This window comes from Mustela putorius, unplaced genomic scaffold, assembly GCF_011764305.1.
Source record: "Mustela putorius furo isolate JIRA1106 unplaced genomic scaffold, ASM1176430v1.1 tig00000196_pilon_pilon_pilon, whole genome shotgun sequence".
Taxonomy (NCBI): domain Eukaryota; kingdom Metazoa; phylum Chordata; class Mammalia; order Carnivora; family Mustelidae; genus Mustela; species Mustela putorius.
This window is the reverse complement of record NW_025421310.1, coordinates 459183-736469: the sequence shown is the minus strand read 5'-3', so window position 1 is coordinate 736469 and position 277287 is coordinate 459183. Positions and strand designations below refer to the sequence as shown.

At 51.1% G+C, this 277287-nt stretch overlaps 13 protein-coding genes and 1 long non-coding RNA gene across 42 annotated transcripts; 9 read left to right on the top strand and 5 right to left on the bottom strand.

Moving 5' to 3' along the window:
* Positions 1-2946: 2946 nt before the first annotated feature.
* Positions 2947-45182, bottom strand: PAK4 (p21 (RAC1) activated kinase 4). Of its 4 annotated transcripts, none has more exons than XM_013047698.2 (10): positions 45007-45182; positions 13669-13742; positions 12260-12521; positions 8993-9442; positions 8333-8779; positions 6821-6954; positions 6564-6690; positions 5297-5422; positions 4408-4542; positions 2947-3970 (listed from the first exon to the last, which is right to left on the bottom strand). In XM_013047698.2, exons 3-10 carry the CDS (start codon positions 12461-12463, stop codon positions 3815-3817), a joined length of 1779 nt encoding a protein of 592 aa, XP_012903152.1. In that variant the 5' UTR covers positions 12464-12521; positions 13669-13742; positions 45007-45182; the 3' UTR covers positions 2947-3814. The 4 variants fall into 4 exon arrangements, with proteins under 4 accessions (XP_012903152.1, XP_004776252.1, XP_012903154.1 ...); XM_004776195.3 differs by lacking the exon at positions 45007-45182 and adding an exon at positions 22283-22534; XM_013047700.2 differs by lacking the exon at positions 45007-45182 and adding an exon at positions 18212-18320.
* Positions 45183-55139: 9957 nt separating this feature from the next.
* ACP7 (acid phosphatase 7, tartrate resistant (putative)) lies at positions 55140-70343 on the bottom strand. Its single transcript, XM_004776196.3, has 13 exons — positions 70222-70343; positions 69163-69468; positions 63090-63290; positions 62615-62797; positions 61569-61692; positions 61273-61335; positions 61070-61184; positions 60869-60976; positions 60730-60787; positions 60586-60653; positions 60415-60486; positions 57298-57435; positions 55140-55534 (listed from the first exon to the last, which is right to left on the bottom strand). The coding sequence occupies exons 2-13, from the start codon at positions 69281-69283 to the stop codon at positions 55469-55471; spliced, it is 1317 nt and encodes a 438-aa protein (XP_004776253.1). The 5' UTR covers positions 69284-69468; positions 70222-70343; the 3' UTR covers positions 55140-55468.
* A 33191-nt stretch (positions 70344-103534) lies between these two features.
* On the top strand, positions 103535-139223 carry FBXO27 (F-box protein 27). Of its 7 annotated transcripts, XM_045076793.1 has the most exons (6): positions 103535-103860; positions 104083-104470; positions 104611-104722; positions 104806-104901; positions 109239-109374; positions 109772-109929. In XM_045076793.1, exons 2-6 carry the CDS (start codon positions 104119-104121, stop codon positions 109916-109918), a joined length of 843 nt encoding a protein of 280 aa, XP_044932728.1. In that variant the 5' UTR covers positions 103535-103860; positions 104083-104118; the 3' UTR covers positions 109919-109929. The 7 variants fall into 7 exon arrangements, with proteins under 7 accessions (XP_044932728.1, XP_044932730.1, XP_044932727.1 ...); XM_045076792.1 differs by lacking the exon at positions 103535-103860 and having other exon boundaries at positions 103877-104470; XM_045076794.1 differs by lacking the exons at positions 103535-103860; positions 109772-109929 and adding an exon at positions 117504-117584 and having other exon boundaries at positions 103879-104470.
* Positions 139224-140229: 1006 nt separating this feature from the next.
* Positions 140230-170192, top strand: FBXO17 (F-box protein 17). 2 transcript variants are annotated; one of them, XM_004776203.3, is made up of 6 exons: positions 140230-140510; positions 161507-161869; positions 162639-162750; positions 164715-164810; positions 165612-165747; positions 167565-170192. In XM_004776203.3, the coding sequence occupies exons 2-6, from the start codon at positions 161524-161526 to the stop codon at positions 167706-167708; spliced, it is 834 nt and encodes a 277-aa protein (XP_004776260.1). In that variant the 5' UTR covers positions 140230-140510; positions 161507-161523; the 3' UTR covers positions 167709-170192. The 2 variants fall into 2 exon arrangements, with proteins under 2 accessions (XP_004776260.1, XP_004776258.1); XM_004776201.3 differs by having other exon boundaries at positions 140369-140494.
* On the bottom strand, positions 169281-172185 carry MRPS12 (mitochondrial ribosomal protein S12). Of its 2 annotated transcripts, none has more exons than XM_013047624.2 (3): positions 172029-172185; positions 171650-171717; positions 169281-169950 (listed from the first exon to the last, which is right to left on the bottom strand). In XM_013047624.2, exons 2-3 carry the CDS (start codon positions 171696-171698, stop codon positions 169595-169597), a joined length of 405 nt encoding a protein of 134 aa, XP_012903078.1. In that variant the 5' UTR covers positions 171699-171717; positions 172029-172185; the 3' UTR covers positions 169281-169594. The 2 variants fall into 2 exon arrangements, with proteins under 2 accessions (XP_012903078.1, XP_004776257.1); XM_004776200.2 differs by having other exon boundaries at positions 171954-172030.
* Positions 172186-172237: 52 nt separating this feature from the next.
* SARS2 (seryl-tRNA synthetase 2, mitochondrial) lies at positions 172238-182278 on the top strand. Its single transcript, XM_004776199.3, is given in 17 exon segments — positions 172238-172551; positions 175776-175871; positions 177218-177247; positions 177788-177928; positions 178009-178063; positions 178514-178577; positions 178784-178889; positions 179598-179645; positions 179857-179965; positions 180290-180335; positions 180422-180509; positions 180592-180701; positions 181267-181360; positions 181447-181539; positions 181661-181726; positions 181813-181877; positions 181879-182278. Coding segments are annotated over 17 exon segments (1554 nt in total). The 5' UTR covers positions 172238-172284; the 3' UTR covers positions 181955-182278.
* A 136-nt stretch (positions 182279-182414) lies between these two features.
* Positions 182415-186425, top strand: CCER2 (coiled-coil glutamate rich protein 2). Its single transcript, XM_004776204.3, is given in 6 exon segments — positions 182415-184056; positions 184323-184363; positions 184512-184599; positions 184916-185169; positions 185171-185461; positions 186106-186425. Coding segments are annotated over 6 exon segments (840 nt in total). The 5' UTR covers positions 182415-183980; the 3' UTR covers positions 186196-186425.
* A 140-nt stretch (positions 186426-186565) lies between these two features.
* Positions 186566-195758, bottom strand: NFKBIB (NFKB inhibitor beta). Of its 2 annotated transcripts, none has more exons than XM_004776205.3 (6): positions 195492-195758; positions 189123-189228; positions 188710-189043; positions 187857-187945; positions 187507-187767; positions 186566-186713 (listed from the first exon to the last, which is right to left on the bottom strand). In XM_004776205.3, the coding sequence occupies exons 1-6, from the start codon at positions 195668-195670 to the stop codon at positions 186618-186620; spliced, it is 1065 nt and encodes a 354-aa protein (XP_004776262.2). In that variant the 5' UTR covers positions 195671-195758; the 3' UTR covers positions 186566-186617. The 2 variants fall into 2 exon arrangements, with proteins under 2 accessions (XP_004776262.2, XP_012903072.2); XM_013047618.2 differs by having other exon boundaries at positions 188710-188836.
* A 230-nt stretch (positions 195759-195988) lies between these two features.
* SIRT2 (sirtuin 2) lies at positions 195989-212747 on the top strand. Of its 2 annotated transcripts, XM_004776218.3 has the most exons (16): positions 195989-196139; positions 196984-197030; positions 200029-200077; positions 200317-200430; positions 202820-202861; positions 203022-203128; positions 203250-203306; positions 203642-203710; positions 208301-208430; positions 210198-210257; positions 210516-210571; positions 210700-210776; positions 210860-210911; positions 211634-211704; positions 211827-211893; positions 212014-212747. In XM_004776218.3, the coding sequence occupies exons 1-16, from the start codon at positions 196124-196126 to the stop codon at positions 212173-212175; spliced, it is 1176 nt and encodes a 391-aa protein (XP_004776275.1). In that variant the 5' UTR covers positions 195989-196123; the 3' UTR covers positions 212176-212747. The 2 variants fall into 2 exon arrangements, with proteins under 2 accessions (XP_004776275.1, XP_004776274.1); XM_004776217.3 differs by lacking the exon at positions 196984-197030 and having other exon boundaries at positions 195999-196139.
* Positions 212748-212990: 243 nt separating this feature from the next.
* RINL (Ras and Rab interactor like) lies at positions 212991-226841 on the top strand. 9 transcript variants are annotated; one of them, XM_004776209.3, is made up of 12 exons: positions 212991-213073; positions 214112-214200; positions 214399-214559; positions 215821-215923; positions 216190-216262; positions 216349-216413; positions 216680-216829; positions 216923-217348; positions 217711-218028; positions 218287-218418; positions 218576-218748; positions 218831-219431. In XM_004776209.3, exons 5-12 carry the CDS (start codon positions 216219-216221, stop codon positions 218885-218887), a joined length of 1365 nt encoding a protein of 454 aa, XP_004776266.2. In that variant the 5' UTR covers positions 212991-213073; positions 214112-214200; positions 214399-214559; positions 215821-215923; positions 216190-216218; the 3' UTR covers positions 218888-219431. The 9 variants fall into 9 exon arrangements, with proteins under 9 accessions (XP_004776266.2, XP_004776272.2, XP_044932721.1 ...); XM_004776215.3 differs by having other exon boundaries at positions 213012-213073; positions 214062-214200; XM_045076788.1 differs by lacking the exon at positions 212991-213073 and adding an exon at positions 226545-226841 and having other exon boundaries at positions 213102-214200; positions 218831-218920.
* On the bottom strand, positions 220402-240909 carry LOC106004075. 6 transcript variants are annotated; one of them, XR_006605770.1, is made up of 5 exons: positions 239978-240909; positions 233993-234030; positions 231555-231696; positions 228408-228517; positions 220402-221490 (listed from the first exon to the last, which is right to left on the bottom strand). It is a non-coding gene; the product is annotated as an uncharacterized LOC106004075 (long non-coding RNA). The 6 variants fall into 6 exon arrangements; XR_006605769.1 differs by lacking the exon at positions 239978-240909 and adding an exon at positions 237949-238327; XR_006605771.1 differs by lacking the exons at positions 233993-234030; positions 239978-240909 and adding an exon at positions 237949-238327 and having other exon boundaries at positions 220402-221243; positions 221396-221490.
* HNRNPL (heterogeneous nuclear ribonucleoprotein L) lies at positions 238434-252918 on the top strand. Of its 3 annotated transcripts, none has more exons than XM_045076783.1 (13): positions 238434-238568; positions 243179-243297; positions 243906-244143; positions 244264-244349; positions 245185-245281; positions 245367-245439; positions 248817-248888; positions 249000-249280; positions 250331-250452; positions 250755-250956; positions 251672-251729; positions 251833-251928; positions 252516-252918. In XM_045076783.1, the coding sequence occupies exons 3-13, from the start codon at positions 243919-243921 to the stop codon at positions 252572-252574; spliced, it is 1371 nt and encodes a 456-aa protein (XP_044932718.1). In that variant the 5' UTR covers positions 238434-238568; positions 243179-243297; positions 243906-243918; the 3' UTR covers positions 252575-252918. The 3 variants fall into 3 exon arrangements, with proteins under 3 accessions (XP_044932718.1, XP_044932716.1, XP_044932717.1); XM_045076782.1 differs by lacking the exon at positions 238434-238568 and adding an exon at positions 240943-241234; XM_045076781.1 differs by lacking the exon at positions 238434-238568 and adding an exon at positions 240942-241234 and having other exon boundaries at positions 248817-249280.
* A 3706-nt stretch (positions 252919-256624) lies between these two features.
* On the top strand, positions 256625-266777 carry ECH1 (enoyl-CoA hydratase 1). The gene is made up of 10 exons (XM_004776219.3): positions 256625-256765; positions 257187-257394; positions 257539-257627; positions 264038-264162; positions 264258-264306; positions 264510-264574; positions 265656-265726; positions 265815-265886; positions 266137-266287; positions 266470-266777. Exons 1-10 carry the CDS (start codon positions 256714-256716, stop codon positions 266572-266574), a joined length of 987 nt encoding a protein of 328 aa, XP_004776276.1. The 5' UTR covers positions 256625-256713; the 3' UTR covers positions 266575-266777.
* A 106-nt stretch (positions 266778-266883) lies between these two features.
* LGALS4 (galectin 4) lies at positions 266884-276593 on the top strand. Its single transcript, XM_004776221.3, has 9 exons — positions 266884-268156; positions 268460-268548; positions 270557-270761; positions 273384-273518; positions 275167-275193; positions 275526-275555; positions 275842-275930; positions 276073-276238; positions 276326-276593. The coding sequence occupies exons 1-9, from the start codon at positions 267968-267970 to the stop codon at positions 276470-276472; spliced, it is 1077 nt and encodes a 358-aa protein (XP_004776278.1). The 5' UTR covers positions 266884-267967; the 3' UTR covers positions 276473-276593.
* The last annotated feature ends 694 nt before the right edge of the window (positions 276594-277287 follow it).

Below are 277287 nucleotides of genomic sequence, written 5' to 3'. Positions count from 1 at the left end.
TTTTTCTTTTAGAGGATGTTTAATCCATCAGAGAAACTTTGTCCAGGGGAACTCAGATAATGAAAAGTTCTCATATCTAAACAGTCTAGTTAGTACCCACTGGTTACATGTGACAGTGGAGGCTGTGAAATGTGACTAGTGCTACTAAGGGACCGAACTGTTTCATTTTATTGGTTAATTTAAAATTAAATAGCCACATGTGGTTGGTGGCTACCTTCCCGGGAAGCACAGAACTAAGGTTCTTTTGTCGTGATGCTAGGTAGGGAGCCCATTTTCCTTTTCTCCAGAAAAATGAACCGATTTCCCCAAAACTATTATTAAACAATCTATTTTTCTCTCCTTGTTTCACTGGGGCCAGCCTTGTCATATATAAAGCTCATCCTGAATATACTTGGGTTTTCCTCTGGGCTCTTCAGAGAAGCCCGGGGAGTCCTAATGAAGGTGGAGAGTCTAGCAGAGGTGGAGAATCACAATTCTACCAGTATTAGAATTTTTAGCCAGACACACAGCCGCCCAGAATAAAGACTACGTTTCCCAACCTCCCTTGCTGCTGGGTGCAGTCACGTGACGAAGCTCTGGCCAATGAGACAACGGCGCAACCTCCGGGTCGTGTCCCTAAGGGGGGGCGTGGCTGTCTCTTCTCGTCCTCAGGACCAATGATTCAGCCCAGGGTGTGGCCTGGGAATCTGCATTTCCACAAAGTTCCCAGGGATGCTGCTGGTCCGGGAACCACGCTTGGGAGAACCACTGGTCTGACTTGTTTCACTTACTCATTTTGAGTCTCTGTAAACACACCTCTGATCTGCAGGTTAGTACCTCCCGGGCTTCCCCTCCTGGGCCTTTGCAGCTTGGAGCACAGCGCCCCCTGCTGCCGCTGAGGTAAACTCAACTTTGTGTGGGACGCCGTGCGGTCAGTACTATCTGGACAAAGCCGGTCCCCAGGGCCACATCGCCGCTGGGGCAGGTGTCTGCTCTTGCTCCGCCACACTTGCCCTTCTGAGTGCGCTCTTGTCCCCCCCGACGCCTGACGTGGACTCCCTCGCCGGCTGGGATCAGTGGGGTCCTGCCTGAAGGAGGCGCTGGAGCAGGTGGGGCGGGAAGCTGGAAGAACCTTCCTGCTTCCGCTGCCGCAGGGTCACGAGCCGACTTCCGGGGTCTTGGTGGTGCCCCTGAGCACTTTTGTGCATCTAGCCTCTAGGCCGGGTTACTGACCCTATTGGCTCCCTGAGCCTTCCAGGTACTCTTGTGACCAACCCCCTGTACTCAATCTCCCATCCGAAACAACTAGAGGGGTTTCATGTATGCCATGGGAACCCCTTCCTGATGGGCAGGGGCAGCAGGAGGGGGTATGGGGCCTCCGGGAGAGCTCTCTTGAGGCTACCCAAAACCATCCTTTAAACTGCAGTGACGGCGATGGAAGGTGACAATCATGGTAGAGTCCCCATGAAGCCTAATGTTGGCTCCTCCACCAGGTAATGACCTGGCAAGGGGCCTCCTGTCCCCCCTGGGGGGGGGGTGGAGAGGGGAAAGATCCTTCACCTGCAATGGAACGTCCTGGAAAGCCCCCAGGGGCCCAGGGAGGCAAGGCCCTCCAGTTGGGAGGGCGGTGGCTCTGTGCCACCCTGTTCTTCCTGGGTTGTGGAATCATGGGCGTACCAGCCTCCGAAAATGAGTTGGGCTGCTATCCTTTCCCTGTTCTTTGGAACAGTTTGTACAAGGTAGGAATTGTGTGATCCTTAAGTCTGGTGGAACTCATTTGTAAAAGCATTTAAGCCCAGGGCTTTTTCTTTGGTGCGTGTGTGGGGGGGGGAATGTTACTTTGGTCTTTTCTTGTTTTCTGTTTCTCCTTATACCCATTTTGGCAGAGTTCTTCCCAGAGCTTAACAACTCCACCCAGGCACCCAACACATTCAACATGGCAACAGCTGCTTCCCTGGGGATGTTTAGACCTCTGAGTCCCCATCTAGATGGTGCCTGTTGGTGGCCGGCACAGACACGGTACCCCAGCCTTGGGGACCCAGGGCTTGTGGAGAGGCATGCTCTGGAGTGGGTGCAGACAGTGTACCCGAGCCAGCATCTCCACACGTCTCCCACCCACACAGCAGGCGGAGGTCCCTGGTACCAGTGGGTGGTGGGGTTTGCTGCTCACGCTGCAGTTGTCCCCAGGGAGCTGCTGGTTCCCCCCACCCCCACCTCTTGGGTTCTGGGGGAGACGCCCACAGTCCAAGCTCATACCAGCCTGGGGCGCTCAGTGCCCAGAACACAGAGGCAGCACCGTCCTGAAGATGCCAGCCAATTCCTTTCTCCCCTTGTAGAGACCCAGGCTCAGCCTCCTGGGACCCCGATTTGGAGGGAGGGATCTGGCCAGTGGAGTATCCCTAAGGCTGGCTGTTCCAGATCCATCTGCCTCCGTTGAGTCCTCAAAAGCCCACCTGCCCACTGACCGATTTTCTGAATGACCCATTTACTAACATCAGCTCATCAAGGATCCTTCCTACCCACCTACCATGCTCAAGACAAACAACCTTTAAAACAAGATTCCAGGGGCGCCTGGTTGGCTCAGTGTGTTAAGCCGCTGCCTTCGGCTCGGGTCATGATCTCAGGGTCCTGGGATCGAGTCCCGCATCGGGCTCTCTGCTCAACAGGGAGCCTGCTTCAAGATTCCAGCAAAACTCCAATCTGGCAAACTGGTCACTGCAGCACACAGACCCTGGGGGACTGGCTGTTTGCAGGCCAGGGGGTGAGTCTGGGTCCCGTCAGGGGGGGCACTACGGGCTGCTTTGACCTGGGGCTCCCCACCCCCCCAAGACATGGCCCTTGGCCTAAGATGGACTGGAATCCTGGGGTTCGCCAGCCCACCCTCTCTCCGTCCTTGAGTCCCTCCCCCAAGTCCCACACCAAGATGACCTGGACAGGAAGGCGCGCTACCCACGCTACACGCACACGCAAAACAAGAAAACATTTTAATTGTAAAACTAACTTGAGGGAGGGGAGGGGAGAGTGGGGCTGCACCAAAGGGCTGGGAACCTGATTCTTCAAGCAGTGGTTCTGTCCCTGGTGCCGCCCCTAGGGGGCAGGAACCATCTGTCCCCAGGTTGGGACAGGGGCTAGTGTTATAAAATGGCAATATAAATAGACTTCTAGAAAAGAGGAGGCTGTCCAGGTGCAGTAGTCATCTGCAGAGGCTGGGGATAGGCAGGAAGCCCTGGCCCCCATCTCCCCAGCAAGCCACCGAGAGGGGGTGCAGGACTAGGGGAAAAGGCCACTCTTCAGACATTCATGATCGACCCCCACAATGGCTCGGGGGGGGGGGGCAGGGGGCTGCGCTGTATGTCAGGCAAGGCCTTAGAGACACCCACTCCCAGGTTGGGGGACAGAGCAGCTGGACCGTCTGCACAGGTGTGTGTGCACACATGCGTGCGCACACACACACAAACATACACACACACACGCCTCTCGTGGTGTTCTCTCCATCCACAGCAGGCCCCACTGCAGATGATTTCCAGTGATAGGGGGGCTGTCTGTCCTTCCTGGAAGACAGGAAGACACAGGGAGCGACCATCCCAGAGGGTGGGGAGGCTGGGAACCCTCACTTGCTCCCGCAAATCCCTGTGTTTTGTTTTGTTTTAAAGTCACAAAATCAAACCTGGAGTTCAGTAGTAGGGTCCTGCACGCTCCCCCACCGCCGACAAGGATGGCGGTGCCACATGGAGTGTCTCCTGGGTGGGGAGGAGTGGGGGCCTCCCCCCGACTGGCCCGTGGTGGGACGGGGTGACCCAAGGGGCTCTTTGGTTCAGGGACAGGGCACTGAGCCTCATCTGGTACGGTTCTGGCGCATGAGGGGCACGATGCTGGCGGGCGGGCCCGCTTTGGCCAGGAAAGGGTGCTTGAGCAGCTCAGCCGCTGTGGCCCGCTGGGCTGGGTCACGCACCAGCAGGCGGTCCAGGAAGCCCTTCAGGGAGGGCGACACCTGTGGGGAGGTGGGGGAGAGAGTCAGGAATGGGTTTGAGCACCAGCTCCACTTCTCACTTGCCACTGGGCTCCAGTTTCCGCCTCTGTCAAATGGGCCGACAACATCTGCTGCCTGGGGGTAGAGGCCAGGAGGGCCCCGGTGTCTAGAGCTTGGCCCCAAGGAAAGAAACACATCAAAGACCCCAGGGGCTCATTTCTTCTCCATTTTCAAGGTTTGCAAGATGGTGACAGTGGCTGGGCCCCAGAAGCACCGCTCTCTTGCCAGGCGAGCCATCTACCAGGAAGGCTCCTCTCCCAGACCTGGCTATGCCAGCCAGCCGAGGCTCAACCACTGGGGGACGGTAAGGGCTCAGGGAACCTGTAGCAGAGGGAGCGGGGAGCCCAACACAGAGGGAGTGTCCCCTCCCCCACACCACCTGCCCGCCGGGGGCTCACCTTGTGCAGATTTTTCAGTCGAGGTGGCAAGTTGTCCCGAATCATCTTCATGGCTTTGAGGGGGGGCTCATTGAAGTAGGGGGGCTCCCCGTCCACCATCTCGATCACCATCACCCCCAGAGACCAGATGTCTACCTGCAGCGAGAAAGGGACAGGAGGGCTGAGCTGGACTCACTGGGCCCGTGCTAGGGGAAGCCACAAAGGGGTGGTTGGTTCTGCCTTTGCCTCCTCCCTCCTGGAGTCCTTGGGCCCCAAACACCCTGACACCCAACTTCCCAGACCCACAAGCTCCTCCCCCAAGGAGCCCTGAGAAGGGTTCTGCCTACCCAGCACCCTCCTTCCCTCACTCTAGGGAGCATTCAGGGTGCCGTGGCCAGTTGCCTAAGCAGCATGGTTGGGACACAGTAATTGGCTCATGAAGAGACACGTGACCGGAGCTGAGCCAATCAGAGCCAGCACAAAGACTTTAGCTACCAGGAGCACCCGGTACTCACAGGCAGGGGCATGGGGTCCCAGAGTTGCCAGGCCAGCTCTGCCCTGACTAGGGGAGCACCTGCCTGGGTGAAGACTAACCCAGACCAAGTCAGGACTGGGGAGGGACAGAGCACAGGAATGCCAGGCCTAAAGCCTGTCACTCGCCCCTACATCACAGTTCTTGGGACCCAGCGCTTTCAGGTTTTGCTAAATCCGAGTGGGTTTTGTCAGCACCGGGCTGGGCTCATCAGGGATAGGTGCATAAACGCATGCCTCCCTCCTCTCCCATAGGACCATCCCCAGTGACCCATCTCCCACACTGAGCCCCACTCCACCCCCAGCACTCCTGCAGCTCCAGATGGTCACAGTGTAAACCTGTGCTGACAACAGGACAACCGGGCCACCGCCGGCTTACCTCTGGCCCATAGGGAAGGCGAGAGATGAGCTCTGGGGCCATCCAGTAGGGCGTGCCGACCAGGGATTTCCTCCGTGGTACCTCCTTGCTGACTTGCGCGCAGAACCCGAAGTCCGAGAGCTTCACCTGCAGCGGGGCGCAGGCAGTGGGGGGCAGTCAGAGGTGTCTACCTACTCAGTTCCCTGGCCTTGGACTTTCGGGGACTACACGGGGCAGCCTAGAGGTTAGAGCCAGACCACGGAGTCCCTCTGCCTGCTCCCAGCAGGGGGCCCTTAGGTGTGTCACCTCCCCGTGGGAGATCACACCATGTGCCTTCCTGACAGGGTCTGCCCTGGGGCCTTTGGGGGAAGTGGCCTGAGTCCTACAGGTTCCAAATGTTGCATAGGGGTGCTGAGACCCCAGCTGGCTCCCAAAGCCCTTGCCTGGGCCCTGGCATCCCTGAATGCAGCTCTGGCCTGGAGAGAATGCAGCCCTGGCCTGGAGAGGATGACAGCTGTGACTTATTTTGCTAACAACCACGTGCCCAGAACCACACATTTCCACCTGTTTGGGAGCCATGGGTCCCCTTCCGATTCCTAAGGACATGTGCGGATCTTCTCACCCCCATGAAACATATGCACACGGCGTGCACACAACTTCAGGCTCACAGATGTCCCCCAACCACATCTGTGGACAGCTTCAGGCATTCGGGGATTCCAGCTGAGACTCCCCATGAAAGAGAGCCCACCACGACCCCTATCCCTGCTGAATGGCTTCACTTCCCTGGGGGAAGGCAGGCGAATCACCAATGAGAACTTGGGGACAGTCAAGGACTCCCTCCCACTGAAAATCATGTCCACTCTTAGAGTAGAAATACAGGTTCTGGGCACTGGGGGGCCTCATCCGTGGGCATGAGTCTGAGCCTCAGTCTGGAGAAGCGGAGACAGGAGCGGGGTCCACGGCCCACGGCCACGTGCTCGGCTGGGAACAGCTTCTTGGTAGAGGAAGAGCCACAGCCAGCACCCCAGCTGTCTCCCGGCCTCCTGGGGCCCAGTGCTCGACCACAGCTCCCGGCACCCTGGGCTGAAGGCGCAGCCTCCTTCGGCCTGCCCCCCCCCCCCGCCCCCCGTGACCGTGTGTGCAGAGCCCCCCCCTGACTGGGCCTGATTCGGGGCTGTTGGCCTGAGGAGTGAACAAACTTCTTGCTCTTCAAGCCGCCGAGCTGCGGGTCCGGGATGGAGGGGAGCCAGGGAGAGGCAGAGGGAACCCAAGCCACCCTGCTCCTCACCCTGCCGTCGTGGGTCAGCAGGATGGAGTCGCTCTTGATGTCGCGGTGGATAACTCCCTGTGCGTGGAGCACGGCCAGGGCCTGAAGCACGGCCAGGCACACGGCGGCGATCTGCTCCTCATTCATCCTGTGTGGGCTGGGGGTCAGCGACTGGAGGCCCGAGGGGAATGCTGCCCTCCTGGCCCAGAGACGTGGCCCCCACCCCGAGGGGTCTGAGAGGACACAGTGGCCCCAGGGACCCTGGGGTCTGGCAGTACCTGGTGTGAGTGACGATGTCAGTGAGGGCGCCGCCCTCCAGAAACTCCATGACTACCCAGAGCTCGTCCCCGACCAGGTAGCTGTTGTACATCTCCACCACGTTCTCGTGCTGGTAGTCCCGCATGATCACCACCTGGGCAGCAGGCGGGGTCAGCACTGCTGGTCCCTGCCGCAAACCCAGTCACCCCACCAGCCTGCCTCCCGCCTCCCCTCCTGCCTGGGCTGGGGCCCTGCCACACCAAAGGCCCAGCCCACTTGTCACTCCCGCTCTTTGTCATTGTCATTTGTCACTGCCCTCCCCTGTGCCAAGGCCAGGAGACCCCAAAGGCAGCTTGAGGCCTGATGCCTGCATTGTGGGGGTTTCCCTGCCCCCAAACCCCATTTCTGATCCTGCTCTCTCACCAGTCATGAGCTGGTTGGTCTCTGAATGGCCCTACTGACCAGGCCGGTGTAGGGACAGGGGCGGGGACGAGAATGTCTTAAGCATGGGGCTGAGTCCGTGGGACAAGCAGGTACCCGCCAAGGGCAGAGTAACAGCCTGGGGGGATGGGTTCAGGGAAGAAAAGCCCTGGCAGCAAAGCCCGGGGGAGATGGGAACGGGACACTCACTGGGATTCCGCTGAAGAGCCCACGGTGCGGCTGCAGTGCGGGGAGACTAGGGGGCCGGGGGAGGGGTTATAGGGACAGCTGAGAGACCAGAAGGAGGCAGTTTTGACCACCTCCACACCTGACATCCCAGGACTCCTGCATTGGAGTCCAGGGGCTGCTGCCAGCCCGGATTCCTCTGGGGAAGGAGCCAGGAGTTGGCCTTTGTAAAAAGCTGGCAGATGCCACTGGGAACCCCAGCCAGAGGCTGGACACAACCAAGGACCTAGATGGGAGCCAGACCTCAAACGCCTGCCAGAGGCCAGGCCCGTGTCCCGAGGACAAGGACAGGTAGGACAGGGGAACTGCAAGGGTCAGTAAGGGGGGCAGAGGGGCAGGCCTGCAGGCCCCAAAGAGCCCTTGAGCGGCTGCGTGGGGGACGCCAAGGGGTTACCCAAGAGGGGACGCCAGGGCAGAGTCGGGGGGAGAGGATGGGGTTGCACAGCAGCTAACGGGCTACCATGGGAGATAGAACCAGGGGAGGGGCAGGGCTGGGGTCTCGAGAGACTCTGGGGACCAGTTTGGGACTCGGTGGGTATGAAGGACCTGGAAGTCCCACGAGGGCGGGGCTGAGGGGCTCTGGAGTTGGGGCTCCAGGGAGGCAGGGGTGGGTATGGGGCAATGAGGGGAGAGGTGACAGCCTGGGGAAGTGTGAGGAGTAAGGAGAGGAGACAGGCTCAAACCCAGCCCTGGGGACCCTGGCGCTGAATGGCCTTCTCCCATCCTCACCCTTACAGGACGCGGACCAGCATGGGCCTCCAGACCAGCTGGTAGAGGGCAGCAGGAGGAGGGGCGACGACGGGGCCGGGAGGGCACAGGCGGGGCCGGGAGGGGCTAGGAGGGACAGGGATGGGCCCTCGGCCCACCTCATTGAAGAGGAGCTCGCGCCTCTGCTGCTTGCGCAGGTCCATCTTCTTGACCGCAACCAGCCTGCCTGAGCTGCGCACAGTGGCGATGCACACGATGCCCGTGGAGCCCTCGCCGATCTTGATGAAGTTGTCCAGGTAGGAGCGAGGGTCGCCAGGGTCCACTACCAGCTGCAAGGCAGCTCGGAACTGCTCGTGCGACACTCGCTGGGGTTCCCGCTGTGGCGAGCGGGGCCCGGGGGGCCCAGGGGCCGGGGGCCCGGCGGGGGTAGGGGCAGTGACAGGGCGAGTTAGAGGAGCCAACTGGGGCTCAGAGGCATGGGGGCCCAGCACTCCTGGGCTAGGGGGTCCGCGGGCTCGGGTGGGAGGCCGGGAGGAGGAGGAGGACTGGGGGACCGCCACGCCCCCGGCCGATGGCCCGTTGGGGGCCAGGCTATGAGGCTCCCCCTGCAATAGAAAAGACAGGCAGCTGTTAGTGGAGGGGAGGGGGCCAGCTCTGCTCCTTGTGTGGGAGAGGGGCCCTGCCTGTGGGACAGACACATGGCAGTCAGGATGGAGATGGACAGTGGGCTGGGCACAGGCTGGCGCTGGTGGGCAGGGAACAGGGGGCGTTTGGGACAAAGGGGCGGTGGGAGGTCCCGGGGCAGGGGTACTGGTTACCTGGACACCCCGGGCCGGGTGGTCCGTGTCAGCCCTCGGGTACGTGTTAAAGGGCCGACCAGCTGCTGCTTTGGCCCCACCAGCCAGACCGGCAGGTTGCGGGGTGCCGACGTCGGGCCCAGAGAGGGGTCGTTTGTCCCGGGAGGATTCCTGGGGTCCTCCTGAGCCCTCCCTGGAAGACTTGGGCCTCTTCTCTGGCCCCACCCGCCGCCTGTCACCACCGCTGCCACCCGCCTCACTGCGACCAGCACCCCGGCCTTGGCTGCCCGCCTTCTCTGGGGCTGCTCTGGCCGGCTCTGTGGGCATCCCGTTTTCCTGGCGGGCACGGGCAGGTGGCGGGGGGCTGTCTCTCCGCAGGGAGTTGGAGCGCGTCACCGACATGTTCTCAAACTCGTCCAGTAGCAGCGTGAGGGCCCCATCCTTGGCACCTTTGCTGCCCCGCACGATGGTCTGGGGTCCAGGGCAATGGCGGGATGGGGGCCGGGCAAGGAAGAGGAGGACACAGGACGTGTATCCGACACACAAGGACAGGACAACACAAAACACACACAGAGACAAGACAGAGACGGAATGAAGAAATGCCATGGGGTGATGAAGGGGCGGGGTGGGTGGGGGTGGCACCAGAGGGGCCCCTGCAGTCCCTCCCACACCCCCACGTGGTCTGGTGCAGGAAGAAAGCTGAAGGGGTAACCTCCCACGGGTCAGGCTGTTGCCCCCGGGGCGGGCCAGTCCCCCTATAAAACACCCTCCCTGTCTCTCTCCTGTTTTCCAGCCTGGGGGCAGGTCTCTGCCCTGTGGGCGGGAGGGGAAGGAGCACAGAGCCCATGCCACCCCATCAACAGTCCTGGAGAGCCGCAAATTACAGGATGCTGGGCACAGGGCCCGGCCTGGACTTCCTCCCTTGCTGCCCGCTGGGGCTGTTAACCCTAAACCCATGCTCTGTCCCCCGGAAGCCAAGGACAGCACAGGGAGAGTCAGAAAGGACTGGGCCTGAAGTCCAGGAGCAGTGGTGGCAAATGGGAATTCCCACGTGGCCTGGTGAATGTAACATGTGCCCTGAATACACCCAAGCTTCGTGTGCCAAGCCCAGCACCCTGATCCTGGTCACAGCCGCCTCCTCCCTCAAACAGAGTCAAGGCCTCCAGGAATACCTCCTCATCTCCCATTCAGCTCAGAGCACACAAGTTTCCTCACTGCTCCTCAAACATACCAGGCAAAGGCCCACCTCAGGACCTTTGCACTGGCTGTTTGCTCTTCCTAGAACATCTTCTCCCAAGTATGCCCTCAGCTCCTTCCCTACTCTCCTCTTCCAGGCCTTTGCCCAAACTCAGCTTCTCAGAGGGAAGCTTCTGTTGACTACCCAGAGTCTAAAATGCCAGCCCCTAACACCCCTATTCCCTTTCTCTGCCTTCTCTTTCTCTGGAGCCCTAGAAACCAGCTGCCCTGATGCAACTGTCAGCTGACTGTCACCTGCCCCTCCTGTGACATCCATGAGGACTTTTGTATTTGCCTGCTGATCTGCTCTTGCTACATCTCAGTACCTAGCACCGTGTCAGGTATGTGTGCACAGCGTGCTCAAGAAACATGGGCTGAGCCAGCGGGGGAGGGAGGCAGGCTGGGAGGAGGCTGTAAAGAGCAGAACACGCAACCCTGGCCCTCTGCTCTCACTCACAGGCCAGTGGCAATGGGGTCCCAGGGCTGCCACACATCCTCAAGCCACAACTGCCTGCCTCCACCGTGCATGAAACCCACCTCCAGCCCACAGGGCCCCCAGGGGCCGGCCCCTGTCTCTCCCTCCCACGCCCCGCCTCTTGGGGGCCTGACTACCTCCTTGCCTGGGCACCCTGTGAAGCAAGGCAGACAGACACCTGCTCATGCCCTAGCCCCAAGAAGACTGGGGGCTGCGGGAGGGCCTGGGAAGACCCAGCCAAGGGGAGATTCCCAGCAGGGGCAGCAAACACGTACCCAAGACTCTGCTAGTCCCCATGGCCCCTTGTGTGGCCCTTCCTGGCAGGCATGGGCCCAAACAGGACTCACGGCTGGCAGACCAAGCAGGGGCTAGATTTTCGGGGGTCCCCTAGGGAAGCCACAGGCATCATGGAGGAGCCCCAGGGCCAGCTGGGGGATGGAAGCGAAGCAGGTGGGGTGGGGCCAGCAGGGACAGAGGAGCCAGCACCCCGGCCCGCGGAGGCAGCTGCCACCCCCTCAGCCCCTGCGATTAGTCAGCAGAAGCCAGAAATACAGCCTTGGATGTGAAGTCTCTGCTGCTTTAAGCAGCAGGAAAGAGTTCAAAGTCTTCAAAAGGCCTGCAGGAGAGGCACCGAGACCTCAGCGGGGCCGCAAGATGGAGCCCATCCTGGTGAGTGTCCTCGCGCCAGGCCCCGGAGATGATGAGTCAGCCAAAGGCCTGTCCCCCAACCGTGGGCCCGCTGACCGGCACACCCATCTCCATCTCCAGCCCAAGAACAACCCTGGCTGCGTGCCCCTGGCCCTGGGCCCTTCCTGGCTCCCACTGCCCCTGAGGTGAAGTCTGGCCTTGGAGGCGGGATTCCCAGGCCGGGCAGGCTCACACCCTGCCACCAGCCAGCCTCACCGTGCCACGCCTGGGCGCCGGGACTGCACAGATGGCAAAGGGGTCTAAGAGCCTGGGCTGTGGAAACAGACCGTGGTTCAAATCCCAACTCCTCCCTTTTGCTCAAGATGGCCAGAAAACCACCCCCCAAACCAAAAAGCCTCCAAGGCTTCCCATGGACTCTTTCCTCTGCTAAAAGGCTCTCTTTGCCACAGGATTCCTCCCTCTCAGGGCACAGCTCTCAGGGCACAGCTCAGGTGTCCCCCTCCTCCACAAAGTTGGCCCAGACTGGGGGACAGGGGCAGGGGAGGCCGGGTCAGCAGCTCTCTGGGCGCCCCCAGGTCGGTCCTACCATGGGGATCTGTCCCTCGCCCAAAGACAAGTTTCTGGTACTCGGGATGGGGCCACGGAGCCCAGGGAGAGGAGGACAACTCAGAGGCTGGCGTGGGGGGCTGCTACTGGGGTCAAGGTGGGAGTCAGTGCTGAGAGGCATGGGGAGGGATTGGTGGGTGGAGGGGTGAAATGTCAGGACTGGGGCGAAGATTAGGGTAGAGGGTTGGGGTGTCTGTCTGGCTGTCAGTAGGAGGAGGTCAGCAAGGAGGTGTTGGCCCTAGGGTCAAGCGTGGGTTTAAGGCCTGGGGGTGCCGTATGGGGTTGGTATGGGGCAGGAGAGGCCACAGTGGGCGCTGGCATACCTTGGGGGCCCCGGGCTGGATGGAGGTGATGCAGGCAGGGTCCACAAGGGGCTTGGGCCGGCGAGCCGACTCCTCAATCAGGCTCTGCCACTGGCGGGGCAGCCCCGTGAACTTCTGCTCGTGCTGGTCGAAGCCTGTGTGCACGCGGTGCTCAAAGTTGGATGGCGCGGAGATCTCGACCCTCTTCTTCTTCTTCCCAAACATGGCGGCGCTGATGCTTTCAGCGCCGCAAGGGCGCAGACTGGGGCTCCTCTCAGCAGGCCTGTGGGAGGGGGCCACTCACCAGAACCCGCCCATTTCTCTGGGCTCCTTGGGCTCTGCCCCAGTCCTGTCCCTCCTCATCTCCTCCTTGGTCTCCCTTCCCCCACAGGTGGCCTGAGGGACCCGTGAACAGGCTCCCCTGCTCAGCCCTTGGAGTCCCCTCGACATGACCTGCACCTATCCCCTCTCTGCTCTCATGCCCCCTTTGCTCACAATGGTTTTCAAACCTCAGTGCCTTTGCACTGACTCCTCATGGAACACTCTTCCCTAGTATCCACACATGGCTCCCTCCAATCCCCTCCTTCAGGTCTCAGAATGGTTGGTGAATCTTTTCCTGACCGCCCCAAGTGAAGGAAGTGTCCCACTAGCTTTCCGTCACAAAGCTTCACAGCACGTTTGACTCCTGAAAATTCTACTGTTCATTCTTGAGTTTACCAGTTGGATGTCTACACCCCACCCCCAACCCTTAGACTATCAGCACCAAAGGCCAGATCTCATCTGCCCAGTGTGCCTGTATCCTACCCCACCCCCAGTACAATGCCTGGCCTGTAGCCCACACTCAGTGACCAAGCGACTGTTCAACAACTGCTTCTAGTCCCTGTCCTATGCACGGCCCTTGGGAGCCTCACCCTAACACTCCCACTTTACAGATGAAGAGACTGAGGCTCGGAGAAGGGAGTTCCTCACCAGGGTTGCGCAGTGGGGAAAGTTCCAAGGTGCAGCGCATATTAGCAAGCACAACCACCCCTGCCTTTAGGCTCTGTGGTCTCCAGGTGACGCCTTGGCTGGCACCAGGCACCGTATAAATGCTCACTGAAAGCCAGTTGGAAAACCAAAGGGACTGCCGGAGAGATGCACCACTGTGTGTCCCCAGGGAGACCAGGGAAGTGAGGGGATGGGGAGTCAAATGGCAAGAGAACGATCTTTCTTTGCCACTCACTCTGTGGGACTGTGGGCGAGTGACGTGACCTCTCTCCCCCTCACAGGGCTGCTCTGAGGACTGACTGGGTAACAGGAGCAGAGCAGGGCACGGAGCGCGGGCCCTGCTCCACCACAGTGACTCCAGAGTGCTCCTAACGGCGTCTAGGGGAGGGGGAACCCGGGTCCTGTACCCCCATCCCACGCCCAGGCCCTGGAGTCCCACAGACCTGGTTTGATGCTGGCTGTGCTAGACGTGCCCTCCGGCAGGTGACGACTCCTCTTGGGGCCTCGAGTTACTCATCTGGAAGATGGGAAGAAAATACGCATGCATTCATCCGCTAACACCTCGCTTCTCTGCGCCCAGCCCTGTGCTGGTGGCTGCTCGGGATACGGTGGGGACTGAGGCCAAGATTGCCTCCGACGGCCCAGGGTGGTCAAGGCTGGGGTCAAGGAGGACCAGACCCAGCCTGAGGGATGGTAGGGCCGGGGGGCAGAGGAGGCTTCTCACAGAGAGGCTGTGTGAGCTAAGACCCACAGGATGAGGGGAAAGGCATCTGGCTGGGCTCTTTGCTGGCTTCAGGCTGGCTCCCCAGAGCCTGGCATGGTGCCCAACACAGGGTCGGCCCCAAGTGCAGTGAGTCTTGTGACCTGAGGACCCTCTCAGGCGTCTGGGATGCTGCCCTCCAGACCTGGCTCTCCTCCTCCCCGTGCCATTCCGCCTTTCCACTGGGGCAGCTGTGTGAGGTCGGGAAAACTTGCAGCCAGCCGTGGCCCAGAGGCAGGACCATCAGTGGGTAGCCATCTAGGAGAACCGGTCCGGCAGCAGCGCCCAGTTGGGAGGGGGTGGGGACCCAGCAGACAACCTGTCTCAACTGGTCAGGGCCTCCTGGGCAGCAGGAGGCCAGAGCCAGGTCCCGCCAGGGCTCCCCCAGCAGGTCCAGCTTCCCTGCTGCTCCAGGGTCCCCAGCTGCTCGGATGTGGGGTACGGCGGCCCTGGCCAGGATGGAGGTCCCTTTGCCTCTGCCTCTGTCCCTCCTCTGCCCTCAACCAAGCCAGAAGCCCTTTCAGTGTCTTCCCCCATTCCAGCCCTTCCCTCCCACCTCAACTTCCATCCCTGGCCCCCCATCCAGCCTGTTCTGGCTCCCATGCCTCTCTGCTGCCCTCAGCCGTCAGCCTGTCTCAAACGGGTCCTCGCCTTGTCCCCACAGTCAGACTTTCCCCCATCCTCCCACAGCTTCACCTCCACCTCCTTGCAGGGTTCCCAGAGGGGTCCCCACCTGGCACGCCTGGCCTCAGCCCTCATCTTGGCCTCTCTCACTGGGCCCTACCCATCTTCTACCCTGTAGCCCACAGCCCAAGGCACCAAGTCACTCCGGGGAGTAGGATTAACCATGTGACCCCTCACTAAGCCCAGGAGAGGGCGGGGCGACCCTGCAGTGGGAGGAGCTCGGCACCCAGACAGGGTCGGGTGGGGGGGGCGCCCGGACCGCCTCCTTAGAGCCCTCGCCCCCATAAAACCCAAGGGGCATCCATTTACCCCGCAGCCAGCCCCTAGTGTATCCTGTCTTCAGGGCGTGTGACCCTGCAGGGGAAGGGGATGGAGGGACACACCTCCGGATATTTGCCCGGGCCACCCCTTCCCTCTGGGCACAGCACGGAGGGAGGGACAAACAGAGGAACTGACCATGTTTATAGTGCTCGGGCTCCAGCTCCACCCTGGGGCAGCCTCCAGCTCCGCAGCTGCCGGCGGTGCCCCCACCAAGTCCCCTGGCTCCTGACCCTACAGGAGCCCACAGCGGGGAAGGTGGGGCAGCTGTGACACAAAGCTAGGTGCCTGCACCAGGAGCATGGAGGTGGGCAAAGAGGGGGCACAGGGGCTCCCCAGCGAGCTTGGAACCCAGGAGTCTGACTGCTGTGTCCCGGCCATTTCACCTTCTGTACTTGGGAGCCAAGCCACCTTGGGAGCTCACCGTGCAGCCTGGGGCCAGCAGCTCGGCCACCCCATGCCTCAGTTTCCTCTTCTGTTAGGATAATGCCGGATTGTGCTCCCTGGGGTTCTGAGTCACAGAACACCAGGCACTCGCTCGCAGTCACCCACGGAGTACCTACTGTGTGCTGGCCCCTCTTCCAAGCACCCCGCCCAGAGCCCCTCATCTCACCCGCACACATGACCCACGAGGATGCAGCCACCACCGTGTGCCCCACATTATAGCCAAGGAGGAACGAGGTGCAGGGAAGACACCCCACTCGCCCAGGGCCCACCACCTGGCAGCAGAGTGCACCTGCGGCTCCAGGCCAGTCCTCAGAAATAAAGGCAGCGAGGATCAGAGGACCCTGCGCCCCATAGTCTACTGACTGCCCTCACAACTGGCCAACCCCAATTCACAGACCAGGAGCCTGCGGCCCAGAGCGAGGAAGCCCCTTGTCCAGGGCACCCAGCATTCAAACTCCAGAAGGTGGGCACCAGAGCCCACGCTCTTACCTGCCTGGCCTGCACCAAGAGCCCCGGGGAAGCCACTGCTTCTGTCCCCTTCGCCTCCAGGGCAACTTCCTCCCTCCCTCCCAAGCCTACACCCTGCCCTTCCTTCTTTCTTTCAAGTTTATTTATTTATTTATCTTTAGTAATCTCTACCACCCCCCAGATCAAGAGTCACATGTTCCCTTGACTGAGCCAGCCAGTCACCCCACACTTGCCCTTTTGGTCCTGCCCTGACCCCTCCTGGGGTTCAGGGTCCCCATCTCCTATCTGACCTGTCCCAGCCCCCCAAGGGTAATGGGAGGCAGCCCAGAGTGGGGGTTCCTGTTCCCCTTCAGCAAGACAATCTGCAGGGGAAAAGATGGCCACACGTCCATCCCCGCCACCAAATGTACCTCTCCGAGGCTCAGCCCCAGTACTGACGCGAGGGACCCCACCACCCTGCCCAGATGGAGACCCTCAGCTCACGGACTCCCTGTGACCTGGGGGGAGCAGCTCTTCTCATTTCCATCTTGCAGATGTGGAAACTGAGGACCACGAAAGTGAAATCTCTTGCTTAGGTTACCAAGCAGAGCTGGGCCTGAAGCCAGTTGGATCCACTACAGCATCGACCTCCTTAAACCTTCTGCTAGCCCCCAAAACCCATCCCCGTGGCCCTGTGGCCCATATGATCTGCCTGTCACCTCTGCCCTTTGCTCGCTCTGCCTCAGCCACATGAGCCTCCTTGCTTTTCTGCAAACCCTAGACACGTCCCCACCTCAGGGCCTTTGCACTGGCAGTCACTCCCTTGCTGGAACTTCATTCTCACGAATCTGCACATGGCTCCTTCCCTCCTTCCCTCTACCCACGTCTGTCTTCAAATATCCCTGGCTCCAGTCCTGTCCCCCTCTACATCTTTCCCTTTGCACCTCTCATCCGTCTTGCTCCCTGCCATACCCCAATGTCTACAACATGGCCCAGCCCATACCAGGCACTTAAGGAACCGCCGGTGAATGAATGCACACTCATCTGTACCCGCTACACTACACCCCTGCTCAGACACCTCTCATACTGCTCAGGCGGTCCTTGGGGAAACTCCAGGAGAGGGTGAAGCAGCAACCTTAGATAGAGGGAACGGGGTGGTGGTGGGGGTAGGGTGGGGTGGGACAGCGTGCAGCCACCAGCCAGGCCACAGATGCCTCTGAAGCCCTGTGTCTGATCCCACGAATGCAGGCACATTCCGTACCCTACTCTCAAATGTTTACTACAATGAAGAAAAAAGCTTTTGAATTATTCGACATGGGGGACAGGACAGTTTCCAGCCTGTCCTAGCCAAAGCTGCCAAGTTTCTAGACATCCCTGCATTCGCTGGTTCCATCCTCCTGAGCTTTCATGAGAAGAAAATGATACCCACCCACCCCACCCCACGCCTGACTCTCCCCACCATGAAAATCCACTCTGGTGGAAGAGCGAGATGCACCTGTAGCACAAAGTCATCCGGGAAATGTGTGTGTGTGCACGTGTGTGCAAAAACTCCTTACCTTCTGTCTCCTTCCCTCCTTCCCCCACCCCTCTGAAACAAGCTTGCTCCCTTGCAGTTTCGGGGAGCTGACGAAGGGGAACCCAGGGGCCCAAGAAAAGAGCAGGGGATGTGCCAAGATCAGTCTCCAAAATGAAACCCTCAATCAGGAAGGGGACCATGAAGGCAGGCCACTGTCCCCAGCCAGCACTCAGGGCTGCCACCACCGGCGCCCACCCCCTTTCATATCAAGACTTTTATTTATTTATTTTTTAAAGATTTTATTTATTTAAGAGAAAAAGCAAGATAGCAAGAGAGCGCACAAGCAGGAGGGAGAGGGGGAAGCAGGCTCCCTGCTGAGCGGGGATTCTCATGGGCTCCATCCCAGGGTCCTGAGATCATGACCTGAGCTGAAGGCAGAGGCTTAACCCCTGGAGCCACCCAGGCGCCCCTGCTAAGACTTTAACCTACTAACTCACGGAAGCCGCTTCCCACCTCAGTTTACTCACTGTCAGGGCTGGGCTCTGACAAAGGAGGGGAGACCGGCCCCCAGCAGAATCCTGTCCCCCTCCACCCCCACACCCATCCCACCTCCACACCTTTGCTCAGCTCTCAGGTGCCCATCTGTACAGCCCCCGCCCTCCCCAGTCCAAATCTCTCTCCCAGCCCCGCTGCCTCGAGCCTAGTTTCTCCCCAGGGATCTTGACCCCAGATGCCATCCTGAGCTTTGGGCCAAACACGTGCCTAAGCCCACTCCTTGGCAAATACCCCAAAGGACCCCATCACACTCACACACCTGCGTACTGTCCGTGGCTACTGAGGGCTGCTCTCTGCCAGACCGGGGCTGGGGCTCCTAGCAGCGGTCAGAATGGCCAGAAGCATCCCAGCCCTTGTGGACAGAGCTCATGTTCTAGGGGAAAGGAGACAGTCGATAAATGAGCTAAATCAGAAAAATATCTAGTGAGCCAGAGGGTAAATGCTGAGAACATACACTAAGCAAGGATCAAGGGAGTGCTGAGGGCCAAGAGAGGCTGCAAGTTTCAGTGAAAAGGTCAGGGAAGGCCTGGCTGGGAAGGTGACCCTTGAGCAGGGACCCGAGTGGGGGAGGGGCCAGGGAACCACATGGACACCCAGGAGTGGGAAGATTCAGTGCAACTGTCCCCAGGTGGGGACGTGCTTGATGTGGTCAGAGCAGAGGAGGCCCAGTGGTGGGGGCAGATCATGTAGGGCATTATGGGCCACGGGGACAGCTCCGTCCTTTCCTGGAGGGAGGTGGGGCCACACAAGGGCTCTGAGCAGCGGAGGGCCGTGGCCTGACTCAGGCAGCCAGAGGCTGGACTGTGGCCATGTGGAGCCCAGGGAGGCGGAGGACATGACAGCCAAGGGGCAGGCAGGACCACGTGGGGGCTCTGAAGGGAGAAGTGGGCAGGCTCTGGGCATGCTGGAACGGCCGAGGTGACAGGACTTGCTGACAACGGACACCATCTTCCATACTAGCCGCAGCCAAGAGCACCACGGGGGCGGGCGCTGGGTCCGGTCTTGCCCATCACCGTACCCCCAGTGCCTGGTTCGTCCCGTCTACCCTCTCCTGACCCTTCATATCCCGATGCATCCCACAGTGATGAGCGTGCCTCACGCTTCCCACGAAGTCAGTGGCTCAGTGCCGGCGGGGGGTGGGGGGGGGGGGTGTGTGTGTGCTTTGGTGCTGACTCCAGCCCAGCTTCAGGCCAGACGTGCAGACCAGGCCACCCTGAGCCCTCCCAACCGTTCTTAGGTGACTGGGTTGCGGGGGAGAGTCCTCTTCCTTCCTGTTTCCCAAACCAGAACAACAGGGCCCAGAGAGGGGAATTCACTGCCCAGGGCTGCCCAGCACCACCAGGTCACCAAAGCACCCGTGCTGAGCCGCAGAGGCGGCCTTGTCGCTGCCCCCTCCATTCCCGGTTTGCTGGCAGCCCCAGCACCAGCCAAGGCCTGTGCTCCAGATGAAAGATCCCAGAAGTTCATGGGACAAGAACAAGGGCAGAAAAAACTGTACTGTCAATGACCAGAACCAAGATCAGCAAGGCTGCCTTGGTTAGGAGGGAACCAGAAGCAACGCTAAACAAACAGTTCTTCCAGGGCTTCGGACGGGGATAAAGTTCCCCACTGTGCCCTACCAAGGCCCTGCCCAGCTGCACTCCGCCGTCCTCGGGACCCCACCCCTCCTCTCACTTCACTACACCTGTACTGGCCTCATACATTTTAGTCGTGGACACCTCAAGCTTGCTCCAGCCTCAAGGCCTTTGCGCCTACTACTCCCTCTGTCCAGAGTTACGTGACTCACCCCTTCCTGATATCTGGGTCTTTGTGCAAATAAAACCTTCCTAAAGAGCCACCTGGGTGGCTTGGTAGGTTAAGCGTCTGCCTTTGGCTCGGGTCATGATCTTGGGGTCCTGGGATCAAGCCCCACATCAGGCTCCCTGCACAGCAGGGAGTCTGCTTCTCCTTCTCCCTCTGTGCGTGTGCTCTCTCTCAAATAAATAAATTAAAATCTCTAAGAAATAAAACCTCATTAGAGAGGTCTTTCGTGGATCCTGACAAAACCTGCACCCCCACTTTATACTTCTCTGTGGCCTTTATTACCATCTGACATCACATAAATGCAGACCATGGGTCCCCTCTCCTCCCTGGCCCCCAGCAAAGGCTCCCTGATAGCTGGAGCCCTTGTCTTTCTTGCTGTATCCTTGGCATCTAGAGCAGCAGACACTCAGCAAGTGTTTGTGGCACAAATGAATGATGCCACGGCCAAGTGAGCAGTTTGGACCCTGAGGAGGAACAGACAAGGGAGGTGGGGGCGAGGGCAGATAGGCACCCCCAGCGCCTGTCCCACACAGCCTGGAAGTCGGACCTTCATGCCTAAACAGGAACCGGTTCCAGTCCTGCGAAACCAAATCTGGCTCTTTGTGAGTAAGCTGGCCTATGCACCAAATGCCACAAGAGGTGCCCCCCATTGATCCTATTTCTGGGTCCACCCCACCCCAGGAAGGCCCACTCCAGCCATGCTGCCTCGGCTGGAACTGTGAGGATGGAAAGAGGCAAGTCACATGGCAAGAAATGCTGCCGGAAATCCACCGGTCCCCGTAACGTGTGAAATCCCACAGGATGACACAGATCCATGGGTCACCCTGGCCTTGGGAAGCAGCTGGCATCGGCAGTCTGGGGCGTGAGGAGCAGCCCTGCCCTTCATGTTCTGGCCAGATATGCGCCATCTCTCTGCACCGGGCCTTTGCACAGATCGTGCAGGGTAAGGACTCGGCAGAGAGATGTGCTGCCACCAAGTGGGTCCTCACTACAGTTTACCCCGCTGGCACTACCATGGCCATGGTTGCTGCTGCTGCTGAATGCACAGGGGCAGGAACAGATAAATGGAAGAAGGTGCTGCACACACTTCTCTCCAGCCCAGTGCAAGGGTCCAGCCTTACAGTCTCTGCTGTCTTACTTTTTCAGGGCTCCAATCAGAGCAGAATGGGCTGTGCTGTCTGGGAGCCCCCAAGAGGGCAGCGCCTGGGGCCATCCCAGCCACCCTGTGTCCCCAGCCCTGCCCAACACGGGGTGGGGCACAGCTCAGACAGTGTGGCTAAATGAAGAGAAGATATTTCCTGGAGCCAGCTGGGCTGGTGCTCCGAGTCCCCAGGGAGGCCGGGTGGCAAGTCCGGCAGCCTCGGGCTCAGGTGCCTCCTCCCCTCCCAGCCAGGCCCAAAAGGAAACAGACACAAAGGGCACTGTTGGCGTCTGTCACCCCCCAGAGGTGCCCAGGGTAGGGATGGATGCCACAACAAACCTGAAAGTGTGGGCGAGCCCCCAGGGACCAGGAAAATCAGATCAGACTCCATTCTTTCTTCCCGAAGCAGGGCAGGAAGGTGGAGGGGGGTAACAGGAAAGAGGCACAGCCCTCCATGCAACTCCCTGCTCCATACACACACACACACACACACACACACACACACACACATGGAGGAGTCCTCAATTCTGAAACATGAGAAGCCACCGCAGCCACACAGCAGCCTTGGCCCAGAAAAAGACATCACACCCTGAGCCCTAGGTCCCGCCTCTGGAATACCAGCCCCGGCAGAGCCCGCGGGAGCCTTGTGGCCTCAGTGCGAGGAGAATGCCGGGGAAGCAGTCAAAAAGAGGGGCCTGGCTCAGAGGAACCTCTCCCAACAGAAAGGCCAGAACATTCGGGGGCCCACAGCTGGGTCCCTGGAGAAGCCGTGGACCCAGGACCCCCTCCACAAATGGTGTAAAGACCTACACACACCCCCTTGATGCACGGACTCCCGAAAGAGACCCGCAACACACACCAGCAATATACATGATATACACCAGCCACCAGCTCAGAACGCAGGCCCATGCGTGCATACAGCCAACCCCAGACGCTCCCTAACCGCCTGACATGCCTGAAAAGGACCCCCCCCACACACCCGGGTACACTCCCCCAGCCACAGTGTTAGACCACGAGACCCACACACCCTAGATCCATACACAGGAGGAAAGGAGACCCCACAACAGACCCTGGCACGCCCATCACCAACTCCTGGGTCATCTAGGGTGACTCAGTGAGGCACAGCCCCTCCAAGTCACCCCCCTTAGAACCAGACCCCAGGACTGAGCTCCCCCGGAGGCACTCAGGGACCTGGGAGGAGGCACGTGGTAAGTGCCAGCAGACAAAACACCTGTCTGGTAACACATGGAAACACAGTGACCTCGCCCCTGGCTCTGACCGAGAAAGGGGTGGTCCCCCAGCATAGGCTGACACCCTCCCATGGGCAGTTCTCCCCTCTCCTTCCCTCCTCCCCCCTCTGCCCCTCCGAGGCCAGGGTCAGCTCACCTCGGCCATCCTCCTCCCCGGTCCTGGGGCCACCGTCAGTGGGAGAGGGCAGTGGACTGACAGGCTTCCAGCTGGCAGCACAGGAATGGGGAGCAAGGGGCTCCCCTGGCCCTGGATGTGAGCCACCCCCAGGGGAGCTGGCTGGCCCCGCACTCTGGCCTCCCTGGCTGTGGGTGGTGCCTTGGCCCTGCCCTGGCAGGAGTTGGGCTGCCTGTGGCTCCAGTCCATGGAGGGCGAGGGCGGAGGGCGGAACAGAGGGAAGGAGGGGCTGAGCCCGGAAAGCCTTGGCCACCGGGCCACCACTGCCCTGGCAGAGGGAAAGGCTGGGCAGGGATACAGAAGCAGGGGACACAAACCTCAGCCCTTGCTTTAACAGGGTCCGTCTGCTGCCAGCACCCATGCACCCCCAGGGCCAGACTTGGCACCAGGAGACAGGACAGCAGGGGCCACACCACATGGGGCTGAGTGGGTGAGAGTGGCTGGCAGGGCGGCCAGGTTTGAAATGACAGTTGGGGCTGGGGGGGTTTGGACGGAGGGAGGGAGCTGGGGGGGGCTCTCTGATGAGGCTGGGTGGTTGGAGCTTGCCGGATTGGCCCCCCTACCCAGTAATTCCAGCCAAAACCCCAAGAGGGTGCATGAAGGAGGCCTCTCCCCACTCCATCTCACTCTCTCATTAGACGCGCGCAGGTCACAGTGGACCCCAGACATAGCCATCTCCAGATGTGAAAGTGGGACTGGTGAATGGTGGAAACGGGGAGGAAGAAAGGTGGGGAGGACTGGCTCTGTCTTGCCAGCCACGCCAGGATGCAACTAACCTGAAAGTGAGGGGCCCAACTCCGCAGAGAACTTTCCCTGGGCCAGGCCCTGCTCTTAGCACTGACCTGCTTTAAGCCATTCCCCCCCAGCAGGGTCCTTAAGGGACAGGTGTTTTAACAGGCTCATTTTACAATGAGGGAAACTGAGGCCCAGAGAGGTCCAGAGACTTGCCCAAGGCACCCTGCAGGGGGGTTTGGCACCAGGCTTCCCAGGCAGCTGCTCTGAGCATGAGGCTAGCCTGCCCAGAACCCCCATTCCAGACAGAGGAAAAAGATGCTCAGACAGGAGTCTTCTAGAAGGGGTGCCGCCCCTTTGCCTCACACCTCCCTCCCCCTCCAGATCTTACTTCCTCGGCAAAGTCTTCCTGGGCCCAGGTCAGGGCTCCCTGGTTCATCACCAGTCACCCTTCAGGGCCTGCCTCAGGCACCCTCTCCTCCAGAAAGCCCTCCCTAACACCAGGCTGGGTCTGGTACCTCCTCTAGACTCCATCCCAGGGCTGAGCCCTCCTGATGTCTGGCTCTCCTGTTCGGTCACATATTTCCTGTGCTCCTAGCACTTGCCGGGCGAGCCCGCTGGGAGGCCCTGACAGTTCAGCAGTGAGCAAACTAGACAGAACTCCTGTGAGCAGCAGGGACCAGGTTCTCAAGTTCTCACAGGCGGCCCAGGACAGGTGCCCAGCTGACGGTGAGCCCGTGAGAAGCAGCAAGTGGCCCAGGCAGGCAGGTGGATAAAGACGCCCGTGTCCTTCCCCCTCCCTGGCTCTGGCACCTCCATGGAGACCACTCCCACTACAGCCAACTCCCTGAGGACTTTATCACTGGGACCTGGGAGCCCCGGCTCCAAGGTCCTGGAAATCCTCCTCCTGCCTTCCACCTGCCCATCCAACCAGAGGCTCCCCGCCAGGCCTAGGGTGGGCCTGGGGCTACAGCAGGGCAGGTCTAGGAGACCCCAGAAGTCCTAGATCCCAGGCCACTCCCTCCTCTCTTGGGGGGGAGAGCGCTGGTCAGGCAATCACCAGCACAGGAGCCAAGTGGGTGGGCCCCCAGACCTTCCCAAACCGGACAGGCAGGTTTGGGCTCTGGCTGGGGAGGCAGTCAGGATTGGGCAGTTTTGAGCCAAGGGAAACCAAGTCCCAAGGGGAAGGATGGGGGAGGGGGGGAGGAGGAAATACCCTTTCCCCAGAAGTCGAAGTGGAAACAAGTGAGGGGTGCTCCTGGGGGCCAGGCTTCGGAGCGAGGAGAGCTTGCCCTAGGATCATCTCACACCAGAACAGTTATGAAACTTTGTAAACATACCCCCAAACCAAGACTAAACCAATAAACCCATGTAAAGCTGGTCACTTGGCTTCTCAACTATTAACAAGCCACCATATCTGGGCTCCATCTCTCCCCTCTTTCCTTTCCGAGAGAGCCTACACATGCGTGTGCATGGGTGTGTGTGCACACACACGCCTGCACACCTCTTCTAAGTACATAAATGGCAGCACGCCACGTAATACTATTCTGACCTCACTTTTCTCCAAACAGTCTTTGGCTCCCCCACACCCCTGCCCAGGGAGGAGCCTAGCAGCCTCCAGTGGAGGGGAAGACCCACACTGGGGACCTCGGGAATGCTCTCCCAGGCAACTCCCTCGACCTAGAAAAGCGCCCCCCTGGGTATGAAGCCGAAAGATCCAGCCTGCTTGCCTCAGGGATATGCATGGGGACTTGGGCTGAATCAGCCAGAAAGACTGAAAAACAAGCCAAGTGCTGGCCCAAGGTGGACCAACAATGATTGGGGATCTCCTGGCTCCCCAGAATGGTGCACGACAGTGAGAACAGACGACCCACAGCTACAGGTGAATGAAACCAAAACGGAAGCAGGAAAACGTGAAAGGATACGTCTTGTGACTTTGTTTAGAAAAAGCTCAAGGCTAACGAAATGAAACATACTGTTTGGGGCTGCCAAGGGGAAGCGCAAGGCAGTGGGGTCCTCTAGAGTCGGGGGGGGGGGAGTTTGGGGGGGCTGGCACCCCCTGCTTCTTCACCTTGGGGAAGGTGGCTACGTGGGTTTTCTCTCTAGAGTAACCAGTCATGCTGCACATTATGCTTTATACTCAAAGTGCATGCTAACAGTTTAAAATTACAATGTTAAAGAAAAAAGTATCTACGTCTTAGTGATTTTCCAAGCCTACTCCATCTCTGAAAGCGCTTGTTGGTGCTGCTTGAGCAGCGGCGTGGAGGGGCCACTGTGCCTGGAGCGGGTCCCCACAGGGCCAGCTAGGTGGTTTCCAGCCTTGTGCTCTCACAAATGGCATGGCCATGACACCTGTGCGCAGATGTCACCTCACAGGTGGGCCAGCACAGCCACGGGCCCAGAAATGGCCTTGCTGGGGCCAGGATCGTGACTGCCAAGCTGCCCAAGTGAGGGCTGCCTGCCCCCACCCCTCCACCCCCAGCCCCTTGGCCTCCCTGCCCAGGACGTCCTTGCCTGCCAAGTGTCTCCACAAAGCCGAGTTTCCTCCAGGGGCCAGGGAGACCTTTGTAAAATCCAACTGATGTCCCTCTCCTGCTGAAACCCTACCAGGGCCCGCACAGCTAAAGCCATCTCCTCTCCAGGGACCCCCACTCCCCAAGTTCTCCCTGCCTCTCCGGGCTCATTTCGTCACCTTCCCTTCCCTGGGTTCTGGATGCCCGTGGCATGTAACCTTCTCCTACCACACCCCACCCATACTGTCCACAGAAACTCCAATGTTTGGCCACCAAATGCCCCCAGGGCGGGGGGTGCAGCTCTGTCCCTGCCTGGCGGGGCCTCTAGTCAAGGATCGCACCAATGAAGTGTGAAATCCCAGCAGAGAAGGGCTCGCTGGAGGGACGAGGGTGTGGGGGATCAAGGCCAGAGAGGGGCAGGAGCCAGCAAAGGGGCTGAGGACATGCCTGCACTTGGAAACAGAACTCTGGCTGTCCTGTCCGCAGAGGACCAGATCAAGGTGGCTTGAGTGGGTGCAGGGACAAATGACAGGAGGCAGCACTGCTCCTCGCAAATGATGAAGGCGGCCAGGACGGCAGGACAGAGAGGGAGGTAGGGGACAGACCAGAGGTCTTTGTCTGCCAAGAAAAGCAACACTTGATGAATCAGATATGGGGACTGAGGACAAGGCGGGTGACCCTGAAACCGGGTAAACCTACGGCACCACCTGCCACACGAGGGAGCCTGCGAGGAACTCCAAAAGCCAGGCCCCCGGGCCCTAGAACAGCTCGGTTCAGGAACAGAAGGTGGAGGTGTCACCTGCCTCCCCTCCCCCAGCCACAGTAATGACACAGTGTGGATAAACCCGCGGGTCAATGAGCAGAAGAGAGAGCCCACAGACCCCCACAGATATACGTGCTGGTTTTAAAAACACTGATTTTTCTTCTTTCTTAAAACATACAGAATAGGGCGCCTGGGTGGCTCAGTGGGTTAAGCCGCTGCCTTCGGCTCAGGTCATGATCTCAGGGTCCTGGGATCGAGTCCCGCATCGGGCTCTCTGCTCAGCGGGGAGCCTGCTTCCTCTGCCTGCCTCTCTGCCTACTTGTGATTTCTCTCTGTCAAATAAATAAATAAAATCTTTAAAAAAAAAAAAAACATACAGAATATTTATCATCTTAACCATCGGTAAAGGGCCTAATTCGGCGGCACAGCCGCGGGTTCATGCACATCACCGTTTACACCCAGGACTTTTTTTCAGCATCCCCGACAAAAACCCTGCAGCCACTGAACAATGACTCCCCATTCCCTCCTGCTCCCAGCAACCCCCTCTCCCCCGCCCCAACCTCTGCTCTCCCGACTCTGTGCACTTCCCTATTCTAGCTATCTCACGTAAGTGAGGGCTTACGAATCTCTCTCCTCTGTCTGGCTTATTTCACCAGGCATAACGTTGTCAAGGTCCACCCCATATTGTAGCGTTTTTTCAAAAGCCCATTCATTTCTGGGGCTGAATGATGCTCCACCGTGTCTGTCACATCCCATCTGTTGACAGACACTGGGTTCCTTCCACCTCTTAGCTAGTGAATAACGCAACACGAACGCCGGTACAAGGGTCTGTTCAGGTCTCTGTATTCAATGCGTCTGGAGGTACACCCGGGAGGAGGACTGCTAGGTAATCGGGTAGTTCTGTATTGAACCGTTTGAACAACTACCAGCCTGTTTTCCACGGCGGCTTCACCGGCTTAGGTGTCCGCCCACGATGTAGAAGGCTGCCAGCAATATCTGTGATTTTCCCTTTTTGGGGGAACAGCCATCCTGGTAGGTATGAAGTGGTATCTCATTGTGGTAACTTACTTTCGTCCAAAAAAGAAAAAACAAAAAAAAGGTATCAGCAACTGGATGGAGGAAGGAGCGTTTTTCAGAGTCCTGGAAGCATGGATATCCACATTCCCCCAAACAGACCCTGACCTTAAACGGCACACTTTGTACCAACGTGAACTTATAATGGAGGCACAGAATCAAATACAGAACTAAAAAATCTTCTGAAAGCAACCAACCAAACCAACCGTCCAGGTCTAAGGCTAGGCATGGAGTTGTTCAACTTGATACCAAAAGATCCATAAAAGGAAAAATTAGTAATGCAGGCCTCATCAAAATTAAATTTTTTTTGCTCTGCAGAAGTCCACGAGAAGAGGGGGGAAAAAAGCGCTATGGATTGGGGAAACAATATTTGCAAACTTATCTGACAAAGGACTAGTATCTGGAAGAGAGAAGGAACTCTTAAAATTCCATAGTAAAAACCCCTAAAAATCCAGGTAGAAAACAGGCAGAAGACATGAGGAGGCATTTCACAAAGATGACGCCCAGATGGCAGAAGGGCCCATGAAAGGATGGAAGGCACCACAGGCCACGAGAAACACAGAAGTTGAAGCCATGATAAGTTATCATTACATGCCCAGTCGAACAGCTTAAAATCAAAAACACTGGCAACACCAAATGCTGGTGATGGTGCAGGGAAACTGGCTCATCTGCATGCTGCTGCGGGGGATGAAAAATGGTACAACTAAATGGTCTGGCAATTTCTCTACACCAGCAACTGCATTTCTGGTTATTCGTCTCAGAGAAACAAAAAGCTATATTCGCACAAACAACCTGTACGCAACTGTTTATGGTGGCTTTATCTGCTTCGCCCCCCACAGGGAGCTAGCCCAGATGTCCTTCAACTGGTGAATGGTTAGACTGTGGTACGTCTATACCACGGAATACTACTCAGCAAGAAAAAGGACTGACTATTGAATTGGGCAATGACCTGGATGAAATCTCCAGACAATGAAGCTGAGTTAAAAAAAAAAAAAAAAGCCTCCATTTTATACCATTTTTTAAAAATGTTAAGCTTTTTATGCTTTATATCTTAAATTCTCCTTATTGTTATAGTTCTTCACATTATGGTTGTGAAAACTGTTCCATAACACATCATATTCTTGAAATGCAGGATTATGAAAATGGGGAGTGGTTGCCAGGAGTCAGGGACATGCCAGGAAGGGGATGTGGCTATAAAAAGGCATTGGGAAGGATCCTTGTGATGGAATGTTCTGTCTCTTGACTATATCAATGTCATTATCCTAGTTGTGGTCTCATACTAACTAGAGTTTTGCAAGATGTTACCATGGGGGAAACAGGGGCGTTCTGTGTTATTTCTTAAAACTGCCAGCAAATCTACAGTTATCTTGAAATAAAAACTTTCACTTAAAATAGTAGTGATTTATGAAATACGCCAGACCCTTTCCCACCTTTTAGCCTTTGAATACTCTATTCACTCTCCCTGGAACACTATTCCACACACTAACTCTTGCTCCTCTTTCTGCCCTGGGCTCAGTTGTCTCCTCTTCCAGGAAGGCTTCCCTGATTTCCGAGGCCCAGTCCTCTGGGCTTCCTCCATCACAGCTGTGACAGGGGTCTGTGCTCCCCCTGAGGTCGCTCTGGGCTGTCATGACTGGTGCTGTGTCTGTCTGTCTCCATCACTGGACCGCAAGTTCCATGAGGGAAGACCAGGCTGACAGGCCACCAGCCCTTTGCCAGGACAGGGCTGGAGGCAGAGAAACGAACGAGTGAATGGCAGTAAGGACGGTAATACCCACAGCTAGCACTCATGATGAGGTTTCTAAGTGCCACTCTCTTCTAAGTGTTCTACATGAATGAAATAACCTTTATACAATCCCATTTATCATGGGGAAACTGAGGCCCACAGCAGGAAGCCACCACATGCCAAAGGTCACCCAGCTAGTAGGTGGCAGAGCCAGGAAGCAGACCCAGGCCTCTACATACAGAGCCTTTGCAAGTGCTCTCCATCCCGGAGGGCCTCTCCATGAAAGGCTGGACAAGCCTGGCTAAGAGGGGAAGCAGAGGGGTCCAGGGTGCAGGCCAGAAAGAAATCATCTGGCCCCCAGCCCCCATCCATTCCCATGTGGAGGGACAGGCAGACCCAGGATGATACCAGAGCCCCCTTTATCCCTTACAGGTGCTCAGGGGAGGACCCCTTATGTATCAAGGGCCTGTGACTGAATCCCTTTTGGCGACTGGGGAAGCTAGTAGTACCCTATACCAGGCAGAAAATGCCCATTGTCACATGAGGCGATGGTTTCAACCCCCCAGAGCGCCCTCCTGACGCCCCACCAGGGCTAGGCTGCTTTCATCTGGCTGCTGGGTGGATGTGGTTCTGACCCACGCTGGGGAACATTCCCAAGGGCACAGGACTTCTGGCTCCGTTATCCACCTGGAGAAACCTTGAGAGAAAAACAGAGCGAGTGACAGCCAAGTGCTCATGGTCTGGTACCATCAAAAGCGGAGAAACGTGGGAGCTGGTTTAGGGAAGTGCAGGGGCGGGGGGAGGCGCTCACACCTGCAGATGGGCACCGAGGGCTCTAACCAGGGCAGGAGTGTTTTCTTCCACCGCTGGGCAGAGTGCATAAGGAGGGATTCGAAACTGGTCACAGCCTCTAAGGTGGGGTCCGTCAGGTGACTCTCTGTCCCCCTGGGGGCACTGGACATCTCTCATGAGTCACCAAAACAGAGGCAACGATTAAAAGGAAAAAAGGGGGCGCTGAATTTATTTGCCAAGGCTGGAAAGAGCACATGAAGTAGAGGGCTTTTGAGGTGCTGGTGATGCCTGTCTTCTTGATCTGGGTGGTTGTTAGATGGGTATATGCTTGATCGTGATACTCATTCATGAAATTCAACGGGGAGTTACATACATTCTGCACATGTGTCCTACTTGACACTTGTAGCAAACACTGGGGGCAGCGGTTCTGACAGCTGGGAGCTTTGTCTCTATACGCATGTACCTTCAGTCTCTCTTTTGAGCCCTATCTCTCAGCACACACACACACACACACACGCACACATGCACAGCTGAGAGCCACGAACTGCTACCACCATCAGAACAGCAGTCCTCTTTGGACGCGCACAGCTCTCGGCCTGTCTCCTACCAGGGAGACAGAGGCCTGGAAGCAGGCAGCCCTGAAGCCCTCCGACATGGCCACAGCCCCATGCCTCTCCACATCCTGGGCGCTCCTGTGGGAACCACACTCCTCAAGGAGCCTGTCTGGCCATAGGAACATACCCATCCATGGTGTCCCTGCCCCGACCGGTCCCAGGGCCCCAGCAGCCCACCATACAGAGTGGAAGGAGTTATTTAAGATTTAAAGTGTCCCCACGGCAGGGGCGGCCCCTGGCTGGCTCGGCTGGGGCCAGACACTGGAGACATAGGATGATGGGAAGACCAGCTACAGTGTTTCCTGAGGGCAACCGTGCTGGTGCCAAACAAGGCAGCGAGCAGGGGGCTGTGAACAACCCCATGTGGCAGGGGAGGAGACCAAGGCTCAGCGAGGGCAGGTGCCGGCCCCAGAACACAGAGTGTGTACTGGAGCAGTCCGTGGTAGGTCGGACCTGGGCCCAAGTCCGCTCACTTAACCATGTTCCTGTCTCGCTTGTCCACACGCTCCAGGACTGTATTCTGTACTCGCTGTGTGCCAGGCATGGTTTTAGACACCAGGGACAGATCAGTAAAGGAGACAGTGGCTCCTTCTCAGAGCTGACATTCCCGTGGGGGAGATGAGACAATACACAAGTCAACAGAAGAGTGTGCAACCAGAGGGAGAGGACAGAGAGCACTGGAAAGGCCCCAAGGGGCGTGATGCTGGAGTCAGACCAGAGGGCCATGAGGAAGCCGAGTGGCGAGCCAGGGAAGCACGATCAGGGCAGAGGGAAGGGCCATCGCAAAGGCCCAAGGACTGAAGCAGGCCCGACACGTGCCAGAATGTGCAAGCAGCCAGCGTGGCCAGGAGGGAGGCTAGGAGGGGAAAGTGGTGGAGCTGAGGTCAAAAGAGGCCTGTGCTAAATGTGGAGGAACAGCACGCGCCACTCATCACGCCCTTTTCTGTCCAGTCTCCATCTGCTGGAGTCCTGACCACAGCCCTCCCAGGGAGGTGCTGCCCCCATCACTGTACTGAGGGGGAAGTGGGTGGGGCAGGGGAAAGCTCCCTAGGGCGGCTCTGCTGGCCAAAGACACAGCCCGGGCAGGAGAGCAGCTCTGTCCTGCAGGATAACTACCAGGCCAGCTGAAGTGGCTGGAGTCAAGGATGGGGTGGCTGGGGGCGTGGGGGGGCTCATGGCTGAGGGCCCACAATCCCAACAAAGCAGGAGCCCAAAGCCATGTACTCCTATGACAGACGGTTCTTGGAAGCTGGAGGCTGACACTCCACCCATGCCTCCTGGGCACCCCCCCAGTTCCCAACCCTCGGTCCTCAAGCCCCTGCTGCTCAGTCTGGTACCAGTCTGATTGTAAGCAAGGGAAGCATTTTTCCCCATCTACTGAATTTTTTAAATTTAATGGAATTTACTTCATTTATTATTATTATTACTATTTATTACTTTATTTATCTTACTTTACATTTTACTTATTTATTTATTTTTTCCCAGTAATCTCTACACCCCATGTGGGGCTTGAACTCACAACCTCAAGAGCAAGAGTCGCACGCTTCACCAACAGAGCCAGCCAGGCTCCACCTACATTTATTTCAAAAGTGACCCCGATGCTAATGTTGTCCTGAGGTTCATACACACAGCACCACCCATAAAAGAAACAGCACCTGAATATGATTGAGCTTCCAGACCTGAGTCCCTGTTTATAGGAAACACAGAGGACAGAGGAACAAGTTGAATGACACCACAAGGGTTCACTGCCTGGGCCCTGACCGTGGAAAAGTCAAGGAGACAAAGTATGAGGGTCTTTGGTGGACATACAAGGTGAACAGCAAGCACACAGAAAAACAGACACAAGAAATCCTACAGAAGACTTATGGGACCCATCAACCAGAAACACCCCGCACAGACCTTGTCTAGATTCCAAAACAAAAAAGCACGCTGAAAAAGGATGATAAGACAACTGGGGAAACTGACGATCTTAAGGAATCACTAGTTCTTTTTTTCCCGAGACAAAAGTATTGTGGAGTTTGTTTTCTTAGACTTTAATCTCTTACAGAAGAAAAATCTGAAAAATTCATGGCTCAAGTACGTGATGTATGGGAATTGTTCTGAAATAATCAGGGAGGTGGGGCTTGGGTTACAGACGAAAAAGCCTGATTATCAGTGCTGACTGTGGGACACTGGGGACAGCGATGGGGATGGGGACAGGGACACGGATGTGGGGAAGGCATGAGACATTCTCCCAAGAATGTATGAACACTTCCATTTATACGAACGTTTTCAACATTTCGTAAAAGGAAATGTGACCTAATTCTAACAGCGAAGAGTTATGGATCACTCACAGGGTGAATTTTGGTTACTGAATCCGAACACAGGTCCTGCCTCTAATAACGAACAGTGATCACAGTCAAGGTGACGATAATGACATAATGATGGCAATACTGTGCTGAGCGTCACACACGCCACTGACTCACTCATTCCTCCCAGCAACCCCGGGAGGCGGCAGGAACCCGTGGGAACCAATGCTGAGAAATGTGGGGCCCCAGGCCTGGCCCGAGGTCAGAGAAGGCGCTCTGTCAGGGTTGGAGAGGCCCCGATGGGCAGCCTTTGTCCCCGAGCGTGTGTGGGAGAGGAGGCCAGTGAACCCTACGAGCAGGGACGACCAGAAGCCCCGGCCTCACTCCCCCTCGTTCCCACAGTATCGGCTCCAGCAATGCAATATTCACATCTCAGCGTGCGCCTCCGCCAAGATTAAACCCTCGGCCACCCCACGGGAGCCTGAGATGGTGACCGTTCACAGATGATGCCAACAGACTTTTGGGCCCACGGAAGGATCTTGGGTCACAGGATCTGTCATGTCAGGGTCTGCCTGCGTGGACAGTCCTCCCTCGAGGTCGCAAAGTTGGCCCCTGTGCCCCCAAATGTCAGCGGGAGGTATGCCCCCGCCTCCACTCCAGGTGCCAGGAGAAGCAAGAGAGGCTGGCAAGGTGACACCAGCATCCTTCCCACCCCCTCCCCACCCCTCACCCCCTGTCCTGGGGTCTGTGGGAACCATCCCCTTCTGTGGCTACAGCAGGATCCCGGCTAACAGGGGAAGTGGGGCGGGGGCGGGGGGAGCAGGAGAGAAGCAGAAGCTGAGGGCAGGGGAAAAAGGGAGAGAAACAAAAGGCAGAGACATGGAGAGAGAGAGGAGGAGAGGAGGGAGACAGAGAAGGCGGCCCACTGGGAACCTGGAGGACCCAGGCAGACAGGACAGCGGCAGAGGCTGCGTGGCCCCTGGAAGCTTCTGGGCCCCAGCTGCCTTGTCTGCAATGCCACCATGTGCTTGTGGGGGTGATGTGGCTCCGTCACACTATGTCAGAAGTACCCCTCAAAAAGTACCCCAAACGTTGTGAAAGTGAACACATATGCTGGTTTTGGAGGCCAGGGGCTCTCATCCCAGCTAGTCACACAGGATGCCTTAAAAAAAAAAACCCAAAAAACCCAAAACCCCTGATCAATGCTCAGGCCCCACAGCCAGAGACTAGGCTTCAAATGTGTAGGCTTGGGGTTCTGTATGGTGGTCCCCACCACAGGGAGGGGCAGGGGCCCCTCTGCCTGCCTACCCTCCCCCACCTCGGGCCACCAGGAGTCTGGGGCTGCTGAGGAATCCAAGGAATGAAGCCTGGGCCTGGCACAGCCATCTCTGGGTCCCCTCCCCCTTCACAAATTCCCAGGAGCCCATCCTGTGTCTGGTCCAGGCAGAAGCCTCCCCTGGGAAGGCATCAGCTGGCTGAGGTCTCCCAGTCCTAAATCCCCACTCCTAGCCTTTTCCTCCAAGTGCCAGCCAGTCCTGAACCCCTTCTCCTTTTGGGTCCCCTCCACCTCAAATGCTGGACCACAGGGCCCTGCCCAGGGGTCCCCTTCACTGAATGCTTATCAGTGGTGGAGTGAGTGACCCTGCCAGCCCACAAGGAGCCCGCAGAGCTTACCACCTGCTCCGGTGGGCAGGGATGACCCAAGAAGGCTTCTCAGAGGAGGTGACCCTTAGGATCAAGACGCAAACATGAGAGAAGAACACTTAACGAAGGTCAGCGAGGCTAAAGTGCAAACAGACCACCGGGACAGGGCCGAGTCTCGCAGGGGAGGGACCAGGTTTGGGTCCTCTCCCCAGGCAGTGGGGAATATGGGAGGATTTCAAGCAGAGAAGGGGCCCCCACCCCACATGTGCTGACTCTGGCCACACATGCTGCCCTCCACCCTTCCTCTTTCACGGGGATGGAGAACACCAGCTGGCCCACTGAAAAGTGCCGGGGATCCCCAGGTCCTGCCACCCCCGCGGGGTAGGGCCTGGCCCTGGCTCCTCCCTGCCACGCTGTGGGGAGACCCCACCAGAGTTGCTTCCCGCAGCCCTGAGCCTGTTCCCCGATAATTAAACCGTAAGCTGATTAGTCAAGGAAAACCTTTAATTAGCCCTTGAAATCATTCAGGAAAATTACAACCTCCTCTCCGGGCACCCTGCCCACCCTCTGTCAGGGACTAGGAGTGGTGCCAAGGAGGAAGCAGAGTTGGGGGGGGAGGGTGGGGGGCTCCTGCCCCTCATGTGAGCCTTACCCGGCAAAGGCAACCCAGGGAGCAAGGCGCCTCGTGAGAAGAGAAGGCACAGAATCCACGCCGGCCTCGTCACAAACTACCTTAGAATAAAGCCACTAAGCCACCAACAAGTGGGCAAGGAAGATGCTGGAAAAGTGTGGCACTCTCCTGAGACATCAGAGAAGACAAATAAATGGAGAGATGGACCATTGTCCATCGACCGGGACACCATGTCCATCAACTGGGAGACTCAGTGTTGCTCTGGGCACATGACGAGATACATGTCTAATGTTGAAGTAGAACTGAAAGAGCCAAGAATGGCCGGGACACTCAGGAAGAAGAACAAGCAGGAGTGTTTGCTCTCCCCAAGATCAAAGCTTCGTTTCAAGGACAGAAGCGAGAGCGGGGTGGTACGTGAACATACCCGAAGAGAAAGAGAAACCGACGGGGCATCCAGCACCAGAACCACTTACACAGACATGAGATCTATGATAAGGGTAGCCATGGAGAAAAGTCAGTCTGTTTTCATTACATGGTCCTTGGATGACTGGGGATCCAGGTGACAAATATGAAATTGGATGCCTACCTCACACCACACACACATACATACACACACACACACACACACACACACGCTATTCTAGAACAAAGAAAGGTGAGAGGCAGAATTATAAACCTCTACAGGATATGAGTGATATATTTGACCACATTAAAATTAAGTGCTTCTATTCATCAAAAGCCACCATAAAGGAACTGAAAAGACGAGCAGCAGACAGGGAGAATGACAGCAGCTTCGAAACAAAGGCTCTCACGCAGAACCTAGGATTTAACTCGAAGTAACAAGTAAAAATGCAAACAGCCCAATGGGAAATAGGCAAGTGACTTGAACGGGCTCTCATCTTCGGGAGGAGCTCCAGATGTTCCAGGAAGATGGGAAAAGCTGCTCCACATGACAGTGACCACCTGGCCACCAGCGAAATACAAATGGCATCCTGAGGACATCTGGCCAGATCTGCTCTCACCAGGCCCAGGCTAGCACTCACCACTCACCACAGGTGCTACCGTTCCCTGTCTGTGAAATGGGCTGAATGCTCAGAGCCCCCTTCTGGGATCCCAGGTGGGACTGGGCAGACACAGGGGAGTGCTATGTGGGGCACTGGGCCTGGCAAGGTACAAACCTTCCATTAGTTTTCCCTACTAATCAGCCTAAGGAATAATCACTCCCCAGACCCAAGGTCATTTCAGGTCTTCCCCTTCCTCGGAGCAGGGATGCCCCAGAAGGCCGAGAGTCCAGGAGACAGACACCAAATGGGTAGCAACTGGATCTGTTTACCCACCAACCGCTGTGTCCCCAGAGGCCACGAAGGGCCAGGCACTCCGGAGTGTGCAGAGGAGAAAAACGAAAACAATCATGTTCATGTTTATACCGCAGGCCCTGGTGTAAGTATGTTAGGAGCAGAGCTTTAGAGATGCCCTAGAACACCGGAGTGGCCTCGATTCTAGAGAAGGACAAGCAAGACGTGGAGAGGCCCCAAGCGGCTGTCTGCGTTCAAATCCAGACCACAGAACCACAGCGTCGAGGGCGATGCTAGCTACCCTTCAGTTCTGCAGAGGCCCCTGCACTCTCCCCTCCTCTCCCTCAGCCAACTCCTGCTTACCCTTCCAGTGGCATTCCTCCTCACTCGGGGCAGGTCCCCTACCATGCACCATGGCAGCGACACTCAGGGCTTTTACGGGCTCATTCATACCCCCTCCCCGTCACGTTCAGTCTGCCAGTGTTTATTGGGCTACCCTGGAGCATATAGATCAAGCTGAGGTTATAGCAAGGGACACAGTAAGGGCCCCCCCTACCCACCACCCCATGGAGCCAAGTTATGAGGGGCAGGGATGACAAGAAGCCAACTGACCCACAAATTGTAACATAATGTAAGTAGCAATGGTAAGAGCCACAAAGAAAATCAAGTCTGGGAAGGTGGAAAGCGGAGAGTGACCAGTCCCAGACCGGGTAGCATGAACCAAAGGCCCTGAGGCAGGCCCCAGCCTGGAATGTTCCAAGAACAGCATGGCAAGAGAGGAGGGGAAGCTGGCAGGAAAGCTGGGCCAGGATCTCATGACCCATCCCTGAGGGAGATGAAGCAACAGGAGGGTCCCAGCAGTGCAGCAATGCGATCTGACCCCAGCTCCCTCTGGCTTCATGAGAGGACAGACTGCAGGCTGGGGTGAGGGGGAAGGCAACCGGGGCGGGGGGGGGGGTGAGTGGGGAGACAGTCCAGGCTGGACAGACAGGAGGCTGGCTTAAGCAGTGGCTGCCACCAGAGGAGCTCTGTAGGTAGAGCAGGTGGCTTTCCTGACATGGTGGCTGTGAAGGAAGAGGACAGGAGGAGTCAGGATGCCACAGGACTGCTGGCCCCACCGAGAGGATGGATGGTGCCTGTTAATGAGAAAGGGTCACCGGCAGTGGGGGAGATGGGGGCTTGGGAGTCCGGCTCATTTTACCTATATGCATGTGGATCTGGGAGCAGGGTCTCGGTCTCCTGCCTGATAGAGCTCACAGAAGGGCACCTGTGTGCCCCACCCCGGCTTCCCTGGAGAAATGTATGCATACACGGCCAGGACATTCAAGGACACTGACACCCACACAGCAGGAGACAGAGATCAGCTCTGGGTTGTTTTCACACTAGAAGAGTACACAGCAACAAGGGGGGACAGACTACGGACACCCTCGGCCATGTGGTTGGACCCCACAGACCAGGGATCAAAGAAGACAGCCATTTCTGTGAAGTTCAAAAGCAGGCAAGGTGGTATTCTGTAAACCAAGGATGGACGCCTGGCAAGGACTCTCCAGAAAGGCAGGGACACGGTGACCCCCAAGGTCAGGGTCGTGATCACTACTGGGGCCAAGATCAAGAGGGTGGTGGGGTGGGGGGGAATGCGACTCCCAGGGTGCATGCAGTGTTTGCTCTTCCCCTAAGCGGGGCGAGTGTTTGTTCATCCCACACTGATGTTAAACCAACAAGTGCACTTAGGCCCATTTCTGGAGGTACGTTACACTCCGCAGTTAATAAAGGTTTAAAAGTAGAAGAATCATCAGTGTACACAACCATATATACACAATAGGGCATCTCAGAGTCAGATCATCTGGGGGGAGGCTGCCCATGGAAGATTCACAAGAGGACTAAGCTGTGGACGCTCTAGTGGGCCACAGAGGAGGGGAACCTAGGGAGAGAGGAGGCACAAGTGCCTGGGGTCCACCCTGGGGGAGATATGCTGAACAGCCCTGCCTTCCCACATGTCCTACTTTCTCCCTCTACTTCACAAGGCAGGACAGAGAGGGGAGTGAGGAGAGGGGAGGGCTGGAGGCAAGCAGGAGGAGGGCCCTTCCCATCCTGTAGGAGTGGCTGAAACCAGCCTGGGGAAGCCTGCTGGAAGCACAATGCTCCTTTATCCGGAGTTTCCAGGGCCAGGCAGGCCACCTGGGGTTGGGGGCAGGGAGGGCCTTCGAGGGAGCTCTCTGTCCTGGGACCCAGCCCTGACACCCCCACCTGTCAGGTGCTCCCCACCAAAGCCTGGAAGGAAGACAATGGGGTGAGGTGGGGAGGGAGAGCCTTCTAATTCCTCAGGCTAGTTTGGGAGTGGCAGAGGGAATGACCCCAGGCAAGACACCCAGGGTTGCAATCTGCCCCCCTCCCTGCACGAAAGAGGAATCATAGTAACACCTACATTCTGGGGTGCTGGAGGATGCGATCAGTTAGCTCACAGGAGGTGGCCTGTTAAATGCTACGACACAGAATAAGGCAGTGTCAGCACTTACTATGCATTTTGCCTGAAGATGATGCCATATAGCCTCAAAGCCACCCTGAGGAGGCACCATTAGCATCTCCATCCTGTGGATGAGGACACCAGAGCACAGAGCAGTGACGTGACTGGTCTGGAGCCACACAGCTGGCTGGCCCCAGAGCCCAGTGCAAGGCCTCCACGGTGTCACACAGGTTAGGAACCCCAGGCTGGAGCCCTGCAGGCCTGGGTCCCAGCCCTGGATCTGCCCCTTATTGCCTGAGGGGCTTCCAGCCCGTTCCCTGGTTTCCCCTTCTTGGGGCAAGTACAAATCCCACAGATGGCCAGCTCAGGGGAAAGGAAGCCCAGGGGGCTTTCCACACCACAAAGCTGCTCCACTTCCCCACTGGGAGAACCTTACGTGGCCAGCAAAGGCGAAGGCTCAAATATGGGAAGTTGGGCTCCATCTGGGTAGAAACAAAAGGAGGCAGAGCGTGGGGACAAACAGAAGAGAGGCCAGGAACAATGGCTGTCTTGGGGAAGGGATGTCCTTGTCGCTGGATACTACCCTTCTGTGCTGTGCGCAATTATCATTTAGGGGACTAGGTAATGCATGCACACAGAGCAAAAATGTGCCTTCTTGAAACGAAAATGCTGGGAAAGAGAAATGAGGTTAATAACACCTTCTCCTCAGGGTCTCTGGGCAGAGCCGCCGAGCTGATGCTCACAGGGGCACACAGCCCACGCCTGGCAGGCCGTGAGCCACGGGTGAGTACAGTATCACTAGAGGCTGGGAGCTGGCGAAGGGGAGGTTGCAGCCCAGGGGGGATATGGCACGAGAAAATGGAAATTGTTAAAATTGTTGAATTATTAAATTGTTACCACAAGCTTACTGTGTGCCAGGCGACTCGGGGAGCTCTTCCCTGCACAATCTAAGATCCTCTGGACGGCCCATTTAACAGGTGAGGAATGTGAACCCACGGAGGCTCTGGTTCCACCCCATGGACCCCAGCTAGTGGGTTGGGGACATGAGTGGGCTGCGTGGCCCCTGCAGAGAATTCACCACTGCCCCTGAGGATGGCAGCAGCACCCAGGGAAAGGCAGGGCAGGACTAGAGGGCCCTGGAAGACAGGCTGCTGTGAGTGGTGGCTTCCGTCACATCTGCCATCGCCGGCTCCCCCTGGGACCTGGGAAAGCTCCCCTCTGACCCTTCTTGCCCGCCCCCCCCAACACCTTCCTCTGGGCCCAGGCATCTGGCAGAAAACAAGCCCCAGCCCCGGAAAGGGTGGCGGGGGCGGGAAGGGTCCCATTTCCCCCGCTGTGACTTGGAAGGAGACTGTTTCCTGCTGGCAGCATCTGTGGCCTCCTGGCTCGGGTGATGGGACAAACAGCTGCTGGGGACACCCCGACCGGCGTCTGGCCAGGAAGTCTGGTTTACTGTGAGCCAGCCGGACAAGGAGGGGTGAGGCTGTGGAGAAGAAAGTGAAGGGGCTGTTGGGGGGGGGCACCCAAGGGAGGGAGGGACCCAGCGCCCAGAAACACCCCAGGTTGACCAGACCTCCAAGGAGCTTCTGTCTAAAAGAGGAGCCTGGGTCAGAACCAACTGGACAGGAAGTGGCCTTGTCTTATCCAAACCATTTCCAAATCACTGGGGGGCAGCCACCACAGACGGTGACTCTAGAATCCGAAAGCCTGGAGTTTAAGTCCTACCTCTCCTGCTCGCCTGCTTTGTAACCTTAGATGCGTCACATACCTGTGGGTCTCAGTTTTCTCATCTCTGAAATGGGGATAACAACAGTACCCACCTTGTAGGTTGTTGTGGAGATCAAATGGGTTAATACAGGTAAAGCTGGGGCGCCTGGGTGGCTCAGCTGGTTAAGCGTCCCACTCCTGATTGTGGCTGAGGTCATGATCTCAGGGTTGTGAGGTCAAGCCCCATTGCTGGGCTCTGCACTGGGCATGGAGCCTGCTTAAGATGCTCTCTCTCCTGCCCCTCACCACCATGTACACGCGTGCATGCTCTCTCTCAAATAAAAATAATAAAATCCTAAAAAAAAATCTATAGGTTAAGACCTCACAATCTTGGCAGCACACAGATCCGTTTTCCATCACTGCCCCCGTCATCCTATCCACCTTCGTCTCCTGCTTGGACCGCTGGAGCAGCCTCCCTATGGGTCTCCCTGCTGCTGCCCCCATGATCTGCTCTCCACATGGCAACATGGGTGATCCTTATGAAAAGGAAACTAGATGTTGCTGAAAGCCTTCCAGTGATTCCCCATTATACACGGAACACAATCCACGCTCCTTACCTCAGCCTATCAGCCTTTGGCCTATCTGCCACATCTTCCCCACCTTCCCAACCTCGCTGCCTACTCTGCCACATGGGCCTCCTTGATAGTACTTGACCATCCCAAGCTCAATTGGACCTCAGGACCTTTGCACTTCCCACCTTGCACTGCTCTATTCTTTCCACCTCCTTTTCTTAGGCCTGGCTCACTGCTGGGCTGTCATTGTCTCAGGACGGGTCTGTTGCCTTTGTATACTAAATCCATGCAGGCAGGGCTGGGGCTGTGTGGGTCACCCATGGGACCAGTGGTCACACACGAAAAGAGTATAACAAGACTCTGCCCCTCCCTTTCCACATTCTACCTCCTTCCTGCCCCCTTCCTGAGGAGGTTCAAGCCCAGGCCCACCAGGGAGCTTCTGACTTGGTCAGGGGTGGGGCAGGCCTCGGTACCTACTTCAAGTCAGTACAGTTTCCTTACCCACTGTCAGCGCTGAGAGATGCCTCCGAAGGAACGCTGGGTCAAAGCTGTGGTCACTGTCCTACATGTCCTTGAGGGCAGAAGCCTGGGTGTGGGCTCTCTGTGGGTGTCAGGTCCCCGCTAAGCCCAATACATGAACCATCTTCCCAGTCGCTCCCAGCCAGTCTGGAGGGGCCATAAGCCCACCATCTCGTGGCTGAGTAGAACACTTCAGCAAGGCCTATGGATTTGCCCCAAAGCAGGACATGGAGTGAGGGGAGCCCTGGAGCCTTCTGGGACAGCAGACTGGTACCACTGCCTAGGAGAACAATCTGGAAGGCCCGGCATGTCCACAGTGAGCCACAGGCCCAAGACAGACTCTGGCCACAGTATACAAGGAGACATGCTCTAGGATGCTCAATGTGGCCTTGTCACAGTGTCCCAATGGGAAACCACCCCAATGTCCACCAAAAGGTGACCAAATAAGTCCTATGTGGCGCAAGCACAAAAAGACATACTCACAGCAGAGACACTGAATCCTAGAGCTACACACACGTCCTCACAGAGAGAAATGCAAACTCGAATGCTGAGCGGAAAAGAGCAAGTTGTCTCCCAAGACACCGCTTCCATCAGCCATCAAACTGTCAAACAGCGGTGGTCCTGCCTGGCTGGCCCCCGAGAACCACGAACCATGTACTGAGGCCCACCCTACCCCCGACCAAGTCAGAAGCTCCCTAGAGGGCCTGGGCTGGAGCAGTTTTGAAAAGTTCTGACAGCAGCGGGGAGCCGGGACTGAGTGCTGTGGCTCTATCATCTGTGAATGAATTCAGAGGTCCAAACGGTAGGAAGACCTGCAGAGAGACAGACACACCAAATCCAAATCCAGCACCGGGGCGAGCAGGCAAGGAGCCGGGCCTTGAATGCCATCCACCCCGAGTCCCATCCTGGGCCAGATGCTGGAGGCGTGGGGCGGGGGCGGGGGGGTCCTGTTCACTGAAGGCTTTACTTTTCCCCCCCCCGATCTAAAATGTATGCTAAGGAACACAAGTGGCAAGTAAGAAAGCACTTGCCTGAGGTCCCACGGCTGGGGACAGGGCAGGGACCTGAATTCGGGTTTCCGATGGCAAAGCCGTAGCTGTGCTTATCTGCACCAAGCCCGGGATGCTGAGCAAGCTGGCACCACGAGGAGGAGGCTGGGCCGGCCTCACAGAACTGCCTGGCAGTGTGCCTACCCGGTGACCCTGCCAGAGGTGGCAGGGGGTGGTGTGGCTGCCTGGGAGCACCAGGAGGCAGGTGGAGACGGGCCCTCCTCCATCTCTGAGGTCTTCCCCAGGTGGCAGGACTAATGCCAACATAGCACAGAGCGGGGGCCAGTCTGGGGTCACTGTCATATCCATTTTGCAGAGGAAGAAATGGAGACCCAGGAAGTAAAGAAACTGGCCCATGGTCACACCGCCCGGGAGTGACGGAGCTGGGTCTGAACCAGTCCCTAGCACTGCCCCACCGATATGGGCAGCTACCCCTCAGCTCTGACTCCCCAGGCTCTCCCCACCCCCAGGCCGGGCACCCTAGGGGTCCATATGTAGCTGTGGATCACTGGCTGGGGGTCTGGTTCCAGTCTGCTCCCACCAAGGGACACCAAGAGCCCCTGGAGGCCTGGCAGCTCTGTGTCTTATCTGCTGCCGGAGTCTCAGCGCCCAGCCCAGTGTCCAATATTCAACCACCAAACACCCTCCACTGGCCCCACAGTGCTCCAGGGGGGATTCGGGGAAGAAATAACATGGAGAAATTCCTGCCATATGGGGTCAACATTCTTGGGGTGGGGGGAGGCAGACAACACATGGTGCCCTGACAAACAAGGTAAGCACAAGGGCCTGGGGAGAAAACCAGACAGGGAGATAAAGAGTGTGTGAGGGACAGTGAGAGGCAGGTGATGCTAGAAGTGCTGCACGTGGGTGACGGTGAGTATGGGGCTGGGGCCAGGGAGAGGATTCCAGGCAGAGTTAAGAGGAAGGTCAAAGACCTAGAGGGTGGCATATGCCTGCAGAGTTGAAGAACAGCAAACAGGCCGGTGGGGCTGAAACTTGAGAAGTGACAAGGAGAGCTGTAGGAAATGAGGTGGGAGCAATCTGGGACCATCAGTAGAGACTGGGGTCTTAAGTACAGAGAACACTAGGCTTTGTACTGGATCCCACTCAGGGACACCCTTCCCAGTCAGAAGCCCATCAGACTCACTTGGACTCTGGGCCACCCACAAACACCCTACTCCCATGGGTCCATGAGAACTTCTCTTCCCAGATCACACCCTTCCATGGAGCCCAAAGACAATCCATTCCAGTCCAGGGAGTGGCTCGGCCTTGCCCAAGGCCCCTGCTTCCAGGAACAGATCTTCCAGGCTACAGTGTAACAACAGGGGGTTAGAAGCTCGGGAATCCGTCAGACCCAGGTTGGAAATTGCCGGTGTTACTCTGCAGATAGACCTGAGCCTCAATTTTCCTGTCTGTGAAGTGGGTCTACCCAGTACCCACTTCACACACTTGTGGTATAATGAAACGAGAGCGCTGAGTGCAACGTTAGCCCTCATTAAGTATTAGCCAGAATTGTGATTATTTGAGGGGCAGTAGAGCATAGTACCTCTCTGGGACCAGAACTCGATTCTGAATCCTAACCCCACAACTTACTCATTAGATGATCCTGGACCAACCACATAAGGTTGCAATGAGGATTAAATATATGTAAAGCATTGAAATGACCTGACACAGTGATTTATCAGTGTTTGCCATTATTTCCACTATGTGTGGGAGAGGGCTCCCCTTTGCCCCGCCAGGAAGCACCCTTGATCTCTCTCTGGGGCATCCCTCCCGTCCTCCGCAGCAAAGCCTCCCGCTAAGGTTTTAACTATTGACCCCTCAAGTATAACATCTGTCAGATTGGGACCTTTGCCCCCTTTGGCCACGCCCCACATCTGATCCCTTCAAAAGGTACACCCCCACCCCCAAATCTCATGCATCTGCTCCGCTGGCTGCCGTCGGTAAACCTCCATACCACCGCCCCCACGGTTTCGAACTCTGACTCTAGGAAGTGCACCCTCCCTTCAAATAATTAATTTTGACCCCCTTTTCTGACACTCGCCCCGACCCCCTCGAACGGGCCCCACTTCAAATTTCGAACTTTGTGGTCCCCTTCGCCACGCCCCCCTTCGCTAGTTTGACCTCCGGATCTCCTCTACACCACCGTCCCCAGCAGCACTAACCTCTGACCTTTCCGAGGCGACCCTTCCCTCTGCGAGTGAACTTTGACCCCACCGACCCCGCCCCCTACTTGCGTGAACGCTCTCCCACCGCCGTCTCCCGGCCCTCCCCAATCCCCTGGCGAGACCGGTGATCCTACCGGCTCGGCGCTGCAGTCGCTCGCGGCCTAGCTGCTTGACCGGGAATTCCAAACACTCACACCGCCCTCAGCTCTCTTGCGCCGCCGCCACCGCGGCCACTGCCGCCGCCATGTTAAATCCCCAACGAACATCCGGGGCTTTCCCCCCTCGCCGCCCACCAGTCCCCATAGCAACGGGGCTGACCGGGCAGGGGGCAGGGCCCGCTCAGGGGCGGAGCTGGGCCATTGGCAGAGCCCGCTCCAGCCTCTGATTGGCGCAGATTGTCCAATCGGAGACCTTCGGGCAGAAAATGCCAAGCGGGGATTGGAAAATTTGGAAAGGGTGCGGGGGGACGCTGTCTCCCCGCCCAATCGGGTTCTTAAAGGGGAAATGACTATCCTCGTGTAGGAGTCCCACCTTACCCCAAAACGAGTTTGTGGGGTACGTGCCGCTCACCTGGCCAAATGCTTTCTTTGCATTGTCTCACTAAGTACTCACTGAAACTCTATCGTATTATCAATACCCACTTTACAGATAAAGGAACTGAGGCTCAAAGGCATGAACTAGCTGCCTCAGGATTACAGGAAGTCGAAATGAGTTTTGAACAACAGTCTGCGTCCAGGAACTTGACCTGGAACCAAGACACTATTTGATCTTAATCTTTTCTGTAAGTTTTTTAAAAAGTAATTAATTCGTTTAAAAAAAAAAAAAAAAGGAAACAACAAAATCCATAAATGAAACCCAGACATCCTCTCCTATGATTTCACTCGCTGGGTCCCAGCTACCTTGTTCATCCAGAAAAAATATCCGGAGCTCTCCCATCTCTTAAGGTCTTTGGCTGTTCTTTCTGTCTGGGACAGACTCTTCCTTCTTGGATCCTCGGGGCTCCTCCCTTCCCTCGGGGGTTTTACTCAACTAGCACCTAATCAGTGAGTTTATTCCTTCCCACTTGAACTACAGCGGCAAACGTCCCTCTTGCAAGTTACTAACTCCGCCCACCCCTTATCGTTTTTTTTCATATTTTCCTGCTCTGATCACCTTCTAACAAACTAGATGATTAGCTCATTGTAATTTGTTTTTTTGGTTGTTTCCTCTACTGAAATGTCAGCTCCATGAGAGCATGGGTTTTTGTCTGTCTTGTTCACTGTGCGTGCCCAGTGCCCTTGCACTACTGGCATGTAGATGGCCAACAAACATTTGTTGAATGGATGGTTGGGATGAGGCCTAATTCCACCTCCTCAAAGATACTGTTAAATGCTAAGTGCATCCCCACCCCCCATGCCGCTCCCCAGCACAGTGTCTAAGACATAGTAGCCATTTAATTAATGTCTGGGGAAGCAATGAATGAATGAGTGATGAGTCCTTTTTTTCCTGTACATTTACCTTCCTTTTTTGTTTTTTAACCGAGGGGCACACATTTATAAAGAATTTTACATGTTTCTAAAAACAAGGTCAGAAATCTCACCAATATCCCTGCATGTCATTTTCTTCAAGAACATTAGTTTTCACCACTGCATAGATGCCATTCTAGCAATGAACTCTAGTTTAACTACCGTTTCTTATTGACCATCTAAGCTGTGATAAACATTTTGCTATTATAAATAATACCTCCCCCTGCCCCACAAATTCAAGCAGTTAAATATTTGTGCACACCTCTAATTATTTTCTTTAAATAGATTGCCACAAATGGAACTGCTGGGTCAAAGGAAATGGGTATATGTGTTCAACTTTAAGATTTAATAATAGTAACAGTTCCCATGCAGGGAGCTAAGCTGTGTAATTTTAACAAGGGCTATGATTATTCCGGCTTCGCAGAGGAAACCAAAGCTTAGAGAAGTAACTTTATTTGCTCAAGGCGCACAAGCCCATAGGGCAGAGCCCGGGCTCATCCCCAGTTTTGACTCCTAGGCAAGGCTCTCGCTAACTGCCCTCTGCTGCCTCCCAGCGGCCTGGGACGCACATTGCCCAATTGTGCTACGCAGATCCAGTTCACACTCCCCACCTTTCCGGGGAACAGGCACTTTTAAAGTATCTTCGCCAGCATTAAACGTTCTTGTTTTTGTGCTCTTTTGAAATCTGTATGCTTCACAGAGTCTTGTTGGTTTAAAAAGCAACTCCAGTAGCTGAGATGACAGCACTTTATTCAGGTCGCGGTGATGGGAGGAGGGCCAAGAGCAGCCTTTGCTGACCAAGATACCCAGGCACCCTAGGAATTGTTCTTTAGTAATTATTTTTTTTTAAAGATTTTATTTATTTATTTGACAGAGAGAGATCACAAGTAGGCAGAGAGGCAGGCAGAGAGAGAGAGAGGAGGAAGCAGGCTCCCTGCCAAGCAGAGAGCCCAATGCGGGACTCGATCCCAGGACCCTGAGATCATGACCTGAGCCGAAGGCAGCGGCTTAACCCACTGAGCCACCCAGGCACCCAGTAATTATTTTTTTTAAAAGATTTTATTTATCTACTTGGCGGGGGGAGAAGGTGACTCCCCACGGAGATGGGGAGCCCGATGCGGCACACCATCCAGGGTTTCTGGGATCATGACCTGAGCTGAAGGCAGTTGCTTAAGCAATGGAGCCACCCAGGCGCCCACCCCTAGGACTTGTTCTTTCTTTCTTTTTTTTTTTTTTTAAAGATTTTAATTATTTATTTTTCAGAGAGAGATCACAACTAGAGAGAGAGGAGGAAGCAGGCTCCCCACTGAGCAGAGAGCCCGATGCCGGCCTCCATCCCACAACCCTGAGATCATGACCTGAGCGGAAGGCAGTGGCTTAACCCACTGAACCACCAAGGCACCCAGGACTTGTTCTTAAAGGGAAAAAAAAAGACAACGGTGTAAGCGTGTAGGTGAACAATACGGGTTTGAATGGCATCAGTCCTCTAATAAACAGATATTTTTCAGTAAATTCAGTACAGTACTACAAGTGTATTTTCTCTTCTCCATGATCTTTCTTTAATAACATCTTTTCTCCAGGTTACTTTATTGTAAGAATACAGTCTATAATACATATACATATGAAATATGCATTATCTACTATTTATGTTACTGGTTAGACTTCTGGTCACACAAGGCTATGAGTAGCTAAGTTTTAAGGAAATCAAAAGTTTAAAATATTTATTTATGTATTTTATTTTAGAGAGAGAGAGAGAGCTCGAGCATGGGTGGGGGCAGACAAAGAGGGAAAAAGAAAATCTCAAGAAGACTCCCCACTGGGCATGGAGCCAGAAGGTGCTAGGTCCCACAACCCTGAGACCATGACCCGAGTTTACATCAAGAATCAGGAGGCCTCAACTGACTGAGCCACCCCTCTACAACCTCATTTAATCCCCACAACCACCCCACTCACTACTGTTAGTTCCCTTCTGCAAGTGTGCAAAGAGAGAAACAGAGAGGTTAAGTAACTTCTCCAAAGTCACACAGGCAGCCTGGCTTCAAGGTCTAGGCTTCTAACCATTTCTCTTCTTTTTGAGAGAACAAATGCTTAGGAGATAGCCAATAAACACAAGAATAAATAAATAATATAAGATAAGGTGATGAGCAGAGCTCGAAGTGTGTCACAGAATACAGCTATGCAGCTGTAGAGAGAATGCGAAGACACAGGACCCAGTGATCCCACTCCTAAGTATTTACTCCAGAGAAATGAAAACATATATTCCCACCATGACCTGTACAGGAATGTCCATAAAGCTTGTTTTTTATTTTTGAGGTGTGGGTGTAGGTGTGGTTTTGTTTGTTTTGTTTTTTGTGGGGTTTTTTGCTACAGCACTTTTTTTCACAATCATCAGAAGCTGGAAACAACCAAAATGTCCATCAACTAGTGAAAAGATAAATAGATAGCAGTATAAGCATTCCATGGAACACTACTTAGCATAAAAAGGAAGGAATTCTTGATAAGCGGGGCCTCATGGATGAATTGCAAATGTATTAGGCTGCAAGAAAGAAGCCAGTCTCCTGTGGTTCCATGCCTAGCATTCTGGGAAAGGTAAATCTAATCTATGGTGACAGAGGGCAGTTTAGTTGTTGCCTGAAGCTCGGGGACAGAGGGGAAGGTGCACTGCAAAGGGACGGGAGGGAAATTTGGGTGGTAGAAATGTTCCATTTCTTGACTGTGGTTGTGGTTGTGGTTGTGGTTTCGTGCGAATATACATGGGTCAAGACTCATGAAATTATACATTTCAAAAGGGTCCAGGTAATTGTATTAATTGGAATTATATTTAAAAATTTTTAATGGGACGCCTGGGTGGCTCAGTGGGTTAAAGCCTCTGTCTCTCTCTCCCTGCCTCTCTGCCTACTTGTGATCTCTGTCTGTCAAAGAAATAAATCCTTAAAATAAATAAATAAATAAAAGTTTAAAAAAATATATATATTTTTTTTACTTGAGAGAGAGAGGGAGCAGGGGGAAGGGGCAGAGGGAGAGGGAGAAGCAGAATTCCCACAGAGCAGGAGCCTGACTCAGCTTCATCTTGGGACCCAGGGATCAGGACCTGAACTGAAGGCAGATGCTCAACTGACTGAAGGCAGGGGCTCAACAGACGCCCCAACTTAAACGTTTTTTAAATGCAGTAGAATGGATATGGACTTTAGTTAATAATACTCTGTCAATATTGGTTCGTTAGCTGTGAGAAATCTAGCAGGTTTAGGTAAAATTTTAATAATAAGGGAGACTGGGCATGGAGTTTTTGAGAAGTCTATACTGTCTTTGCAATTCTTCTGGAAATTTCCAACTGTCAACTTAAGTTTACTTTTTTTTTTTTTTTAAAGATTTTATTTATTTATTTGACAGAGAGAGAGAGAGCACGAGCAGGCAGAGAGGCAGGCAGAGAGAGAGAGGAGGAAGCAGGCTCCCTGCTGAGCAGAGAGCCCAATGCAGGGCTTGATCCCAGGATCCTGAGCTCATGACCCAAGCAGAAGGCAGGCGCTCAACCTACTGAAGGCACCCTGAAGTTTACTTTTAAAAATGGAAGAGAGAGAGACCAGAGAAGATATTATGCCAATGTTAATTTATACAGGAAAGAAAAACCAAGGTACAAACCTACCCATATCATATGATAGTATTTTCATTAAAAAAAAAAAGAAAAGAAAAAAAGAAAAGAAAAGAAATCAGGGGTCATGAGGGAAAAAGGAAAATGCTGCTGAAAGTTACAACCTGTTAGGAATGGGACAGCCAGGAAATTTCTGGTTCTACTCTTCAACTTTATTCTTTATTGCATGGTTTGAATTTCTTCTTTTTCTTTTTTTAAGATTTTATTTATTTATTTATTTATAGCCAAGAGAAAGTAGGAGGGGCAGAGGGAGAGAGAGAGAATCTTAAGCAGGCTCCATGCTGGGGCTTGATCTCAGGACACTGAATCATGACCTGAGCTGAAACTAAGAGTCGTACACTTACCCCAACTGAGCCACCGAGGCGCCCCTGAGTTTCTTTTTTTAAAAAGAATTTATTTTTAAGTAATCTCTACTCCCAATGTGGGGCTCGAACCTACAACCCCGAGATCAAGAGTTGTACACTCCACTGTCCAAGCCAGCCAGGCGCCCCTGATCTTTTTTTTTTAATAATAACTTTCTCCCCTGAAGTAAAAGGACAATATTATTTTTTTTAAATTTGCTGAAAAGCAGCAGCAGAGATCTGGAGAGAGGATGGGGGAGGAAGACTGAGAGGATGCACCAGGAAGTAGGGATGCCAAGTAACAGAGGTCCACCGAAGAACTCCAAGAACATCCTGTCTTCCTCAGGCATGTGCGCAGGACTCAGAAAGGAACTTTTTGTCCTTTCTGTGTCCTCATCTCCTCCACATCCTGTCTTGCTCATTCCTACAGTTACAACAAAAATTTGGGCAATGAAAATACCGCATGCCCAGCTAGTGTTGAATTTCGGATAAACCTCGAGTCATTTTTTAGTATAGGCGTGTCCCCACGCAATATTTGGGACATATTTAGACTAAACATGTATATACTGTATCTGAAATTCAAATGTAATTGGGCATTGTATTTTATCTGATAATCCTTCTCACTCCACACCAGTCACTTTGGCCTCATGGCGGTCTCTCAGACACGCAGCCTCAGTCCTGCCTCAGGGCCTTTGCACCTGCTTGTTTCCCTACCTGGATCACTCTTAGAAGTCTTTTTTTTTTTGACCAGCTCCCTGCCCTTTGGCATAAATGTCACCTCCTCTGAGAGGCCCTTCCTTGGCGCCATACTGATAGCATTCTTTGCCTTCCCACCTTGAATTCCCTCTGCATTTTCTCCACACTTCTGATCACCACCCGGGATTCTCAGGTGATAGTATTTTCGTTTTCACCGTTCCTTCTCTGTCTCTCCCAGTAGAATATCAGCCTCACAAAGGCCAAAATGTCATCTTGGCCACCACAGTACCTACAACAGTTGGATCATAGTTGGGTGCCTTGTTCTTTCCTGGTTCTTACCTGCTGCCAGCAAAACCTGTTTCTGGCTGATCTGAGCAATGAAGGATTTCAGTAAAAAAAAAAAAATTTGTTAATAAATGAATCCTGAGACCCACAGCTCCCCTCTTCTGGTCTCTCCATAGACTGCAAACGGCCTCCAAGGCCATCCCAGGGACCCTGCTGCCCCTCCCAGGAGCAATCATACCAGCCTACCAGGCAGCTATCTGTGTAGCCTTCTAAAGCCTTGCTCGGCTCTGCCTCCCAGAAGCTGTACGGTCTTCAGTCCAGCAACCCGTCACTTCCTGAGCCTGTCACGCATCATAGGTGTTGCAGTCGGCGGGACATGCCTGTCTCCTGCGTGCTCAGCAGGGGGAGCCCTAGGGGCTGGGCTTTTATCTGATTCACCCAAATTACCATCATTCCTACTTTTTCTGACCTGCTCCTTTGACGCAGGTGCTGTTTTAAGCATTTTTTTAAAATAAAGATTTTATTTATTTATTTGAAAGACAGAGATCACAAGTAGGCAGAGAGGCAGGCAGAGAGAGAGGAAGAAGCAGGCTCCCTGCCGAGCAGAGAGCCCAACGTGGGGCTCGATCCCAAGACTCCGGGATCATGACCTGAGCTGAAGGCAGAGGCTTTAACCCACTGAGCCACCCAGGCGCCCCTGTTTTAAGCATTTTGTCTGAATTTCTTCCGCCTCCCCTCATCCATTCAACCAGTGTTTATTGGGCAACCACCATGTTCCAGGTTCTGGAACTAGGGGCTAAACAGAACGGGCAAAACCCCAGGAACCCCCACACCCCCAGAGCTCACTTTCTGATGGAGGAGATACAGAATACATCAAGAAACATGTCTTTTCTTAGCAGGCCACAACGTGGAAGTGACCTGAAGGAAAATAAAGCAGGGAAAGGTGATGGGAGGTCGGGGGTGGGATGCTATTTCAAACGGGTTGGTCAGGGGAGGGCTTCCTGCGGAGGCTTGGAGAAGGGGAGGGAGAGCGCCATGCAGGTACCCGGAGGCAGTGTCCCAGGCAGAGGAAACAGCCAGTTGTTTGATACCATTGAGGCCAGTGTGGCTGGAGCAGAGTGTGCAGAGACAAGCAGTGGGAGATGAGGACAGGGAGGTGACGGGGGCAGATCCTGTGGGGTGGGCTGCGGCGAAGACGCTGGCTGTCTCCCCAGGGGAGATGCAGCCCCAGGAAAGCTGAGGCAGAAGAGGGACACGATCTGACACAAGTGTCCACCAGTCCCTTGGGCTACTTGTAGAGAGCAGACTGGGGATGGGGGGGAGGGGAGCGCAGAAGGGACACCAGGTAGGAGGCCAGGGACAGGTCGACAGGACCAGGATAGGAGGCCCTGGAGATGGGAGAAGGGGACAGCTAGCTTCTAGATAGACTTTACAAAGTCAACAGAATTTGCTAGCTGATTAAATGCAGGATGTGAGCAAAAGAAGAGTCAAGGACAACATCAAGGCTTTCAGCCTCATTTAATCCCAAGGCCATGCCATAAAGGATGATCATTCTTTTGTGACAGATGATGAAACTGACATTCAGAGCAGGCCGCCAACTCCACATCCCACAGTAAGTGGCAGAGCTGAGATTCAAACCCCATTTCTGTCCAGCCCCAGTGCCAGGCCTTTGCTCTCTGTGGACCCCCTCCCCCCCGGCCCAGGCTTGTTCGCAGCCTCCCCGGCCTGGGAGGGAACACGCCAGGTGCACGTGGGGACCAGCTCAGGCTTTGGCTGCAGTGAGCGATGCAGGACTCCGTGGCTGGCGACCTCACGGGCAGGGTGCCTCAGTGAGGCATGCCCTCATTGCCGGTCACCTGAGTTAGGTAACCACGTTGCTCTGCTCGCCCATGAACTCCTACAGGGCCTGGCTAGGGCTGATTCATCGCTGTCCCTGGCGTGTCCCTGGCCTTGTCCAGCCAGCACGTGGCATGTGGTGGCCTTCATTAAGGCAACAAGTATTCATGAGTGACTATCTTGTGCTGGGATGAGCTGGGGTGAGCCCTGGACCCCGCCCTCCTGGGGCTGACAGTCCAGTGGGGGAGACAAAGCCACCCCAGACAGTGCCGGCCCAGGGCAGGGCTGGGATGAGTGGGCACGGGGCAGCCACCCAGCCTGAGAAGGAGTCTAGGAGGGGTTGGTGGAGGGGACAGACCCACAAATGGACAAGTTGGCCTTGGTCTCCTCCTGCACAGACCCTTAGATCGAGGGCACAGGCTGACCACAGACAAGCACAAATCAGTAAGAGGATTCCAGGAAGCTAAGAGCTAGAAGTGACGGAGAGCGGGGATGGGACAGAATGACAGCAACTCTCCTTGCTGGGGCAGTCAGGAAAGGCCGAGACCTCAGGCTGAGAAGGTGCCAGCCTAGGATGAGCCCAGGAGAGGGGCTGCCAAGGGTGAGAAAAAGCTTCGCATAATTCAAGAAACTGAAGGAAATCAGTGTGCCTTGGGCACAGTGTGGGTGGCGAGGGGAGTAAGTAGGAGTAAGCTGAGCCCTCGCAGCTCACAGCTCATGGAGCCATAACGTGAGGTCGGCCTGCAAAAGTGGAAGCCCACAGGCTGCCCTGGGGAAGCTCTAAGCCCTGGGGCCAGCACCCAGCTTGGCCTAGGACTCCTGCAGTCAGATGTGTCTGTCACCAGCTCAGAGCCCTCCTGTGGATAAAGGACAAAGTCCTCCTGGGCCCCATGAGGCCCCACATGATCTTTCCCTATCAGCTCCCTGTCTCTGTCTTCCCCTACTCACTCTGTCTAGGATGCGTGGGCCACCACACTGATACCCTGGCAGGGCCAGTGTGTATCTGCCTCAGGGCCTTTGTACTCGTTGTTCCTCTACCTGGAGCACTCTGCCTGTGGCTTCTCCCTCAGACCTCTTCAGATCAAATGCTCACCCTCTGCGTGAGGTCTCCCTGATTATCCCTGTAAAAACTGCCACTCTCCCCTCTCAGGCCCCTTCCCTGCTTTTTCAGAGTGCTTCCCAATTTTTTTTTTTTTAAGATTTTATTTATTTATTTGACAGAGAGAGATCACAAGTAGGCAGAGAGGCAGACAGAGAGAGAGAGAGGAGGAAGCAGACTCCCTGCTGAGCAGAGAGCTCAAAGCGGGACTCGATCCCAGGACCCTGATATCATGACCCGAGCCGAAGGCAGCGGCTTAACCCACTGAGCCACCCAGGCGCCCGTGCTTCCCAATTTTTACCCTGCTTTACACTTTTCTCATTTATTGTGTTTGCTGTCTGACCCCCTGGTTAGAGTATCAGCTCTGTGAAGGCAGAGATCTCTGGCTTGCTCACAGCTGTCTCCCAGGACTGAGACCAGGGCCTGGCACATGGGAGATGCCCAAGAAATAATGGGTGAATACACAAAAAGGAAGGGGATAGAGACAGGGAGGAGAAAAGGAAGGGAAAGGGGAGGAGAACAGCAGGTCTGTGAGATCCTAAGGCTTGTCAGAACCCCCAGCTTGGAGGCGGGAGTGTTAACACTTCTCAGTGCTGGGAAACTGAGGCACAAGGCAACACTGGTTTAGGGTGCCTTGGGCAGTGGGAGCCTTGAGGGTCAGCCTAGGAGGAGAAAGTCACTGACACCACCTGCTGGAGAGTGGTGTCATGACAGCCAGCCAGCCGTATCAACCCTGCTGACTTAGGGGTGCCCATGGCCCCCCCCCCATGCGAGGGGGTGGGGGGTGGGGTGGGAGGGGAGGGGCGGGGAGACGGCCCAGGGGGCATCCCCGGCAAAAGTGCACAGTCCACGGAGCCACAGCTGTAAGTCTCTTTATTCCTGGGGCCCCGTAGGCACCCCGCCCTGTCAGTGCTATGCAGGGGAGCAGGGCTGAGCAGCCCCACACCTGCCCTGCTTTGCTCTGTGCCTGGGCGCTGACCTGCCCATCACGGCTGGTGGTACCCCCACCTCTCCAGGAGGGGAGAGCTGCTCCAGTTGCCATGGGGCTGCATGCACCCCACATGGGGCCTCAGAACGGCTGGGAGTCAAGGCCTGCCCCAACTCTTCACCTGGGCCTGGGCAGTGTCTGGTCACACTAGCCAAGGCAGCAAGGCCCAGGGTTCCTGATGAGAGCCGCCTCTGTGCCTAGAGGTACATCATCCGGCCAACTAGCGGTCTCACGACCCAGACATCATCCACAATCTTCCCATCCTGCAAGGGACAAAAACAAAGGAACTAATGAGAGCTGCAAGTCCTGACTCCAGGGCTACGGACCTGAATTTTTAATGGGCTGTGTGACCTGGGGCAAAATGCTAGACCTCTCTGAGCCTCGGTTTTCCTCATCTGAAAAGTGGCGATGCTAGGAATATTACCTACACCATAGATGTTGTGGGGATTCAATGAGATTATTTGTAGAAGGTTTTTTTTTTTTAAACTTTTTTTAAAGATTTTATTTATTTATTTGAAGAGAGAATGAGAAAGAGAGAGAGAGAGAGCATGAGAAGAGGGAGGGTCAGAGAGAGGAGGAGACTCCCTGCCAAGTGGGGAGCCCGATGTGGGACTCCATGCCGGGACTTCAGGATCATGACCTGAGCTGAAGGCAGTCGCTTAACCAGCTGAGCCATCCAGGTGCCCTGTAGAGGGCTTTTTATTTTTTTTAAAGAGTTTATTTATTTGACAGACAGATCACAAGTAGGCAGAGAGGCAGGAAGAGGGCGGTGGGGAGGGGTTAGCAGGCTCCCTGCCGAGCAGAGACCCTGGGATCATGACCTGAGCTGAAGGCAGAGGCTTTAACACACTGAGCCACCCAGGCACCCTTATAGAGGGCTTTTTAAAAAGGGATCCCAGAACATGGCAAGGACTATGTAAGGTTTAGGCTGTTATTATGAGCACAGGCCCTGGAGTCAGACAAACATCACTGACAGCCCAGTACAGCAGCTCTCTACGTGGCCTTAAGAGTGTTCCCAACTCTGAGCCTCACTTCCGTATTCTTTACACAGGGGAGAACTGAATGCAATAAATACACAACTTTAAAGCCTGCCTCTGGTGCGTGCCCAGCTCAGTACACTTGATCTTAGCCAAAAGGCCAAGAAGCGATTCCCTGCTCAGTAAATGAGTTATTTGTAATAAAAAGAACATGGTCTTTGCGGTCAGATCCCAGCTCTGCCACCCTCCAGCTGTGTGACTCTTGGAAAATTACTTCCCCTCTCTGAGGCTTCGTGCTCTCATCTGTACAATGGAAAGAAAAACCATCCCATGGGATGGCTGTGGTGATTAAAATGCTACTAGATGTAAAGAGGCTAGCCCAGCATCTGATATACAACAGGTGATCAAGAAATCACAACTATTATTCTTTTAAAATGACGAAGGCAGGGACATCTAGGTGGTGCATTTGGTTAAGTGTTCGATTCTACATTTCAGCTCAGGTGGTAGCCTCAGGGTCATGAGATCAAGCCCCACATCAGGGTCTGTGCTCAGTGTAGAGCCTGTTTGAGGCTCTCTCTCTCTCTGCCCTTCTCCCACCCCTCTTAAATACATAAATAAGTCTTTAAAAAATATAACACAATTATAATGGCAAAAATAAACCTGAATCGTGATTATTTGGGTCCTTCTAGCCTTGGGCCACTTCTACCAGCCACAAATCATACTGGTTTCCCTCCACCTGCTCCTACCACCTATTTTCCGCCTCTGCTTCAGGTTGATAAGTACCTATGGAATTTAGCATGCTTTGGAAACTGTTCTCAGCACTTTATGTATAACAGGTCAATCAACTATTATCATCCCCTTTAACAGACAGGAAAGCTGTGGCTCGGACAGGTGAAGTAAATTGCTGGAGGTCAGCCAGCTGGTAAGGAGCCGAGGCAGGATTTGAACCCAGGATTCCCAGCTCTGGAATCCATTCTTTTAACCGATTGGCTCCAGAATCCACTGGGCCCGGTTACTCAGGCAGGCGACTGGGCACACCACTCACTGACCTGGTCGTCCGACACTTGCTGGATGTGGAGGTGGGTCCCGTTGAGGATGTGTAGCCGTGTGTACCCATATTCCTTCACACGCACGGCGCTCCAGGGCCGAGGGAAGAGGGAGAAGGGGGTCAGTCGTTCCTCACAGCCCTGCCAGACAGAACCCTTTAGACCCAGGGCTGGGGTGGGTGGAGAATCCGAGAGCAGCAGAAACAACCTCCCAGGCCAGGACCCTGATGTCCCCGAGGAAGACAAAGTCTGTTAAGCCTTGACCTCGCTAAGACTTCTAGAAAAGGGCTTGGCTGTGAGAGACTGCCCAGTGCGGCATTTTCTGTAAGAGCCCTAGGCTGGATGGCACCCAAAGGCCCATCGTGGGGGTCAGTTAAAAATGTCATGGAGTGGGGCGCCTGGGTGGCTCAGTGGTTAAGCCGCTGCCTTCGGCTCAGGTCATGATCTCGGTGTCCTGGGATCGAGCCCCGCATCGGGCTCTCTGCTCAGCAGGGAGCCTGCTTCCTCCTCTCTCTGCCTGCCTCTCTGCCTACTTGTGATCTCTATCTGTCAAATAAATAAATAAAATCTTTAAAAAAAAATGTCATGGAGTGACTGTCACAAAGCAGGGTGTCACAGAAAGGGGGGCGAGATGTACAATAAAAGGGAAAATGCAATTCGAAGAATAGATAGAAGTCACGGGTCTCGGCACTGTTGGCATGGTAGACCCTCCAAGAAGGCTTTTTAAGTCACCAGCCCCTGGGGGAGAGCGAGTGCTCAACCTTGCAGAAGCCATGCCAGCTGGCATGAGCAGAGAGCACGTGGGACCTTGAAAAAAAAATCACCATTTTGCTGCCATCATTGTAATCATGAATGAAAGCAAGGCTTATCAGTAGATGGCCAAACTCACCGTGCAAGTCGGAGGACTAACCACTATCATGTGGCATAGTACCACATGATCTCTCCAGGAGGAATACTATATTCATCATCATTCATTATATATGATACAAAAATATTATAAAATATTAATATAATAATAGCCACAGACAAATAAAATAATAAGATAAAATAGAGATTAAAAGAGATGTGGTTAGGGTGCCTGGGTGACTCAGTTGACTGAGTGTCAGACTCCTGATTTCGTCTCGGGTCATGATCTCAGGGTCGTGGGACAGAGCCCTGTGTTGGGCTCCTCCCTGGGCATGGGGCCTGCTTGGGATTCTCTCTCCACTGCCCCTCCCCTCCCTGCTCACACACACACCTGCTTGCACATGTGCACTCTCTCATTCTCAAAACAAACAAAGCAGGGTCGCCTGGGTGGCTCAGTGGGTTAAGCCTCTGTCTTTGTTTTTTTTTTTTTCAGATTTTATTTATTTGTCAGAGAGAGAGAGTGAGCACAGGAGACAGAATGGCAGGCAGAGGCAGAGGGAGAAACAGGCTCCTTGCTGAGCAAGGAGCCCAACATGGGACTCGATCCCAGGATGTCGGGATCATGACCTGAGCTGAAGTCAGCCGCTTAACCAACTGAGCCACCCAGGCGTCCCTAAGCCTATGCCTTTGGTGTTTACCTCTTGCCCTCTGCACGGTGTGATTTTTTTTTAAAAGATTATTTATTTATTTATTTATTTATTTGACAGGTGGAGATCACAAGGAGGCAGAGAGACAGGCAGAGAGAGAGAGATGGAAGCAGGCTCCCTGCTGAGCAGAGCGCCCGATGCGGGGCTCAATCCCAGGACCCCGGGATCATGACCTGAGCCAAAGGCAGAGGCTTTAACCCACTGAGCCACCTAGGTGCCCCAGTGGTCTGAATATTTTTAAAATATTTTTAAAGATTTTATTATTTGAGAGAGAGATGGATCACAGAAGGAGAGGGAGAAGTAGGCTCAGCAGGGAGCCTGAAGTGGGGACTCCATCCCAGGACCCCAGGATCATGACTTTAGCTAAAGCCACCCACGCATCCTATGCACTGTGTGAATTTTTATCACAAGTGGTTCTTACTTCAATCTTTCTAATTCCTAAGAACCAGCTTAAAAAATAAGCCCCCTCTCCTTGCAGAAGTGAGTGATTCCAAGGCAGAGAGGGAAAGGGCAGGAAAACGCAAGAATCTTTGCAGTACCCAATAGGGCCAAAAAATAAGAAAGAGCTCACAAAATGACAGGGGCACTCAGATCTGAAGAGTTCCCAGTGGCCCAACCCAGAGCAAGGTGATCAGTAGCATAAATCACAATCATATTGGATTATCGCCCACAGGATACAATAATTACCCGTGAGTCCACACTGGTATAAATCAGTAACGAACTACATAAATGGGATGGAAGGGAGGACTCTTCCTCATGAGAGGACTCTAATTAATCAATCCTGGAGGAATGAGGGAAACAGAAACTTCCCACTAGAACATCACAGTAATAACTGTTGCCAGCAGGACCCACAGGGGATTTGAAAATCAGTGGGTGAAAGTTGGAGGAGAGACAGGAGATTTGCATGGCCGGAAAGTATCTCCCTGAAGATACTTATTAATTAGAAAGGGAGATATAATAACTTTACAGTGGAGGAACCTCCTTAACCAGGTGATTCAGAGACACACAGACAGCAGGAGCCCCGGGTCCCATGCACCGCGGAGAACACAACATCACTTCTAAGATCGCCTTGCCCAAAATGCGATCTCAGCCAAACGACACATAAACCCAGACGGGGGGGCCTGCTGCAAAACTGCTGGCCAGGAGTTTTGCAAAATGTGCAGGATGAAAGACAAGCAAAGACTCAAGAGACACTGTAACTAACTTGAATGTGGGAACTTGGAACAGAAAGCGGTTATCAGGGAGAAATTTGGTGGAAAGTGAACGGAGTCTGGAGTTCAGTGGCAGTGATGATAATAAGAAGCCCTCTGTCTTTGGATCCATCCGATAAACCCGGGCAAGCCCCGCTCCTAACCTCTGCCACTTGTTGAGCCTGGGACTGGATGAGATTTGACTGCCCAAGCCTCTGTTTCCACATCCGTACAATGGACCTGTGACAAGGGCTACCTAAGCTCTCAGGGAGTGGGGGAGAGGTGGGGACAGCAGCTGTATAAACACCTGGCCAGTACAAGAGGCAGAAAAAATCAAGAGGCAAGAAGCCAAGCCACCCTCCCCCTGTGATGCTCACAGCAGATCCCGTGATAATGTGGACGGGGCCTCGAGGGTTGGTGTAAGGCATCTCTCGGCTGCCATTAAATACCTGGAAATGGGAACAAAGGAGAGAGGCCTGTCACACCAGGCCAAGCCCTGGGTGTCCTGGGGTCCACCGACACCGACACCGGCCCTCCCTGAGCCTTACCTGGTAGTTGTAAATGGGCCACAGGCGTTCATAGGAGTGCTCGTGAGCCCACAGCTGCAGGTCAACCCCTGAAACAGAGAACGTTGGGGTCAAGCTGCCTGATCCTAGGGAGATTGGGGGGGTGGGGGTCCCCAGGTCACTCACCGTATTTGTAGAAAAGATCCTCCAACCCATAGAACTTGCCACGGAGGCCTTTGCGAACCTGGGGAGGGGAATGGGGGACTCAGGCTGGGCACCCCCCCCGCCTGGCTCCTGGCATCCCACCCCAGGGAGGGGTCCTCACCTTGCTTTCATGCCACGTACAGTCATCCAAATCGGCATTGGAACAGTACATGGGCCGGTGGCCCATGGTAATGATCCACGGCCGGGCTGCCCGGTTCTTATTGGCTTTCTAGAGAGAGGGTGAGGGGTGGGATGAGGGTGAGGGGCGGGGTAGGGGAGGGGAGGGGAGGGGAGGCCGGGCAGGGGTAACCACCTGTGTTACCTGGAGGTCATTCTCCAGCCAGTGGAACTGTCTCTCTACCAGGTGGCGGCCATAATTGAGGAAGAAGTACACCTCAGTGGAGAAGGAGATGATGTGTGCAGGGCCCAGGTCCCAGCTGAAGAGGTCAAAGGGCATGGGTCAGAGGTGGGAGTCTCCTTAGCATCTTACATCCATCCTCCAGTCCCCAGGATCTCCCAAGTTACCTGTACCACAGGCCTTCATTGTTCCCTGGCATGCTGAAGCGGGCCTTGTAGTTAGAGAAGTTGCTGGATAAAAGGAAGTGAAAGGGTGGGGAGAAGAGGGTCTGGGTTCCTCGGCCCGCTGCCCCCACTACCCCACTGCCAGGCCGGGTCTGGCTCCCAGTCCAGCCTCTGTCTCCTCTCCTCTCACTACTGCTCATGCACTGCTGTAGGTTGAGGGACTAAGGTGAGACACTTAGAAGGACACGTCTGTTTGCACCGGTCAGGCCCACACCCGCCCTGAAGCCCTGGGCCCTCACTAGCGTTCCTCGTGATTCCCAGGGCACGTCATGTAGGGCAGGCTGGCAGCCACAGGCTCGATGAGCCGCATGAACTTGTCCCCGACACGAGCATTGTCCTGATCCATGTTGTAGGCGAAGTCTCCTGGGGAGCCGGGGGTTGGGGGGAGGGGAGAGTAAGGACCCAGACCCTGCTGTCCTCTTGCCAGAACCGAGAGACCCAATGGCTGCAGCCCCTGACCCCGAGCCATCTCGGTTCTCTGATCCTTACCTCATACCACCTGCCTGTGCACTTGGAGCTATTTCCTGAATAGCTCCTGAGCGCCACCCCCCCTGCCCCCCCCCCCTGCCTGCAGAGATCACACTGGTCTCCCATGCTCTGATCACACAGGCCACCATCTCTGCTCGCCTTCTTGTCCCCTCCCAGGACAAAAGCCTTTACACTGACATGACCTGGTACTGGTTTTGTAACAGACACGGTTCCAAATGCTTTACATACTTGATCACCTGAATTTTCCAAATATCCTCTGAGGTGGATGTCATTATTACCCCACTTCAGATGGGGAAACTGAGGCCCAGAGGGGTTATGTGCTCATGCAAGGTCATGGGGCTGGTTAGTAAAGATCCAGGAATCAGGCCCTGGGAGTCTGGTTCCAGAGAGTGCAGTTGCCAACCATATTAGCCCCAATCTCTGTCTCCCATCCATGTCCCTGTCCCCTGAAGCCACAGCAGCAATGATAATGACAGGGAACACATAGCACTTACAGCATGCCAAGCAAGGTCACTTACATAGTCATCATGACAGTCCCATGAATTCGGGACCACCCTTAGCCCTCACTGTAGTAACGCAGAGGACAAAACCAACAAGGCACACGGCTCTCTGTTGGAGCTGGGATTTCAACCTGGGCAGACTGGTTAACACAAGACACCCTCTCCGGGGCCAGTGTCTCATCACCTGTCCCTTGAGAACCACGCTAACCCCAGCCCAGTGCCCTCGATACCCCCTGGATCACCTCCCTCCCAAGCCCCACCCCACGCCTCCAGGCGCGCCCTTGCCAATGCCTCACCCACATGCAGAACAGCATCGTACATGCCCTTCTGGGTGTCCCTGCGCAGCCGCGGGAAGGCCTTCGGGTTGTCAGCTCCCAGGTCCCCAAACACAGCCAGACGGGGGCTCCAGTGGGGACCATTCTTCAGGGCCCGGAAGCGGAACCTACGGCTCCAGCCCTGAGAACTGCCGCAGCGGTAAACTGAGGGAGAGGGGAAGGTCACAGTCAGCTAGGAGCACCCCCGGCTGCCTCCACTCTGCTCCCCCAACCCATCTTCAGTGGGTGGGGGAAAGAAGTGGGGACTGTGGGATTCTGACCCATGCCCTTTGGTCCACTCCGCCCCAGACCCCAGCACCTCCCGTTCTCATGCCAGAGTCTCGTAAGAGAGGCATTACCGGCCCCGCCTGAGCCCCCTGCCAGTGGCAACTTCTAGTCCACACCCCACCCCTCTTCCTGCTCCCCCCTCAGCACTGGGACCTGGGGCCCCTCTCACCATACTGGACCCCCGGCAGCAGCCCCCGCAGTGTGACCCGGTGTATGTAGAGTTTCCGCCGGAGAACGCCCCCATCCACAAAGGGGCTGAAGGTGCCCTGGGCCCGGAGGGGCAGGGGCCCCGCAAGCTGCAGCCCGAACTGCACTTCGGAAGGGGTGGGGACCCATGTGGTCCAGGTGACCGTCATGGCGCCCGGCTCACCTGGGGAGGAAGGGCAGAGCAGGCAGGCAGCGACGCCTGAGCTGGAGCAGGGGAGGAGGGGCGGACAGAGCGAGGGGCGAGAGCCAACAGCTGGGAACACTAGTAGTTAGGGACTCGGGTGCCGGAGCTCCCCAGGTGAAACCTCAGCCTTGCCATTCCCAAGCTGTGCTTCCCTGGGCACGTCCCTTCACCTCTCTGCGCCTCGGTTTCCTTATCTGTAAAGTGGAATAATAATGGTTTCTACTCTAAGGGTTTCTGTGAGGCTTAAACACAAGCAAAGCACTTAGGACAATGCTGTTAGGATTCCATGAGGGAATGGACATTAATCTTAATATCATTATTTACTGCGTGCAGCCCTCGTGCCAAACGTTTTGCATATATGACATCATTGAGGGGTTATAAACTCGGATGTCTAGAAGCCTGCTAGGTCATATAAACGGGGACAAAGTCCAGCTGGAAGGAGTCAGGCCGATGAGAGTGATGGAGTGTGAGGAGAACTGTAGATGTGCCCTATTTTAAAGGGACAGCCATAGCTTGGTCTCCATGCCAGAAGCCGGCCCAGTCTCCCTAAATCTGTCTTAGAGACTTCTAGAGTAAGTCTCTATATGGTGATTTTTATATGTCAGGAAGATAGATAGATACATAAATCCAAACTTTTTTAAAAAGATTTTTTGTGTATTTCTGTGCATGGGGGGCAGGGCAAAGGGAGAGGGACAAGCAGATTCCCCACTGAGCAGAGGCAGACAATGTGGTGCTGGATCCCAGGACCCTGAGATCATGACCTGAGCTGAAGCCAGAGGCTTAACGGACTGAGCCCGCCAGGGGCCCCAATACATCGAAACTTTGAAGTGATTAACTCAAAATTCGTAAATGCCAGCCACCAAATCAGGATTTTCAACACACCACATGGTCTATAGGCTGCTGTTAAGAGCATGCTCTCCTGTCCCAGGAACAGGAGAATGCATGTGCTCCAGATTCTTCATTGCAGCCCTGTTCGTAATCACAACATATCGGAAATGACCAAAACGCCCACCCCTAAGAGAGGGGCTGAAGTGACTATGTAACTGCCAGACAGTGGAGCACAAGGGAGCTATCCACAGAAGGAGGACAAGTTTTAGGAATGACATCCAGGAGAGCCAGTGAAATTAACAAAGCAAGGTACACAAGAGAGTCACCTACTCTTTACATAAGAGGATAGACGGAGGTACATACTCATCTGTACAGAAGAAATACAGGAAGGATCCAGCAGAAAGGAAAGACATGGGTTACTTACCTGGGGTTGATGGTAATGAGGTAGAAGAGGAGAGACAGGTACAGAGCAGGAAAGACCAGGAGGGAAAACTACTAACTTTTTAGTGTAATTCTGACTCTTAGAATTATAGTCATGTTCCATATTTCCTTCACATACACCCCAAATAAACTAACAATTACAATAACAATGCGGGAAGAAGCCAGCATGGAGTATAAACACTGACCAATGGATGAAACTATATTTACAAAGTAAATAAGCACTCATGCGGCGAGGTGGGTCACCATGGGGTAGGTCTTGACTGGATGCTGTAAGACTATAGCAAAAAGTTACAAACTTCCAGTCATAAAATATAAATAAGCCACGGAGATGAAAAAAGCACAGGGAATATAGTCAAGTATATTGTACTAATGTGGCATGGTGACCGAAGGGGACTACCCTCACTGTCGCTATGAAACCTACATAACATTGGATGTCAACTTATACTTCAGTAATTAAAAAAATGCTCTTAAAAAGACTACAGAGGAGGCACCTGGGTGGCTCAGTTGGTTAAGCACCTGCTTTCAGCTCGGGTCATGATCTTGGGGTCCTGGGATCAAGCCCCATGTCAGGCTCCCTGCTCCACGGGGAGCCTGCTTCTCCCTCTCCTTCCTGCTAATGATCTCTGTCACTATCTCTGTCTCTCTCTCTCTCAGATAAGTAAATAAAATCTTAAAAAAAAAAGACTACAGAGAAAAAAAACTTCACATACACGTTGTCACCTAGTAAGTGTTCTTACAGGGAAATAGGCAAAGGGGCACATGGTAAGGGGACAGTGTGTGTGTGTGTGGGGGGGGGGGGGGGCAGATGGGAAAGGGGAGGGGCCCACAGTAGATCAGATGTGGTCCAGAACAGCACAAAGGGGCTGGGAAGATGGAGAGTGAAACTGCTTTATGCCTATACTTGCATCAAACAAATACCTAAGTATACTGTAGAAGTGGGAGGTAGGTTTTTCAATGCTGGAGAAAGAAGTTACAAATAAGGAAAGAAGAAGGCTAAAATAAGCCCGTGATGTTGGACTCGAATCAGAGGTATCAGTATGATCTCATGGTAAGAGCTATATACATACAGATAGGGGAGCTCGAGATCTGTGTGTGTGTATGTGACACATACACACACATTTGTGTAAGGGCCTGGAAACCGTGATACCCCAGTAGCCACGAACACACCCAGCGCTCAGATCTTGTTTCTAAATACCCATTCTCCAGCGAAAGAAACCAGGGCTCCTTGCAGAAGGGTTGATTCCAAATACTGGGCAGGAAATAGACAAGATCAGCCCAGAATAACATGTGGTGCCAGAAAGTGGGGGAGTGCTCAAGGAACGACGAGGGCTTGTCAAAAGAACACAGAAGTCCATCCAAAGGAATTCCAAAAGACCAAACCCGGGACAATTCGAGTCACAAGAAAAATAATGATGATATTGGACATTTAATCCAAGAAATCAAAATAAATATCTGTAAGTCAATATTGAAATATAGAAATTAATAAGTGAATGGATGGATGGAGGAGGGAAGGGACAGCTTTCCTTATAGTAAAATTTCCATTAGACAGAAAGAATTAGAAAGCCACAATATCACAATTAGGCAAACACCACACTAATAATTGTCACAGGCAAGATCGACTGATGGACGCTAAAATCAGGGGGCAGAAGTCTCAAGCGAAATGTAATTTGCACAGTCTCAAGGAATCTCTCCCAAGATATTTATTAACCGCAAAGGGAAGAAGAAAAATCCTATGGTGGAGAAACCCAGCAGGCACTGTAACCACACAATGAAGGTCAACATCACCAGTAACAGCAATGAGCTATGTCAGCACCAAGTGGGAAAACTGCTGACATTCCAACAGGGTCTGTAGTTTAGTTAATAGACTATTGTACCAATGTTAACTTCCTGTGGTTTTTTTCCCTTAAGATTTTATTTTATTTTTTATTTATTTGAGAGAGAGTGAGAGAGCAGGTGTGCAAGAGAGCACGAGTTGGGGGTAGCGACAGAGGGAGAAGCAGGCTCCCTGCTGAGCAGGGATTCCCAACATGGAGCTCCCCACCCCAAGACCCTGAGATGGAGACCTGAGCTGAAAGGAGACGCTTAACTGACTGAGCCACCCAGGTGCCCGACTTCCTGGTTTTAATAAACATATTAGGGCACCTGGGTGGCTCAGTCAGGTAAGTGTCCAACTCTTGATTTCAGCTCAGGTCATGATCTCAGGGTCATGAGATGGAGCCACAAGTCAGCTCCAAGCTGGGCATGGAGTCTGCTTAAGATTCCCTCCCTCCCCCTCTCTCTGCCCCTCCCCTCCCCCTGCACGCATGTGCTCACTCTCTCTTAAAAAAAAAAAAATTGGGGGGGGGGTGACTGGGTGGCTCAGTGGGTTAAAGCCTCTGCCTTCGGCTCAGCTCATGATCTCAGGGTCCTGAGATCGAGCCCCTCATCGGGCTTTCTGCTCAGCGGGGAGCCTACTTCCTCCTCTCTCTCTGCCTGCCTCTCTGCCTACTTGTGGTCTCTGTCAAATAAATAAAATTTAAAACAATTTTAAAATAATAAACATACTGTAATTATGTAAGATGCTAACATAACAGCAGGAGAAACCGAGTGAGTGGAATGTGGGAACTCTGTAATATTTTGTAAACTTTCTGTTAAATCTAAAATTAGTACTAAGTTCAAGTTTTAAAGTTAAGTATTGTGGGCTCTTTGAGCCAGTCTGCCGGACTTCCTGACTTTGTGACCTGAGGTCAGACCTTCTCTATGAGCCTCAGTTTACTCTTCTGTAACATGGGAGTAGCAGTAGAACCTCCAGCTTAATATCCAGTCTGAGGCTAAGTGAGTTATCCCTCTGACACACTTAGACCAGATCTGCTATTGTTGCTGTGCAGACCTAACAAGAAACTCCTGTCATCCCACTGGATTTTCCCAGCAGTGCCCACAAGATGGGTTTCAAAGCTGTTCCATTTTACAGAAGTCTCCAGGCAAAGTCCTTTGTCCAAGGTCATTTGGCCAATGGATGCCAAAACCAGTTTATTCACCTGGTTTCCGATTCTGCACTGCAACTAACCTGTAAGAAACGATCTTCCTTCCAAGTGTCAAGGACATCAAAAAACAAGGGAAGCCTAAAGAACTCTCCCAACTAGGAGACTAGAGGCGGCAGCAGGATGCCATGTGGGATCGTGGATCGGATTAGTGGAAAAATCGGTGAAACCCAAACAAGGTCCTTGGTCCAGTTAGTGCTATGATGCCAATGTTAATTTCTTAGCTTTGATAACAGGTACATAAGACATTGGCATTAGAGGAAGCTGGGTGACGGGGATATAGGAATTCTGCATTATCTTTGCAACTCTTCCATAAATTGAAAGTTAATTCAAAATAAAAAGCAAAAATTATTTGAAAGACAGGGCTGTGTTTTGAGTTTCAGTCCAGTATCAAAAAGGAATAGGGGGCACCTGGGTAGTTCAGTGGGTTAAAACCGCTGCCTTCAGCTCAGGTCCTGGGATCAAGCCCAACATCAGGCTTTCTGCTCAGCGGGGAACCTGCTTCCTCCTCTCTCTCTGCCCACCTCTCTGCCTACTTGTTATCTCTCTCTCTGTGTCAAATAAATAAAATTTAAAAATGAAATCAAGCCACAGTCATTTAAAAAAAAAAAAGGAATAGGGCACAATTATTTGAAACTCCCTTTAAAATCCTCCTCCCTGTTTCAACCGGAGTCTGATGAGACCAAATTTTCTTCATATATATCATACAAAGCAACACATGGAAACAGAAAGGAGCAGAAGCAGATGTGGGGAGAATCTGGCTGCCTCCTATTAAGCCAGACATTAAAGAGACTTAAAAAGATGTAAACCAATGCTACTCTTCTCATTAGGTTTCTTTTCTTTTGTACAGTACAGTTATTTTTCATGCAAAATGCCATTTACCTTAACACAAAATGGATGTGTTACTGCTCATTTTCAATGACTTAAACATGTTTAAATGCCTCCATTTTAGTCTCTAATATAGCAAATATTATGGATATAACTCACATAAACTAAAGCTCCTTGAGGTTCTCAATCATCTTTAGCTGTGCAAAGGGACTGAGACCAAAAAGGGACCCTGAGACAAAAAAAAACATGGCTATACTCCATTTTGCCACTTCACAGGTAAGAGCTCTCCTTTATGAGGTCCCACTAGTACTTTCCCATTGTCCAGATGAGGAAGCTCAGACCAGAGAGGTTAAGTCACTTGCCCACCGTCACACAGCAAGTAAGTAGCAAAGCAGGGATTAAAACCCAAGAAGTTTGGGTCCAAAGCGTCCAGAGTTCAAGGCCTATGACCACCCTTAGATCAAGAATCAGGAAGCAGCTTTGTGGGGAGACAATGAGCAAAGACAACAGCGGTCCCCTTTGGAGAACACTTATTACAGCCTGGACACCATAATCATTTCCCACATAGCCAGGTGCACCACTACTTGGAACCCCCATTTAACAGAGCCAGATAACTGAGGTTCAGGAAGAGCAAGCCACCCCCCAGGGTTCCACAGCAATCTGCATGGGATACTGAGCCCCCAACCCACTGGGCCTCCCTGGGAGATGCCCAGAATGTGGTCCCAGAAACTTACCTGGGTAGGACAGGTGGACTTGCTCAGGGGCAGCCTTGGGAGCCACTGGGGTCCCCAGGACTCCCAAGGAGAAAACCAGGAGCAGACAGCAGCAGGACCAGCAGGGACAAAGGGGGTGCATGGTAAGGGGACAGTGTTGGGGCGGTGGGGCAGATGGGGAAGGGGAGGTGTCCACAGTAGATCAGATGCGGTCCAGAACAGCACAATGGGGCTGGGAAGATGGAGAGTGGAGGGAGATTGGGCAACGTCAGGGCCAGGAGGGGGCAGGATGGCGGGGAGGTCCTCAAGGGGATGGTTATCCAGATGCTAGAGAGAAAACAAAAATACTGATCACTATCCAGAACCAAGTGTCCTGAGACTCACTGTGTGCTAAGCACTTTGCATAGATTAACTCAAGGGAGCCTCACAACATTCCTACGTGTGGTGGCTGATATGATCATGACCACCGTATCACTGATGAGGACGACGAGCCACAGTGATTCCCTGCAAAGCTAGGACTGATGGGGCTGGGGCTGGAGCCCTGGGGTCCTGGTTCCAGAGCCCTGGCTCTAACCCACATCTCACTCTCAGCAAAAGGTTTGGGAGTGGGGTGGGGCCTCTATGTAGAGAGCTGTCCTTGGCAACTCCATCGCCAGCATTCCATCCTGCTCTTAGCAACCCCAGCTTCTTGGACCTATGGCCTCCTCCCCTAGCATTGCTCCCTGCTCTCAGAGCTCATCACTCTGTATTTCAGCATCCAGCCTTCCATTTTGGTCTGAGTAACCCCAATCCCCCACTCCATCCCCAAGTCCCCCCAGAATTTCCATCCTACCTGGAGCGGCCCCTTCCCCTCTACACCCCCCCCCCATCGGCATCCCATCCTGCCTCGGTGGCCCCCATACCCCCAGCCCTGCACCTGCACACCCACTCCCCTTCTCCCCAGCCCTTCCCCCTGGCTCCAGTTTGCTCTCCAGCTCCCAGAGGACCTGCGGGGGGAGGGGAGGCGCCCAGCCAGCCCAGGACCGTCAGCCCGGAGGCTGGAAGATGGGGCAGGGGACTCCCTCCCGGTCCCCGGCTCACCCTCGGGCGCCAGCTGCCCGCACGCGCGCGCACGTCTCCGGCCACCAGTGAGGAGGCGGTATTTATGAGTTTGCTGGTACCATGGCATCCTACCGCCCACAGCTGTCCCAGCCCCGGAAGAGCCTAGCCTGCCTTCTCGAAGTGACAGGCTCCCCAGGCAACCGGGGCCCCGGGTCTCACAGGTCCGGCCGGTCCTGGGCGCCTCACGCCCACCAGCAACCCCCCTCCCTCCGCCCCACAAGGCGGGGCGTGGGAAGGGGGATCCAGAAAGGTTTGGTACGCCGCAGCGGATACGTCCAGGCTGACCACCAAGTGAGCGCCCTGACAGGTAAGGCTGAGCTCGTCCCCCAGCCACCCCACCCCGCGACGGCGGAGTCCCCAGGGCACGGACATTGGCTCCCACCCTCGGCCCTGCCAGATCCCCCGGTACGCAGGTGTGCCGGCAGGCGGGGCCTGCGACCCAGAGGATTCCCCTATCCCTTCCTGACTCCTCTTCCTCGCCATTCCTTCCTCCTTCTCCAAGCTTAGCCCACGGATTCCCCCCCACCCCACCGCCAAGAACCCCCACTCCACCCAGAGGCATACTCAAAACACAAAATCAAAATCCGGGAAAGGCCTTGCTGCTTTTGAGCTGGGCGCCCTAGGCAAGTTACTTAACCTCGCGGAGCCTCGGCTTCTTCACCTGTAAAATGAAGAGAATAATAGTACATACCCTAAGGGCTGTTGAGAGGATTAAACCAGATGAGGCATGAAATTTCATGCTGAGAACGCTGCCTCCTGACCCAGAATAAGGGCTGGATAATAATCAGCTTTTTTATTATGATGAATGCATGAACTCCAGAAATTGCCCTGGGGTCTAGGTGGGAGCCAGTGAGAATTTTCCTGTAAACCTTCATGGGCTGTTTGAAGGTTGAGAGTGGTTTACCACAAAATATGTTTGGAGGTTCCCCCAGCAGCAAGAAAAGACTGGAGGGTCCAGGTTTTTCATTGTTCTCCCTTCCTGTCAGTAGATAAAATGACCCAACCACTTGGCTTTTTTAATTCAAAGTATAGCAGTTTGGGGCGCCTGGGTGGCCCAGTCTGTTACAGGTCTGCCTTCGGCTCAGGTCAGGATCTCTGGGTCCTGGGATAAGTCTGTCACATCGGTGTCATCATCGGGCTCCCTGGCGGGAGTCTGCTTCTCCCACTCCCTCTGCTGCTCCCCTTGCTTGTTTTTTTTTTTTTTTTCTCTCTCTCTCTCTCACTGCCTCTCAAACAAACAGAACCCACAAAGTATAGCAGTTCCGCCTGTTGGGTACACAGATTTTGGACACTGACTCGGAATCCAATGCTACTGAATTATAGAAATATTTTTTATGGAAATCTTTTTTTTAAGTATTTATTTAAGTACTCTTAATGCCCCAGGTGGGGCTCAAACTCATAACCCTGAGATCAAGCGTTACATCCTTTTCTGACTGAGCCAGCTAGGTGCCCCTAAAAATATTTTTTAAACAAATGTGTGTTAAAGTAAGATACGCGCTGCTTCTTCTTCTTCTTCTTCTTCTTCTTCTTTTTTTAAGATTTTATTTATTTATTTGGCAGTCAGAGATCACAAGTAGGCAGAGAGGCAGGCAGAGAGAGCCTGCTGAGCAGAGAGCCTAATGTGGGGTTCCATCCCAGGACCCTGAGATCATGACCTGAGCTGAAGGCAGAGGCTTAACCCACTGAGCCACCCAGGCACCCCATGTGCTTCTTTCTTAATGCATTAAGCTTCGAGATCTACGCAGGTTCCAAAAATTATCGTAACTCGCAAGTTTCAGTGAGTCCTAAATGACTGTAGTGGGATGTGAAAGCATCTTTTTGACCGCTTGCTTACTTGCTTGCTTGCTTTCATTTCAGAGAGAGAGGGAGTGTGGGGGGAGGGGCAGAAGGAGAAGGAACAAGAATCTTAAGCAGGCTCCATGCCTAGCACAGAGTTCCCTCTCATGACCCCGAGATCACGACCTGAGCTGAAATGAATAGTCAGACACTTAACCGACTGAGCCACCCAGGTGCCCCTGATTCCTTCTCATGGCAGAGCTGGAAGTCTGCAAATAGGACAGAAGGACACGGTAAATTTCAATCGTAGCAGTTGTTCTTAAATCATACCCTCTTGAAAATTATGGAGGACTCCAAAGAGGTTTTGTATATATGGGTTATATCTACTGTTATTTGTCATGTAAGAAAATTAAAATGAGAAGTTTTTTAAAACACAAGAATACACATGCATACATTCCATTAGCTATCATATCAATGATGTCTTGACCCGTCAGGCAGCCTTGGAGAGTGAAAAGGACAAACACATTTTAGCATTATTGTGGAAAGAGTTTTGACCTCATCAAGTCTCTGGAAAAGGTCTTAAGGATTCTCAGACCACATTTTGAGGACTACGGAGTTACAGGGCAGTAAAAGCGAAGAGGTCATTGGTTTTCCCACCCAAGTTCATGTAGCCCCTGAATTCCACCTACCAGCTCCGATTAAAAGCCCCACTACAATTATGCCTGTTGGTCTGTGATGCAGGGGATGAAGGCTCCCAGGTCCCTTGTGGCCCCTCCCACCCCCTCCTGCTCAAATCTCAGCGCTCCCCTACTCTCAGGACAAACTTAGAACCATTTCCTCTTCCTCTTTTCAGACAGCTCTGTGTTTTAAGAAATATACTTCCAGTTCTCTTATTTCTTCTGCTCCTAGTGCTGGAGAACAGAACATCTAATCTGGATTACCTCTAGCTTGAGCATTGACTAACTTTGGCAGGTTACTGTAGCTCAGTTTCCCCTTTTGTTGCATGCCAATAATCATAGTAACAGGCTTCTAGTGTTGCTGTGAAGATTAAAAAAGGTGACAGATATCAACAGCTGGGAACAGTGCCTCACACAAAGCAAGTGTCGCCTGCACGCCTTCCAATTATTATTACACCTTAGGCACCTGGGCTGCTCAGTGTAAGATAAGGCTGTGACAAACTCGCTTTTCCAAATCATTTAAAAATTATTTGAACCTTCTTTATTTTGAAATAGAATGTACTTACAGAAAGTCCCTGAAATGTAAATATCCTACTTAACAAATTATGACAAAGGAAACATGGGTAACTGCCATCCAGGCAAGGAAACAAATCCCACCAGCTTTCCATAAGCTTCTTCCCACCTCTGCCCAGATTCTACCTTCTCCCTCCCTGAGGAGGTACCCACCTGATTTAGGACACTGGACATAGGTTTTGCTGCCTAAGGATGCCTTCTTGTAGACTGTTTCGTTGTGCCCTTTTCCCACGGGATGTGAAGAATATAATGCCATATGACCTCTTGGGTTGATTGTGAAATTCGTCTGGGCTGGGTGGGTGAGTGCCATCCGCACCTTCTCGTTGCGGAGTCGTCGTCCGTGGTGTGAAGACACCACAGTACATTTATATGATTATATACCAACAGTGGATGGAAATGAAGTTGTTTCCATGTTTAACTCTTGCAAATAGCATTGCTATATATATATATATATATATATATATATATATATATATACACACACTATAATTAGTGCACATTTTGTTCTATTATGTTCACAACATAGAGTGGACTTATATAATTGTCCCTTGAGCAACATGGCTTTGAACTACACGGGTCCACTTACACATAGACTTTTTACTGTACAATAACCATGTTTTCTCTTCCTTATAATTTTCTTAATAACATCTTCTTTTCTCTCACTTACTTGGTAAGAATATAGAATATATAGAATATAGTGCATATTACCTACAAAATGTGTGTGAGTCGGCTTTATGCTATTGTAGGGCTTTCAGTCAAGGGTACACTATTCTTAGTTACCTTCTGGGAGAGTCAAAAGTTATACTCAGATTTTCAACTGCATAGGGGGTGGGGCTCAATGCCGTTAACCCCTGAGTGGTTCAAGGTCGAACTTACTACACATTTCTATTGGGTGAGAACCCAGGATTAGAATGGCTGGATCCTAAGGCATATATGTTTACCTTTAGTACATACAACCAAAGAATTTTCCAAAGTGGTTGTAATATCATCTTCTCCCTCCACTCGTGTTGGAGCATTCCCACTGCTCCCATCCTAATCAACACTTGGCATTGTCAGGCATTTTGTTTTGAGCCATTCTGGTGGATGTATAGTGGTAGCTCATTGTAGTTCAAACTCGCATTTTAATTTGCATTTCCATTGAACATCTTCTCAATTACATATTGGCCTTTTGACTGTCCTCTTTTGTGATGCGCTTGTTCAAGTGTCTCGCCCAATTTTCTTTCTTTTTTTTTTTTTAAGATTTATTTTAGAGAGAGAGAGCATGGAGATGCGTGTGTATGAACAGGATGAGGGGCAGAGGGAGAGAGAGAATCTCAAGCAGACTCCCCACTGAGCTCAGAGCCCTACATGGCCTCGATCTCACAACTCTGAGATCATGACCTGAGCTGAAATCGAGAGTCCAGTGCTCAACCTACTGAGGCAGCCAGGCGCCCCCCATCTTGCCCAATTTTCTATTGGGTTGTCTGTTTGTTTTAAATGACCTTTCTTTTTTTCTTTCTTGAGAGAGTGTGAGTATGCCCACATATGCACCAGTGGTGGCAGGGGGAAGCAGAGTTAGAGGGAGAGAGAGAATCTCAAGCAGACTCCCTGCTGAGTGCAGAGCTGGATTTCACAACCCTGAGATCATGACCTGAGCCAAGATTGAGAGTCTGATGCTCAGTTGACTGAGCCACCTAGGCACCCCATCTTGCCCAACTTTCTATTGGGTTGTCCATTTTTAATAGTAATTTTAATTTTTAAAAAATTTATTTATTCATTTATTTGACAGAGGGAGGGAGAGCACATGCAGGGGGAGAAGGAGAAGCAGACGCTCCACTGAGCAAGGAGCCCGATGTGGAACTCGATCCAGGGACTCTGGGATCATGACCTAAACTGTAAGCAGATGCTTAGCCAACTGAGCCACCCAAGTACCCCTCCATTTTTAAAAAATGGTCTTTTTTTTTTTTTTTTGGAGTGAGAGAAAGTGCTCATGTGCTTGTGAGCAGGGCGAGAAGCAGAGGGAGAGAGAGAATTGCAAGCAGACTCCTGAGTGTGGAGCCCAACACAGGCTGGCTCTCACAACTCTGAGCCGAAATCAAGAGCTGGTCAATTAATCACCTAAACCACCCTGGTACCTGGCTGTCCATTTTTTAAATGGATTTGTTCTTTATATGTGCTGGACAAAAGCCATTTTTTAGTTGTTTGTTCTATGAACATTTCCTATTGTATAGCTTGCCTTTTCATTCTCTTAATGGCATTTTTTTAAATAAACAGAAGGTCTTAACTTTAGTGCAGTCCAATTCCTTGATCTTTTCCTTAGGAATAGTTTTTTTTATGTCTTGTTTAAGAAACATTTCCATAGCTTCAAAATGTGTTGCTCTTCTCTTATGTTGTTTTCCAAAAACGTTATCATTTTGCATTACATTCAGGTTGATGGTCTATCTGGAACTGACTTTGCAGTGTGTGGTGTGAGGTAGGGTTTTTACTTTTGTTAAAATAATACACATGGCTGATAAAACTCAAGATAAATCAGTCTACTTTCCTTTTTTTTTTTTAAGATTTTATTTATTTATTTATTAAAGATTTTATTTATTCATTTGACAGAGATCACAAGTAGGCAGAGAGGCAGGCAGAGAGAGAGGTAGAAGCAGGCTTCCCGCCGAGCAGAGAGCCCGATGCGGGGCTCGATCCCAGGACCCTGAGATCATGACCTGAGCCGAAGGCAGAGGCTTTAACCCACTGAGCCACCCAGGCGCCCCATTTATTTATTTGACAGACAGAGATCACAGGCAGGCAGAGAGGCAGGCAGAGGGAGAGGAAGGGAAGCAGGTTCCTTGCTGAGCAGAGAGCCCTACTTGGGGCTCGATCCCAGGACCCTGAGATCATGACCTGAGCTGAAGGCAGAGGTTTTAACCCACTGAGCCACCCAGGTGCCCCAAATCAATCCACTCTCTAGGAGACTCCTTTTAAGAAGAGTAATTTTCCATTATGGAAGTAAATCATCTTATCACTGAAAAGTAAGAAATCAGAGACCCAGAAAGGTTTACCAGTTCAGAGAACTGACAAACCTGGATTTGAATCCTGAAGTCTTGACCTTCAGAGTCTCAATCCCTAATGTCTGCCACGGGCATAGCCGTGCCTACCTTGCAAGTGCTTGCAAAGATACAGCACGTAAAGCCTGTAATACCGGGTGGGGCATAAAGAAAGAGCTCAATTCATAGTAGCTGCATTGAGTAACAAACGATTTTATTTAATCATTCAGTGTCCATTTACCCCTAAGCTACCACTGGTGACAGTGGGTGCCCCTCCTTGGAGCATTTTTTTCTTAGAGACTGGATCTGGGTTGAATCATGATCATACCATAGTCCTATATTATTTTTATGGGACTCTTCTAAATATTCTTTTATACTGGCTGCATGATATTCCAATGGATAACATATTTCACCCAGACTAAGGAGAAGCAAGATAGCAGCAAGGAGTAAAAGCCAGGGATTTGAAACCAGATGGTCCATGTTCAAACCCCACGCCAGCTTTTAGTAACGATAAGTCTTTTGCCTCTCTGTATCTCAAATTCCTCATCTGTGAAATGGAGATAACATACCCTACTGTATATCTGACATGTTTTAGAGGATTGATGTGAGAACCAAGTGAGTGAGTGGAAGTAATGAAAAGAGTGTTTGGTGCCCACTGAGTCCTCAAAGACTTTGTTAGAAATATTTCAGGATTTTGAAATTCACTGTAGGAAAATAAGACGGATTAATGGCTGGACAGAGGAATCCATAGATACGTGATGAAAGCAAGAAGAGTAAGAGGTTAATGGTAGAATCCAGGTGGTGGAAACGGGTGTGTTTCTTAGGCAGCTATCTAAATGAGAGTATTCTTCTCCGCCACTGGCATAGCTCCCTCCTTCTTTCTTTCAGTTTTACCCAAATGTCCCTTTGCAGTGAGGCTCTCCTTAACTTTCTAATATGAAATTGAAACCCACCTTTACATACCATTCCCAATCTCCTAAGCCAGAGAACTTTTTCTTCAAAGAACAAGATATTAAATAGTTTAGACTTTCCCGACCATATGGTCTCTGGCAGAGTTACTCAGCTCTGTGGTTATAACACAAAAACAGCTATAGACAATATATAACCCAACGAGTGTGGCCGTGTTCCAGTAAAACTTTATTTATGGACAATGACATGTGAATTCCATGCAAATTTTATGAGCCACAAAATCTTCTGTTGATTTCCTTTTCCCAACCATTAAAAGAAATAAAAAGCGCTCCTAGCTTGGGAACTGTACAAAAACAAAACAAAACAAAATGACGGTCCAGATATGATCGAAAGGCAGCGGGTTGCCAACTCTGCCCTGAGTTCACCCTGCCCAATATTTTCACATTGCACTCACCACCCTCAAACAGACTAGAATACCCATGTTGTCTCTATTGTTTAACTTTCCCACTAGACTGTCAGGTTCAAGAAGGCCAGGATTTTTTGGTTCGTCTGGCACATGGTAGGTGTACAATAAAGATGTGTTAAGTGATTGCACACATGAATGAATCTTCACAATTGGGAGCATGGGCTCACTCTTTACATCCATACCACCTTTCTCGCCAGGAGTAACCATGGCTGTTGCCCATCCCATAAGGCCCCACTGCTTCAAGAGACCCAAAAGTGCTAGATCCAAGACTTTGAGATTGGGAGGAAGAGACAAGCAGAGACAATTTCCTTGCATCCCAACCTTTGCACTCATTCCTTCATTCTGCCTATGAGGTCATGTGTCAGGGGACCTGTGAGCCACCGGAGGTGACGGGTGTGACCAGGGCACAGCTCACCTCCCGGGAGATGCCACTCTGCCTAAAATTATGGTAGGAAGGAAGTGTGACTCATCCTCTTGGATATGGAAGCTTCCTGTGATGGGCCCAGGGCAGCCCCCCTGAACACACAGTCTCCCGCCCACCTGAGGTTTCATCCTTCTAATCATGGCCTGAGCCAGTTGGGTGCTCACTGTGTGTCAGCCACCATGAGTGTCACTGTGTAGATTCCATGCCCTTCCTCAGAGCCTCCTGCTCCAGAATGGGAAACTGAGGCTCAGAGAAGTGAACTCCCTTCCCTGAGATCACCCCACTAGTAAGAAGAAGAGCTGAGATTAATTTCCAGGGCCCCCTGCCTCTGGGGCCTTCACCACTAGGCTCCCCCATCTCCATTCATCCCTCTGTCCAGTGACATCAGCCATCCCACACTGGATTTCAGGCCTCAAATCCAGCGGCATCTCCCAGCACTGTCCAATCACAGGGTAGGAGTGATGGGAATTCCATAAGATCCAGAACTGAGGTCTGGGACAGAGTAAACCCTCAGCAAATGTGAGCTCTCATCCATCTCTGCCCAACTATTTACTGTACTATTGTTTGGCTACATTTTCCATCGGAGTCATGTTGGAGGGGTGGGGGGAGATTGACTTTAAAGTCAACACATAAGAGTTAAAAACAGATGTTATTGAAAATTACCTTTTAAAAACTCTTTACATGTCCTTGGGGTGCCTGGGTGGCTCAGTGGGTTAAAGCCTCTGCCTTCCGCTCAGGTCATGATCCCAGGGTCCTGGGATCGAGCCCCACATCGGGCTCTCTGCTCAGCGGGGAGCCTGCTTCCTCCTCCTCTCTCTCTCTGCCTACTTTTGATCTCTGTCTGTCAAATAAATAAATAAATAAAATCTTTAAAAAAATAAAAATTAAAAAAAAAAAAACCTCTTTACATGTCCTTAAAAAAAAAAAAGAACATTTCCAGAGTACTCAGCGGGTGCTAGGGTGTCATTCTACGTGCTTTAAATCACCTAAGAAGGCTGTGAGGTAGGGATTTTCTTATACCCATTTCACAGATAAGGAAAGCCAAGCATAAAGTCCTGCCTCTGAGTAAGCCACCACATAGGTGGGGCTTGATCCTAGGATCCCAGGATCATGACCCGAGCCAAAGGCAGACGCTTAAGGAGCAATTTAGAAAAAGCTTGAGTTGAGGTTGAAATCTGAGAACACCGCTGAACATGTTTAACTTGCATTTGGGATCCATGATATCTTAAAAATTGTTATTATTGGGATGCCTGGGTGGCTCAATCAGTTGAGCAGCTGCCTTCAGCTCGGGTCATGGTCCCAGTGTCCTGGGATAGAGTCCCACATCGGGCTTCTTACTCTGTGGGGAGTCTGCTTTTCCCTCTGCCTCTGCCTGCCACTAGGCCTGCCTGTGCTCCCTCTCTCTCTCTGACAAATAAATAAATAAAGTCTTTTAAAAAATAGATATTATTATATACTAGAGCACAGCTACTGCGAGAAAGGTGTTTGGGCTATGAGAACGACCTAACAGAACATTGAAACACATGTTTATTGAGAAGAATAGCCTTTAAGGATTTGGTTTTGTTTTGGAAGGGAAGATTTTCCCTGAGAGCACAGAACTGAATGCCTGTGACGTGTGTGTTCACTCCAGCTGGGAATGTCATTAGTGGTAGTAGATTCCTATCCTACCCAGCATTGTGTGAGATGCTGCCCAGATATTGTATTACATTTCAGACAACATAGCACAGTGTATAAAAAAACCCTTATGGGGGCGTCTGGGTCGCTCAGTTGGTTGGACATCTGTCTTCGGCTCAGGTCATGATATCCAGGTCCTGGGATCCAGCCCCACATCGAGCCCCATGTCGGGTTCCTGGCTGGCTCAGTGGGGAGAGTGCTTCTCCCTCTCCCTCTGCCTCTCTCTGTGTCTCTCTCAAATGAATAAAAAAAAAAAAAAAAAAAAAAAAAAAAAAAACTTTAAAGAAATGACTCTCAATAGACCTTTTAAAAAATAATAATAACAGGGACGCCTGGGTGGCTCAGTTGGTTAAGCAGCTGCCTTCGGCTCAGGTCATGATCCCAGCGTCCTGGGATCGAGTCCCACATCGGGCTCCTTGCTCAGCAGGGAGCCTGCTTCTCCCTCTGCCTCTGCCTGCCTCTCTGTCTGCCTGTGCTCGCTCTCTTCCCCTCTCTCTCTCTGATAAATAAATAAAATTTAAAAAAAAAATAAATAAATAAATAAATAAAAAAAAAAAAAATAATAATAACAAAAAAACCCTTATTTACAGCTTAAAGAATAATAGTTTAGAAGCCTGCAGACTCATCACCTGGTAAGGAACCAGATCATTATCAGTGCCTTAGCCCCCAAGTCACCTATAAACATTACCATGGCCTCTGTGTTCACTTTTCTCATTCATTTATTTATTTACTTGACAGAAAGAGAGAGAGAACAAGAGCACAAGTGGGTGAGAGGGAGAAGCAGGCCCCCCACTGAGCAGGGAGCCAGATGCAGGGCTTGATCCCAAGACCCTGGAATCATCACCTGAGCTGAAGGCAGAGGCTTAACAGACTGAGCCATCAAATGCCCTGGACTTTCCTCTTCACTGCGCAAACACCTTTCTCATGGTAACTGTGTTCCTAGTATATAATAATTTCTATTTATCCACTATTATGGTTGAGTCTTTTAAAAATCATAAGAGAATGGAAACATGACTAGGAAACTTGGGAGCCCAGTGGCCTCTGAGGGACATGCCTGGCATCCCCTGGTGCTGGTGCTCATGCCTGAGCCTCTCCCTGCAGACACTGGGCAGCTCTGTAACCACTGTGGAGCTCTCTCCCAAGCCATGGGACAAATGGAAACAAGAACATGTTTTGTAGGAGAAAAAAGGGTAAAGATAAAGAGCCCTCTACCTATGGAAACGAAGTGTAGACTAGCCCCTCGTAAGTGGAGGTTCTTGGAAGAGGATGAGCTGAACCATATCCAGGTCACAATCTGGTGGCAGCTTCCTTGAGATTCTACACAAGCCTCGTCTAGAGAATTCAGTGGAGGAGGGCCTGAGCAAATGCTAGAAAGCACATCGCTAACCATAAATGAGTTTTAACTATCAGGGCCAGAATGTGGGCTGCATCCTGCAGGCCAGAATGTGGTCAGCTCTGAGTTTTCCACTTTTGAGAAAACCCCCAAGCCTTCCACAGCTTTTATGAGTGGGAACCAAACAGCCCATTTACTGGGAGAGAAATGAATCTCCTCAGTGAATCTGGGAGCCAGTGGTGGAGGGAGAGCTATGTCTTGGTCTGGGCCAAGACATGTCAAATACAGACAAGAATGTGGTTCATGTCTACCCAGCCGTTCTCGCCTCAGGTTAAAAATCAAAATGAAACAAATAGTACAGTGGCAATTGGCATGCCGGGGATGACAGCCCTCAACATGAGTGTCCCTTGAGTCACATGGTCCTACGTGAACTGGTCGACCTCTACTCTTTTTTTTTTTTTTAAAGATTTATTTATTTTGACAGAGAGAAATCACAAGTAGACAGAGAGGCAGCCAGAGAGAGAGAGAGAGAGAGAGTAGCAAGCTCCCTGCTGAGCAGAGAGCCCGATGCGGGACTCGATCCCAGGACCCTGAGATCATGACCTGAGCCGAAGGCAGCGGCTTAATCCACTGAGCCACCCAGGCGCCCTATACTCTTGATACTTGGATCCCAATTCGTCTTCTTCCTTAGTGATGTTTTCATTTTGGTGGAGCACCTCCTCTAACTTCTGGAGGAAGTTTTCTCAGGGGGTGAATTTTTTAAAGCTTTTGGTTCAGAAAATGTCTTCAACTTCCCCTCTGGCTGAATTGATAGTTTAGCTGGTTATAGAAAATGGTTTCCTTCAGAATTCTGAAGGCATATCTCCCATGTCTTCCTGTTGGCAGTGCAGCCCCAACTTAGCAATGGTTTAACTTATGATTTTTTGACTTTACAAAAGTGCAAAAGCAATGCACATTCAGTAGAAAACTATATTTCAAGTTTTGAACTTTGATCTTTTCCCGGGCTAATTTTATGCAGTATATGACCCTCTCGGGAGGCTGGGAAGTGGCAGCAAACAGAAGCTTCCAGCCAGCCCTGTGATCATGAGGATAAACAACCTATACACTTAGAACCATTCTGCTTTTCACTGAGCTGCCCAGGGATCCCCAGAGTGTGGTTTTCGAAGTTTTCTGACTACAGTTCAGAATCAGAAATGTATCCACATCACAACCCAGCCTGCCCACACATCTGCGTATTTGTTATTTAGTTGGAAGTTTTGCATAACTTGTGCGAGATTCACAAAACAGCACTAGCTGAAGTGGTCTCTTTGCTGTTGTTTCTGTTTTTGGATTCCCGTCAAATCTACTTAATCAACTTCAAGATCTTAGCAGATCCAGTGCCTCCTTTGCTGTAATAAATAGATATTTTCAAATTTTTCTGCACAGAAATATTTTTAAATTTGTGTTTTATTCAACTTGAGTGAGACATAATTTACATTACAATTACAAGGCAACAAGCTATTTTAAGTGTGCAGTTTGATGATTTTTGGCAATTGTATACCACCCCAATCAAGGTAAATAACATTCCCATCGCTCCAGAAAGTTCCTTTGTGCCCCATTGCAGTCAAACCTCTCACCACCCACCACCCACTCCCTGGGGGTAACTATTATTCTTATTTGTATCACCATAGACTAATGTTACAATAAATATTTTTAAATGCTCCTTTTACTACCCTGAAATAAAATGTATGGGTAATATAACCTACCCACATACAAATGCATTTTTTTCAAATCAAGATAATGCCCTTATTGTAACATAAAGAAAAAGAGGAAAGTAATTTGTAATACAATAATGAAAGACTCAGGCCTGATTGAGCTGCAAGACATAACGATGGGGTTGGGGGTGTGTGCTAGGAGCAGAATCTTCCTGAATGTTCCCTGGAATGCCACAAACAAGACAGACACAGTATACTGTATTCGCAATACAAAGAACCCAATGGGGAACAATGAACAAACTTCCCTTGTTGTTCACCAGTATTTGCATTCCTGGAAAATGTATAACTCTGTTTATGAGTCAATGGAGCTCAGTACGGGACTTGGGTAATTATAAACAGGTTCTTTACCTCCACCAACGTCTCATGGGATGTAGTGTTGGACTGTCTGTCTGGGGCGCTGTGAGAAGGGTATCCTGGTGCCCGGGTACCCTGGTCCCCTGTCTGGGAAAGGAAGTGCTGGTGGCTCCCCTAATCCTTGTAACAAAAAACCTTCCTCCAGTCTCCCAAACACCCCCTGGGGAGAGGTAGCCACTCCAGAAATGATTCTTAACCACAATTCCCAGGGTGCTTGGCTGGCTTAGTCAGTAGAGCATGGGACTCTTAAAAAATAAAATAAAATAAAATAAAAATAAAAAATAAAATAAAATAAAAGCCACCACCTCACACCAGTTAGAATGTCTAACAAGTCAGGAAAGGACAGGCATTGGCAAGGACGAGGAGAAAGGGTACCTTCCTACACTGTTGGTGGGAATGCAAGCTGGTGCAGCCACTCTGGAGAACAATATGGAGGTTCCTCAAAAAATCTGAAAGTAGAGCTACCCTATAACCTAGCAATCGCACTACTGGGTATTTACCCCAAAGATACAAATGTAGTGATCTGAAGGGACATGTGTACCCTGATGTTTATAGCAGCAATGTCCACGATAGCCAATCTATGGAAAGAACCCAGATGTTCATCATCAGATGAATGGATAAAGAACATGTGGCACATATTTACAATGGAATACTATGCAGCCATCAAAAAAACAAAATCTTGCCATTTGCAATCACATGGATGGAACGGGAAGGTATTATGCTAAGCGAAATAAGTCAATAAAAGAAAGACAATTATCATCTGATCTCACTGATATGAAGAATTTGAGAAACAAGGCAGAGGATCATAGGGGAGGGGAGGAGACGAAACCAGAGAGGCAGACAAGCCACAAGAGACTCTTAATCTCAGGAAACAAACTGAGAGTTGCTGGGGTGTGGGGGAGGGATAGGGTGGCCGGGTGATGGACATTGAGGAGGGTATGTGCTATAGTGAGCACTGTGAATTGTGTAAGACTGATGAATCACAGACCTGTGCCCCTGAAACAAATAATTCATTATGTGTTAATTTTAAAAAAAAAGAAGAAGAAGAAAAGAAAAGAACCACAGTTCTGGAGCACCTGGGTGTCTCAGTCAGTTAAGTGTCTGCCTTCCGCTCAGGTCACATGATCCTGGAGTCCCAGGATTGAATCCCACCTTGGACTACCCCCTCAACAGACACCCTGCTTCTCCCTCTCCCTGTACTTCTTCCCCTGCTTGTGTTCTCCTGCTCTCTTTGTCAAATAAATAAATAAAACATTAAAGAAAAAGTTCAGGGGCACCTGGGTGGCTCAGTGGGTTAAAGCCTCTGCCTTCAGCTCAGGTCATGATCCCGGAGTCCTGGGATCAAGCCCTGCATCAGGCTCTCTGCTCGGCGGGGAGCCTGCATTCCCCCCTTTCTCTCTGCCTGCCTCTCTGCCTACTTGTGATCTCTGTCAAATAAATAAATAAAATCTTTAAAAAAATAAAAAAGTTCACCTAAAACCTTTTTACTCTATTTACATCTATTTAATTTACTTGTTCTTAACAATTATTGTAGAGGTCGCCTTGAGACAGCAGGCATGAGCAATGGAAAGCTGACCCAGGCACAAGGGCCCACAGCGACCCCCTGACTGAATCTAGAAAGCCCCAACAGGCTACCCACCTCAAAATATCCATAGGCCCTAACTCACTGACAGGTTACTTACATATAACCAGGCCCACTTACCAAAGAAGGGAGAATTCCAGGCATCCCCAGACGTCCAGGAAGATGCTTTAAATATGGCTCCCACCCCTTGCTCAGTAGGGAGTCTGTTTCTCCCTCTTTCTCTGCACCCACCTTGTGCTCTCTCTCTCAAATAAAATAAAATGTAAAAAAATAAAATAAAATACGGCCCCCACCCACTACCTCCTGGCAGACGGCCTCTCCTCTGCTGTCTGGACGGCCTCTCCCTTGCCTGTTATTCAATAAACTTCTAGGGGCACCGGGGTGGCTCAGTGGGTTAAGCCTCTGCCTTGGGCTCAGGTCATGATCTCAGGGTCATGGGATTGACCTCCATAGGACAATCCCTGCTCAGTGGGGAGCCTGCTTCCCCCTCTTTGTTCTGCCTCCTGCACCACTGCTGGCCCCCCACCCCAACCTGATTGGGTTCAACCCACATTTGGGGCAACTCATCCAATCAGGAGAGACCTGATTGGAGGCTATGTGTAGACACCCCACAAAGACTTATGAGGAGCGCCTGGCCGGCTTAGTCAGAGGAGTGTGCAACTCTTGATCTCGGGGTCCTGAGTTCAAACCCCACGTGGGGTGTAGAGATTACTTAAAACATAAAAACAAAAGCTTTAGGAGACATCAGATGTCCTATCAAATGCTGGTAACTCTGAAGATGATTAAAATGTCTATTTTTAAGGAAGCCAAACTTCAACTAGATTTTCTTTGATAAAGATGAGCCGAGATCACATGGGCCTGAAGACTAGTTGGCTTAAGTTTCTATCACATTTTAGAGAATTTTTTATGAATACTGAAGTCATGTGAGTGTTTTATTTGTCTTCCAGCCAATTAAATAGGGGTCTTTTTTTTTATAAAGATTTTATTTATTTATTTGACAGACAGAGATCACAAGTAGGCAGAGAGGCAGGCAGAGAAGAGGAAGCAGGCTCCCTGCTGAGCAGAGAGCCCGATGCGGGGCTCGATCCCAGAACCCTGGGATCCTGACCTGAGCCAAAGGCAGATGCTTAACCCACTGAGCCACCCAGATGCCCCTAAACAGGGGTCTTTTACAAATTAATTTTGACAATACCACCCGGAGGTAGAAAATCACACACCCACAACACACACATACATACTAGGAGACACAAACATAAAAACACAAATGAAGACTTTATGGCTTCCACAATCTTAAGATTTCTTATTAGCTAAGGTTCCAAATGAGCTTCCCCCTTTTATTTTCCTTCTGATAGGAATCACTTCCCTGAAGTTCAATTTCAACATTTATATCTCAAAGGCAAAGGGAAGAATGCAAGTTATAAGCCTTTTAAGGTTAATAGCAGAGGTTTTGGAATGTGGGGGGGTAATAAGTGAACTTCCAACTTCCTCTAGAGCTGAAGATAAGGACAGTTGCTCTCAGTTCCTCAAAGAATCAGGTTTGCAACTTAAAATGACCTTGTAGGTTATCCTCCTCCAAGGGCTTTAGAAGGTTTTCCTTTCCTTCTGGGTACAGAGTTTTATTTTAGCTTAGGGAGAAGGCCTTTAAAAATGTTTCTACCACGCTCCACAATTTGGCTGATTTCTGACTACAGAGCTCCTTTATCGTTTTTTAGCCAGGTCCAGCAGTAAATATTTCCGGCAGTATATAACAACGCCTCGGGCTCTGGAGGCGTTCCCGAAGAGGGTACTGGGGAGATTTCATTTTCCTCTTTGTTCTGCATACTACAGACGGAGATCTGGGAGAAACTGACTCAGGCGCCAATTCTCACCCTTAGCTGGCTTCTGCCAGTCTTTCCAGAATCCCATCTGTAGTTCTGATAGTTCGCAGAATTTGGCAAGGTTGTTCATTGTTAATTTCAGTTTTCCCTTGGCTGTTTAATAAGAGAATAACATAGCAGTGTATCAGAAAATTCCTCGGAGCCCTGGTCATCTTTGGGGCCCTTCTTTTGATGCAGGCAGGCCAAGTCCGAGGACCCCGGTGGGGGGCGGGGGGAGAGTCCCGCAGGACCAGCCAAGAGGGACCCTTGGCCTCTCGCAGGTTGGAACTTGAATGTGAGCCTGCAGGAAGTGAGAGCAGATAAACAGACAAACGTCTGTCTGGGAGACTCAAAAAAGAAAAGGAGAATGAGTCCCGACTTTTCCTTAGGGGGTTGGGGTTTTTATTGAGGGCGGTGGTCTGGTGTGTGTCCTCCCAGGCATCCAGTAACTGGTTGAACAAGGAGTGCTCAGGTGTCTTCCATAAGTCAGGTTTGCCCTAGAGGCAGGGGTCTTGGCATCAGGGTGCTTAGAGTCAATGGTCTTAGAGAATATTCATCACGACCTGACCCGGTTAGCCCTTAGATGTTAGCTATGGTGCTAGAAGACCCAAAGAAATCATGAACACCTTGACCTTTACAAGGAGGACATACATTAAGGTGTGTGTAAAGTGGGGGTGCAGGTCCTCAAAAGAACAGAAGCAAGAAAAAAAAGGAAAAAAATGGCTTTTTTTCATGGGATCCCTTCAATTTCCCTGTCTCTGAGGGTCAACAGGGCGGGGATCTGTATCAAGTTGACCAATTTTTGTTTACAGTTGAGTAAACGCAATTTGCCCAGGAGATTTACTAAAATGAGTGCTCAGATACAGGAGGAGAGAGGGAAACAATAAGAGTTATGTCGGTCTTACTGTTTTTTTGTGTTGTTGTTTTTGTTTGTTTTGTTTTGTTTTAGATTTATTTATTAAAGAGAGAGAGCATGAGCGGGAGGGGAGGAGGGAGAGAGAGAATCTCAAGCTGACTCCGTGCTGAGCTTGGAACCCGACGTGAAGCTCGATCCCGCAACCCTGAGTTCATAACCCCAGCTGATATCAAGACTGTCGCTTAACCAACTGTGCCACTCAGGCACCCTTGTTTTTTGTTTTTAGGTACCTGTCCCATTTTCAGGTTTTCATTAGTGGATCTTTTGATGAAGCCCTTTTGGAATTTTGCAGGCTCTTGGAGGCCCTAGCACACCAGCTAAAATAGATATTCCATTCTGTTTGGCATGGAAGCCTTGCTTTTACTCGCACTTCTGAAATGGTCTTACCTAATTGCAATGCTCCTCCTCACCGCTGCTGTCCTCCTAGGCTGTAATCCCTCCGAGGGGCCGTCAGCGGTTTGGTAGGACCCCAGACACACATGGGGTGTACCCCACATTTCTGCCAGATCTTAGTTCTGGGCCCCTGACCTGACTGTTCCCAAGCCAAGTTCTCAGGGCACAAAACAAGCTGAGTAAGATTGTGCTGCCTTTTGTAGATATTTATAGCTTCCGGGACCACAGTTGTTAGACGTAAAATAAGGAGGTTTACTGGAATTTGGTGTGGCTAACTCTTTAGGATTTAAGGATCCCATTATTATTTTTTTTTTTCAGCTAAACCTTTGGATTTTTCAGAGCCATCTTAATATGTAAAATGAACGTGCTACCAGATTGGGTGGTGGGGATGGTGTCTTATAGTGTAATTTGTAGCACAGAAGCTTTCGGTTTTTGTTTATTTGAGAACAAGAGAGAGAAAGAGAGAGAGCACAAGCAGGGGGAGCAGCAGAGGGAGAGGGAGAAGCAGGCTCACTGCTGGGAAGGGAGCCAATGTGGGGCTTGCTCCCAGGACTGGGGATCATGACCTGAGCTGAACGCAGATGCTTACCCTACTGAGCCACTCAGGAGCCCCCAGAAGCTTCTTAAGGCCAGCAGGTGACTTAATGTTGATCTTAACTCTTCCATGAACACTTATCCTAGCACAACAGTCTTCTTAAGGTGATGAGTGCTGTAACAGCTCTTAAATGCTTGACCCGTGCCCAGTTCTTGTGCCTTTTTAACTTCTGGGGTTCCCATTAACAACTAACCTTTATTTACACAAGGGAAGTCAAACACATGCACCTTAATATATCAGAAATAACCAAGAGATACCACTACATCCTGGCAAACAAAGGCCCTGCGTGCATCACCAAACAATTCTCACCCTGGATTTGTTTCCAAGGTTCCAGTGTAACCTTGAATTAGTGAAAACCCCAGGGAATGGAGAACGAAGAACTGCCACCAACAGTTCCCACATGGATCTTGGGATAGAATCACCAATCAGTTGAGAATTGTGGTCTGAAATCAAGGCAAGGGGTTTGAGCTCTGCCAGAACTGTCCACTAGCTTCAGGCTGACCTGCGTTGTATTACAAAGCCAACTAGATTGGGAGTTGTATGTGGACAAAGAGAGTGGAGCTCATATGGCCAGACCCAAGTCTGTCTGCCCAAGCAAAGCAGAGCCAGTCACTGAGACACCAGGTATGTGACAAGGAAAGGGTTTATTGGAGACCCAGCCAAACTAGGATGATAAGGAGATGGGAGGGCAAGTCTCAAATCTGCTTCCCCGAAGGGGGAGAGAACAAGTTTTTTTAGAATCATAGGGGGAGATGACAAACATATTGAGGGCTGGTGAAATTATGACTAATGAGGAAAGATGGAGCAAACAGATATGTAACATACATCCCATGTTCACTATGGGGTGGTGACTTAATACCCAAACAATGCAAAATTCAGCCCCTGATGACAGGAGGTTATCTTAAGACCAGTAGAAGAGCCTACAGGCGTGCTTGGAGAGCGGGTGTAAACTGGGTCAGATCTTGGGCTCTTTATCTTGTTATCTGGGGAAAGGAATACAGGGCCTTGCTTGTTCCTAGGCTGCGCCCATATTGGTTGACCTTGAGTCCTGGTTTCTGCAGAGACAGCTAGTGGATTTGTTACTGGGGTCTGAAAAGACACCTTAGCACATCAGTGGGAAACAGTTCTCTAAAAAACAAGTTTTAGGGCGCCTGGGTGGCTCAGTGGGCTAAAGCCTCTGCCTTTGGCTCAGGTCATGATCCCAGGGTCCTGGGATCCAACCCCATATCGAGCCCCACTTCAGGCTCTCTGCTCAGCAGGGAGACTGCTTCCCTTCCTCTCTCTCTGCCTGCCTCTCTGCCTACTTGTGATCTCTGTCAAATAAATAAATAGAATCTTTGAAGAAAAATTAAAATTAAAAAAACAAATTTTAAAGTTTCTGCTAGCTTCAACCCCATTAACTCTATGGGTTATGTTTCACTCAGAACCAGGAGGAATTTACCCACAGAACAGTGATTCAGAAGAATCAAAGTGTTCACAGAGTCCCATGCCTGTGTTTCTTGTCCCCCAAATGCCATCAACAGTTCCCTTCAGATCCCACTGCTGCCACCAGATATGTTAAAAAGACAAAGTTCAGCTGAGTCAGTTCAAAGATCTAATTGGCTTTATTCAATGGTTCTTAAAACAGGCAACACCCCTTCTAGCAAAGAGAAACGTGCTCCAAAGGGTTGCAGAAAAGGAATGTTTTTTTTTTTTTAAGATTTATTTATTTATTTATTTATTTGACAGAGAGAGAGAGAGAGATCACAAGTAGGCAGAGAGGCAGGCAGAGAGAGAGGAAGGGAAGCAGGCTCCCTGCTGAGCAGAGAGCCTGATGTAGGACTCGATCCCAGGGCCCTGAGATCATGACCTGAGCCGAAGGCAGCGGCTTAACCCACTGAGCCACCCAGGCGCTCCAGGAATGGTTTTTTAAATGCAGACAGGGAATGGGACAAAGAAGGCATAATCTTTAAAAACAGGTTTGTTCTGAGCAAGTCTCCTTCCTTTGGGGGATGAAAGGGACTATCCAGTGGATTACCTCCCTAGGGCCAACCAGGAAACTCCAGGCTGACTGGTTAAAGATTATATTCCTGCCGAGTTTGAATCTGCAGTTAGGTTAGGTGATGTGGGCTTAGCACAAGTGACTCCATTTGGAGCCTGTGTTCCTTTTTAACACCCTCTTAGGTTATCCAGCTGGGTCCTGCAAATTAATTTGGCCAAAGACAGATTAACAAGAGACGAACAGAAGTTTACCAATATGTGCAAAGCACATTGTACATCGGAGCACCCAGCAATGAGTAAGCCAAGGGAGTAGTTAGTAGACCTTTTATATATATGGGTTTATATATCATTTGAGGCTAAAACAAAGGAAAAGGGGTTTGAGGCTTTTGGGAGGGAGAGGCAAGGTAAGGGAAGGTGACCAGGGAAATCATCATAAACTGGGGTTTTTTTTGTTAGTAAGCTTTGCTATGCAGATTGAATCCTGCCTTCTTCGTTGATGACAATTGTCAAGATTCCTCCCGCTCCTGGTAAGGAGGGGGGGAGACCTCTCTACAGATGGAAATTTCCTTTATAAATATACATTTCCTTTGTAAAAGGAACTCTTGTGCCCTGATTTTAGAGCTTTCCCTACACCTGCTGCTTCTTGATGGCCTTTAGCTCAAAAGAAACTATATGCCGAAGAGGTATATTCAGGTGGCCCTCAAAAGACAGGTCAAAGAAGAGATTAGCTGCCTTCGTAGACAGATCTGTGTGCCACATAAACTGACATTTAGAGGAAAAGTTACAATCTCAATCCACAGGAGCAGATTTCTGTGTTTTGTTGTGTTTTGTTTTCATCCTGGACCAATACTGTGGTCCACTCAGGTGTCCTGAGTACCTTTGTTGATGATTTTGCAAAGTTGTGTCTTATCTATGGCTTGATTGCCAAGTCAATAGCCCAAACTATTGCCCAATGTTGTAAGATTTCACCACAAGCAGCTTGCCCCATAACTTCTGGTCCTAAAGGAAATCCTTTATCTTTTACTTCCTCCTTTTGTGGCTGCCAATCCACACCTCTGGAGGAAGGGGAATGAGGTAGTCATCCAGCTTGTAGGCGTTTTCCCTCATTCCTTCTTCCAGATCATTCTAACAAACCACAAATTCTTCTTAGATTTGTGATCCTCTTTTTTTACATTTTCCTGGAAGCCCCCCCCCCCAGGAAACATCCCTTGGCATCCCAAGGGCACTGGGTCAAGTGCCTGTTCCTGAACCAATTATTCCCAAAGGTGATGGGTTTCACTGGTTCGACTCATCAGGACCAGCCCCTCAGATGGAATCAGGCTCCCACCACTGTGCGGTCTCCTCAGTGGACAAGGGACTAAAAGGGAGTGGGGCAGCCTCCACAGTGCCCACCAGAGGTAGACCCAGGGGACAACATCTGATGTCTATGACAGCCTTTCCCACGCGCCAGTCTGTTGCATTGGACCCCTGAGGTAGATGTGGGGTGGGCTTACACCATCTAGCCCACAGGAGACCAAGACCATTAGTTATGTACTTACGAGGACTGTTGCACTTAAGGGGAGTTTCAGGGAGACAATAGGAATAAGAACAAGCAAGCAGACAGCCCTGATGGATCCTCATCCTTGGTCAATGGGAGGTCCAGTGTGGTATGGAGTGGGGTCTATAAATGACAGATGACCACAGGTGACGATTTAAGTAACTGATAAAAGAATCCATTTCAGATCAATTTCAGATCCCTAAGAGTCTATTCTCCTGGTACCACTTTCAATACCAACAACTATCAGTCAGGGTCCAAATATATCCAGGTCCCAGTCTCTGGAAACTATGAATCTATGAATGTTACCATACATGTGAAGGACAGCAGAATATGCCATCCCAAGTTATAAGTCTTTGGCATAAGGATTATTTTGAGCTGATGATTTTGAGAGAGACTGCAGACACAGCAAAAGCTCTGAAGACAGAGTTGAAGTGACCCTTTCGTCAGGGGAATTTACATTTATGAAGGATATCTCTAGGGGCACCTGGGTGGCTCAGGCGGTTAAGCAACAGACTCTAACTTTCAGCTCAGGTCATGATCTCAGGGTCTTATACAATGGAGCTCCGAGTCAGGCTCTGGGCTTAGTGGGGAGTTTGCTTGAGCTTCTCTCTCCCTCTCCCTCTGCCCCTCCTCTACTAGCTCCCTTGCTCTCTCAAAAATGAATAAATAAATCTAAAAAAATAAATAAATAAAGGAAATCTTTATGAGTAAGAGTGTCTCCCTGTCCCAGGAGGGAAAGACAACCGTGGGTCATAAGAGCATCTTATCACTGATGAAAGCACCCACTGAAGTTTACACAACCTTACCTTTGTCTAACCCGCACTTTGTCTGGAACCTCCCATAACTGGCCTCCCCCCACACAAACCCACAAGGTCTTTTTGTCTTTTTTGTATTTAAGGTGGTGGCTTGGGCCATCTGAAGGAGTTACTTGGTTTCCCTGGGTATTTCCAATGTATGTATACATTGTATACATACATATGTATGTATAAATATATGTATACATATGTATACCGCAGGGTACACATGTGTATATGACGCAGGCAGGCCGGGTCTGAAGACCCGGGTTGGGGAGTTTCTCGAAGGACCAGCCAAGAAGGCCCTTGATTTTGCACAGGGTAGAAACCAAACACGAGCCCAGAGGACTCAAGAGCAGAGTTTACTGAAGATCTAGAAAGAGGGCACATACAGATGGGGCATCTCAGATGCTCAGGAAGGAAGAGGAAACCAGATGGTCTCTCGGGCATCTAGGAATCAGCCAGAAGTCCGAACATGACAAGGGTCCAGGGGTCCTCTGCAAGTCACTCTGGCATTGACAGGTCTAGTGCCAGTTGTCTGGAATGTGCACATGATGGCCTCGCCTGGTCATTGTCACCAGGTCATTCCTTAGATATTATCTATTGTGCCAGAAGCCTCCAAAGATACCATTAACTCCTTGATGCTTGCAAGGGGGACATACATTATTTGTACTAAAAGGCATGAGGGTGGGGTGCTGGGTGGCTCAGTGGGGTTAAAGCCTCTGCCTTCAGCTTAGGTCATGGTCCCAAGGTCCTGGGATCAAGCCCCGAATCGGGCTCTCTGCTCAGCGGGGAGCCTGATTCCTCCTCTCTCTCTGTTTGCCTCTCTGCCTACTTGTGATCTCTGTCAAATAAATTAAAAAAAAAAAAAAAACCCTTTAAAAGTCATGGGGGGGGGGCGTTGCGCACGTCAGCAAGAACAGAACCAGGAAAGGGGGCAAATAGCAAATTTTCATGCAATCCCTTCAGTTTCCCTATCTCAAGTAAACTTGATTTCTTCTTATTAATCTGTCTTTTATTACAGAGTCTAAGCCAAGGAATCAAGAGGATAAAGGGAAAATCTTTCCTCCCCTACATGTGGAAAGAGTGTCTTCTGCAGATGTGATGGGTCTTGAGATGGGGAGATTGTCCTGGATTGTCCCCATGGGCCCTCAGTGGGTCCCGGCTTGAAGTCGGGGTACCCACTCAAACAGCACTGCTGTCCCAGCTTAGAGGATTTGGGGGAAAGTGCTACAGAGTGCAACCCAGTTCCACGGGGATAGAAGTGTTTGCGCTCGGGACCCTCTGAAACACCCACCCCCCTATGTATCTCCATCTGGTTCTTCATCCATATCCTTTATCGTCTCCTTTAAGTAACCAGGAGGTCTAAGTGTTTCGCTGAGTTCTAGGAGCTGCTCTATCATATTAACGGACGATACAGATTATTTAATACTCGGGTTGTATTCTGGTCTAAACAGTGAAGGGGTTCAGGACAGGTCCCCCAGAATGTGGTCCCCTTTTGACCTGTGGATTATTTTTAGCTGAAGGCACTTGGGACCCTGTGAGCTCAAGAGAAACTTTGGCCCCTGCTTTAACCACACAGAAGAATCCCAATCAGGGGCCTTTCCCAGAATAATGCTTATTAACAGAGACAAATTTCATCTGAGGGACCCATCTGTAGGGTCAGGCAAACTTCTAATTATCAAACCCATGGAGTACATTGTTTTCCTCTGAAGCGCAGACCCTACCCCCCGCTCCTTACTTCAGAAGGACACACGGACCTCACTTTGCCCGAGTGTCTTTGGAATTTCCACGTCTACGTGGATTCCCCGTTTGTGCGCCTATTAAATTTGATTTTGTCCTGCGAGGCTCTCTCATGTCAGTTTGCTTCTTAGTCCAGCCAGAAAATGACCTTTAAGGGGCCAGAAACTCTTGCTCCCGGACAGCAGGCTATTGTCTGGGAATTAAGTTTAGTAAATATTGAGTAAATTGTATTTTGTGGAAGGATTTATTTAGTAAATTTGGTTTTACAATAAGGCTCTGTCCCTTCAGAGAGGACTTCTCTCCTTTCTCTGTTACCTATGAAGATCTTTTTACTCGACCACAGAAACTGTTTTTCATGGCCTGTACCTCCTGCTGCCCCCTAAAAAGACATGAGGCTTTCGAAGGCCAGGGGCTACCCAGACCCCAAGCCTGTCACAGCCTGGGCCCTTCCAGGCGATGGGCAACGAGATGCTCCCCGACTGTGTTAAGCGGTGTGCCGCGGACCTGAGTCCCCCCTTTGTGTTTTGCTTATTCTTACCGGTCCTGGTATGCAGAAGGCACGGTCAAGGTTAACAGGCATGATGGCCTAAAGAGCCTAAGGAAGACCAGGTGCGAAGGTGTGTTCTACATTCCTGCTATGAAATTCCAAACAGGATCGTTCAATAGGGCCAGAAAAACTCTCACTCGCGTTTCCCAGCATTGGCCGGGTAGGTATTGCCTTTGGGGTCTGTGTCAACCAGTAAAACCTTTGCGAGAGGGACCGGAAGCAGGTGTTCACCGCAGCACAAAGGATGCAACAATGTCATGAGCCAGAGTGTCACCGGAGTTAAGCAAACTGCATTAGAGATGAGCAGAGACAAGAAGATTGAGTAATAGAAGATTGTTCCCTCTCTTGCGCGATGAAGGCTATTAGATTAGCCAGCAATGACACACCTGGCCTTGAAGGGCATCAAGAGACAGAACTTGGACCCTCATGGGCACAGGCTGAGCAGTAAGAAGAGGCACAAGTACTTCTGTGCCCATTATTCTAAGTCTTTTTTTTTTTTTTTTTTTTATTTATTTATTTATTTTTAAGATTTTATTTATTTATTTGACAGAGAGAGATCACAAGTAGGCAGAGAGGCAGACAGAGAGAGAAGGAAGCAGGCTCCCTGTTGAGCAGAGAGTCCATCCCAGGACTCTGGGATCACAACCTGAGCCAAAGGCAGAGGCTTCAACCCACTGAGCCACCCAGGTGCCCCCATTATTCTAAGTCTTGGGTGGTACCTCGCCACACCTCACCTGGGGCCGTGAATTTGGTGACCACATTTCTGATCATTTCTGTAGACAGGGACTCCACAAACACATGCTTGCCTGGGAAACCGATGCATCCTCGGTGTGGCCCTTGTGCCCCACACCCATTCTCAGGCAAATCTTGTCCGTTCCATTTCCAGAGCTATCCAGAAGCATCCACTTCTCCCTGCTCCCATGCCTGGGCCCCAGTCCAGTCTAATTGCCTCTCCTGACACTTTTTTTTTTAAATATTTTATTTATTTATTTGACACAGAGAGAGAGATCACAAGTAGGCAGAGAGGCAGGCAGAGAGAGAGGAGGAAGCAGGCTCCCTGCCGAGCAGAGAGCCCGATGTGGGGCTCGATCCCAGGACCCTGAGATCATGACCCAAGCCGAAGGCAGAGGCTTAACCCACTGAGCCACCCAGGCGCCCCTCTCCTGACACTTTTTTCATGGCACCATCCTGCCTCCCATGCCACCTATAGCCTCTTGTTCCCACAAGCAGCAGAGGGCACCTGTGAACACCTAAGTCAGGTCACATCTCCCCTGCTTAGAGCTCTCTGTGTCTCCATCTTACCAGGGGAAAAGACAAAACGCCCAAAGCCTGCCCCATCACCTCTCTGGGGGCGTTTTTCAACCATTCTCCCCTTTCCTGCCTGGGCTCCAGCCACATAGGCCTTCTTATTATTCCCTGGTCTTGCCACAGGGCCTTTGCACTTGCCATTCTCCCTTCCAGGAGTACTCCTTCCCCCAGATACGGATATGATCTAATCCCTTATCCCCTTCACATCTCAGTTCAAGGGTCAACTTCTTTGTGAGAGCCCCTGCCTGAAACTTCAACCTCATTCCCCTCCTCTTTTTTTTTTCTTTTCCCATAGTACTTACCACCTCCTATATACTTTATTTTCATCTTTATTTATTTGCTTTCAGATCCCAGAGGGTAAATGCTCTGCCTGTTGCATTTGCTCCTGTGTTCCCCAGCACCTAGCCAGGAAAATAGTCCGTGCTCAATAAATGCTTGTAGAATTTGTGAATTAACTATGGTATTTCCTCATCGGTTCACAGTTCATTTTAACTAGTTCTGCATGGGACAGAGGAGTATATGTCAGAGATGGAAGCTTGGTCTCTTCCTGAATTAAATGTGGGCTATTGCTTTTACTTCTGACAGAAGACAGATGACTTGCCTAGCTCAGGAGAAGCAGTGCTGGGTCTGTCTGCCTCCAGATCTGGTGGAGGGAATTGGTGTTAGTGTGGACGCCATGGGTCTGGGGAGGTGGTTCTCTTGTGGGGATTCTGTCCCTGGTGTATGGATGGTAAGGTCAGGGGCTGCCAGGATTTCCCTGGGATGATGTTTGAACCAACATCCCACCTGCTGTGTGGGGGCATCTGGTCAGGACGGGTACTGGATGAAGGAGTCAGGCTCAGCAAGGGGCTCGTGCTCCGGGCTCAGGTGGAGGCAGGTTCCATGAATCTGTGAACTTGGCATAGAGCCTAGAGGGATCCTAAAGCCAAGACTGGCGGGTTTCAAATGCTAGCTTTGACAACCCAAATCCTCCTCTGTGTGCCTTCCCCCTTCTCCAATCCCAACCCGCCTCTCCCGATCACATCTCCTTCTACATGTCTGTCACAAGGATTATACATATAGCATCGCTTTATGTAATTTTAAGTTCTGTGTATGGTAGATTGTGCTCACCAGCCTCCAAGGTCATGTGTACCCCGAGGACGTGCTTTTGAATTTGTCCATGAGGCAATGTGGAGAATCTTTGTTCTTTTGTGTGTCGTTAGGTAACTTGTACTTAATGCCCTTTAATAAAGTTTTATATACTTCTGCACAAAGCATTGTGTTTCTTTTGTTGGATTCATTTGGAGCCACCTCGAGGTTTTCATTGCTTTTGTAAATGGAATCTTAATATTTTTAAATGTAAAAATTTTTTTTAAAATATTTTTAAAAAATTTATTTGACAGACAGAGATCACAAGTAGGCAGAGAGAGAGAGAGAGAGGGGGGAGAAGTAGGCTCCCCACTGAGCAGAGAGCCCCATGCAGGGCTCCATCCCAGGACCCTGAGATCATGACCGGAGCTGAAGGCAGAGGCTTTTAACCCACTGAGCCACCCAGGTGCCCCTAAAAATATATATATATATTTTAAATATTTTATTTATTTATTTGACAGAGAGAGATCACAAGTAGACAGAGAGGCAGGTAGAGAGAGAAAAGAGGAGGAAGCAGGCTCCCTGCTGAGCAGAGAGCCCGATATGCGGGACTCAATCCCAGGACCCTGAGATCATGACCTGAGCCAAGGCAGCGGCTTAACCCACCCAGCCACCCAGGCACCCTAAAAAATATTTTTAAATGTAAAAAACTCTAAAAACTCTGTAAAATGTCAAATTTGCCATCTTTTTAAAAATTTTTATTTTATTTGAGAAAGAGAACTTAAAAAGCGAGAGAGAGAGCAGGAACAGGGGACAGAGGGAGAAGCAGGCTCTCCACTGAATAGGGAGCCCAATGCTGGGGCTTGATCCCAGGACCCCAAGATCATGACCTGAGCTGAAGGCAGGTGCTTAACGGACTGAGCCACCTGGGTACCTGTGAAATTTACCATCTATCCCGTTTCCAGTATACAGTTCCTTGATGTCAAGTGCATTTACATTGTTGTGCAACTAACCTCCAGAACTCTTTTAAGGCTGAAACTCTGTACCCATTAATAACTCCCCATTCCCCCCCAGCCCCCGACCCCCAGCGCTCACCATTCTACTAGATACTAGGTACCTCATAAGAGCGGAATCCTACAGTTTTTGTCTTTGTTCTAGTACACATTCCGTTCTAGTAGGTACTATCAATTTTCCGACATGGTAGCCCCCCCCCGCCCGTCTCCATAGGCCGCCATAGGCCGCCATAGTCCATTGCTCCACATTCCCACACTGGTTTTCCATTTTCATCATTCTAGTGGGTGTTACTGGTTTTAACTTGTTTTTCCCTGATGGTTGAGGTTAGTGCAATTTGTGGTCCATCTTTTTTAAAATCTATACTTCCACCCAGCCCCCCTTCCAAAGGAATTATCTTATTTCGGATTTTTTGAGATTTGTTTTCCCAGTAATCTCTACACCCAACGTGGGGCTCAAATTCATAACCCCAAGACCAAGGGTCACAAACACTACAGACTAAGTCAACCAGGCGACCCCACTGGATTATTAAAGCACTCCGGACATCTAGCATTACCTCCAAAAATACTTGCAGGATGGATCTCTAAAAGATAAGGTTCTCTTCCCCTCTCTCCCCTTGTTAGCAAAACCACAATACCCTGGGCTGCAGATGGGGAAAGGGGCCGATTCCTCACCCTCCCCACTCCCTTCAAACCCCCCCCCCACACACACACGCAGGCGCGGGCTGCGCGACACCCCTGGCTTGCCTGACCCTTTTTTGGTCAAAAGCTGCTAGGTGTGTTGCCGCTTCCCCTCTGCAACGAGAGAAGAATTAGGCACAAACAAGTCAGCTGCAAGAGACTGGGAGCAGGGGGAGCCTGGGTGGCTCAGTGGGTTAGGGGCTCAGGTCATGATCTCAGGGTCCTGGGATCAGTCCCGCAAAGGGCTGCTGCCAGGGAGCCTGTAACTCCACTCTGCCTCACTCTCTGCCTTTCTCTCTCTGATAGATAAAATCTTAAAAAACAGAAAAAGAGACTGGATGAAAAGGACTCACACGTTAGTCCACGTCTCACTTTTATTGCATAGAAAACAATAGAGGATGGATAAAGTTTATAGTCTTGCAACAAGCAGGCACACATTCAAAGGACTCCTCTAACTAACAACGAGCACTTCTGGGAAGAGAAAGGAGCGACAACGAAAAAGGGAAGCAGGTTTTCGTTTTGAGCTGACCACCCTGAGCTTCCCTGAAGCAGGCCGCGTTCCCCCTGGGGGCCAGGCATCCCCTGCTTCCCTGAAGGGGGGCCGCCCTGAGCGAGCCGGGCATCCCGCCCTGAGCGAGCCGGGCATCCCCAGCTGCCCAGCTTCTGTGAAGGGGGGCGTTCCGCCCTGAGCGAGCCGGGCATCCCCAGCTGCCCAGCTTCATGGTCGTACATTGTCCTTCTCCCCAAAGACCTGTTGTCAGTATATGTATTTCTTAAGGCCATATCTAAATGTGCTTGACAACTCGTAAAATCCTCCAGGGGTTACAATTTAAGTAACAAATTGTTCCTAGGGGCAGCGGCAGTGTGTCTTTTGATTCTTTAAAGCCTCTTATTTTGTTGGTGTGTTTAACCTTGGAAACTGGCCCTGGTCCAACTTTTCTTAAGGTCTTGATTATATCCAAGTATGGCTTCAGTTGGGGGAATTACTTCTTGTGAGGAGAGAAGGTTTGTGGGTTGTGTGGCTCTTTTGTTCATTAGTGGATGAGCGGTTGACCCCCAAGAATGCTGGGTTGTGGGGAGAGCCTGGAGGGTTTTACACTGACACCCCGGCTTCTCCCCTGTCCTAGGGAAAATAGACATTCGAGGGAGGGCTACATCATACTTCAAGAAAGGACTGGCTTTTATTCCTAACCGCCTCTGGGAGTTGGCCTCTGTCTAGATACCTCCCCAACCATCTGAGAGCAAGGTTTACTAGTTAACCTGCTCCCTCCAACCTTCCCTCCATACAAAGGGCCTATTTGCTGTCAAGTTTCTTTTCCTGGGATCAAAACACACCCAGTAGCCTCTGGACGGGAGAGGCGGGGGCATGGAAACCAAGCTGGTGACCTTCAGATGCCCTTGGAATTAATCGCACAGCCTACCTCCCAAGACCTCAATGTTCCAGAGTTTCTACCTCTGTAAACTGGCTGGGCAGTTGTTCCCCGCAGCCTCCCAAACACACCTCCAGTGGAGAGAAGCACCAGTATCCCCCCTCCACACACACACAGGGGACCCCTTCCCACCCTATCTCCATCAGAGCCAACTCACTGATTTTTTTAAAAGTGAGTTGCTTTTCTTTTTTTAAAAGATTTTATTTATTTATTCGACAGAGAGAGAGATCACAAGTAGGTAGAGCAGCAGGCAGGGAGAGAGGGGGAAGCAGGCTCCCCACTGAGCAGTGAGCCCAGGATCCTGAGATCATGACGGGAGCCGAAGGCAGAGGCTTAACCCACTGTGCCATCCAGGCGCCCTGCCAACTCCCTGATTTATGGCAAATAATTTCTCATGCCGCCTTTATGCTTTTGAAATGAAATACTTAGCTAATGAAACCTACCTCCACAGATAATTCTTAAAATGTTCATAAAATAACCCTAACTATCACATAAAGGTGAGATTAAAAGGAGAGACTTAATTTTCAAAATCCCCTGAGAACTTGTTATACCGACGGACCTGATGATTCAGTATCTGCATTTTTTTTTAATCTCCCTGGGGAGTTTGATGTAGCCCCAGGCTATTCCTCTCTTCCTGTGGGGTCCCTGGGGCACCCCATCAAACCCACAGCTGGCCCTGCAATACATGAAGAGATTTTCTGGTTTTGTGAATCAGAGAATAACCAGTCAAGTTCCCACCAAGCCAAGCGCAGTCCTCAGACTGACCCAGTATTGGCATCCCCTGGACAATTCCGTGTTAACCCAGTTTACATTGATATGCAGAATGGAACTGTGTTCCAGGCTCAGATCAACAGGCTTTCCTCCTCCTACATCAGAATTCACAGGACACCAATTATGAGAAGGAAGGAATCCAGGACAGTTCTCTGCTGAGTGGCATTGTCTTGTGCTGGCTCCCCCCATTCCCGTGGCAGCAAAATGCCCCCATAACTTTCCCAAAGGGACCCTGGGGGGCTGGGTTCACCACCCCACTCCTTGGAGCCATTATTCTGTTCATCAGTGAACAGGCACTTCTTGAACCCGTTTATATTTGTTTGTTTTAACTGATTCTATTTATTTATTTGATTGAGAGAGAGAGAGACAGAGAGAGCAGAGCAGGAGGGAGGGGCAGAGAGAGAGGCAGACTCCCCTCAGGGGCTCGGTCACAATCATGATCAAGATCACAGGACCCTGGGATCAAGACCCAACCCTAAGGCAAATAGATGCTTAATCAACTGAGCCACCCAGCCGCCCCCCCCCTTGTTTTTTTAAGATTTTATTTTTAAGTAATCTCTACACGCAAGGCGGGACTCAAACTCACAAACCCGAGGTCAAGAGTCTTGTGCTTCAGCAACCCAGCCAGCCAGGCACCCCATCTGTTTTTCTTTTTCTCAGGTACAGCTTGAGCCCTCATTCCAAGAGTTCACAGAGATTGCCTCTGAGAAGAATTGAGAAATGGGAAGCAATCTGACTTGTCAGTGTTGCCTTCTTCTCCTACTTTAAGTTCTTAAGCTATTTTTTAACCTTAAAAAAAAACTTTTTGGGGGGCGCCTGGGTGGCTCAGTGGGTTAAACCTCTGCCTTTGGCTCAGGTCATGATCTCAGGGTCCTGGGCTCAAGCCCCGCATCGGGATCTCTGCTTGGCGGGGAGCCTGCTCTCTCTGCCTCCTTGTGATCTCTATCAAGTTAATTAATTAATGAAAAAATAGGTTTAAAAAACTTTTTTGAACTCATATACTCGGGTTATAACGAATTTTCATAACCTCATTATCAAAAAGATTTCTACAGCTGACCTATTACGTGAAAAAGTAATTTTCATTATAGAGGGAAGGGTGTAATGTCTAAGATTTGCTTCCAGTTTTCTGCGGGGAGCAAGTGGGTAGGAGCGGGGATGAAAACCGACTGGCCAGGAGGTAATCCCGGAGCTGGCTACTCCTTACACCGTTCCACTTTTGGACAGGTTTGAAAACGTCCAGAGTATATTGAAAACCTATGTGTTGAAAAGAAATAGGCCACTGTAACAGTCACTCTTTCAGAATTAAGGTCTCCCATCCAGACTGCTTGTGCCTATTCCCCTTCTTAGTCTCTTAGACTCTTCTTCCACAGCTTAATTACCTTCTAACACTATGTAATTTACATGTCATGTCTCCTGTTCATCAGGCCCATACCCATTGTCCTCTGGTTTAACGCTTTAATAATAAAACTGCTCCCTTCTTTCCTGTTTATGGAGAGGTTTTCCTGGGGCTGGCAGATTTTTATTTTTAATTTCCCCAACACGCTGTAATTTGCTTATTATGTCTTCTGTTCATCATCTAAGTTCCGCACCGACATGGATCCACGTCTGGTTTTATTTGCTGATATTTATAATTACATGTGTGGCTTACATTTTGTTTTCACTGGATACAGTTAGTAGAGAGGCAGCCAGGCTGGGTTCAAATCCCAGCTCTGTCACCTACTAGCTGTGTGACCCTGGGCAGTCACTTGGCCGCTGCTGGCCTCCGTTTTCTCATCTGTGAAGGGGGCACATAGCGGTACCCGCCTCAATGGGTTGCCATCCTCACCGGTAGGAAGAAGCTTTGTAAACGGAGATCAGTGTTATTTCTGGTTAGAGCACTTGTTTTTGGAGTCAAGCAGATACGCATTTGGCGCCTACCCCAACTGTTTTCTCCTGTGAAATGGGGTTAATGTTGCCCCATCATAAAGGTGATGGGGATTTTTTGAAGGACTGGACGGGTCTGAGGCCTCCCGCCCGGATACCTGACCAAAATAACTGCAGTCGAAGCGATACGAGGCCTCCCGCCCAGATGCCTGACCAAAATAACGGCAGTCGTTCCTCGCCCGGCGTCTCGCGGGCGGGTGTAGACCGACCCCGGATCCCGGCGGCCCCGCCCCTCCCCGGTCTGCGCGGTCAGGCGCGGTTTGATAGTCCTCCCCCCTCTCCCGGGACTTCTGGCGAGTACACGGAAGGGGCAGGACGGCTGGCTGGGGCCGGGGGCGGGGGGGGGGGGGGTGGCCGCTGGGCGATCCGAGGGATGAGAGCGCGGACACTCGCGGACCAGAGGATGGGGTGAGGGGTGGGAATGCGGGCTGTTAAAATGGGAGGGGCTGGCACGTAAAAGGATGGAGGAGGGGAGGAGGACGCCGGGGGACAGGAGAGCGTCTGCGGGCGAGGAGCCCTGGCTCTGAGCCAAGGTAGGACTGCGGGGCCGGGCCGCCCCGGCGGGAGCGCGCAGCACCGGGCGCACCCGGCTGGCTGGATCCACTGCTGGGAAGGACCGGTTGGGAGGCTGGGGATTTGGGCCCCGGGGCCGGAGCCGGGGCGTGGCGTGGCGGGGCCGGGGCGGGGCCGGCGGCAGCTGCGCGCGCGCCACGGAGGCTGCGGGCCCTTGCCTCCTTGACCTTACTCTCCCGCAGTCACCGCCGGGCCTGGCGCGGGCTGGGCGGGGGACCATGGGCGCCTCGGCCTCCCGGGGCCGGCCCGCCCGGGTCCCCGCGCCGGAGCCCGAACCCGAGGAGGCGCTGGACCTGAGCCAACTGCCACCGGAGCTGCTCCTGGTGGTGCTGAGCCACGTGCCTCCGCGCACGCTGCTGGGGTGCTGCCGCCGAGTGTGCCGGGGCTGGCGCGCCCTGGTGGACGGCCAGGCCCTGTGGCTGCTCATCCTCGCCCGGGACCACGGCTCCCTGCTGCCGCTCGCCCGCAGCTGCCTGCCCCCTACCCGCGACGGCAGGCCCTGCCTCCTGGGCCGCTTCTGCGAGCGCCGCCCGATCGGACGCAACCTCATCCGCAACCCCTGCGGCCAGGGTGGGGAAGCGCGGGGCTGGGGGTCTGGCCGGCGGGGGAGGGGCGGGGACAGGGGCGGGGCTTCGTCGGAGTAGGTGGGAGGTGGCCGCCGGCGGGTGGGCCGGCGAGGAACTTGGGCGCTAGCCTCTTGTATTTAACAGAAGGCCTCCGGAAATGGATGGTGCAGCACGGTGGGGACGGCTGGGTGGTGGAGGTCAACAGGTCTACGGTGCCCGGCGCCCCCTCGCAGACCTGCTTCGTGTCTTCCTTCAGGTGAATGCCCCTACCCCGCAAGGGCCAGGCCCGTTGTGAGGAAGACCTGCCTGTTCTCATTGACCTTACTCCCTCCTTCCTAGCTGGTGTCGCAAAAAGCAGGTGTTGGACCTGGAGGAGGAGGGTTTGTGGCCAGAGCTGCTAGATAGTGGCAAGATTGAGATTTGTGTCTCTGATTGGTGAGTATGATGACAGAAACAGCCCTTTGCTCAGCACTGACCACAGACGCTGTGGCCGTTGCATGGGTGACTTCACCGGGGCCGCCTCTAACAGCCCCTTGCAGATAAAGAGGTGAAGCTCAGGGATGTGAATGACTTAACTACTGAACCCCTCTTTTCATCCCCAAATGGAGCTGGTTTGCAAGATGCCTGATTGGATCCCGTTACAGAGGACTTGGCCCAGCTCAGTCTTGTCTGGGCATGACATGCTCCTTGCTTTAGGAGGATGCAGAGTAGGGTAGTTAGCTAAATTGACATTCTGGAGCCTGACTTGCCAAGTCCCTGGTTCTGCAGCTTTGTGGCTTTGGGCAAGTCTCAGTGTGCCTCAGTTTCCCTATCTTTACAAGATAGCTTTACATGTCAAGCACATAGCCCGCGCTTCATAAGGGTGAACTACTTTAGTTGGGTTTTTTAGGATTTTGTTTTTTTGTTTTGTTTTCTGAGCCTCCATCCTCTGAGAATGTATATTTCAAGGTGTCAGATTTCCAGCAGTGGAGAGGTTCAGAAAGGGGAGGAGATTAGCTCTGATGGCACAGCAAGGAATTGGTGAGACCTGAAATTAGACTCAGACTCCTCTGCGGAGCATATGCTCTGTAAGTGATGGTCTTGAAAGGAGAGTTATGTGTACGGGAAGACTTTACATGGGATACATGACCCAGATCATTTCAAGGGAGGCAATGTCGGATCTTCTGCAGCTGTGTTCCCTGTTTCTAAAATTACCAGCTACACATCACATCTCTGGTGAGATGTATATGATTTATCCTTATCCAGTCCCTCTCTCAGAGTTCCCAGTCTTAGAGAAAAAACAAGCCCCTCACTATGGTGTGTGTCCCCCACCCCCCGATGTAAAGACTACGGGCGAGTTAGGCAAAGTTAACTGCTTGAAATTGCAGCCTTACCAAATTCACTTACACTTTGGTTTTTTGTTTTTTTTTAAGATTTTATTTATTTATTTGACAGATTAAGATCACAAGTAGGCAGAGAGGCAGGCAGAGAGAGGAGGAAGCAGGCTCCCTGCTGAGCAGAGATCCCGATGTGGGGCTGGATCCCTGGACCCTGGAATCATGACCTGAGCCAAAGGCTTTAACCGTCTGAGCCACCCAGGCGCCCTTTTGTTTTGTTTTTTAGTAGGGTCCATGCCCGACGTGGGGCCTGAACTCATGACTCTGAGATTAAGAGTCGCATATGTTCTTCTGACTGAGCCAGGCAGATGCCCCCAAGTTCCCTTTTTTTTTTTTTTAAAGATTGATTTATTTATTTGAGAGAGGCTGGGGGCAGGGAGGAGAGACAGATAGATGGTGGGGGAGAGAGAATCCCAAGCAGACTCCCAGCTGAGTGCAGAGCGGGAGGTAGGGCTTAATAACCACAACCCTGCGATCATGTCCTGCCTGAAATCAGGAGACAGAGGATGCTTACCCAAGCAGGCTTCCCGTGGAGCTGGGGGCTCGATCCCAGGACCTGAGATCATGGTGTCCCCCAGATTCTCTTAACTAAAGACTCTAACTTACCCACCCTCTGCAAATCCGTCTCATTAGACCATGTGTTTATATAATAAAATTGTTTTTAATTTGTCAGTTATCAAACTACTGTAATATATTTGTGCTGTTTTGGCCAGAGGTGTGCCCTTTGATCGTAACAATCAGTGGTTCCCAAATGTGGCTGCATATTATACAGAATCATTTTTTTTAAAGATTTTATTTACTTGACAGAGATCACAAGCAGGCAGAGAGGCCGGCAGAGAGAGAGGAGGAAGCAGGCTCCTCGCTGAGCAGAGAGCCCGATGTGGGGCTCCATCCCAGGACTCAGATCATGACCTGAGCCGAAAGCAGTGGCTTAACCCATTGAGCCACCCCGGCACCCCTATACAGGATCATTTAAAACTCCCAATGCCCAGGTCACACCCCATCCCAGTTAAATCAGAGCACCTGCGGGAGAGAGCCGGGTCAGTATCTGAGAAGTTTAGAGCTGCAAAGTGAGAGGGCACAGTCCCCAAGACCATCCTCCCTTTGACATGAGCTTCAAGTTTGGGGAATTCAGAAAAACCACCCTCACCTTCTGTAATTCACTGGAAAGACGACTAGAACTCACTGGACTGTCATGTGAATGCAGTTTTGTTTTGTTTTATAATATGGGATTTAATTCTAATTAAATTCTTAATTTTAAATTAAATTCTTAATTCTAAGAAGTAGAATGGTGTGACGTCTCTGAAGGAAGAAACTAAATTTGTATTTTTTTTGCTTTTTGTTTTTGGGTTTTTTTTTTTAAGATTTTATTTACTTATTTGACAGACAGAGATCACAAGTAGGCAGAGAATCAGGCAGAGAGAGAGGAAGGGAAGCAGGCTCCCTGCTGAGCAGAGAGCTTGATGTGGGGCTCGATCCCAGGACCCTGAGATCATGACCTAAGCTGAAGGCAGAGGCTTCAACCCATGAGCCACCCAGGTGCCCCATGAATACGGTTTATTACAAGAAAAACGTAACAGATCAAAAATGAGCCCAGGGAAGAAGAGCTAGGGCAGCATGGAAGCACAGAACTTTTGTGGTTCGCCTGCCTTGAGGTCAGGATGCAATCCTGCCCCAGCAACCATGTGACAATATACACGGAATATCGCCGACCTGGGAAGTGCACCTGAGCTTCATTGCCCAGAGTTTCTGCTGGGGCTTCATCACCTGGTTAATTTCAGACTCCTGGTCAGTTGATACCACCTGACATAGCCTAAGCCACATTGTGGGGTCTTTCTGGAGTGGCCAGCCCCCACCGTGAGACTATCTGGGTGGATATGGCCAGCCCTCACTGGAATCCCGTTGGTAGGCTATCCAGCATGATGCAAGGTCCCCAGGAGAACAGAGAAACTAACAGCAGCCATAACATTCCCAGGGTCCAGAGAGAACCTTCCATAACCTCTAGACAAGGCGAAAAAAAAAAATTTTTTTTTTAAGATAGAGAATATCTCAATCTTTTTTTTTTTTTAAAGTTTTTATTTATTCATTTGAGAGAGAGAGTGAGAGAGAGAGAGAGCATGAGGAGAGAGGTCAGTGGGGGAAGCAGACTCCCTGTCTAGCAGGGAGCCCGATGTGGGACTCGATCCCGGGACTACAGGAACATGACCTGAGCCGAAGGCAGTCGCTTAACCAACTGAGCCACCCAGGCACCATAAATTCTTTGCTATACAATATCTTTTCAACATTCCAGATGATTCTAACCTGCAGCCAAGTCTGGGAGCCATTACTGGGTAATAACTCAATCCCAATGGGAAAATGTTAACACTTAGATCTTTATGATCACAGGAAAAAATTTTAATTTCTATTCATATAGGAATATTTTGGTATGTGGTTGGCAGAGCGCAGTATTGGAGGGGCAGTCTTGACCAGTCAGAAGAAATTAAGAATGTGTCGCTATTACATGAGGACAGAATTGTGTGGGAGAGGTAGAGCAGGCATCTAATTCTAAGAAGTAGAATGATGTGATGTCTCTGAAGGAAGAAACTGAATTTGTGTATTTGTTTTGTTTTGAAGATTTTATTTATTTATTTGACAGACAGAGATCACAAGTAGGCAGAGAGGCAGGCAGAGAAGAGGAAGCAGGCTCCCTGCTGAGCAGAGAGCCCAATTCGGGGCTCAATCCCAGAACCCTGGGATCATGATCTGAGCTGAAGGCAGAGGCTTTAATTTACTGAGCCACCCAGGCGCCCCTGAATTTGTGTATTTTTATAGCACATTACCCTTGAGTTAAACTTTTAACTCCTTAAAAGTTTAAAAGTTCAAGTTTTGTACATCAGAATTGCACATTTTTTTTTATTTTTTAGAGATTTTATTTTTAAATAATCTCTCTATCCCACACGGGGCTCAAACTCAAAATCCTGAGATTGAGTCACCTGTTCCACCAACTGAGCTGGCCAGGTGCCCCTCCTGTGGTCCTTTTCAATGACTGCTATGAAAGTTTTATTTTATTTTATTTTATTTTATTTTATTTTATTTTATTTTTTAAGATTTTATTTATTTGACACACAGAGAAATCACAAGTAGGCAGAGAGGCGGGCAGAGAGAGGGGAAAGCAGGCTCCTTCTAAGCAGAGAGCCCGATGCAGGACTCGATCCCAGGACCCTGGGTTCATGACCTGAGCCAAAGGCAGAGGCTTAACACACTGAGCCACCCAGGTGCCCCTGAAAGTTGTATTTTAAAATGTCAGCAGGGGCTGGATTTGCATACATGGGAAGGCCATTCTGGGGGAGAGGCAGGCAGACACCCAAAGAGATGAGGTGGGCACGTCCAGCCTTCAAGGCCTCCCTCCTCCCACAGGTGGGGAGCCCGACACGACAGTGGCTGTATGTACCGACTCCTTGTCCAACTTCTAGATGCCAACCAGACTGTGCTGGATAAATTCTCCGCTATGCCCGTTCCCATCCAACAGTGGAACAACAATGTCTGCTTTCAGGTGAGTCTCCGGCAGGGACCCGGGGGAGGTGATTGGCCTGGGGAGGTTATCTGTTATTTCTTGGGGTTTCTGTAAGGACGACGCCACTGGGGATGCTTCTGGTTCCCGGCTCTTGGGTAGTTGCTTCCGGACAATGGCTGGCTGGAGCCGAAGGCCTGGTGTGTGTGTGTGTGTGTGTGTGTGTGTGCGCGTGCACGTGTGTTCGTGTACATCCTGCAGCTGGTGGCTTCATTTAATCCCAGAGCTCCCATGTGGGGTCTCTCTATGAGGGCTGGCCTGGATTTCCTCATGGCATGGCCACCTCAGGGCAGACAGACTCCATTTACTGGTGGCTCAGGATTCCACCAAGAAGGTTCCAGAGAAGCCAACAGAAGCTGCATTGCCTTTTCTGACTTAGTTTTCAAGTCACTTGGTGGTTACGAACAAAACCCGCCCACTCAGACTCCAGGGGACAGGAAATTGGATGAGGAACCATGCGATTCCACTGAGCCAGAAGGCCCCAGGCTCAGCTTTCGAGAAGGCAGCTGTGGCACGACATGCCTGATCTCTATTCTACCTACAGGTCACCCACGTGTTCTCCAACATCAAGATGGGTGTCCGCTTTGTGTCTTTCGAACACTGGGGCCAGGACACACAGTTCTGGGCTGGTCACTATGGAGCCCGTGTGACCAACTCCAGTGTGGTCGTCCGGGCCCAGCTGTCTTAGTGGAGGGGCTGTCCTTGCACAACAACCTGAGTGGTGCCTTCCAGAACTGGGAACCATTGGCCAAGACTTCTCATTAACCAAGGACGTGTACCTCCCTGGCATCCTGGGTACTCCCGGAGGGTTCTGCCAGGACCCCTCTTGAGGTTCTAGAAATTACTAGAAGGAAGTTCTTTCTTCAGAGCTTCCTGCTGCTATTACAGGGAAGTCCTCTACCCGGAGGCCCTCTGATTCAGCCCCAGTCCCCTCTGCCCTGTCTCCTCTCCTTTCTGCTGTCAGGGGGCTTTATCTGACCCTTTAGAGAAGGCCACTGATCTCAAGTAGACTCTCATCCTTAACGGCTGGGAAAATTCCAGCCACCTTGGGTGGCAAACTTAACCTCCCTCAGCTTCACGGCTGGGACCAGGTCTCGCAGCTGAAAGTCAGCTAGCTCAAAAAACGTGTGGAGATCCTTAAGGACCCCTGTGATTGTATGTTGTATAATATTATATTTTATTTTGAAATTTTCTGCAAACATCAAGAGAATAATATATCCACAACAGCTATGTGCCGATCGTACGTAATAAATTTATTATTTTGCCAAAAGTGCCTCAGATCTTTGAAATAGGAAATATAACCTTATTGTCTTGTTTACTACTTGGCTTGAAAGCAACAAATTGTCCCGGTGGATGAGGGGAAGCTACAGAAGAAACTCCCAATAGAAAGGGTTTTAGTAGAAAGAATGAAGAATGCGAACAGTATCATTTCCCAAGCCTTAAAGAAACCATCAGTTCAGACAAAGATTATCAGACAGTGGGTGTGTGTACACCACATTAGTGACTTTTTTTTTAAGATTTTATTGTTTATTAGAGAAATAAGAGACACAGCATGAACGGAGGGAAGGGGGCAGAGAGAGAAACAGACTCCTTACCTAGCAGGGAGCCTGACATGGGGCTCGATCCCAGGATCCTGGGATCATGACCTGAGCTGAAGGCAGGTGCTTAACTGAGTGAGCCACCCAGGTGCCCCATCATTTGTGGCTTTCTAGATGGGAGCCAGGATCAGGCTATCCTCACGCCAGTCCAGGGTCATGGCTAACTCATGGCTGGTGGGTCAGTGAGATGTTCTAGGTCATCTTTGCTTTTCTTTTTTAAAAGATTTTTAAAGTAATCTTTACTCCCCGTGTGGGGCTTGAACTCACAACCCTGAGACCCAAGAGTCGCACGCTCTACCAATGGAACCAGCCTAATGCCCCTGACATGTGCCCTTGCTTTGCTGTATTCCAGGATGAACTGCTCATTGAAGGGGTCAGGCCTTTGGCCTCTTTCTTGCAGTACAAGGGAAACACGGGCAGAGAAGCAGCCAGACACACCCAGAGGTGGCATGTTTTGCCAGGTTCCTAAAAAAGGAGTTGTGACAGGTTGAAACAGAAGAGTCATGACCAGATGGAGTATGCGGGGCTCTTGTGGGTACTGGTTTGGACAGTTCAGCTCTAGATGGCATTTTTGGGTCAACTGGGGGAATTTGGATATGAGGAATATGGGAAACATCTAGGAAGGAAAAGGTGCAGACCACTGCCTTAAAAAAAATGCAGCTATGTAATTCGATTTTGGCATATTAAAGGTTTTTTTAAGTTAATTTATTTGGCAGACAGAGATCACAAGTAGGCAGAGAGGCAGGCAGAGAGAGGAGGAAGCAGGCTTCCCACAGAGCAGAGCCCGATGCGGGGCTCGATCCCAGGACCCCGGGATCATGACCTGAGCCGAAGGCAGAGGCTTCAACCCACTGAGCCACCCAGGCGCCTCTCAATTTTGGCATATGTTATATGGTGTGTGTGTGTGTGTGTGTGTGTGCGCGCGCGCGCGCGCACGCCAAAGTTGATGATACCACTTTATGCATGCACATGTACATACGATTACTTATATCCTGGGTGACCTTCTGGATATGCGTGTGTATATAGATATGTATGTATTTATATTCAGAAGAAAAAGAATATTACCTGTAGGGGCACCTGGCGGCTCAGTCTGTAGAGATGTGACTCTTGATGTCAGGGTCATGAGTTCAAGCCCCAGGTTGGGTGTGGAGCTTACTTAAAATAATTAAATATATATATATATATATATATATATATATATATATATATATATATATTAGATACAGTGTTACAGGGCTAGTGCAATGGTGATCTCTGGTTGTGGTGATTTTGTATTTATTTTGCTTATCTCGTTTTCTGGTGTGTATTGGTGTATAGAAGAGTTAGAAGACAAATACATAGTATCCTCCAGTGCAATTTCCCTCCTCTTCCAGAAAGAACCACATTTCAGAAGCATCTTTGGTGACGGGTTTTCACTTGTTTTATTTGGTTATGGAGAATTCGAAATACATAGAGAAGCAGAGAGACGAGTGTTCTAACCATGTTTCTATTCCCCAGCACCAGTCTTATCAACTTACAGCCCATCCTAAGCCCACATCCCCATTGATTCTCCCCTCTCCCATATTGTTTTTTTTTAATATGTTTTTATTTTGAAACAGTCTCAAACATAGCAGAGACTGTATGGGTATGGCACAAAGCTCTTCCCCCCCTGAAACATGTAGTACATTTCCAGCATCACTGCAAAATTCTTTCATGGGTATTTTCTACATCTGACGACATTTTCCTGCATAACTACAATATAACCACCCAAATCACGATGGTCATGTCAATTCAAACTGCCCCCAAAGGGCTAAGCTAGGTGGCCCTGCCTTATAAAGGCCTGTTGAAAAGGCCCTGGGTTGGCTCAGTCGACTAAGCATCTGACTCATTTTTTTTTTTTTTTTTTTTATTTGACAGAGATCACAGGTAGGCAGAGAGGCAGGCAGAGAGAGGAAGGGAAGCAGCCTCCCTGCTGAGCAGAGAGCCCGCTGTGGGGCTCGATCCCAGGACCCTGGGGTCATGATCCAAGTGAAAGGCAGAGGCTTTAACCCACTGAGCCACCCAGGCGCCCCAAACATCTGACTCTTGATTTCGGCTCAGGTCATGACCTCAGGGTCATGAGATCGAGCACCACCCTGGGCGTGGAGCCTGTTGAAGAGTCTCTCTCTCCCCCCACCCCTTCCCACCTCTCTTAGAAAGAAAGGAAAAGAAAAAAGGAAGGGAGAAAGGAAAGGAAAGGGAAAGAGGGAGGAAACAAAGAAGGAAGGAAGGGAGGGAAGAAGGAGAGAGAGAAAGAAAGGCCTGTTTGTTGGGGCACCTGAGTGGCTCAATTGGTTAAGCGTCTGCCTTCGGCTCAGGTCATGATCCCAGGGTCTGGGATTGAGCCCCGTGTCATGCTCCCTGTTCAGCAGGGAACCTGCTTCTCCCTCTCCCTCTGCCTGCCACTCCCCCTGCTTGTGTTCTCTCTCTCTAACAAGTAAATTTTAAAAAACCAACAAAAAAGGCCTGTTTAGGGGTGGTTCAGTCATTAACCGTCTGCCTTTAGCTCGGGTCATGATCCCAGGGTCCTGGGATCGAGCCCCATGTCGGGCTCCCTGCTCAGGCGGGAAGTCTGCTTCTCCCTCTCCCCTGCCTTGTGTTCCCTCTCTCACTGTCTTTCTCTACCTGTCAAATAAATAATAAAATCTTGAAAAAAAAAAAAAAAAAAAAGGCCTATTTGCAAGGTGGGCCCTTAGACGGCATCTGGGAACTCGAATTTTGGAAGTGTTCCCACCATTACCTAACTGATACGTGGCTCTTAGACTATTTGTGTGAACAGTATGGTTTGTGCTGAACATGTGCTGTCTTTTGGGGGTCTGGAGTTTGGGTACTAGCCAGGCAGAAAGAAGGTGTCTCTAGGACCAACTGCCTGAGTCTCTGATGAGCTTCCCTGGGCATCACACATCTGGGGCTCCACTTTTGTTGCTGGGTCAAGAGTGCATTTGGCAGGACCCCTCCGAGGAGGGGGAGGACCCAAGGAACCTGCATATAACCCTCCAGTGTCTGTATCTTTGTCCCTTATGACCCAGATGTGCATACAACCGCCCCCCTGTAGAAAATCCCAGGGGCGAGTACAACTACATCCTGAGTTTTATGAGTCCTTCAGCAAATATCTGAGCATGAGATACTCCTAGGATTATACACACACAAACCCACATAGTGGTGGCAGCGGTGGGACTTCTAGAAGGATCCTGATTCAAATATGGCCACAACATAATTTGGGGTAAAGGGAGAACCGTGAGGGATGACGAGACCCTGGTGCCTGGTGGCCACGGAGTTCCATTACCCATGGTCTGAAACAGCCCAGGTGCTGTCTGTTGGAAGAGGGAAAAGTTAGCTAGGGAATTAAAACAATAGGTCCAACCCTTGGGGACCTGGCTGACTTGGGCAGATGCCAGCTATAGTGAGGAAAATCCTTAATTAAGCCTGGTGATGCCTTTGGTGTTTTCCACTTTCCTTCCAGGCAGGAGAGGGAAAGGTGCAAACATTCCCCCAAAAGTTAGGGGTCAAAGACAATAAACCTGAGTTTGTAGTGGAGTTTCTCCTCCCACCTTACGCCAGAAAGGGGCCGCATCCCCCAAAGATGGGCTTTAGTTGAACTAAAAAGTTTAAAGGTTTGCCTTGCTCTCCCCTCCAAGGGAGAAGACAGCTGGTTAAATCCATTCCCTGGGGGGATCAAAGCTTTAGATAAACCAGAGTTCTTTGAAAGATGGGGGGGGGACCCCATCTCTTCAGCAAGGAGACCACAGAACCCCCACCTAGTCTAGCTGGGATCTCTGAGCAGCCATCATGTTAGCCCTGTAGATGCCGAATTTACCTTTTTCTTCCCTTTCAAGTAGGCTATCCAGCATGGGACTTGAACTCACCATCCCGAGATTGAGAGCCGTGTGCTGTACCAACTGAGCCAGCCCGGTGCCCCAGTGCTAATTTTACTTCTAGGGATCTGAGTAAACTTGCAATGAGAGGGGTGGGGGGGGGAGAAATTCGTGGTACAACATTATCCAGGAATTATATCTAAAAGAAAAGGGAAGTTTGAAAAATGGCTTTGTATTTGGTGGCCATTTCATCAAGAAGTAGGATTAAAAAAACCAGTGATCGATGTATATGTATACATGAAATACACACACACACACGTGTGTGTGTGTGTGTGTATCTTGGTTTGTTTTCTGTATATTACCACATGTTGAGAGCTTAAAAGACGTTTTTGGGACACCTGGGTGGCTCAATCAGTTAAGCATCTGGCTTAGGCTTAGGTCATGATACCAGGGATTTACCATGGAGTCCTGTGCATTGGGGAGTCTGCTTCTTCCTCTGCCCTTACCCCCAATTTGTGATAACTCTCTTTCTCTCTCAAAGAAATAAATTAAATAAAAATCTTAAAACAAAACAAAACTTTTGGCCAGGGAGGCACTGTGCCTTTTTTAGGTTGTTTTCTTTCCCTTAGTAATATGCAGTTTTGGAGGGTGCCTGGGTGGTTCAACGGGTTGGGCCTCTGCCTTCAGCTCAGGTCATGATCTCAGGGTCCTGGGATGGAGCCCTGCATCGGATTCTCTGCTCAGCAGGGAGTCTGCCCCCCCCCCCCGCCTGCCTCTCTGCCTACTTGTGATTTCTCACTCTGTCAAACAAATAAAATCTTTTTTTAAAAAATGTGCTTTTGGTTCACCCATGTCTTTTCTTGGCCTGATAGCTCATTTCTTTTTAGCCCTACGTAATATTTCATTGTCTGGATGGACCACAGTTTACTTAACCAGGAGGTGAATCCTTGATTGATTGCTTCCAAGTTTAAGGAGTTATGAGTAAGGCCTCTATAAAACATCCGTGTGCAAGTTTTTGTGTGTGGACAGAAGTTTTCAACTCTTTGGGGTAAATGCCAAGAGGCTTGATAACAGGATTATAGGGTAAGAGCATGTTTAATTTTGTCAGAGATTACCTTCCAAAGTGGCTGGACCCTGATGTGCATTCCCACCAGCAACAAATGGGAGTTCCTGTTCCTCCACACCCTAGTCAGCACTTGGCGTTGTCAGTGTTCTGGATTTGGGCTGTTCTTTTTTTTTTTTTTTAAGATTATATTCATTTATTTGACAGAGATCACAAGTAGGCAGAGAGGGAGGCAGAGAGAGAGAGAGGAGGAAGCAGGCTCCCTGCTGAGCAGAGAGCCTGATGAGGGGGCTTGATCCCAGGACCCTGAGAACATCCGAAGGCAGAGGCTTTAACCCACTGAGCCACCCAGGTGCCCCTCAATTTGGGATGTTCTGATAGGTGTGTAGTTGGAAGCCCTTTTTGCTCATGGGTCCTGTCCCCATGCTTTAATCAAACTACCTTTTTTGCACCAATAATAATAATAGGTGTGTATTAGTAGCCCATTGTTGCTTGAATTTGCATTTCCCCAATGACATACTGATGTCAAGCATCTTAGATACTTATCTGCCATCTGTATATCTTCTCTCGTTCATTTTTGAATCGATTGTTCATTTTTCTCATTGAGATTGAAGAATTCTGTATATATTTTGGATGGCAGTTGTTGATCAGAAATGTCTTTCACAAATATTATTTTCCCAGTCCGTGGCTTGGCTTCTCACTCTCCTGAAGGAGTATGTACCTTCCCTTTGAGCAGGGCCATCTAAGCTCTAAGACTGATAAGGAAAAAAGGACTTAGGAAAGCATTTCTCATCCTCTGGACTTGGAACCAGATCTTCCGGTTCTCCCACACAGCTATGCTGCTGCGGAAGAGAAGCCTCTGGCTTTTCTGGATTCGGGCATTTGCAGCTCCGAATTGCCCAGACCTGACTCTAAGCCAAAACCTGATATGGTCTGCGGGGGACTGTTTCGTTCACAGCACAAACTGCTCAGTGAACAGAGCTTCACTCTGGGACGTTGGCAGGTGTAAAACAGCCCTCTGTGGGACCCTGAACTGTGTGCGGTACGGACGCTGGCTGGACCACCTGGGTCACATAAGAATGCCCACAGGAAAAGGCTGCTTTCAGATGGAACCATCTAAAATCAAGCTACTGCTCAGCTCTCTATTTCTGATGTAGATCCTAACATCCAATGCAGTTCTATCTTGTGACTGCTGCCGAGAGCTGCAAGCTGGGGGAGGGCTCATCACAGGGACTGTGACCCCCTTTGGGCACTCCTAACACGTTGGACTCTGGATCAGTCTGGGTGGATGTTGCACAGCTGTTGCCTTGTATTCTGTTTTCCCAATTAGTGGCAGTTTACAACAAGGACTCATAGTCTGACTCTACTTCTGTGGTCTTTCCCCTGATACCTGCCCCTCAGGAAGGCTGCTTGATTACTAAATACCAGAGGTTCTTAGAACAAGCTTGATCTTCTCCAGGCTGCTTACTGGATAAATGATCAGGACAAAAGGGGTAGGGGCTATATAAAATGATTTGAAAATTGTTGAATATTCAGGTTTTCATCTTGACCAATTCCTGGATATGGTGTATCTTTCTCTCTGTCACTCTCTTAAGATTTTATTTATTAATTTGACAGAGTGCAAGCAAAGAGAGCTGCAGGAAGAAGGAGGCAGAGGAGAGGGAAAAGCAGACCCCTTGCTGAGCAGGGAGCCCGATGTGGGGCTCGATCCCAGGACCTTGAGATCATGACCTGAGCCGAAGGCAGATGCTTAACCAACTGAGCCACCCAGGTGCCCCATGGTGTGTCTTTCTCATTAACTTCTATAAAAATGTTTTTCTCTTGAAAAAAAGCAGAGGAAACACTAGAGAATCCCTTACTGCAGTGATAGAAGAACTAAAATCTTGTCAGGTCCAAATTAAAAATGCTACAACCAAGATGCAAACCCAGATGGATGCCATAAAAACCTTTTTCTGTGAAAATGCTTTTGTCCCTTATTGCATCTAACCCTTCTGGATGAAAAGTTTGAATGAGAATTTAAAAATAATCACTTTTTGGCTTTTTGGCTAAGATCAAGTGTGGAGAATTTTAAAATAATTTGGAATTTGAAAGTGCGTGCGTGCACACACACACACACACACACACACACACACAAACTATTAGACCTAATGATTTAATAACTCAATTCAGGAAAGTTATAGGGTACAAGATCAATATAAAATTTCATTTGAGGGGCGCCTGGGTGGCTCAGTAGGTTAAAGCCTCTGCTTTCAGCTCAGGTCATGATCCCAAGGTCCTGGGATGGAGCCCCACATCGGGCTCTCTGCTCAGCAGGGAGCCTGCTTCCTCCTCTCTCTGACTGCCTCTCTGCCTACTTGTAATCTCTGTCTGTCAAATAAGTAAATAAAATCTTTTTTTTTTTAAGATTTTATTTATTTATTTGACAAAGAGAGATCACAGTAGACAGAGAGGCAGGCAGAGAGAGAGAGAGGGAAGCAGGCTCCCTGCTGAGCAGAGAGCCCGATGTGGGACTCGATCCCAGGACCCTAAGATCATGACCTGAGCCGAAGGCAGCGGCTTAACCCACTGAGCCACCCAGGCGCCCCGTAAATAAAATCTTTAAAAAAAATTTTTTTCACTTGAAAAAAAAATTTTTTTTGCCACAGATGGATTTTATTCTTTTTTTTTTTTAAAGATTTTATTTATTTATTTGATAGACAGAGACCACAAGTGGGCAGAGAGGCAGGCAGAGACAGAGAGGGGGGAAGCAGGCTCCCTGCTAAGCAGAGAGCCCAATGCAGGCGCTCGATCCCAGGACCCTGGGATCATGACCCGAGCCAAAGGCAGAGGCTTTAACCCACTGAGCCACCCAGGCGCCCCCTTTTATTCTTTTTTTAAAAGATTTTATTATTTGTCAGAAAGAGAGAGAGTGAGCAAGTGCACAAGCAGGCAGAGTGGCAGGCAGAGGCAGAGAGAGAAGCAGGCTCCCCACTGAGCAAGGAGCCCGATGCGGGACTTGGTCCCAGGACCCTGGGATCGTGACCTGAGCTGAAGGCAGCAGCTTAACTGACAGAGTCACCCAGGCGTCCCTTCACTTGAATTTTTATATGTTACCAATGATCATCTGAAAACAAAATTAAGAAAATAATTCTATTTACCATAGCATCAAAATGAATAAAATACATAGAAATAAGTTTAACCAAGGAAGTGAAAGACGTGTACACTGAAAACTACCAAACATTCCAGACAGAAATTAAAGAAGACATAAATAAATGGAAAGATACCCCAGGTTCACTGATTGGAAGACAATATTGTTAAGATGACAATACTCTCCAAACTGATCTACAGATTCAATATAATCCCTATCAAAATTCCAGCTACCCTTTTTTGCAGAAATGGACAGGGTTATCCTAGAATTCATATGGATTGCAGGGGGTCCCAATTGCAAAAGTAATCTTTAAAAAGAATAAAATTATAGGATTCACACTTTCAAGTTTCAAGACTTAGTGCAAAGCTACAGTAATCAAAACAGGGTGATAAGGATAGACATATAGATAAATGGGATAAAATTGAGAGTCCAAAAAAACCTCATCTTCAGTCAGTTGATTTCCTACAAGGGTATCAATACCATCCAATGGGAAGAGAATTGCTTTTTCAGCAAATGGTGTGGGACAACTGAATGACTGTGTAAAAGAATGAAATCGAATCCTTACCTCACACCATATACAAAAATCAACTTGCAGTGGATCAAAGACAAATCTAAGAGCCAAAACTATAAAGTTCTTAGAAGAAAATAGAGGAGACAATCTTTTTCACCTTGGATTTGGCGATTGATTCTTAGATATGGCACCAAAAGCACAAGCCACAGAAGGGAAAAGCTAGATAAATTGGACTTCCTCCAAGTTAAAAACTGATGTGCATCAAAGGACACCATCAAGGGTGCCTGGGTGGCTCAGTGGGTTAAAGCCTCTGCCTTCAGCTCAGGTCATGATCCCAGGGTCCTGGGATTGAGTTCCACATCCGGCCGTCTGCTCAGCAGGGAGCCTGCTTCTCCATCTCTCTCTGCCTACCTCTCTGCCTACTTGTGATCTCTGTCAAATAAATAAATAAAATCTTAAAAAAAAAAAAAAGGACACCATCAAGAATGTGAAAAGACAACCTACAGAATGGAAAAGAATATTTGCAAACCATTATCTGATAAAAGCCTAGTATCCAGAATATAGAAAGAACTCTCACACTCAACCAGGAAAAAATAGACCAGTTTTTAAATGGGCAAAGGATACGAATAGATACTCCTGTAAAGAAGATGTACAAGTGGTTGATAAATATACAGGAAATATGTTCATCATCATTAGTCATTAAGGAAATGCAAATCAAAACCACAATGAGACACCACTTTACACCCACTAAGATGACTATGAGCAAAAGCATGGAAAATAACAAATGTTGGTGGTGATGTGAAAAATTGGAACCTCAGGCACTATGGGTCTGTGGGCATGTGAAATGGTGCAGCTGCTTTGGAAAGAGTTCTCCCAAAAGTTAAACATAGAATTACCATATGACCTGGCGATTTCATTCCTACACGTATACCTAGGAGCCTTGAAAATGTGTTTACCCAAAAACTTGCACGTGAATGTTCAGAGAAGCCTTATTTATAATAGCTAAGAAGTGGAAGCAACCCAAATGTGTATCAAGTGATGAACAGATAAACCAAATGAAATATATCCATAACATGGAATATTATTCAGCCAGAAAAAGGATTGGAGGTGGGGAGGAATGAGATACAGAGCCACTCTATAACATGAACCCACCTTGAAAAGCTTATGCTCAATGAAAGAAAGCAACGTATGATATGATTCCATTTCCATAAAATGCCCAGAATAGTAAAATCCATAGGGAAAGAAAATAGACTAGTGGTTGCCAGGGGATGGGGGTGGGGGCGGTGGCCAGGGAGAGTGCTTATTGGTAGTTTCTTTATGGAGGGATGAAATGTTCTGGAACAATATGGTGAAGATGCTTGTACAATGCTGTGAGTATACCCAAAGCCACTGAACTGCACATTTTTAAAGATTTTATTTATCTATTTGAAAGAGAGAGAGGCTGAGAGAGGGAGAGAGAAGGAGCAGGGAGGAGGGAGAGGGACAAGCAGACTCCTGGCTGAGCAGGGAGCCTGGTGCGGGACTCCATCCCAGGACCCCAGTATCACCACCTGAGCCGAAGGCAGTCGCATAACCCACTGAGCCACCCAGGCGCCACTGAATTGAACATTTTTTTTTAAAGATTTTATTTATTTATTTGACAGACAGAGATCACAAGTAGGTAGAGAGGCAGGCAGAGAGAGAGGAGGAAGCAGGCTCCCGGCTGAGCAGAGAGCCTGATGCGGGGCTCGATCCCAGTGCCCCGGGATCATGACCTGAGCTGAAGGCAGAGGCTTTAACCCACTGAGCCACCCAGGAGCCCTGAATTGAACATTTATAAAGATTTTTTATTTTATTTATTTGACACAGAGAGAGATCACAAGTAGGCAGAAAGGCAGGCAGAGAGAGAGGAGGAAGCAGGCTCCCCGACAAGCAGAGAGCCTGATGCGGGGCTCAATCCCAGGACCCTGAGATCATGACCTGAGCCGAAGGCAGAGGCTTTAACCCACTGAGCCACCCAGGCACCTCAGAATTGAACACTTTTAAATGGCTAACATAGAGTACAAAGTATTAAGTGAATTTTACCTCCATTAAAAAAAAAAAAGTTCGGGGGAAGAAATGTAAAGTGATGATAACCGAATGAGCCACACTGATGTTGTAACAAAAAAGGAAAAACACAAGCTTGGCCCCTGAGGAGGTACCAGAGTTGGGGGAGAGACATAGGTGGTCTGCATTTTTCAGAACTGCTCCCAGAATCAGAAGCGTTGCTGGCCTCCCCAGCTGAAAACACCAGAGGGTTGCCCACTGGTTTATGTTACTTTCCTTCTGGAATTTTGTTTCATGCTAGGAATTAGGTACATGCTACATTCAGCACAAGACACATTGCTAGGGAACGGTGGGGACACCTCCAGAAGCCAAATTTCTAGATGCCAGTCAAGGGTCAACCTTGCAAGAAACCCTTCTAAATATAGAAGACTTGGGGTGCCTGGGTGGCTCAGTGGGTTAGGTGTTTGACTCTTGGTTTCAGCTTATGTCATGATCTCAGGGTCACGATCTCAGGGTTGTGAGATCGAGCCCCACATCAGACTCCACGCTCAACACACGGAGTCTGCTTGAGATCCTTTCCCCTCCCTCTCCTTCTGCCTCTGCCCCTCCCCCTGCTTATGCTTGCACTCTCTTGCTCTCTCAGTCGCTCTCTCAAATAAATTAAAAATACTTATTAAATCTTTAAAATTAAACAAGTAAATAAAATAAAGACTGAAGCCCCAGACCTGCTATGGTCTTTTCCTCAGAGTTCCCCATTCAGTTCTTTGTAGCCAAGCCCCCGAACTTTTTTGAGTTACCCTTCTAAAATACACGGAACCTCCTTTTTTATCTCTCTGACTCCGCAGTCCAACCCTCTCTCCCCCACTGAAAGGCTGTGACCTCGAAGCCATCGGTATCAGTAATCTGGGTGTGAGGCCAGCATCTTCCATATGAAGTTTGCAGCAGGATAGCCTTCCGCTGTCTCCTGGAGACATTGTACCAAAGCTTTAGCGAACAGATCTGAATGGCAGGAGTACACGGTGTTCTGCAAAAAGCAGAAAAGGGCAGACTCCACACTAACACTGAGCTATAGGCTCAGGTGAACAGTCACCTGCTAACCTCATTATCAAACAAGAGAGCTCTACAATCCTTTTTCCCTCCTGATGTAATAAAAGTCACCGGCTTCTCATCCTGCCGTAGCTGGTCTCTGCCACCGGCAGCACTTCTTAGACTTTTATTTTTCACATCAGCACCCCACTTCTGGTATCAATTTCAATATTAAATCAGATGCAGACCAGGCTGTTGTAAGAGCCTCTAAAACACAGGACCCCAAGCGACATGGAAGCTCATCCCCCCTCTAATATTTTATTATTTAATATTATTTCCTGGGCAGTCCAGGAAAAGGAGATGGCTCTGATCCTTGATCTGTCCGTTTTACCATCTTGGGCATATGCCCTATTTCCTAGGGGCACCTGGGTGGCTCAGTCAGTTAAGCAGAGGATTCTTGTCTTCGACTCAGGTCATGATCTCAGGGTGGTGAGATCGAGCCCTGCATGGGGCTTCACACTCAGTGGGGTGTCTACCCAAGAGTCTCTCTCTTCCTCTCCTTTTGCCGTCCCCAACCCCTCCCTCTCTCTCTCTAAAAAAAAATAATAATAAATCTTGGAACTGCTACTTTCCATCCATTGGGGAGGAAGAAGAGGGGAAGTATAGGAGATTTGCTTTGCTTTTAAGGAGATGAACTAGAAATTGCACACAGTATCTCTCTTTACATCCCATTGGCCTGAACTTAGTCACGTGGCACATCTAGATGCAGAGGAGGCTGGGAAATGTAGTCTGTGGCTGGGTGGCCAACTCAGACTCGAGGGTTTTTATTTTTAAAAGGGAAAATGGATTTTGAGAGACCTGATGAATTTAGCAGTCTCTCTCATGGACAGTGTGTATTAACTACTCAATGTCCTCCAGTGTCCCTTTCCTCCTTATCTCTGGTTACAAGTTTTCCTGGTATAAAAAACACATTTCCAAATAAACTTGTATCTCATTTAAATTACCATGATTTTGAGTATCTATAACAGCCAGCCAAAACTTCAAAAATCTTCACAGCCTAATTTTCATAGAGAGTGCCATAATTCCTGGACCTTTTGCAACTTACTTTTTCAGCTTACATTTTGTATACATATCCCTATTGGTTTACATATATCTGATATTCTTTTTTTTTTGCACAGTTCCTTCAGAAGTCATTCCCCTGAAACTTTTTATTTTATTGTGGCAAAATAAACAAAACATAAAATTTCCATTTTTAACTTTTTTTTTCTTAGTAATCTGTACACCCAACATGGGCTCAAACTTAACAACCCTGAGATCAAGAGTTGCGTGCTCTACGACTGAGTCGCCCTTTAACCATTTTTGAGTGTACAATTCTGTGGCGTTAAGTACATTCACAATGTTGGAGAAGTACCACTATCCTTTCCAGCACTTTTTCATCATCCCAAACATTTACATTTAAGTAAGTAAGTAATTAATTTAATGTACCCATTAAACAATAGCTTCTCTGACCTCCTCCCCAACAGCCTCTCTACTCTACCTTCTCTCTATATAAATTTGCCTATTCTGGGCTCCTCATATAAGTAGAATCTGACAATAGCTGTCCTTTTGTGCCTTTCTAAATCATTCACCTTAACTACTGTATGACTTAGTATCCGTCTCCTTGTTTAGGTCACCTCCGTCATCCTTTAATTAGGTCTCATCATTTATTCCAAAATGAGCTCAGACATCTTTTCCTGGCATTTGATGCATCTTACTTTTTTGTTGTATAAAAGAATGGACTCTTTTCTTACAAATTATACTTTCTAATTGGTCATTGCCTTTATTATCAGAGTGCTTTTTTTTTTTTTTTTTGCAGGTTGGTCTTACATCTAGCTGACTTGCTAAAATTTCCTCTTGGATCTTTGCAGGGAATTTTTCTAATTAACTTTGATATTTCTTATAGGCAGTGTCCTTATATCAGGTTGATGATTCCCCTTTCTAGTTGGGTCACAAAAGTTTTATTTATTTTTTTTTCAAAGATTTTATTTATTTATCAGAGGGTGGGGGGAGAGCAAGCACAGGCAGACAGAATGGCAGGCAGAGGCAGAGGGAGAAGCAGGCTCCCCGCCGAGCAAGGAGCCTAATGTGGGACTCGATCCCAGGACGCTGGGATCATGACCTGAGCCGAAGGCAGCTGCTTAACCAACTGAGCCACCCAGGCGTCCCCACAAAAGTTTTATTATAAATGAGAGATCAGGGGCGCCTGGGTGGCTCAGTGGGTTAAGCCGCTGCCTTCGGCTCAGGTCATGATCTCAGGGTCCTGGGATCGAGTCCCACATCGGGCTCTCTACTCAGCAGGGAGCCTGCTTCCTTCTCTCTCTCTCTCTCTCTCTCTGCCTGCCTCTCAGTTTACTTGTGATTTCTCTCTGTCAAATAAATAAATAAAATCTTAAAAAAAAAAATGAGAGATGAATTTCATACAATGTTTCTCCTCCTGTAATTTGTTAATATGGCATATTACATTAATAGATTTTCTTTTTTTAAAGATTTTTATTTAGTTATGACTACATTAATAGATTTTCTTAAATTTTTATTGTGGAGGGGTGCCTGGGTGGCTCAGTGGGTTAAGCATCTGCCTTTGGCTCATGTTATGATCCCAGGGTCCTGGGATCGAGCCCTGCAGCGGGCTCTCTGCTCAGTGGGGAGTCTGCTTCCTCCTCTCTCTCTCTGCCTGCCTCTCCTCCTACTTGTGATCGCTCTTTGTCAAATAAATAAATAAAAATAAAAAAATTTTTTTAAACTTATTCTTTAAAAAAAAATTTTTTTTTTTTAAATTGTGGAGCAGAGCCTGCCTGTCTGGCTCAGTCAGTAGAGCATGTGATTCTTGATCTTGGGGTTTTAAGTTCAAGCCCCATACTGGCTGTAGAGGTTACATTAAAAAAAAAAAAAAAAAAAAGCCCTTTAAAATTTTTTATTGTGGAGGGGAGCCTGGGTGGCTCAGTCAGTTAAGTAGCTGCCTTCGGCTCGGGTCATGATCCCACATCTTGGGATTGAGCCCCACGTCTGGCTCCCTGCTCAGTGGGGAGTCTGCTCATCCCTCTCCCTCTGCTCCCCGCCGGAACGAGTGCGCTCTCTGTCTCTCTCAAATAAATAAATAAAATCTTTTTAAACAAATGTTTATTGTGGGGAAGTCTGGGTGGCTCAGTCAGTTAAACGTCTGCCTTCAACTCGGGTTGTGATTCCAGGGTCCTGGGATCAAGTCCCACATCGGACTCCTTGCTCGGCAGGGAGCCTGCTATTACCCCTGCTTGTGCTCTCTCTCTCTCTCTCTCTCTCTGACAAATAAATAAATAAAACCTTTTTTTAAAAAAAGGTTTATTGTGGAATTGTCTGCACCTATTGATATTAGGTAGAAAAGTGGAGTGGACCCTCTTTTATACAACAGCCCAGATCTCCTCTTCAGGGTGGAGGCATTCTTTCCACGACTGCTAGTGGCTCATGGCACATGGCTTCCAGCTGCGCCTCTGTCTGGGAAAGACCGTCAGCGGTAGAGAACCATCTTGCTCAAGCTCATGCTTCTTTCTGAGGGGGAGCCCACGTTCTGCATCTGGGCAGTAAGAGGGACAAAAACCTGGCTCCATGCCTCAGCGAGGAACAACCCAGAAGGGCCATTCCAGTTCCAGGTTCCCCATCAGATGGACTGAGACCCTTGATGCGACCGTATCAGCTTCTCCCAGCACCAGCCCTGCCCCCTCTCTTCCTCACACACGTGTCCTAGAGCACTCCCCGCTAACCGTCCTCTCTGGCTGCAGATCCCAGCTCGGAGTCTGTCTCCCGGGAAACCCTACCGGTCAATGACTGCATGTATGTATGTGTGTTTACTTCTAAACAAACATAAGGGGCGTCTGAGTGGCTGAGTCCTTTAAGCGTCTGCCTTGGGCTCTGGTCATGATCCCAGGGTCCTGGGTTCGAGTCTGGATGGGGCTCCCTGCTCAGTGGGGCGTCTCCCTCTCGCTCTCCCTCTCCCACTGCCAAGCATCCTCCAATCCTTTCCTACTCTTCTTCAGGTCTGCCTTGTCTCCCCATCATCCATCCAACGGGCTCACGAGGTGCTCCTGAAGCCCCCTCCGGGGGCCAGCCAAAGTCAGTAATGACAGAGCGATGCCGGACTGTGGCATTAGTAAAGAATGCTGCTGTTGCCCAGGTCCTAACACAGCAGATCTGTTATTTGCTGACCATTCCCCCTTCCTGGCTAACGGAACCCCTATCTTTCTGGTCGGGGCAGCAATGCTCCAGCCACAGGAGGTGAAGTAGAGACCTCCAGCCACGGCTCACCTATTCTCCTTTGCTGGATGCTTGCACTCACATGCTCCTGTGCAGGAAAAGTGGCCATGTGGTCAGGTCTGGGCAAAGGGAGCTCTACTGGGTGGCCTTGCCCTCCCCACTTCTTCCTGCCTCTGTGAGGTTACAGTACATCCAGCGGAGGCTGTCATCCTGGAGGATAAAAGCCAAATGCTGAAGATGATGGAGGGGAAAGAGAAAGAGCCAGGCTCCTCCACTACCAACCACAGCAGCCACGGAACCCGCCCTGGAGCTGGCTGGCAGGGATGGTGGGGGGGAGGTGGGCACTCACTTACAGGCAGTCACAGTGCAGATCCCGGATGGGAGGCGGCAGGACCCACATGTCATTTCCACCCTGCCGCAGATCCAGGCCCACCTCTGCAGGGGGATGGGTAAGAGGGGCCTACCTCTGCCACCCCGCAGCCTACTCACCCCTGCCCTACGCTTGCACAGCATTGCTGCCCAGCAGGGCCCGTCCCTGCCACTTTCCTGCCACTGGCTCAGCCGCCCTGCCCTTGACATCTTCTCTGAGGACATCATCATGCCTGCAGGGGTCCTCAGGAGTTTTAAAAAATGGAAATCCAATAGGGCGGCTGGGTGGCTCAGTTCGTTAAGTGACTGCCCTCAGCTCAGGTCATGATCCTGGAGTCTGCTTCTCCCTCCGCCTGCCCCTCCCTGCCCGCCCTATGCTTTCTCTCTCTCTCTCTCTCTCTCTCTCTCTCATTCTCTCTCTCTCTCAAATAAATAAAATCTTTTTAAAAAATGAAATACAATAGGGACGCCTGGGTGGCTCAGTGGGTTAAAGCCTCTGCCTTCAGCTCAGGTCATGATCTCAGGGTCCTGGGATCGAGCCCCAAGTCAGGCTCTCTGCTCAGCAGGGAACCTGCTTCCCTTCTTCTCTCTCTGCCTGCCTCTCTGCCTACCTGTGACCTCTGTCTGTCAAATAAAAAAAAAATGAAATACAATAAAAAATTGATTTGTCAGAGTACATCACATATAGGAAGGGTAAACATTGCTGCAAGAAATTCTGTTTACTTTTATGTATACTGATTGTTATGGAAAATGTGTTCTTTTTAAGATTTTATTTATTTATTTTTGAGAGAGAACAAGCTGAGGCAGAGGGAGAAGCCAGCCCAATGTGGCGCTCCATCCAAGGGATCTAGGATTATGACCTGAGCCGAAGGCAGACGCTTAACTGACTGAGCCACCCGGGCACCCCTGAAGAATGTATTTCTTTCTGAGATTATGGCTACCACATTTAGGAAGACATTGCACCTTCAAGTTCCTAGCAAGTGCCCGGAACAAACTGCTGCTGGGCCCTCACTCTCCCCCACCTCCCCACCTGCGCCTCAGGCCCCTGAGGCCGCCTTCAGGAAGAGGCCCCAGTGTTCAACCAGCTGCTCTGTTCCAAGCCCTTTGCCTGGTCCTGGATTTTTCTCTCTCTCTCTCTCCCCTTCTCCCACACCACATCCACACCAACCCAACAGCAAATCCTACTTCTTTCCCTCAAGACATACACAGAATCTGCCCTACCTCTGGGGCCACTGGGCTCGGAGTCAGGCAGGATCACCTCTCGCCTTGATTAGGACTCATCCAGCTAGCTCCTCCCCTCAGGACCGAGGCAAAGCACCCCCCACCCTGCCGCCCCAAGTGCTCTTCTCTGGGCTATTGCACTGCCTCCTCAGTCCCCTCTCGGTGAAAGGGGCAGGGCTGGGCTCTGAAGTCACATGGCCAGACTCCTTCCACTGTCCTCCTCCAGCACCCTCCCCCCCCCCAGCCTGTTATCTGATCTCCCGCCATCTGGGCCCCTTGCTACCCCTCCTCCTGGCGACAGGGCCTCTGGAGTTTTTGAAAAGTTGAACCCAGCAGCTCCACACCCTCCCGGCCCCCCCAACCCCCACTCAATACACACACAAACACACACACACACCAAGGCTGGTTGCACCCTCCCCACATTCCATGGACTCCGAAGTGAGAGCTGATTCATCCCAATCTCCAGATCCCTGATCTCCAGTCCCCAGGGGACCCTCTGGGACCTCCCTGTTCGTTTCTGGGGTCACAACCCTCCCTTTTGCCTTTTGCTCCCTGGCCAGGGCAGAGCCAGGCAAAGGGCTGATGAGTGATGCCTTCAACACACTGGAGATCACTGAACTAGTAGTCTCCAGGGGCTGCAGCCAGGCCAGACACCGGGACTCAAGGCTCGTGGAGGGAGAAAGAATGCAACCGGGAGTTGGGCAGTAGACAGACCAGCTGACGCCAATCCAGCTGTGAGCAGGCCGGTAGCAGGCGCAGATTTCCTCTGATTTCACCAAGTGTGAAATTGCACACATATGAGGTCATGGTACAGCCTGACCCGGGATGCGGGCCCAGGGACCAAAGCTTCACAGCCCATGAGCCCCTTTGTTATTGTAACTATTTAAAAAGGGCCCAGCATTCTGGAGTGTTCTTCTGGGGAATTTATTTTAATTTTTTTCTTTTTTTCCCCCCCTTAACTAGAAAGAGAGCTCTGTTCCAGTTCCAAACCTCTGGCCAAGAATTAACCTCACCTTGCCAGTAAAATTTTCCTTACTTACAAGTGTGTTTTAATGCCCAGCTGTAAGCAAGGCTTATAATTAAAAAAAAGAAAGACACCTCACTGGCTCAGTCAGTAGAGTGTATGACTCTTGACCTCAAAGGTTATGAGTTCAAGCCCAAGTTGGGCATGGAGGCTAGTTAAAAATATATATAAAAGAAGAAAGTCAATTGAACCAACAGAATTAGTACTCCTATGTTATGTTTTTTAAATTATTTATTTATTTATTTTTATTTGTGTTAGATTTTTTTAAAGATTTTATTTTGTGGGGCGCCTGGGTGGCTCAGTGGATTAAAGCCTCTGCCTTTGGCTCAGGGATGGGATGGAGCCCTGCATCAGGCTCTCTGCTCAGCGGGGAGCCTGCTTCCTCTCCCTCTCTCTCTGCCTACCTGCCTCTCTGCCTGCTTGTGGTCTCTCTCTCAGTCAATTAAATAAATAAAATCTTTAAAAAAAAAAAAAGATTTTATTTTGGGGGTGCCTGGGTGGCTCAGTGGGTTAAGCCACTGCCTTTGGCTCAGGTCATGATCCCAGGGTTCTGGGATCAAGCCCTGCATCAGGCTCTCTGATCAGTGGGGAGCCTGCTTCCCCCTCTCTCTCTGCCTCCCTCTCTGCCTACTTGTGGTCTCTGTCTGTCAAATAAATAGAAAAAATATTTTTTAAAAAAATATTTTATTTTGTTTATTTGAGACAGAGAGAGAGAGGAGGAGTGAGAAGCAGGCTTCCTGCTGAGTAGGGAGCCCAATACGGGGCTCAGGGCTCGACCCCAGGATCCTGGGATCAGGATCTGAGCCAAAGGCAGACGCTTAACCAACCGAGCCCTCCTGTGTTATGTTTAAGAGTCATCTGGGATATTTGGCAGGGTGGGGGAGAATCATCTGGGATATTTGGTATTTAAAGTATTTGTAATGCTTAAGAGAATTTGGCATCAGCAAAAATATGACAGATTTATCCTGTAGATGTAAGTCTTCCAACATAAAGTGCATAATTGAGTAATCCATTATTTTAGACTTGTAATTTTTCACTGGAACGTGCAAGATAATTTTTCTAGGTGAGTCCTGGAATGTTTAAAAGATCTTGATACTCTTATAATGTATTATGAGAGTTAAGTACCTGGGAAGGTTTCACTTCTTAGGCACTTCTGTTGAGCTTCCAAAGAAAATCGAACAGTTTAAAATGTTAAAGCAGAACATTAAAGGGAAATTAATTAATAAAGATTCTAAATGGGATATGAAGTTGTTGAAACTGGGATGGGTTGACCATTCATCAAAGACCTCCCCCAAAAGCGGTAAAATTGACCAGATTTATAAATAGAATAATATTTGGAAATAGAACTTTGAAACTTAAGGAAGACAATGTTTTTTATTGGTAGTTCTTTTGGTTTGGTTTCGTTTTTTCAGTAGGCTCCATGCCCAACATGGGGCTTGAACTCACATCCCTGAGATTGGTCGTATGTTCTACCAACTGAGCCAGCCAGGGTGGGTGGGTGTTGTTTGTTACACAGCAATAGCTGATGAACACAACAGTGATAGACTCTTATTAGGTGTAAGACACCCCCAGAAAGAAAACCTACATTTCCCACACTCCCTTGCAGCCAGGCCTGGTCATGTGGACTGTGGTGGCGGTGACAAGCCCTTCGAACAACCTAGACAAGACCAACACCCAGAAGGAACCAAGATCCCTGACTGATTTCATGGAGCAGAGCTATTTTATCAGCCTGGAAAGAAATAGGGAGCGCAAAATAAACTTCTGACTTGGATCTCTGTTAGAACAGCTGAATCTAGGGGTGCCTGGGTGGCTCAGTTGGTTAAGCATCTGCTTTTAGCTCAGGTTGTGATCCCGGGGTCCTGAGATTGAGTCCTGCATGGGGCTCCCTGCTCAGCGGAAAGCCTGCTTCTCCCTCTCCCTCTGCCTTTCCCCTGCCCCACTCTGCTCTCTCTCTGTGAAATAAATAAATAAAATCTTTTGAAAAAAGCTAAATCTCAGCTTTTCCCAAACCCAAAGCCGAAAAGATTATGTATAATCTTTTCATTGATACGCCGTTTTTAAGAAAATTGGCCTCATTCTGATCCATAAAATGATAACCCAGATCTTATAGTTTGATGCACTTAGCACATGTTCTTAGTTCTGCCCCCCCACATATTATAATTGTTCATAAATATATGTTCGCTCATGTAAATGATGGGACACCCCACTGCTTAGCACAAGTGCCATCAGTCAAGCATCATGCCGCTCTTTTTTTCTTTGCCTCGGGGGAAGTATTGTTTCTACAGGCTGGATCCATATATTTCTTTTTTAAATTTTTAAAAAGATTTGATTTATTTATTTATTTATTTATTTATTGGCAGAGAGAGAGAGCACAAGCAGCAGGGAGAGGGAGAAGCAGGCTCCCTTCCAAGCAGGAAGCCCCAGGCAGGGCTCCATCCCAGGACCCCAGGATCATGACCTGATCCCAAGGCAAGAGAATTTGAAAAGAGTCATACGTTTCTTTCCAAGTTCTCTTCTCACAGGCTGGCAGAACCTCTAGCAACCCACGGTTCCCCGTGCCTCCGCTAGCCAGCCTGATAAAAGCTCCTGGCTGCATTTCTTTCTAAGCCTGAATCTTCAAAGGAGATCCAGGTTTCAGACCCTTGATATCTGGCAAACAGTGCCTCCGAGGAAGCTCTGCGCAGTGTTGCCCCCGGAAGTGTGCTTTGCGTCAGCGGGACGTGAACCCACGGTGTTCAGAGAGTCCCCGCCGCGTGCGAGGCCCCAAGCGGTAACCCCGAGGTCTCAGCTCTCTGATGCAGCAGGACCGCTCCTGCTGGGGTGGCCAACTTCACAAAGCGAGGGCAGGAGGAGAAAGCAGAGGGCCAACACCTCAACGAATCCATTTACAAGATTCAGTGACAACAAAGCCTGGGGAAAACATCTGCCCTGGGAAGGGGGGGGCCGCTGAGGGTAATCGTGGTTTTTATGCTTGTAGACAGGTCAGCCTGGGATAGTGGCTGCCGGCTCCCAGGTCAGCTCCCGCTGCTCCCCTTCTGCAGTTGTCTTGGCCTGTACATTTGGGATAACAGTGGAACCTTCCAAAACCTCAGAGGGTTGCTGGGAGCCTTACATGGGACAACATACCTAGGGCTCCCAGCCCAGCACCTTGGCATTTAAGATTTTGGAGCCGGGATGTCTGGGTGGCTCTGGGGGTTAAGCATCTGCCTTTGGCTCAGGTCATGATCTCAGGGTGGCAGGATCGAGCCCCTGTAGGGCTCTTTGCTCAGCAGGGAGTCTGCCTCTCCTTCTCTGTCTGCCCCTCCCCATCCCCCACTTGTGGGTTCTCTCTCTTTCTCAAATAAATAAATAAAATCTTTAAAAAATAATAATGAGAATAAAAAGAGGAAACAAGTGTTGGCATGGAGGTGGAGAAATCAGAGCCCTCATATGTTGCTGGTGAAGACGTAAAATAGTGCGACCACTGTGGAAAACACTTTGGTCCCCAAGAAGTTAAACATAGAGTTACCATATGACCCAGCTATCTGCTTCTGGGTATCTACCCAGAAGAACTGAAAACAGGGCTGAAGCAGGGACTTGCAAGTCAATGTCTGTAATAGCTTTATGCCTAGTAGCCAAAAGGACAGAAATCAGACACCTTTCAACGGATGAATGGGTTAACAAAATACAACAGAATATGACCAATCCATAGGAAGGACTGATACACACTGCCGCATGAAACGTTACGCTAAGTGCAAGAAGCCAGACACAAGAGACCAACTATCACAGGACTCCACTTCCATGAAATATCTAGAAGAGACAAATTCACAGACTCAAAAAAAGTAGCTTCGAGGCTGCCAAGGGCTGTGGGGAGGAGGGCATGGGGAATTATTGCTTGATGGGTGAAGAGTTATGGTTTGAAGTGATGGCAAATTGGGCAAAGAGCAAATAGTGATAGTTGCCAAGCATCATACACTCAACTAATCCAAAGGGCTAAATTGGCAAATCTTGTGCTATATATACATATATTTTTACCACAATAAAACCATTGGGGTTTTCTTAAGCTGCACCAATGAGAGGCTTTGGGTGTAACTGGATAGAAATAGGTGGTGCGGGCACCTAGGGGGCTCAGTGGTTTGGGCCTCTGCCTTCGGCTTATGTCATGGTCTCAGGGTCCTAGGATCGAGTCCTGCATCAGGCTCTCTGCCTGATGGAGGACAGAGGAGGGAGCCTGCTTCCTCCTCTCTCTCTCTCTCTCTCTCTCTATGCCTGCCTTTCTGCCTACTTGTGATCTCTCTCTCTGTCAAATAAATAAATAAAATCTTAAAAAAAAAAAAAAAAAGAAAAAGAAATAGGCCGTGCTCAGAACCATGAGCTCCTGCGCCCACCTGCCAGCCTGCACTATGGGGAGAAAGGTGCTGAGGATACAGGAAACTCTGAGAGGGAAAGCCTGACCCGGGCCCCGACCCAAACCCATGTGTTTGCTCAGAGCTGAACCCGTGGCCTGACCCTGAGCAATGAGCACGTCAGAGGAGGGCTGCTGGGGCAGGTGCTCCCTGGTCTCATCACTGATCTTGAATCATTGGCCATCCTGAGACCCGTTCCACCTACACCCTGGACCTCAGCAGCGCTACTCACCCTGACTCTTCAGGGTGGCTGAGTACAATCCAACTCCCACAGGAAACCAGAATGCAAATTGGACTCACCATAATAAAGAAACAAATTTCAACCCATGGTGTCAGCACAGTTGTGACAGGTGTCAGCGCAAGTAATTAGTTTGATCATCATTATAAGGTCACATGATGGCTTTTTGTCTGCTTGTTGGGTTCTTTACAACATCATTTGCAGACACTGGATGTTAGAATGGTGAAGCGTCCAGGGTGATTGCATTTGGCAGGAGTGTTTAAGCAGTTATGGAAATCTAGTGAGAGGAAGAACTGCTGAACGATTTTTTTTTTTTTTTTTGTCAAAGAAAAAAGAAAGATTGGGGCGGGGTGGCTCAGTCGGCTAAGTGTCTGCCTTTGGCTTAGGTCATGATCCCAGGGTCAGGTTCCTTTGGCTTAGGTCATGATCATCAGGTTCCTTGCTCAGTGGGGAGCCTGTTTCTCCCTCTCCCTCAGTGGCTCCCCCTGTTTGTGCCCCTCTCTCTCTCTCTGCCAAATAAATAAATAAAATCTTAAAAAAAAAAAAAAAAAAAAAAAAAAAACACAAAGATTAGTTAGTATTCCTATCTGTACACATGCCCCATGGATTGTAGGGAATCTAGAAAGAAGCATGGCAAGATGGCTGCTCGCATGCCTTACTGATGAGTTATGGGTAATTTTGCAGTAGCTAACACAACTTTATGCACATACCTTATTTTAAGTATCACTTTTTTTAATGAGCTAGAATTCACACAACAAAAAAATTCATCATTTGAAAGTGTATGACTCGTGGTTTCTAGCCTACTGACAATGCTGGGTAGTTACCATCACTAATTCCAGAACATTCTATCCCTTCATTCCTGGCGATCCTGGCAGCCCCTCGCAATCATTAAGCTACTTTCTGTTTCTACGAATTTGCCTATTCTGGTCATTCCATATAAAAAGAATTGGTACTACATGGGGTTTTTGTGTCTAGCTCTTTATTTTGTCACATGCTTTCAAGGTTCATTCATGTTGGGGACACCTGGATGGCTCACTCTGTTGAGCGTCTGCCTCCAGCTTGGGTCATGATCCCAGGGTTCCTGGGCTTGAGTCCCACATCAGGCTCCCTGCTCAGCAGGGAACTTGCTTCTCCCTCTAGGCTAGAAACCTCCCCCTCCTTGTGTTTTTTTCTCTCTTTCTCTCAAATAAATACATTAAATCTTAAAAAAAAAATTTTTTTTTTTCGGGCACCTGGGTGGCTCAGTGGGCTAAGCCCCTGCCTTCGGCTCAGGTCATGATCCCAGGGTCCTGGGATCGAGCCCTGCATCAGGCTCTCTGCTCAGTGGGGAGCCTGCTTCCCCTCTCTGTCTCTGCCTGCCTCTCTGCCTCCTTGTGACCTCTCTCTCTGTCGAGTAAATAAATAAAATCTTAAAAAAAAAAAAAAAAACCAACAAACTTTCATCTGTGTTGTAGTATGAATCACCACTGCCTCCTTTTTATGGACAAATAAGCCATTCCGATAATTCCACTGTATTATTCATTATTATTATTATTCATTAGTTTATGGACATTTTGGTCGTTTCCATCCTTGGGCTATAAGGGATAATCTCGTTATGAACATTTATGTGCGTGTTTTTGTGTAGACTTATATCTGTGTTTCTCTTCAGTGTATACCTCGGAGTGGAATTGCGGGTCACGTGGTAATTCTAATGCTCAACTTTTTGAGGAACTAGCAGACTGTTTTCCAAAGCAGCTGCCCCATTTTCTGTTCCCTCTAGCATTAGTGTATGAGGCTTTCGGTTTTTTCCACGACCTCAGCAACACTGTTATTGTGCCTTTAAAAATTATAGCCCTGCACATACCTCTTGACCTATGTGATGTAGTACACGTTGGTAATAAATACACTAGGGGTAGCTGGGTGGCTCAAACGGTTAAGCGTCAGACTCTCGGTTTCATCTCCTAAGTTGTGAGGTGGGGCCCTGCGTCTGGCTCCCCGCTCAGGGGGCGTCTGCTTGGCTACTGTCTCTCTTGGCCCCTTCCCCTCCTCGCTCTTGCTCTCTCTTTCTCTCTAAAATAAATTAATTTTTAAAAAGGGCCTCCTTCCTTTAAAAATTTATTTTATTTTATTTTAGGTAAGGATTTCATTTATTTATTTGACAGAGAGAGATACAGCATGAAAGGGAACACAAGCAAGGAGAGTGGGAGAGGGAGAAGCAGACTCCCCGCGCAGAGCAGGGAGCCCAACACAAGGCTCAATCCCAAGACCCTGGGATCATGACCTGAGCCGAAGGCAGATGCTTAACAACTAAGCCACCCAGGCGCCCCTAAAAAAAATTTTTTTTAAACAATAATTTTTTTTTAATTTATTTAACAGAGAGAGATCACAAGTAGGCAGAGAGGCAGGCAGAGAAAGAGAGAGGAGGAAGCAGGCTCCCTGCCAAGCAGAGAGCCCGATGCGGGACTGGATCCCAGAACCCTGAGATCATGATCTGAACCAAAGGCAGATACTTAATGACAGAGCCACCCAGGCACTCCTAAAAAAATTTTTTTATATAGTAAATACAATAGATGACACACATCGTATTTGGCAGCAATGTCTATAATAGAAAATTCTGGAAATATATTTCTGTCAATAAGGGTCAAGAGAAAAATATTGGGTACATCCATACAATGGAGATCTACGTGGCTGTTAAACAAACAAACAAACAAATCTATGTAATGATATGGAAAGAGCATGAAACTCTACTAAATGATAAACGCAGTGTCGAGCAGGGAGAATGTGATTGTTTGTTGAGAGTGTGTGTATGTGAACCATCTTGTATATGTATAGAAAAGTTCTGCAAGAACAGATCAGAATCCAGGGAAAACTGAGGGAAACTGAGGGCCCTGGTAGAAGAGAGATGAGCATTGGGAAACCTCTTTCATACCTTCCAAATTGTATACAACGCAAATATATGACCCTGATTAAAATGAAAGCTTTAAAACACTGGAAACTAGGGGTACCCGGGTGGCTCGGTTGGTTAAGCATCTCCCTTCACCTCAGGTCATGCTATCGGGGTCCTGGGTTCGAGCCCCACATCCGGCTTCCTGCCCTTCCCCCACCCTTGCTCCTGTTCTCGCTCTCTCTCTCTCTCAAATAAATAAAATCTTTAAAAAACAAAACACTGGAAGCTAAACAGAACCTCTGTGTAGGCCTGATGTAACTGGGAGGCAGTCTGCCTTGTCCATTTCAACCCTCTTCCCTAAGGGAACTGACAGCACAGTGAGACAACTAAGGGCCTTCCTTGGGTCCCTCAGGAATCAGAGGTGGCACCTGGAAATACTTCTGTACCCTTGTTTGTATAAATTAAGTGACTAAAAAAAGGAAATCAACCAACCATGGCCAAGGGCTCAGGAAGGAAGCTGTGTTCACTTCCCTTTGCTGCTGTGACCAATTACCATAGCCTTCATGGCTTTTTTGAGCTTCTAGTGCCCACCTTTCCTCCTGGGCTTTATTCCCAGCCAGACAATCCAGGATAATCTCCCCAGCTCAAGGTCCTCAACTCGATCACATCTTCGCAATCCCTTTTGCCACTCAAGGCTGAGGGCATGGATATGTCTTCAGGGGGTCATTACCCAGCCAGTGCCGGGACCTTCACACCAGACAGTTTAACGCATTTCTGGTCGACAGATCAGGTGGAGGCTTGTGGACATGAACCAGAGTGAGGTCATTCATTGCATTCAGGAAAGAACTGCAGGGAAGAGGCAGCCCAGCACGACCAAGGTTCTAGGGTAGACAAGAGTGAGAAAAGACAGCCAAAGCGGGCTCAGATGATAATCTGTCCAAGCCCTCTGGACCCTGGCCTCCCTTCCTTCCCCAGGGCCCAGGCCATCCAACATTCATGTGCCGGAAAATAAGAACCAGTTCCCTAAAGAGATCCAGCTCTCCGAGAGTCTGAGATGCTAACTAGGAGGCAAACTGGCTTCCAGAAAGAGCCAGTCCTACTCCGGTGCTTGCAGAGGACTGAAGGGGCAGCCCACAGCGGTGCTCCTGGCCTCTCATTGCCCCCCCTCCCTGACCACATGTGAGGCCAGACTGAAGGCAAGCCCCACACCCAGAGACAAAGCTGCCATTCATGCCCCAGCTCAGGGCAGAACCCTGGAGGCAAACAGTCCAGCATTTATAGCAGGAAGCACAGCCCCATCACCTACAGACACAGTCCCTCATCTGAGATTGGCAAGGAACAAGCAAGGATCACCAGACAGGACCCAGTCGAGGTGTGCACACCGTAATCACGTGGACTTTTTTTGAAAAGTACTGACCAGTTCCTGGGTATAGATCCCCCATTTTCAATGTCTGAATTTTTGCTGGTTATTAAATGTAGGGGTAACTCTCCCCCCCACAAGAATTCTGCATAGGTAATTTTGTGTATTTTCTAGAGTGTCACATCAAGAGACACTTGATGTCATAGTGTCCCACTCTTGGGGACAACGTTTGATCCTTTGGTTAAGAGGGTGTCAGCCAGAAACTGCCCCCCCACTAGGTAGGTACATTTTTCCCATTTGTAATGAATAAGTCGTCTGTTGGGTAATAATTCTGGACTGTTCTCCAACATTCTACCAATGGTTTTAGAATCCTTTGATGATCCAATTATTTTACTGGGGACCCTTAATGGTTTGTTGTTGTTGTTTTTCTGATTTATCTGCAATAAGCTGTATTATTTGATGAAATAAATTGTTTAGTGCTTCTAAACTTGCATAAACTATACAGGCTGCACCTGGCCCACAGAAGGTGTTTAATAATGGTATCGATTTAAAAAATCATCGCTACTATTCATTATGCACAAACAAACCTGCTTCATAAATCAGGCCCCCAAACTCTTCAAGCAATCAGGCCTGACTAAACTGACATCAGGTAAGTGTATATTCCAATAAGTGTATATTCCTCTCCATAGACGCTGCGAAGCAGAAATATCACGTGATCGTGTTGTACCATCCTGACCTTGCTGGGACTACTGCAGTACCCTGGATATGGTATAATCATTCTATAACCTTCTAGAATTAAAAAAAAAAAAAAAATCCGGAACCCAAACCATATAGCCCTAAGCCTTTCAAGAAAGGGACTGTGTGTGGCTCTGTATTAAAAATACCACCTATAATAAAATAATTTTACAACCCACAGTAGAAAATGCTTCCTAAGGAGGTGGTACAAGTGAGAGGTCACCTTTCTTCGGGGCCGCAAGCGCAGGACCTCGCACCCTCCTCACGATGGCGCTGTGGTGCCTCGTTGATGCTCCTAGCAGAGGGGGCTTGGGGAATCCATGCTCCAAGCCTTGCCAGTTGTGTGACCCCCAAACACGAGACTTGCAACCCGTGCAAAGACCACGTAACTCTGTGCCTCAGTTTCTCATGAGAGGCGTCCTTGGAGTCACTCACAGAATGCATTTAGCACAGCGCCTGATAGGAGCGAGGGCCTGGGGTAACTGGGCCAGGCAACAAGACCTGGTGTTCAGAAGTCTCGCTCTGGGATAACCCAGGTCAATCTCTTGATTGAGGTCCCTTGCGATCTAGGTCAATCGGAAGGAACTGGGGCGGCCCAATGGGTGGGGGGCTCCATTCTTACTGATACTAAACTTAGGATTAATTGGTTTGTCTACAGTTTAAGGGAGCGGGTGGGTTTCCAAAGTAGGGACATACTGGCTATCGCTGCCGCTGCCACAAACAAGTCTGTGTGGGAGAGAGGGTCCCCTTAAGAGCCGACCTGGGCTTCTGAGACTCTCTCTGCTGGGGACACAGCGCAATGCGAGAGCATCTCTGTGGATAGGCACTTGATCCAGAGTTGCAAACCGGGCCCAGGGTCGGAGTCACAGCTATGCCATTTACAGCACTGGCCAGATGGCGGGAGAGACGTTTCCAATGGCGGAGGCGGCTGCAGGCAGGAGGCCGGCACGAGAAAGAACCAAGATTTGGGGGGAGGAGGCGGCTGGAACGAGGCCCACGGCGGACGCTCTCGGGGAGGTGGACCTCACCCCGCGGAGGTGGATGGGGTGGGCACGGGGATGGGGTGCCAGTTCACAGGGCGCCCGGCAGCAGGTGCCCACGTGGGCCAAGTGTAGGCTCTCCCAGGGGCGGGCCCCTGGCTCCCAGAGCGCGGGGGCTGCGTCTCCTCCCCGCCGGCCTCGCGGCAGCTGGGCCCTCCCCCGGCGCCGGCAGCCTCGTGGATACCGCCCCTGCCTCCCTCCCGCCCGCCGCAGCCGCCTGCCGGCGGATCTCCCAGCCGCCGGCCCACGCGTCCGCCTCCGGTCGTCAGCCCCCCGCCCCCGCAGAGGACCGACTGCCCAGACCGCCGGTCCCGGGGCTCCTTGGGCGGGGCCGATCCCAGGGAGCCCCCTGACTGCCTCCCAGAGCTGGGTGGGGAAAGGGAGCTTAGCCCGCCGCCGCCTCCGAGCTGGCCGCCAGGTGAGCGCCGGGACAGGTAGGGACGCAGGTCGGGACACGTGTCCGGTCCCCACTCACTTCCGCCCTAGACCCTGCCGGGAGGGGCAGGTCCCCGGGAGTCCCGTGCCCCAGACCCCCTCCCCGGGTCCTCCCCGGGTCCCAGGCTCCGCCAGCCAGCTGCGCCCCTTTAAGTCCAGAGTCAAGCACACGTTTGAAAAGCCCCAGGTGGTACGGAAAAGGCTTTGCTTTTAGACGGGTCCTCTGACGCCCACGCGTGGCACCCCGTTGCTTCTCGGCGGAGGCCACCCTGGGATAACCCCCCCCCCAAAAAAAACCGTACCCGATCAACACGTGTGCACAGCAGCCAGCGAAAAGGCCAGACCACTTTTTACCAGTTCTGGTTTCTGTCTCTTCTGGCTGGCGGCCCCTTCGCAGAATCCGTGAATCAGAAGCCTCCGAACACCGTTTCTTGATTTAGCAAGTTTGTTTTTAGCTGCGGCCGCTCTTCCCAATTTAAGTTTTGTTCTACTAAGTTAACTTTTCCAAGTGTTGAGCAGTATCTTGTGACGCTCTGTGTCCTGTTCTTTCTATCTGGATCCTTCAGCTTAGCGTCTAGTAACGAACAATCTGGAAAGATTGCGGTATTAGAAACCTACTTTTAAAATAAATAATTTTTTTAAGTGCCTAGGTATGACATAAGAACAAAAGACGAATAAGGCAGACGAAGCTTCGCATCAAGCAAAGCCCTGAAAACAGCAGCTCCCCCGCGCCCCACAGTCGGTTAAAATTTTATGGGATTAAATGACTTTTCAGAAATGGCCAAAGTAATTGTGATCTGTGGTGCGTTTTTTTAAACCTTTGCTCCTTTTTATTCCTCTGGTAGTTCCTTACATCTTTAAAGCAAATTCTGGGCTGATTTCTTACTTTGTCAACTTTTAGACAATGTCCAGTAATCCCTTACTAAAAATAGATGGGAGACAGCTTTCCTAGTGCCCACGTTTCCCTCGGCCCTGGATAATCACACATTCCTTGTTGTTTCTGTGTTGGCTGCTTTTGTAACATCAAACAAACAAACAAAACCCACCTTTTTAAACATGTTTCTTATTGCATTAAATTTTTGTTGTTGCTTTAAAAATTTATGGGATCTTTTGACTACCCATTTTGTGAGGCCTGGCTGAGGAATTGGCTTTAATAATTTTTTTTAATAAAGTTTTTATATTTATTTAAAGACTAATTTTTTCACCCAATGGAGTCATATATGTGGTTCACAAATAAATAGAAATGAGTCTACCTTTTTTTTTTTTTTTTTCTGTTATAGAAGTACTGCCTCTTTAAGAAAATGGAAAGATCAGTGTTTTAGATATAAAAGGGTTAGGGAGACATGACTACCCTTTGCAGTGTGTGAGTCCCTAATTTTGTCAGAAAAAGCTAGAAAAGACCTTTATGAGACAATGGGGGAAGTTGTTCATGGACTGAATATTAGATAACAGAATGGATTTCTTTGTACTGGGGTGCCTGGGTGGCTCAGTGGGTTAAAGCCTCTGCCTTCAGCTCAGGCCATAATCCCAGGGTCCTGGGATCTAGCCCCAGGAGCCCCATATCAGGCTCTCTGCTTGGCGGGGAGCCTGCTTCCTCCTCTCTCTCTGCCTACCTCTCTGCCTACTTGTAATCTCTGTCAAATAAATAAATAAAATCTTAAAAAAAAAAAAAAGAAAAGAAATGGTGTTAAGTGGTAGTGTAGACCTATAGTGCCCCCATTCTTTCTTTTTTTATAAATTTTTTATTTAGATTCAATTTAGTTAACATATAGTGTATTATTAGTTTCAGGGCTAGAATTTAGTGACTTTTCATTTGCTTATAACACCCAGCGCTCATTACTCCTTTTTTTTTTTTTTTAAGATTTTTTATTTATGTATTTGACAGAGAGAGAGAGCACAAGCAGTCAGAGGGAGAGGGAGAAGCAGGCTCCCTGCTGAGGAGGGAGCCCAGTGCAGGGCTTGATTCCTGGATCCTGAGATCATGACCTGAGCCAAAAGCAGGCACTTAACCAACTGAGCCACCCAGGAGCCCCTACCCCCTACTCTCTTAGAAGATGCACCTTGAGGTATTTATGAATTCATCAAAGGACAGAAAGCAAATATGGCAAAACCTGGAATATACGGAGATATCCATTTTACCATTCTTTCAACTTTAACGTGTGATGAAACTTTTATGGTAAAATTTGGGGAAAATAAGCGAAGGTAGAAACTAAGAAAGGGGGGGTGCGCCTGGGTGGCTCAGTGGGTTAGAGCCTCTGTCCTCAGCTCAGGTCCCAGGGTCCTGGGATGGAGCCCCCGCATCGTCTTTACTCAGCAGGGAGCCTGCTTCCCCCCTCTCTCTCTGCCTGCCTCTCTGCTTGCTTGTGATCTCTGTCAAATAAGTAAATAAAATCTTAAAAAAAAAAAGAAAGAAAGAAAGAAAGAAACTAAGAAGGGGATCAAGACATACATACAGCAGGAACTCTGGAATCCTGCACACCCAGGTTCACATCCCAGCTCTGCTGCTCGCGTGTCACGTGACCTTGGGTCTGTGACTCTCCTCCGCAAACCTCAGTTTCCCCAGCTGAAAAATGGCATCTCCCTCTTGGAGCTGTTCGTGATATTTCTGTGAGATTTTGTAAAGCCCTCGCTTGTGTGTAGAGCAGTCGTGGGCAGTTAACTACATCTATTAGTGAAGGATTTTTCTTAACTATCATAGTGTGTGATGCTAACATCATAACTACAGCTGGGCCCTTCCTTCTATTCTTTTAATCTAGAGATAGATTTTTTTTTTTTTTTTAAAGTAGTCTCCGTGCCTAAGACGGAACTTGAACTCAGAACTCTGGGATCGAGACCTGAGATCAAAACTAAGCACTTTGCTGACCGAACCAGCCAGGTGCCCTGAGATAGATTTTGAACTTGGCATTTCTTTTTCCTTTTTAAAATTCACCCAATGGCTCTGATCTTGACATTGGTCATTTTTTGCCCAGCAGTGTTTGGTCCTGACTTCCTAGGCACAGGTCCCCTGAGCCCCCATTCCTGTAGCTGGGTTTCAGTGACGTCATGATTCTGATAGAGAGGTGAGGGGCACACTCCAGTCCCACAGCTGGGCATGATCTACAAACATAGTAATGATGTCTGGGGCCAGGCCTTGATTGTGCTTAATTTACCCGTAACCACAAAGAGGTGGGAATTATTCGAAGTCCGCAGTATCTGATCTAAAACTTTGGGGCCTGGATGTTAGACTTTCTGAATGGGAGGCAAGCTCTGGGGAACCCATTCTGAATGTTACAGAAGACCCGTGGTGGGACTGGGGAGCGCCGTAATCAAACACACTGGTATTTTCTTCAGTGAAATGCATGTTCACACTCAGTGAGATAATCAAATCTCACATCAGTTTGACTTCTTTCTGCCACCGAAGGGGTCTGGGAACGACTTCTGGTTTTCAGAATTTTTGGCCCTGGAGAGAGGGGATGGGTACCTGCCCATTTCTCATTTTATGGAGAGGAAATTCTACTCAGAGAGGGAAGGCCATTTCCCCAAGGTCATGAACAGGAGTTTGCGGTGGGGCTGAGCCAGGGCTGACTGACCATAGAGAAGCTGCAACGTTCACCTCCCCCCAGTCCTCCACCCTCCCTCATGGCCTGTCACCAGCAATTCCCAAAAGCAATGTCCCTTGCTCGCCTTGTGATGCCTTCTCTCCCAGAAATATCACTGCTGCCTCCTGGGAATGAATGAGATGATGCACAGAAAGAATTTTCCAAAGTGCCTTGCACAAAGAAAGCCCTTGGCAAACGTGAATTGTAATTTGTGCTGAGATGCAATGAGACCGTTTCCTTCTTGGGTTCAGTAACATCGGTGGTGTTTATCGACAGCATTAATATTTTTTAAATTATGAAATAGAACATCCATCCGAACAGGAAAGTATATAAAACAGATGCATACATCTGTGTACATCTGCACATTGTGAAATATGTAACCGGGGCCCAGGTCAACCGCAAGGACATTGTTAGCCCCCGGAAGCTTCCCCGGGTGCCTCTGGTTAATAGCCTTCTCCCTCCCGTGGGAGGGGACCACTACCCTGACTTCTATAATACTCATTTTGCTATTTTGCTCTTCTGTCTATGGTTTTAGCACTTGTGTGTACGTCTATAAACAATATTTGATTCGATTAGCCTGTTTTGTGAACTTTCTAAAGGTAGTGCCGTTAGTGTTGAGTAATTTACCATTCAAGCCAGGAAATTTTGGAAGCAATAGGGGTCACTAATTACCCTAATGACCCTGGGACAATATTTGCGGTAGACAGGGACTGCCCCAGGCAACTCAGGCTGTCTGGTTGTGCTAGAACTCACACCTTGGGTGCCTGGTCGCGTCTGGGGTCTCTCACCCCAAATGAACCTTTGGAAGCTCATCCATATCGTTGCGAGTGTTTGTCGTTAACTCCTGTTTATTGCTACGTCACGTACCGTTCTGTGACTCCCTTACTTTACCTCTCCATCCTACAGTGGATGGGCGTCTGGGTCCTTTCCAGAGTGGAGGTATTAGAAACAGTCGTGTCATGAATATTCTAGTGTGTGTTTGCTGCCTCTGGGGTCAAATTGCTGGGTCATGGGACAGGCGCATTTTCAACTTCAGTAAAAAAATGCCCATCTAGTTTCCACCGTGGCTAGACCAATGTATCCTCCCATCAGGACCATAGGTGAGTTCTCACTGATTGCATTTTAAGTAAATTATGGTGACAGTCTGCACTAGTCGGTCGGTCAGTTGGTTGGTGTTTTTAAAAATAGCATATTCTTTATGACACGTGATGTTCATTGCATTTAAGTTAAAATATACCAAAAAGCCAGGGCGCCTGGGTGGCTCAGTGTGTTAAAGCCTCTGCCTTCGGCTCAGGTCATGATCCCAGGGTTCTGGGATCAGTGGGGAGCCTGTTTCCCCCGCCCCCTCTGCCTCCCTCTCTGCCTACTTGTGACCTGTCTGTCAAATAAATAAAAATAAAATCTTTAAAAAAAAAAAAAAATATATATATATATATATATTACCAAAAAGCCAAAGGAAATTTACTTCCCGCTTTATGCATGGCCTTGACCCAGACGGCACTTGGGTCATGGAAGGGGTAATAATGAAATGGGGCAGAGGGCAAACTGGGTGGCTCAGTGGGTTAAAGCCTCTGCCTTCAGCTCAGGTCATGATCCCAGGGTCCTGGGATCAAGCCCCACATCAGGCTCTCTGTTCCGTGGAGAGCCTGCTTCCTCTTTTCTCTCTCTGCCTGCCTCTCTGCCTACTTGTAATTTCTGTCTGTCAAGTAAATAAATAAGATCTTAAAAAAAAAAAAGAAAGAAAGAAAGAAATGGGGGTAGAGAAGAATAAATAAATAAATAGGGGTAGAGAAGTGGAGAAAAGGATCCAGAATCAGCTATTAGTGTGAGCCATGAGAGACTGTACCTAGCCTTCACCCCGCCACCAATTTTGAACAATTCTACATTTTAAAGATTATTTGCGATTGACCTTTGTAACTTCAAATTTTATGCTTCACTTCTAACTTTTTTATTCTGGCAACTTTTGATTCCCAGGATGGGAAGGAGGTGAGCCAAGCATCTCGGTCTCCCCCGCCCCCCACCTTCATTTCCCATCTTTTGTTACTTGTACATTTATTTTCACAGTGTCAAGGTTGATAACGTCTACAGTCTGTTCTGTTACCATATTTAAGTCTTATAGGCTTTCACTGTCGAGTTTCCAGGGTTTTTGTGACAGCTTTAGTGAGATGTAATTTACATACCATGAAAGTCAGCCCTTTAAAGTGTACAATTCGGTGATTTTTAGTGAATTTACAGGGCTGTGCAGCCATTGCCAGTTTTAAAGCGTTTCTGTCACCTCCAAAATATCCCCTGTGCCTATTTGTGGTCATTTCCCTGTTCCCAAGCCCAGCCCCAGGCAACTACTAATCTTTCTGTAACTTTAGGTATGTCATTTTTGGACAGTTCATATAAATACATCATACAGTATGTATTGGCTCTTTGGGTCGGGCTTTTTTCATTTAGCATGCTGTCTGGGGGTTCATTCATGTTGTTGCGTGTACCAGAACTCCATTCTTCTTCTTGCTGACCAGTGTTCCATTGTGTGGATGGACCACATTTTGTTTATCCATTCATCAGTTGATGAACCTTTGGATCGTTTCCAGTAGATAATGCTGCTATGAACGTATGCACAAGTCTTTGTGTGGACGTGTGTTTTTGCTTCCCCTAGGTAGGCAGTATAATGGTAGAATTGCTGGGTTTCATGGGAAGCTTATGTTTAACCTTTTTTTTAATGTTCGCTTTTTAAAGAATCTGCCCCCGCTGTTTTCCAAAGTGGTTGTACCATTTTACATTCCAACCAACGACATGTGGTGGCTCCGGTTTCTCCAGGTACTTGCCAATCTTTTGAACAATAGCCATTCTGGTGGGCATGAGATGGTATCTCATTGTGATTTTAATTTGCATTTCCTTGATGACTAATGACATTGAGCATCTTTTCATGTGCTTGTTAGTCATACGTTTATCTTTGGCAAAATGTCTCTTCAGATTTTTTGTCTATTTTTAAATTGGTTTGTTTGTCTTACTGTTGAATTTTAAGTGTTCTTTATATATTGTGGATATGAGTCCTTTATCAGGTATATAATTTGAAGGCATAGTCTGCCAATCTATAGCTTCTCTTTCCATTTTCTCAATGGTGCCTTTTGAAGTGTAAAAGTTTTCAATTTTGGAGATGTTTTATTAATCAGTTTTTTCCTTATATGGATCACACTTTTGGGCTCATAGCTAAGAAGTCTTTGCTTAACCAAGGTCATGAGATTTTTCCCCCTATTTTCTTCTAAAAATGTTATGGTTTTAACTCTTGCATTCAGGTGTATGGCTTATTTTGAGTTATTTGTATATGGTATGAGGTAGATGCCTAAACTCATCTTTTTCCATGCAGATTTCCTAGCACCTATGTTGAGAAGACAATCTTTATGCTAAGAGACTGGATCTTAAATGTTCTTACCACAAAAAAGAAATGATAATTAAGTGACATGATTAGAGGTGTTAGCTACTGCTGAAGTGGTAATCACACTGCAGTATATAAATGTATCAAATCAACACATACACCTTAAATTTACGCAATGTTATATGTCTGGTATATTTATATACATAGATACAATCTTTTTCTCCTGAAAATCAATAAACAGTTCTATCTAAGGTGAACACCCCTAGCTTCTAGGTCAAAGAGATTCTTTTTTTCTTGCACTTTATCAAACGAACATAACATGGATACAATTAGTGTATAGCATATTTGGACCATGACTTTCTTTTTCTTTTCTTTTTTTTTTTTTTTTTGAAGATTTTATTTATTTGAGAGACAGAGATCACAAGTAGGCAGAGAGGCAGGCAGAGAGAGGAGGAAGCAGGCCCCCCGCTGAGCAGAGAGCCCAACGTGGGGCTTGATCCCAGGACCCTGAGATCATGACCTGAGCCGAAGGCAGAGGCTTTAACCCACTGAGCCACCCAGGTGCCCCAGACCATGACTTTCTTAAGCAGTTTTTTGTTTTTCCTGCAGTTTGTCATAGCTTTAATTTTTCCTTTTTTTTTTTTTTTTTTTTTTTTTTTTTTTTTTAAAGTAATCTCTATACCAAATGTGGTGTCCGAACTCACCACCCTAAGATTGAGAGTTGCATGCTCTACTCACTGAACCAGCCAGGCAACCCTTTAGTTTTTCCCTTTCGAGAAAAGTATTTTCAAAAAAGAGAGAGAGAGAGAGAGTATTTTCCCTGTTTCTAACTTATCCAATCTATTTTTGGGAAATTTTTTTCTTCTAGAAGACATTCTTCCTTTTATAATATCCTGTTCTTACTGTGTTTTGAATATCTTCTCTAATCTAAGTATATTCAGGGCCAGCTACATAATTTGCAGGGCCCAGTGCAAAATGCATATGTGGGCCCCTTGTTTAAAAACGATTGAAAATATTTCATTGACGGGGCGCCTGGGTGGCTCAGTGGGTTAAGCCGCTGCCTTCGGCTCAGGTCATGATCTCAGGGTCCTGGGATCGAGTCCCGCATCTGGCTCTCTGCTCAGCAGGGAGCCTGCTTCCCTTCCTCTCTCTCTGTCTGCCTCTTGCCTGCTTGTGATCTCTCTCTGTCAAAGAAATAAATAAAATCTTTAAAAAAAAAAAAAAAAACCTTTAAAAAAAAAAAAGAAAATATTTCATTGACAACAGCAGAGCATTACAGCAGGCAAGGAACCCCTGCAGTGCAAAGCCATGGTTGACTGTGTAGGTCACATCCCTGTGAAGCCTAAAGCCAGCCTCGTGTACTAATTACCTTATGTCTTCCTTTGGCCCTCTGAACTGCTGTCTTTCCTCTGGGGTTCACTATAGTTCTGCCTGTTTACCGTAATACTTCTCTCTCAGGCTGCTCGTTTTCTTCAAGCATCTGGTGATCCTTGCTTGTCCAATCACATTTTCAGACAAACAAGGGGCTTTTTCAAAGTCACTGGTATGACGGGGCACCTGGCTGGTTCAGGTGGTAGAGCATGTGACTCTTGATCTTGGGGTTGTGAGTTCAAGCTCCGCATTGGATGTAGAGATTACTTAACAAAACAACAACAACAAATTTTTTTTTTTAAGTAACTGGTATGAAATTTGGGGCTGTTATAAATATAGTCCTGATTTCCCACTGACCTCTTTGTCCAGTTGAACAGATGACTGAGAACTCTATGTTTTGAGACAGCTCTTATTAGTGTTAGCATGGAGGAAGCCACTCTCTGCTGGGAGCTCAGTCCCAGGTGCCAAGATGGGAAGGGCTATACTCAGGGACACCAGCAGCCTGGGCACATCTCAGAGGCTTCATCTAGTTCCTTTAGAGAACTGTCATCCCGTATGGTTTTGTTTTTCTTGGGTGTGAATGTTGGGCAGCCTGAGATCTGTGTGGCAAAACATGAAAGTGGGAGGAGAGGGTGCAGGGATCCCCAAGGCACAGTTTTTTTTCAAAGATGGACTAACCTCTGTCCTCACTCTGCCCTCTCACTCCTGACCTGAATGCCTACCCCAGCCTGCCCACCCCCTGCCTTGGGACCCCTGACTGTGGGTCCAAAGCCTCTGGAGGTCCTTGAGGCTTCCTTTTCCCCACTTTTAGTTCAGTCCTAGCCCCGACACTTCTGTCTGCTTTCTGTCTTTCTGAAATCTAGTGACATTTCTTTCTGGTTGATGGGCTCCCTTCTGTTCACTTTGTTTTTTATGCCTTTGCTGTCCCTAGAGAGGATACCCTTTGAGAGGGAGATCAGACTACCCAGATTCCAATCCCCACCCCACTTCTGACTTCTGTGTGGCTTTATGTGAGTCATTTTGCCTCCCTGGGCCTCAGTTTCCTCATGGTATGTAGACCCGTTGGGATAAGACAGAAAAATGGCCACACTCATTCAGTTCCTGAGTCTGCAGATCGGTCTTCTCTGGGCCATACTGTGCTTTCATTTTTCTTCTTTTATGCATTGCTAATATTGAAAAGCTGGGTGAATCACATAAAAACCGGGATTTCCAGTTTCTATTGAAAAACTGCAAGATGTGGCCAAAGTGGGCCCATCTTCCTACTTGGTGGTAAATTCGCCAGAGCGAGTATTGGCACAGCCTTCAGGCGCGCTGCACCCTCTGATTTGCCGGCTTCCACCACTCCCTGTTTTCTTCCACTCAGTGGCCTCATTTAGGATTGCCTGTCTGTCGTCAGCATTTGAACTTGGTATTCCTGGGATGCTATTGACAGAGCCTCTAACACAGGACCAGGCACAATATGACTGTTATTATGAGGCCAGCCAGGGCTAGTGGTGTGAGTGAGGGCTCAAACCCAGCCCTTGTTCTGGTTGCCAGGCTAAGCTACCCCAGAGCTACATTCATCCAGCAGGGATGGTTTAAAAAAAAAAAAAAATTTACCCCAAACTGGGGCACCTGGGTGGCTCAGTCCATTGAGTGCCAGACTCTTGATCTCAGCTCAGGTCGTGATCTCGGGGTTGTGAGATTGAGCCCCAGTTCAGCCCAGTGGGGTGTCTGCTTCTTCCTCTCCCAGTGCCCCTCCCCCTGTTCATGCTTGCCTGCCTGTGTTCTCTCTCTGAAATAAATTTAAAAATTTTTAAAAATCTACCTAAGGGGCACCTGAGTGGCTCAGTGGGTTAAGCCTCTGCCTTCGTTCAGCTCAGGTCATGATCCCCGGTGCTGAGATAGAGCCCGGCATCTGGCTCTCTGCTCAGCAGGGAGTCTGCTTTCCCCTCTCCCACCCCGCCCCCCACCCCCCCTGCCTTTCTGCCTACTTGTGATCTCTGTCTGTCAAATAAATAAATAAAATCTTTAAAAAAGAAAAAACAATTCTACAGAGACTAATAAAAGCTAATATAGGCCCTGGTTATCAATAGCTCAGTCTGCCTGCTTGAAGGGGAAGCCACACTCAATCTTTGAACATGCAAATAATTCTAAAGAGCAAAGAATTTTGATCTTGTCTGACTGCTGATTCTTATGTAACCCATATGTTGCAGGTTAGAAACCACAGCAGCAGCACAATTCAAGAGCAGAGGCTTAAAATTAATAAGGGAAAATGTCAGGTAGAGGAAACTCTCCTGAAGGCATTATAAACAAGCCATTCTGTCAAAAATTAAAAAGACAGTTGACAATAGTGGGTGCTGGCAACGGCACGTCTCCTCCATTGTTGATGGGAAGGCAAATGGCACAACTGTGCTGAAAAAAATTACTTTGTGTTTTCTTATAAATATACACTTACTCTATGGTCCAACAATTTCAATCCTAGGTAGGATTGATTTCAATCCTACTCACAAAAAATGAAAACATATGTCCACACAAAAGCTTGTACACGAATGTTCATTGCAGTTTTATATATTTTTTTAGATTTTATTTATTTATTTGACATAGCAAGAACATAAGCAGAGGGAGAGGGAGAAGCAGGCTCCCCCCAACCCTGGCACGGAGCCCCGATCCCAGGACCCTGAGATCATGACCTGAGCTGAAGGCAGACATTTAACTGACTGAGCCACCCAGGCATCCCAACAGCTTTATTCATGGTAGCCCCAAGTGGGAAACAACCCAGTGTCCATTGTGGTGAATGAATAAACAGCTTGTGGTTTACCTGTTCAATGTAATAGTACTCAGCAATAAAAAGGATCAAACTCCTGGGCACCTGGGTGGCTCAGTAGGTTAAGCTCCTGCCTTTGGCTCGGGTCATGATCTCAAGGTCCTGGGATCAAGTCCCACATCGGGCTCTCTGCTCAGCAGGGAGCCTGCTTCCCCTCTCTCTCTTCGTACTTGTGATCTCTCTGTCTCTGTCAAATAAATAAAAATGTTTTAAAAAATAATAAAAAATTTAAAAAGGATCAAACTCCTGATTGATAAGTGCAACAGTGCGCGGGAATCACACAGACATTACCCAGAAGGAGAGAAGACACAGGAGCCTTGATTATATGTATCAGAGTCCAATCAGGAGACCAGAACCACGTAGTAATTTGGAGAGAGAATACTTACTATACAGAATTATTTTTCTTAAAGATTTTATTTATTTATTTGACAGACAAAGATCACAAGTAGGCAGAGAGGCAGGCAGAGAGAGAGGGGGAAGCAGGCTCCCCACTGAGCAGACAGCTTGATGTGGGGCTCTATCCCAGGACCCTAAGATCACAACCTGAGCCAAAGGCAGAGGCTTTAACCCACTGAGCCACCCAGGTGCCCCAAATATACAGAATTGTTAATTATAGCAGGGAGATAGCCACTAGAAATAGAGAATGCTAAGGAATATGGAAATAGACATAAGGAGCAACAGAGCTTGAGGAAGATGACAGTCCCAGACCCTGACCTCGTTTGAGCACTCTTGGAGGAGCCTCACAAAGGGCAAAGGAGTCCCTCTGGTGCTGCACCTTGAACTTTATGGAAATGCACCCGCTGGAACTTGCCAGAAGTCCATCCTCTGGAATGCTGGGGAAGGCAGTACACAAGGAAGGGGCTCACTCCGGGCTCTAGGAAACCGCCTGAGCTGGATGCAGCAAGGGGCTGGCTGCGGGGTGCCTCTGACTCTCTGACTGCCAGGCACTGGAGAGGCCTGCCTACTGCAGGAGGGGGGCCTGAGAAGCTTTCTGCCCTGGGGGAACCAAGGAACCAAATCTGGAAGCTGGAACCAAAAAAACCCCCAAAAAAACAAAACAAAAAAACCTTCCTGTAATGTTCCTCTGGCTCCCTCTACTGGACAGACTCAACATGTCAGCCGGCACAGGAAAAATATTTAAAAGGCCAGACTCCGCAGTTTGGCAACTTGGAACTGTCAGGCAGGCAATTAACGATTGGCACATTATAGGATTCCACTTATTCCATATTCCATCTATCCCAGAAAAGAATGATTACAGTGACAGAAAGCAGATTAGCGGTGGCCCTGGGGTGGAAATCGGTGGGTAGGAGGGACAGGGAAGGCATATCAGGCTAAAAAAATATATGTGGGTATTGTCACTGCCCTTCTTAGGAGTTAGGGTCCCTGTGTAATTATTTCAACTTTGAAAATTTTTATTATACAGTCACGGGGAGATAAAAGACCCACCTGTGGAAGATTCCGTGTCTGTAAAGCCTATCAGAATCCATTTGTGGAGGGCAAGGAGCCTCTGAGGGTTTTCAGGACGTGGGTCTGCTGCCCCCAGCAGGACAGGTGGTGGTCAGGCGCTCCCAACTAAAGGCAGACGATCTGGGTTCAAATGCTGATTCTGCCCTTTCCTGGGTATATTGTTTGCCTGATTCTGAAGTATCACTCCTCATAGTAAGTCTTCCGTGTTCGGTCTTCCATCTTCATAAAAGAAGTTAGTGAAATGACAAGTCAAGTACAAAAATGTATCCGTATCACAGCAAGTGAAAACATACACTGATAAATATATACGGGTTACCCGTAAGTTAGTCTAGTAGACTATGAGCTGATAAAATCAATAAAATGGTTTTTTTCCCATCAACTAAAAACTGCTAAAATTAATAAAGATGAAAACCCATTCAAATTAAGTCATAAAATCAATAAAGCCCGAATCAGGAGCCTTGAAGATGACATTCTACTATTTGGTCTGTGTCAGAAGTGTGCTGTAGCTGGAGAGACCGTTTGGATAGAGAGAAAAGCCTGCGGACCGAGACCCAGCTGTGCTGGCCCCCGGATGAGTCTTCTGGACCCAAGCGCTGGGAACCCCACCCCACCACTGCTTGAGGCCAAGTGCACACAAGCCCCAGAGAACGCTGACCCATGTGCCCTGGCAATTCCCAGAGCCAGAAGGAAAAAAAATCATAAAATAATGGTTATTGTGAGTATACTCCAGCAAAACACCGTGTCAATGGTATCATCACTGAGTCATGGAGATATTTTGGGGCAAAGTTTTCCAGTCACTATGGAAAGGTCTCTGGTCCTACACAATTTGAGGAACTGCTGGAGAAAGAGATAAGCTAGCTTACTCATTTCCAGGGGTGCCTTTATTTTGAATAGTGCCATATTTTGTTAGAGAACTCTGGGGAGGGCTTTCTGGACATCTTTTTGTTCCTTTCCATGGACTCCCATCTCTTTTTATTGTTACTGTTTTTTACTAAACCTTTTACAGAGGGGTACCTAAGCTGTATAGCCTGATGAATATTTACAAGTAAATACACACATATAGTCAGCCCTCAGGTCAGGAAACAGAAACAAAAATGCTTTCTACATGAGTATACCTCTGCCTGGTTAGATTTTTAAAAAGCTTTTATTTATTATTTATTTGACAGAGATTGAGAGCACAAACGGGGAAGAGGCAGGGAGAGGGAGAAGCAGGCTCCCTGTGGAGCAAAGAGCCAGATGTGGGACTTGATCCCATGACCCTGTGGTCATGACCTGAGCAGAAGGCAGATGCTTAACTGACTGAGCCACCCAGGAATTTTTTTTTAATAGATAATAGATAAATAGACTGAGCATCCCTAGAATTTTTTAATACATTTTTTCCTTAAGATTTCATTTATTTATTTGAGAGTGAGCATGGGAGAGGGGAGGGGCAGAGGGAGAGGGAGAAGAAAACTCCCCACTGAGCCCCAACTCGGGGCTCATCCCAGGACCCCAGGATCATGACCTGAACCAAAGGCAAATGCTTAACTGACTGAGCCATGCAGCCACCCTGTGCTTGGTTAGAATTTTTAATGCTGCCTGAAAGTCTCTTGGCAGAGAATTTTTTTTAAGATTTTATTTTTAAGTTATCTCTACACCCAATGTGAGGCTTGAACTCACAATCCTGAGATCAAAAGTCACACGCTCCAACTGAGCCACGTGGTCACCATGAAATAAGTCATCAGGTCATCAACCACAATCTCAAGATGCAAAAGATGCCAGAGATTTAAATAATTAAATAATACCAGAGAAATGTATTACACCAACAAAAATACCTATAGTCGGAATATCTGTAACGTGGAAGACATCCATGTCCATCAGCAGATAAATGAATAAGCAAAATGGAATATTATTCAGCCTCAAAAAGGAAGGGAATTCCGACACAGGCTACAGTAGGGATGAACCTTGAGGACATTATGCTAAGCGAATAGGCCAATCAAAAAAAGACAAAAGCCGTATGATTATTCCTCTTCTGTGAGTTACTTAGAGTAGCCCAAATCCTACAGACAAAAAGGAAGAGTGTGGTTATTAGGGGCAGGTGGGGAGGGGCGTGGAGAATGACTGATTTACTAGGTGAAAAGGTGGATGGTGCTGATGGTGCAGATGAATATATATATATTTTTTAAGATTTTATTTGTCAGAAATCACAAGTAGGCAGAGAGGCAGGCGGCCGGGGGGAAGCAGGCTCCCTGCTGAGCAGAGAGCCCAATGCAGGGCTTGATCCCAGGATCCCGAGATCATTACTTGAGCCAAAGGCAGAGGCTTAACCCACGGAGCCACCCAGGTGCCCCGCAGATGAATATATTTAAAACCACTGAACTGTACGCTTAAAATGCTTACGATGGTACATTTTTTTAAAAGATTTTATTTATTTACTTGAGAGACAGAGAGAGAGCACACACAAGCAGGGGGAAGGGTAGGGAGCGGGGAGCCCACCCCAGGGCTTCATCCCAGGAGCCTGAGCCAAAGGCGGATGCTTAACCAACTGAGCCGCCCAGGGGCCACTTAGGATAGTAAATTTTATGTTATGTTATGTTATGTTATGTTATGTTATGTTATGTTATGTTATGAATTTTACCACCAAAAAAAAATGGAGATAAAGAATTAGCTTTATGGAACAGGCAACAAATAAAAATAAAGTTGATTTTGGAATTTAAAAGTAATAATAAACCAGTGGTCAGTACTTAAAAGCGGCATGATTTGAAAACAATCAAAGAAACCAAAGAGGGCGCCTGGGTGGCTCAGTGGTTTAAGCCGCTGCCTTCGGCTCAGGTCATGATCTCGGGGTCCTGGGATCGAGTCCCACATCGGGCTCTCTGCTCGGCGGGGAGCCTGCTTCTCTCTCTCTCTCTCTCTCTCTCTCTCTCTCTCTGCCAGCCTCTCTGCCTACCTGTAATCTCTCTCTGTCAAATAAATAAATAAAATCTTTAAAAAAAAAAAAAAAAGAAACCAAAGAAACACGCTATTCCTGAATTACATCTCCTACGTTCAAAGGAGATAAATACATTTCATAGGCAGGATGTGGGTAGTCAGGATTTGAACCCAGATTGGTCTGCGCCTGCAGTCAGGAACACCCACTGTTTCTCCTCGGGGGCTTTTTTGGGATTTGAGGCAGGACATGCCCTGTGGAAGGTACCCATCCCACAACATGCGGGTCGCAGAGCCTGTCCCTTTTAGCTAGTGCTGCCTCACAGACTACTCAAAACACAGCAACCTAAAACTATAACCTTTATTTTATTATTTCATGCCTCTGGGGAATGGCTGGGCTCGGCTTTGCAGTTCTTAGGGGCTTGTGTACAGCGCCGTCTGACTGTGGCTGGGGTTGGGTCATTGGAAGGCTTATCCCCCACTGTGTCTAGCCCCTAGAATAGGACTCAAACAGCTGGGGCTCCCCAGGCACTTCTCTGCCTTCCCTGGGTCTCTTCAGACTTCAGACTCAGCCAGACTTCAGTGGTGACTGGGGCTGGGGTGTATGTGGTATGCGGTTTGCTTTGGCTTCTGAGAGCAGACTGTGGGCAGCTCTCCAGCTCCTCAGTTCAGGGACTTGACGTTGGTAGCTTGTGATCAGTCACGGTAGGTGTTTTTACCTAGATGTCAGCCAACGCTACGAACCCAGATTCTTTTTTTCTCCTGAAGAGTGAGCTGTTAAATGTTGAGCAGCACTCCACTGGACTCAGGGCTCCCATGGCACACATCCCGAGAGAGTCAGGTGGTGGCTGTTGGCTGTATCTTCTTCTGTGACCCAGCTTTAGAAATCCCTTAGCCATGTCACGTCTATGGCGCTCTGAAAGTTGAAGCGGTCACAAAGGTCTGTCGGCGTCAAGGAGAAGGGTGTGAGCAGTGGAGAGTGGTCAAGTCCTAGCAGACCATGTCAGATAGGCTATCTTATTATAGTTGCTTTGGTCAGCATAGCATCGTGGGTCCTAGAAACTGTATATCATTAGCACCCCCAGTCACTGTGCCAGCCAACAACATAGCTGCTCCCCCAAACACACACAGTCCCAGGCACTCGGACAGCAGGGCATGTCATGCCTTACCTGTCCCATACTGACCCAACCAGTGGTCAGCATTAAGCCGTGTGGACATGGTGGCCATGAGGCTTCTTATGGCCCTCAGCAGAGCATCCCAAACAAGGATTTTGTATATTCACGGCTCATAAGGTCCTTGTTCCCTGGTGAAGCCTGTCTGCTCTCATTTTGTAAGGGGCCACCCCAGCTCCAGAGATCCCTTGTTTGCCAGAAACAAGCACAGTCTTAAGGCAAGCCAAGCAAGGGAACCACACTCTGGTGAGTTTCATGTCCATGACAGGCAAACTGGTGGACTTACTATTAAATGGCAGCTAATTCCTAAGGCAATTAAGAAACCACTTGGCGGTGGGGGGGGGGGGGGGAAAGGTGGAAATCACACACTGCTTCTTAAAGCCTGTCTTATCACCAGTCACTCTGCATCAGGGTAAAGGGGGTATTCTGCATTTTGCCATGTCTGTGGATCACTAGCCTGATACAAGTTTCTTTCTTTCTTAGATTTATTTATTTATTTGAGAGAGAGAGAGAGCAAAAGCAGGAGGGGCAGAGGGAGAAAGAATCTCAAGTAGACTCCATTCTGAGAGCAGATCCCTGACACGGCTCGATCTCATGACCCTGAGATCATGACCTGAGCCAAAACCAAGGGACAGATGCTTAACTGACTGCGCCACCCAGGCGCCCCTTAACAAAACCTTATTCAGCTTATTTTAAAATAATAACAACTGTCATGAGTTGAGCACTTACAGACATTAGACAGCATAACAAGCATTAGATCATTGAAGTCTCTTAACCCAGGGCAGCCTCCTGTGATGGTTTTGCCCATTAAACAAGATGATGGGATTCCACGAGATGCCCCAGCTCTAATGCTTAACCCAGTGGCTTCATAAAGGCCCAATAAATGTCACCAGATGACAAAATTGTAGCTAAATGGCTGTTCATCATTCTTTTATGATGTGTAATAATAATAGCAACTAACAATTTAGTGTTCAATATTAATTAATATCCCTCTTATTTCTGAGACACCAGTGATTTTTCTTAAGTGCTTTTCAAATATTAACCCATTTTGTCCTTAAAACAACCCCATGCAGTAGGTACTGTTAACATCCTTGTTCTCAGAGCAAGGAGAGATTAAGGGACACGCCCTTGGTCATAGAACTAGCTAGAGGCAGGGCTGGAACTTGAACCCAAGCCGGCAGCATCCAGCCACAAGGCATTTTGCCAGGCCATTCCACCTCAGTGGGGAAGAAGAAATGAGTTTCTCACTAGGTCTGAGCCCAGTCACTGAGTTCTCCTTAAATAAAGATGTTTCACCTTTCTGTGCCTCAGTTTCCTCATCTGTGGAGTGGGTTTCTGACGTGATGATTTGTTGGTTCATTCACTTAACATCTCTTCATTGCACACTTATTATGTGTCGGACACTGGTGTGGACACTAGTACCCAGTATGCAAAGCAAGCAACAGACGTGTCCTCATGGTGAGGAGGTATGAAGTAGGCACCCAGCTGGCTGTTGGTAGAGCGTTTGACTCTTGATCTTGGGGTCATGAGTTTGAACCCCATGTTGGGTGTAGAGATTACTTTAAAATATTTTTTAGGGGGGTGTCTGGGTGGCTCAGTTGGTTAAAGCCTCTGCCTTCGGCTCAGGTCATGATCCCGGGGTCCTGGGATCGAGCCCCACATCGGGATCTCTGCTCAGCAGGGAGCCTGCTTCCCCCTCTCTCTCTGCCTGCCTCTGCCTACTTGTGATCTCTCTCTCTGTCCAATAAATAAATAAATAAAATATATTTTTTTAAAAAGGCATTAAGTAGGGCGCCTGGGTGGCTCAGTGGGTTAAGCCACTGCCTTCGGCTCAGATCATGATCTCAGGGTCCTGGGATCGAGTCCCGCATCGGGCTCTCTGCTCGGCAGGGAGCCTGCTTCCCTCTCTCTCTCTCTCTCTCTCTCTCTCTGCCTGCCTCTCCATCTACTTGTGATTTCTCTCTGTCAAATAAATAAATAAAATCTTTAAAAAAAAAAAGGCATTAAGTAAATTACATATACTTATGTGTGTGATGTATTAAGAGGTGATGAGAGCTTTAGGGAAATATACGGTAAGGAAAAGGGAAGGAAGAGTAGGGGGTGGTCATGAGGCCCTGAAATAGGGTGGTTAAAGATGGTCTCATGGAGAAGCTAACATCTGAACAAAGACTTGAAGTGTGGAGGTAAGCATAGAGCCTGTACAAAGTGTCCGAGGTGTGCAGGCTCGTATGGCTGGACAGAGCGGGTGATGGGGAGATGAGGGCAGGCAGGTGATGGGGACAGACTGTGTGGGGCCTTGTGGGCCACAGTGAGGACTCTGCCTTTATCCAGAGTGGGATGGCGGCCCCACCCCTGGGGTGGGGGGTTTCTGAGCAACACAGGGACAAGACCTGACTCAGGTGCTCATACTAGTGAGTTACTAGTAGCTACTAGTGAGTTACAGACGACTGGGGAAAGAAGCAGAAGGACAGTGATGGGCCACGAGGCAGGTGTATGAATGGGTGAGATCCCCAAGGGAGTGACTAGTGGTGGAGAATACAGGAACTTTAAACACCAGTCTCTCACATTGCCAGATCAGATAGAGGGTGAACAGCCAGAAACTCACTAGGAGCCACCAGGCAAATGAATGGAAGGGGTCCAGAGCATATCGTGGCTTGGAGCTAAGTGAAGTGGGAGTAAACTCAGTGCATCAGTGTCAAAGTGAGGACTGAACCCTGACTTTGACTTAGCACCTAAGGGGTTATTGGTTACCTTGACATTTCAGGGCAGGGGGCAGAGCCTGATTAGAGAAGGTTTAAGAGAGAACAGAAGGAGAAAATTTGGAGGCAGAGACTGGTGACAACTTTTTTGAAAAGTTTTACTGTAAAGAGGAGCAAAGAAATGGGGCCATAGCCGGAAGGGGAGATAAAATCAAGAGAGAGTTTGTTTTCACAGGGAGGGGATGATACCGTGTGGGCGGCTGAGAATGATCCAGAGCGGAGGTGGAATCCAAGGTGCAGGAGACAGCGAGAACTGTGAGACTGTGACCTGGAGTGGGCGGAAGGGGTGTGAGCAGGTCACACAGAGGGCTGACGTTTTCAGTGCAGTCACCGTGGGAAAGCACAGAGGCCCCAAAGCAGGTGGGTGGTAGACAGAGTGGGCACCTGTGAAAGTTCACTTCTCATCGCTTCTATTTTTTTTTTCTGCAAAATAAGAAGCAAAAGGAGAATGAAGAGGTGGAAGGGGGTGTGATGAGCTAGGGGTTGGGGGAGAAGGTGTGAAGGAGTTATCTAGAGAGAGGAGGAGCCTGTGGATAACACATATTATCTGATTGTCACAGAGCGACCTGGCTTGAGGGTCAAGTTCACAATCTGGAAGGGAGACCAGCCAATGGAATTGTGTGTTCTTCAGTCACCTTTAACTGGGTACTGGGCTGGATTGAACCAGGGTCACGTGTGGGAGGAAGCCAGTCTCGGGTACTGGAAGGAAGGAGATGGAGAGAAAAGGGGTGAGGAGTGGAGAGTGAGCTAGTGCCCTGAGATTGAGTTTCTCAAAGAGTCTGTGGTCACCAAGAAAAAGTCTAGGTGTGACCATGGAAGGGAAAGGCTGAGAGGAGAGGTCAGGGAGCAGAGAAGCAGGTGGCAGAAGGAAGGATCATCTGTCTGGATGTGGAATGTTGAGAAGAGCAGCCTGAGTGGCTGGGGGCCTAGAACTAAAATCATGAAGTGAGTAGTGAGCTGAATCAGCCGGTGATGCACAAGGCAGGGCAGTGACCCATCTACTCTGAGGACACAGCCATCATAGCTGGGGGAGTTTGGGGGAGGAGGGAAGAATGGTCTGGAGGCAGCACCAAGGAGCAAAGATTTAACCACTTGGAAGGGTGGGGAGTGAGGGTGGGGGAGGGCGGGGAACAGGACTGGGTTTTGGTTAAAGTGACAAGAATGTTCAGTGAAGAGATTTCATGAACTGAAGACAGTTCATGAGTTCCAAGGCCTGAGAGGTTGGGACAGGCTGGGGTATGGAGTGGTTTTTTTCTGTGCTCGCGGTCATATGTGTAGAGTGCTTAGCCTGACACAAGTGTACCGGCCTAATATGGAAGCCGGGGTTAGCAGTCCCCAGGGAGTCGTGGTTGGACCAGGGCCCCTCTGCTCGAGGGGGTAAGGTGAGAAGCCAGTCGCCTTCAGAGCCAAGTGGCAGTAACTAGGTGCCCAGTTTTCACGGGCCGTGGTAGTCCCGCGGTCCCCCACTGGAGCTGGTGGGGTCATGGTCAAGTCCCAGGGACCCTGTGTCCTGGAAGAGGTGAGAAAGGCCTAACTGCCCTGATCTGCTGACCCCTCTCAACCCGCAGGTCTCTGGCGGCCGGAGATGGGCGCCCGGCCCTCGCGGCGGCAGCTGCCCGCGGACCCGCCCCTAGCCTTGGACGCGCTGCCCCCGGAGCTGCTGGTGCAGGTGCTGAGCCACGTGCCGCCGCGCGCCCTGGTGACGCGCTGCCGCGCAGTGTGCCGCGCCTGGCGCGACGTGGTGGACGGGCCCACCGTGTGGCTGCTGCAGCTGGCCCGCGACCGCAGCGCCGAGGGCCGCGCACTCTACGCGGTGGCCCAGCGCTGCCCGCCCAACGGCGAGGACGAGGAGTTCCCGCTCTGCGCCCTGGCGCGCTACTGCCTGCGCGCGCCCCTAGGCCGCAACCTCATCTTCAACTCCTGCGGAGAGCGTGCGTACGGGGGCGGGGCCGGGTAGACCCAAGTGTTGTGTGGGATGGGGCGTCGGGCCAGGCAGGCCAGGGCAGGAACCAAGGGGGCGTGGCCGAGGGAAGAGGCTCCTGTGAAACTTGCAGGCGGGTCTCGGAAAGAGATGGACTGGGTGGGCGGGGCCAGGTGATGTAGGCTGTGGAGGACGACGACGTGGACGGGCGACCCAGAGCTGGACGAGCCAAGGACCGTGGCAGGAATGACCCAGACTGGGACTGTAGACTCAGTGAGCCGGGCTAAGGAGGAAGGAGTCAGGAAAGGTTGGGGAAAAGCTGAGCAGGCGCTGGGGGGGGGGGGGGGCGGAGCTTGCATAGAACTATGATGAAGCCGTCCTGAGGGCCCGTGAGGAGGGAAAAACAGAGCGAGTGAGCGGGCCCAGGACGGGAGACAGAGGGCTTTTGTAGGAGGGGGTGGGGCCATGATGGCACGAGCCCGGGGCGGAACCAAGGAGAAGCCGAGCAGATGGAGGGAGCTGAATGGAGAGCTGGGGGCGGGGCCGAGTGGAGCTGAAGAGAAGCTGAGTGGATGAGCAGGGCTGAGCGACGCCGGTGTGGGGTGGGACGAGGAGTGCCGGCGGCCGGGAGGCGGGCCCGGGGTGTGTGTGAAGAAACCGGGGGAGGAGCGCGGGAAGGAGGAGTTTGTGGGCGGGGCAAGCTGGATGGTGGGCGGGCTGTCAGCTGGGCGAGCTGCATGCAGGTGAATCCCTTGTCTTCGGGCGTGTTGTACCCACAGAGGGCTTCAGAGGCTGGGAGGTGGAGCACGGCGGGAACGGCTGGGCCGTGGAGAAGAACCTAACGCTGGTGCCGGGGGCTCCTTCCCAGACCTGCTTCGTGACTTCTTTCCAGTGAGTTGCCCTTGAGCCCAGGGGCAAGGGCCCGGAGGAGGGAGAGGGGCCCTACCCTCCGTCCTCATCCTCACCCGCACTCACTTTCACCCTCTCCTTCCCTCATTCATTTATTCAGTGAGCCAGATAGTTGTCAAATATCTGTTGAGGGCCTGCCAGCTACCAGGCATTGTTTTTTGTTTTTAAAGATTTTATTTATTTATTTGACAGAGAGAAATCACAAGTAGATGGAGGGGCAGGCAGAGAGAGAGAGAGGGAAGCAGGCTCCCTGCTGAGCAGAGAGCCCGATGCAGGACTCGATCCTAGGACCCTGAGATCATGATCTGAGCCGAAGGCAGCGGCTTAACCCAGGGAGCCCCCTAGGCGCCCCCCAGGCACTGTTTTATATGCCAGAGATACTGGGCAAATTCAGAAATGGGGAATTCCGAAAGGGGCGGGGCGAGACATTAAACACATAAACAGTAAAATAATGAGGACAACAAAACAACAAACCTTTAGAGGACTTACATATAACTGCTTTACATATAACTCTTTGAATCCTGGCAACAGCCCTGTGACATGGATAGCCTTATCTCCATTTGTTAATAGGAAACAGGCACAAAGGGTAGCCAACACCAATAAATGGTGGCGCTGGGATTTGAACCCAGGTAATCTGGCTCCAGAGCTTCTGACTGTGACAAATTCCATGAAGACATCAGAACAGCTGACGGATTGATTGATTCTCTTTATTCTCATACTCCATACCCATCGTCCTCCTCCCTCCATGTTCAACCTATACCCATTGTCCTCACTCCCTCCCCCCATGTTCAACCATTCCCCTGTGGCATTATCCAACTTTCTAGTAGTTGCAGTATATTAGGAGTGGAAGTGATGTCTCACTGACGTTTTAATTTGCATGTTTCGATTTACTAATAATAAAGCATCTCTTCGCGTGCTTGTTAGATTTTTGCATTCCCTCTTTTGGAAATCGCCCATTCATATTTTCTATTAGGGTTGATGTCTCATTCTTGATGATATACAAGAATTCCTTGTGTATCTTAGATGTTAGCCCTTTATCCATCCTGGACACTGGGAATCTCCGCCTCTACCATCTGTATTAACTGTGTCCATGGTGTTCTTCGTCATTTTCCTATGCTCAAATTCTTCTTTGCTTTGGAGATTGCTTTTGAAATTCTGCGTGAAAAAATCCTTCCCTACCCTTAGATCCTAACAGTATTTTCTCATAATCTCTTCCAGTAACTTCACAGTTTTATCCTTCACATTTAGATCTTTAGATGGCATATTCAAATCAGGGGAGAAGCACTGTTTACAAAAGTGAGGGCAGACCATAAGGGATACTCCATGAACCCCAGGCTAGCAATGGTGAGGGAAAGGGTCATTACCAGGCTGGAGACCTGACAAGGATAAGGGGAGGAAGCAGTTCCTGAACCATAGACAGGGAAGGCTGTGAGGAGAGGGGCACACGGAGCTGTGCCCTTTCGTGGAGAGACACAGCAGTCCTACGCTGATCCCTTGGGAGGGAGCTGGGAGGCTAAATAACCCGGTTTTACTCTCCTCTCACCCTTCACTCTCCTGTTAGGGCTCCCATTGGCTGACCCAGCAGGAAGGGGAGGGCAGGGGAAACTACAGGCAGTTCAACCTTAGCCTTTGGGCCTCTGCACTTTATTAAGAGGCTCCAGAACTCCCTGCTCAGTGTGGGCCTCCATTTGTACTCATGTTCCAGTCCCCACAAATACTAGAGACATACAGGTCAGCCTCCTGGAGCCCAGAGCCTGGTGGAGAATGGGGGAGGGATGGGAGAGGCCAGTGGGCATGCCTGGCCCATCCTACATCTTGTCCAGTAGAGCAAACCCTGAGGGGCTGCTGCTTCAGACAGGGTTGTGGAGGGAGGGGGGCTTCTTGGAGGATGTGATTTCTGGGCTGTGGCTTTCTGCCTTATCCCTACACCATCTTCCCCTTCCCAGATGGTGCTTCAAGAGGCAGCTTGTAGACTTGGTGATGGAGGGGGTGTGGCAGGAGCTGCTGGACAGTGCCCAGATCGAGATCTGTGTGGCCGACTGGTGAGTCAATAATGGCAGCCCGCCCCCAGCACCATCAGGGCCGGCAGCCGTGCTGCAGAAGGGGTTCCTCCGAGCCCTCATCAACCCCCTCGCCTGGCCATGGCTACAGTGTGGTGAGGCTGACGGGGGAGGGGATGCTCTCACAGTTGTAGAAGCTGGGAGGGCAGAGATTTGATGAACCCAGAGCCCCCCGCTCTGCACTCTTCCCTCTCCCCCTTCAGCAGGCCCCAGGGCTGCTGACATGGAGGCCACTGATTGGCTTGGTCTGAAACAAGGCGCCCCAAGTCACCCATGCCACCCTCATCACCCACATTCAGCATGGAGCCTAAGGGCCTGTGGACACCCAAGTCCTAAGGAAGGGTCGGAGCACTGTGCTCTGAGAACTGGGACTCAGAGGGGCAGAGTTGGCACCAGGCACAGGTTCCAGAGCGCCTGGTTCCTTCACAAAGCGCCCAGGCTCCTCCTTCAAGCTCTTCCTGCTCCACACAAAGTCCAGTTTCTTCCTGGAGGCTCTGGCTCCTCCACCAAGATACCTAGCCTCCTCCTCTTCAGGGTTGTGGTTCCTCCCCCAACACCATACTCCTCCCCCTCCATACACACACATCCAAGCCCAAGCCCCTAGAAGCCACCCCAGGAGTACCCAGTCTCCTCCCCCTCCCCACAAATTCCCAGGCCCTGACTTCTCTATACACAGTGTGGGGTGTGTGACAAGTGCAGGGAGACTTGGCCCTCAGCCTTCCTTCTCCCATCCCCATGACCGGGCGCGTGGCGAGGGCATCAGGGCTCACTACTACCTGACAGGTGGGGTGCCCGAGAAAACTGTGGCTGCATCTACCGTCTCCGGGTCCGCCTCCTGGATGTGCACGAAAACGAAGTGGTCAAGTTCTCGGCCTCACCCAACCCAGTTCTTCAGTGGACGGAGAGAGGCTGTCGACAGGTGGGTCCATCCAGCCTGTCTTCCAGACACACCCCAACTTCCACCTGCTCGGATTCCCTTCTCAGCCCTCCTCGTGGCTGAAGGTCTCCAACAATAAACGCAAACAATCACGGAGCCCTTACTTCGCTCCGGGTGCTCTTCTGAGAGATTTCACCAGCTAATTCATTTCATTAGCGGAGCACCTACTGTGTGCTGCGCACTGCCCTAAGGGCTTGGGATGCAGGGGTAAATCAAAGTCCTTGCCTCTATCCCCATTCTAGAGTCAAGGAAACTGAGGCATACAAGCTTAAGTGCTGGCCTCAAGTCCCACTAAAGCACACAGGGCTCCAGTCACACCCAGGCTGGCTCCCAAGCCTGTGCTGTGAGTCATCACCCCTGTTATCAAAGTCACCTTTGTGGGGCTCCGTCAGTTAAGCGTCTGACTCGATCTGAGCTTGGGTCATGATGTCAGGGTCCTGATGGAGCCTGCTGTTGGAAGCTGCTTATGATTCTCTCTCTCTGCCCTCCCCGCCTCCCACTTGGCAGTGACCTCTTAAAAAAAAAAAAAAATCAAAACTTTGAAGTGGCTTTCTTGTTTCTTCTCCTGATCTTCTCTCTATCCCTCCCTCCCCACCCAACACACATCCAGAAAGATCCCTTTGAAAAGTGAGTCAGATCACAAGCCTCCCTTGCTTGGAACTCTCCTAGGGCTACATCTCAGAGGAAAAGCCAAAGTTTTATCAGGTAGCTATAAAAAGGGATGAAGTGTGAATCCATGTCCAACATGGTGAACCCTGACAATGGGATGCTAAGTGAAAAGAGGCTAGGCACAAAAGGCTACACGCTGTAGGACTGCATTTATGGGAAATGTCCAGAAGCAGCAAAGACAGAGAGAGAAAGCAGATAGAGGAGTGGTTGTTAAGACTAGGGGGAGGGAGGAATTGGAAGTGACAGCTAACAGATTTGAGGCTTTTTTCTGGGGTGATGGAAATGTTCCAGAATTGGAGAGTTGGTCATAGTAGCATGACATTGTGAAAATACTAAAAACCATGAAATTGTACAGTTTTAAATGGTACATTTTTTAGGCGAGTATTATCTCAATTTTTTAAAAATGTTCCAAAGCATAAGAAAAGCTGGAAGCCAAAGTCCTTCCATGGCCCACGAGGCCCCCGTCATCTGCCCTTTACCTCCCAGACACCGCCTTCTGTTCTCTCTGCTCCAGGCACACTTCTACCTCAGGGCCTTTGCATTGACTGCTTCTCTGTTTTGCTTTGTTTTGTTTTTAAGGGAGAAAGTTTTTGTTTTTTAAAGATTTTATTTATTTGTCAGAGAGAGAGAGAGAGAGAGAGAGAGCAAGCACAAGCAGGGGTGGGGTAGAGGGAGAAGCAGGCTCCCTGCCAAGCAGAGAGCCTGACACGGGGCTCCATCCCAGGACCCCGGGATCATGACCTAAGCTGAAGGCAGATGCTTTACCAGCTGAGCCCCCCAGAGGTCCCAAGACTTCCTCTGTTTGGAACACTCTTCATCCCAATCCCCACATGGCTTCCTCCCCTCCCTCAGGTCTGTGCTCAGATGTTGCCTCAGTGGTGCCCTTGTTCGCTCACTGTACAATCCCACCCCCTTGCCCCTTACCCCCTCAAACTGTCCTCAGTGTCTGAGTCCCCTGCTAGAGCAGCCGCTTCCCCTGGCCAGGGCCTTTCTGCTTTCCTCACTGCTGTATCCCCAGTGCCTAGAGCAGGGCCTGGTATGTCACTGGTCCTTGGGGAGTGCCTGTTGAGGGGGTGGAGGAAGGGAAGGGCCCACAGGCCCTCAACCTCCCACTCTCTTTTCCCATGCAGGTGTCGCATGTCTTCACCAACTTTGGCAAGGGCATCCGCTACGTGTCATTTGAGCAGTATGGGAGGGACACGCGTTCCTGGGTGGGGCACTATGGCGCCCTGGTGACCCACTCCAGTGTGAGGGTCAGGATCCGCCTGTCCTAGCCAACTGATCCAGCCTTCCAGAAAGTACTGCCATCTGGGCATCATCAGTCAAGGGCAGTTTTGAGGCTGGGAGCCCAGCTGGGAGCCGGGTGCCCGTGGACAAGTGGGTGTCCCATGTGGCCCCTTCCCGGCGGCCCTCTGGGGAACCCCACTCACTGCTGTTTCAGCATGGTGCCCACACGCTGTACAAGAAACCAGGGATCCAACCAGGCTGCTCACCACTTTCCCAGCTTCCCAGGGTGGGAGAACTTACTCCCAGAGTAACTCAGAGATGTTTACTTTTCTTGCAAATTGTTTTCTTACACGTGTGGATGTCAGTTGGCGGACTGAGTCACAAGACAAAGGCCAAACCAGGATTTTTAACCATGGGGGAAAGTCGCTGATCACCCGGGACGGTGACTCCTGACCACATGTTTGCAGAGTAAGCTAGCAGGGAGCAGACCTTAGGTGGGGCAGTCTGTCCTTGAGGTCACCAACAGGGGCATCAAAAGGAACCGTTTCCTTAGTCTTCAGAGTCCCTGGGACTCAGCTGTGAGGCTTGTGTGACCTTCTCTAGCACCACCCATCAGCGCCTGCCCTTTGGGCCTGGCTGGTACCGTTTCTATCAGAATTCCTAAGTCCCTGCTGATCCACAAACCACGTCCCCTGCCCCACCTCCTGTCCCTACCTCATGGGAAGCTCCCCTCCTGCTGGCCAACAGACTCCTTTTCTCTACTCCCTTGCATTCAGGCTCCAAGAGCAAGGTGTGCCACAGGGGAAAGCACTCGGGCCTGCCTCCCTAGTGTCTCCTGCTCTCTCCCTGGCTGGGCACAGCCAACCAATAAAATCGGTGCTAAATGTGAAACAAGGGGGGACTTCGGTCTGTAATCAATGAACTGTCTGCCCCCAGCCCTGACCCTAAAAGGGCCCGTGTGAGGTTTCTGATCATGAGAAATTTAGGAGGTATGCTAAGCTCCGTGCGGGTGATGGAGGGCAGGCCCTGTTATTTATTTGGCCCAGGAGGAAACAGGCTCAGAGTTTAAATGTCACCTGGCCAGTAGGCAGAAAAGGCAGGACTTGCACAGAACCCAGTGATGGAAGGACGGCTCTCAAATCTTAAAATCTAAGCCCATCATCAGGCAAGGTCAGTATTATTTCAGTGCCATTTACCAAGGGAGGAAACTGAGGCAGAACAAAGACAGAGAGTCAGGATTTGGACCCAGGTGTGTGTGGGTCTGAAAATAACCGAGAGGAGCAGCTCCCAGGCGGCCAGCAGCACACCTGCTCTGAGCCTCCCAACACCCCGGCACAGATGAGGAAACCGGACAGCCGGGCTGTCCTTGCCCAGATCCTCGGCCCGTGGGAAAGGGAAAAGGGCCTCAGAGCCACCTAGCAGACTCTAGAGTTCCCCCAAAGAGTAGCCATTGGCAGGTGTTCTACACTCAGGACCTCGGATTTCATCTTCACCAAACCCAACAAGGGGGATATTGTGAGTAGGGCTATTTTCTGGAGGAAACAGGCCCATTGGGGATGTCTGTGGCTAATAGCACACAGAGGACAAATACAGGAAGGGTCACACCACAACCAGGGAAGTAGGGGGGCGGTCTGTGTGTTTATTGCCACCCCTTCCCAGCAGATGGCAATACAGGGCCCTGTCCCAGCAGAAGAGGTCCTTTGAGCCCACGCTCTACACACAGAAGGCAAGGGTGTGGACAGAGGGGGGCTTTTACTAACTCCACCCAGAAGCCCTGTGGGCAAGCAGTGTTCCCGGTGGAAGAGGCAAAGGCAGAATTTGCACCCAGGACCAGGTACTTCTAGAGCTGGAAGAGCTTCCCAAGGATATCACAGGCACCCAGAGAGGAAGGTTCTGGTTCCGAGGAAACCCCAGCCCACTGCGGCCCTGCCAGTCACTTCTTCTTCTGCACGTGGCCACAGTCGTACTTGCCACGCACAACAGTGAGCTTCACGCCAGGCAGGTCCTGGGTGCGGCCGCCCTGCACCAGCACGACATGGTGCTCCTGCAGGCTGTGGCCCTCCCCGGGGATGAAGCACACGGCCTCTCGGCCAGTGCTGAGCCGCACGCGGCAGCACTTGCGGTTGGCTGAGTTGGGTTTCTTGGGCTTTCGGATGAACGTGCGCAACACCACTCCCTTCAGCTGTGGCCGGCCGGCCGTGGGGCCTAGAGGTGGAGGCGGCCTCTTGGGAAGCCCTCGGCGGTGCATCTGGTTCAGGGTGGCCATGGGCCGGGTGGCCAGGGCTAGGCCTGGAGACACACAACCGGGAGGAGAGGCTGTTATCCCAGCAAATGGTTAAGAGTTCTAGGCACAAGTTCCAAGCACTTTCCCAGGATGTACTTGTTTCCGTCTGGGGGTAGTCACAAATAAGAGTAATAACACCTACATGTCAGGTTCTGTTTTAAACATTTAATGTGAATTAGCTCCTTTTATTCTGCAAGGAAGGCACTGACTTTTGCAAACAATAATAAAAGCAAACAGATTCACACCACGTCATGGACTGGTCTATGCCCTGTACCTATGTGAACTCGCCTCATCTCTACAGCAACCCAATGGGGTGTTCGGGGGAGGTGTCCCTCCTCTACCCCCCACGAGCAGATGATGTCCCCCAAACTGTTACAGACCCTTTCCTCCCTCCTGCACTGCATCCCTTTAGTCCTGTCCAGACTCATCTACCGAGCCCTCCTTCTCCCTCCTATAGTCTGGTCCCCACACCCAGCCAGAGGGACCCTGTGGACACGGGGGTCAAATCAGGAACCCCCTCCCCTGCTCAGAGCCCTCTCTCCTGCGGTGCCATCTGACTTAGGGAAAAGCCAAAGACCTTTCCGTGACCCATGAGGCCCCAGGTGCTCTGCCCCCATCACTTCCCTGACCTCCTCTCCCTACTTGCCCCCTTGCTCATCGTGCTCCAGCTGGTGTCCCCAGACACAGCAACAGAAAGGGGACCAGTGTGGCTGCAGTGGACTAAGAAGGACAGTTCAAGGAGGGAATATATTTCCAAGGCAGACTGACAAGATTTGCTCATGGACAGGATGTTAAGATGGTGCCACCATCTTGAGCAAACATTTACCTACCATCTTGGCCCCCAAAATGGAAGCACAACGGTGACAGAGATGACCCTAGACATACCCTCTTGGAGCTCCCAATTCAAGGCTCTAGGTTCATCACCTTCCTGTCACTATTGCAGATGCCCTTTTACACCCAAACTTTACACTCCCTCTCTATCCAGGGTGGGTCCTGGCTGTACTATCTATTTCCGTGTTACGTTACATGTCAAGTTACAGCAGAATCCTCAAAGGGGTGAGACGTTGCTAGAAGCTTCTTCCTAGTGGTATGCCCTTGAGCAAGACTCTGCCTTGGTGCCTCAGGGTCCTCACCGCATCACAGGCACCAGAGTCACACCTCCCCCTTGAGTATGGTGTATGAGAGGTTATGGTGAGAGATGCGCCTCAAGCTAGCCCAGAATTCCCTGGCAGGGCACAAGCCTGTCACGGGATCCTTAAGTGAGTGGCAACCAGAAAGTGCTTAATAAAAGTCTGCAGAGTGAGTGACTGAGATACTTCGCAAAGGGCCTGGCCATGAGAAGCACGTGAGGTCTGCAGAACCCATAAAGACAAATAAAGCATCCCTCTCCTTGCCTGGCGCACACTAAGGTCAATCCTTTGCTTGGATGTCTCACCCACCGGAGATTATTTATTAAGTATTTGCTGAAGAGATCAGAAACTGACCCAAACTCCCGGTACCCACCTGACGATGCATAGTCGCCCCCAAGGCAACGACTTCCCACCTCTTGCCCTTGCAGCCCGAGCTCCGCTAAAACCCACCGTGCATTCGTGCCTCCCAAACTTAAAACCCCGATTCCCCCCAGGGCTGCGGCAGAGGCAGACAAGTCCCAGCGGGGATAACCCTCCTACAGCGGCGTCTCTGCAGCTCAAGTCCCCAACTTACCATAATTTAGGGACGTGCTGAGGCCACGGAGAAGGCCGGACCAGAACATCCCGCCGCCTGAAGGGTCCCTGTGTTAGGGGATGAGAGAATCAGGAAGGAAAAGGGGGAAATGGCCGGAGCCGGGGAAGGGCCCCGCTTCTCCCCATCCCGCCCTCAGAGCCTGCAGATTAAGTCCAAGGAATTTCCTCTGACAGTCTGACTACAATCCTTCACGCTGCGGCCAGAAATTCTCCCCGTAAATTAAGTTTCGCTCTGAGTAGGCTCTCGGGCACCTAGCAACCTCCCTCCCCCACCCCCGGCATACTGGAGGACAAAAGAAACTGAGGACAGGGCCAGGGAGATTTGGGGAACCCGAGGATTTCTTATCAACTTCACTGACCCTAGCAGGGTCCGCAGACACGCTGAACCGGCTTCAAGCCACTTCCGGAGGTCATCCCGCAGGGATTGGCTGGATCTGCCTCTCGTGCACTGAAGGGGCGGGACACAAACAACGATTGGTCAAAGACAGAGTCAATCTCGGTCAACTTTTCTAGTCGGACTGCGTTTGAGGCACGAGAGGCGCGGCTGCTTTGCAATTGGTCTAAACGCGAAGTGGGCGGGACGAAGGGGGCGCGACTCCTTGTCCCCCGTCCAAGATGGCTGCGTCCATGGCGCGGCGTTTGGGGTCTTTGGTGGCTGGTTGGGGTCTTCGGCCCCGGAGAGGTTGCGTCTGCAGCCATAACGCAAGGAGAACTTTTGCCACGGAGAGACGAGACCGGAACCTTCTGTACGAGCACGCGCGCGAGGGCTACAGTGCGCTCCCTCAGCTGGACATGGAGTCGCTGTGCGCATGCCCGGAAGACGCTGCACGCGCCCTGCAGCTCCGCAAGGGGGAGTTACGGCCGGAAGACCTGCCGGCGATCGTGAGTGCGCTTGCGTGTGCCATTGGCTGCGGAGCCCAACTGGGCTTGCAAGATACTTCCAGCAGGGGGCGAACCTATTACGGGAATTTTAGTTTTTTCCCCAATTTAGCCGACCTGTGCTTGGCACGCATACGTGTGCCAGTTATCCACGGAGTGCTAGGGCCCTACTATCTACACACCCACTATGCGTTCCATAAAGCGTGCTGAGTACCTGCTCTGCGCTTAGAAACTTACTCCAACCTCATGCCAGGCTTAAGATGACAAAAGAAAATGGGGGGAGGAGGAAGAAACTAGGGGGACAGGGAGGTGAGTCAGACGAGGGTGGAGGGGTTTGGCTTTGGAGAGTAAAAGATCGAGACCTGCGGCTGCCCGACAAGTAGCAGGCAGTTAAATAGGGTTCTCGAATGAATGAATGGTTCTACTGAACGGTTATTTAAGGAGCATCTACTATGCCGCAGGTGTTGAGAATAAGTTGGTAAATAATATAATACTACATGCTAGGGACCGAGAACCAGAGTCACCATATTGCTAGACTTTGTTGGGGTGCTGAGGATGGTCTGTTCTAAGTGCTGTGTGCATACATGCCTCGTTTCAGTTTTACAACCACGGTGTGAGGTGGGTGCCCCCATTTCATCAGAGGAAAAACTAAGTCTCAGAAAAATTAAGAAGGATGGTGGTTGGATGCCTGGGTGGCTCAGTCCGTAAGCATCTGCCTTCTGCTCAGGTCATGATCGCAGAGTCCTGGGATTGAGCCCCGCATCAGGCTCCCTGTTGGCTGGAAAGCCTGCTTCTTCCTCTCCGTCTCCCCCTGCTTCTGTTCCCTCTCTTGCTGTGGGGCACGTGGGTGGCTCAGGCCTTAAGCCTTTGCCTTTGGTTCAGTTCGTGATCCCAGCGTTGTGGGATTGAGCCCCACATCAGGCTCCCTGCTCAGTGGGAGGCCTGTTTCTCCCTCTCCCACTTCCCCTGGTTCTGTTCCTTCTCCCGCTGTCTCTCTCTCTCTCCCTTTCAAATAAATAAATAAAATATTTTAAAGGAAAAAAAAAAAAAGGTGGTGGTTCCTCAAAAAAATTAAACATGGAATTACCATATGATCAGGCCATCCCGCTTCTGGGTATGTACCTCAAAGAATCGAAAGCAGGGACTTGAACAGATATTTGAATACCCATTTTCATAGCAGCATTACTTACAGTAGCCAAAAGGTGGAAGGAACCTGGGTGCCCGTGGATAAGTGAATAGATAAACAAAATGTGGTGTATATGGACAGTGGGATACAATTCAGCCTTGAAAAGGGAAGGAAATTGTGATGCAGCCTATAACATGAATGAACCTTGAGGACCTTATGCCAAGTGACATGAGGCTATCACAAAAAGACAGAACTGGGGGCACCTGGTTCAGTGGGTTAAGCCTTTGCGTTCGGCTCAGGTCATGGTCTCAGGGTCCTGGGATCAAGTCCCGTGTCTGGCTCTCCGCTCAGCTGGGAGCCTGCTTCCCCCTCTCTCTTTCTGCCTGCCTCTCTGCCTACTTGTGATCTCTGTCTGTCAAATAAATAAAATCTTAAAAAAAAAAAAACTATATGATTCCATTCATACAAGGTGCCTAGAGTAGTTAGATTCATAAAGACAGAAAATAGAAGGGTGGTTGCCAGGAGCTGGGAATGGGAAGAGACTGTTTAATGGGTGTACAGTTTCCATTTGGAAAGATAAAATTCTGGCGATGGATGGTGGGGAAGGCTGCAGGACCGTGTAAAGGTACTTAATGCCACGGAACTGTACACTTTAAAATAGTTAAAATGGCAGATTTTGTGCATAGTTTACCATAGCCTTTCATATATTATTTTAAAATATTTTATTTCTTCATTAGAGAGAGAGAGCGAGAGTGCACAAACTGGGGAGGGGCAGAGGGGGAGGGAGAAGCAGACTCCTCAGTGAGCAGAGAGCCTGAACAGGGCTGGATCCCAGGACGCCGAGAACATGACCTGAGCCAAAGTAAGATGTTTAATTGCCTGAGCCACCCAGGTGTCCCTATCCCCATCTTTTAAAGAGCTGGTTTAAAGATCCTAAATTATTTATAACCTGCTAATGGATCACATCCCAAAGCTTGAAAAGCACGTCTTTAGGCCATGAAGTGTGAAGAGGAATATGGCATGTGGCTTTCTGGGCAGTAACAAGGCATGTGAATTGTTCCTAGGGGCCCTGGGGAGCTGTGGGTGCTCTCAGGTGGGAGAGGGTTTGTGTCAGAACTCTGGCTGGAGGAGAAGAGCCTGCAGGCTGGGAGGCTGGCACAGGGGTCCTTGCAGGAGAGGACAGGCTCTGGATGGGGGCAGGAGTTGGGGGAGGACAGAGGTGGGAGGAGGACAGACCTGACGGATGTTCCTGGGGCAGAAGGGCCCCAGTAGCATCCAGTAGGGGGCTCAGGGCTCTGGGGTGTGGGATGGGAGTTCGTGGGGCTGTGCCTGAGGAGGAAGAGCAGATCTGGGGGGAGAGATGCTTGTCCTTGAGTCACTCTTGCACAGAGTGAGCATGAAGTGTCCAGGAAACATCCAGGGGGAGCCACCTTGTGGCCTGCCCTCCGCTTCCTGCTTCCAGCCCCCGGGAGGGAGGATGACGTCGTTTGTGCCATTTAGTCAAAGGGAGAACTGCAGCCAGGGAGGTGAGGGGGTTTGCCCGGGAATATGGGCTCACAGAGGGACCGCACAGCAGTAGGGGTCCCCATGAAGGAGAGCTGAGCCTGCCGTTTCGGGGGACAGGCTTGGCGCAGCAGCCCCATAGGACAGTGGCTGTCTCTCTCTTCTGCAAGACTCCGAGGTGAGCACTGGCAGGATCCCTGCCCCTTGGCACCTGGGTCCCCTCACCTTCTCGCTCCGCATCCCTGAGGATGTTGTCCAGTTTGACTCTCCTCATAGTCCGTCATCCAGGCCAAGGGGAGTGAGAGACGGAAAGTCCGACATGGGGGCTTATCTCTAAGGAGATGACCCAGAGTCCCGCTGCCACTTCTCCTGCCCACTGTTTGAACTTGGACACAGGAGCACATTCAGCTGTGAGGGAGGCTGGGAGATGCCTCTTCATTCTGGGCAGTCATGGGCTTCACGTCAGGGAGGTCTAGTGCGGGAGGGATAGAGGGGGGACTGGCTGCTGGGGTCCAGGTGGCCAGAGGCCAAGGCTCCAGCGAGAAGGGACAGGAGACGGTGGCTACTTCACGCTGTCCCCCCCTTTGTCCACCCCCAGATTGCCACCTGGCAGGAGCTGAGGCAGCTGAGGGAGCAGATCCGGATTCTGGAGGAGGAGAAGGGGGCTGTGGCTGAGGCAGTCCGGGCCCTTCTGGTGAGCATGGGGTCCTGTGTGGGTGGAGCTTCACCGTGTTGATTCGACCTGTTTGCCCTCTCACAGTCCACGAAGGCTGGTGTACCACCCGCATCTCTTTGCATGACTCTGTCCGAGGCAGAAAACAGGACTTCTGGGGCTTGCCTGCCCTTTCTCCAGAGCAGAGAGACCTTTCCTGAAGTCCCCAGCAGAGTCCCCTCATGCCTTCTGGACCCAGACACCCCCACACCCACACCTGTCATCAGCAGGAGGGACGGAATTACTAGAGCGGGCATAGGGCTCCTGGAGAAGCAGCTCCGGGCTGCTTCAGCCTGCGTTCCTGGACCCACAGACCACCCAGGGAGGGGGAACTGAGGTGTCTGTGGGCAGGGAGGAGGGAGAGCAAACAGTCGTGGGTTAGACAGCTGATAGCACCTGCCGCAGGCGGCGGGAAGGTGACCATGAAATCAACAGCACACATTTACATAGCCATCAGTGTGGGCCAGACACCCTTCTGGGTGCAGCCCTCACAGTGCATGAGACGGGAACAGTCCAAACCCAATTTACTGGGGCCCCAGGAGGTTAAAAATGTGCCTCAGCGTCACAGCCAGAAAGTGGGGGAGGCAGGATTTGCACCTAGGCCCACGGGCTGCTTTCCACCCTTCCAATCGGAGGCCAGTCGCAAGACTAGCCACATCTCCCCACAACCCCAGTACAGAGTGCCAGGCCCCTGACTATGTGCGTCCCAGCCAGGCAGCCAGTGTAGACGACAAAAGTGATCACAGTTAATACTCAGCGAGTGCTAACCCATCTTCTCAGGGAAGCCATGTGCCAGTCCTGCTGGGGAGCTCCTATGAGCCTATTTCCTAGATGGGAATACCGAGGCTTGGAGAAGGGACAGGATATGCCCAAGGATATGCAGCTGGGAGGCACCCCACCTTCAGACCCAGGTCTGCCTGCTTCCCGTCTGCCACTCCGGATCATAGAAGGTCACAAGTCCACAGACTTCACCTGTCTAAGTCGCGGTTTTGTCGTTTACGAAATGGGGAGCACAGTGAGGCCCACTTCACAGAGTAGGTTATGGAGAAACAGGACGGTGTGAGAGCCCTCTGCGGAGACAGGCGTGAGGTGCAGGTGTGATTATTGTCCGTTATCTTGCCTCCTCCCGGCTTTACTGAGAGCGAAATTGAGGCACAGAGTGAAGGAAGGTCTGTCCAACCAGGTACCCGCAAAGCAAGGAATTCAGAACCCCTTCCCCACCCTCACCCCATACCCCCAGCCCTGTTTGACCTTTTGCCCCTCCATTTTTCCCTTTCCCAGCCCCAACTTAAGGAACCTAATCACCCTCTCCATCTCTCTTCTACCAGGTAAACCAGGACAACGGTCAAGTGCAGCAGGTAGTACATGGGAGTGATGTCCCGACCCTGGTGGGAGTGGGCAGGGGCCGCCTGAGTCCTGATTCCTCCCATGTGACTGGAGACAACATACAGGACTATTGATCCAAGTGAATGTGCTGATTCACGAGACGAAAGGCCGGCTCCGGGTCCTGGCTCCGTATTTGGCTCTGCTTCCCTCTCATTCCTAGACCAACCTTTTGCCCTTAGAGAAAGGGGAGCCAGGGTGGGGCACAAAGAGGACCACTTCCCTGAGAGCTACACCCATAGTCCTGGGGCTTGGGTCAGTGCCTGTCTTTGAGTCAGTCACTGTGGCCAAGGCCGTGGAATGTTCTGGAAGGCCAGGCCTGAGTCATGACCCTCTGGACAGGCCACATGGTGATGAGATGAAGGGAGGGAATTTCCCAAAAGGAAATTCACGATGTCGGGCCAAAGGGACAGTGAATGTCCTCCACAGAGGTTTTGCCAGCAAGGCTCAAGGTCAGACTGGTTCGAGGGACCCCTGCCCTTTTCTGGGTCAACGCCACCTGCCCCTGTCCCCAGGACCCCCAGTATCAGAGCCTGCGGGCACGTGGCCGGGAGATCCGCAAGCTGCTCATGGTCCTGTACCCCAAGGAGACCCAGCTTGAGGAGGATTTCTTCCTGCGGGCGCTGAGGCTGCCCAACCGGACCCACCCGGACGTGGTAAGCACTGTGCTGGGTGCTTAGGGGGCCTGGGGGCCCTTGAGACCACCTCCCCTGTGACTCCTGCTGTGTCTCTGCAGCCCGTCGGGGATGAGAGCCAGGCCCGAGTGCTCCACGTGGTCGGAGACAAGCCAGGTGGGGCACCCCACCAGCCCCGGGGTGGGGCCCCTTGGGTCTGGGATGCAGCTGGGGCCTGTAGAGGTCCTGTGTGCCCCTTCTCCGGCCTCCCATCCTGTCTGTGTGTCCATGGCAGTCTGTCCCTGCCCCGCATTGGCCCCTGATTCCCTTGGGTTTTCCTCCCCAACTCCTGTCTGGCTCTGACTCTCTACCCCCCTCCCTCTTCCTCGCTTCTTCCTAATGTTTTCTTCCCTTTGCTCTCTCTCTCCTTTTCCACCTCTGCTTCCCGTGTTTCTCTGTCTCTCTCGCCCTTTGCTAGTCCCGTCTCTGCCGCCACCTGGTTTCCTTTCTCTCCCTGCCTGTCCGTCTTTCTGCTGCTCATTTCCCGTGTCTTTCTAATCCTCTCTCTGTCCCTGTTCCGTGTCTCTCCCCACAACCCTTACCCCCCCGCTTTTCATCCTGATCCAGCTTTCTCCTTCCAACCCCGGGGCCACCTGGAAATTGCGGAGAAGCTCGACATCATCCGTCAGAAGTGAGTCCCACCCGCCCCTCCAGCCCGCCCTCCCCACCCCAGCAGCTGGCTTAACACTGTGTCTGGGGCCTCACTTCGCATGAATGTTTGATGTCCAGTCCCCCGCCTGGCAGCTGGCATCTGCCCTGGGGGTGCAGAAGAACTCCCCTCGTCCCCCACCAGCCCCAGCCCACACACACACGCCTGTCTTCCCATCTGTCTCCCAGGCGCCTGTCCCACGTATCCGGCCACCGCTCCTACTACCTCCGAGGGGCTGGAGCCCTCCTGCAGCACGGCCTAGTCAACTTCACACTCAACAAGCTCATCCAGCGGGTATGGGCCGGGATGGGAGGGCTGCCTGGAGGGGGTGATGTGGACGCTGACGGAGAGGCTCAACGCGGAGAGGCGGGGCAGAGGGGTCACCTCTGCTCTGGTCGCTGTTTACAGAACTTTACACATATAATTAACACATTTCATTCTTAGAGCAGGGGTAGGAGGTAGGTGCCATTGTTACCCCCACTTTAGAGATAAAGAAATTAAGGCTTGGAGAGAGCGTAACTAGCCCAGGATCTCGTGGCTGCTGCCTGGTTCTGGCCCTAGAGCCTGTGTTCACCACATCACCACCTGCCTCTAGCATAAAGGGAGTGTCGGGGAAATGTGGTGTTGCTGAACCGGTTGGGGTTGGCAGAGGCTGGAGGCATGGGGTGTGGGCGGCAGTGAGGGACCTGGACATTTCCCAGGGGCACTGGGGAGCCAAAGAAAGTTGTCACTACACCTCCCGCTACCCTGTGTGGGCTGAACTGAGCGAGGAAACTGTGAAGCCCCAGCAGAGAGGGCCTAGTGATAGGGACACCAAGGTCCCGGAGCCAGTGCCAAGCCCACTGCTCAGGCCTTCCTCAGTTTCCTTGGAGGTGACCTGGGCTTTGTAAGGACAGGCGGGAGCCATTGGCCCACTCTGCAGTGCCACTTCTTCCAGTCTGAGCTTCGGCCCGGGTGGGGGTCCTGGCTGTGCCCCTCACCCCACCCTGTTCCTCTTCACAGGGCTTCACTCCCATGACGGTGCCAGACCTTCTCCGAGGAGCTGTGTTTGTGAGTGCTCCCCACGCTCAGCTGTGTGCCCTGTTCTGGGGCCCATCTCCCCCCACAGAGGCCACCCTGGGACTGGGTTGAGGATGTCAGGCCAGAACAGGGAGGCCAGGGCAATTCCAGAAGCTTCCTGGGGAGGAGCAGGGGTTGTGACTGCAAAATGGAGCTGGAGGTCCTCTGTCATCTGACCTCTGTGGCTTGGCCTCTTCCCCAGGAAGGCTGTGGGATGACACCAAATGCCAATCCGTCCCAGATTTACAACATCGACCCCTCCCGTTTTGAAGACCTCAACCTGGCTGGGACAGCAGAGGTGGGACTGGCTGGTAAGCATCTGCCAGGAGGCAACAACAGGGGTGAGGTTACATGCAGCATCCTCAGAGCAACAGGGATTGTAGGGGAGACACCAAGGAGCACCCTAGGGGTGACGGCTGTCTGCTGAGGATGTCTCAGTGACCCCAGGCTCAACATGTACAGTTGTGTAGGTTGTTGACTATACAACAGTGCAGTGAGGATCCAGCCATCCAGCCATGTGCCCCGCCATGAGGTTGTGTCCACCAGAGGGGACCCCTTTTCTCAGTCTCACAGAAGTTTTCCTGTGGATGAGCGGTCGCCCCTGGCTTACCCATCATGTTCCCCTTTCCTCCCAGGCTACTTCATGGACCACTCCGTGGCCTTCAGGGACCTGCCCATCAGGTGATACTCAGTTCCTTTAGATCTTGTCCCCACCTGTGACATTCCCTCTCCCCTTCCTGACTCCACCTCCCCGGCTCCCCACCCAGGATGGTTTGTTCTAGTACCTGCTACCGGGCCGAGACAGACACAGGGAAGGAGCCACGGGGACTATATCGAGTACACCACTTCACCAAGGTCAGTGTGGCCAGGACCAGGGAGGAGGGCCACTCCAGGGACCCCGGGCCTCCTGACTCTTGTGCCCGCTGCACTGCCCCAGGTGGAGATGTTTGGGGTGACAGGCCCTGGGCTGGAGCAGAGCTCGCGGCTACTGGAGGAGTTCCTGTCCCTACAGATGGAGATCCTGACGGAGCTGGGCCTGCACTTCCGGTGCGGGGCGGGGCGGGGGCATGGGAGGAGGGACGGGCTGGCTAGGTGCTCCCTAATCATGAACAGCCTCACCTCACCCCTCCCCTTGCCCCTTTTCCCCATGTCTGGAGTATGTACAAGGTCTGTCCGTCTGTAAAATCCTGTGTAGGACCACAGGGCAGGGCCAGTGGCGTGAGCAGCATGGGGCACCCCAGTGTGGGCACCCAGGCCCCTTCCCTCTTGTGGCTCCCATCCTGGGTGCTGCCCCACCTGCAGCCCCTCCACGTGGCTCCTCAGCACCCCAGGCAGAGTGGAGATGGGGGCACAGCCCTTCCCTTTCAGGCAGGACCTACAGGCAGCCCCACACCACCCCCACCCCGGCCGTCACAGGCTTCCAGAGAGGCCCAGGGATGTGGCCTTTTGGCCTGGGGACCCGCTACAATCCCAGTAGCCCTTGCCTTCTGCTCCCCGCCCTCCTCTCCATCCACTTCTCTTCCGCCACGCCCACTGCCACAGCTGCTGCCACTTTCTTGTGCCTCTACCTCTCACCTGCTGACCTTCACCATGACCTTCTCTTCTACTGCAGCGTCCTGGACATGCCCACCCAGGAATTGGGCCTTCCTGCCTACCGCAAGTTCGATATCGAGGCCTGGATGCCAGGCCGCGGCCGCTTTGGTGAGGTAAGCCCCCAGTGCAGTGGGGACGGGGGGGACAAGACCCCCCACTTCCAGCTGGTCCCCTCAACCCACCCCGTGTCCTCGCCCAGGTCTCCAGCGCATCCAATTGCACGGACTTCCAGAGCCGCCGGCTTCACATCATGTTCCAGGAGGAGGCCGGGGAGCTGCAGTTCGCCCACACGGTGAGCACCCCCACCCCCTCCCGCCCTCCCCATAGCCTCTGCCCTCCTAGGGACGTGCCACCTCAGCCTCTCCCGGGCCAGCAGAGGCCATCAGGTAGACGCGGGCATGCCTCTCTTCCAGGTGAACGCCACGGCCTGCGCTGTCCCCCGCCTCCTCATCGCCCTCCTGGAAAGCAATCAGCAGGAGGTGAGGGCTGGAAGGATCTCTCTGGGGGAGAGAGAGGGTGGAGGCCTGGGGCCATGGCAGCAACCTGTGGCCCGCTCTGTCCCCAGGATGGCTCTGTCCTCGTGCCCCCTGCCCTCCAGCCCTACCTTGGCACCGAGCGGATCACGGCCCCCACATGTGCCTCTTCAGTACATCGGCCCCAACCAGCCCCAGAAGCCCAGGCACCTGAGCCGGCCTGTTTCAAGCTGAGGAGTCACCCTCATCCGTCCGCAGGGCTGTGGCTACTTCCTGGAGCTCAGGGGACTCTGGAAGCCTCGGACCTATTTTCCTGAGCACATCCTGACATCTGCATTCTCTGTGTCAGCTCTGTGCCTGGGCCCCTTCCTTACTCCCCTACTTCCCCAGAATCAGCCAGTGACCCTGTCGCCACTGATGGTCCCAACCTGCACCAGAAAGCAGGACAGCCAGGGACTTGAAGGTTGTAGGGATGGCGGGAGGAGAAGAAGCCTCCAACCTTTTATCCTTCCCTCTGTCAGTACTTAGCAAAAGTCCCCAATAAATGGTCAGAACCAAGGCCTTTGTGGATCTGTGAGCAAGGGGTTTAGACCCTGGTCGCCTCACCGGGGGTGCCAGGCAGCTGGGCAGAGGTGCTAACCCTTTATAGGGTTGTGGCTGGAGGGACCATGGCCAGGAATGGCCAGCAACCTCCCGAGCACATGGAGGGCAAGCTGGGGCCACCACCAGAACGAAGAGGATGCTGAGTCCTCTCCCCTTGCTCTAGGACAAGGGACACCTCACCCTCACCTCCGCCTCTCACAGCAGGGAGGGGTCCAGGAGATGGCACAGCCTCAGCGAAGCCAGAACTCACTCTGCCCTTTGCAGTACACAGTACCATCTTCCCAGCTCTAGCCACAGCCCGTCCAGTGACCCTCAATTCTCACACCGTCAGTCCTTCCTTCAGCAGACTCCAGCCACTCCTTCCGAATATCTCCAGAAGCCTCCAGGGGCCCTTACTTTCTCCTTCCTGCTCCGTCCTTGGTCCTGTCCACCATGACTGACCAGCCTTCTCACTGCCTGCTGCTGCCTGGGCTCCCCACGAAGCCAGAGCAACGCTGTGGACCCCCTTATCCGGTCACATCCCTCCCTTGCTTGGAGCCCTCCTGTCACTCCCTCTCACTTAAGGAAAGGACAGAGCGGTCCCCGGGATCCACAAAGTGCCCCACCCCATTATCTGCCTTCTGCCTTCCTCCTCAACCGACCTCTTGTCGTGCTCTAGGTCTGGCTGTTCGAACTCTGCAGACTCAGTCTTGACTCAGACCTTTGCCCTTGCTGGTCCCTTCCCTGGCTACCCTTTCCCTCCAGCTGGCGTGACTGCCTCCATTTTATCACTTCGGCCTTCACCCAAATAATCTTCTTCCAAGAGGAACTCCCTGACCAGCCAGAGTAAAAGCCCCTAGCACTCTTGTGATGCAGGAGTCTGTGGTCATTTCCTCCTTCCTGACACCTATGTGAGTGTTGCGTGTGTCCCTTCTCAAAGCTCTGTGCCGAGAGCACAGGGAAGTTTGCCAGCGTGTCCCCTGCTGGAGCCCCAGGCTCTATAAGACGGCTGGGCATAGAGTAGGTGCTCAGTAAAAATTCCTGGATGGAAGGGGCTGGGACCTGTGTAGCTCCCAGTGCCTGGCACTGTCTAAATGACCATGTGCACTCCTCACCTACCGCCATGCCTTCCCTGTGGAGTCACTGGCCCCATTCACAAAGGATGGAACCAACCCTAGAGTCGGCAAAACCCTCAGCAGTTTTCTCCGAAAAAAACCCCGGGCCTGCATAGCCGGTAGTGGTGAAGCTGGGATTCAGGCAGAGCCCAGCCACAGTCTTTGGGGAAATAGGTTTAGGAGACCCAAATTTCGAGATGCAGGCAATGCCCAAGGAAAAGTTGTTGTCTGAGGTCTGTCTGCAAGTGGCTGCCACTGGATTCAAACCCTGATTGGCCTCCCAGCACAGCATTAAGCTCAACAGAATGTTTGGGGGATGCACCCTCCCTCCGTGCAGGTGCTTAGGGGCCATTAGCTGGAGGGGAGCAGGTGCAGGACGTGGGTCTCCATGAATAATTGAGGATCTCGGGCAGGTGGCCGCCCCACAGCTGTCACCGGGCCGCAGGCAGGGAAGGGGCATTGGTGATGTCACTTCCTCCCCTGCGGGGCCAGAGGCACAGGTTATAAGCAGCTGCCGCACCATCCAGTGCAGCCACTGAGCACTCTGGTCAGGACGCCCCACCATGCAGCGCCGTGGGCCCGCCTCTGTGCTGCTGTTGCTGCCGTTGCCCCTGCTGTTGGCGCTGCTGCTGGGGGCAGGTGAGTGCCAGAAACTAGAAAGGGGACTTTCTCGGCCAGCTCAGGGACCAGGGACTTGAGGGACCAGGGGGCCGGAATGGTGCACCCAGTGGTGTCAGACTAGAGACTTTGCTGGCTGAGCTGTCCAGGTGGGGATGGTGCACCCAGTAGGTAGGCTGGGGGAGGGGACAGGTGAGTAACAGGATGCGCTTGAACCTGGAATCCGCACCAAGGACAGCATGGGGTGGGGGCTGTCCGAGCCCAGCACCCATCTCCTTCCTCCACAGCCACCGCTGCTCCCTTGGTGCCAAGATCCTCCAAGGAAGAGGTGAGGAGTGCGGACCCCTTGCCCTGCCTCATCTTCCCCACACCCTGGCCCTCTGACCAGCCTGCATGATCATCTCCTCTCCACACCCCCAACTGTTCTCATTCCCCCATCCACCCTGCCCTCAATCTCCCCTCTGTCCCTTCACCAGCTGACTCGCTGTCTGGCCGAGGTGGTCACGGAAGTGCTGGCGCTGGGCCAGGCCCAGAGAAGCCCCTGCACAGCTCTCCTCCACAAAGGTAAGCAGGCCCGAGTTCCTCCTGGGAGCCCCCACCCTACCTTGGGTTTTGGTCAGGGCTTCCTGGAGGACGGGGTGTCTCCTCCAGGCCCCCTTGCCTGGGTTGGCATAGCACTACACAGTGTCCACCTGGCCTCCAGCTCCACCCGTGGGGTTCCCTGCAGAGGTGTGGGATGGGGGCACAGAATGTACCCCTGACCTGACCCTCCTCTCCCAGTTTTGGGCAGCCCCCCTGTGGGACCTTGGGTGCACCCCAGAACTCTAGGTCTCAGTTTCCCGATTTGCAGCACAGAGAGCATCCTCTCTCTTTCTGCCAGAAATGTGTCAGACAGAGCCTTATGGCTGTGTGTCCGCCAAAGAGAAAGGCCTACTGCTTGAGGATTTCAAGAAGCAAGAGGCTGGGAAGACAAGGTCCAGCCAGGAAGTGAGGGAAGAGGAAGAGGAGGCAGCGGAGAGGGCCCACAAGTCTGAGGTGCGGGAACAGACCATCCACGAGCAGCTCCACAGCCGGCTCCGCCAGGAGGAGAACGAGGAGGAGGAGGAGGAGGAAGGCAGAGGAGGAGGAGAAAAGGAAGAAGAGGGGGCCCATGGAATCCTTCGAAGGCGAAGGCCTGTGGAGGCATCGCCTAGAGGGCAGAGGGGGCCCCCAGAAGCGAGTGGCAGAGCAGGCCAGTGACGAGGAGACAGCGCAGTTCGAGGCGGAGGAGAAGGGCCTGCAGGTGCTAGGCGAGGGCGGCGGCCTGTGGCGGGGAGCCGAGGGGGGCGGAGGAGAGGGACACGAGGACTCGCTGCACCGCCACCGCTCCCACCAGTCAGAAGCTGAGCCCAAGCAGGAGGAGAAGGAAGAGGCTTCGGAGAGGGAGGTGAGTGCAGGAGGTGATGGGCCAGCGGGGTGGACCGGACGGTCAGGGGATTCCAACCAAACACGTACCAGCGTTGAGCCATAAATAGCCAATATCTACCACAAGTGGAGCCTAGTGACGGGGACTGAGAGCAGGAAAGGCAGCAACAGCCAGGCAAGGTCAAGGCCGGATCAAGATGGTCAAGATGGCTGAGATGAGAGTGACTGAGATGGCCGTGAACGGCGAACTGAGTCAGTCAGCACTGTGGTCTGTGGCGAGCAGTGTGGCCGCGTGGAAAGAGGCTGCCATGCTTGGTCCAGCGGACCGGGGATGGACGCCACTGCTGAGTCACGGAAAGTAGGCTGTCCCCACGACTGGTGGCAGTAGCCACAATGGCCAGCACCTCAAAAAGGGGTCCTGGTCTCCAAGCCTGGCACCTTTACTGGTCCTCTCTGCTGCTGTGGGCGAGGCAGTCAACACGGACTGTGCAGCCGGTCACGTTGGCCATCCCCCTCTGGCCCCCATTGAGGTCCATGGGGACCAGGGTGACCCCTGCTGGCTGCTGTTGTGCAAAGTGACATAGGCCACATTCACGGGTGACTCTTGGGGTGGCCCGCCCTTGAAGATGGCTGCTGATCCACCCCTTTCTGACCCCGCCCCACCAGGAGCACGACATGGAGCGGCTGGAGCACGTGAGAAAGGAGCTGAAGAAGGCAACCGAGATTCTGGGGGAGGAGATCAGGAGGGAGGGATGACTCCCGACACCTCCTATGGCCTAGGACTGTGGACCCCCCAAGCTCACCTCACAGCCCACTCCGTCCCCCAGCCTGCAGGCATGGGGGAAGGGTGGGCTTGTGCGACCAGTCCCAGGGCCTGAACCTGAGCTGGGCAGAGGAGCTGGGCTCACTGACTCAGGACACATCCGGCCCCCCGTGTCACCCCCTCCAATCCCTCCTTGTGAATAAAGCACAAAGAAAACCACTAAGGCTTGTGTGGTGCTTGATTTTGGACAGACAGGGACCCAGGAATAAACTGAAAGACTGGGAAGGCGACCGTCGGTCTAGTCTCTGGTTATCAGAAGCGGGATTTTATTAAACTGGAAACTCTATTAACAATGAGGTCAGATGGTGTCATCAGGGAGAAGTTTATTAAACTGGAAACTCTATAAACAATGAGGTCAGACGGGGTCATCAGGGAGAGGTTTTGAGGCTGGGGTAGGAGGTAGCCGGTTTGGGCTCTGGCCACTGTGGACCACGATGTCGTCGTATTCATCCTGGGGGCAGAGGGGGGGCAGGCACGGGCTCAGGCGGCTGTCACCCTGCCAGCCATCCAGTTTCTCCCGCCCACCCTGGCAACTGGGTCTTGCCTGGAAAAGCCCAAGTTCCCCCCACTCAAATCCCCCGCTCCTGGTTTGCCACCCACCACATTCAAGGTCACGCATGTTTTCCCACAGCCTGCCGGCTGCACAGGCTCCAGCTCTGCTGCTTTGCTGGACCTTCGGCAGCCGCAGCCGCTGGGGCCGCCCCTCCTCGGGTGCCTCCCTCTGCCCCTACCCAGACTCCTCACACCCCCACCCCCAGGCTTGTCCCCTACCCTCCCCCCCTGGGGTAGTGTCTCTGCTGCCTGGATTCCCCCAAACAACCTCCTCACTGCTGGCGCAGGTCTTTCCCGGCTGTCACCAGCATTGGGATCACTGCTGCCTGAGGTCAGGTTCCTGCCGCCGTCAGAGTTCTCCAACTCTTCCTCTGCACAGTCACTCCCTACGCTGTCAGCCACTGCTGCCAACCACTGCCATTACGGGTCACTCTGACCGACATCTTTTCTCTAACTCTGCCTGAGTTCTCATTCTGGCTTTGCCTTAGGTTTCTCAAACACCACTCCCCGCCTGCTCCCCGCCAGCCCTGTCCAGGGCTCCCCAGACTGCTGACAGCCCTGGAACCGCTGCCTGAGTTCTCTGACCGCAGCGGCCTGGGGTCAGTTTCACTATGCTGCCTTCTCCCCGCTTCCCACCTGCCCGTTTACCCTGACCCCCCAGCTGAGACACCCAGTCTTTCCTCCTGACTCACGCCCTCGTCCCCGCTGTCACTGTCGCTACTGCTGCTGCAGGGGCCAGGCCTGTCGTCCTCATCCTCGGGCTCAGGGGCTCCATGTGCACGGAGAAGGCGGGCGAGGATGGGGTTGGGCCGGAGCATGGCACTGCCCAGTGGGGTGCGGCCGCCATACATGCGGGTAGTGGGGTCGGCACCTGCCCTCAGGAGGAGCTCCAGGACATCGGCGGCTTGGGCCTCCACTGCCAAGTGTAGGGGGCTCCGGCCACAAGTGGGCTCCTGTGAGGAGCAGCAGAGAGGTCAGGGAGGCCCTGGCCCACTCTGAGGGACAATCTGCCCTGCCACACCTTCTCCCTAGGGCAGCTCACCAGTTTGTTGAGGTCTGCTCCAGCCTCCCGGAGCAGCCGAACCATCTCGGCATCTTTGTGGATGACAGCCACGTGAAGTGGGGTATGGCCTGGGGACAGAGTGACAGGTGTCAGACAATGGGGGTGGGCCCAGGCCCCAAATGCCAAGGTCCTAGGGGAGGGCTTCTTAGCGTGAGTTTGGGGTCCAGCTCCTGAATTCCTGGGTAAGTCAAAGAGGCAAGGGCACCCCCCACTGCCTAAGTCTTGATTGTCTGGAACTTGCTGGCGACAACAGTGCCTGACTTTGGAATGTCTGGGGCTTATAGGTGAAGAGCCTGGGGGCTTTGGACAGTTAGCCTGGATCTTGGGACTGGGACAGTGAGTCTCTGGTCTTTATTTTACAAAGGACCTGGACCCCCAGGAAGATGGGATCTTTTTTCCCAGGAGGCCTGGCTGAGGGCTGTCCCGGAACCCAGTGTAAATCTCTGGGAACCTGGGCCTTGAGTTCCCTCATCCTGTGTAGACTAGGACCTATGGTTTCGGTGGCAGGGGGCAAGGTCCAGAGTGAGCTGTGCCTTCCAGCTGGGGAACCTGGGCCCAACAATAGGATCTTAGTAGTTCTAGGCCTATGGGTGATGGGTCTGGATCCTAAGTGGTCTTGGGCCTCCACGTGGTCCAGATACTGAATCCCACAAGACCGAGACTGTCAGTAATCTGGAGCCTCAGGGGGAGCCTTTCCTCCTGCCTGGGTCCCTGAAGCCTCAGTATTATTTCCCAAGGGGCTGGGTCTTGAGTCAGGAGAATCGAGCCCAGTGCCCAGCACTCTCACTCTGCTCAGGAGCCCAGGCCCTGCCCAGTGACTGGGAACCCTCACCCTCATAGTTCTCAGCCTCCAACTGCAGCTTCCAATCCTCCTCACTCTCTTCATCTTCCTTCTCCGAGTCGGGTTCGGGGTACAAGGTGACAGGTGGGCGGTCGGCATCAGAGGTGCAGTCAGGGCCCTGAGCAAGGTAGGTGTTGGGGGCTCCCCTGGCGCACCGGGGACGGGGCTGGAGAAGCACGCGAGCGCAGGCATGTGCCCTCATGCGACAGGCCAGGTGCAGCGCTGTGTGTCCCCCACGCTCCGCCACGTGCAACCCGGCACCCGCCGCGTACAACTTCTCCACTGTGGACGCCTCCCCCAGGATGGCTGCCAGGTGAAGGGCTGTCTGCAGGGGCAGAGGGCAGGGGTTAGGGGTTGCACTGAGAGCCTGGCCCCAAGCCCTGTACTGGCCCTGGGTGGCTCACCTGGCCCAGGTCATTCTGCAGGTCTAGGTACTCGGTGCCAGCTGCGAAGCCTAGGAGGAAATCCAGGAAGGGCTCGTGCTGATGAATCACCGCCAAGTGCAGTGCCCTGAAGACAAAGACGGGGAACAGAGGACAGAGGTGAAGTACCCTGGGGCACCTGGATGGAACAGTTGGTCAAGCATCATGGCTTCGGCTTGATTGGTTTCGGCTCAAGTCATGATCTCAGGGGTCGTTGAGATCAAGCCCCAGGTCGGGCTCTGTGCTCAGCGCAGCGTCTGCTTGAGATCCTCTCTGCCTCTCCTTCTGCCCCCCTACTCATACTCCTTCATTCCACCAGCTAAGCCAGCCAGGCGCCCCCAAAAGGACGATTTTAAAATGAAAAGAACATCAGTGAGCTATGGGACAACTTCAAGCAGTCTGATAATATTTGAAACTTAAGTCCCTAAATGGAGGTGGGGGATAGAAAAGAAACATTTGAAGAAATAACATCTGGGAAATTTTCCAAATTTGATGAAAACTATAAACTCATATATCCAAGAATGAGAAATATTTTTTTAAAACTATGTCAATGGGACACCTGGGTGGCTCAGTCCGTTAAGCATCTGCCTTCAGCTCAGGTCATGATCCCAGGGTCCTGGGATCGAGTCCCACATCGGGCTCCTTGTTCAGTGGGGAGCCTGCTTCTCCCTCTGACTCTGCCTGCAGCTCTGCCTGCTTGTTCTCTCCCTCTCTCTCTCTGACAAATGAATTAAAAAATAAAATCTTAAAAAAAAAAAAAAAAACAACTATGCCAAGGCCCAACGTAAAAATCCTGTTCAAAACCAATGATGAAGACAAAAATCTCAGGGGTGCCTGGCGGCTCAGTCGGTTAAGCACCCAACTCTTGGTTTCAGCTCAGGTCACAATCTCAGGATCGTGAAATTGAGTCCCTCATCAGGCTCCTCACTCAGCATGGAGTCTGCTTGAGATTCCCTGTCTCTCCCTCTCCCTCTGCACCCCTCCCCACCCAGCACTTGCTTGTTCACTCTCTCTCTAAAATAAATAAAGTCTAAAAAAAAAAAAAAAAAAGACAAAAATCTCAAAAGCAGCCAGAGAAAGAGATACTTCAAGTCAGAAAAATAAAAATAAGGATGATAGCAGATGTCCTATAAGAAATAAGGCAAGGGAACACACTGGAGCAACCTCTTTCAAGTATTCAAAGACAGTCAATCTGGGATTCTGATTTTTTTTAAGATTTTATTTATTTATTTGACAGAGATCACAAGTAGGCAGAGAGGCAGGCAGAGAGAGAGGAAGGGAAGCAGGGTCCCTGCTGAGCAGAGATCCCCATGCAGGGCTCAATCCCAGGACCCTGAGATCATGACCCGAGCCGAAGGCAGAGGCTTTAACCCACTGAGCCATCCAGGCGCCCTGGATTCTGATTTTTTTTTTTAAGATTTTATTTATTTATTTGTCAGAGAGAGAAAGAGAGAGAGAGCGAGCACAGGCAGACAGAGTGGCAGAGGGAGAAGCCGGCTCCCTGCAGGGCAAGGAGCCCAATGTGGGACTCGATCCCAGGACGCTGGGATCATGACCTAAGCCGAAGGCAGCTGCTTAACCAACTGAGCCACCTAGGTGTCCCTGGATTCTGATTTTTTAAAGTAGACTCCATACCCCATGTGGAGCCCAACTTGGGGCTTGAACTCATGACCCTGAGATCAGGACCTGAGCTGAGATCCACAGTTGGATGTTTCACTGACTGAGCCATGCAGGCGCCCCTCAACCTAGAACTTTTTTTTTTTTTTTTAAGATTTTATTTACTTGAGAGAAAGAGAGTTGAGTGAGAGAGAGAACAGGAGTAGGGGTAGGGATAGAAGGAGAGGGAGAAGCAGACTCCTTACTGAGCAGGGAGCCCAACACGGGGCTTGATCCCAGGTGCCCCCGACCTAGAATTCTTTAACCCAGCAAAAATATCTTTCAAAAAGATAAATAATGATGCTTTCAAGTATACAAAAGCCAAAGGAACTTATTGTCAGCAGACCCACATCGCCAAAGAAAGGTCAAAGGATATCTGTGAGCGAAAGGAAAATGACATGACACAGCAATTAAGGGCCTACATAAAAGAAAAATTAACATAAAAATAGTAACTTTTGGGGTAAATATGGAAGATTTTTGCTCGTTATCTAAGTCTCTTTTTTTTTTATGTAAGTGACTTTAGAAGGTAATTTGAAAAAAATACTTGAGTGTTTAAACAAACTACTAACAATGTACAGTGGAGTTTATCCCACACGTAAGTAAAATGTAGGACAATAACATAAAGGCCAGGACAGGACAAATGGAAATATACACTTCTAAGTTTCTTTTAGCTTTTACCCTATGCGAGGTGACACGGTGTCACTTCTAGGCAGAACATAGTAAGTTGAAGCCATACAGTATATACCACAAAGCAGAGGTCAGCAAACTTTTTCTGTAAAGTGCCGGATAAAGATGTTAGGCTTTGTGGATCCTACAGTCTCTTTTACCTACTCAGCTCTGCAGCTGTGATACAAAAGCAGCCACTGGCAGCGTGTACATGGATGAGCAGGACTGTATGCAAAATTGCATTTGTGGAGTCTGAAAGGTGAATTTCATGTCACTTTCAGTTGCTGCAAATATTCTTTGCTTTATTCCCAGCCATTTAAAAATGTAAAAACCGTCCAAAGCTTACAGCCATACAAAAGCAGGTGGCTGGCTAGATTTTTGCCTGGAAGCCAGTTTGCCAACCATTTAAACAACAGAAACAAAGAGTTAAAGCTAATAAAGCTGGGGACTCCTGGCTGGCTCTGTCGTGTGATTCTTGAGCTCAGGGTTGTGAGTTCGAGCCCCATGATGGGTGCAGAGATTATGTAAAAACAGTACTGTAAGGGGTGCCTGGGTGGCTCAGTCAGTTAAGTGTCAGACTCTTGATTTTGGCTCAAGTCATCTTCTCGGGGTTGTAAGATCACACCCTGCATGGGACCCTACCCTCAGTGGGGAGTCTGCTTGAGATTCTCTCCCTTCCTTTCCTACCCCACTAAAATAAATAAAATAAAAAATAAAAATAAACAAAATCTTTAAATAAATAAAGCGAAAATGAGCTAATGAAAGAATACAATGTGACAAAACTTACAGATTCCAAAAGAAGGCAGAAAAAGAAGAAAAGGTAAACAAAGAAGAGGTATTAAGTAGAAAATTAGCAGTAAGATGGTAAACTTAGGCATAACTGTATCAATAATTAAATTAAATGTAAGTGGTCTAAACATTCCAATTAAAAGGCAGAAATTGGGGGCACCTGGCTGGTTCAGTGGGTTAAAGTCTCTGCCTTCGGCTCAGGTCTTGGTCCCAGGGTACTGGGATCGAGCCCCACACCAGACTCTCTGCTCAGCAGGGAGCCTGCTTCCCTTCCCCTCTCTCTCTGCCTGCCTCTGTCTACTTGTGATCTGTGTCAAATAAATAAATAAAATCTTTTTTTAAGAAAGGCAGAAATTGTTAGACTGAATAAAAAAGCAAAGCCCAACTATATATGCTCCCTATAAGTAACACCCTTTAAATATAAGTATTAACAGATGGGTTAAAAATTAAAGGGTGGGGGGGGGTACCTGGGTGGCTCAGTGGGTTGGGCCTCTGCCTTCAGCTCAGGTCATGATCCCAGGGTCCTGGGATCGAGCCCCGCATCGGATTCTCTGCTAGGTGGGAAGCCTGCTTCCCACCCGCCCCCCCCCCCTGCCTCTCTGTCTACTTGTGATTTCTCTCTGTCAAATAAACACATAAAATCTTTTTTAAAAAAATAAAACAAACAAATAAATTAAAGGGTGGGAAAAGATACACCATGCTAATACCAGTCAGTCAAAAGAAAGCAGGAGTATTTTAATATCAGACTAGATTTTAAAGAAAGGAATATTACCAGGTATAGAGATACCTAGTATCTCTATCATAATGATAGAAAGGTCAATTAAGCAAGAGAACACATATGCCCTATTAAGAGCATCAAATTACACAAAACAAAACCTGATGGAACAACAGCAAAACAGACAAATCCACAATGACTGCTGGAGATTTCAATGGCCCCCTTCAATAACTAATAGAACAAGAAGACAGAAATCATCAGCAAGGATATATAAAACCGCAGCAAAGCTATACGCCAATAGGACCTCTAATGGACATTTAGAGAACACTACAGCCCACAACAGCGGAATATCCATTCTTTTCAAGTGCACACATAATCTTCGCACTGTAGAACTATTCACAATAAATTTAAGAGGTTCAAGTCATACCAAGTATGTTCTCAGTCTACAATGGAATTAAATTAAAAATCAATAAAAGAAAGACATTTGGAGGACTTTCTAAGTATCTGGAAGCTAAATAACATATTTCTCTCTCTCTCTCTCTTTTTTTAAAAGACTTTATTTATATATTTGGCAGACAGAGATCACAAGTAGGCAGAGAGGCAGGCAGAGAGAGGGAGAAGCAGGCTCCCTGCTGAGCAGAGCCCAATGTGGGGCTCGATTCCAGGACCCTGAGATCATGACCTGAGCTGAAGGTGAAGACTTAACCCACTGAGCCACCCAGGTGCCCCTCTTTTTCTTTTTTTTTTTTTTTTTTTAAGATTGATTTAGGGGCATCTGGGTGGCACAGTTGGTCAGGCAACAAACTCTTGGTTTCAGCTTGGGTCATGATCTCAGGGTCATGGGATCGAGTCCCATGTCATGCTCCATGCAAAGCCTGTTTGGGTGCTTCTCTCTCCCTCTTTTCTGCCCCTATACCCCTCCAAATAAATAAATAAATCTTAAAAAAAAAAGATTATTTATTTTGTAGAGAAAGAGAGCATAAACAGGAGGGGTAAAAGCAGAGAGAGAGAGAATCCCAGGCAGACTCCACACTGAGCACAGAGCCCAGTGGCAGTGGTGGTGGGGGGCTCATGCCAGGACCCCGAGATCACAACCTGAGCCAAAACTAAGAGTCTGACACTCAGTCAACTGTACCACCCAGGTGCTCCTAAATAACATATTTCTAAATAATCCATTGGCCAAAGAAGAAATCAAAAGAAATTACAAAGTATCTTGAATTAAATGAACATGAAAACACAGCACATCAGAATCTGTGAGAGACTGGCTAAAGCACTACTATGGGAAATTTATAGCATGAAACACCTATATTAGAAAAGAAAGTCTCAAAATGATCTCAGCTCCCACCTTAGGAAACTAAAAAAAAAAAAAAAAAAGAATGAATTAAACCCAAAGTAAGCAGACGAAGGCAATAATGAAAATCCGAACAACAGAGATCAATGAAATAGAAAGCAAAAAAACATTAAAAGAAATTAATGAAACCTAAACAGGGTCTTCAAAAAGATCATTATTTCCTGAGTGCATCTTATAGGTCAAACACTGTTTAGTCACTGTGGATAGAACAGTAAACGTTATACACAAAAAACCCCAGTGCAATTCCTCATGGGCCTTTACATCTCTTGTTCCTTCTACCCAGAGAACTAGTCTACTCCCCCAGCTAATCTACGGGTCCCGTTTTGGTGCTTTATTCCTTCCCCCAAAGAACTTACTACCTTCAGACACACCATTTTTCTGCCTTTCTTATATGATGTTTTTCATTTTTCTTTGTTTCTTCTTTTCCTTTATCTTCCTTCTCACTTTGTGTCTGTGTCTTTCTTTCTTTCCTTCTTCTCTGCCCCTTTCTCACATTCCTTGTCTCTCCTCTTTTTCCCTACCCTCTGTTCCTTCCCGTCTGGCAGTTTGTCTGTCCTTCTGTCTTTATACCCACTCTAGAATGTAAACTCTACAAGGGTGTAAAGTTTTTGTCTGTTTTCTTCACTGCTTTATCATGGCACCTAAAACAGGTGGTAGTGTTCAATAAGTATCAAACAGCTATTAGTCCCTGCTATCCTGGAGCTTACATTTTCTCTTTGAATGTAAGATCTGACGATCAGTGCTCAGAGGGTAGAATCTTAGAATCAAGGCCAAGTATTAATTTTGGAAATCTAAGTTCAAGGTGCATAAACCAGCAGCTAAGGATCAAAGATCCTATTAGGAGGTAGGAGGTCAGGAGGGGTCTGTCTGAACCACAGCTCTAACAAAAGTCTCAGGACTAGGGCCAAGGAGATCAAATCGAGTTTTGGGATCAACGGATAGGGAGCTCTCCGAAACAGTTCAAGAAAGGAAGGTCAGAGAAATTAAAGGTTTAGGGGCAGAGTTGGATAGGAAATTGGTTTTACTAAAGGTTAGGATTGGGGGTTAGAGATCAGAAAGTCGAGCATACGAAGTTAGATTTAGAAGTGAAAGGTTAGGAAGCCGGGATCAGAGACTAATAGGGAATCAGACGTCGGATCCTAGAGCCCGGTTTGGCAGCCTAAGTTTCACTCACGTGTCCCCATCCTCACTGACGTAGCCGAAGACGAGGGGCGCCCACGACAGCCCCGGCCCCAGCTCGGCGCCCAACCCCGGTCCTCCGGGTGCTGATGCGTCCGGGCCCAGAGAGCCCAGGCCGCTGTCGCACCATTCGTCGGCCTCCGGCGCTTTCCCCAAGCACGCGACCCCGGCCATGGCCCCCGAAGCCTCAGGGGCCCCAGCGGCCGCGGGCCTGTAGCTAGGCTCTGCCTGGAGCCCCAGCGCTTCCGCCCTACGGGGAATTCCCCAACACTCCCCCTTAACTCAACCAATCAAAGTGAGCCAAAGAGTATATGCCCCGCCCGCTTACCATACTGTGACAAATCAGAGTATTCAGATGGACTGCAGCTCTCTACCCATTCACACATTTTCCGGGCGCCCTTTACCAACATGGCTGCCTGCGCGGAGCACTCTGGGACTCGTAGTCCGGCCCTCGCGTGTCTTCTTAACCTAAGAGCGGCCTGAGCCAGTCGCTATCGAGAGCCTGTACGCCTCCTTGATGATTTCTGGGAGTTGTAGTTCTTTGCCCTATCTCTGCCCCTCCTGTTTCCGGTGCCGTCACGGGACAGAGCAGTCGGTGACAGCCCCGAGGGCCCCCGCCCCGCGCCCATGGCCGAGCCGGATCGTGAGTCGGGGGCCCCGGTGGGAGGGTCGGGCCGGGCCGCGCCGGGGCCTGGCTGAGGGCTGCAGGCCCCGGGGCCCGAGGACGGGCATGGTGGGGCTGGAGACTGGGGCCGCATGGAGGGGAGTGGGATTCGGGGCAAGGTTGGGAGGGGGGGTGTCGTTGCTAAGTGATCCATCTTGCTTGGTTGGTGGGTTTCTGGGTCGCGAGCTTTTAAGTGTCCGTTTGCCACGTCCCCCAAGATCCTAATGATCGCGTGTTTCTCGCACCTTGGTTGCTGAGGACCCTCGTTGCTAAGGACTTAGGTTGCCGCGGACCCGGTTGCTAAGGGTACCTGGTTGTTAGGGTACCTGTATGATGCTAGGGAACCCCTGGTGCCCCCCTCCTATCTCTTCCCTCTAGTTCCTGTGCCCCTCCTGAACATGCCATCCCCACTGCGCCTCCTCTCCTAAACTTGTCTCTACTCGGAGTATTTTCTTATATCCTCTATTCCTTTTTAAACTTTCTCTGTTAGTAAACCTAACCCTCCCTGCACACACACACACACACACACACACAAACACTATTTCCTTCCTCACTTCTAAGTCTTCCTCCATGTCCGGTATGCTTTGCTTTCTCCTGCCTCTCCTAAACCTTCCAGTCCCAGCTTCCTTGTCCCTCACTGACCACTTCTGACAGCACTGTTTACTCTAACGTGGTCTGCTTTCCCCATCCCTTCTCTCCCTCCCAACCCAGTGTAATTAGCTTGATGGGCCTTCTTGCTCCCTGCCCCTCTGCTTTGAATACCTTCATTCCCACTTAACCATGCCCCCCACTGTAACCACATCTGCTCCCCCTCCTCCCCCAGCCTCTGACCCTCTGGAGACCCAGGCAGGGAAGGTGCAGGAGGCTCAGGTGAGATTTGGGGAAGGGTGGAGGGAAGGAGAGAGATGGGACTTGTTCCCACACCTCACACGGGGTGGGGGGGAGGTGGCAGAGGGGAGACAGTCACCCCAGGGCCCTAAGCTCACTGCCCCAGTCCCTTGCCCCAACTCCTGGTTCAGTCTCCTGGGGAATGGTGGATTCTGGGGACTGTCGGGGAAGGGTGTGCCCTCAACTTCAGGCCTGCCCTCCCAAATTCTTCTCTTTCCTTGCTCCCTCCCCGTATCCTTTCGGAACCTCATTGATGCTGGGCATGGAAGAGAGGGGCATCCGATTTTGTCTCTGAATGCACAGATCTCACAGACAAGTGACTGGAAATGACCCTCCAGGGTGATTACGAAAGTAGCTCAAGGCAGAGTAAACTTTGTGGGGTCACAGAGGCTCTGGCCAATCTGTTCCCTGAGTGAATCCACAGGCTGGCCTAGGAGTCAGACTGTGGTGCAGACACCTCACAGTAAGTGAAGAATGACTTAGAATTGTCTTATGCAGTGTGACAAATGGCATTCCACGCAGAGTGTACAGGTTGTGTGAAGACTAGAGGGCACAAAGGGTGTGGTGTGGTCAGTAGCCTGGTGGCTGGGGGTGGTTAGTTAATTGTAGCTGAGGTTAGCATTTATTGAGTACTTATTCCAGCCAGCTCCTCTGCTCGGGTCTCTGTGTACATTTCATTTCATCTTCCCAGAATCCCTTGCAGGGGGCAAGGTCTACTGGGGCCATTTTACAGATGAGGAATCTGAGGCAGAGCTTTTAGGTAACTTGTCCTCTATCTTCCTCACCTCTTCTGCCCTTGCTAGAAGAGCAGGGACTGTTTTTGCAACCCAGGGCACTCTGCAGGTTGCCTTCCAGAAACTTCAGGAAGAGGTAGCCAGGCTGCCTCACAGAGACCTGAAGGCCCCACCAGCATCTCTAGGTCCTGCTACAGCCAAGTTGCTCCCACATGCTGGGCAGGGCCCTCAAGTCCTTCCACAGAGCCTCACTGTCTGCAGTCTGAAAGGATGCCAACCCCCCCACCCAGAGATGCAAGATCGCCATTCAGATGTAGGGCAGCGTGGAAGCTGAGAGGAAGGCCCCTGACAGGTGCACAGCAGGGCCACCCTGAGGGTCTGAAAGCTCCCTTTTGGGCTGGGATTTCTCCCTCGCCTGGCTCCGATGGCTCAGCCACTCTCACAGAGAAAGGTTTAATGTTAAAAAGGGATCCTCAGTCCCAGAAAGAGAGATTTGAGGGTGTAAATTGCAGCATTGTCTGTGATAGGGCAACACTGGAAACAGCCCAAGTGGCTGTCAGTAAGCGGGTTAAATGAACTATGGCTCATCCTTACAATGTAACACTACAGCCTTACAATATAACACTATGTAGCTTTTTTAAAGGAGGAGGTAGATCTATAGTATATTGTTCTGCGGAAGAGGCAAGGTGCAGTGTTGTACCGTGGCACGGACCCATTTCTGGAAAATGAATGAGTTTTGTATGCAGAGAAAAAATCTAGAGTCATTACCACTGTACTGTGAATGGTGGTTATCGTGACAGGGGTGGGTGAGGGAACTAGAGGCAAGTGTCTCAAGTCACACGTGGTCTCATGATCAAAGTTTTTACAAAACCTATGGAAGAGCAATTTAAAATTTTTAAATATGTTTGGAAGAGTGGTTCCTATTCCAAAAGGCTTGAAACCAGAGCAGAGAATAATTTGGGGGAGGAGTCTTAAGCAGGAGACTGCATTGGTCAGAATTGTGCTTTTGTGAGGTCCACTGCAGGGCCCAGCCCTGGTGTAGTGCACAGTGAGTATCCATCATTCAGTGGTGGATAGTTCTGGAGCTCCTGTCAGGGCCAGGCCCTGTTCCCGGCACGGGGTGTCCACCGGTAAACACGAAAACTCCCTGCCATCTTGGAGCTGACATTCCCAGTGGTGATCTGATGGTTATAGACTGGAGAAGCCAGTGAGAAGGGCACTTGGAGCAGAGGGCAGGGTGGGCTGACAGAGCCAGGCAGTCACCTGGAGGGTGGTAACATCCATTGGGGTGGAGGCCGAGGCTGAGAGCTTAGGGAGGACAGGGCCCCCAGGGGGAGGACTGGCTGGACCAGGTAGAGCTCTGGGGAGGAGACATATTAGGGCAGGAGGGCGGGTGAGGGAGACAAAGACTGGGGGACAGAAGCCAGACTGAGATAAGACCTAGGAGGAAGGACAGGTTTAGGAGAGATGCTATGACCAAGATTGAGATGTGGTGGGAGAGGGAGGCCAGGGGTCACTTCAACAGAGGTATCCAGAAGGCTGCAGGAGTCCCAGATCTGGGGCTAGGAGGTGGCATTATCAACGCCTAACCCAAGACCATTGGCACAGATGAGGCAGCTAGCCCAGGAAAAGTGGAGAGAGGAAGTAGGAGGGCGAGGGCAGCACGGAGTCTCAGATCTGCAATCTGGGAGCCTGGCCGAGGGGAAGAGTAGATAATGACAGGGAGGGGTTGGAAAGGTGGAGCCCAGGGCTTCAAGAAGGAGGGCTAAGGGCCCCAGGGTGAGGACTGGGGCATTTCCACTGGGGTTATTCATAGAAGTGACTTTGATGAGGAGGGCAGCAGGCCCACACTACAGGGGACAGGTGGGGATGCAAGGCAAAGACATGGGACACCAGGCACTTCTGACACTTACCCACTGGGTGCCCCTTGGAGCGCCTCCCTTAGGCTAATGCTTCATGTCAGAGAGCCCTCTGAGGCAGTGCCATATCCTCTGAGCTCCATGTCCAAGATGAGGGCCATCAAACTCAAAACAGCAAAGAACATGAGCTCCTCAGGAGCAGTGGGACCACGTGTCCAACCCATGCAGCCCATCCCAGAGCCTGCACACTGTCCCCCGACCACCCCTCTCTTCCTTGGGCCCACTTCCAGCCAGAGCCTTTCCCCCAAACCCGGGTGCCATCCTCCTCTCTCTTCCCTCGCTAATCCCACTTCTGGGGCCTGGCCACCCCACCCCAACCCCTTCCAGGACTCAGATTCAGACTCTGAGGAAGGAGCCACTGGCGGCGAAGCAGAGAGTGAGTATCTTCCCTGGGAGTGGGGTTCTGGGGGAGCAATTTAGGGCAGGGATGTATTTGCTACCCCTCACCTCCACTGAGGGTGACATTCTAAGTATGTCTGTTGGGTGCAATGCCAGCACCTAGAGGACCCTGACTGTGGGAGGGTGGGGGATCCCAGGGTGGACTGGGGCACTCAGGGCCCCAGGGCTCCTGGGCTGAACACCCACCCTCCTGTTCTCTCTTTGCTTTTTGGCCAGTGGACTTCCTGCGGAACTTCTTCTCCCAGACACTGGGCCTGGGCACCCAGAAGGAGCGTTTGCTGGACGACCTGACCCTGGAAGGGGTGACCCGCTACATGCAGAGCGAGCGCTGTAAGTCCCTGCCCTGCCTTTCACCACTTGCCCTGCTCCTGGCCCCATGTGACTTCTCAGCTGCCACCACTTGAACCGTCACACCTTTTGCTACCAAGTAACAAGAAACCCAACTCCCACCGGCTTAGGCCAAAAAGAGAGCATTGACCCTGTAACTAAAATCCAGCATTAAGCATGGCTGGATTCAGAAGCTTCCGTGTTGTCAAAGATCTTAACCCCCTCTGGCGCCAGTTTTCTGCGTGGAGGTGAAGGAGGCTCCTGGTGGTACCACATGTCAGTTCCACTAGCCTAGTATCTCCTTCCAGGGGTTCAAGCGAAAGGGCAGAGATCGCGCGCGCCCCAATTGGGCCAGGTTGGGTCACACTTCTACCACAAACCAATCACCTGTCTATCCCTGATTGGCCAGACGTGGGTCACACCTCTATTGCTGATTGGCCAGGCCTGTTTGACAGACTGAAGACGCTACCAATAATAATTACCCCAGAACGTGCCTAGGGGGTGCAACCCAGGAACAGAGAGGGAAATGCCCGGAAGAGGGGCCGGGAGGAGAGCAAGAGCCGCGTGCCCTGGGACCACTATTACCGGAAGTGTGTTTTGGAGTGCTGTGTAGATGCCTCTCTACTAGGTCACCATGTCATTTCTATTTCTTGCTGAAAATTGAGGTCACCAGAGTCTGAGAAACCGGGCCCTCAGCAGTCCTCAAGTAGAACAATTGACCCTTTGAGGGTCCTGAACAGCCTTTTGTTGAGGACGTCTTCTCCCATTTCCCTGTCCTCCAGCTGCTGCCGGCTCCCTGCTCAGGCGTCCAGGCTTGCTGCCCTGAGCCTCCCACTCTCCCAGGCCAGGCCGGGCAGCTGTCTGCAGACATCTCCTCCCCAAAGAGAGCACAGGCAATGGCCGCAAAGCTCTGGTTCTTTCCGTCCTCCCACACTTGGGTTTTAGGACAGTGGGCTCACGAGGCTGCCCGTGAGGGGCACAGTGAAGAACGACAGCTGACTGAGCCCTCACCATTTGCCAGGTGCTGGGCTAGGCTAGACGTCCTCTCCTTCAACCTTCACACTGTACCTATGAGGTTGTCACAGGAGTGGTGTGGACAGAGGAGGAAGTGGAGGCACAGAGAGGTTGGGACTCCGTGCAGGGTCACACAGCTGGCAGGAGGCAGTCAGGACTCCACCCCAGGCTTCCCTGAATCCAGAGCACACGGTGCCTCCTGTGTGGCCCCAGCTAGCTCCAGCTGGGCCTAGCCCAGTGGCAACCCCGAGACAAAGCCAAGGGCTTCATCCCCCTTGCTGTCCTCCTTCGCATGGGATGCCCCAGAGGTCCCCAGTTCAGGGGCTTCACACTTGGGGCTGGCCATCAGCTGATGGGCAGATGCCTGGGTCCCACATAGCCAGGCTGCCCAGCAGGTGCTGATAAGACAACAGAGCTATTTCCGCACAGCCCTGAATGTTTGCAAAGTGATTCGACTCCTACCACACCTTCCCATCCTTTTTTCTGAAAGCCAGGAGAAAAGCAGAGGAACAAAGTGCTCATACGCGTACAAACCCTGGGTCTCAAGAGGTACAATTGCCTCAGAGAATAATAGCAGACACATATGTAGTGTTTGCTCAGTGCTGGGCTCTGATCTAAGCTTTACACGAATGAATTCATTCTCTCGACAGCCCCATGAAGCCATATGTAATTATGCCCATTTAACAGAGCAGGAAGCTGGAACCCAGAGAGGGGAGCTGAACTAAGACCCCCCCCCCGTCATGCCCCCATCCGCCAGCCCCAGCTGGTGAGCAGGAGAGCTAGGATCCAAGCCCTCTTATCTACCGGCTTTCACTGGGTGAGAGCCAAGAGGGGCAAATCTTTGGTCTTCACCAGAAAATGATCAGACTTCCAGTGGCTGGTGTGTGTTTGATTATAGAGGAAAGGAATATGCTGAAGGAACATGCTAGAAATAGATGGTCATTCAAGATTGTGTCCAAAAGGTGAGGTTAGGCCAGAGATTTTTCCCAGTGATCTGTAGCTCTTCCAGGGGAGACCCCCACCACCACTGCCCAGCCTTCTCACTAAGAGCTCATGTGTTTTTGTATAGATCTAGGAGGGGAAACTTCTCTCCAAGTGGCCTTTTCTCAAATCTGTCCAAGTTGGTATAATTTGAAACCGTCATTTCCTTGTCCCCCTCTGCCACCAGTTGACTGCATGATCCTTCCCCTGTCTGAGCCTTGGTTTTCTCATCTGTAAAGTGGGGGTGTTAACCTCCCCTTCCCCCTGAGATGATTGGGAAGACCATTCATGCATCTGAAATGCTGGCACGGAGGAAACGACATCGGGGGCTGTGATGGGTGCTGTTATTTGGGGGCCGAGCATACTGTCACGTGATGCAGAAACTCCTCTCCTCCAGGTCGCAGGGTCATCTGTTTGGTAGGAGCTGGGATCTCCACATGTAAGTGCCTCCCCTCCCTCCTCATAGCTACTCCCACATTTGGGGACCCCCTTACAGGGACTGGAGGTAGCCGTGTCTGTGCCTTTGATGGGGAGGGATTGATGGGGTATAGATGGAGGTCCCTGACCCATTGCTCCACACCTCACCCCCTGGCCCACAGCTGCCGGCATCCCTGACTTCCGCTCCCCATCCACCGGCCTCTATGCCAACCTGGAGAAGTACCATCTTCCTTACCCAGAGGCCATCTTTGAGATTGGCTACTTTAAGGTATGTGCTCCCCAGGCAGGAAGGTCTGTAATGGGGAGGGAATGGGATTGCCTGACTCCCAACTCTCAGTTCACCAGGGGCATCTGGGTGCCCACCTGCCCTCTGGCTCTCTCTCCCACAGAAACACCCAGAGCCCTTCTTTGCTCTCGCCAAGGAACTCTATCCTGGGCAGTTCAAGGTGAGCTTTCTTGCTGGGCACTCAGGAAAGCTTGGGGGGCAGCAGGCATGGGAAAGGCTTCTTCTGGGGCTCTTCAGACAAATATCCCATGATCATAAAGGACATGGGCTCCGGGCCACGAGGGTCCATGTTCTGGTCCCTCATTTCCTACTCTTGTGACCTTGAGCCTCAATTTTCCCATCTGTGAAATGGGGCCAGTGATGCTCCCGAGGCCAGTGTGATGAGTCCATGATGTAAAAAAGCCAGAGTGTCTGGAACACTTCCTGGCATGAGGCAATGTGCAGCAAATGGGCTCTGTCACGATGGGCACTGTTCCGCTTGCCCCCCCCTTCCAGCCGACTGTCTGCCACTACTTCATCCGCCTGCTGAAGGAGAAGGGGCTGCTGCTGCGCTGCTACACGCAGGTAGGCGGCCTCAGGCTCCCTGGGGGTCGGGGGAGGGCTGGCCGTGTGCATCCTGGCATCCCTGGGGCCTGAGAGCCCAGGCCGCTGAGTTCTTGCTGTGTGACCTGCAGGGAGCCCCTGCACCTCCCCTCAGCCTCAGTTTCCCCTTCCCCTTCCCCTCAGCCGCAGTGGCCAGAACAGTTTGGCCTTTCAGGGCCGCACGTCTTAGGGGCTACACTTTGCACAGTAGATTTCCGGGTTGGTTAGGGTTTTTAGCAGATGGCCACGGGGTAACTGGCTCTGGCAAAATCAGTACACCACACCCGTTTCCCAGCGGGCGGATGGAGAGTCTCAAGAAAGGGGCATCTTTTTGACATTAGGCAAAGGGCTTGCGTGTGCCACGGGCCTTGGCTCGTACATGTCAGGAGCTGAGCCGAGGGCCTTGCCCTGGGGCTCTCTGGCAAGGACGGCTCACATCGTGGGTTTCTGGACTAGTCGACAAGACGTTTCCAGCGTCTTACACCCCTCACTGTAAAAGCAGTCGGTGCCCCTACCTTTGTTTTAGGAATGTGTGTTTTATGAATGCAGATGAATACATGAAATTGAAATTACAAGGCGTCAGTAACAGTGACATCGTGCTGTAAATGATCCCTCAGGGCGCTCCTCGGGGGGCCCAGTCTGTTGAGTGCCCAACTCTTGGTTTCTACTCAGGTCATCGTCTCAGGGTGGTGAGATCGAGCTCTATGCTCAGAGGGAAGTCTGCTTAAAATTCTTTCTCTCCCTCTGCCTCCGCCTTTCTCCTCCCTGTGTGCTTGCACTCGCTCTCTCTCTCTCTCTCTAAAAGAAATAAATGTTTTTTTTTTTTTATGATACCTTAGAACCCAAAATTAAAAAAGAGAGAATACTTGACTATAACTGGGCATTCTAACATTTTCTTCCTGCACCTGGCAATTTGGAGCCTGCCAGCCTGGGAAGCCGCCACCAGGGGGAGGATGAATTTCTTCCTAAGTACTGATTTCTCAAATGGGGGCAGGAGTCCATTGCCTAGGACTGGTGGTGGTGGCCTGAGAAAGGACAGCCTCTTCTTTCCAGGAGGAGCTCCCGCTCAGGATAAACCTAACCTTTCTTCCCAGAGGCCATTTTATCCACAGGACGTGGCTCAGACATGATAAACACAGCTTTCTCCAAGCCAAGGGCCCCCCTGTGCTTGATTCCATGAAATCCACACCGCAGCCCTGCTACTGTCATCTTCTGTCACAAGTGTTTACCCAGTGTAGGCCCTGTGCCAGGCCCTGCTGGCGGCGACATCCCTGCCCTCCTAGAGCTGACAGTCTGCTGTGGGGAGAGAGAGACAGTGGACATGATGGGTAGGAAGCAGAGCTAGGGGGTCATGATTAAGCAGGAGAGGGAATTAGAAGTGTTGCGGGGGGTGCTGTTGTCAACAGGTATCGGGGAAGGTCTCACTGAGAAGTGCGCGTTTAGACAAAGACCTCCAGGAGGGGACAGAGGGAGCCACGGTATCATCTGGGGGGAGAGTGTGTTCCAGGCAAAAGGAACAGCCAGGGCAGAGGTCCTGAGGTGAGACTGTATTTGGCTCAAGTGAACAGAGAGGACAGCAGGATAGAATAGGGGGGTGGGGGGGACAGGGACTAACTATGTGGGGTCTTGGGGCCGCAGGAAGGGCTAAGTGAGAGGGAGCCACAGGAGGGCTCTGAGCAGGGTGGAATATGACCTGACCCAGGGGTCCCCCTGGCTGCATGTCCAGGACCTACTGGGAGTGGTGAGGAGGGGGGCACAGAGACCAAGGAGGAAACTGCCCTGACGGTGGAAGCAGATGGGTCGCTCTTCTGGGAAGCGAGTGTCCCCTCCTGGCAACAGTGACTGTGCAGCTTTAACTGCACACGCATCAGCAAAACGGCTGATGACAGAAAACAGACAACCGTGGCGGGAGTGAGGGGAGAAGCATTCCCCTCTCATGTTTCAAGACACCATTTTGTTTTGTTTTCTCCAAACTTGTCACCCTCTCCGTCAACCTCAGTCACTTTTTGAGTCACTGACCCAGTTTTCTGGAACACCCTGTCTTCACCTCTTTCCGGATTGTGATGGTGTTGCACTTCTGGGGCCGTGTACAAGAGCTGTTTTTATCCCCAGATGCAAGTCTCCGTCCAAACACGTGAACAGTTCCCTGTTCGCTCAAGCCCCTGCGATCTCCACAGCAAAGCGGCTTCTAAATATATTCATAGCATTTAGCCTACACGTGGGGCTTGTACTTGACTTTCTGCCACTTAACTCCCTGTGTGGAAGACTCTTCCATATCCACACCCACATAGCATCTTCCTACCCTCCCTCCTTCCCTGCCTGCCTGCCTGCCTTCCTCTCTCTCTTCTTTCTTTTCTTTTTTTTTTTTTTTTCTTTTCTTGATTTTAAGTAACCTCTCCACCCAAAGTGGGACTCGAACTCCCAACCTCGAGATCCAGAAACGCACGCTCTAGGGAGTGAGCCAGCCAGGCACCCCCAACTTCATGCTTCTTCAAAGCTGCTGTTGCCTTTGTGTCCATCAGGGGGACACTGTGTTTTGAAACAAAAAGGGAGCCATGGTTTAAAAAGCAAGGGATTTCCGTTGACAATCGGACTTCAGTCTCCTCCTGCAGATTGAGAAGAACTGCCAGCCCTCCTACCCCCACCCCGGGCAGGGGTTGGGGGCAGTGAGCACTGGGCCGGAGCTGGACAGTGCTCACCCTCACCTTGCCCTGCTTGCTGCCACACACCCAGGGAACATGTCACTGTACCACCCTGCATTCATCACCGCCTGTCCTCTAGGAGAGAGCATCCTGGGGCCGTACTCCCCAGCCCCCAGCTTCCCTCCCTAGAAGCCCCTATTGTTGCTGGCTTCTCCTATCACCTTTATTTTTGTTTTAAATATTTTATTTCTTTATTTGACAGACAGCACAAGCAGGGAGGAGGGGCAGAGGGAGAGGGACAAGCAGACCTGCTGAGCAGGGAGCCACATGTGGGGCTTGATCCCAGGTCTCCAGGATCATGACCTGAGCTGAAGGCAGAGGCTTAACCCACTGAGCCACCCAGGCATCCGTGTATCGCCTTTCAAAATAGTGTATACACCGGCAAACAAATACACACCTTCATATATAGCTTTGCTACCACCTTTGTTCTCCTGTGCCTTTTAATCTCTTGAAGGGATCATTTCCATATCAGGACATGTAGGACAGCCTCATTCTTTTCCCATTCGAGGTTTTTTATTTTTATTTTTTTTTTTTTAAAGATTTTATTTATTTATTTGACAGAGAGAAATCACAAGTAGATGGAGAGGCAGGCAGAGAGAGAGAGAGGGAAGCAGGCTCCCTGCTGAGCAGAGAGCCCGATGCGGGACTCGATCCCAGGACCCTGAGATCATGACCCGAGCCGAAGGCAGCGGCTTAACCACTGAGCCACCCAGGCGCCCCATTCGAGGTTTTTTAAATCAGAAGTGGCCTCAGAACAACAGAGGCAGCTTAGTTTTTTGTGTGTGTGTGTTTTTTTTACACACTATTTAATTATTTGCATGCACACTGCTTCCTCACATGTGAGCAGGGCCATAGACTGAGTCAAGTAACAAAGGCAAAACTAATGCGGGGTTGGGAGAGGAAGAGCTCCAGAGAGAGTCTGGGAACAGTGGCTCTTGTCTGCACGTTTGGGGAACAAGCTGATTGCTGGCAGGGAGCGGAGACAAGTGCTTGGGGCCGTCTGCCCCTGAAAGAGAACCCTTTTGGTTGTGCATGGAGCTCAGGGAGGCCGTGCCAGGTCAGCTGTGGGCTGCACATGACCCGCCATCTCGGGGTGGCGTCTGGCCGTGTGCTGCGGGCTCCGTCAGCTCCATCAGCACCTGTCTCTGCAGCATTCCTCACGGGCAAACAAAAGCTGCTCCCGGGGGGCTGCGTGCTTTAAGAAAAATGAGAGAGCACATATGTCAATGTGGAAGGGAAGAATAGTCCTGCTGGTTTAATGAGGAATCTATCCGTGTCTTAAAAGAATGCCAGTGAATGTGCCGTCTGTGAAAACAGACCACAGTAAGACACCCAACTGCTGATTACGAAAACAGTGATTGAAACCAAATAAACCCTCCCGATTCACTTATTTCTGTTACGGCTCAGCCAGGGGTGCCACAGACAGTTGTGCAGGTTGGTTACTGCACAAATGCCACATCCGAGGGCGCTCTTATTTCCAACAGAGACATTATAGGCTTCCCCATCAGTGCCATCAAAATTTCTGGCAGGTGGCTCTAATGTCATGTGGTCCTAACAAAAACAAATTTTCTGAGAAATGGAAACAAAGTGGCCCAACTATGCAGAAACACTCCATCTGGGCTGACAGTGGCAGTGGGCCTGGGCTCACAGATGTATGGCTTTGGGCCCCACCTTTAACCATCTGTGACTTTTCCACTTGGTCGGCCCCCCCTGAGAGTGAGCAGAGGGGTTTATAGGCACACCCGGCCCCCTTGCTTCTCCCTCCCTCCCTCCTCCCTCTCTCCCCTTTGTTTCTCTTCGCAGGGCCCTGCTCTGCCTTCTTTCCTGGTTGCCTCACTCCTGAGCCTTTTCCCTCTGTGTCTCCCCCCAGAACATAGACACCTTGGAGCGAGTGGCAGGGCTGGAGCCTGAGGACCTGGTGGAGGCCCACGGCACCTTCTACACCTCGCACTGCATCAGCCCCCTCTGCCGGCGGGAGTACTCGCTCAGCTGGATGAAGGGTGAGGTGCCCAAGGTCATCCACGGTCATCCATGAGGGCAGGCCTCGTGGGTGCCCCGTGTCTGCTCCCTGGGGCCTCCAGGTGGTGGGCACCCGTTCCGTCCCACTCTGTGGCTCTTTTTAGCTGCTGACAGCAGCGCCCTGGAGACCTGAGGCAGCGGGCAAGATTCACTGCTCCGACACCACCTCCCAGCCAAGGTATAATGGAACCAGGTCCCACACCCCGTCCAGCCACACACAGAGACGTGTGTTGGGATAGAGGCCACCAGAGTATCCCACAGTCTGTTCTGTGAGGTCATAAGGCCCCAGCTCTTAATCCTGTGAGGGGCTCTGACCTTACCTTGCACAAGGGGGCCCGCAAGGGCAAACCCAACTACCTTCGAATCCAAATGTGCACTGTCCAGTATGGCGGCCACAACCGCATATGGCTCTTGGGCACTGACAGATGTGCCCAACAGTACCAAGGACCAGAATTTGTAATTTTACACCATTTTTAGTAATTTCAATGTTAAAAGCCACACACAGCTGGGACGACCAGATTGGACAGGACTGTGTGAGAGCCACGGGGTCCAAAGGCCCGTGAGTCAGAGTCCGTGGAATGTGAAGCTGGACACAGGCCTGGTTCGGGGATGAAGGCTGGGGGCCCTCCCTAGGGGTGCAGACAATAGGGCTTGTTAGAGTCACTGTCCTGGTTCACGGAAGGGCAGAGAGTCCAGAAAAGGGGGAAAAGAAAAGTCAGCCAGTTTTTTCTCAGAGGCCAGTGAGAGGCTTGTCTGACGTCCACTGTACTGCTCAGAAGCCCCGCGTTTCACCCTGGCAGGCCATTCCTGACATTCTTTGTGCTGATCTCACAAAGCCTCCGGTGTCCTGTGTCCGTGTGAGACAGGGACAGCTTCGGCGTTTGCGGTGGGGCCTCCGGGGGGGTGGGGGGTGGCCTTCTGCTCAGATGCCAGCTGACCGCTGCTGGGAGAGGCTTCCGAATAGCTCAAGGGCACACAGCTGGGGGGAACGGACCACGAACACCACCCCATTGTGTGCCCCTCCCAGCGACAGCGCCTGTAGCCGCCACACACTCTCCACCACTGTCAATGCCGTCAGGTTTTTAAGGACATTACAAATGGCACAACAGGGCTCTGTATGTGTCTGCTGAAGGAATGAATGAAGAGTTGAACAAAGGAGCTCATATTCTGTGGGTTGGTTGCAAGAGACAGAATGCTTTTCAAGATTCCTTAATCAATAAGCAATAAGGAGTGTGATTGTCATAAGACCAGGGGCGTGTGTGTGTGTGTAGGTGTCTGTCCCAGAACCCAAGGATGGGAAGCAGCTGGGCCTGCGAATGTATCCCAGGATCGTCTGCAGAGTCTTCCCTTTCTCTGACACCCGGCCTGGGACTCACCAGGCCTCTCCCCCACAATAAAATAGAGCCGTCCCGCAAGACCCACTGGGAGAGCTTTCCTGCCCAGGTCGGGGGTTGCCGAGATCCAGTTACCCCTGCAAAGGGCAAACGCTTACTCATTCACCTGTTCTTTTGTTTATTCTTTAAGTCATTAGCCGTAGCCTTGTGCTCGGAGCCACCCCCGGAATCCTGGGGAGGGTGGGGGGGTGGGCGGAGAGGGAGGACAGCTTTCCAAGAAGGGCGAGCAGGGCAAACACCCCAGGGAACCCCCTGACTGAGGTGTGTTCGTGGACAACGAAGGCTGGCCGCAGCCCCAGGCCCCAGCCCAGAGTCACTTACCTTCTTCTCTCCCTTCCCCTTCCCCATGCCCAGAGAAGATCTTCTCAGAGGTGACTCCCAAGTGTGAGAAATGTCACAACGTGGTGAAGCCTGGTGAGCCTCGGGGCCAGGGCCCAACCCAGAGAGATTTGGGCTGGGACCCCCACCCCTCCACGAGCCCCTTCCCAAGAAGGCCACCCTCCCTCCCTGACCAGTGCCCCAGATCTGTCCCTACCGCTCCACTGCTCCCAGCCCTCAGGCCTGCCTCTGCTCCTGCCCTGTCTCTCATTCTCTCTCTCTCTCTGACCCTGCCTCTACCTCCCGTTTCACCTTCTCTTTCTGTCTCTGTGTCTGTCTGTCCCCCTGCCTCAGACATCGTGTTCTTCGGCGAGAACCTCCCAGCAAGATTCTTCTCCTGCATGCAGTCAGTAAGTGGCCCTGGGCCCCCCCACGTGGGGGCAGATGGCCTCCCCAATTAGCTGCAGATGGGGTGTTGGGAAGCAGCCCAGCCCCCACCGAGCCCCTGGAGCCCTCACTGGCCACGCCCCCCTCACAGGACTTCCTGAAGGTGGATCTCCTCCTCATCATGGGCACGTCCCTACAGGTGCAGCCCTTCGCATCCCTCATCAGCAAGTAGGTTGGGACGGGGCGGGGGCGGGGGCTGGGGACCGGGGGAGCCAGCACAGGTCCTCACCGCCGAGCTCGCCATCCCTCAGGGCACCCCTCTCCACCCCACGCCTGCTCATCAACAAGGAGAAGACTGGGCAGGTGAGTTGGCTTTTATTTGAGCCCCCCTCTGATTTTTCCTCCTCTTCTTCCTCACAGGGGTCCCACATTCCCTTTCACTGGGACCCCCAACTCAGAACCAGGAGTTCTAGAATCCAGATTCCAGGTCACCTGGACTCTGGTTCTACAGGCATCTGGGTCACTTGGGACCCTTCTGAGCAAGGGACAGAACCCAACTCGAAGCGACTTAAGCCAGGATTGGAATGCTGTGCTTTGTGCGAGGGAAGAGTCGGGGCAAGCCGGACCCAGGGCTCGCAGCCCAGCATCGGGAGGCGCCCATTCCTGCTTTCAGCTCTTTTCCTGAGGTGGCCTCGCTCCCTCATCCCTGGGGAGGGATGGTTCCTCGAACAGGCCAAACATGCCATGGGCCAGGCACTGTTCCAAGCACTTTGTTTTATTTATTTATTTTATTATTTTAAGTAGGTTTCAGGCCCAGCATGGGGCTTGAACTCAACCCTGAGATTAAGAGTCATGTGCTCTACTGACTGAGATGGCAGGTGCCCCTAAGTACTTTCTAAGTATTCACCCACTGATAGTACCCTGCTAGGAGCAGTTTGGTGATGGCCTCCCACTCTACAGATAAGGAAACTGAGGTTCAGGGAGGCCAGGTCACTTGAGTGAAGTCACAGAGCAGGGAACAGAGCCAGGCTACCTGGTCCAGGGTCTGTGTTCTGAGCTGTCCCCCCCGCCCACCACCACCACAGACTGACCCTTTCCTGGGGATGATGATGGGCCTCGGAGGAGGCATGGACTTCGACTCCAAGAAGGCCTACAGGTGAGTCCTGGGCCTGCATGGGTTCCAGCTGAAGTGGGAGGGAAGGCGAGAAGGCACACTGAGTGGGAAGGGCAGGCAGGGGCCGGGGACAAGCCCGGGAGCTCTGACTCTCCCACCCACAGAGACGTAGCCTGGCTGGGTGACTGTGACCAGGGCTGCCTGGCTCTTGCCGACCTCCTCGGATGGAAGGTAAGGAATCTGGGCCACCCCATCCCACCTGGAGCCCCACCCCTAGACCCCTGCCCCTCAGATCCTCTGACTCCATGATGTTTGGTGACCTCTGACCTCTGTGAACTTTGCCCCCTGCAGAAGGAGCTGGAGGAGCTCGTCCGGAAGGAGCATGCCAGCATTGACGCCCAGGCAGGATCGGGGAGCCCCAGCCCCAACCCCAACACTTCAGCTTCCCCCAGGAAGTCTCCACCTCCCGCCAAGGAGGAGGCCAGGACCTCAGAGGGAGAGCGGCCCCAGTGACAGCTGTGGCTCCTGGGCAGAACTCTCGCAGAGCCCCCACCAGCCCTGGCCCCCTCTAACTTGCAACTCTTGTCTGGGGAGCTCAGAACGTTTCCCCAGTCTCTTAACCACCCCCAAAACTGAGGTCCCGCCCCCTGACCCTGGCAAACCTCTAACAGCACCCAGGAGCCGAGGCCTGGGCAGCCGGGCTGTAACAGCCCGCAGTCTCTAACCACCCACTGGGATGGGGGTCAACTGCTAATCTCTAACTGCTCCAAGGGCCAGGACTGCTTCTAAACTTCTAACTGTTCCCGACAGGGGCCCCAGGCCTCCCCAGGGCTCTCCATGTCCTCTGCCACTCCTAAGGGCCTGTGCCCAGGGTGGCCAAGTCTAACGTACCCTGGTGGAGTGTGGGCCCTCCAAACCTAACATCCTCTGTGGGGAGCTGAGCCTGAAGGTCTCCAGAGTCTGGGCCTCCCACTCCCAAAGTGGGTGCTGGACCTGTTCCCTCTGGGACTCTTTTCCCCTGCCGGGAGGGGCTAACAATGTTGCTCATTGGAGACAAATTAAAAACAAAAACAACTAACAATCAACTGTCCAGCCTCCCTGTTCCTTTCTGTGGGCACACAGGGAAGCAGCTGGAGGGAGGGGGTCCAGGGAACCAGAACACCAGGCTCTTAGGAGAGAAAGCCAAGGGTGTTGACAGGGGACTCTGGGGGCTGCAAGACTCCCAGACTCCCAGACTGCCAGAGTTCCTTCCTCCAAAGCCCAGTCACATAAATCCTGAGCCCCCCGGAAAGAGAGGAAGGTCGATTTCAGATACCCCCCAGCCCCGCCTCTTCCCCCACCCGCCCAGCTTCCTCTCTCTATGAGGAACACTTTCACTTCCTGCTCCTCCCGGCCTCCCTTCAGAGAACAGGTAGGGGTCCCCAGGGACCTAGCGGCTGGTATCGTCACCCCCCACTGCCTCCCTTTGGTACCAGGCTGCTGCCCCGCTCCCACTCTACCCAGCACCCACTGGGCGCCCAGGCGAGCGTCCACCCCCCTGCCCCCACCCCCCTTGCATGCTCTGGGCAGGGCACCTGCTCACCGTCCCCACCCTTCCTAAAACCCTGGGTTTCTAGGCAGCGGGCTGATTAATCTGTTCAGCTCTTGGTTACCCATCTCCTATATCACCCGCGAAGGCAGGTGCCCGTTCTTTCCACAGGACACCCAGTCAGGGCCTCTCCTTATTAAGAATCTGTCGTTTGGTGCACAGATGAATGGACCCAGGGGTCCTACTCCTGGCATTGCTGGCAGGGAAAATACTCAAAAAGGCCTACCTTGAGAGAGAACTCATGCTAGCTAGGACTGTGTACTTGCTGAAGAGTTGAGGTCCAACGGACAGAGGGACAGATGCGTTATAAAGCAAAAAAGAAAATGCTAGCAGTAACATCTAGGTAGTAGATATACAATGTTACCCATCAAATTCTGGTTTTCTGGATGTTTGAAAAGTCCCGTGTGAAATGTTGAGGAGGGAAAATTTGAGGTCCCCCCACTGTGGTCTGGGAAGGGAGGAAGAGAGGACGTTGTATAAGATAGGTCACATTGACAGCTCCTTCTGTGGGCTGAGCATCCGTCCCGGCACTGGGTTCTGGCAAGGGCCGGTATCCAACTGGTCCCCGTCTGTATTATGGCAGCACTGGTTGTCAAAAGCTCAAATATTTCTGCATCGCTCAGTAAATAGCTGTCCGTCTGGGTCCTCTTCTTTCCCCCCTCCCCGCCAAGACCCACTGGCTTCCCTCCTGGGATCCTCAGATCTCCCCCACCCTCCTGAGACTAAAGAATTAACACCTGCCATAGCAAGGGGCCTTGGGTCCATTCTGATTGGTCAGCGTTTCTGCCATATTGGTTGTAAATCTGTTGAGGATTACCCCTGGATTGGAGCCACCTTGAGCCTTATCTTCCTCCCTGCCAGAGGCCAGGCCATGGCTTGCTGGCCTCCTGTGTCCTGAGGATGGCCCAGCTGGAAGACGAGGCCTCTGCAGGCCCCATCAACGGGGAGAGGTGAGGGCTGCTGGGGTTGGGGTCTCCAACTCCTGCCCTAGCTTCAGAAGCCCCTTCCATCCAATGCCCACCCACCCCCCAGAAGACCCTGAATGCCATCTCATCCCTTGGCTGCCCCTTCCTGCATCTTTGACCCCCACCTCAGTGTCCCACTGCCCAGCCTCTAATCCCTTGTCTCCTGGACTCTGCATGTCCCAGATGGGTTCCATCACAGGTGAATGGAGCGGTGAGAGACCCCCATAGGGGTCCTTGGGACCCCAGAGCCACTCCTTCGCCTCTGGAGGACGTGGGGGGTGTGGCAGGTCCCAGAGCTGGATATCCAGGATGCAGAAGCCCTTCTTGAGCTGTGGCCTCCAGGGGTGAGTACTCACAGCCAGGGACCTTCTCTGACCCTCCCTGGGTCACCACAGACCAGTCAGGACTCTGCTGATTCCTAGCAACAAACACCACAAACCAGGAAAACTGAAAAGACCGCTTACTGATTCCAGGGACCAAAAAACCCAGAAGTGAAGGGAATTTCCTGGAATGTCTGGACCTGAGCATTAAACAACTTATAAAACTCTCCCCATCCCCATTTCTGGGCTTTGCTTCAACTGTGGGATAAGCCCAAGGAACAAACACTTATTCTACAGTAGCTTAGGCAAATAGGCTTTTATCTTTCTGACACATTCAGAAAGGTGGCCGCAGGCTCTGTCCAGCAGCCCTAGAAACATCAAGGCCAGCTTCTCTGCCATTCTCTTGGATGCCCCTCACTGTTGCCAGGTGGCCACCTGCCCCGGGTCCAAATACATGTATGCGCTCCAGGCAGGAGGAAGAAAACAAAGGAAATACCAATTGCACCAGGAAAACCAAAAGTCTTTACAATAGATTCAAAATACATGGATGGGGCCCATGTGGAAATATTTTTTTAAAACTCACTTGGGAGTTATAAACCCAGAAGTGAGAAACACTGCCTACATCATCATCCATCTTCTCCGGCTAGGCAGATTATGCCAGAACAAGGCTACAATTCTACAAGGGATAGGAATGGACTTGGATAAGGCAACTAGCTGGTCTACACAGCTTCCTTCACAGGGGGCTCTGTTTTTGTGGTGCCAGAGATGACTGTCCCCAGCTCGTGGCCACATCCCACAGATTTAGCCATCCCAGTGTAAAAAGAGGTTTCCTTCCAAAGAGCTCAGCAAAAATCTTGTGGAAGATTTCCCTTGACTGGCAATGATTCACATTCCCATCTCTGAAGCAATCACAGTGATGAGAAAATACTGTCATCCTATTGGTTAGGTCAGGTCACAGGGCCATCCCTAGGGCTTGGAGGGAGTTAGTCCAACCCACAGGGGCGAAGGGAGGGAAAGGGTTTCTTTGAAAGAAATTTGGGGTATGGAATCTAAAATAAGGGAAATGGACACTGGGTAGGCAAAAGTAACAGATATTTGCACAAATCCCCTTCAAGATGACCTTTGCCTCAGGGGGGGCCTGGCTAGCTCAGTGGGAAGAGTGGGCAACTCTTGATCTCAGGACTGTGAGTTTGAGCCCCACACTGGGAGTAGAGATTACTTAAATAAAACTTAAAACAACAACAACAACAACAAAAAGATGACCTTTGCCTCCACCCCCCCCCAGAGCTTCCTGGTCACGGGACATGACCCCAGTCAGGTCCTGGTGTTGAGGACAGGAGCTTCACCAGGAGAAATCCACACCTACCAGATCCAGAAGCTTCCTGGTGGTGAGGAGCCTACCCCTAGATTCCAGCCCACAGTAAATTTAATCAGCTTTGCTTCCAAAATATCTCCCAAATGCTATTTGGTGCCATAAGTGGGATGCAAACATAAAGTCACAGGAAAAGATGGGAACTCCAAAGGGTAGAAATTTCCCTGTTTTGAAGATTTTGGTGGGGGATTACAGGACTGAGGAAGAGAGAGTCCCAGGGAAAATGAGGCTGCCACCCTTAACTTTTTTCTTCCTTGCCCCTTGTTGTCCCCCTCCACCCAGGTGTGTCTCTGGAATATTCTAACCTCTGCATGCCAGACCTGCCCCATCTCCTGGCCTTCCTATCAGCCAGCAGGTACAGGTTCCCCATAAAAAGGGCTAAGGGGGTTCCATCCCTAAGACATCCCATCCACACTGCAGCTCCCTCTTACCTTTTCTCAGGGATGTTTTGCCCAGAACACTGCTCTTGCCCCCTCCCACTCTAAGGCCTGAAGACCAACATACAGGTGAGGGATGGCTCCCTAAGGGAGGCAGAAACCACTTTCCAGGCTCCTTGGTCCAGCAGGATGGCCTTTCAGGGACCAGACTACTGGGTTTGTGGGAGAATAAAATGGGGGTGAGGGAGCTATGGGAGATTTGACTCCTGAGCCTGACTGACAAGGGGCCAGGGACCAAGCCAGTAATGAGGCTGGAAATTAAATCTCCCAGTGCCCTGAAGGAAGCAGGGCTGGGTTATTGGACATCTGGGACACCTCGGTTTGCTGGTCCTCAGGTCCCCCACAGACTGGCAGTGTCCACCTCAATGTCCCGGAAAGGGTGCTCTCCATGGTGAACAAGCTCTACCTGGAGACTCACGGAGGGTGGGGGAAGGAGCAGATCCCCCCAGAGACACCTCCAGAAACTGAAGAAAGACACAGTTCTGGTGAGCTGGGTTGAACAGGGCCCTGGGCCCCCGAGGGACAAGGGAACTGCTGCCACTGTTCTGTGGGGGGCCCAACTCCCTCCTCACATCCAGCCCCCAGGAACCCTGCTCCTCACCGGGTCTCCTGGATGGAAGGCCCGCTCAGCCTGGAAGTACACCATTCTGGGCCAGACCTGGCCAGCCTGGTGGAGGAAAAAGAGAAGGAGGACAAGGACGAGGATGGAAACAAGGGCGACTACAAAGATGAAGAGAATGGCCCCGAGGATGTGCTCACCCATCACATCCAAGCTCTGGCCAGGGCCCGGGGCAACTACGTGGGCAGACAGTTCCAGAGCCTTCGGGCGCGCCTCACCTCAAATGCCAGAGGCCCCCACAGGCCTGGGGACCCGGCCACAGAGCTGCTTCAGGATGTGCGCCACCTCCTTACTGACCTCCAGGACCACTTATCAAAGGACCCCGACGTCAGGGCTGTTTTTGGGAGCAGGGGGCCTGGGGTCCCCCAGAAGGACTATGATCTTGGTAATAAGGAGGGCTGGAAGGGAATTTATGGCCATTCCCTGACCCCACTCGGGTTCTCGTGTACCATCCCTTGGCGCTACCTGTGTGTCCACACCCAACTTCTTTCTCTCCATCTCCGTGCACCTGTTTGCCTAGCCAATCACATGACTTTTCCTACATAGAGTAACTCCTGTTGCATTCACCACTGCTCCGTCTCTCGCATGTGTGACACCCGTACTCCCTTTTCCATAAGCGTGTTCACACCCGGGCTCCCTCTTCCACATGTGTTCTCTCACCCGTGTCTACACTTGTGGGGGGTCAGAGGCCAGAGCGGGGTGGTACTCAGGCCTCGGGGCGCGCTCACCCACCCCAACCCCTCGCAGGCGCTGCGGTGGAGGCGGCTTTGTGCCGGGCGGTGCTGGCGCCATTGAAGCCTGCCCTGTGGGCGCGACTCCGCAAACTCCGAGCCCAGGAACTGCGGCGACTGCGGCAGCGACAAATAGCCCTGCGGGTGGGGGCGGGGCCTCCGGGATGCCAGGGGGCGGGATTTGAGGGGCCGGGCCCAGCCCCCGCCCTGCGCAGCCGCATCCACGCGCGCCTGGAGCACCTCCACGCCGCCTGCGCTCCACGCCGCAAGGTGGCGCTGCTGCTGGCGGTGTGCACTGACGTTTACGCAGGCCTGGCTCAAGGGGAGAACCAAGGTAAAGGAGGTTCACCTGCGTCCACCTGGATGTGCGGTAGCTTGCCGGGTGGGAGGCGCCTGTGTGCACGTCGAGGGGAGAGGGTGGCACGCTCTAGCGGGAGATATCTGGTGATCTGGTTAGAGGCCTGGTGATCGGGTAGGAGGCGTTTGCATGCCCAACAAGGTGGAAGGGCAGCCAGCGCCCATGTCCCGGGGATCGGATGGAGGTGTCTGCACACCCCCATCCGCTTCAAAGCCTGTCCTCCCGCTCCGCCAGAGCCCCTGGGGGCCGACGCCTTCCTGCCCGCACTGACGGAAGAACTGATCTGGAGTCCGCACATTGGGGAGACTCAGCTGGACGTGGAGTTTCTAATGGAGCTGTTGGATCCGGACGAGCTACGGGGAGAAGGTGAGTCCCCACTCCAGAAACGCCGGGAACTAAGGGGGAGCCCTAGGGGCCCAACAGCCTCGCCCTGCGGCGTCGGACAAGGCGTACAAGCCGCAGGGAGACCTGGAGGGACCAGGGTTGCCAGAGAGCTGCACTGACCGTCCCGTCCTGTCCCTAGCCGGGTACTACCTGACCACGTGGTTTGGGGCGCTGTACCACATCGCTCACTACCAGCCGGATGCGGGCCGCGCACCCCAGGGGCTCAGCTCTGAGGCTCGTGCCTCCCTGCGCCAGTGGCACAGCCGGCGGACACTGCACAGACAGGATAGGCAGGACCACGCTGGAGCCCAGGTGATCGTCCCTCCCAACTGCGGGTGAAGAGGAGCGCTGAAACCATTGCTTTTCTCACCCAGCCTCCTGCCCCTCCCCACAGGTCAGCCTGCCCTTTGAGGAACCTTGGGCAAGAGACCCTGTGCCCAGAGACCAATGATGACGAGGGGTCTCAGACCCTCCTCCTCCTCAGGCAAGATTCCAGGGGCCCCAGGATGACACCAACTTCTAACCCCTGTTGGCTTAGGTGCAGGGAGGAGGAAGGGTTCCCAGGAACAGAACCCCCTCTGGTTTGCCCCTTCCCCCTGCCCAAGATGGCTCCTTCCTAATCCCCAGAATCTGTGAACATGGTCAAAGCGACTTTACCCATGTGACTAAATCAAGGATCTTGACATGGAAAGATTATTCTGGATCATTCTGGGGCCCCAGTATAATCTCTTTGAGTCCTTGCAAGAGGGAGGCTGGAGGGGCAGAGTCGGATAAAGAGACGGGATTTTGTAAGCAGAGGGTGGAGTGATATGGCTGGGAATCAAAGCAGGCACCCTCTAGAAGCTGAAACAGACAAGTGGATTTTCCCCTGGAACATACCGAAGGCTCAGCCTTTGAAAAGGCTGGGCCTTTGATTTTAGGCTGGAAGAGCTATTTTGAACTCCTGACCTTTAGAACTGCAAAATAATAAATTTGTGGGTTTTTTGACCTGGTAAGTTTGTGGTAATTTGTTAACAGAAGCAACAGGAAGCAAATACACTCTCTTACCCTGAACTTTATTTTCCATAGAAATTATCACTTCCAGGGTGCCTGGGTGACTCAGTGGGTTAAGCCTCTGCTTTCAGCTGGGGTGGTGATCTCAGGGTCCTGGGATCGAGCCCCACATCGGGCTCTCTGCTCAGCAGGGAGCCTACTTCCCCCTTTCTCCCTCTGTCTGCCTCTCTCTGCCTACTTGTGATCTCTAATAAAGAAAAACATCTAAAAATTTTTTCTAAAAATAAAATAATTATCACTTCCTAACATACCATAATATGTACTTACTTATTGTGGTAACTGTCCATTGGCTCCCTCCCCTTAGGCCGCCCAACAGAAATACAATGCAAGGGGCGCCTGGGTGTTTCAGTGGGTTAAAGCCTCTGCCTTCAGCTCAGATCATGATCCCAAGGTCCTAGGATTAAGCCCCGAATCGAGCTCTCTGCTCAGCAGGGAGCCTTCTTCCCTCCCCTCCTCTCTGCCTACTTGTGATCTCTGTCTGTCAAATAAATAAATAAAATTTTTAAAAAAAAAATACAAGCAAGCTATATACGTAATTATAAGTATTCCAATAACTCTATTACAAGAAACCAAAAAGAAGCAAGCGAAATTAATTTTAACAGCCTACCTGATTGAACCCAATATGTCCCAAATGTTATCACTTCAACCTGTAATCAACATCTGAAAATTAGGAGCACCTGGACGGCTCAGTCGGTGGAGCATATGACTCTTAATCTCAGGGTTGTGATTTGAGCCCCACATTGGGTATAGAGATTACAGAAAAATTAAGAAATCTTTTTTTTTTAAGATTTTATTTATTATTTGACAGAGAGAGATCACAGTAGACAGAGAGGCAGGCAGAGAGAGAGAGAGGGAAGCAGGCTCCCCGCTGAGCAGAGAGCCCAATGAGGGACTCGATCCCAGGACCCTGAGACCATGACCTGAGCCGAAGGCAGGGGCTTAATCCACTGAGCCACCCAGGCGCCCAAGAAATCTTTTTAAAAATCCAAAAATTATTGTGCTGTGTAACGTTCTTTTTGTGTATATGCACAATATTCAAAATCCAGTGTGTATTTTATATCACAGCACATCTCAGCTGGGACCAGTCCCATTTCAAGTTCTCAGTAGCCACCACACAGGGCTTGGAGCTACCATTTTGGAGGGTGGCCTTGGAATGTCAGCTCCAGGAGGCTAGTGGTTTCTGTCTTGGGCACAGCTCTATTTTCAGTGCCTAGACAAATCCCTGGCACCCAGCAGGTGTTCAGTAAATACTGGCTGAATGATTCAGTAACAGAGTTTCTGTGGAAGGCTGAAGATAGCTGCCCAAAAGCTATTCCTGTCCTAATCTCTGGAATCCATGAACATTGCCTTATGTGGAAAAGGGTCTTTGGCCCGGTTTTTAAATGAAGGATCTTAAAATGGGGAGACTGTTCTGGATGATCTGGGGGAGGGCTCTAAATGCAATACACGTGTCCCTAGAGAAGGAAAGCAGAGGGAGATTTGACACTAACAGGAGAAGGTGATGGAAAGACAAGCAGAGAAAGATTTGAAGATGCCGGCCTGGAAGGTTGAAGAGTTGGTGATCACAAGGCAAGGAAAGCCATCAGGGTGGCACCTGGGCGGCGGTCAGTTAAGCATCAGGGCTTTGGTTTTGGCTCAGGTCGTGATCTCAGGGACGTGAGATCAAGACCTGTATCAGGCTCTGAGGTCAGTGGGGAGCCTGCTTGAGATTCTCTCGCTCTCACTCTCTCTCACTCAAGGAAAAGTAAATAAATCTTGAAAGAAAAAGAAAGAAAGAGAGAGTGGTCAGCTACCAGATGCTGGGAGAAGCCCAGACAGGATGCTCTCCTAGCACCTCCAGAAGGTGGGGGTGCAGGGCATCCACACCTTGATTTCACCCCAGTGATACTGATTTCAGACTTCTCACCTCCAGAACAGTAGAAGACATTTCTGTCATCTTAAGCCACTGAGTCCGTAGTAATTTGTCACAGCAACCACAGGAAATTCAACAGTTATTCAGCACTTAATATGAAAAAGAGAAAAATGGAGTAGAATTAATACCCAGCCCAGTCTCACTCCCACAACAAGGGACATGCATCTACTGATGCAGAAATTAACTAGAAAGGTAGAAAAATCCCCTCACTCCACTTTACAGAGAGAGAGACAGATTGCCATTACAACTAACTGACATTTTGCATTTCATAACGACCAAAATTCTGTAATTTTAGATGTCGTCCAAAAAATGTGCCAGGAAAGGGTTTTTTGGCGATTGTTTTTAAAAACCAAAAAGCTCAAAATGGCTGCAGTGGGCAGTGAGTCAGCAAGCAGGGATGGGGGAACGACAGGATGTGGCCTCTGGTCTTAGGTTCAGACAGAACTGAATGAGGGATCTGGATCCTAGGAGACAGAGGGGACCATCATCTCCTTTTTCAAGAACCTTCAGAGCAAGCAGGGCACCAAGAATTTCATTGTGTTTACTTATTATGCATTTTTAAAAAGATTTTATTTACTTATTAGACAGACAGAGCCCAAGCAGTCAGAGGGAGAAGCAGACTCCTCACTGATCAAGGAGCCTGATGAGGGGTTCTATCCCAGAACGCCAGGACTGTGACCTGAGCCCAAAGTGGATGCTTAACTGACTAAGCCACCCAGGTGCCCCGATTTATTATGCATTTATCTAGATATGTATTTTTTATAATTGTAGTAAAAGTCATATAATACCAAATTTACCCTCTTAACTATTTTTAGGTATTAATTAGAGTTATAATACTGTTAACCATATTCACTATTTTTTAGTGTTAGTGTTATATTAGTGTTAACTGTATTCACACTGCTGTGCTAGGATTGTGTTAATATATACACATGGTTGTGTAACAGATCTCTGAAAGTCTTCGTCTTGTAAATCTGAAACTATGCCCATCATTCACAACTCCCATTTCCCCTTCCCCGGCCCCTGGCAACCACCATTCTCCCTTCTGTTTGCATGGTTTTCATGATTCTTAGATGTCTCATTTAAGTGGAGTCTCTCAGTTAACTAGCTTCTTTCACTAAAGCAGTATGTCCTTGGGGCACCTGGGTGGCTCAGTCGGCTAAGCAGCTGTCACCATTCTTTGTTCTCTGCATGGGCAGGCCTTGCGGGCAGCCCTAGTTTCTGGATTTCCTCATTATTAGATTCCAGCCCTGTAGTTTCGGGAAGTACACCCTGGAAGTAGGCTGTGTCCTTCTCAGGACATCCCCTAAGAGGCCCCCGTGATGGGCAGGGCTAACTGCTGGTGGAGTTAAGAACTGTATTGGTTGGATTAAGGCGCCTTAATAAAAAAGCACAGCTGGGGTGGTTAAAGCACAGAAAGGTGGTTTCTCACAGTGCTGGAGGCTGGAAGTCCAAGATCAAGGCCTTGGCAGGTTTAGTCTCCTCTGATGCTTCTCTCCTTGGCTTGATGATGGCCATTTTCTCCTTTTGTCTTCACCTGGCCTTCTTTGTCCCTGTTACATTAGTTCCCAATCTCTTCCTATAAGGACGCCATTCATATCGCCCCAGGCTACCCATATGACTTCATTTTAATTTAATAACTTAATCACCTTTTTAAAAAAGATTTTATTTATTTATGTGAATGAGAGAGAGCCAGATAGAGAAGTGGCGGGGATGATGGGGAGAGAAGCAGACCCCCCATCAAGCAGGGAGCCAGACTCTAGGCTCCATCCCAGGACCCTGGGATCATGACCTGAACCCAAAGACAGACACTTAACTGGCTGAGCCCCCCAGGCACCTCTAAATTAATCGCCTCTTTAAAGGCTCTTGCTCCAAACACAGTTGCATTCTGGGGAACTTTGGGTTAGCACTTCAACATATGAATTTGGAAGGGAGGGTCACAATTCTGCTGGTGGTGGGAAGTGACTGCCGGATCTCTGCCCCTCTGAGTTAGGATGTCATCTGCGGGTGGGACCCTGGGACCCTGCAAAGACCTGTCCCCAACAGCCTTTCACCCAATGCTTTTAGCACTTCTCCTTGGTTCTTGCTGAGTCATTGGATTTATTCCTACTGCTATGTTCTATTTATAGCTGGTGATACTGCTTTTCCACTTCCTAGAGTGAAATGACATTTCCTGTTTTTTTTTTTAAAGATTATTTATTTATTTATTTGAGAGAGAGAGAGAGAGAGACAGAGAGAGAGCGTGCAAGCAGGCAGGCACATGAACTGGGTGGCAGGGGAGCAGAGCAGGCAGAGGGAGAAGCAGCCTCCCCACTGAGCAAGGAACCCAATGTGGGACTTCATCCCAGGACCCTGGGACCATGCCCCGAGCTGAAGGCAGACACTTACTGAGCTACCCAGGCACCCCTGACATTTCCTGTCTAAATAGAGGTGTTGAATTAAAAAAAAAAAAAAAAAAAACCTGAATTGATTTCAAGAAAACTATCCAGTAGCTAAGTACATGGGTGATGCATGGATACGTGGCAAGGTATAGGAAAGTGAAATGCAAAAGATTGGGTGTTTGGGCGATCGCTGGTTGAGGACTGTGGGGTTACACCCAGTATTTTGTCCACTCTGGAGCTTGGGGAAGCTCAGAGCTTTGTGCTGGATGCCTCCTCTTGTGGTCCCACTCCCATGGTGTCCCAAACTGGCCACAGCATCTCCCCTGCACCTGCTCCTCCTTCTAGTACCCATTACAGGGGGCCCTCATGGTACTCCCCAGTCCCTAGGCTAGAGCCCTGAGTCCCATCCTGGTCACCTCCCTTCCCCCTCCCATGCCCATCCGCCATCCTCCCATTCCATGGCCCTATCCTGGTCCAGCCCAGCCTCCACTGCCTCCCAGCTTCCAGTCCAGGGGATGCCCTCTAATCCATGCCCACACGGTGGCCAGAAGGAAATTTAATTTAATTTGATTTGATTTTTTATGTTATGTTATTTTAAAAATATGTTATTTATTTATTTTTAAATCAGAGAGAGAGGGAGCACAAGCAGGGGGAGTGGCAGGCAGAAGGAAAAGCAGGCTCCCCGCTGAGCAGAGAGCCTGGGACTCAATCCCAGAACCCTGGGATCATGACCTGAGCAGAAGACAGCCACTTCACTGGCTGAGCCACCCGGGTGTCCCAGTGTTATGCTATTTTTAAGATTTTAAGTAATCTTTACAGCCAACATGGGGCTCGAACTCACAACCCTGAGATCAAGAGTTGCCTGCTCTTCTGACTGAGCCAGCCAGGCATCCCACATTTTTCATTTTGATGTAGTCTAATTTAGTTTTTCTTTTGTTGCCTGTCCTTTTGGTATCATATCCAAGAAATCACTGCCAAATCCTGTGTCATGCAGCTTCTCCCCTCTGTTTTCTTCTAAGGGTCTTAGAGTTTGACTTCTTACAGTTAGGTCTTTGATTAATTTTAGGTTCATTTCTGTATATGGTATTGCGTAACAGTCCTACTTGACTCTTTTGCATGCGGATATCCATCCCAGTTTTCTCAGCACCATCAGCTTAAAAGACTGTCTTTTCCCATTGAATGAGTTGGGCTCTCTTGTCAAAAATCATTTGACCTGGGTGGCACCATCCATTAAGGGACCAGCTCTTGGTTGTTGGCCTGGGTCATGATCTCAGGGTATTGAGATCAAGCCCCACTTGGAGCTCCCCACTCAGTGTGGAGTCTGCTTGGGATTCACTCTCCCTCTCCCTCTGCCCCTCCTGCTCATTCTCCCTCCCTCTCTCTCTATCTCAAATAAATAAATAAACTTAAAAAAACATATGTATCGCCCTCGCCCCGCAAGGATGACAAGACGCCCTGGTTCGGATGCATCTTCTCTCTCTTCTCTCTCTTTATTTCCACAAGTCTACACACTTATATACGCTTACATGACCAATCAGCGAGCAGGGTACAGGAGGGAGCGAATCAGGCTGTGCACCTAAACGAACAACTTCGCTAGCAACCAATGCTGTTTACTTCCTCTTTGGGCGTTCCGCTGAGTCTCAGGAGGCAATCCTAACCTGGCAACTAGCCAGGCGCCATCTTTTAATGGCGGAGGCCGCCCTGGCCAGGGGCCTGCCTCCGACACATATGACCTCATATGCAAGGGTTTATTTTTAGAATTTGTGTTTTTAACAAGTTGCTGCTAAAAATCATTGATATATATATATATATATATATATATATATATATATATATATGAAATCAGATTAAAAATAAAACAGGAAGAGAGTTTATACTTTTGGAGAAGTTGCAGTGAGAGTGACACCTGAGCAAAACCTTGTCTAGAAGCAAGAGTCACAGGCACAAGAGTCAGAGGCACGCATCTGGGGAGGATGTTCCAGGCAGAGAAAAGCCGTGCAAAGGCCCTGCGGTGGGAATGTGCCCTGCAGGTACCAGGAACATTGAGGAGGCAAGAATTCTTGAGATGTCTTTGGTGCAAAAAGATGGTTTTATAAAAGCAAGGTGACAGGACATGTGGGCAGAAAGAGCTGCACTTGGGGTCATAAGGAGTGGCCCGCTATATATTTTCAAGTTGGGAGGGGGTTGGGGTTAGCACAAACCTCCAAGATAGTTTGGAAACAAGGTTTCCAGGACCCTGAGGGGGACGGCTATTGCTAGGAATATGTTCTTTATTACTATTTAATAAAAACTCAGTCATGAGACTCTTCAGATATATATCAATGGGTCAGAGGCTTGGAGGATGATTGTGTGATTGTGAACATGTATCTTGAGAGGTAGAGATAAGGAAGTTTCCAAAGGAATTTGTATATGTTAAAGGAGACTAAAAGAGACCGGGATTGGGGTGGGGAGATGGAGACTTACTTATAGCATCCTGGGGGGTTGGGATAACGTTAAACCAAGATTGCCTTTTGCCCTTAGCTAAGTATTAGCAGCAAGGCAGCTGGGATCCTAGAGGAAGGTCACTCTGCCTGTTTCAAGGACTTGTCAGTGGGCTGTGCATAGTACGGAAATTTAACTTTTTTTTCTTTTGCCTTGTTTCCCACATCAAAAATCAGCCACCACATCACACCCATTGAGGAACACTGTATGTTTTGCCTACATATTATCTGACTGCCCCAACATCCTAATAGCTAATGCTTCATGGCTTCCTACCCTGTTTTTAGGAGGTCATCAAAAGGATGTGACCACCAGCTGACCCATGAGCGGGACTCAAGCAATCAGAGGCGCCTCACTCCTTCCCCTGACCATGGAATGTCCTTCTGCTCACCGCCCCCACAGTGGGAGCTATCCCAGGCACATAGCAAGGTGCCCGAGCAAGGTGTCATTGAGACCATCGGGCCTTTACATAAACTTCAAGATTCTGGTAGGTGGATGGGGAGACCTACTCATCTTGCGGCGACTAAGACAACCCTCGGAAGTACCTTCCCTTGCTTATTAAACCAACCACCCACCCATCTGGAGCGATCTGCCTCCTTCTTTGGTTTTTTCTTGTCCTCTGTGTTATGGGGCCAGTTCGCAAACCAACAATTAACATATCAAGCCAGGAGCCTGAAGAAATGGGCCCTGGGAAAGGGATGTCTGCAGGGAAACTCTCCAGTTGGCCATCGATGTCTGTGTGGGGAGGAGTGGCTCCATGTGTTAGATGCTTGTGGACCACTGCACGAGAACGGGGGACGCCCCCCAAAATGCTGGCCATTGCACACTGTGGCAGGCAGGGAAATGCGAGCCTACCGAGGGGGGCTGGCCTCTACTGCCCACAGTTTGGCCCCCAGAACCTGAAGCTTGCGCTAGAGACTGGGAAGAAGAGCTGAATTCAGGAAAAGGATATGTGGCTCTCCATACTCTGCTAGCTTCAGGGCTCACAGCACGATGGGAGAGCAAAATAATAAGTTGCAGACCTTAGCAGGCCGTTTTGCAAAGCTAGGAGGGTGCAAAGTATCCCAGAAGACGAGCTGAGCACGTGTACAAAGCCTGATTAGAACATTAAGAGGTATGGTCCCTGGGAAAGTGAAAGGATCTCCTGGTGCCTGACAATGAGATGGACCACATGCCCCATGCTATCAGAGCCTTACTGCAAAGGAAAAAAAAATTTTTTTTTTTAATTTATTTATTTGACAGAGATCACAAGTAGGCAGAGAGGCAGGCAGAGAGAGAGAGAGGAGGAAGCAGGCTCCCTGCTAAGCAGAGAGCCCGATGTGGGGCTCGATCCCAGGACCCTGGGATCATGACCTGAGCTGAAGGCAGAGGTTTTAACCCACTGAGCCACCCAGGTGCTCCAGGAAAAATTTATATAGAGATCATTCTGGACTGCTGATAATGGAGAAATATGTCCCAAAACTCTGAGGGGAAAACTTGCATCTCTCTGTCCCTTGAAGATATAAATCCTAACATGCCTTTGAAATATGAACACCGCCCAGAGACTGAGGGCCAAAAGTGGGCGGGAGGAGGCTTTTCAAAATACAGACTGCTGGGGCACCTAGCTGGTTTGCTCAGTGGGGCATGGGACTCTTGATCTCGTGGTTATAGGTTCAGGCCCCACCTTGGGTATAGAGATTACTCAAAAATAAAATCTTAGGGACACCTGGGTGGCTCAGCCAATTAAGCATCTGCCTTTAGCTCAGGTCATGATCCCAGTCTCCTGGGATCAGCCCTGCATCAGGCTCCTTGCTCAGTGGCAGCCTCCTCCTCCCTCTCCCTCTGCCGCTCCCCCTGCTTGTGCTCTCTAACTCTCAAATAAATAAAGCCTTAAAAAATAAAATAAAATAAAAGAGAGACTGCTATAGAAGCTCCCTGGCCAAAAATCTAGTCCACAACCTCCAGAAGATGACTCGTCAAGGGCTAAAGCTTTGGAATAAAAGCTTTGGGGTTTCTGCGTCTGTCTGTATGTTTATGCACATCTGCAGACGGATGTTATGTACATGTGATATTTTCCCACCTCCGGGGGCTATTGCTAAAGTTAATTTGTAAAAGGGTTCTATTTAATTGGCTTAAAGAAAAATAAGCTTTAGGATCAATACTGTACTTACGGAAAAGTAAAGTGTCATTTTCTTTCATCTGCTAAAAGGACAGTTTTCCTGGACTGTTGGTCTGCTCTTGATAAGATTATGAAAGGCTCTTCTTGATGTAGATAATCTGCCTAGAAAATAGATTGTTTTATCAAAATAAACTCCTGGGGGCGCCTGGGTGGCTCAGTGGGTTAAGCCGCTGCCTTCGGCTCAGGTCATGATCTCAGGGTCCTGGGATCGAGTCCCGCATCGGGCTCTCTGCTCAGCAGGGAGCCTGCTTCCCTCTCTCTCTCTCTGCCTGTCTCTCCATCTACTTGTGATTTCTCTCTGTCAAATAAATAAATAAAATCTTAAAAAAAAAAAAAAAATAAAATAAACTCCTGTGCTCCCTGTTGTCTTTATCAGGTATTTGATTACTTAAGAAAACTGATTCTTGGGGCACCTGGGTGGGTTAAGCCTCCGCCTCCAGCTCAGGTCATGATCTTGGAGGCATCGGGCTCTCTGCTCAGCGGGGAACCTGCTTCTCCCTCTCTCTCAGCCTGCCTCTCTGCCTACTTATGATCTCTTTTTCTGTCAAATAAATAAATAAAATCTTAAAAAAAAAAAGAAAACTGATTCTTCTCTATTAAGTGAGCTAAGTATTTTGACAACTCTGCAACTATTTTTGCCTACGAAGTCTTTCATTTTCCTTTTGGTTTGATGATTAAGGATTCTTTCGCAGTGACCTATGATCCTAGTTAATCAAGTGTTTTAAAGTCTTTTGATATTTTTGATGAACTTCCCCCAAGTCATATCTAAATCAAGGCTTGTTAACCTCAAACTATGGGACTTTCCAGAGAAAATATCGAAAGATGTGTTCTCTGTCATTATAGAAGAAAGATATTAAAGTAATTGAGTTTATTTTATGTTCTAAATTACATGGGAGAGGGACCTGGCTGGCTCTGTCCGTCAAGCATGTGACTCTTGATTTTGGGGTTGAACTGGGTATAGAGGTCACTTAAAAATAAAATCTTTAGGGGCACCTGGGTGATACGGTCAGTTAAGTGTCTGCCTCTTGATTTTGGCTCAGGTCATGATCTCTCGGTCCTGGGATCGAGCCCTGCATCAGGCTCTGTGCTCAACAGAGACCCCTCCCTCCCCTCTCTGGCATGCTCTTTCTCTCTCAAAAGATTTTTTAAATCTTTTAAAAAATAAAAATAAATTACATGGGAAAGAGTACAGATAGGAAGTGATGTTAAACTTTCTTTATATTTGTATGGAATTTCTAAAAATCTGGTATGTCCTGGTATAGTGTTGCCAGTTGATTTTAAAATGTATGTCATAGGGGCGCCTGGGTGGCTTGGTCAGTTATGCATCTGCCTTCAGCTCAGGTCATGATCTCAGGGTCCTGGATTGAGCCCACATTGGGCTCCCTGCTCAACGGGGAGTCTAATTCATTCTCTCTCCTCTCTGCTTATGCTTTCTCTCTCTCAAATAAATAAAATCTTTTTTAAAATAAAATAAAATAAAATGTATAGGGGTATCTGGGTGGCTCAGTGGGTTAAGCCTCTGACTTCAGCTCACTCGGGTCATGATCTTAGGGTCCTGAGATTGAGCCCCACATTGGGATCTCTGCTCGGCAGGGAGCCTGCTTCCCCCTCTCTCTCTGCCTGCCTCTCTACCTACTTGTGATCTGTCAAATAAAGAAAATCTTTTTAAAAATAATAATAAAATAAAATGTATATGTCACAGAAATAACCAAATTTCCTTGTCAATTGCATTATAACTGTGACCAGATCTTTAACAATGGCTAGTTTAAAGTCTTTTCTCATTTACAGTTTCTGTTCTGCTCTGATGCTTTTGCAGAAGTGTTCATGCAAAAATACTTGTTTTCGAAGACATTCTTTGGAAAGACTCTGCCAAGTACTGTTTGGTTGTTTTTTTTTTTTTTTTTTTTTTTTTAAGATTTTATTTATTTATTTGACAGAGAAACAGCTAGAGTGGGTACACAAGTAGGGGGAATAGGAGAGGGAGGAGCAGGCTTCCTGCTGAGCAGGGAGCCCAATGCAGGGACCACTTCCAGGACCATGGGATCATGACCCAAGCTGAAGGCAGACACTTAACTAACTGAGCCACCCAGGTGCCCAAGCACAGGGTTTTTTGTTGTTGTTGTTTGTTTTATTAGGTAGGTTCCACACAGAACACAGAACATGAACTCACAACCCTGAGATCAAGACTTGAGCTGAGATGTTTGTCTGTCAGAGCCACTCAGGCGTCCCAACCAGTGCAGGTTTCTGGTAAGTATGCTCAGTTTGCCTTCATAATGGGAGGGGCAACACTGGACCTTTCCAGTGCCTCCCCACAGCTCCCTGCACAGCTCCAAAATATGGGGTCATGGGATGACAGCCAGAGATCTGTCCCCATCCTCCACCACATCAGGAAAATAGGCCTGTGATAACAGAATGATAGCACAGGAAGTCTCGTCTCTGCGGCAGGACTCTGTATAGAGTTTGCTAGAACATCTGCAAGGGAGAGGAACCCATAGAAAATTCAATATGGGGCAGTCCAACAGCCTATTAGATTACTAACAGATAAAACCACCCTGGCTGGGTGGACTAAAATCCTCTCCCAGGCTTTAATACATTTGCCTTTTTAAAAAAGATTTATTTGGGGCACCTGGGTGGCTCAGTGGGTTAAGCCTCTGCCTTCGGCTCAGGTCATGATCCCAGGGTCCTGCTTCCTCCTCTCTCTCTCTGCCTGCCTCTCTGCCTACTGCCTACTTGTGATCTCTCTCTCTGTCAAATAAATAAATAAAATCTTTAAAAAAAAATAAAAAAGATTTATTTATTTTTATTTGAAAGAGGGAAAGAGAGAGCATGAGCTCGGGGGAAGGGCAGAGGAAGAGAGGGAGAGAGAATCTCAAGCAGTCTCCACGCCCAGCATAGAGCCCGATGGTGGGCTTGATCCCAGGACCCTAAGAACGTGGAATCAAGAGTTGGATAGGTAACCAACTGAGCCACCCAGGCGGCCCCTACATGTGAATGATCACCCGGAAGGACTTGTTGCGCCATATGCCAGTCTGAACACCCCTTCAGAGATGCCCAACACCAGAAGGGCATGGAAGTCATGTCCCAACTCTCACTGCAGATCAACGTGCTTTGCTACTGAGAACCCCAAGCCCCAACGCACCTGAGACAGGAATTATCTACTCGCATCTGCGGTGACTCATCCCACTGGGATAGGGGGGCAACCTTGAACGAGGGGCAACTACTCCATCTCCACTGGGTCCCGCTGTCCTGCTGTGAGCTGGACTTGTCGAAATCCATCATACCTGGAACGGAACACACACCATTCACTGAGAGAAGGGAAAAAGCGGGAGTCCTATTCTGGCGTGTCCAGCCCCGAGCCCCCAGTCCATCTCCTCCCACCTGACAGTGCCACCTCCATTGGCCAGCATGGAGGGTCCATTCAGCCAGGTCAGGTTCCTGAAACTGCCAGTCTCCCTCTCCTCAAGGCCAAGTGGGCACAGTCTTGCCATGGGCCCCATCGTTTGGCTGTAGCTTTGTTCCCCTGTTGGCCGAGGGTCATTAGGGTCTACCAAAGCCCTTATTCAGGTCACCCAGCAAGCCTTAAATGATAGGCAGCAAAGCCTGTCTTTACAACACGAAACAGATGAGGAGAGCGGTCCCCCCAAATAGAATGGCTTTGGATATTATCGCTACTTTGCAAGGAGATGCATGTGTCGTTATCCAAACACAAGGTCATGTGCTCCTGCCTGATGAGGCAGCTAAGGCAGTCTTTATTAAATCATATGGGGACACAAGTGAACACTTTCAGCAATGCGCCCCTCCCCCCCAGCCTCGGGGACTTAATAAACCAGTGGTTAGAAGCATGGAACTCTTGATGGAAAAACTGTTAGTTATTTTAGGAATCATCGTCTTCATCCGGGTTTTCTCTTCCACGTGCCTGTATCCACCTTCCTCCAAAAAGCCTCCCAACGAGCCACCTCCGTGCTAGTGGAACTCCGTGCTGGCCACTCAGGGCACATTGTGCGTGCGGGGGGGGGGTGTCCAATCGTAAGAGCTGGCCATGAGGGGTGGAGTACTGGGGGAGGTCATCCAGAAGACATAACCGCCGGCTGACCCACGAGCTGGACTCAGGCAATCAGAGGCCTCCCTCCCTCCCCTGACTGTGGAATGTCCTTCTGCCCACCATGCCCACAGTGGGAGCTGTCCCAAGGACAGAGCCTTGCCCAAGTAAGGTGTTGTTGAGACCATCTGGCTCTATATAATCTTTAAGATGCTGGTGGGTGGGTGGGGAGACGTACCTCATCTTGCAGTGCCCAAGACAAGCCTTGTGAGCACATTCCTTGCTTATTAAACCAGTGGTCTGCCTCTTTCTTTGGTCTCTCCTTGTCCTCTATGTACAGGGGGGCCAGTTCGCAAACCAACAATGACACAATCTTACACAGTCAAGATTGCATGATCCACAGGGCCAGTCTCAGAGTAAAGAGACCTTGCCCACGGCCACACACCTCAGAAAGGGAGGAGTCAGGATTTGGACCCAGGCCATCCGTCTCCTGAGCACCTGTGTGCTCCCAGCCTCTGAACCGTATCACCCGCACTGGGAGAGGATCGAAGTCAAAAGTCAGCCTCTCGTTGATGGGATTTTTGTTGACCCTTGGTCACGGCTGAATTCCCAGTGCCTAGAATGGGGCCTGGCACAGAGTAGTGCCCAATAAATACTCGTTAAATGAAAGAGTGAACAAATTAGAGACTCAATTGTCAACCAGTTTTTTAAAATTATTATTACGAAATAAGTGACATATGGTACAACAATTTTTGGAAAATGACTTGGCAGTTTTAAAAAATTTTTTAAAAGATTTATTTATTTCAGGGAGAGTGAGTGCGGGGGTGGAGGAGAAGGGGGGGAAACCCAAGAAGACCCCACCCTGAGCACTGAGCACAGAGCTCTATGTGGGGTTTGATCTCATGACCCATGAGACCATGGACCAAGCTGAAACCAAGAGTCAGGCAGCCTACCAACTGGGCCACCCAGGTGCCCCTTAATTTTTTTTTTTTTAACTTAAATGATCTCTACACCTAACATGGGGCTTGAACTCACGACCCTTAGATCAAGAGTCACATGCTCTACCAATGAGCCAACCAGGTGCCCCGAGCTTGGCAGCCTCTTAAAAATTCAAATACAGGGGGGCTTTGGATGGCTCAGTCGATCAAGGGTCATCTGACTCTTGGGGCACCTGAGTGGCTCAGTGGGCTAGTCCTCTGCTTTCGGCTCAGGTCATGATCTCAGGGTCCTGGGATTGAGCCCCACGTGGGGCTCTCTGCTCAGCGGGGAGCCTGCTTCTCCCTCTCTCTCTGCCTGCCTCCCTGCCTACTTATAATCTGTCATATAAATAAATAAAATCTTTTAAAAAATTTTTTTAAAAGTCATCTGACTCTTGATTTCAGCTTGGGTCATGATATCAGGGTCCTGGGATCAAGCCCAGTGTCAGGTTCCCCACTCAGTGGGGAGTCTGCTTGTCTCCTTGACCCTCTGACCCTCCCCACACACTCTCTGTCAAGTAAATAAATCTTTTTTTTTTTTTAAGTTAAATATATACCTACCAAGTATGATTCAGGAATTCCACTCCTAGGTGTGTACCCTAGAGAAATGAAAGCGTATGTTCACACGAAGACTCGTACACCAGTGTTCACATCACTTCTATCTGTAATTGCCAAAAACTAGAAAGAAGGCAAAGGTCCACCAAGAGGTGACTTGATAAATCAATCATGGCGACTTGATAAACTGTCCCCTGCAATGGCCTAGCTCGACACGCATGAAGCACAAAACAGTGATGTTGAGTGAAAAAAGCCAGACACGAAAATCCACACTGTATCATTTCATTCGGGAAGATGCCAACTAACCAATAGTGACAGAAACCAAGCAGATCAGTGTCTGTGAGGTGGGGACGAGGGACAGAGGGGCAAGGGACGATGGGTTTGATGAAGAAATTCAGGAATGATGCCTACGTTCATTCTCACCGCCATGATCTTGGTTGCGGTGGTGGCTTCCCAGGTTTACAGAAGCCGACACTCCTCAACTTGTATACTTTTATTATGTCATTTGGACCTCAATAGACTTTGGGGGAGGGGGTGTCCCAGCTATGGAATGCAATGGAGACTTTTCCTCCTCCAGAACTGGACTTAACACACGGGCCCCTGAGGGCATCTGAACTTTCATTCTGACACTCCATAGACCGTGAAGCTATTTCCGCTTAGAGTCCTAAAGAGGCTTTGAAAAGAAAAGAAAGCTGACCTATTTCTGCGCTCAGACCTGTCACTTTTCTCTCCTGAGACCCCGAGCCCACAGGGGATCCCTTTCTTGAATGGGGGAAGAGAAAAATGAGAATATGCATGGGGAAAAAAAGGAAGCGCAGCAGATGGGAACAGGGCTGGCTACGCACCTCCCCCCACCCCAACCCCAGGCACAAGGGAGAAGGTGGGGGGGGGGTGACGATGCATGAGGGGGGTGGGCGTGGTGAGAAGGTGACTGTGATTCTCTCAGGAAGCAAGAAGGAGGTCACTGCTGGGAGTGGGGAGGAAGAAAGAGCTCTTGGAGGTTTGAAGAGAAGGTCTGATATGTCATCTGGGAGGATCAAGGGACCAGGGCCACCGGCAAAGTTGCCAAGCAGTGCTGTGGTCCCCACCTAGTCGGTGGGCATGAAGTTAAGGCGGGGCCAGGTAGCCTGGGTGTGTATTTTTCTCCGCCCCCATTGGGCTGCACAGGTGCGGGCCTGCGATAGGGAGAAGCTTGGATTTTATAAGGACTGTGGTTTTGCCAGATGAGTACGGTGAGGTGGGGAGGTGTGCAGTGAACGTGTGAGCGGGTGATCCTAATGGTTGGTGGAGGAATTCGATCTGTGTGAAGACACGAAGGGGCTGAGGGGTAGAGGAATGGTGTTGGAGGAAATTGTTGGGAGTTGAGGTTTTCAAAGGAATGAACTAGAAAGGCAGGATACAAGGCATGGCGAGTGAGATGCTTGAAGCTGAGGTTCTAAGAGGCCGTGGTTACTGAGACAGAGTGGAGATGTACCCACTGGAGGGAGGGGCTAAGAAGAAGACAAGTTCACCAGAGAAGAGGAGGTCTAGGAGCCCAGAGGATGGCCTAAGGGTCGTCTACCTGGGTGTGGAAGTCACTGAGGATGGTGAGAGAGGCACAACAAGAGACAGTGAGCCAGAAGCTGAGAGTCCTGGAGGAGTGAGCAGTAGCAGTTGTTAACCTATGAAGACAAATGCGCTATGTCCATGCAGAGGGAATATTACTTGGCCACAAAAAGGAGTGAAGGACATCCCATAATTTGGATGACCCCTGAACACTACTGGTCACGTGTTTAGGATCCCATTGAGAGTAAATGCTCAGAAGGGGCAAATCCATAGAGACTGAAAGTAGCTTAAGGGTTGCTGGGGGTTGAAGGAGATGGAGTTTCTTTTAGGGGTGATAAGAAAGTTCTGGAATTAGTGGCGACTGTCCACGACCTTGTGAATAAAACCCACTAAGTTGTATACTCTAAAAGGATTAATGTATCTCAATAAAAATGTTACTTTAAAAAAAATCTGGGGACGTCCAGGTGGTTCAGTTCTTTAAGCATTGGCCTTTGGCTCTGGTCATGATCCCGGATTCCAAGATGGAGCCCCACATCAGGCTCCCTTCTCAGCAGGGAGTCAGCTTCTCCCTCTCCCTCTGCCCCTCCATATGCACTTGCTCTCACTGGCTCTCTCTTGCACATACACGCTCTATCTCAAATAAGTAAAATCTTTTTTAAAAATAACAATTATCGGCGCCTGGGTGGTTCAGCTAGTTAAATGTCTGCCTTCAGCTCAGGTCATGATCCCAGGATCCTGGGATTGAGTCCCACTTGGGCTCCCTGCTCAGCGGGGAGTTAGCTTCTCCCTCTGACCTCCCCTCCCCCGCATACTCTCTCTTTCTCAAATAAATAAATAAAATCTTTTTTTTTTAAAGCAACCTCTCATAGTGGATAGAGCACCAAAAGGAGTTGGGGACCTTAGCCACCACTATGGGCCCTGCAGCTGGGAATTTTGAATCATGGGGAGCTTTGACCCCTCAGCCTGTCCTATGGGCTCTACTTCCAAAACAGATCCACAACTCGCCCACTTCAACCCCTCCATGGCCCCCACTCCTCCAGACTGTTCTCCTGAATCAGCCTCCTGACTGATCTCCTGGCTCCTGCCCCACCTCCCACAGTCTGTTTCTCACACCCACACCCTGCTGTGAATAACTGAGCCAGATCAGGGTCTTCCAAGGGCTCCACCTCCAAGGCGAAGTAAAACTCCTCCCCCAGCTTCCACTTGACTAGACTGACCCTTTTCCCATCTCTAGCAGTGTTGCTTACAGTTTACCTGGAACACACCAAGCACATTTTCACCTCAGGGCCTTTGCATTGGCTGTTCCCTCTGCTTGAAATGGTTGTCCTCCGGTATCCACCTGACTTCCTCTCTCCCCTCCTTCAGGTCTTTGTGAGAAGGTCACCTTCTCAGTGAGGCTTCCTTTGAATATCTTTTCCAGCAAACTGCCCTCATACATCCCTCATCTGTTTGGGTGGGCGTTTTGGTTTTTGTTTTGTTTTGTTTTGTTTTGTTTAAGATTTTCTTTATTTGAGAGAGAGAGAGCACGGCAGGGGGGGTGGGATGGGAGAGGAGAAGCAGACTCCCTGCTGAGCAGTGAGCCAGACTTGGGGCTCAGGGCTCCATCCCAGGGCCCTGGGATCATGACCTGAACGGAAGGCAGACACTTTACTGAGCCACCCAGGCGCCCTGTTTTAATTTCTAAATAGCAGCTTTCACCATTTGATACAATATGTTTTACTTAAGTGTTTCACTAGAATATAAGTATTTTGCTAGAAACTTTCCATATCTTGTTCACCGTTTTGTCCCAGGTGCCCCCACTAGTGTTGGCTCAATAAACATCCGTTGGAATGAATAAATGACCCTAGGGTAGATCCTTAAAGTCATTAAAACATACCTACTTCCAATCCCAAAAGAACCCAGATTCTAGCGAGAGGCAGAAATTAAATAACTAGATGTCTTCACCTGGCAGTAAGAGCAAAGAGGGAGACAAATGGGGAACCATGATTATATAACAATGTATGGGGGGGGTAACTAGGCTGGGATTGTCAGGAAGTGACATTTGAGTCATGGCCTATCTGAGGAGGAGCAAAGATCTGGGAGAAAATTCTAGGCAGAGGGAGGAGCCAGTGCAAAGTCAGGAATGGACTCTGGGCATTTGATGCAAGGAGGAAAGGCACTGTGCCATGCATGTCACAAACAGGTGGAAGAGGGACAGGCATGGATGGGAGGGGAGCGACTAAGTCTTCTTGTGGTGTATTTCAACAGGGTTTTCCCTTCTCTGGGCCTCAACTTTACCTTATCTGCGAAATGGGGGTAGGCCTAAGGTCCCCTCTGCTTCCAGGCTTAGCATCTCTCAAGACCACCCTAGAAGGCAGGTACTATTACCATTCTCTTATTGGAGGAGGGAAAAAGAGGCGCAAAAAGACTTAACTCACCTTCCAAGGCCACAGAGCTAGTGCGTGCAAGCTCCCTACTTGAACTCGGTGGTCTGGTCCCAGAGCCCGTGCTCTTGGAACCCGCACCGCACACTGCAGACCCCACAACCATAAGTACTGCAGTGCGGTGCCTACACGTCTTCAGCGGCGGACAAATCCCTCTCTCGGGCCATTTACAAGCTGGGGGATCCAGCATTAGCCGCTTGCGTCCCCTGAGCCCATTTCCGCTTCCGTACAGTGTGCGCCCCAACATTAACCTCAACTAACACAACACTTGGCTGACCAGGAGGAATGAGGCGTGACTGCCAAACAACTGCGTGACTTTCCGAGATGGAAGGGGGGTGGTGGGTGGAATGAGGGATTAGGGTGTTTGGGGGAAAGGGACGCGGAGCCCTAACGCAACGGTGCAACAGTCTTTCCCTGCCTTTCTGGCATTGTTTCCTCCATTCAACCGCGGAGCAACTTTCAATCTCTCCCCCCACCCCACCCCCTATTTCTTTTTTTTCCAGGCTGAAAAGAGGTCGTGGTCCCTTTAAGGCCCGCCCCTCCCTCCCCCAAAACTTCCCAGTGTCTGCTCTCTTTTCGATCCCGGACGGCCGGCCAGGCTCGCCGCCGAGCTGGTAGGGGCTGGGGGCGAGGGGTCGGGGAGGGGTGCGGGGGGTGGGTGGGAGGCGCCGCCCGCCGCCCGGGTGGGGGAGGGGCGGAGGTCGGGAGCGCGGTGGTGCAGATTACGCTACGGCCCGGCCGCCTGCTGCGGCTACGAGCCGGCTGGCTAGCGAGCCAGAACGCGCCGCGCCGAGGACGGTTCCGCCGCGTCCCCGCCGCGCGCGTCGGCGCGAGGGGCGTACGGGCCGGGCGCGGGGGCGGGGAGGGGAGGGGCCCCTCTCCCCCTCCCCCCACCGCATTCCTCTGACGTCCGGACCTCGCGACCCCGCCCTTCTGTGGGACCCGCCCCGCCTCTCGCCGTCGCACCGATCACGTGTTGAAGGCGCTGCGCCGCTTCCCATCTGTGTACCACCTTCTTTTTCGGGTTTTCCCGGTGTGATCGGGAACTGATTTAGATCCCCGTCGCCCGTTCCCAACTTTCTTTTCTCCCTAAATCTGCGAACCCAGCAGTCCTGTCCCACTGTCTTAGCGCCACTGACCCCATTTCAAACTTAGTTTCCACGAGGGCTCCTATTTCGGGAGCGCCCGTCACCAGTGGGAAGATTCCGAAGCATCTTTGCGGGAGTCGACCCTGTTTCCCACGACTCTCTAAGCGCAGTTTCTTACCACCTAACCCCAAGACGCAGCCCCATAACGTGGGGTCCTGCCTCGGCCCGGCCCCGCCCCTAGGTTCCGGCTATTGGGCTTCCTTGGACTCTAGAGACTGAGGGAGGGCGTTATCTTCAGAGTCGTCCTACCCCAAGGAAGGCAGGCCCCCCGGACACTTGGACCTTTTTTTTTTTTTTTTTTTTTTAAGATTTATCTGAGAGATTACGAGAGAGCGAGAGCGAGTGAGCATTGTGGGGGAGGGTCAGAGGGAGAAGCAGACTCCCTGCTGAGCAGAGAGCCCGGTGGGGGCTCGATTTGGGGATTCCAGGATCATGATCTGAGCTGAAAGCAGTCGCTTAACCAACTGAGCCACCCAGGCACCCCCCCCCCCCCGCCCCGGACACTTAGAACACCAGGACTCCCCTTTGCCCAAACGCTGTGCCGGTTGCTGTACCTAGTGCTTGGTAGGGTCCAGCCTCGCTAAGGCTTAGGCAGGGACCACCGCTCCCTTACCCACACAAGCCTCCCCCACTGGAAAAGGGATAGTCACCAGACTGTGACAAGCCACGGAGGTCAAGGCTATCGCCTGAAAACCACTGGCCTGAGTGGCCTGAGTAGGCAGGCTCGGGTCGGGACTGGTTGGGACAAGGGACGCGCTTTTCAGAGTGGAGACTCGGCACGGACAAGAGGAGTGATTCCTCCGGCAGGAGAGGTGGTAGACAAAGGGTTCTAGATGGGAGGGCCTGCACGGGCAAAGGTCGAAAAGTGCGCGTACCTTCCCTTTGTGCAAACTGAAGAGTGCTCTTTTGGATGAATTTAGAGGTGGAGCAGAGCAGGGAAAGGACGCCGGCGAACTTGACAGGGTCCGAAGACCGTCGGCAGGGCCAATCTACGTAAAGGGTTGAGTTTGGGTTATTAAAATTCCCCTGGCGTTGTGGGGATTCGAGGTGGAGAGGAATAAGGGATAGCAGCGGAGACAGAGCCACTGGCAGCTACCCCTCTGTCTCGGTCTACCCTCCGGCACCATACACAGAATGTCAATAACTACTTGGGGTACGCCAGGCCTTCGCTGGTTTAGAGGGTCGCCCCGCCTCCGGGGACGCCTGAAAGCCTGTCCGCGCTTGCGCTCTCGCCTCCGATCCCGTCCTAGACTGAGCCAGAGAGCGCCTGGCGGCATGGGGAGGGCTTTCCTTTTTAACCCAATCGGAGACCACCGGTGGTCCTACGACCCTTTCCACTCTTCATTGACTAATCGGGTAGAGACGTAAAAGATGGGCATCTGCAGCAACCACTGGAGAGAGGCAAAAGGGAGGGGGTTTCCTTTTCTCCTTGCGGTGTGGCGCGGTAAGGGAGTCATTTTGACTGGAACGCTAACAATTTTCGGTTCGATGGATTAGTGAGGGAGCCAATAAAAGTGGGAAGAAGGCGGGGCTTCTCCGGCGAGGATGAGCGTCGTTCCTATCAGGTGCTCCAAGGGAGGCCAGGCTGTGCCAGAAATCCGACCTATCAAATTGGAGTTTATTTTAAGGCGGCGGGGTCAGCCAGATGACTGGCAGAAAACACTCGCCTATAAGGAGTGTCTCAGACAAACGAGGGCGGGCCCATCTGAAGAACGGCATGCGCTGTACCCAATAGGCACGCAAGGCGTGCGGAGGCTTCCCCTCCCCCCTTGGCGGGACCAGTGGCTCCCCCTATCGGGTGGGGGCGGCGGGTGACGGGCGTGTCCCTCCCCCAATGAGAGGCGGGGGGAGGCGGGTTCTGTGCCGCCATGTCGCGGAGGCTGCTGCCCCGGGCGGAGAAGCGGCGTCGGCGGCTGGAGCAGAGGCAGCAGCCGGACGAGCAGCGGAGGCGGTCGGGAGCGATGGTGAAGATGGCGGCGGCGGGCGGCGGAGGCGGCGGTGGCCGCTACTACGGCGGCGGCAGTGAGGGCGGCCGAGCCCCTAAGCGGCTCAAGACGGACAACGCTGGCGACCAGCACGGAGGCGGTGGTGGCGGCGGTGGAGGAGCCGGGGCGGCGGGCGGCGGCGGCGGGGTGAGGCCAGGGCCTTAGGGGCCGGGAACGGCCGGGAAGGGACGGAAAAATTTCCACCTTGAGGGTATTCATGGGGGGGCGCCTCTGCGCACGCGCCCAGGCCCTCACGCCGTGACGGGGTGGGGGAGGGGCAGGCGTTGGGCAAACGGCGGGGTTTGCGCGAGGACAGGAGCTTGCGCGTGCGCGCTATTCGGAACGGTGTTGGGGGGATGGTGTGGGAGGCGGAGGGAGGAGGTTGCGCTGCGGGTGGCGCAGTGCGCAGGCGCCGCGGGCTGGAATATGAGGGGCCGGGCACGCGGCCGGGCCGTTTTTTTTTTTTCCTTTATCGTTTAAGTCTTTGCCCTCGCGCAAGCGCATTTCTTCTTGGGCCTCGTGGGCGGGGGAGGGGGGGGTGGGTTGCACCGCGTGAGCGGGAACGGGTGGGCGGTGGCCTTTTCCGCGCCTGAGTAGGGAATTCTGGCTGATCGCTCTTTAATCTATAACGTCATGGTTTGTGTCGATACAGAAGTTGATTTGCTTTGAGGATATTCCCCCCGCAACAGAATATGTTCCCATTTTTTGTGGGCTTTGAAAACCGGAAGAAAGGGGCTTGTGAAAGGTCTTTTTTGCCATTTGGGAATTGAACTAAGCTGTGGAACCATCACAAGTTCCTTGGGGTTACAATTTCATAGGGTTAACTGGATGGAGTTGGTTTGGTAAACCAAAATGTTCTCTGAGGGTGGACATTTTCGAAGGCATTCGACGTCGTTGGTCTCCTAGTCGGAAAGGACCACCGTTTGTCCTTCCTGACTTGGAGCTGATTCCCTCCTCCTTCCCAAGTTCGTGAAGTTCTCTCCTTTTCAGCCATTTGTAGTATTTTTCTGGGGTTTGGTGGTGAGCTGTAGCAGTGATTTCTAGTGTTTTAACTTGCGGCAGGCCTTGTTAGACTCATTTTAAAACTACTTGAACTAAATCTTCCAACAGTTTGTATGAGATACAGGGTGGTATTACAAGTGGGGACTTGTAGAGCTAAGCTGAGGTAAATTTGTGTAGCTTACATAGCTAGTGATGGGGGAGGGGCTGGGATTAGAATTTATGGGCTGTGGAACTCCAAACCGCTGAGCTGGTAACCACCAGGCGGGTGTGCCTCCTGTGGTTTGTGTGGTTCATTCCTGAAATAGAATCCAATTCTGCCCCTGTTGTATGGGCTTCTGCTTAGTGGCTCTCAAACAGGAGGTTGGGCCCAGAGCCCAAGAGACATGGAGAAAGTTACTTTCCTACTGATTCCCAGAGGCTTCTGTGTGGGTGGATAGATACTTCTTGTGGGGGAATCGTGTTGGTTTTTAGAGATGTGGGTTGGAGTTTCTTTCTTTTTTTTTTAATGACCTTTCTCATCTTATTTTCCATAATCTAGCCTAGGCAGTATTTTTTACCACAGATTTTGGTGGGTGGTTAAAGACTAGAAGTGGCTTTCACAGCTTTGGGGGCAGGGATGTTTTAATGTGACTGATCCTGGGGGTTGAGTAGTGGGGACAGTAATGCTTGGCTGGGTTTGTTGCACAAGTGAAAGGGGAAAGAAACATGCCAAGAGAACATTGTCAATGATTCAGGCTGCAGCAGAAAACAGCCCTTTCTGCCAGTGCTGTCCTGTTTCCATCCCAGTCTTTTCCCCCATTTTCTTAACCAGTGGGAAGAGAAAAATTCTAGCAGGAATGTAAGGTGTGGGACATGCCTTGTCTTCCATTCTGTCTTCTTCAGAAACTACAGCAAGAGGTATAGGCTGGCCATCCACTTGGGGCCTGAGCTCTGCTGACCCAAAATCTTTGGGGGTGGTTGCTTTGTGTTGCCATCCCTTGTGTGATACCTAAGTGTCTTACCTGATTGGGTCTCCCAACAGCATAGAGGGCAGTGGGCCACCATCTTGTATAGCAGGAAATGAAGTTACGTTCTTCCTTCCTTTTTCAGGAGAACTACGATGACCCACACAAAACCCCTGCCTCCCCAGTTGTCCACATCAGGGGCCTGATTGACGGCGTGGTGGAAGCTGACCTTGTGGAAGCCTTGCAGGAATTTGGACCCATCAGGTACTCCTCCGAGGCTATGGGTTGGACGTAGAAGTCTGTTTCTTGGGGTCCTGTGTGTCCTTAGTTTCTGGTGGGAAGTGACATAGCCAGTTTGGCCCAAGGTTCTTTAGTTAGGTCCTGGGACTCCTCCACTCTTGGGTTTAGCCCTTATACTTTGGGTCAGGTTATAGCAAGTTTCTTGTCCGCCCCCCTTCAGTTTTTTTTCTTCTTCTAGCCTTTAATCTGGATTCTCTTGTTTAGTGAGTATTTTTGTCACATGTTAGGTACTCGGACTAGAGTAGAAATACAATAAAAATGAAACTTTGGGGCTCCTCCAACAGTTGCCCATCCAGAGCAGTCAGCACTGTGATAGGAAAACCTAGGAGCCTTCAGGAGGCATCTGGCTCAGGGGAAGAGGATTTAGGAAGGAAGACCTCCCAGAGGATGTGATGCCGTAGCTACATCTCTTTTGCCTATTGTGCCACTTAGGGTACAGGGTGTTCAGGTCAGGAAACCATGGTGGAGGTACAGAGGAGTCCAGAGAGATGAGTCTATTCAGGGCAAGTTGAATGTCATCCTTTTGTTCTATGTTCCCTTGAGAGGACCAAAACATGTGTTTTTTCTGCTAGCTATGTGGTAGTAATGCCTAAAAAGAGACAAGCGTTGGTGGAGTTTGAAGACGTGTTGGGGGCTTGCAACGCTGTGAACTACGCGGCCGACAACCAGATCTACATTGCTGGCCACCCAGCTTTTGTCAATTACTCTACCAGCCAGAAGATCTCCCGCCCTGGGGACTCGGATGACTCCCGGAGCGTCAACAGTGTGCTTCTCTTTACCATTCTGAACCCGATCTATTCCATTACCACGGTGCGTGCCCAACAGGCTTTCTTTTAGATGCTTTTGTGAGCTCGCTCTTCCTCCTGTCCTCTCCCCTGAGCCAGATTGACCTGCCAGTGCTCTTTCATCTTGCATGTGTGCTTTTTACAGGATGTTCTTTATACTATTTGCAATCCTTGTGGTCCTGTCCAGAGAATTGTTATTTTCCGGAAGAATGGAGTCCAGGCCATGGTGGAATATCCTTTGCTGGGAAAGGGGAATTCTTTGAGGTGGGGGCTCTCACAAGGCTCAGCAGGGGGCTGTCCTTTCAACCAGCACAGGCTCCTGATGGCCACCAGGTACCAGATCGTTTCCTGGAGCCCCCAGTCTGATGGGAGGGGTCATTAACGAACACACTGGCGTGTACTGTGAAAGCTCAGAGTCTAAATTGCTGCGAAGAGGAGGAGTGCCCAGCACATCTGGTGGGGTGATGCTCTGTTGCCATGAAGTAGGAGCTGGTATCGGGGCAGAAGAACTGGTCTCTGTAAAGGCTGTCAGGTGGGCAGCAGCTTAGTGTTAGAGAAAGCAAACGGCCTGACTACTTACGAGTGGGAGAGGGTTCACTGCAGGCTTTGGAAGCAGTGAGCAGGGCATCTGAGGCAGTGCTGTGAAACATGGGTCAGGGTGCGGTGGGAAGCCACTGACAGGGTTTAGGCAGGAATTTCACCTGGTTGATGTTTCAGAGATTGTCCAGGCTTCGTCAAAGCACAGCACTAGAGGGAGAGGATTGGGCAGAGGGAAAGTGGCTTGGCCTAGGGTGGTGGCAGAAGGAGTTGCTGCCTCCTCTGGGCCTCTGGGCTGGTGGGGTTGGGAGTGCAGGTGAGAGAGGAACTCTGGACAGTGACTGCCCACCCAGAGCCGCACTCTAGCCCTTTCCATGTGAGCAGCTAGTGACTGTGGGTGAGAAGCTCACCCCAGAACTCACATGCAGTGTGGTCTTTGGGGTGTTCCCTCGTCCTTGTCCCTTTCTGGGACCACTTAAAGCTCTTTCCAAAGAGCACCTGTCTCGGGGCTTTCCTTAACTTTACCCACATTTGATTCTGTGCAGAGTGCCCAGCGGGCAAAGGCCTCGCTCAATGGGGCTGACATTTATTCAGGCTGCTGCACTCTGAAGATTGAATATGCGAAGGTGGGTTTGGAAATGACTGCCCCTTGTCAGCTTCCAGGTGAGCTGGGGGACCTGGCTAATTTCAAGCTTTGTCTTGTCCCTACAGCCCACACGCTTGAATGTGTTCAAGAATGATCAGGATACTTGGGACTACACAAACCCCAATCTCAGTGGACAAGGTAATCCCGATGGCAACTTTGTTCTAAACACATCCGCCTTGCCTTCACTCGACTAGTGCACTTCATAGACCCGGGCTCAGGGTTATGTAATGCCATTGGGCTCCCTGTGGACATGGGAGGGTCTGGGGGGTGTTGCGCGGTCAGCTCTTGGAAAAGATGCTCCAGTGGGAGAGGGTAAATGAGGGGGCCTCTAGGTTGTAGCTGCTGCCGGGGGCCCTTTGACGTGGCTGAGGGTGTAAAGCCAGGGCAGAGGTTTGGACGGGGTTGGGGAGCAGGGAGGGCCTCGTTGAGCACAGGACGTGGCAATGGCTTATAAACCAGTAGCAGCTCCCAGATGGATTCTGCTGTTGCCCATCTAGGAGCCTGCCTAGGGTCACTGACTCTCCATTCTCAACTGGGCCCGGCATGGTTCTCTTGCTCGCCACTATCAAGAGGGTCTGCTGGGGGAAGGGCGGGCAGACTGGGGAGGTGACGAGGGCGCCCAGACCCTTGGAACAGAGCCTTTGAGCAAGTTGACCTTGTGGAGGTGACACCCTGGATTCGAGCAGGGCAGACACGCCTCACCTCCCTTGTAGCGGGGACTCAACATCTCTGCGGGGGGCCCAAACGGACAACCCCCTTCCTAGACTCTGTCAAGAATGGTTTGCCTTGGATAGGAGGGAGAGGTGGAGGATTGCCTTTGGAAAAGCAGCGGCATCCCCTCAGCAAGACCATCCATCTCTGTCTGTCTTGGTCTGATACGTCGGACTAGGCCACGGGCTGAGGGAGGAGGCCGGTTGCTGACCTCTCACGGGCCCTGGGAGGCCAAAGGCCCCCATTCCTAGGCGGGCCTGTCTTGCTCGCCCTCGCAGCTGGGAAGCAGTGGGCAGGGTGGGCTAGACTCTCCCCAGGACCCTCACGGTGGGCACTGTGGGCCTGGCCGCCCCTCCAGAGGTCAGAGGCAAATTGGTGACCGAGTGAATGTACCAGAGCGGGCAATGGCATTACATGACCGCTAACAGAAACATGGCAACCAACCATTTCTTCTCCAAGGAACATAAATAGAAGATGTGCAGACCGGCAGGGGCTAGTGGCAGGGGCTGGTTGTGCATTGGTTTTGATGCCTCTCAGCTCTGGCCGCCCCAAGACTGGGGGGCAAAAACGAGAGCTGAGGAGGTGGCCTGGAGTGAGGGCGGTGCTTCGCCACCCCTCGGGAACCATACTTCAGCGGCTCTGCCTCTGCACATTGCTCACCAACACACAGGGTAGAAACCACTAGCTCTTCCTGGAGAGAACAGAACACGCAGCCTGCACCACGTCCCCAGAAACAGCCGCAGACTTGAGCTCACTACATCAAGAACACCACACCGCGCTCCAAGGAACAGCTACAAGCACAGAGACAGAGGCAGACAGAGACAAAGAGAGAAAGAGACGCAACATGGCAGCAGACACTGCTTTTTTATTAAACATTAAAAAAAAGTCAAAATCCAAGCAAACTTGAACCCGAAAATGTACACAGAAGTAGGAAACACAGAGAACAGAGCTCTCCCAGCCAGCCAGCGGCGCTCTTTTCGGAGAACGTTTCATAGACTGAAGTAGATTCCATGGGCCTCCAAGACAATAGGATCCTCTCTCCATTCCTCGCCATATGGGTTGTTTTTTTGTTTTTTGCTTTTAAGTCCTTTGGTTTGGGGAGGGCCTTTTTTTTGTTCTTTTCTGTTTTGATATTTTTATTTTTTCTGCAGTCATCGGCTGCCAACATAATCTGCACCAACTGGAGCTCAGAAACAAAAATTAAACCACAACAACCAAAAAAAAAAAAAAAAATCAAAAAAAAAAAAAAACCAGACCTAAAACCAGACAGCCAAACAGCTCAGAGGTACACAGTTACCTGCTGGCGGGTAACCAGGCGCGCTCCCAAGGCCAAAAGCGCGGGCATAGTGGGGCCACTGGCACACCTCATATCCAGGAGACACGCACACGGAGCGCTACACAGCCAGAAGCACCGCACTGCAGCACACAGTGTGAGGAGCTGACAACACGGAGGGACACTACCCACCTCATACACCTTTATTTGCCACTTTTCTGGTATCTTCTGAGGACAGAACATCTGTGAGCCATTTTTGATTTAATCAAAAACATTGACTTTTAAGACAATTCTTTAAAAAAAAAATTGTATCGGGTGTGTACCGTGACTTGTATTTATGACTGTAAAACCATGTGATGCAGGGTCGCAGTGTATGTTTGATGGGACGCCATCTTTCAGAACTGTGCTAACTCACTGTTGAAGCGTCCAATGGTAAGAGAAAATACAGATTTGTTTTTTGTGACAAATGGACATTGTACTCTGTACTTCTGCTGTAAGTAGCCCTTTTCCATCTTTGTAATGACTGATTGTTGGAAACAAAACCCAGGCCGGGTGGCAGGAAAGGGCAGTGGTCTCGAGCCCTGGGTTTTGGAGTCAGCCAGACCTGGGTTCAAATCCTGGCTCGGCCGCTAACTTTTGCTTTGTGACCTTGGGCCAAAGTGTCTTTTAACTGGTCAGTTAAAAGTTGAGTGCTCAGGTTCCTTATCTGTAAAACGGGGCAAAAATAGTACCTACCTCATAGGGTTGTTGTGAGGAATTTCCGAAGCGGTGATGTCTGTAAAGCGCTTTGCACAGTGTCTGCCACTCAAGCGCTAAATTCGTGTAGCGACTATGAATTACAGCTGGGGTCTGGGGTGGATCTGCGCCATTGTCGGGGTCTGAGAATGTCAATGCCTTGTATATGACTGTTCAATTGAATTGGTTCTGATGTTGCCCTGCTTGTCCTTTCCCACAGTCCCTCTCCTCGGGTTGGGTGTGACGATGGGGGGGGTGGCAGGGAGGATCAGGGTTGAGAAGGAAGGGACCTAGAGAGTAGGGCCTAGAGCTCCTAGAACTTTGGAACTATGGGGACCAGATTTTATGTTCTTTCTGCCTTGCCTTTCCTTGGTGGTTTTCCTGCTCTTAACTCCTCTCCCATTATCGGTAGGAGTTTGAGGAATTTGTTCTTGCCCTCTGTAACATAACAGTGTCTGTAGCATCTGCAGGTTCCCCAGATGGCCTGAGAGTTGGGCTTCCCATTTGGGCCAGGGCAGGAGGGAGAGAGAGAGCCCAGAAGCTGATCTCATCCGTCCCAGAGAAAGGAGACCAGCTACTTTGCACCGGCTGGGGAAGGGGAGTGGGCTTTAGTCCTGAGGCTTGGGCTTCATGCCCACCATGGGTCAGGCCATAGGAAGGAGGCCCCAGCAACTCTGGTGAGGAAGGGGGGTTTGCCTAGGCACACAGGAACTGAAGGTCTTTGAGATTAGCCTCTAGTCAGGAGGGTGATCCTGTTTGTTCCTGGGTGGCCTCTAACTGTCTTTTCTGTCCTCAGGTGATCCTGGCAGCAACCCTAATAAACGCCAGAGACAGCCCCCTCTCCTGGGAGATCATCCCGCAGAATATGGTGAGGGCAGGGGGTTCCCTTCCGTGGACTCCCGTGGCTCATGTGCCCCTGCCCGCCGCCCGCCGCGCAAATTCTCACCCGTCCTCCCTCTCTTTCCTTCCCACCCCCCAGGAGGGCCCCACGGTGGGTACCACAGCCATTACCATGATGAGGGCTACGGGCCCCCCCCACCTCACTACGAAGGGAGAAGGATGGGCCCACCAGTGGGGGGTCACCGTCGGGGCCCAAGTCGCTACGGCCCCCAGTATGGGCACCCCCCACCCCCTCCCCCACCACCCGAGTATGGCCCCCACGCCGACAGCCCTGTGCTCATGGTCTATGGCTTGGATCAATCTAAGATGAACTGTGATCGGGTCTTCAATGTCTTCTGCTTGTATGGCAATGTGGAGAAGGTGAGTCTCTGTCAGATCTGTTGCTACCCTTGCAGCCCAAGCGGGCCGAGCCTCATGCGTCACAGTGGGGGAAGGAGCCTGGCTGACAGCAGGCTGTTCCAAGAGGGTGACTCACTGAAGCAGGCAGCCAGCTGCGGACATTATGTTTGGTCCTCACCATGGGTGTTTTGTCGTCTCTTAATCGGGTGCATTAACCAGGATTTCATGAAAGTACGAATGCTTAACGTCATACTTATATTTGTGATTTATAAGACTTAATTTTTGTGGCCAAAGGTCATCATGTGAGGATTTTTTCAGAAAACTGAAAGATGATCTGGCAACCCTGGGCCTTCCTGCCTTGCCTGTGGGACAGGTGGCTGTTTGCCCCTGACCAGGTGGCTTGTTTCTCTGGAACCCAGCTGAGTCCTGGGAGCTTCTGTGCTCACAACCCCTGACTTAGCCGGGGAGTCATAGCAGCGGCAACCATCGCGTGGGTTAAGCTTGCCTTCTGCGCATCGGGCGCTGTGGATAGGACTGCACATGTGGCAACTTGCTTGTTACTAGAGTCCTTGATGAGATCAGTTGGGGCAATGAAGGCACGGAGGGTAAATTACTTGCCCAGGTTTCCAGACCTTTATGTGGAAGCAGGACCTCATGCTAGAGAGATTGGCTTTGGTGCCTTTGTCACGGTTGTTCACTGCCTTCAGTCCTTTTGCCCACAGCGGCATTTCACATCGTGACCCGCTCTGCACCATGTGCGTCTGTGTGCTCACTGACAGATGTTAGTGGCAGTATCTGCTTTGTTTCCTTATTGTGCTGCCAACCACTTTTTCTTGCACTTCATTAATTGATGCACTGAGGGCTTGTGTCCTGAGGTGAGAAAGACTGGCCCGTGCGCAGAGCCCTGCCTGGGAGCCGCACACTGCTCTGCTCCTGCTGTCTTGTTCCCCAGGGGGAGACGGAAGCCTTGCTCTAGAGCCTGGAGTTCTTGCTTTTCACTAGCTCAAAAGGGGTGGAGGAAGGGTCCCTGGCAGCTGGACCGTGGCACTGATCACAGTCCCTCTCCTCAAGGTGAAATTCATGAAAAGCAAGCCGGGGGCCGCCATGGTGGAGATGGCTGATGGCTATGCTGTGGACCGGGCCATTACTCACCTCAACAACAACTTCATGTTCGGGCAGAAGCTGAATGTCTGGTACGTCCTTAGTTTCCTCAGGCTTGGGAGTGTTGGAGAGGAGCTGAGGGAAGAAGGAAAGTGGAATGGGGCCACTCTGGAAAGCACCCAGCAGAGGAGTACGGGCGAGCCTGGGTGCTTGTTCGGGCAGGAGTAGGGGGTGGCAGGTTGTGCCCCGTCACACAGCTGAAGCAGTGGGGAAATTGTCAGTCTCGCCTCAGCTGTGGAGCAGAGCCCCCTGAGGCACCCAGCATCTTCAGACAGGAGTCAGGCCACCGTGGAGGGCTTGGGGTCTGACAAAGAGCTCCCCTTCTCTGGTACAGTGTCTCCAAGCAACCAGCCATCATGCCCGGGCAGTCCTACGGGCTAGAAGACGGGTCGTGCAGTTACAAAGACTTCAGCGAATCCAGGAACAATCGGTTTTCTACCCCAGAGCAGGCAGCCAAGAATCGCATCCAGCACCCAAGCAACGTGCTGCACTTTTTCAACGCTCCTCTGGAGGTGACTGAGGAGAACTTCTTCGAGGTGGGTGCTGTGGAACTGCTCCCTCACGGCGCCATCTGAATGAGCCACGTGTTGTAGGCTTTTCTAGTACCTTGTTGAGCCACAGCTCCGCCAGGCCCTGGGGTGGGTCTGGGGATGCAGCAGGAACCAGAACGGATAGGCTGAGAACAGCACCAAAGGCCTAGCCATGGTGGAGGTCGGCTGTCCTGTTTGTGTTATTGACAGACTAGGGTGGCTGCTGTTTGCCGAAAAAGGTTTCTCCCAGTCTGGGTGAGAGAGTGGCAATTATTAGAGTCCAGTGTCAAAGCATCCATGTAGTTGGGACATTCCGTGCCTCAGTAATACCAGAAGGGAGGCTCCTGTTCAGGTCTGGTCAGAGGAGACTGGGGCATTGAGGGGGAGGAGGGCTGACTGGCAGGGTTGGACTTCAGCCCTTGCTTGGGCCTGAGCTGTTGCTCGTTGCTTCAGCAAACATTTGGTTAGTGCCAGTAAGCACCCAGGTGGGAATTTTAAGAAAAAAAAAACAGGTTTTGCTTTAATGATGATAGTTAAAGGTAGTGGAAACATAGTAAGAGCAGTGTTTCTAAACCTTTGTTGGGTTATGGTGGGGGGTGCCTTAGAGTATGATGTGTGATCAAAGATCAGAAATCCCAGAAAAATGTCAGTACTCTGTCACGAGCTGCTTGAATCCTGCCATGTGGTACTGCTGTTTCTGAATCCTTTCTGTGTCCTACAGATCTGCGACGAGCTGGGAGTGAAACGGCCATCTTCTGTGAAAGTATTCTCAGGCAAAAGTGAGTGAACTGCTGCTGCCGCCTTTTTTCGTTACTTGGTTGTAGGCGGGTAGACCCAATTCCTGCTCAGGTCAGCCTAAAACAAACCTTGTGTTCTGGTCAGGTGAGCGCAGCTCCTCTGGGCTGCTGGAGTGGGAATCCAAGAGTGATGCCCTGGAGACTTTGGGCTTCCTGAATCATTACCAGATGAAAAACCCAAGTGAGTATCTGTGTGTCCTGTAGTCCTCACCCTTGTGGCATGATGCTGGGCTGGCTTCAGGCCAGAGCCGTCCTCCCTGCCATCAACATAGGGCCCCAGAGATCGCTTCACTGGTGCTGACATGGGCAGGCGGGACCTGGTCGCCAGGAGATTAGCCTGATGTTCCCCGTGGGAGGGAGATCCAGCCTGGCTGCTTGCCTGTCACCTGCTCTGCCAGCTTCGGGGTTACTGAGACTCGTCCTCCATGGACTGGTGTTCTATGCGTCAGAAGCTGCCAGTAAACACTGAGCACTGTCTGTTGCACAGGCTGGCTCAGAGGGTACCCAGGAAAAGGGCTCATCTGGCCAATAGGGAACATCCGCCCACTTACGGCCTGGGCCAGCTGGGGAGCTGGGAATGGGATTCCCTGTGGAATCAAAGGCAGGGGTGGGGGAGTGCCTCTTCAGTATTGGGCTTGATTGTAAGTCTCATGTTGGGAAGTGACTAGTTAGATCCCTGCAGCCGAACAACAGAAATGGAGGAGGGGCTGGGTGGTTGGCACCTGCAGAGAAGGAGGGGTGCAGCCAAACCTGTCTTCTCCTTTGCAGATGGTCCATATCCTTACACTCTGAAGTTGTGTTTCTCCACCGCTCAGCACGCCTCCTAATAGGTGACCCAGAAGAGTCCCATCTGAGCAGGAAAATGTTTCTCTTTCCTTTATGCTGTTTGTTTTGTTTTGTTTCTGGGGGTTTTTTTTTTTCCTTTTTTTTTTTTTTTTTTTTTTTTGCAAAAGTTCCTGTATTCCTTTTTTTAAATGCTAGGTTAGTGGGCTTAACCATAACGGAAATGCTGGAAGTCTGGAGGGGGAGGGGAAGGGGACCTGGTATCTCCCAAGATTAATGTTCACTTTTTAAAAAAATTATTGTATGTGTGATTTTTTTTTTCCTGTTCATACATTTGTGCTGCCTGTGTACTCTTGGCACATTTCAATAAAATTGTTTGGAAAATAAACATTACGCTTACTGGGATTCCAGGGTGTGTCTGTTTCCCTCCCACTGGTCTCCAGCCTAAGAGCAGGCAGGCCGGGACACAGCTACGGGCCCTTGGGAGCTGCCAGCCCAGCCCAGGAATGTGGCAGGGAATTAAAAGGAATCTGGTGAGGAAAACCTGGGAAGAGGGCTGGTGGCGTTTTTTCATGGGCCCTGCCCAAGGAAGCTGAATCTAGTTGGAGAGTCATCTTTTAAGAGGTAAATGGTGCTACAAATTTCAAGAGTTAAAAAAAGTGCTTTCGGGGCGCCTGGGTGGCTCAGTGGGTTAAGCTGCTGCCTTCAGCTCAGGTCATGATCTCCGGGTCCTGGGATCGAGTCCCGCATCGGGCTCTCTGCTCAGCAGGGAGCCTGCTTCCCTCTCTCTCTCTGCCTGCCTCTCTGACTACTTGTGATTTCTCTCTGTCAAATAAATAAAATCTTTAATAAATAAATAAATAAATAAAAGCGCTTTCATCCTGCCAAAGTACTTGGTTTTTATAAGATTAGAAAGTAAAATCTCGGGTAGAAGTGAAGGTCTGCTCCCCAGTCCCTTTAACAATTTTTGACGTCTTTCCCCACCCACGTAAATTTTCTTTTAACAAAATGCTTTATTCTGTGCACTGTTCTGTATCATATCACACACATAGCTTCCTTCTTTTCTTTACCCCTGCGCAGAAGCTCATGGGGAATGTCATTTCCCTTTCCATGGTCTGAAAAGTACAATCTAATTTCTTGCTACTATAAACAGTACTGCTGTGCATACAAATCCCTTAAGCCAACTTCCCTCCCTGATAACTGATCTGGAGGTTAATTCCTAGCAGTGGAATTGCTGAGTTAAAAGACAATTCAAGGTGTCTGATAATTTAGGGCATCTGGTTAAAACACCAAAAAGCAAGTCTTGGTCTCAGGGTTGTGAGTTGAAGCCCAGCATTGGGTTCCATGCTGGTGGCTCAGTCTCCCTTCAGCTCTGGTCGTGATCTCACGGTTTTGGTTGGGATCAGCCCTCAGTATCAGGCTCCCTGCTTGGCAGGAAGCCTGCTTCTCCCTTTCCCATTGCCCCTGCTTGTGTTCCCTCTCCAGCCTGCTGCTCCCTCTCACAACACCCCTCTCCCCGCCTTGTGTTCCCTTTCTCCCAGTGTCTGTCAAATAAAATAATTAAAAAAAAAAAAAACCACTTTACAATGTAATACTTTGCAATTGTGGTAGATGGGAACTTATGTAGATGGTTGGGGTGGGGTATGGGGGGCTGTAGGTGGAAGGAGCCTGCTTTAAGAACCTTGACTCACGGTGGAAAAAAGAGGCAGTCTGCTGCAGAGAACAAGTGAGGACCATTGACTGTGCCTTGTTCATGCATGTGCACCTGAAAACTCAATGGGACACCTGACTGGCTCAGTCCGTAGAGTGGGTGACTCGAGCTCTGGGTCATGAGTTTGATGTCCACACGGGGTGTAGAGAGATTTTTTTTTTAAGATTTTATTTATTGATTTGATAGGGAACAGAAGCAGTGGGAGAGGGAGAAGTAGGCTCCCCCCTCCCCCCGGCCAAGCAGGGAGCCCAATGTGGGGCTCCATCCCGGGTGGCTTGGATCATGACCTGAGCCAAAGGCAGACGCTCAAGGACTGAGCCACCCAGGCGCCCCTGGTGTAGAGATTTCTTAAGCTCGGTTTGTTAAGCATCTGGGTAATGATCCCAGCCAGGATCAAGCTCCTCATCAGGCTCTCTGCTCAGTGGGGAGTCTGCTTCTCCCTCTGCCCCTCACCCTGCTCTTGTGCTCTCTTTCTCTCAAATTTTTAAAAATCTTAGAAAGGGGGGCACCTGGGTGGTTCAGTGGGTTAAGCTTCTGCCTTTAGCTCAGATCATGATCTCAGGTTCCTGGGATCCAGCCCTGCATTGGGCTCTCTGCTCAGTGGGGAGCCTTCTTCCCCACCCCCCCACCCCTCCTCTCTCTCTGCGTACTTATGATCTCTGTCAAATAAAATCTTTATTTTTTTAAGATTTTATTTATTTATCTGACAGAGAAAGATCACAAGCAGACAGAGAGGAAGACAGAGAGAGAGAGGGAAGCAGGCTCCCTGCTGAGCAGAGAACCCGATGCGGGACTCGATCCCAGGACCCTGAGATCACGACCCGAGCCCAAGGCAGCGACCTAACCCACTGAGCCACCCAGGCGCCCCTGTCAAATAAAATCTTAAAAAAAAAAAAATCTCAGAAAAAACCCACTTTAATTTCTTGTGAAGCTTTTGAACTCGGATTACTCATATCTGAAGTCACATGGCATTTATGGAATGAAGAAACTGCTTCGCCACGGTATGTTTCAAACAACCTCTGGAAAGGAGAAACAAGAGTCACCTTACAGCCGTAAGCCTCTAAATCCTCTAGGATTTGTTTTCAAGCCAATCATGGGCATAAGAAAATACTCCAATTTTTGCCTCCCAGCGCCCAGTTTTCATCCCTTGTCAGCAGTTTTGAATCTCCTTCCAGATATCCTCTATGTATTCACTATATTCTATGCACAAACAGCCATATGTAACCATCTTTTTTACATCAACAGATCATGCTAAATGTACATCCTTCACTTCTCTTTGGGCACCTGGCTGGCTTAATTGGTTGAGAGCGTGACTTTGGATCTTGGGGTTGTGAGTTTGAGAAATTTAAAATTGTTCCTCTCGGGACGCCTGGGTGGCTCAGTTGGTTGGACGACTGCCTTCGGCTCAGGTCATGATCCTGGAGTCCCGGGATCGAGTCCCGCATCGGACTCCCAGCTCCATGGGGAGTCTGCTTCTCTCTCTGACCTTCTCCTCATTCATGCTCTCTCTCACTGTCTCTCTCTCAAGTAAATAAATAGAATCTTTTAAAATAATAATAAAAAATAAAAAAATAAAATGAAATTGTTCCTCTCGTGTGTTGGCGTTTGCACATGGCTTCAGAGCTTCCCATTATATGGATAAGTAAAAACAGCTCTCTGTCGGTGTAAGTCACTGGGTCTTTTCCGAAAGAGCTTACCGTCTATGACACAAGAAGGCAAGGTATTTCTTAGAATCCCATTCGCCGGGAGGCCTCTGTTCACCTTGGTGCACTTCTCCCTAAAGAGCATGCTTAAGCAATCTTATGGCACTTTCAATGCTCTTGCGTTAACGGGCTTTTTCCAACATAGTTTTATTTTTTAAAGAAATTATTTTAAGAACGTGAACTTCAGAGTCACAGAAATCTCTTCTTCAGCACTCCTGAAGCCCAGATAACCTTGAGCTAATGACTTTCCCTCCCCCAAGCTCCAGTTTCCTCTGGGCAAAATAAAAAATAGTACGACCTCTTGTTGGTGTGAGAATTCAAACAGATTACACAGAGAGCGCGCAATGTTGGTTCCTCTATATTTTCATTGTCTTACAGGGGTAAACTCAGTACCGGAAAATGTTTTTCTTTTCCGTTAACAAGGTATAAGTGCATGTGACAAAATTGCAAGGTTGCAGTAATTCTGCCATTATATCTTTGAGCATTTCAGCTGTCTCCAATTTTTCCACCATTATAAAACAGCGCTGTGACGAAATGTCCCGCAGCAATAAAGGGCCATGTTCCTACTGGGGCAAAAGGCACAGTGCTAAGCCGCGGTCTGCGGACTAGGAAGGGTATTTCCGGTTACCCTTAGTAAAGATGGCGGAAATACGGGCGTCGCCGCTATCAAGCTGCGGCGTCCGTGCCCTCGCCAAATATGGTGGCGTCGTGCCCGCCCACTTGGCTTCTTCCTGTCTCTGAGGTTAGTCCACCTAGCTACTAGTTTGCGATGGCGGCAGCCGTGGTGGTGTCTCGCAGTCTGCGGAGCCTGCTGATACGACGTGAGTCACCTCGACCTCTGGAAGTCCATTGCTCTGTAGTGCTGTCATAGCCACCTTAGGATGGGGAGGCCTGTCCCGGGACCCGGTCTGACCACCTTAACACTAGGGTGCATATGTTTCCAACCAAAGAATTCCCTAATTCTGTAAGCCTGTGTCATACATTTGGGTTGCTGACCGCTTAGTGTTCCCAGTGTGGGGTCAGTCCCATGATCAAGGGTCTGAAGGAGTCTTCACACTGAGGCCACTGATAAGTGCACTCATAATCTGAAAGCTTGTATCCCCACTAACCTAAGGTTTCTTAGGGACCTGCGTTCCCTAGTCTAACATCAGTGAGGGGAAATGTGTGTGCCTTCAGCTCTTGGAAGCACTGTGACCCCCTACCTGGGGTCATGAAGGGCTCTTCTTTCCTTTGTCTCCCCAGGAGTGATGGCTCCCACCCACCCGGGTCTCAGCCTTAGCCTTCGCCCCATGAGCTCTATTGCTCAAGATGTGGCCTCCACAGCAGCCCCTAGAGACGTGCCAGACCACAACTATGAGTCCCTTCGGGTGACAGCTGCTCAGAAACACATCCTGCATGTGCAGCTAAACCGGCCTGAGAAGAGGAATGCCATGAATAAAGCCTTCTGGAGGTAGGGCCTGCAGATCACGGAGGCCTGCCTGCAGGAGGAGGCAGGGGCTGAGAGAATGGGTAGGGGTGGAGTGTGGGGAGCAGATGACACGAGGGCAGAGGATACCCTTCCAAGACACAGCCTTTCTCTTCTTGTCCCTCCCAGAGAGATGGTGGAGTGCTTCAACAAGATAGCACAAGACCCCGACTGTCGGGCTGTGGTGATCTCTGGTGCAGGAAAATTGTTCACTGCAGGTACTGGTACTCTCCACCCCCGCCTCTACTAGTCTCCCCTGCTTCTGGAAATAGAGCAATGCTTCTTAACTAGGGTTTCAACCAGCTTCTAACTTCCATTTTTATATATATATTTTTTAATTTTTTTATTTTTAATTTAAAACATTCAAGTACCAAAATGAGTCCAACAGAACATTGGTGGATGATGGACTTTGAAGTCTGATCCATAGCCTTGGCCAAGGCCCTTAACTTCTCAGTCTGTTTTTTTTTTTTTTTTTTTTGGTGTTTTTTTAAAACGATTTTATTTATTTGTTTGAGATAGAGAAGGCACAGAGGGAAGGAAGAAACAGCCTCTCCAGTGAGCAGAGAGCTCAAAGTGGGGCTCCATCATGACCCCAGATAAAGACAGACGCTTAACTGGCTGAGCCATCCAGGCGCCCCTGTTTTGTTTTATTTTTAAATGTTACTAAAGTGGGGCACCTGGGTGGCTCAGTGGGTTAAAGCCTCTGCCTTCGGCTCAGGTCATGATCTCAGGGTCCTGGGATCGAGCCCCGCATCGGGCTCTCTGCTCAGCGGGGAGCCTGCTTTCCCCTTTCTCTCTACCTGCCTCTCTGCCTACTTGTGATCTCTGTCTGTCAAATAAATAAAATTTTAAAAAGTAAATAAAATAAATGTCACTAAAGTGTACTAAAATAACATGCTTTCATATAATTACTCAACACGCACAAACTGATTTCCAAGTACATGTCTGTTTGAACTTTTAATTGTCCCACAGGTCTGTTCTTCAGACTGGATCATTTCCATTTACCACGTTCACAGAATCCTTTGTCATCTCTATGTTGCTGGGAAGCCCATCTAGCGATTTTGAAAATTTTAGATACTGTAGTTTTTGTTTCTCAAATTTCCATTTGGTTCTTTTTTTGTATTTGCCATTTCTCTTCTGAAGTTCCATGGCTTGTTATGTATCACGAGCATATTTCTCTTTGCATCATTGTTCTAACCACCGCTTTAAAACTTTTGCCTCCTGATTCCAACATCTGGGTCACCTTGGGGTCAGTCTCGGTGCATTATCTTTTCTCTTGAAAGACTGAGCCTCATTCGTCTATTTGTTTGCATTTGGAATAAATTTGGACTGTATCCCAGTTATTAGGATATGGAAAGATGCTGTGGAAACTCTGGGTCCTGTGCTGTACCTCCAAAGAATGTTGAGTTTCCTGTTTTAGCAGCTTACTTGAAATCAGTTTTTTTTTTTTTAAGATTTTATTTACTTATTGGACAAACAGAGATCACAAGCAGGCAGAGAGGCAGGCAGAGAGAGGAGGTTGGGGGGAAGCAGGCTCCTTGCTGAGCAGAGAGCCCAACGTGGGGCTTGGTCCCAGGACCCTGGGATCATGACCCGACCCAAAGGCAGAGGCTCAACCCACTGCCATCCATACGCCACTCGAATCAGTTTTTTTTTTTTTTTTTAAGATTTTATTTACTTATTTGACAGAGAAAGAGATCACAAGTAGGCAGAGAGGCAGACAGAGAGAGAAGGGGAAGCAGGCTCCCCACTGAGCAGAGAGCCCCATGCGGGGCTCGATCCCAGGACCCTGAGATCACGACCTGAGCTGAAGGCAGAGGCCTCAACCACTAAGCCACCCAGGCACCCTATCGAATCAGTTTTCAAATCTCTTGCTGGGCTGCATGCATGGTTCATGGGTTAACAAGATACTTGGGCAGAGGTTGTCCACAGAATTTGGGGCTTCTCCTCTCTGGCTCTCTCTTTTCTGGAATTTTCCCCTCACTTTCCAGCAGCAAGGGTCACCCTGGACTCTCTTTTCTGGTTCTTCAAACACAACTTCCAGCCTCCTCTCAATCTAGAAATTTTAAAAACAGCCAACTCACGGGACGCTTGGGTGGCACTGTCCATTAAAGGTCTGACTCTTGGTTTCAGCTCTGGTAGTGATCTCAGGGTCATAAGATTGAGTCCCATGCTGGGGCTCCAAGGTCCGTACAGAGTCTGCTTGAGATTTCTTTCTGCCTCTCTCTTTGCCCCTTGAGCTCATGTCCTTTCTCCAACCCCCCCAAGATAAATAAATGAATCTTTTTTTCTTAAGATTTTCTTCATTTATTTGCAAGAGAGAGTGAGCAAGAGAGAGCACCAGCTGGGGGAGAGCCAGAGGGAGAGGACTCACTGGTGACTGATGCAGCCCCAGGCCCTGGCGTCATGGAGGTTGCCAGCCCAGTGGGGAAGACACACAGTAAACAATCTGTTTCTGGTTGTTTCCCCTGTTAACTTCTTTATGTGTCCCATGTTTACTTTCTTTTTTTAAAGATTTTATTTATTTATTTCACAGACAGAGATCACAAGTACGCAGAGAGGCAGGCAGAGAGGCGGGGGGGGTGGGGGAAGCAGGCTCCCCGCTGAGCAAAGAGCCTGATGTGGGGCTCTATCCCAGGACCCTGGGATCATGACCTGAGCTGAAGGCAGAAGCTTTAACCCACTTAGCCTTCCGTGTTTACTTTCTACCCCCTCTCCATTCTCGTTTTGTTGATTTTGTTCCTTTGTGCCAGAAACACTCCAGTGCTAGCCCCTTTCTGAGTGCCAGTTACCTAGAAAACGGGGCCCTGGTTCTCGGCCCTCGTCCTCATGGCACTTATGCCTGAGAAGCGAAAGATGAGGTTACAATGGTGGCAGTGCCAGGCCTGCGGCCCTCACCTTTCTAGCTCCCAGCTGACCATAGCTGTCTGGTTCCATTTCGAGCAGCAAGGCTCTCAAGGCCAGAAAGAAGAAACTCAATGTAATTAGTAGTTCCAACGATAGAACGGAACCATTAATTAAGGGGAAAAAAAAAAGAGAGGGAAGTATCCCACAGTTATTTAATATCTGCAGAGTGTCTGGACATGGTTCACATATTAATTAATTCTCCCCGGAGCCCTTCCAGACAAGTGCAATTATCATCCCCTATTTTATGTGTGAAGAAACTTGCCTGGTTCTCACAGATGGGAAATGGCAGAGCTGAGATTTTTTTTTTTTTTTTTTTTTTTTGGTGAGAGAGAGAGAGAGAGAGAATGCTGTGAGAAAAGAAGCGGGACAGAGGGAGTGAGAGAGAATTTCAAGCAGACTCCCCACTGAGCACAGAGCCTATGTGGGGCTTGATCTCACTACCCTGAGATCATGACCTGAGCTGAAATCAAGAGTCAGATGCTTAACCGACTGAGCCCTCCAAGTGCCCCTGAAATGTGTAGGACTTCTGTTGATGTAGCTGTTATTATTTAGAATAGTGACTAACAGGACTAGGATTATGAATGAGATCTGGAGCATTTAGAGGTTCCCAGGGGAGCCAGATGGGGGACTTTTTTTTTCTTTATTTATTTGAGAGAGATGGAGAGAAAGTGCACAAGCATGGGGGAGCGGCAGGCAGAGGGCAAAGCAGACTTCCTGCTGAGCAAGGAGCCCCACGTGGAGCTTGATCCCAGGACCCTGAGATCATGACCTGAGTGGAACGAAAGCAGAGAGATGCTTAACTGATGAAGCCACCCGAGCGCCCTGAAGTGAGCAGTTCTTACCTGGGAGAGAGGACACCTAGGACCACAGTCTGGTCCCTTATCTCAAGGGGTTGCAAAAACCGGGTGTGTACAGGAATGGGTAGGGTGGGTAAACCGGAAAAGCCAGTGAAAGGAGGTGTCGCAAGGTGCCTCACTGGGTTCTGGGAGCCCCACCACCACCGTGGGTTCCACTGAGTCACACAGGCTTCACAAACATGCTGTGGAAGCTGGCAGATGCTGGTGGGCTGATCCGGGTGGTTCTGGCCTCTGTTGAAATGGGGCGCATAGCAACAGTAACTGTGACGCCAGGACATGACAGGCATGGAGAGAAGGGCCTCTGGGGCTCTGTCTCCTCCAGTCCTTGCATTTCCATTGGCTCTCGGGAGGGTTTTGCCCTCATTTTCTGGAGAAGAAACTCAAGGCCCAGAGGATGAAGTGGCCTGGCCAAGGTTACACAGGGGAGTCCTGTCTTACTGATATTTACTTCATGGAAATTCAATTCTACCCTGAGCCAGAATTCCTCAGGTCTCTCATACTTAAACAAGCTGTGGAGGCCGGGAAGCCCCAGAGGACTGGGGTGTGGCCACATGTGGGAATGATTTTTCAGGTTTGCCAGATAGCATTGTTCAGAGGCAAAAGGATAAGAATGATTAACCCCAGGAGGAAGAAAATGGTGGATGATTCTGCTCAGAACCCTCTCATAGCAAGATCTCCCTCAGAGTAAAAGCCAAAGTCCACCCCCTGGAACATGAGGTCCCACACGGTCTGCCTGGTCATCTAGGTCCCCGCCTCCTCCGGGTTCCTCACACGGACCAGGGGCATTCCTACCACAGGGCCTTTGCACTGGTTCTTCCTGACATTTGGAACTCTCTGATCCCAGATATCCCTATAGCTCCCTCCCTCTCCTTCAGATCTTTACTCAAAACTCACTTTTTCAGGTGTGCCTGAGTGGCTCAGTCAGTTAAGCATCCAACTCTCAGATTTGGCTCAGGTCATGATCTCAGGGTTGTGAGATGGGGGCCCCCTCAATCAGGCACTATGATAAGTATGGAGCCTGCTTAAGATTCTCTCCCTCTGCCCCCCTCCACCTCCCATCCCACCCACCCCTGCTCATGCACACACTCTCTCTTTTTAAAAAGTCACTTTTTCAGGGAGATGGCCCCTGGCCACCCCATTTATTATTATTTTTTTAAGATTGATTTATTTTAGAGAGAGAGCAAGGGGGAGGGGCAGAGGGAGAGATAGTCCCAAGCAGATTCCATGCTCAGCACCCAGCCCAGCGCAGGGTCATAAGACCCTGAGATCTTGACCTGAACCAAAACCATGAGTCAGTCCCTCAACTGCCTGAGCCCCCCCAAATGCCCTCCTGACCACCCCATTTAATACCGCAACAGCCATCGCTACACCTACACACCCCAACACACTCCACTCTGCTGTAATTTTCTTCCAGCACTTGTCACCACCAGACAAACACTAGGCTGTTTAGGGACTGGGGATGCAGTAGTGGACAGAGAGACAGAATTCCACTCCGATGATTATGAATCAGATCTGGAGCATTTAAAGGTATGGAGAGAGAGCACATGTTTAGAGATATTTAGAGCACATAGAGGTATTTTTAGAGAGAGCTCACATTCTAGAGGGGGAGACAGGCACTAAATGAGTTAAGCACACAATTAAATGATAAGGAGAGGGCAGTGACCAAGATAAGACACACAGGGAGATAGAAGGTGATGGGACTACTCCTTAGCCATGGTAGCCTGAGTGGGTCTCCCCAAGGAGGTGACCTTTGAGCTGTGTCCTGATGGATTCAGTCTTCTTTTTTTATTTTTTTAAGATTTTATTTATTTATTTGACAGATATATATATATTTATTTATTTGACAAGCAGGTGGGAGGAGGAGAGGGAAAAGCAGACTCCCCACTGAGCAGGGAGCCTGATGCAGGGCTTGAACCCAGGACCCTGAGATCATGACCTGAGCTGAAGGCAGACGCTTAACCGACTGAGCCCCCCAGGTGTCTCTGGAGTCAGTCTTCTGACCACCACTCGGGGAGGGAATGTTCTAGGCAGAGAGCTGTAGGTAGAAAAACAAAGCCCTGGGAAGGTACTGTGTGGTTGTGTTGGCACAGCAGTTGGAGGCCTGTGTGCCCAAAGCGACAGGCTGGGAATGGTGTTCATGAGTGCTGGTCAGGTTTTGGCACACATCTTGTATCTTCTTCCAAGTGAGTGAGATGGGAGGGAAGAGAAGGAGGCCCTGACATGCTCACCAGTTTGTTTGGCTGCGTATAGGGACCAGTCAGGGCAGGGCTGGGAGCAGGGAGACCACGGGAAACTATTTCAGCCAGAGTACAGATTCCTGGAGAATGATTCGTGGAGGAAAGGTTAGATTGGAGATCGTCTTGCAGTTGGAGCCCACAGAAATTGCTCCATCTCCAGTCTTCCTGACGAAATGTTACCACCATGGACTCATGCCCAGACACTTGTCTCCTCTGCCGCCTGGTGTGATGGTGAAAAGCATGACCTCTGGAGCCAGTGCATGGTTCTGGGCTTAAAGTCCCAGTGCCAGTGCTCCCAAGCCCGTGTGACCTTGTTGAGCAAATAACTTAAGCGTCACATGCCTCAGTTTACCCCCAGTAAAATGGAGATAGTAATAGGACCCACCTCCCAATAGGCCTATTGGGAGGATAAAGTGAGTAATGACCCTATAAATGTTAGCTTTTGTTTATTTCTCACCTCATATGCTATCCCTTGCTAGATCCTGCGTGAGCACCTTTCTCCACTGTGGTGGTTTGGGGGTTCAAATCTACTAAGTCTGAGTTCTGACCTCTAGTTGGGGCCATGGGGGTGGCAGGGGAAGGGGGTGCCTGGGAGGCTATGTGAACCTCCTCATGCCTCCCCACCAGGTATCGACCTTATGGACATGGCTTCGGAAATGCTTCAGCCCCAAGGAGATGACGTAGCCCGCACCAGCTGGTACCTCCGTAGCCTCATCAGCAAATACCAAGAGACTTTCAGTGTCATCGAGAAGGTTCTCTGGGGGGCTGTTGGGGCACAACCCCCCAGAACCCTGTCCATCCTTCCTGGACCAGCTCTGACCCCACCCTTCCTGCCCCCCACTTGCAGTGCCCAAAGCCTGTGATCGCCGCCATCCATGGGGCCTGTATTGGTGCAGGTGAGTCTGAGCAACCCACCACCCATCCGAGCACCCGGTGTAGCTGGGCGCCTGTCGGCTGACTGCTGCCTGTCCGCCTCAGCCAGGGACCTCTAGCCTCAAATCAGCTGCTAGTTAAACCCTGCCAAGAGGCACAACCCCATCATCTGGGAGGAGGGGCTGGTCCTTGTGGTTGGTCAATGCCCCTGACCTCCCCCGTGCAGGCGTGGACCTCATCACTGCTTGTGACATCCGGTACTGTGCCCAGGATGCTTTCTTCCAGGTGAAGGTGAGCCTTCCTCCTGCACTTCTTCCTCAGATCCTGCTTAGAGGTGGGCTGGTGGGGCCGGTGGGTGGGGGGAGGAGTAGAGCTGCAAAAGAACAGGTTAAGTGGGTGGGAGTGAGAGTAAGGGTGAGAAGCAAGGGCCTTGTGGAAGAGTTAGTCAGAACTGAGCCTTTAAAAGTAACACTTTGGGGGCGCCTGGGTGGCTCAGTGGGTTAAGCCACTGCCTTTGGCTCAGGTCATGATATCAGGGTCCTGGGATCGAGTCCCACATTGGGCTCTCTGCTCAGCAGGGAGCCTGCTTCCCACTCTCTCTCTCTCTCTGCCAGTCTCTCTACCTACCTGTGATCTCTCTCTGTCAAATAAATAAATAAAATCTTAAAAAAAAAAAAATCAAAAATAAATAAATAAATAAATAAATAAATAAATAAAAAAAAAAAAAAAAAAAAATTTTAAAAAGTAACACTTTGGGCGTGCCTGTGGGGGGGCTCAGTTGGTTAGGCATCCAACTTGATTTTGGCTCAGGGTCATGAGGTTGAGCTCCATGCATCGGGCTCCACATTCAATGGGGGGGGGGGGAGTCTGCTTGGGATTCTCCCTCTCCCCATTGCATTCCCCCTGCTCTCTCTTTCTCAAATAAATAAACACATCTTTTAGGGGAAAAAAAAAAAAGAAAGGCACTTTGGCCATGAAGGAAGGGAAGGGCAGGCCGTGCAGTCCACGTGGGGTTTGGAGTGAGTAAAGGTATGGGGATGAGGAGGAGGAAGTTGGGGTTGCTGCTGGGATCAGTGATGGGGAGGACCCAAGGCAGGATGGAGCCTGTAGAGGCAGTGGGGGTCAGACAGGGAGGGCTGGAGGGCTCCCTCAGGAGATGTGACTGACATCAAGGAGTTGGGAAGGCAGAGGAATTGGGAGGTGGGCTGTGTTCTGGGCGGAAGGATGACAATGAAATGGGGTGTTTGGGGGACAGTCTCTGAGGTGGGAGTGGGGTCGCTGCAGAAGATGCTGGATTTCTTTGGCACTGAGATTGCATGGCAGGAGGCAGTATGAGGCACAAATTGAACCCTCACATCATGGCTCCCCCCAGGAGGTGGACATAGGTTTGGCGGCTGACGTGGGAACGCTGCAGAGACTGCCCAAAGTCATCGGAAACCAGAGGTAGGTGGAGGAGCCAGGGAGGGGACTGCAGCGCATCTCCTGGATCCAGGATGACTGCGGTCCCCTGACCCGCCCTGCCCTCTTGCAGCCTGGTCAACGAGCTGGCCTTCACTTGCCGCAAGATGATGGCTGATGAGGCCCTGGGCAGTGGGCTGGTCAGGTAGGAGACACGGCCTGTGCTGTTCAGAGTTCAGGGTTAACCTGGGCTGGGCTTTTTGGGTCCCGGTGTACCCTCACAGGATTACATGGGGGCTGACTTTATCTGGGTGGTCAACTCTTAAAGCTGCAGTCCAGTGCTTTGCTCTGATTGGTTCATTTCACTGGGCGGTTTTCTGCTCTCTGCTGTGATTGGCCCCTTACTCATGGCGGGTGGTGAGACTCCTTGGGAGACGTATTCCCTTCATCCGCAGCCGGGTGTTCCCAGACGAGGTGCAGATGCTTGATGCGGCCTTCACCCTGGCGGCCGAGATTTCCACCAAGAGCCCCGTGGCGGTACAGAGCACCAAGATCAATCTGGTCTACTCCCGCAACCATTCGGTGGCCGATGGCCTCAATTACGCGGTAAGGCTTTGCGCCCACCCTATCACAGCCCTTCTCTGGTCCCAGAGCGACCAATTAGAGCCCAGCAACCCTCTGTAGGCCTTGTCCTCTGATTGGTGCGCTGCTTTCTCTTCCCTGTTTTTCATTGGCCTAGTCCCAACCTTTCCCCGCCCCTGCCATTGCTCTCCATTCTCTTCATCCAGGCCACCTGGAATATGAGCATGCTGCAAACCCAGGACATCGTTAAGTCTGTCCAGGCTGCAGTGGAGAAGCAGGAACTGAAGAACGTCACCTTCTCCAAGCTCTGAGAGCCACCGAGGCCCAGGGTCTGGCTGCCTCCCACCTCACGCCCATTTCCTCATCCCCCCGAGAAGGAGAGTTAGTAAAGATGATCACCTGGTGCCTTCTCCCTTGATCTCCCAGTTTCTAACCTAACTCTGATTTCCTCATGCCCAGGGCCTTATCTTCACCCGAACAATAAAGCAACTTAACAATAAAGCAGCTTAACGAAGCTGGTGTCTTCATTGAAAAGAGCAGAGGTAGAAAGGAGCTGCGACGTCCCTGGGGGTGTCCCAGGACCGCAGCTGCGCAGAAGGTTGGGGATGGAGATTTGACCAATGAGCACGGGAGCCGTGCAGGTGATGCCCATTCAGCACTGGCGGTGGACGGGCCAGGGCCTATAAAAAGTCTGGCAGCTGCCTCCCGGCCAGAAGGCTCCAGATGGTCTCCCTGCCTGCTCCAGGCGTGAGGGCGGTGTTCACCCTGCCTGGCACCCACTCATTGCACAGCCTGGTGGGAGCTGACGCCCGAGTCTGGCTGGAGTTCCGCTGCTACCCAGTCTTGGGCCAACTGCCTCATTTCTTTTTCTTTTCTTTTTTAAGTAGGCTCCAGGCTCAAGGTGGGGCTTGAACTCACCACCCTGAGATTAAGGGCTTACGTGCTCTACCAGCTGAGCCAGCCAGTCACCCCTGCCTCATGTCTTTAGACTTCAGGTTTTCATGTCCATATATAATCGGAACCTCCTGGGTTTATGTTTGGAATGCGTGCAAGAGGCCAAGGATTAATTTAGTGCCTTCTGTATGCCAAGTCCTGTTCTGCGCATTTATTATCTTAGTGATTCCTTTCCAGGCTTCTATGACGTTGATACTACTAGAATCCCCATTTTTCAGAAGGGCAAATGGGGAAATTGAGGCTAAGGTACTGAGCCAAGACGGAACAGTCAGGAGGCGGTCAAGGCAAGATTTGAACCCAGAACCTCTGGCTCTAGAAATTATGACCTAAACCACGATACTTACAATCTAATGTACATGGATTGGGCATGTAGTGGGCATGCAATAAGTGTAGTCCCTTTCCCAGTTCCTAGGGCTGTCCAGAGCACCCGTCCCTCCCCGCTTTCACTTCCTTCCTTTGCCCATCTGTCATGGGCCACTCCTGCAGCCTTGCCCTGCCCAGCCCTCCTGGTCGTACCCTCCCTCTGTTAACAAAGGCCTGGGCAGGATTTTATGGGCTCTGATAAGGCCCCGGCAGGGCCAAAGTTCACTAGCACTTTCCTTTGCAGAAAGACCTAAAGTGTAGCCCCCTCCCCCCAGCCGCCCCCACCTCCCAGCCTAGCTGAGAGGATCTGGGTTCTAGCTGGTGGCCAGGGAGGCTAACAACAGAAAGGACACAAGCGGCTGCCCTAGAAAAAGATGTGAGCCTCGGATGCCCAGAAGAGGAACCCATGGACCCTGCCCTGCCAGCCACTCCCTTTCCCTCAGGTATAAGAGCCACCCACCACCTGCTATCTGCCGACATTGCCCACTGCTGCATCTCTTCCGGGACGAGCCACCAGCCCAGCCTCTCAAGATGGCCTATGTCCCTGCACCTGGCTACCAGCCCACTTACAATCCGGTAAGATGGTGACCCAGGACCCAACCATGGGTCCCAGCATAGCTCCACCCTGAACCTCACACACCAATTTACTCTCACCCTGATCCTGAGAAGCCCCACCCCCACCCTGGGGTCTGACTTAGCCAATACTCACCCTGAAGCCTGATTGGCAGCCAACCTGACCCTCGGGCTATTTATGCGCATCCCTGACTCTTGGCTGTCTTCGTCTTCAAGCTGACCCTTCACCCCGGAGTCTTCTCCCTTGATAATAAGAGTTGGGGGCTTCTCAATGAGGGGGAAAGGCTCACCAGTCCCTTTTCACAGACTCTGCCCTACAACAAGCCCATCCCAGGCGGTCTCAGTGTGGGAATGTCTGTGTACATCCAAGGAGTGGCCGGCGAGCACATGAAGAGGTAAGGCGTTCCCCCACTCCAGATAAGGCAGGGGGCAGTGGGCCACAAAGAGGGGCTCCCATCCCTAATGCAAGAGGCCTTCTTCCCTTCCTCCACCCTACTGGGGACGGCAGCTCTGGGCCACTGTATCTAGTGGCCAAAGACCAGCCTGAGCCTGGGACATCCAGGGCTTGGTGACCAGGAGCAGGGGAGCCTGGGGAGTGGGGGTGTGGGGGGAAGGGCGGTCAGGGAGAGCACCACCAGAAGCAGCCCAAGAGTTGGAACGTCAGATTGGAAATGATGGGTGTGATAGCACGAATTCAGATCAGAGCTCAGAGACGGCCAGTTGTGTGACTGCAATTGCGTGAGTGGGAAAACCTCTCTGTGCTTTCTTTTCCCGTATGTAAGATGGCACTATTTCAGGGATTCAATGTGTAAAACATGTAGAACTGGAAAGTAAGCATTAAAATGAAGTCTTAGCAATTTTTTTTTATGGCCTTAAGGTGGTGATGACAATTGAACTGACCTCAAGGCACTGTTGGGGTTTTTGTTTTGTTTTCTTTTTTCTTGCTTTTTTTTTTTTTTTTTTTAAGATTTTATTTATTTATTTGAGAGAGAAAGATAGTGAGAGAGAGCACAAGCAGCGGGGTGGGGCAGTGGGAGAGGGAGAAGCAGACTCCCTGTGGAACAGGGAGCCTAATGCAGGGCCCAATCCCAGAACCCCAGAATCACGATCTGAGCCACAGGCTTACACTTAACAGACTGAGCCACCCAGGCTTCCTCTGGCACTGCCACTTCTTTATTCATTGTTTTTTTGCTTACTTAGGGCCCACTTTGTGCCCAGCCCCTGGGGACAGAGCAGTCACCAGGGCAAAGCTCTCTGCCCACATGGAGTTGACAACCTAGTAGAGAGGAGAGATGAAAGATAAAAATCAAATAGACAGGGTCCGGTGGTGCTAAGTGCTATGGAGACAAATAAATAGGGCAAGGAGATGGGGAATGGATGCAGGGGAGATAGGGGTATAGCACTGTCCCTTTAAATAGGGTAGACCGGGGGCGCCTGGGTGGCTCAGTTGGTTGGACGACTGCCTTCGGCTCAGGTCATGATCCCGACCCGGGATCGAGTGGGCTCCCAGGCTCCCTCTCTGGGTTCTCTCTCACTGTCTCTCTCTCAAGTAAATAAATAAAATCTTTAAAAAAAAAAAAAAAAAAATAAATAAATAGGGTAGACCGGAGGTGACTGGGTGGCTCAGTGGGTTGAGCCTCTGCCTTTGGCTCTGGTCAGGGTCCTGGGATGGAGCCCCGCATCTGGCTTTCTGCTCAGCAGGGAGCCTGCATCCCCACCCCCCCTGCCTACTCGTGATCTCTGTCAAATAAATAACAAATAAAATCTTTTTTAAATAAATAAGTAAGGTAGACGGGGGAAAGCCTCTCTGGGAAGCAAACACTTCAGCAAAGACCCAGAGGAGGGAGGGGAAGGAGTCTGGGAGTAGAGGCTGGTAGCAAGAACAGCCAGTGCAAAGGCCCTGAGGCAGGTATATATTTGCCTAGTTAGAATAACTTCAGGGTTGCTGGCCTGAGGGGAGGCATGGGTGGTGCTCAGATTTGGCTGTTCCTTAGGTCCCTCTAGCTACAAGTGGGGAGTGGCCTGTGGGGCAGGGTGGCAGCAGAGTGACCTGACCAGATACCTGTAGGGTTCCTAGGACCCCGTCTGGCTCATGGTGAATAGGGAAATGCAGGAGTCCCAGTTGTCAAGTTGGGAGAGGCTGAGGGGCAGTGGCCTGATAAGGAAAGGGAGAGAAGAAATATGCCTCCCAGACTTCAGGAGCACAGCCCACCCCCTCCTCTCTAGCATCAACAGGGCCTACCTGTGTTGCCTCTATTTTCCTGGTCCTCCCACCCCCGCTCCTCCCCAGTTCAGAGACCTGTTCAGGGACCTTGGAACACCACAGAGCAGAGAGGGCTTCCGGAGGAGGGCCCCATGGGCAGGCAGATGGGGCCAGGGGCATAGCCCTTCCTGTCCCGCCAGGTTCTCCGTGAACTTCGTGGCAGGACCGCACGCGGGAGCAGACATTGCCTTGCACTTCAATCCCCGCTTTGATGGCTGGGACAAGGTGGTCTTCAACTCGCAGCAGGGCGGCAAGTGGGGCAGCGAGGAGAAGAAAAGGAGCATGCCCTTCCGCAAGGGCGCCGCCTTCGAGCTGGTGTTCATGGTCCTGGCGGAGCACTACAAGGTCCGAGCTTGGGATCGGGGGGCTCCCCTCCTCCCTCCTCCCCCCTCTTCTTCCACCTGCCCCTCCTCCTGCCACCCCTCCCTGCCTCTCTCAGGCTCCCTTCTTCCCAGCCCCTCTCCCCTCCCTTCTTCCCTTTCCTAACTCACTTTTTTCTTTTTCTTCTTTCCTGCCTATTAAAACATTTTTCTCCTTAAAAAAAATTATTTTTCCTCTTGTTTCTCATTCCTTTTCGTCCACGGCAGACCGCCTTCTAACGTTTCATGGGTCTCACCTTGTTCCTCCGTGTTTTTGCAAAATGCGTATTTTTGCTGTTTTTTAAAAAGAGTTTATTTATTTGAGAGAGAGAGCGAGCCGTGTGAGCTGCAGGGAGGGGCAGAGGGAGAAGCAGGATCCCCGCTGAGCAAGGAGCCAGATGCCGGACTGAAACCCATGACCCTGGGATCCTGACCTTAGTCAGTCATCCAGGTGCCCCTGTTTTTGCTACTTTTAATTTTATTTTATTTATTTGACAGAGAGAGAGAATGGGAGGAGGAACAGAGGGAGAAGCAGACGCCCTGCCGAGCAAGGAGCCCCATGAGGGACTCCATCCTACCACCCCTGGGTTCATGATCTGAGCCCAAGGCTGATGCTTAATGAACTGAGCCACCCAGGCGTCCCCATTTTTGCTATTTCTTCTGGCAAACTCTGAACGCAAACAGAAGGAAGCGAGGGGACAGCAACTCCCTGATCTCGTTGGCCAGCTCCGGTGGTCATGAACTCCCTGTCCTTCTACTGTCATCCTGCCTCACATTTCCCCTCTCAGAGGATTTAAGAGCAAATCCCAAGATACCATATCAGGTTATTGATAAATCTCTCGCTTTTCAGGAGCACCGTCATGATGTCATTACCACACGGAAAACACTGAGCATTCTTGGGGCGCCTGGCTCAGTGGGATACATCTCTGCCTTTGGCTCAGGTCATGATCTGAGGGTCCTGGGATCAAGCCTGGCATTGGGCTCTCTGCTCAGCGGGGAGCCTGCTTCCCCCTCTGCCTCTCTGCCTACTTCTGATCTCTCTCTCTCTGTCAAATAAGTAAATAAATAAAAATCTTTAAACCACTGAGCGTTCTTCCTCAGCGTCCCCATATCCAGTCAGCAGTCCGGTCATCTCATAAATACTTTAATATTTGTTGCTTTCTACACTGGGAATCCGGCTGCAGATAAGGCTCAATGTTGTGATCAATTACTGTTCTGCAAGCACTTTTTTAAAAAAAGATTTTATTTATTTGACAGAGAGATCACAAGTGGGCAGAGAGGCAGACAGAGAGAGAGGGGGAAGCAGGCTTCCCGCTGAGCAGATAGCCGGATGCAGGGCTCGATCCCAGGACCCTGAGACCACGACCTGAGCTGAAGCCAGAGGCTTAACCCACTGAACCACCCAGGCACCCCTGCAAGCATTTTTTTAATGTGTGATTGAAGTGTGACCAGGGTACAGAAGAGTGTAGGCCATGTGTACCCAGCTTGCTGGTTCTTTGCACAGAGAACACACCCCTGGAACCAGCATCTAAGTCTAGAAACAAGAGCCTTCCAGCCCCAGAAGCCCTTTCCTGTCCCTTCCAGTCCCCTTGTCCCCAGGGTTGGCCTTTATCCTGACTTCTCCCTGCTTGAATCTGTTTCTGTGTCTTTATTATTATTATTATTATTAATTTTATTTTACTTTCTGAAGTAGGCTCCACACCCACCGTGGAGTCCAGATGGGGCTTGAACAACTCTGAGATTGAGACGTGAGCTGAGAGGTGTCTGGGTGGCTCAGTTAGTTAAGCGTCAGCCTTTAGCTCAGATTGTAATCCCAGCGTCTTGGGATCAAGCCCCACATGCACTCCCTGCTTCTGCTTCTCCCTCTCCTCTGCCCCGCCCATGCGTTCTCTCACTCCCTCCTTCTCTCTCTCTTTTGCCCACATAAATAAATAAAATCTTTAAAAAAAAAAAAAAAGATATGATTAGGCAAGGCTCTAAAGAGGATTTCCAGGGGCGCCTGGGTGGCTCAGTGGGTTGAATCTCTGCCTTCGGCTCAGGTCATGGTCTCAGGGTCCTGGGATTGAGCCCTGCGTCGGAAGCCTGCTTCCCCCTCTCTCTCTCTCTGCCTGCCTCTCTGCCTACTTGAGAGCTCTCTCTGTCGAATAAATAAATCTTTAAAAAAATAAAATAAAGAGGATTTCCAGAACACCTTCGACATGCCTACCTGGGTTTTAATGTTCCCAGCAGTCCCAGAGCTGGCCTCCATGTTACAGGTGGGGAAACAGAGGCCCAGGGAGGTGAAGTGACTTCCCTGAGGTCACACAGCCCACATGTCAGAGCTGGACTCAGCTCAAACTCATTTGATGCCAAAACCAGGACTCCGACTTGATCCTCTCCCAACTGCTACCCTGACTAAATTTTCTGTTCCTTCCGTCCGCCCATCTGTGAGCTGACTTTTGACCCTGGCTTGGCCTCTCACCTGTGGACTCCAGGATTCCCGACTCTGTGTCTCCCCAGGTCCCCTCCAAGACCAAAGTGCAAGTGAAAATGATCGCTGTTCCCTGCCTCCTGTGTCTGCCTTGCCAAAGTCATGGCTGCTGACTCTGACCTTACCCCTGTCCTCCAGGTGGTGGTAAATGGAAATCCCTTCTACCAGTTTGGGCACCGGCTCCCTCTACAGATGGTCACGCACCTGCAGGTGGATGGGGACCTGGAGCTTCAATCCATCAACTTCATTGGCGGCAACCCGCCCCCAGGCCAGGTGCGTGATGGCTCCCTCTCTTACGCACAGGCTTCATTCCTTAATCCAGTCCCACGTTCCTCTGTGTCCAGAACTCCTGCTCTGTGCTGGCCCCTTTGCTGGCTGGGCCACAGACCGCGCAGGCGCCCTACTCCATCCACTGGAAAGACTATTCACCAGATGGCCTCGGCTGCATGTGGTTAGGGCTGGGGCGGTGGGCGGATGGAGGCGGGGGATCGGTCTGGGGACAGACTGGAGGTTTGAAAGAGTGCAAGGGAAGGGCTTCCTGGAGGAGGAGGAAGCACGGAAGCTGAGTCACAAAGCCAAGATAAGGGACAAAAGCCACAGGAACTGCCTGCCGTTAAGTTCACAAGCAGCTAGCTGCCTAACAGGGCTAGTCACGGAGAATCTCACTTCCAGTGGCAGTGAGCTGCTGGTCCACACCCGCGGGAAGAGCCTTCCAGAGAAAGGCACACAACAGCAACTGCTGTCGAGGCTTGGGACCGACCCACACTCCCCTGGAAATGACCAAGAGCAGAAACACATTCGGCCACCTAGAAACCCCACTCCCAGGGCCACTGTGAACAAAAGGCCACCAAAACAGCCACAGAGCCCTCAGAGAAGCCCAAACTCCAGACTCCCACCATGGCCTTCAGAGTGGGGGTGCTGCACTCCCTGACCTGTAAGGCTCCCCAACCTCCAGGCTCCGATGATCCTCAGGCCCACTGGACAGATGTGGGAACTGAGGCACAGACAACTTCAATAACTGGCTACAGTCACGGAGCTGGGAAGTGACAGAGCCACGGATGAAATGCAGGCGGGGGAGGGGGGGAGGTTCTGTGCCAGGGGGGTTGGGGGGATCCTTCTGCCCCCTGATGAGGGTACGACGAAAATGTCTTCACCTGTGAGGTGGCCATGGGCCTCCGGGTGTTCATTTTACTGTCATCCCTCATCCACACATTTGAACAAGAAAAACGACAATAAGGCTATTTGGGAAGTCCCTTTGGAATCGCTGACTTAAAATGGAAGCCAAGGCAAAAAGGAGTTCATTGAAAAGAGGAGGGAACAGAGAGAACAAGTGGATATATGTTATGGGGGGGGTGGTTTCCGGCCCACACCTGTCATGATGGTCTCACCATCTTGAGACCGAGAGAGAGACAGAGACAGGGAGAGGCAGAGAAACAGAAACAGAGACACATGCACACTGAGAGAGCCTGAGGCGGACCTGGGAGAAGCAGGACTCCTCACCGCCCCATCGCTGGGCACTGAGAGTGAAGGGCAAATCCTGCCCAGGGGTGAGGTGAACGGGGGGGGGGGGTATCAGTGGTGTGGGCTGGGAAGACGTTCTGAGGAGCCTACACTTAGTGGAAGCTTCCAGGCTGAGGCGGATGAGGGCTCCTGGGCAGGACAAAGCGGGATAAGGGAGGCAAATAGAATTTACCAGGTCTGCCCTAAAGGGCCAAAGTGAGTGTTCCTGCTCACTGGAGTTCCCTAAGCACAGCACGTTCCTCTCCATTCATAAGCCACCTGGTGCTCCTCTTTGACCCCAGAGTTCCCTCAGAGGGGGGTGGTGGGGCTGTCCTGGGCAGACATCCTTGACACCCTTCTGGCCCCAGTCTGGTCTCCCTCATAGCCAGCCTCCCTTCACACATTGCCTCTGTGTCCACAGAAACCCATGGGAACTCCAGCGTACCCAGTAAGTACCTACTGATGGGCAGTGGGTTTCTCCTCTTGGTGGGGGTTTGGTGATGTGAGGAGGTCTTGGGGCAGCTGAAGGACCCCCAGTCCCCTTCACCATTCTTGCCTTCCATCTGTCTGTGTAGGGTCCTGGATATACCCACCAACAGCCAAGTCAGCTGCCTTTAAGTGGGAAGGTTGTGGGGCCATTTGCAGGGGGGCGGGTGGAGAGAAGTAGAGGGGTGTCAGTCGTACCCATCCAGTACCCAGAGACATGCCTGCATGTACTCAGTGGGCCGTAAATATTTGTGGAACGCCATAGAATAATCTCTCCCCTTCCTCACTTCACAGACCATGGAAGGACCGCCAATCTTCAACCCGGTAAAGTGTCCTGTGGGAGTTTCGGCCTCTGTGGTGGGCAGTTTGTGGGCAAGCAGGTGGTGGGTAGGGGGCCCTGACCCCTGGTGGCCCCGAGAGCATGGGAAATCGAGTGGACAGAGGGTGTTGGATTGGGAGGTAGGGAGAGGCGTGGAGTTGGTGGCCAGAGTGGAGAGGGGATGGGGGCTGGGGACTCTTCCTGGGAGTGGACACCCCTCTCTGTTAATCTGTCCCTGACTGGCTTCTGGAGATCTGAGAGATGATAGGACCTCATGGTCTCCTCCCACAGCCTGTGCCATTTAGGAAGAACTTGCAAGGAGGGCTTACAGCCCGAAGAACCATCATAATCAAGGGTTCCATACCCCCCATGGGCAAGAGGTATACAATCTAGACTGTGGTGGGAATCCTCAGTCCCCTTCCTCCCTCAGACCCAGGAGTCGGGACCACGGTCCCCTTCTCTCTCAGAGAACCAGGCACTGGCCCCCATCTGACTCCTGTCTCCTTCCCTCTCTGCCTTCAGCTTTGTCATCAACTTCATGGTGGGATCCTCAGGGGATCTGGCTCTGCACATTAACCCTCGCCTGACTGAGGGTCTCGTGGTTCGGAACAGCTATCTGAATGGTTCCTGGGGTTCGGAGGACAAGAAGATCTCCTACAACCCCTTTGGTCCTGGGCAATTCTTTGATGTGAGTCTGGGGTCCCCTTCCTACCACCCCCCTTCCCTCCAAAGCTTCTGCCCTGGCCCCAGCCTCAAGCCTGCCTTCTCCCTGCAGCTGTCCATCCGCTGTGGCCTGGATCGTTTCAAGGTTTATGCCAATGGCCAGCACCTCTTTGACTTTTCCCATCGCCTTTTGGCCTTCCAGAATGTGGATGTGCTGGAGATCAAGGGTGACATCACCTTGTCCTATGTCCAAGTCTGATCTATTCCCTGGGGCCATAACCCCTGGGAACACAGAGGAAAAGATCCCACAGGACTCCCTTCTAAACCCCTAATAAAATGCCTGTGGGTGTCTCATGGAGTCCATGACTCCATTCACCTCCCTCACTGTTCCTTGCTTCCTTGATTCAATCATACACCGTCTGTTCATCCATCTCAACATCCATCAGTCTTTCCAAACATCCATCCGTCTAAACATCCAACCAGGGGCACCTGGCCAGCTCGGTTGGTGGAGCATGCAACCCTTGATGTCATGGTTGTGAATTTGAGCCCCACATCGGGTGTAGAGATTACTTAAAAATTTTTTTTTAATCTACAATATAAAAAATTGTTAAAAAATGAACATCCGTGGGCGCCTGGGTGGCTCAGTGGGTTAAAGCCTCTGCCTTCAGCTCAAAACATGATCCCAGGGTCCTGGGATGAAGTCCCGCATCGGGCTCTTTGCTTGGCAGGGAGCCTGCTTCCCCTCCTCTCTCTCTGCCTGCCTCTCTGCCTACTTGTGTTATCTGTCTGTCAAATAAATAAATAAATATCTTAAAAATAAATAAATAAATAAATAAAATCTTAAAAATAAATAAAGTTGACTTGATAAGATGTATATTGTAATTCCTAGAATGACTACTTAAAAAACAGCTTTCAGGGGCACCTGGGTGGCTCAGTGGGTTGGGGCCTCTGCCTTCAGCTCGGGTCATGATCCCAGGATCCTGGGATCAAGCCCCACATCGGGCTCTCTGCTCGGCAGGGAGCCTGCTTCCTCCTCTCTCTCTGCCTGCCTCTCTGCCTGATTGTAATCGCTGT

Bases quoted from the DNA above. Each gene is read 5' to 3' on its own strand.
- MRPS12 (XM_013047624.2), bottom strand. From the start codon at position 171,698: ATGTTCTGGTCCGGCCTTCTCCGTGGCCTCAGCACGTCCCTAAATTAT. The intron at 169,951-171,649 runs GTAAGTTGGGGA...GTGTGTCTCCAG, and splicing joins CAGCACGTCCCTAAATTATG to GCCTAGCCCTGGCCACCCGG.
- SIRT2 (XM_004776217.3), top strand. From the start codon at position 196,014: ATGATTTCTGGGAGTTGTAGTTCTTTGCCCTATCTCTGCCCCTCCTGT. The intron at 196,140-200,028 runs GTGAGTCGGGGG...AACCCCTTCCAG, and splicing joins GCCCATGGCCGAGCCGGATC to GACTCAGATTCAGACTCTGA. The intron at 203,307-203,641 runs GTGAGCTTTCTT...CCCCCCTTCCAG, and splicing joins TCTATCCTGGGCAGTTCAAG to CCGACTGTCTGCCACTACTT.
- FBXO27 (XM_045076793.1), top strand. From the start codon at position 104,119: ATGGGCGCCTCGGCCTCCCGGGGCCGGCCCGCCCGGGTCCCCGCGCCG. The intron at 104,723-104,805 runs GTGAATGCCCCT...CCTCCTTCCTAG, and splicing joins TGCTTCGTGTCTTCCTTCAG to CTGGTGTCGCAAAAAGCAGG. The intron at 104,902-109,238 runs GTGAGTATGATG...CTCCTCCCACAG, and splicing joins GAGATTTGTGTCTCTGATTG to GTGGGGAGCCCGACACGACA.
- ECH1 (XM_004776219.3), top strand. From the start codon at position 256,714: ATGGCGGCAGCCGTGGTGGTGTCTCGCAGTCTGCGGAGCCTGCTGATA. The intron at 257,628-264,037 runs GTACTGGTACTC...CCTCCCCACCAG, and splicing joins AGGAAAATTGTTCACTGCAG to GTATCGACCTTATGGACATG. The intron at 265,887-266,136 runs GTAGGAGACACG...CTTCATCCGCAG, and splicing joins CTGGGCAGTGGGCTGGTCAG to CCGGGTGTTCCCAGACGAGG.
- ACP7 (XM_004776196.3), bottom strand. From the start codon at position 69,283: ATGCACCCCCTTTGTCCCTGCTGGTCCTGCTGCTGTCTGCTCCTGGTT. The intron at 61,693-62,614 runs GTGAGGCATTGG...CCGGCTCCCCAG, and splicing joins CGATGCTGTTCTGCATGTGG to GAGACTTCGCCTACAACATG. The intron at 60,788-60,868 runs GTGAGGACCCCT...TCCCCTCCCCAG, and splicing joins GTACGTGGCATGAAAGCAAG to GTTCGCAAAGGCCTCCGTGG.
- PAK4 (XM_013047698.2), bottom strand. From the start codon at position 12,463: ATGTTTGGGAAGAAGAAGAAGAGGGTCGAGATCTCCGCGCCATCCAAC. The intron at 8,780-8,992 runs GTAACCAGTACC...TTTCTATTGCAG, and splicing joins ACCCGGCCCGGGGTGTCCAG to GGGGAGCCTCATAGCCTGGC. The intron at 4,543-5,296 runs GTAAGCCGGCGG...TTCTCGCTGCAG, and splicing joins GCCTTCCCTATGGGCCAGAG to GTAGACATCTGGTCTCTGGG.
- FBXO17 (XM_004776203.3), top strand. From the start codon at position 161,524: ATGGGCGCCCGGCCCTCGCGGCGGCAGCTGCCCGCGGACCCGCCCCTA. The intron at 164,811-165,611 runs GTGAGTCAATAA...ACTACCTGACAG, and splicing joins GAGATCTGTGTGGCCGACTG to GTGGGGTGCCCGAGAAAACT. The intron at 165,748-167,564 runs GTGGGTCCATCC...TTTCCCATGCAG, and splicing joins CGGAGAGAGGCTGTCGACAG to GTGTCGCATGTCTTCACCAA.
- LGALS4 (XM_004776221.3), top strand. From the start codon at position 267,968: ATGCCCAGAAGAGGAACCCATGGACCCTGCCCTGCCAGCCACTCCCTT. The intron at 268,157-268,459 runs GTAAGATGGTGA...CCCTTTTCACAG, and splicing joins ACCAGCCCACTTACAATCCG to ACTCTGCCCTACAACAAGCC. The intron at 273,519-275,166 runs GTGCGTGATGGC...CTGTGTCCACAG, and splicing joins GCAACCCGCCCCCAGGCCAG to AAACCCATGGGAACTCCAGC.
- RINL (XM_045076788.1), top strand. From the start codon at position 216,219: ATGCCAGACCTGCCCCATCTCCTGGCCTTCCTATCAGCCAGCAG. The intron at 216,830-216,922 runs GTGAGCTGGGTT...CCTCACATCCAG, and splicing joins TGAAGAAAGACACAGTTCTG to CCCCCAGGAACCCTGCTCCT. The intron at 218,749-218,830 runs GTGATCGTCCCT...CCCTCCCCACAG, and splicing joins AGGACCACGCTGGAGCCCAG to GTCAGCCTGCCCTTTGAGGA.
- HNRNPL (XM_045076781.1), top strand. From the start codon at position 240,971: ATGTCGCGGAGGCTGCTGCCCCGGGCGGAGAAGCGGCGTCGGCGGCTG. The intron at 250,453-250,754 runs GTACGTCCTTAG...TCTCTGGTACAG, and splicing joins GGGCAGAAGCTGAATGTCTG to TGTCTCCAAGCAACCAGCCA. The intron at 251,929-252,515 runs GTGAGTATCTGT...TCTCCTTTGCAG, and splicing joins TTACCAGATGAAAAACCCAA to ATGGTCCATATCCTTACACT.
- NFKBIB (XM_004776205.3), bottom strand. From the start codon at position 195,670: ATGGCCGGGGTCGCGTGCTTGGGGAAAGCGCCGGAGGCCGACGAATGG. The intron at 189,229-195,491 runs GTGAGTGAAACT...CTTTGTCTTCAG, and splicing joins GTCAGTGAGGATGGGGACAC to GGCACTGCACTTGGCGGTGA. The intron at 187,946-188,709 runs GTGAGGGTTCCC...CTCTGTCCCCAG, and splicing joins GGAGGCTGAGAACTATGAGG to GCCATACCCCACTTCACGTG.